This window comes from Melitaea cinxia, chromosome Z (assembly GCF_905220565.1).
Source record: "Melitaea cinxia chromosome Z, ilMelCinx1.1, whole genome shotgun sequence".
In the NCBI taxonomy this organism is placed as follows: domain Eukaryota; kingdom Metazoa; phylum Arthropoda; class Insecta; order Lepidoptera; family Nymphalidae; genus Melitaea; species Melitaea cinxia.
The window spans coordinates 2270304-2558661 of NC_059424.1; the positions used below are offsets into that span (position 1 = coordinate 2270304).

The following is a 288358-nucleotide window of genomic DNA, read 5'->3' on the forward strand; positions in this document are numbered from 1 at the left end:
TATTCATTTTTTCTTTTCTCTTAAATTGTAATAGATTTACATTTTCAGAAACATTGTGCTGCCATGTATATAATATTATATGTGGATAACGGCGCTGATAAACTTTTATTATGCAATTGTTTGTTGTCCTAAATAAAATAAAATAAAATCTTAAAAAATAAGTTGTTTATATGATGGAATATAGATCTTGAGCAAGCCCAGAACAGTTCGCAGCTTTACTGGAATTCATGGAAAGGGAAAAAAAATCCACGAAGAGAAAAGGAAAGGTTGTGATTAGAATTGCGAAGGATAGCAATGGAAGAAAGCCAAAATGTAATTTTAAGTCGTTTAGTTGGTACTAGACAATTTGATGCAAATTTTACCATTTTTTACAAGTTGAGACCATCATCGCTACCTCCGACAAACACTATTCCTTAAAATATCTATGTAGTGATAGTGGTCTCAGCTGTGGGCTATAAACAATTTCAAATTGCCTTCAATAATATATATACAATTAATTTTTGTTTGTATATAACAAAACCTATTTTAATTTATACTTAAAATGTAATAATGAAACTAATATTTATGTACAATAACTGTAGCTAATTGATTTTTATGTAAAGTAACAAATAATACCTAAAATGTAGGTTTTGAGTGAATTGTAAATAAAAAGTATTAATGACTGAAAAATCCTTTCTTTCCAACTGTGCATGCCACGAATATCATCAGTGTTTTAATAAAAAATAATAAACTTATTTGTGATAATAATAATGTTTTATTAATTATTTTATATTTAAGTAGGTACATTACATTGAACATAAAATTAACTGGACATTGACAAAATACTATTAATAACTTATTAATCATATGTAGGTAAATGATAAATTAAATATGAAGGACCTACATAAAAGTTACGTACGACGTACGAAGTTAAGTACGACGCGTTGGCGCAACGGTAAATGCATTGGCTGTTGCGCTAGCGGTCGCGGGTTCAATTCCCGCTCCCGACAGACATTTATATCGACCATATAGATGTTAGTCGTGGTCTGGGTGTTGTGTTTGTATATTGTATATTGTATGTGTTTCCGGACCCCCAACACAGGAGAAAGTCCTACTGGGGGATCCGTTGAGTGTAAAGCGTTTATTAATTCTTATAAAAAAAGAATAAAAGTTTGTAACTAGACAATGTAAATAAAATCTTACTAACTTAGAATTACTATAACCTATTCAATAATAACTCAGCATGGCTCTTCCGAAATAATCATGGCTAAATGCTGAATATAGTTCAAAATTATCGTAAATAAACAATTCTCGGTCCTAACACAACTCTTTCATATTATCATAATAGACGCCATTTTTTAACGTTTACTACTGGGTCTCGGCCATCTTTTAGCTATCGTTCAAAAATTTCGACATCGTTTCGCTGACGCTTGTCAAAACTGTAACATGGCTACCATTTGTATGGGATGTAGTGATCGTCGTTGTAGAAACGATTCCATTTCGTTGTAACATTTTGAACAAGTAAACTTGTCTACGAATTTTCGATTCGTTTGTTATGATCACGTGACTTAACGTTGAGATGATGTCATTCCTATACATTTGGTTAGTTTTCTAATAGCGTTATCGATTGTAGATTGTCAACTTGGCTAAGGCCGCTGTGTTTAAAATATTTGAACTTTATCTATGACAAATATCGTATTACAGATGAATCTAGAATATCTGACGTCATTTAGTTATATATAATTTTTTATACGTATAAAATTGAATTACCCAAAATGTATATACCTACCTGCACGATTACAAGTCTGTATCTATCGATTGTTCAATAAAAAACATAATGAGTAAAACTGTAAAGTATTGCGTCTCCACAATTATTGTAATGGATAAATCTTATTTATACATAACAGATAAGAGTATTATCTCTATTCGTAGCAATAATAATAAGTCCGTGGGGGGCGACATATTGCGTCACTTCTGATCTTGAATTTAGAGCCATTGTTACGTTAAGCTATGTGTTTGTACTTCGCAAAACGTACTATTTCGCAAATAATTGTGTTTGCTCGCAAACGAAAAAAAAACCGACTTCAATTACATTGACGAGTAATACAACGTAGATCGACGAAAAAATGGTCAAGTATCACGCGTTATCAAAGATTACTCAAAAAGTAATAATCAGATCTCGATAAAATTTATATGTTACTACATGATAAACATCAGCTTTCGATTAAATTAAAAATTATCACAATCGGTACACCCAGTAAAAATTTATTGCGGATTTTCGAGAGTTTCCCTCGATTTCTCTGGGATCCCATCATCGTCAGATCCTGGTTTTCTTATCATGGTATCAAACTAGGGATGTCCCATTTCCAACAAAAAAAAGAATTATCAAAATTGGTACATCCAGAAGAAAGGTATGCGGTATAATACAACGTAGATCGACAAAAAAGCGTCAACTAAAAACGCATTATTAGATATAACTCGAAAAGTAGTTATTAGATCTCAAATAAATTTAAATGGGACCAATTGACACACACCACCTTTCGATTAAAAAAAATTGTCGAAATCGGTCCACACCGTCAAAAGTTCTGATGTAACATACATAAAAAAATAAAATAAAAAAATACAGTCAAATTGAGAACCTACTTCTTTTTTGGAAGTCGGTTAAAAAAACGTTTCTTCGTTAAAAATAGATTTAAAAAAGTGCCACAAGTTTAACGGTTTCACATAGGCACTGCTAAAAGTCATCTTTATTACATTTTTGAAACCGTACATAAGACACATCACGCGAATTTTTTTCTTTTTCCGTTTTGGACCTCTTCCTTATTCTTTGTCACGCTAAATCATACTTGCAGCGAGCTTTCGAATAAATTACTTTACAAAAGCTAGCAAGTGTTATATATTATTCTTCCGTATAACTTTGAAACAGTGATGTAATTGTGATCAGCACCATCTAGTGACGAGTTCGTTACTTAACAATGTCAATCTTCCACTTGCCTCCCGCTGTCTGTCTGCTCCTATGTATACTTAGATCTTTAAAACTACGCAATGGATTTTGATGCATTTTTATTTTTTTAAATAGAGGTAGAGGTACTGACACAACGACTGGGGTAGTACCTCGACCTTACAGAAGATCACAGCTAAATAATACTGCTGTCAAGCAGTATTGTGTTCCTGTTGGTGAGTAAGGTGACCAGAGCTGCTTCTGGTGTTGCAGTCGTCTATAAGCTACGGTAATCTCTTACCATCAGGTGAGCCATACGCTTGTTTGCCGAACTAGTGATATAAAAAAATAGATAGATTGATTCAAGCGAAAGATTTATATGTATAATACATGCATAATATAGTAGAAAAACACTGATAATTTTAGAGGTTTCTAATGTGATGTCGTAAATAAACACATTTTTTGCGCTTACATTGCAAACGCTTGCTGAACCCTACGTGATAGATAAAAATAATGTAGGTACGACAATATTGTACGTACACCTCAAAAAGGTCTAAAGAAAAGTTCGCGATGGTATATCTGTATCTCTTAGGGATAACCCACAATAACCATGTTTTATCCTTTACTTTTATCGAGAAATAATAGCTTGTTTATGAAGCGATTTTAAGCAATACTGCATTAATCCTTATCCAATTAAGTACAATAAATGTATTGTGCATTTAATATAGATCAATATGGCCTTTAACAGCACGTAATTTAAATGAATATTTTCGAGGATATTAAAGTTTTAAAATACAGGGACTTAACAGTTGCGGCAGCAACGGCCGAGAGGCGCGGCGCGACAATTTTTTCGAAATTGTAATTCAAGAGTAACCTCTAAAAACATGTTTCTATTGTCTAATGACAAAAAAGCTGTGAACGTTGTATATAAAGACATTCTGTAGTATATTTAGTATCAGCAATTCATGGGTCGCTTATATTTTAATATAAGGTTTATTACAACCCCTTATTGCTAAACTAACTTATTTAATTTATGACTCCTTGCAAAGTTTTGTAAGCCGGCTGGGTTTAGCTAATCTGATAACAGACAAATAAAAATATATACATGAGTACACGTTAACGTTATTTGTACGTTAGAATTTTCTTAGAAAAGTTTGGATTGAATTAATAAAATATAAAAAATGGGAGGAATTTTAAATAAAACTCCATTTGAGAAATTATCGTATATTAGAAAAGAAAACATAAATCTTACCTCTAAACTTTATAAAAAACTGTTTTAAGACAAAAATAAAAAACATTAGTTACATTTAAAAAACGTATAACGTACAGTTATACACTAAAAAGTAACTAAAATGTTTTTAATTATATTAACTATATAAGTGTAACTATAAGCCTAGCTAAATTGCAAATACAATTTAAAAAAAATACGCAAATAAAAAATTATTGCTCATATTACACAAATATGAGCAATATTAATAAGTTCAATATTTGATTATTGCAGAAGTATTTAATTTCTGACAAATAATCAAATTATTTAAAATACGTAATTTTAAAGAAAATTAGCTGCAAGTTTCTCTATGATTACCGCTTCATCAAATAGATGGCGCTCTACCGCAAGTAGCACGGCGTTGCTTGAGATGTACTGAAGATAGCGCTGATAGCGCTGTAAGTAGCACAAACGCCTCCAACAGCTCCTATTACGATTATCTCCCAGCAGACCAACTTCACCCATCCAGCAACTTCACTGGAAATATTAAAATAATATTTTACCTAATACGAGTACCTAAATACGATAATAATATTTAGATATAGGTAATCGGTCATGTATGTAAAAAATCATAATTAAAGTTCCGACTAATACCTATTTCCGTACGTCGTACGGTCGTTCACCTGTCTATCTCAAAGCTATTTTATGTTTGGAACTAAATATACTATAATAGTTTTAATTAATTTAAAGGTTAAAAAAGGAGGCACTGACGTGATATATGTTCTTTTCCTTCTTCTATATAAAAAAAAGTATTGTTAAATAAGTTATGCTACTTGCCACATTAATCTTCAAATTTTAAATGAAACTCTTTGTCCGGAAGACTAATAAACTCTTGAAAAGTTTTCATAATCTGTGATTATCAAATGAGCAAATTCAAAACCTTTAACGATAGGTATAATTGTGACTATACAAAAAACGGTACTTAAACTCTGTCACTAAAAGAGCGTAATAAAAGCTGCAGATTCTTATTATCTTTTTCACAATCGATCACATGTTTTCACGTATTTATACTTGTATTCATCAAAATATTTACTCATCTATGTTTTTGTCTATACTTATTTATAAATCTTTGTTTATCGTTTAGAATTATATTTTCTTTATTAAGGCACACCAGAAAACAAAATTAACGTCATGCATGCATGCATGTATTTTGTTCTAATATATTTGTACATAGACATTTATCAGATGAGGTCTGGATGTTTTTACATAGTATTTTCCTGAGTCTACAAAGGTCATTATTTGGTACCTATGTATGTACAAATAGTTAAACAGATTACATACGTAGGCGCTTGTCCCTCAGGCGGTGTTTGGTTCACGAGGCTCAAATAGCAGTATGAGGGTAGTACGAAAGTGAGCAGCGCAATTGTCGTTCCTCCGACGAGTGCCAAGATCGTGTAGAAGCGGGGGATACTCTCGCCGATGAAGAGTATGCCCAACATGATGGAGAGACGGATCAGTGTGCGGTATCCAATCGCATCTGAAACAATGTCATTATATTAAGTGTGTATTTTTTAGTGTTGTATAATAAAAAGAGGGAATGTGAACTAGTTTGCAAACAGTGCCAAATGTTAGTAATAAGTGCCAGTAATATATGTATTGTACATAAGTACAAGTTGCAATTATGCAAAACATAGATCGTGAGGATAAATAAACGAGGGAGGATTACATGCACGCATTGCACTTACCCAGCGTGCTTGAAGATACTACTTGTACTGCAGGGTAGATTTGTTAGTATAGTCATAAAACGATCACAAACCATTCACTTTTAAACAAGAATAAATCTTGTTTAAGATTGTACAGTCAGTGACTAATAAAATCGTTTTTTTTCCCCGGCTTTAATCAATTAATTTACATACCTCTAGAAATACCGTATAGCTCTTCCAACTCCTGGCAGACGGGATTGATGAGGATAATGAAAGCGGTGACAAGATGGATCGCCATCAGCACGTTGCCGACAAGGGTCAGCGGTGTGGCTGACAAAGATGTGATGAAGTTGGAACCGACTGACTCTCCATATACCGCGTATCCAGCAATTGCAATTGGAAGGTACAGAGCCAGAATAGCTGAAAAAATTCAAACAGTTTGGCATAGGTCATAGGTTCCCAAACTTTTATAGACTACCGCCCCTTTTCGGAGAAAGAAAATTCCCACACCCCGTTCTTAATAATAGTGAATTGTACCAATTTTATATGTCTATATAATTCTATATAAGTATTCTATATAAGTATCTAATAATAATCGCAAATCAAAAATTAATAACATGTTATGATAAAAACATTTACCTAATTCAGAAAAATACCATATAAAGTGTTATGAACAAAATTAGAACTTAACTAACAAATGCAAGACAATACAAAATGCCTGAGCACCGCGCATTGTGACATTGCACAAAGGATAAGACAAGATGATTAATAATTATCATCAGTCGCAAATCACCACACTCACTGATCTGTAGCCTTTTCCTGTTCTTAGACAGTAAATTAGCTACTGCACTAAACCCATACTGAGCCAAATATTATGAACGAAATGCTTTTAAATTTTTTTGTACACACCCACAATTCAGGGTGAGCGCATTAATTTTAAAAGCCAGAAATCCTTGGTATCCATTCCTGAATTTTACTTTTAATTCATTACTTATGAGTTCTTCTTCTTCTAAATTTGATGATTCTGCTATATTTGCATTTTCAAAAGGGCTAAAAACCCAGTTTGGTATATTCATATTTAAATATTCTGGAATCGCTGTGTAAAATCAGCACGAAGCGCAAATTCAACTTTAACGTCATTGAATATTTTAAAAAGCTTTGTCAATTAAGCGAAGTCTCGTACTGAGTCAAATGGATTGGAAAAGCAATTCAGACAAAGGCCTTTCGAGAACCATCATACTTCTGTGTACAACAGAAAGCGATTATAGTCTTCATCACTTTGACTACAAAGTTGTCCAAATAATCTGTCATTTAATGAATTGCTTCTCATCTTGTACACTGCTCTAATAAGCGACGCCTGGAGACGTTCATTAAGATTGCCTCGGAGCCGTGCCTCGGAGAGCACGTTAAGCCGTCGGTCCCGGTTGTTATCATGTACACCTGATAGCGATCGTTACTCATAGTGGGGAATATATCCGCCAACCCGCATTGGAGCAGCGTGGTGGATTAAGCTCTGATCCTTCTCCTACGTGGGAAAAGAGGCCTATGCCCAGTAGTGGGATATTACAGGCTGAAGCGTAAGTGCTGACGATGAATAACACAATGAACAGCAAGTACATTTGCTACGAAATTAAAACCTTATCATACCCCGTCATTACTGGAGCACCATCTGTAGCAACTGGCAAAATATTTGAATAGGAATTTCTTTCTCTTGAAAAAACGACGTGCGTATTATAAATGGATCCTCCCTTTGTATCAGTTTCCAATATTTTTTCTAATAATAACTCTTGACAAATTTTTTCTTTTTTATGAATCGGACGTAAGCCAAGAGTAGTGCTTCGTTATTTGGCAAGTTGATTCACTGAGTTGAATGGAAAATTTGGAAGTCAAGTAATCAGATAATGATAATTTAACGTCTTTAGCCATTTCATCGATTCTTCTTTGCATTTTTATTCAAAGGAATTTTTCGATGATCTGTGAACATCATATAACTAATACATAAAATTCTCGTGTCGCGGTGTATGTAGTTAAACTCCTCCGAAACGGCTTGACCGATTCTCGTGAAATTTTTATGTGCATATTGGGTAGTTCTGAGAATCGAACAACATCTATTTTTCATCCACCTAAATGGTAAGGGTAGTCCACACCAATTTTTTTTTTTAATTTTTGGATAAATTATTTATTTTTTATTTTATTATGATTTGCCGTTGAAAAATACATATAACCCTAAATTTTCACCCTTCTACCACTAACCCCTATTTTTAAATAGCGTTTAGCGGCAAGACAACGTTTGCCGAGTCAGCTAGTCTACATATATTAATTAAACAAAAATCTTAGCCGGCTAAACAAAACATTTTTTTAATCAAAATAGATGTATTTTAAAAGTATTTACTGCCCCCTATTTGCTTTTGGACTGGCTACCACCCCCACTAAAAGCTACAGCGCCCACTTGGAGGAGGTACCGCCCCCGTTAGTAACTTATGGTGTAGGTTATAAATAAATAACGCATCACATCAAACATCGGAAGCCACAGACGCAAAAACTCCAACAACAAGACAAATAATTGCCTAAATAATATAAAACTAGCACAATACACATTTATCGTTGACATATTTTTCCAAATTTTTTACCTTTTAAGTTTTAAGTTTAACCTTTTTTTTTCTTCTGTTTTTGTTTCAATAAAAACTATTGAACAAATATTATTATAGCTTGGGAAAAATTCCGATCAAAACACTGTAAAAACCATGTATGAAATTGTCTCAGTAATATGCTATTATTTCATTAATTGTTAGTGTTAAATATAATAACGTAGATTGTATTTTGTTGTTACTTACCAAGAAAACCGTACTGTACGCTCTTGTTGAACTTCGACTTGTCCGCCATGTCATTCTGAATGGTTGGGAAGGTGGTCGCGCCTCCGAAGGCGAACATTATGATGCCGAAAGCGAGGAAGAAGTCCTTGAACCCATGAATACCCCAACGGAAAACGCCGAATGGTCGGATATCGTTCATCATCTGGATGAAGTACAGGATGCAAGCCACTAATGTTGATAAGAATGCAATTACGCCCAGGAAACTGTAAGAGTAAAAAAGAAATTAGAGGTATATAATAAAGCTATTAATTTTTCGTTTCGTTTTATAAAGCCACGTTAAAATCAGCTGACAACGGCAGCCGTCGGGTTTTTATTCCAGAATCTGGCTGTACTTATTACAGAAATGTTACATATATTAGATGCTCAATATATACATACATATTGCACATCGATTCCCACGGTATTGTTTCAAATGGTACTCAATGGTACACGGTATTATTTCAGTGGTACCACGGTATTGTTTCAAATGGTAATGGTATGGGTTGTAACTTTTGTACAATATCGTGCATAACATGTATTCAACTTATTAAGTAAAAGTAATACCAGGGTTAAGGTCTCAAACACAAATGTACTGACTGATAAAAATATTTGTTTAGTCTAAAGATCAAAGGATACTCACGAGAAGTCTCTAGGGGTGCCGAAAAGCATCAGTGGTGTCATTGCGCCAACGACAACCAGGTACCAGATGCAAATGGAGACTGTTGGTATGAGGGACAGGAAGATCTGTTCAATGATCTGAGCAGCCAGCAGTAAGTATACCACAGCCACGCCGAACTGGGTGACTATCATAGCCAATGACACGGCCACGCTAAGGATATAAAATATTGATCAGTAATAGTAATTGCGAGACTCGTTAGCGAGAATTGTTTCTACGTTTAAGCTTTTAAGCGTTAAAAATCATCGTAAACAAAAAACACAGAAAATCATTGGAATCTAAGAAAAATCAATGACTTTTTATCGGTTAAATATTCTTCTATATTGTCATAAGTTTTATCCTACTTTACAGCAAAACAAAACTATTGCGGGTAGTCAAAACTTTAGAGAGTAAGCGGTGAGTGAAAGATTTTTAAAGTTTAAATCTAATATATAAAATTCTCGTGTCACAGTGCGCGAAACTCCTACGAAACGGCTTGACCAATTCTTATGAAAATGACTGTGCACATTTGGTAGGTCTGAAAATCGGTCGTAAACTATTTTTTAAACTAACTTATAAGTGTGGCCCACCCCAAAATATTTTTTATAATGTTTTTGGTATTATCTTTATTTTATTATGATTTGGCATTGAAAACTATATACAACCCAAAATTTTCACCTTTTTACCAAGCCCCAAGTCGTTAGTTACCATTCTCCTCCGAAACGGCTGGACCGATTTTTATGAAATTTTGTGTGCAAAGGTAGGTTTGTGGATCGCCCAAAAGTTATTTTTCATACCCCTAAATTATAAGGGGGGGATTAAGGGGGTTATAACATATATGGCAAAACAACGTTTGCGAGGTCAGCTAGTGTATATATAAATGGATTTTGATCTTAAAACAATAAAAGCGCTGTTTCTGTCTAGTCACTGAGGATATCATAATATAATTATGATAAGTTTGTGGTGTAGGTATATGACACAAAATTGTACGATTACCTCAAGGTGAACTAGTAAAAAATGGTTGATCTTAAATTATACGAAAATTCTTTTGATACCGTAACTCTTTGTACGTATTCTTTTAAACAAGTCTTTGAGATATTTCACAACTCGGCACTAAAGTACAACCCGTACTTTGTATCTAACCTACTGAATTTATTTGAACGACACATGGACGATGTAAGTCCATGCCATGAGTTAGGACACTGGACAATTTTTATTACGAAATTCGATTTCCTTGATGAAAACAATGTATGTACGTTACTTACAAAAAAGTAGGTAGGTCTGTAACCTTAAACACGGGCATTAACTTTTCTACCCTAGGGATAGACGATCATGTGTGTGTATTCGATGCATTTCGCTCGCTTCAGCCTTCAGCTTCAGCCATCCCATTGCTGGGCATATAACCTCTATAACTTAATCCACCACGCTGCTTTTATGCAGGTTGGCGGAATGCATTTATTTATTCATTTAAGTCGTAGTTGCTCTTTTAAATTCCCAAAAGTGACGTCCGTAATATCGTACAGTACTTAATCCGCATAAATAATAAGCGTATAATATTTTTAGCGTATTGACCTTTTTAATATTCCGATATACTGAATTTCTTTAAACATTTACATGCTAATCCGTGTCTCTGTCTGTTAAATGAAACATTGTAAAAACTAGACAAACGAGTGTTAATATAATGTATTCATATTGATATAACATGTTTAAAATGTTAACTTGACTTTTGTTATTATATAATTGTGTTTGCTCGCAAACGAAAAAAAACCGACTTCAATTACATCGAGTAATACAACGTAGATCGACGAAAAAATAGTCAAGTAACTACGCGTTATCAAAGATTACTTAAAAAGTAGTTATCAGATCTCAATAAAATTTATATGCGACCACATGACAAACATCAGCTTTCGATTAAATTAAAAATTATTAAAATCGGTACACCCAGTAAAAAGTTATTGCGGATTTTCAAGAGTTTCCCTCGATTTCTCTGGGATCCCATCATCAGATCCTGGTTTCCTTATCATGATACTAAACTAGGGATATCTCCTTTCCAACAAAAGAAAGAATTATTAAAATCAGTACATCCAATAGAAGGTTATGCGGTATAATACAACGTAGGTCGACGAAAAAAAGCATCAAGTAAAAACGCATTATTAGATATAACTCGAAAAGTAGTGGGTGTAGTTTAAATGGGACCAATTGGCACACACCACCTATCGATAAAAAAAAAATTGTCGAAATCGGTCCACACGGGCAAAAGTTCTGATGTAACATACATAAAAAAAATATACAGTCGAATTGAGAACCTCCTCCTTTTTTGGAAGTCGGTTAAAAACGACATTTTTTTTCAGACGGTCAGGAACTAGTGTTAAATAATAACTCCGTTAAGTAAAATAATTTTAATGAATGTAAATGAAAAGTGTTTTATTTTATTTTTTATTTATAACAATTTCGTATAATTTGTCAAAATTTCAGGTATCTACATTATGTATTTTTATTTTATTTTGCCCTTACTGTTCTTATACATTTTTATCACTAATATATTTTTTAATTCATTTAATGCTTTGTCGTTAGTATAATAATAATTTTACTAATTCTAAAAAAGACTCATCCATAGGAGTAAATATTAGTTTTACATTTTTTATTATTATTACTTTTTTTGGAAGTGATTGGATCTAAAATTATAAAAAAAGTACATTAACCTTTTTAGATCCTGCATGCACAAAAGAAGTTTGTTCTCGTTTAAACACTGTTGGTATTATTTTTATTAAAAACTAGCTGTGCCCGCGACTTCGTGCCCGTGGAATTTAACAAAAAAGTTAATGTTCAGTTCGCAAAGGTATAACATAAATACATTTCTGAACAAGTCGCCTATGTTACTCCTTACTACATCAGCTATCTACCAGTGAAAGTCCCGTCAAAATCGGTCTAGCCGTTTCAGAAATGAGGCGGATCAAACAGACAGACAGACAGACAAAAATTGTAAAAAATGCAATTTTCGTATATGTACCGTGTATACATTCATATGCATTTAGTAAAAAGTGGTTATTTTAATATTACAAACAGAGACTTCAATTTTATTTATCTGTACCTATAGATAATTCTATTTTTAATCAAAATAATATGAACAGTGACATCATTGCTAACTATGAAGAATAATTCGTCGTGTTTGAGCAGTGGTCGGTGAACATTGAGAGCGTATAGGTAATTTTCTTTATACATTTTTTTAAACTTTTTGTTGGTAAGTTTTTTTTCAAAATGCAGGGACTGGAATAGGATTCAAGCTACAGGGATGCAACGGAAAAAAGATCTTAAAATTTTAAGTACACTGCTTGTCCAAAGAAAAAAAATCCTGACTTCCCACACCTAAATTTAAACACGCAGTTGAGTAAGATCTTATGTTTTGCTAAATTATATCAGTGTTATCATCATCACATCACAACAGCTTTTCGCAGTCCCGTTCTGGACATAGGCCTCCACAAGTTCACGCCAAAAATGGCGTGAACTCATGATTGTGTTTTGCCCATAGTCCACGCTGGGCAGGCGGGTTAGTGACCGCAGGGCTGGCTTTGTCGCACCGAAGACGCTACTGCCTATTTATTGGCCTACGGCATATTTGTTATTGTCATGACAAATGTACGAAAATACACTTAGATTCAAATTTTCTGTTTGTGTGCATAGTTTAAGAATATAAACGCTACCGCTGGCTAGAAACTATTATCAAAAGTGGGTACTGGTTAGTTTAATTGCTTTCAAAAATTTGAGTTCTTCACAATAAAAAAAAAATAAGAACATAAAACTTCACAGTCTTAAAAAATAGACAATACTTAGATGATACTTAAATACAACATGTGTAAATTTCATACCTCCACATGTTTCCCAGTGATTGTTCAGCAATAATAGCATACGGGTTCCTCTTCCTGGTCCTCAAATCGGGGTTACGGCTTTCAAGGATGGTCCAGCAGTCGCCAAGACGCTTTCCACTGAAGGCTGCGATGGCGCACATCAGGATTATGATGGGGACACCAACCCAACCTATAATAATGTACATTTTCGGTTAAAGATAAACGTATGTTTGAAACTAAACCACTTACATTTATAATCTACATTGTATTCGCAATCATTATTGTATGACTTGTATGATGTCGCTAGCGCATCAAGCAGTTGGTGTAACCACAGCACGTCGCATAATTTATTAAAATGTTGTAAGGGAGAGCTTAGAGTTTTTATGCGAGTTAGTGAGAAAAAAATCACAATAAATACCAATCGCAAGGAGATGTCGTACGAAACGCATCTTTGCATAACAAACAGCCAGTTATTTATTACTTCTAGTGTTATTAATTTCTAGTTAATATCAGTATTTCTAGACTAAGCGTATAATAATCAATTTATGAATAATTGTGTTTACTGGAAAACGAAAAAAACCGACTTCAATTACATCGACAAGTAATACAACGTAGGCAGACGAAAAAATAGTCAAGTAAATGCACATCATCAAATATTACTCCAAAAATTGTTATCAGATCTCGATGAAATTTAAATGTGACTACAAGATAAACATCGACTTTCGATTAAATTAAAAATCATCAAAATTGGTACACCCAGTAAAAAGTTATGCGGATTTTAAAGGGTTTTCCTCGATTTCTTTGGGATCCCATAATCAGATCCTGGTTTCCTTATCATGGTACCACACCTGGGATATCTCCTTTCCAACAAAAAAAGAATTATCAAAATCGATTTATAAGCGACGAAGTTATCTCCGAACATACATTAATATATATATATATATATATATATATATATATATATATATATACGGGCAAATAGAGTAACTCCTTTTTTTAAGTCGGTTAATAAAATATACTGTTACTTATACGGAGCGTAAAGGGATTGTGAAAGTGACCGTTAAAGCTACAAACTTACATATAAGCTTGTAAGTTCACTAAAATGTCTTGATCGAATTTTGTGACGAATAAAATCATTTATTTGTTTCAAACTAAAATTATTACTTAACTGAAGTTTAAATTGTATTTCTTTCTACAAGTTCGTTAAATTATTTGTATATTAAGTACATGACTGTGGTTTTGCGGTGTCTAAATTAATGATCTATTTTAGTTATGGAAGAAAACAAGTACACCTACCTACATCTATTTGTTATTCGTTCATCGAAATTATGCTGTGGGAAAAAGTTATAAAATATTCATTAATTTTCATTCATTAATTAAAATATTCATTAATTTTGATTGTAGGTATATTTTTTATCAACACAAAAACATCCAATAAAGTGTTGTAATTAATTTGTTTTAGCTTAATTCTGTTATACCATCACATATATATTTGAGTAATTTTATTTCATAAAACTTTTTTTTTAAATAATATTATAAGTTAGGCGTTATTTTATTGTTTTTATTAATTTATTAAATCAACAACTCTAAAAATCGAAGGCAGAGAAGTTGATAGTCCGGCTCATTAACATAACTACATGTCAAACAGGTTCGGCTATATTTCCATCTCGTTTTGACACGATACGTGGAAGAGGACAAAAATAGTTTGATAGAAGATAACAGAATCGTGGTCATTTCGGTTCAGTTTCGAAATTCAATTTTTATTAATTTTTAACGGTTTTAATGTATGGTAATACAAAACAAAGTTAAAAAAACATTGCGTAACATTTTATCGCTTGTCATATTTGAACTTAAGTAATATCGCCTACACCTGCTAAGGCTTTTATAAAAAGCTTAAGGCCAATTACAGATGACTGACACAAAAAATAACTAATAAACAAAATAACTTTATCGTGGATCATTTTTTTAATATCTTGTGATAGGCTTCTAGTTATTTTATTTATATCTTAATAAATTAAATGTTAGTTGGATGTTAAAACATTTGTAAGGTAACATCAGTATCTGTTCAGAGTCCGTATCTATTCTAGTTATGACAAAATGGTCGCTAAGCTATAACTATTAAACAAACTAGTTTTGATGTAATATATTAACTTTTCAACATCGAAAAATCATTAGAACACAATTATGACGTCTTTATGAGATAAACGATTTAATAAAACGGTAAGTCATTAAGAAGTTTTTTTTTCTTGACACGATTGTAGTAGAAAATTGGTAGAAATTTAATTTTATAATAATTCCGTAACAGAACTCATTCAATACAATTGAGGATAATTAGGAAGGTTATTGAGAAGCTATTCATATTCGTATGTTCATAATTCTGTATCCATTATAAAGAACACTTCACACTGAAATGGCTAATTTAATTTGAAATGATACTTGGTGATTGAGTTCCTAACTTAGTGACATGTAATTTTTATAACAAAAAAGGTTCCCATGGAGAGGATGTAATTTAAAATGTGTATTTACAACAATTTTTGAAACTTTAATACATGTGTGATATACCATGAAAATAATAGTACACTTTAATTGTTACGCTTATAATACACCTTTAATAATTAATAATTGTGTTTGCTGTCAAACGAAAAAAACCGACTTCATTATATCGACAAATAGTACAACGTAGGTAGACGAAAAAAATAGCCAAGTACATACGCATTATCAAAGATTACTCCAAAAATTGTAATCAGATCTCGATGAAATTTCTTCTCTTCTTCTTTTCTTCTTTCTCAATAAATGTGACCACATGATAAACGTCAGCTTCCGATTAAATTAAAAATCATCAAAATCGGTACACCCAGTAAAAAGTTATGCGGATTTTCAAGGGTTTCCCTCGATTTCTCTGAGATCCCATCATCAGATCCTAGTTTCCTTATCATGGGTACCACACCTGGAATATCTTCTTTCCAACAAAAAAAGAATTATCAAAATCGGTTCATAAATGATGACATTATCCCCGAACATATATTAAAAAACATATATATATATATATATATGTTTTTTAATGTATATGTATATATATATATATATATACGGTCGAATTGAGTAATCTCCTCCTTTTTGTGAAGTCGGTTAAAAAAATTATAGTTAGTAGTTTGATTAGTTCTTAGCAGCATAGTTTAGAAATTAATTAATTCGCATAAAACAGTTATAACAAAACAATTCGCTGGTGAAAACTAAATTCGCAAGAGAAATGAAATGAAATAACTTTATTAGCAATAAATATTTAAGCACGTTTTGTAACATATATAACATTACTTCTAAGCTTGATGGATACTGTTATAAAAGTTAATAGATATATAAAAAAAATAATGTAAGCGTGATATATGATATTTTTATCAGTATCTCAATTTATATACAGATATACACGTTTATATTATTTTATTATACGTTTTTATTATACAACAAAATACACCGTGCCTCGGAAAGCACGTTAACCGTTGGTCCCGGTTGCTGTCATGTACACCTGATAGCGATCGTTACTCATAGTAGGGAATATATCCGCACAGCCCGCATTAGTAGCATGGTGGATTAAGCTCTGATCCTTTTCCAAAATGGGAAAGAGGCCTATTCTCAGCCGTGGTATATTAAAGGCTGAAGCGTATTAAATATAAATAGCATGGCGTTAAAATGTTACTTTAAAATATTTATTGGTTACTAGCTGTCCGTACAGACTTAGTTATGTCAAAAGTTAATAGTAACAATTTTTTTTTGCAATAAACTCTTCCGTGGGTGGACCTTTAGGAATAAATTAGCCGAATAGGTCGAGCCACTCTCGAGTTATGCGCTTAGCAACATTTTTATTTATATAGATAACGTAAGTCTATTCTTGTATAATTTATATCAATACATGTTATTTTCAGTTACAGAGAGAAAATAAATAAAAAATTGTTGTTTTTTTTAGCAAACAAAAATATAGCACGAAAGCGATATTTAATTTATTGTATGCTTAATTATAAGCATTAGTATTGTATCTTTTCTAAGAACAATAAAGAGTTTAAATAGCAACAATTAATATAATATAGTTAATTTAAGTATAAGCGATGCTGTTAATACGAGTAGTATTTTGTATAATATTTTTACATTTCGCATTGCTAATAATTTTAACAAAAAGACATTTTTATTATCATTGTCATATTGAGAGTATCGATTTCTATTGAAAGATGTTCATCTTAAAAGATAAAACAGACGTTAACTTTAGATCCAGTAAGAAGCAGTGACGTAGCGAGCTTAACTCGCACCCGGAGCACAATACCCTTTGTGACTAGTGTCCGGGCCGTGTCTTCTTAACGGACCTATGTTACTGGTCTACTAAGGAAATCAAAAACAGCTTTTGTATCGAGTGACCATCACAAATCATAGTTTGTGAAGTTATACTTCTTTTGAAAAATGATGAGATTTTTACGATGCGCGCACGCCGTCGCAAAAAACCGACTGAAGCTAGCTAGTCGACGAAGAAGATAGCAACGTGAAGTTAGCAAGCTAATGAAGTATAACTTCTGACGTGCGTACATAACACACACACTTTTTTAACTATATTTACTATCTTAGGTACTAGCTCACACGACAGACGTTGTGCTCTCCGTCGGAGTGACACATGATCTTTTAATAACCTTTTTTTTTTGGAAGTAAACTGTATTACAGCAATATAAAAAAAGATAAAACACAATAATATCACTCAACCAAAAAGTTTCCGATATTAAAATCGTTACGTTTTTCGAAATTTTCCAATTTCTACGCAATATTTGTTGCATAGTATTAGAAGACTAGAAAAATATTCAGCTGGAATTTGTACATCGTTTCTCGAGTTTTAGCGCTGAGCAATTAGCAATTCATTTTTATTTTAAGTTTCCTTACCAGTTTTAACGAGAGCCCGTGGAAGCGCCAGAACACCGCTACCAGCCATCTCACCAGCGATCAGGAATGCTGTCTGCTTCATCGAGAGTCCACCGCCGTTGTCACTCTTGTCGCCTGGACCGCTTTCATTACTGCCATCTTCAAGCTAAAGCATGACACAGGTTATGGTCAATTCAAATTAATTATTGCAATAATATTTTCAATTTTTTTTTTTATAGAAATCTTCTATGATACTAAATAAAACATATTTAATCATTTTTCATCAAAAGTTATAATAAGGCCTATTTACTTATTTCTGTTACATTATATTTTAGGTACCTAGCTGTGTGGTTACAGCAGTATAGAATATAGCTACCCCCTCTCTTTCCATGGGTGTCGTAAGAGGCGACTAAGGGATAACACAGTTCCACTACAACCTTGGAACTTAAAAAGCCGACCGAAGGCGGGATAACCATCCAACTGTTGGCTTTGAAATACACAGAATACACAGGCCGAAGACGGGCAGCAGCATCTTCGGTGCGACAAAGCCAGCGCTGCGGTCACCAACCCGCCTGCCCAGCGTGGCGACTATGGGCAACACACATGATTTCATACTATTTTTGGCGCGAGCTTGTGTAGTCCAGCAGTGGACTGCGATAGGCTGAAGTGATAGGCTATCTAAAGGTATATGCGCATTAAAATGTTCAAATCTCAACTAACTAATAGTGCATATTAACTAATTTCCGTATGTAAAAACTATTAATTTCTATGCGGTACCCTAAAAATTACCCATAGTTAAGGACATACGGGACAGGTGTAGTGTCTTCCATAAAACTTCAATTACTGTCCAAGTCAAAAGTATAGCTTAACTAGTAAAGCTGTCTTTCTTCAAAGAAATTCTTAAATTACTTAATACTAATAATGCCTCCTTTGAACGTGTCTTCTTAAGACATGCAACGATTCTTGTTTAATAATTTAATAGTCACAGGTTTAGTATTCATTTGTGACAAATACAATGTGACAATATGTCTTGGTGGCTTGGTGGGTGCTTTGTGGTGAAAATTATAACGATGCCAGAATTAACTTAAAAGAATACTTTAATTCAACAAAAAATCACTACAATTCTATTAATGTGTCTATTTTTCATTTGATGTATTAATTGAAATAATTAGTTTTGTAAGTTCTATTTCGTTGCGTATTCTTCGTGATGTATCAACAATAAGGAACAAATGGGTAAGTAAAACTGAAATAAGATCAGGATTAATATTCATTGTAAGATTTATTGTAATAAAGGTTATACTATTGTAGTACATATTATGTATTTTTAAGTATTTTTACCTACCTTTGTTTTCATTTAAAAGAAAATACAGAACGAAAATAAAAACAATAATTTCATTAAAAACACCACCGGTATAATTGTTACAATTAAGTATTTCTCGTCCTAAACGAGCTCCATTTATGTGAACAACTTACTACGGTACTGCAATTTGAAATAATAACTGGATACAGACACAGAGCGATTATCTTGCAAAGCAAGGAAACTGCGAAAGCAAGGCAATCATCGAAAGTTGTCATTGCTTTTCATTTGCTAGTTGAACGTGATTTATTTCCTCGTGAAATTCTTATTACTCTATTCTACAAGGACTTAATCATCGTCGAATTCCACCGCGACTTAATTACCCTTTGAAATTCCATATCGTATACATATGGAATCATAATCAAATTTATATCAATTCATAATCAAATGATAAATCTATGTGTCTTTCTATTATGAACTGAGGTAGAGCATAGCAGGAATTTCCTGCTCAAAATATGGAGCAGCCCGACTGGGGTAGTACCTCGACCTTACAGAAGATCACAGCTAAATAATACTGTACTCAAGCAGTATTGTGTTCCTGTTGGTGAGTAAGGTGACCAGAGCTCCTGGGGGGATTGGGGATTGGGTCGGCAATGAACTTGCGATGCATCTGGTGTTGCAGGCGTCTATAAGCTACGGTAACCGCTTACCATCAGGTGAGCCGTACGCTTGTTTGCCGACCTAGTGACATAAAAAAAAATTATATCTGTATTATTTCACGAAAATCGGCACAGCGTATTCCGGGAAAAATAATCATACCGACAATATATTTTACAAAATTACTATGGAGATCCGAACTAAAGACGAACTTCATCCATTTGTTTAATGGATGGAAATTATTTTATATTTATTTTTGTATATTGGAAAAATAATCGTGAAAGAGTTGCCCGAAAAATCCTGGTCAATTATACTTAATTAAAAATTGAAAAAAAAAAATATTTTAATTAAAAAATGCACCTACGACTAATAGACCAATGCAGATATATCTTTGGAAACCAAATATATATAGTACGATGAAACCCATTGTAAAATAAAGAGAATAACAACGAAAATGAAAGGAAAAATAAATAACGGGCGTTTTCACCAAATTTCGTAAAAAAAATTCATGTAAAAGAAAAATAAAAACCAAAAACTCAGTTTTTTGAATTTTTCACATGAATTTTGAGGTTATGGAAAAAAGTGTAAATAAAAAAGTTGTAGATCTTTTTAGTACCTACAATTTTCCCATTGAACTTTTTTCCATATAGGACTTGGTAAGCCGGAGATCGAGGTAAACCGTTTTACCACCTCCCTACCACTTCCCGACCTCAGATCGCCCGTAATTTATTTTTTCCTGCATTTTCATTGTATTCTCTTCCTTTTTCAATGGGTTTCATCCTACTATAATTTTTTCACCTCTTACCATTTTCAAAGATTTAAAAGCACTGGTCTATAAAGAATTAATTCAATACCTACTGACAGTATGAAGCCTGTAGAAAATTCGAAAGTTGGGTTATCTATTATTTTCCTGGCACAACTAGTCGCTTGGTATTTGACAGGTATAAACTTATTAATATTAATATATGTTATTCTAGATACTACCCACACTTTTAATGAATAAATCTTACATCAAAATTAGTGATGTGTTATTGCGAATATGATAACACAGGGTTGCCTACTAAAAGTCTGGTTGAACTTAACTGAATATAATACAGCCTGGCCAGGAATTTTCCAGACAACGTTTTCGCGATTCATCCATAACGTACTAATAAAGATAATTATTTAATTTTTATCTTTTGATATTATTTTTAATAAAGGTACGTTACGTTTACTTTTCTTACACGATTTTAAACGTGATTTTTTTTGTTAATAAGGCCGCCGAAATCTCGGCGCTTTTATTAAAATTTACTTTTTAATTTTTGAAAGTTTTCAAAAGTAGCCGAAGATATCTACCGTTTATCGTCCTATATTCGTAACTTGTTTATTTAAATAAACATATTTCTTATCAGTTAAACAAATATTTCTTTGAAAATTACATTCACAATGGTACACTGTTTCAACAGATGATAAGTGAGACGTCTTCACAAAATATTTATTCCAGAAGTTAAGTATACTGTCATAAGATACTTATAATTGTACACTATTACTTACGTTTAAGTAACTTAATTTTAGTTGCTCCCAAACGAAAAAAAAAAAACAACTTCAATTACATCGATAAATAATGCAACGTAGGTAGACGAAAAAAGTAAATACGCGCTATCAAAGATTACTCATTCAGATATCGATCAAATTTAAATGAAACCACAAGACGTGCATCAGCTTTCGAATAAAACAAGATTTAACATCAAAATCGGTACACCCAGTGAAGTTATTATAATACAACGAAGGTCAACGAAAAATAATCAACTAAAAACGCATTATTAGATAGCTCGAAAAGTACTTGTGAGATCTGAATTAAATTTAAATAGGACCACGTGCCGAGCACCACCTTTCGATTACAAAAAAAAAAAAGAAAAAAAACATTGAAAACAGTCCACCCAGTTCTGAGGTAACATATACATGATATACATAAAAAAAAACAACAAAAATCCAATCGAATTGAGAAACTCCTCTTTTTTGGATGTTGGTTAAAATTAATATTGAGAATCAACATCATGAGTTACTAAAATACATTTTTTTTTTAATTTACATTAAAATTCATTAGTTTAATATTAGATATTATTTTATTAGAATGTGTTAAAGATATATAAGCTGTAAAAATTTTGTATGAGTACGGTTACGCTTCAGCCTGTAATATCCCACGACTGGGCATAGGCCTCTTTCCCCATTTAGGAGAAGGATCAAAGCTTAATCCACCACGCTGCTTCAATGCGGGTTGGAGGATATGTTCCCTACTACGAGTAACGATTGCTACCGACGTATAAGTACGGTTGTATAACCTTTACACCCTTTCAGATATCAAAGTAAAATTGCTGTAGCATTGTACGAATTGCTCAATTATTCTGGAATAATCTGGTATATTACATTCGCGATGGTTTTAAAATAAAATGAAAACAGTAAAAGAACAATGAATAATAAATAAAAATAACAATGAAAGTTTTCTTTATAACTTGAATTAGTCATGTCAGTACGAAACCCACACAAATTGAGTTTGTCGTCGGATTAACCTAAAAAAACTATTCTACATCTATATTGTAACAGGATGTAACAATGTAATTTTCTTTCATTTAATATATTTAAATGAATGTTTGTCTGTATGTCCTTTATAGAATCGTAAACTATGTATTTGATCATGTCACGATCTTCAGGAGTGTTGTGCATGAGCCCACAAGTTTTTGAGTTGGTACGACCAAAAAAAAAAGCGTAGGAACGCACGCAGGGTACAGTACAGCTGGTACTAAATAATAATTGTTCAAGTAACTTAAAACAAAATTTGTTAAGATTTAATATTAAAAAATTAAAATTCAAACGTAATGTAAATGGCCCATCTTACGATAAATTCTAAATTTAAATTAATTAGTATCACTTACCTATAATAAATACTATACTACAAGAGTACTTGAACAGTAAACAAAAATAATATTTACTGTTTTTGTTCTGTATATCTTTAAAAACAAAGATCAGATTTTGTATAAATGTACTATGATAAGCTATTTCAAACTTCATTATCAGTATCTTCGAAATTTGTGAAATCAGTTTTCCCATAAAACTTGATGGGTTACAAGTTATAATATTACACGTTTTTTTTATAACCTATAATATATAGAACTAAATTTCTATTGTCCTGATAAAACTATACGCGCATAAAATTGCATAGCGAAAACATCCTGAGTTACTTCATCTTCTTCACGTCGGCAAAAATTCGTAAAATATTTAAGTTTAAGTTAATCGTTTAAGGTTAATGTTTATAAAAACGCATTATACTCAAAATAAAATATTAAAATCAAACAAAATATTGATACTTTAGTTATTGAAACTATTAATTCACAAAGTTCGAATATAAAGGTATTATTTTACATTTTATTTCTCGAAGGTTAAAATACATCGCTATCAAATCATTGGAATTGGTAATCTTTGAACAGACTGCAAAAAAAACTATTTTGCCAGTCTAACTTTTCAGTCTGTTCAGTAAACGCAATTGTCCTGAATTACATTAATATTATTATAACAATAAATACATGTTTTATACATTCCGGAAAATTTACACCAACGTTGGATACAATGTTGTCAACCGATTCATCAAACTTGACTTCTCAATAACAAAACGTTGTTGTGTCTAGCATTTGATCTTGACAAATCCCATTTTTAGCATCTAAATATTTAATGTTCTAGAATTACCCTATTCCTACCACATAGCAACATAAATCTGTTATGTCTAGTATTTGATCCGGGCAATATTATTCATACATATTTATTCCCTGCTTAGGATCTCAATATTTGATGTTCTAGAATTTTGTCTAAACATTTTATTTATTTATTTATTTATTTAACACCAACAAGATAGACACTGACAATAGACACATATAATCATAAACAAAGTATCTTAAAAGGTAAGCGTTATCTTAATTATAGGTGTTACACGCATTCTATTAATTTAAGCACGTATACGTACATAAAGATTGTTATAACAAACGATATTAATTAAAATACATTGAAAAACAACTCTAACATAGTAAAATAAAGTCCCGATCAATTGACCATACAGTTGAAATGAAAAACAATTTAATATGATTTGATTGTAAAATTAAATTAACATTAATGAATAAATCACAGTTATTATAAAACTAAATAGTACAGTCTAAAATTGATAATTGAAAATCTATTCACATAAATTAAAAAAAAAATGATATATAATAATTGGAGAATAAAAAAAAAACATTAGGGATTATGTCATACAATTAAAAAAAAAAAAAAAAAACATCAGCTATTATATATTTAAATATTGATAAGTTACTCGAAAAAATGTCAATAGAAACATTAGGATCGGGTTGTTTTACCTTTTTTTCAATGTTTTTTCTGCAATTCGATTTGTAAAGCGAATTATAACTCATCATCAGCCTGTTAATTGGTGAATGGCGTCCCTGACGAGTCCGGGTGAATTTTTCAACAAATGGAGTAAATGAAGATGGTCTTGCTGCTCTTGAAGGGGCATGAAAGTTTAATTTATTTAATAAGTAAGAACTGTCAATGACACCATTCACTAACTTGTGCAGAAACACAAGATCGTGGAGACGTCTTCGATTCACAAGTGGTGGAAGTTTAAAATACTTTAGTTTTTCCTCGTAACTTTTTCAATTCTTTTACAGTAGATATCGTAATAAGGATTCCACACGACACTACCATACTCCAAGTTGCTACGAACTAGGGCTGAGTAAATAGTATTTTTTAGGTATACCAGGTATTGTTACTATATTTTAGGTGTTTTGGACTAAATTTAATGGGAAGCCAATCTCTCCTAATAATATCCATTGAAACGAAATAGGTTAATCAGCCAAGTGACCGTCCTCGGTTCTCAATTAAAATATTAACATAGGTTTACGCTCTGGAATTTTCCGTCGAAAAGACCTACGCTATAGATATGTAGATTATGTAGCTAATAAAAATTGAGACAACGTTAACATGGTGTTTTTCGCTTCCCACCAGACTCGCTGAATAAATAAATATATGTATATGTCCTCGTATGTATATAAAAATGTTAACGAGAATATGGTTTTAAATTTTGATCAGTAACACATTTCCTATACTTGTGGATTGACATAAAATGAGAACTCGATCGAACGAAAGTAGTGGGTATTTTGAAATAGCTCACATTTTAAAAGCTTTTATATAACTTGCAATTTATTTAAGTATTATGTATATTTGTTAGGGTAGAATCTTGCAACACAATTTTTGAAGTATATATTTTCAACCCGTTGAGCTGAAATTTTTACACAATAGTCTGTACAGTGAATATAAATTTGTCTGCTAGCTAAGGTTGAAGGACAATTTTCAGATATTAGCTGCAACAATTACGTAACAATGGTACTAACTTTAGGTATTTTCTATTCGCTGATATTATGTATGTCGTAGGGTATATTATAAAAAATTTGTACTTCATACTGCCAGACACAATCTGACGGTAGATTCTTATAAAATACTAGCTGACCCCGCAAACGTTGTTTTGCCATATATGTTATTAACCCCCTTAATCCCCCCCTCCCTATTACTTATGGGGATGAAAAATAGATGTTGGCCGATTCTCATAGATACCGGATAAGCACAAAAAATTTCATCAAAATCGGTCAAGCCATTTCGGAGGAGTATGGCAACGAAAACTGTGACACGAGAATTTTATATATTAGATTTTAGCAATTACTTTTAAGAGTAAATTTCTTACTTTATTATACTACAGGTGCTAAAATTAATGAAGATTAATGAGATTTAATAAAATATATATAATATAATAAAGCGCTGCACACTCAACGGCCCCCAGTAGGATTCTTCTGTGTCGATAGTCCGAAATCACACAATACACAAGCACAAACGTCCTGACCACAACAAACATCTACATGGCCAATATAAATGTTTGTCTATTGATTAATTGATTCTTATGTGCGAGAATCGAAACCGCAAAAGTTTGCGCAACAGCTAGTGCTGTGACCGCTGCCGCAAATGCTTCGTCGATTTAAAGCCTAATATAAGCTTTCAGTCCTAACATAAGAGTCCAGTATTAAAATAATCCGTGAAATATCATAAATGACAATAATTATAAAATACTGAAAATGACGGTATATACATTACACCTACAATAATTTAAATGAGGGTATAGGTTCATAGTAAAATCTTAAAGAAAAAGTTTATTTTTATTTTATTACTAACTGTGCCCGCGACTTCTTCCGCGTGGAATTTAATAAAAAAATTGTTGTTCAGTTTGCACAGTTATAAATGAATAAATTTGTAAAATAAAAGTAGGCTGTTACTCCTAACTACATCAGCTATCTGCCAATGAAAGTCCCGTCGAAATCGGTCCAGCCATTGAAAGAGATTAGCCAGAACAAACTGACAGACAAAAATTGTAAAAAATGTTATTTTGGTAGATTTACCGAGTACATCCATAGTTATCCATTTAGTAAAAAGCGGTTTTTTTAACCGACTTCCAAAAAAGGAGGAGGTTCTCAATTCGACTGTATTTTTTTTTTTTTTTTTTTTTTTTTTTATGTATGTTACATCAGAACTTTTGACCAGGTAGACCGATTTCGACAAATTTTGTTTTAATCGAAAGGTGGTGTGTGCCGATTGGTCCCATTTAAATTTATTTGAGATCTAACAACTACTTTTCGAATTATATCTAATAATGCGTTTTTACTTGACGCTTTTTTCGTCGACCTACGTTGTATTATACCGCATAACTTTCTACTGGGTGTACCGATTTTGATAATTCTTTTATTGTTGGGTAAGGGGATATCCCTAGTTTGGTACCATGATAAGGAAACCAGGATCTGATGATGGGATCCCAGAGAAATCGAGGGAAACTCTTGAAAATCCGCAATAACTTTTTACTGGGTGCATCGATTTTGATAATTTTTACTTTAATCGAAAGCTGATGTTTATCATGTGGTCACATATAAATTTTATCGAGATCTGATAACTATTTTTTGATTAATCTTTGATAACGCGTATTTACTTGACATTATTTTCGTCACCTTGCGTTGTATTATACCTCATAACTTTTTACTGGGTGCACCGATTTTGACGTTTCTTATATAAATTAAAAGCTACTATTCGTCACGTGGTCCCATTCAAATTTAATTGAGATTTGATTAGTAATTTGTGAGTTATATCTAATATTGCGTATTTACTTGACGGTTTTTTCGTCACCCTACGTTGTATTATACGTTATATCTTTTTACTGGGTACACTGATTTTGATCTTTTTTGTATAAATCAAAAGCTAATACTTGTCATGTCGTCCGTTTTAAATATGATTGAGATATAATGAGCAATTTTTGAGTAATCTTTGATGACACGTATTTACATGACGATGTTAAGACGACTGTGGTCATGTTCAATACTTTGCCACAACGCCATCTATCAAAATTTAATGAAATTACTTCGTTCACTATCGATCAAATTACAATATTCCACTAGAGTAGAGAGTAGCAGTTTATTCGTTATAAATATATTTGAGCTTTTAATTTTTGAGTTTTCGCTAATACTGGGTATTTACTTGGCTATTTTACGTCGACCAACGTTATATTAATCTCATTACTATTTTACTGGGTGGACCGATATCGATGATTCTTTTTTTAATCGATAGGTGGTGCTTCTCATGTGATCCCATTTAAATATAATTGAGATTTGACTCGAACTTTTTGAGCTATATCTGATATGGCGTATTTACTTGACTGTTTTTGGAGTTTTCTTCTTAAGAATCGATTTTCATTTAAGGCCCCGGAATGAAAAAATTGAACAGTAAAATCTACTGAACGAATGACCTTGTTAGAGATGGCGTTCAGACGTTTTCTAATAACGCAATTAGGTTCCGATAGATGGCGTTATTGATTCATTTATTTACAATTTGATATAGTAATAATATATTTCTGGTTGTCTGGAAGAAATGGCTAACTAGCCATAAGACCGCCTCTTGTACTACACATTCTTAAGTTGTCTGTATTATTATTATTTTGTATTTGCATATTGTGGTGTACAATAAAGAGTAAATAAATAAATAAATATTTCTTAGACTAGTAAGCCTTTTTGTGCCTATTTAGTATTTAGACAGTTGATCTGAAGGGGTAAACTCCAGTCGTGCATCGGAGCTGTGTGAAAACATGAACATTACATATTTTTAATAAAAAAGACATAAACCGTAATTCAATATAAATCCGCTTCAACTAAAAAACCCGCCGTAATAAGCGATGTCAGCGCTTCGCGCGAATCGACGACGGGCCTTTTATGAAATTTCTGCTTTCAATCGCTAACAAAATGTTAGAAATAACAGTAGAACATTATATAATTCTACAATTTTATAATGTCGCGTTATATGGAATACGAACAAAGTATTACTATTTTTTCGTCGATCTACGTTGTATTACTCTGCGATGTAATTGAAGTCGGTTTTTTTTTCGTTTGCGAGCAAACACAATTATTAATATTACAGACACTCGAATTCTATGCATTTAGATAGATTTTAGCGCATTTAAAAGAAACGATTGACTTTTAAAAATATTCACTTTTAATTTATTAATTTTGTTAATGTAATGATCGGACACTTTAACAAACATATAAATCTTTTTCTCTTAGTGTTTCTCTGTGTTAGATTTCAAATAGAAATAAATAAATGTGGTACTCGTGTTTCTTTATTGACTCCCCTTCTTGTAACCTGTTCTACCCCCAAGATTTTTTTTTCATACAACTACCATACCATAGGTGTCCAACATCAAAATCATTGCAAGCGCGATGCCGATCCTATCCCTAAACCCCCAGGAGCTCTGGTCACCTTACCTACAGAATCAAAAAATGCTTGAAAGCAGTGCTATTTAGCTGTGATCTTTTGTGAGGTACCTACTTCCCCAGTCGGGCTGCTCCAGATTTTGACCAGGAATTATTTATTTATTTATTTTATACTTTATTGTACACCACAAATATATTACAAACAAAGCATAAAGATAGTTACAGACAGTGAAGTACAATGGGCGGACTTATGGCTAATTAGCCATTTCTTCCAGACAACCCATACATAGAAAGGAAACTTATTATCTAAATTGGGTAGGTGGGAATTATCCTACTGTGACGTCAATAAAATCGTGTTTCTATCAAAATCGATCGATTCTAAACTGTAGGATTATTTCCATAGAAGCAAAGTAGTAAAAAAATGTATTATTACATCCAAATATACGTTACACATATTTACCTAAGTCTTACCTTCGATCATTAATGTACGTTAAAATTTTGGTATATTATTGATTTTAAGTTCAAAGGAACCTTGAAGGAATCCGCTTGGACGTTTAATAATACTGTAACAAGACACCGAAGCTTGTATGGTTTTCTATCATTAAAATGGTTGTGCAACTATATATATTTAACAGATTATCATCCCGCCATATGAGATTATCAAACCGGTTTCAATAATTTATAGTACATAAATATAACTCTCATGAGAATTCTAGTGTCCTTGATGTGTAACATATTTTGATATAATTATGTAAAGTAAGTAATCTACGTGAAGACAAATTTATTAATCGTTAATGTACATTATGTAACAAACGAAATTTTTTGTTAATTTACTTTTTATGTTTGAAATCAATTTGTAATTTGTAACAAATAGATGACAGATTTGAGTGTTATTCAAATTGGAAGCATTATGTGATAATTGTTTGAAGACTATTTTTTTTTTAATTAAGATAAAAAACTAGTCCCGACCCTCATGCTAAAGCACGTGGCGCAAAACATTGTCGTAAAATATCAAAAGAACATTCTTTACCTTAGGATTATCAAAGTACCCACACCAAAACTGTGCTATAAAAATCGATTCCTTGAATTAAACGATCAATTTGTATGACATCCGTTTTATCCGACGAAACGATAAGTATACGCATTGTACAAGAAACTAATTCACGCGGGTATGAAACGGGTACTCACTTTGGCTATAAGAGGAGTCGACTCTGTAGGCGTCACGCTGCTACTGGCCCCTTCTTCGAGACCGTTCTTCTTAACCATTTTTACTAAAACAAAAAAAAAAATAACAAAAATTATTTTATTTATTCTTCAATACATAGTATCGTATAAGTAATAGAATAATAATAAATAAATAATCAACGTAAGAATATAAATGAATTAACGTAGTTTTCGAATCGACCTTTTCGTTTCTCCGACGAGTTCGAGCGGAAGATTTTTTGTTATCTTTCAAAAAAACTCGTCGCGAGACCGTTTTACTTACCGAATGTCGAACGTAAAAGGGTCTTAAGCACGCGCACACACAACGAAGCTTCTCAACAGACTGAGACTGGATACTTCGATAGTGGCTGTTCCTCAGACCTGCTCAGACCGCTGCCGTCCGCCGTGTGACGGTGTGAATCGTGTGATCGTAATTCGTATGAATTAAATCGAGTAGTTTCAACATGACTGAGTAGGACGATACGTTCAGATACTTTGTCCGAGCTCCCACAACTAGTTATTTAAATTTTCGACTACTCTTATTGAAGTTTTAATAGATGACAGGTATTCCTGTAAGAAATAACTCGGTGTTTTAATAAAGTCATTATATAATAAAATCTATATCAGAAACAACGGTTTGGATTTATATTTTTTATTTACTATCATATAAACAGTTTAAAATTATGGATTGCAATCCTGCACCTCATTCAATCCTGCGGGATTGAAATGTGAGATTGATCAATATCGCTCTCTTAAAATAATATTATATAGGTATTTAACAGAAACTATAGGGTTTTGTTTATCACATCATATTGTACATAATATATTTTTATTTCAATTTCACTAATCGTTATTTGTTTCCTAAAAAGATAGTAATTAAATCATAATCAATTACACGTAATAAGAATATTCAGGTCAATTGGTAAATTACCTGTCAATCGGAAGTGCTTACCATTAGCTTAGATTTGGGCATACCTAATTCATGTATGTGTATAGTATGACTAATTTTTAATATCTGCCTTCAGCATCTCTCTCGCTTTTAGTTTGAACCGGCGTAGATAAGTGTCAGACGCGGTTCTCTGATACCATCACACCCAAAGCAGGCCATTTCTTTTTTCAAAACTTACTTATAGTACGTACTGTCGGTTGTTGTATATCTTGTTATACTTATTTCTTTTTGTTGTCAAAGCTCTTTCTCTAATTCTTCCTTTAACAGTGCTTGTGTCAGTTGCTATTGGTGTAATTCGAAAACGTCCCTGTCGTACTCCTACTTTATTTCAACTGTAGTGAATTTTATTATTACATTAAATAGATTTGGCGTATTACCCGAAAGATTTAGCACGAATTTTTAAGCTTGCGGGATCTGCGGATCCGCATTCACAATAGATAAAATAACAAATTAATAGCAACAAAAAGCTACCAAAAGTTCATCAATATAATATTATAATTAAACTACACTTAAAGCTGTTGTTTAATTTTACATACGCTATGATGAATATAATATATTACATTGATTAATAAACTTTTTTTTAAGACTTAACAATAGTTTATTAAACATTATACACATTTACAATTCATAACTTAAGAACTAAATATTTACAAATAGTTTTGATATAAGTCATGTCCGCGTGGAATTGTGCCAAGAATGCTGGCAGCATTTCCCCGTTGAATCGCTATGCCGATTCTCTGGGCAACAAATGCACCAGCCCTCTTGTCACCAGTGGAGGCAATAAGGCGAGGAGTTATCTCATTTAAAAATTTTTTAGCACTGCTACTCCAAAGTCCAAGTTTTTCGACAGCAAACGGCATAAAGATGTAATTTGGAATTAGTGACGAATATTTGTGTCGTTTAGTCGTTTCAGCTTTTTCCGCTGCGGCCCGAGTAAAAATTTTTTCGTGTTCCTTAAAAGGACCGGACCGGGCATGCCTGATCAGGACTAGATAAGGCATGTAACGCAGATGATTGGTCTGGACCTGATCAGGATGAGATGAGCTTTCCTCTCAATCTTAAAATTTCTACTCGGGTCGGGAGCTCCCGCTTTTAAGGCTGTTTCCCTGACATGAGACGGAGCAAATGTGTCAACGCAGGTTGCGTCCCACAAAAGCGTCCGAAAAAATTAATAATAAACTATAGTTTTGACTATGTCTTTAAGACACAGGTTGGCAAAATGGATATCTAATAATTAATGATTAAATATTTTAAATATACAAACATTATCAATACATCTATACTAATATTATAAAGCTGAAGAGTTTGTTTGTTTGTTTTAACGCGCTAATCTCAAAAACTACTGGTCCGATTTGAAAAATTCTTTTAGTGTTAGATAGCCTATTCATTGAGGAAGGTTATAGGCTATATATCTTCACGCTAAGGCCAAAAGGAGCGGAGCACCAATGAAGAATGTTTCAAAATGGGGGTTCTTTTTTCAAAACAAAACAGAAAAGTGAAAACAGTTAAAGTTTCGCAAAAATCATGTATGACAGAATTGATCCCCTTTAAAAGTTCTAAATAAAAGTCCGCGACAGCATATATCTATCTTTTAAGGTTGGCTCACTATAACCTTTTTATGCTAAGTTCGTTCTAAAATAATGCATTATTTGCGAAGATGTTATTATAAACAGGATATTAATCCTTATCTAAATACTTAAAGACGTTATTCATCACAAGTATTTAATTTAAAACAAAAAGCCTTTTACATAATTCGGCTTAAATGAGTATCTCAGGCGATATCGCAATTTTAAAATAACATCGCAGCAAAATAATGATCAAGTATTGCGCGCGCCTCTGTTCCACGCGGACAAAGTCGCGCACAGAAGCTAGTATTGTGTAATTTAGTGTTATTTCAAAAACAAAAAACACATTCTCTTTTTTTTTATTGCGAGAATCATACGCATTACGATATAAAAAAAAGTGAAATAATTAGTTATGATTAAATACCTAATATTAAACCATTACTTATTAATAAAAATACACATATGTGAAATATATATGTTTACCTACGTTATACTTAATACATACCTAGTGTATAATATATATTATATATATAATTAAAAGAATAAACATACTACTTACATTCATATAGATAATATATAATTAATACATTAATTCAGCCAGTAGGTAACTTCCCACAACTGGACACAGACTTTTCTATCCATGTACGAGAAGGGCTATTTAATAATAACAATTGAAGTTAATTACCAATATGTCTTTCGATTGATTGTGATGCAACTGCAAGCAGTGCGGCTATAGTTTTGGCCGAGTAGGTACGTGATATGTAGAATATCGGTGGCATTCACCTTCTCGCTTTACATGGTTTAACTAAAAGACACACGACACCATACCACAGAATATCGTCATTTCATATTTATATAAAATATCAGCATACAAACACAACGATTGTAATGTATTTACAATTTAAAAGAAACAATTATTAAAATAACTTTACTATTATTACATATTTTATTTATTTTTAATAATGTTTTAAACTAATTAGTATTTAATGTAAATTTAATATATTGTAGGAAATAAACGTAAACTTATAAAACTAATGAGGACTACCGTGTAATCGGTACGTAACCTACTATACGGCTTCTTGAATAGTTTTAAAAGAATTTTACCTCCATTATCAACACCTAATTGTACCATATTGTTTAAATCACGGAGGTTATAATGAAATAAGGTCCTATTAGATAATTAAGTTTTAGGTAAATACAAGGTCATCTCTCTCTAAAGTAGACAACTTAGCACGTGTGTTTTAGATACGCTTCAGCCTGTAATATCCCACTGCTGGGAATAGATCTCTTTCCCCATGTAAGAGAAGGATCGAAGCTTAATCCACCACGCTCCTCCAATGCGGGTTGGCGGATATATTCCCTAACATAAGTAAGGATCGCTATCGGGTGTACATGATAACAACCGAGACCGACGGCTTAACGTGCTCTCGGAGGCACGTTGGGGAGACCCACAAGGACTGCACAAACACCCAGACCACGGCAAATACATGTATGGCCAATACAAATGTTTGTCATGTGCGGGGATCGAACCCGCAACCGCCAGCGCAATAGGCACAAACCAGTGCTGTGACCGTTGCGCCAACGCGGCCTTTAGTCGTTTTAGGTAGCAACCGGCTAATTAACATGTTTCATTATAATAAATATATCTACATATAATAATTATACGATGACGCGTCGAGATGATAAGGCTTAAATTTGTATTTTTCAAGGGGTGCAAGCCTACCAGAGTGAAAAAGCAAGACGCAAAAATTATTAAGTAGGTAACTGTGAACAATACATGCGTATATAATCTACTGAGATCTGGGTCATGCTACTTGCATAGTCCTAGTAGGGCTTGATGCTAGGATTAGGTCACTAGGACTATGTTACGAAGGACAACTGACATGCCCTGTTAATTACTATAATACTCGTACTTATCTATAGTTACACGTTATAAAATTAAGTTTAGCATGTTGTGTGAAGTTATTTACGAATTGGTATCACGCTGTCGTACTTAAATTTCAGTTTAGTTTCGCTGACGATCTAGGTATTTACTGCAAGCCGTTTCATAGTGAACCGAATAGTAATAATTTAGTCAACAGAAATATTGTCAAGGCTTTTAATAAATACACGCGGGAAAATATTATTAACATACCACCGTAGGTTGTCAACAATTTGATGGTTCGCAATATCAGAATATCTCTGTCATCTATACAAATAAATAAAATTAATAGTGTCTCTTTGTAATATTAAAATAACCGCTTCTTATTAAATGCATATGGATGTATACACGGTATGTATACCAAAATAGCATTTTTTACCATTTTTGTCTGTCTGTCTATCTTACTGTCTGTTCGTTCCGGCTAATCTCTGAAACGGCTGGACCGATACGACAGGACTTTCACTGGTAGATAGCCGATGTAGTAAGGAGTAACTTAGGCTACTTTTATTTTAGAAATTTATTTATTTATTTTGTAACTCTGTGAAATGAACAATATTTCGTTTTTAATTCCACGCGGACGAAGTCGCAGGCACAGCTAGTTTAGTACATATACCGTTGGTTATAATTTCACTTTTCAAGATTATTGAAGTTATACTTCTTTTGTCGCGTTAGAGAAAAATGATGAGAGAATTTTTTTTTACGATGCGCGCATACTGTTCCAAAAAACCAACACCCTGAAAGTCTTATTGGCTACGGCTATCATATATACGGCTATAAAGTATAACTTCTTACGTGCGTACATAAATACACACACAACCTTTTTTCAGTTTGATTTATTTACGAAATGAATTCAAAATTAAGTACCAGGACCAACATAAATATACATATTCAAGTGAATGTACATAATTATGTGGGATGTAAATGGTCTTTTTTTTTTCTTCATTTATTAATCCTTACATCAGACCAATAATATAACTTTACTACAGCCCTGGACATTATGCCTCACCTTTTTTATTTTTTATTCATTTTCTTTTTTTTTTTCGCTGGGAAATGCATTTACGCACTAGCCCCTTCGGCCAGAGGCGACGGAAGAGCATCAAAAAGAACATGGACTACCTCTAAAGCCCAGTGGTGCCCTCATCGTCATTGTGGGGCGCAATAGGATCGCTAACGCATGTAACCGTGACTCCCCGACGGTAGGCCCGCCTGTGCAGGTGCAGGCCGCCTTCGCTTATAGAGCTTTATCATCCACGTGAAAGAAGGGAAAAGTGTGAAGGAGGGTGAAGGAATTCGTGCTGGCGTCTCATTCCCGCTGGTCACCTCCTGCGTAACACATCAGCGCGGGCGTCTACTTCGTGCTTAGTTTCCGCCGCCTCCTTCAGCTCGATCACCTCTTCGCAGAAGGAGGCCACGGCTAACCAGCAACTCTCGGTGACAAGCATGGAGCGGACGACGCTCAACCACGAGAGGTCTCCGCCTAACGACTCAGGGACCTCACAATATTGGCATAGCATATACGTAATTACGACACTTTTATAACACTTAGTGACAGATACACCAAGTTGTTAATATACTGTACTGCTGTTGTAACTCATGTAAAGACAGAGCTATAGGAACATAGTGTAACATAACAATACGCTTTATTGTATACCAAACCGGAAATAATACATAGGAAATTGATTTTATCAAAGTACCATAATTATGGTACACAGGGCGGCCTCATCGCTGAAAAGCGATCTTTTCCAGGCAACCTAGGGGCAGATGAGATGGTATTGTGATGGTGTAGATGTACAAAATGTGATATATATATAACATTTAATGGTATACATAAACGTGTAAATATACTTACATAAACACATAAATACATAGATACACAGATACAGTACATATATATAAGTACAAATGTAAGTTGACTTTCGTTTTAAGGCTTTCGTTATAATTACAAATAAATAAACCTAAAATAATGTGGAAATTATTTCTATGCCTCCCGTGACAAATAATAGAAGTCAAAAATCGATATGTTAGGTCAGGAGAGCAAAAATAAGATATAAAAAATCTTGTTCGTGAACTAAATGGGCTAGGTTCTACTGGAGTATCTTCTTTTGTAGAGTAAAACATTCTCTTTAACTTTCTATTCAACTTGTCTTTGTATAAAATATAGAATAAATGATCCTAGGGAATGTGTTTCAAATAAGTAAATAAAAAGATATAACCCTTTACATTTGTTATTTTTTTATTATCACTCGTATTTTTTAAATTATCACATGTTTTACAGGAGATTTACCAAATTACGCAAATTTTAGGTGCACAAGGATATAACTAGTTACATCGGTATTCACGAAAAATGTATTGAAATATAAATGTAAAATTAAATAAAACTGCATTAATATCACAAAGCATAGAAAATAGCGTTGAATACTTAGAATGGTTGATTAATGGTAAACGAGTACAACTTGACAAATATCGAATTTTGTCGCAGTTATTTCCGTAACTGCAGCAGATAGAAGAACGTGAACTAGACAAAAATTTACTATTTTTTCTGATCACATCACAAAACGGGTACAACTCGACTTATATCATTTATCACAGGAGGCATTGATTTATTGCCAGGTTTTCTATAATTAAAGGTCAGTATAAGCATAAGGACACAATGATAAAAATATTAATGAGCCCATTTAGTATGGTTAAGCCGGTTAAGCTACAATTACCAGAATGTTAACTATAGACTGTCAGAAAAAAGATGAGTTTAATAAAATAGCAAAAAGTCTCTACGTGACATTGGTGGAATCAACCATCATTGCTATATGCTTAATTGTTATATTCTAACTCAGATTTACATAAAATAAAATATTATAGCTGTATAAATTATTTTAAAAAATGCTTCCAAAAGATTAGTAATAAGTCTATATAACCTAAAAAAGAGGAGTTTGTTAGTTTTATTAGTTTTTTTTTTTATTCTTTATTGACTTTAGGGACTTTTGGCCAAGGACACGCCAGTCCCAATGTAACTTTTACAAAATAATAGCAACACGCAAAAAAAATACCTCAATTACTAAAATCTAGTTACATAAATCAACAAGGGATAATTTATAAAAATCAAAAATCATTATAGCAGATTCTGATATGGAATCCGAACCGATAGAATACTTTGCACCGCCCCAACATCGAACGGATCTGCCAAACTTCAATGACCATGGAGCAGCGCTTATGTAGTTCAATGAACTCTTATGGCCATGGACTATGGAGCATATACTCCATCTCTATGCTCCATGTGCTCCATGCTTATGACAATATATTATGTTGCCATGTAAAAGATTACAATGTCACTCTAATTTATTGAAGTAAAACTTTTTTTACCCATCTTTTACTTAGGATAGGTACAAGCTGATGCGTGACGAGAGCGTTACGAAAAGTGTGATCAGGTGAAGTAAACGGAAGGTGAAAGGGAGAAAAAACTAGTGAAAATAGAAACATTTACTTCAGTCGTGTTGTCTAAAGCAAACTCGTTTTTTTTTTTCAGTATGTTGAACTTTATCATAGAAATCGTTTTTGAAAAACATTACTACATACAGTAGTAGCTCAGGGCTAAAATATTAATTGTGTTTTTAAATATTTCACGTTTTATAAATTACTTGTGTAGTCTGAATCCTGATACATAATTGTAAGTTGTCAGCTTGAAACGGAACGTAGATTAAGTCGTCATAGACAATATAAATCGATTTAATTCCATAGTATAGTGACCTTAAAAAGTTCTTATACGAATACGTATACGTAATTTGGTCGTATAAACCTATGTGTCAAATAAATGCTAAAACCTCTATCAAAAACTTGATTAAACTGTTAATTTGCCAATGACGGGGTGATTGTGAAAAAAATTGTTCAAATTTAATTTTCTCGTACCTGATTGTTTTATTAGTTCAATCAAGATGTTAATATTTCGAGTTATAGCAGGTCAAGTGCTGCGCTAAAATTCTAGGTATTTTAAACGCATTTAAGTTTATCTAATATTACAGTTAGTGCACTACATTTTATCCGTAATAAATCATTAAATTAGACATATTTTATTATTTTCTTTTACTATTTTTATCCTGCATCTGCAAGACATATGGTCCATCTGTTATCTGTATAAAACTAATTTATAAATTATTATAATTTTATAACAAAAGAGTAACATAATTTATCAAAACAATCATCTGTTATCAACAATAACCATAGCAGATTACTATATTATTGACGATTAGTCTATTGTGAATGACTGGTAATTTCGTAATATAAATAAGAATTGCTTGTACGATTTTCCTTTCGTTTATATATAAATATAAAAAGTATTTAACAACTAAAAATAGTGTTAAAATAAATAAGCTTTTTTGAAACATGATTGAACTACTTGAGGTCTTAATAACATAATAGCTAACAATGATTGTAAGCCGTGAACTATGAATGCATGAAATATAAGAATGATTATAATGAATCATACTTTAGCATTATATACAGATAACAACTTTGATTTATAACTTAACATGTGTCACTGGCTTTAGTGCATATCATATATTTAGTATTGTTATAAATGCTCTGCGATTTGAATTGTGATGACATTCGAATATCACTATCCCGAATAGATGATAATTCCTATAAGACATGATATAGGAAAAATTCCATATGGCATTGGCGAAATCATCTTTGCTTGCTCGGCACCATTACTAGCCACAAATCCTAAAGAAGATAATACAGGAAAGAAAATAGTCTGGCTTTATTAGTTAAGGCAATGACAACTTTAATTTGAAAATAAAAGGAGTAATAATGCATAGTTTGAACTTTTTACTAGGTGTAAGCCAGTTGATGATGTGAATTTGTTTTATCTGAAATTAATGCTCAAATAACGTACAATATGTGTTGTTTTAAAATTATAGAAACATGATATTAATGAAAGACATATTACAGTGCATATAAAAAGCTTATATTTATTTACGATAACAAAGCCAGCCCTGCGGTCACCAACCCGCCTGCCCAGCGCGGTGACTATGGCCAAAACACATGAGTTCACGTTATTTTTGGCGTAAACTTGTGGAGGCCTATGTCCAGCAGTAGACTGTATAGGCTGTAATGATGATTTATTTACTATGCCTTAAATTAAAGTCTAAAATGGATTAGAATTAGTTTAAAAGATGTGAATATGTTTTAAAAGTCTAAATTGATGATTTAATATTTTTAATCTCTATAAATTATAAATATGTAGTAATAAAAATGATAACTTTTGCTATTACCTACTAAAGCATAAGCGAAAGTTTTATTTATTAATTCTAATAGTGTATTATTAAACTAGTTTTTGTCAAATTTTGCTGCTTTGAAATGAATTTTATGAATAAAGTGTTTAATAGTATATATATTTATATATAATATATATTACTTACCAAAATTATTTTAAAAATAAGCTTGCTTTATAGATCATTACGTAATTTATGAAGAAATATATAAAGCCAATATGATACTGAATAATTTATATTGTTTGCTGTGTCCATTTACATGCTATGTATTTCTGTGTTAAAGTTGTTTGTTACCATAATATAATTTTATGTAAATTCTTCTAGGAACAATGTTGCAGATTGGAGTCTTGATTAACGATGTTATCAAAGGTAACATTCATACCGTATCAGTATCACCTATATGATTGTTATGCTTATTAGAATATCATTAAAAGATCATGTACTTGACATTTGCTCGTTGAATTGTGTTGAGGCTCGGTCTGATAATTATCTTACCATTGTAAGAAACTGTATATACATTGATATTGCCATTGTTGAGAGCTATTTTTGAACAGTCGGAAAATTTATTGAAAGTTGCTATAGCTCGTCACTCTGTCTGTTATACTGTATATGAGTGTTATACATGTGGAGTATTATAAATTATTTGTAAAAGACCAAGCTTTTAACACGTTCCGCTTTAAATATTCATTGTCATTTCATAATCACTGTATGTTCTTTTTTGAAAGTGTATTTCACAAAAGCTACTACCTTATTTTTGTACCACACACAGATCATTTTCATGTTATCACATTTTTATTACTTTTTTGTTTTTTTTCTTTTCTTTTCTAGTGACATAATCACAATTCAACCATAATTTCATCTTAGCAGATTAATAATTTCCATATTCAATATGATGACCTCAGAGGAATCCGACTCTTTGAGTACTATACCTTCGGATGGCCATCCCGAAGATGCATCAGGTTTGTGCTTAATTGATGTTGTTAAATATTGCTATAATAAGTTTTAAAAATAATTTTTTCATTTTTTATTATACATCTAGGTTGGCAAACAAGTGTAAGCGATTACCATAGCTTATAGACTCCTACAACACTAGAAGCAACAAAAGCGCGTTGCTGACCATCTAAGCCCGATCCTCCCGCGAGTTCTGGTCACCTTAATCGCCACAAGAACACAGCACTGCTTGAAAGCAGTATTATTTAGCTGTGATTTTGTGTAATGTCGAGCTACTTCCCCAGTCAGGCTGCTCCAGATTTTGAGCAGAATATTTTCTTCTATGGCCTACCTCAGTAATTTCTAAATGTATTTGTGATTAAATTTATTAAGTTTATTTCTTAATGTATATTAATTTCTGTTAGAGGATGTTTCCAACATTTTCAATGTAATGTAATTTTTATTTTGTTTTCACGAATTCTGTTAATTCTTCCTACTAACACATATTGAATATCTTAACTTTTTATAATATCTTTACTTTTTATAATTAAGATGGGAATCCTGTGCCAGCGTTCTGGTAACGCACAGAACAAAATCACAAACGCCCAGACCACCACAAATATCTTAAAGACCTGTACAAAGATTTGTCATTACTAGGGATCGAATGTGCGATTGTTAGCTCATTAATAAATAGATCAGTTGCAAACAAAGAAATCTTTCCCTTGTATAATAAAAATAAATGTATATAATATATATTTATATAATTTTTTTTTACCTCAGCATCAGGAACAGAAGAAGCTCCATCATCTATGGTATCAAGTGAGGCGGAGTCAGATGGTAGCGTGCTCTCCGAACCACATCGTCACGACTCCGACAATGTGTTAAACCAAACAGACACCATAATGGACCAAGCTCAAAGTTCCCAAGATAAAACCTTCGGACCCTCCGACATCCGAGCCGTCGGGAGCACTCTAGCATCTCTAGTTTCAACTAGAGGTATTGTTGATAATACAAATAGCACCAATTAAGTTGAACTTTAGTTTGTTTTTATTCTTGTTACCTTTGATAGTGAATTTTCAACCGTTAGTTAAGTTGCCGTCAGAAAAAAGTCAAATTCAAATTAACACTTTTTTCAACATCCTTTTAACAAATTCAACCTCTCCATTAAAAAAATTAACATTTAAAAAAAAATTTCAAACGTTGCAACTAAAATAACACTATCACGAATTTATTACACCATTAAAATTACGATTTCTCCTATTATTATATTTATCATAAATATTTTATTTGATTTGCAACCAATATTTCGAAACACAAATACACACTGTAAGATCCTAATATGATTTATAAATAATACTTCATATCACTAATACCTAATACAGCTGCTATTTTATTGTGCAAACAGGAAAAAGGACGAATACTTTATACAAAATGTTGATAAAACAGTGTTTTGGAGTATATTTGCCTGATATAATTATATGATATTATTAAATTATTAGGACAAGAGCCGCATTTAATTAGAAATCTACGTAAAATCTATGTGAACATGATGAATCAAACAATAACGATAAAGAGAAAATTAATTTTCCTAGGCTCGATGCTGCCCTGGGGTCCCAATAAAGGCACAATGGTACCAACAGCAGACACAGATCTGAGACCAGGGGAATATGTAATGCGTCTTTTGTTCACCGAATTCACAGTACAAGCTGAAAGAAAAATGGAAGCCGTTATGGCTGAACCATTGGTAAGTATGAACGTTTACTAGTAATAAGCATTGTAATATAACTGTACAATTTGTCAAACAGAAATTTGATCATTTAATGATAGGCTATGCTAGCTGTTGTGGCTGAACCTATCTGCTGTTGAAAGATGAGATAATTTTTAGTTGTTGTTTAAAGTTGAATTTTAATGAAAAAACACAATTATTAAACTAGTGATTTTAAACTAATGTCATTTTCAATATATATACATATAATTTTGACATTATTGGTACTTCAGCTAACAATATTCTTATGTATGAAATTTTTGACATGTGTGAATTAAATGATTTATTAATAATTCACAGGAAAAACCACTAAACAAGACCCTGCAAAGAGGTGAAGATCCACAACTAGATCAGATCCTCTCTGCCTTTGGCACAGTTGCAGAACATTGCTTGCCATCTCTACTGAGAGCTTTATTCGGCTGGCTTGAGAGGCAAATGGCCGAGTCACCACAGTTAAATGAACAGGCCAAGAAACCTCACCAGGATTTGAGAAATAAGAGGCAAGGATTAATACATAATTTATTAACATTTGATTTTCTAAGTAAATGTCTATCATATATGTAGCCTGTCATATATGTATTTAACTAATAAAAAGATATCAAGAGATAATTAATGCCTTGTTTGTTTTACTTACAAAATGTTAAACTTTTTAAGCAAAATGGACCGCTTTATGTATATAGCAACGAGGTTCAAATATTTATCTATTTATGATAGAAATTCCTGTTACACTGTGTTTAAGATTATAGAAATATATATGTAAAGTTTACAAAGGTTTTATTTTTTTACATTAAAATTACCCTATTATTTGATACTGAAAATTGTATTGTTTTTCATTGCAGTATAATTTACATAGTCTCCGGCAGCGGTGCTGGTACAGAACAAGTAGAACGTAGCTGTGAAGAACTCCAAGCAGAGAGACGGGACTTAGCGGTCGAGTTTCTCTTCTGTCTCGCTCTGATAGAAGTGTTACGTCAGCTACCGTTTCATCCAGGACATGAGGACTTAGTACAGTACATTGAGAATGTGGCCTTCAAGAGATTTAACTATAAGGAAGGGTAAAGTTATTTCTGTCACTAAGTATCTATCTATCATATAGTTTTTAGTGAATAAAACGTAAAACTAATCGAAATATTATGGACATCAGACTTGTTACATTGTAATTTCTGTAGCTTCGTTTATCTAAGGCTCACTAGTGATAGAAGACAGTGAGAACCCCTACATAATATGTTGGGAACAACTTAAGACATTTTATAAAGCTATCAATAAAAAAAAGTGAAGTTTTCCTAATAGTGGAATGATTAGATAATAATTGTGTTCGCTAGCAAACGAAAAAAAAAACCGACTTGATTACATTAACAAGTAATACAACGTAAGTAGACGAAAAATAATTTAACAAACGCACTAGTCGTCACTACGATATTCGAGGGTTCCCCTCGATTTCTCTGGGATCCTATCATCAGATCCTGGTTTTTCTTATTGTTGTACGGAACCTTGGGATCTCCTTTCCGACGAAAAAAGAATTATCAAAATCGGTTCATAAACGCCGAAGTTATCTCCTACATAGAAAAAAAAAGATATAAAAAATACGGTCAAATTGAGTAACTTCTTCCTTTTTTGCAGTCAGTTAAAAATAAAGAAACAAAGTATTAAGTATTGTTCAAATCACAATACAATATCACATACAGATTTGGAATACTGGAACTTTCCTCAGAATCAGACACACAGATTGGGTGATGTTTGTGCTTACTGTAATAATTATGCTAGTCATAATATATTCAATTTTATGTGTCTACAGATAAATCATCACAAAAATAAATTAAAATTTGTAGGTACTGAAAGATTGACCTACCTATGATTGAGTTGACCTGTAAGATATAATACATTTCTTGATTTATGTTTGTTTTCATGTGAATTTATTATTAATTGTTTCAGATTGCAGTCAAATCCAAATGCAGCGAATGTGCACATAATAGCTGATTTGTACGCAGAAGTTATTGGCGTTCTAGCTCAATCGCGTTTTGCATCCGTGCGGAAGCGTTTTACCGCAGAATTGAAGGTAACTCAAATAGTAATACTTTTTGTGATTAAATTACAAAAAAAAAAAAAAAATTGTTATGGCAGTCAAACATAAGGCTCTTTATATGATTCTTATGTATTTATATAATTGTTTATTTCTGTACAACGTAAATTTATTCAAGAAATTCCTTTAATTATAGACATATAAATAATACCGCTCTTGTGTAATGGTGTGTGTGCCAGGTCGCGCCTTCGATTCCCGCTCCCAGTGGATATTTGTCTTTATACAAATACTTATTTCTGGTCTGGTTGTTAAACCTTGTGGATCTCCCAACCGTGCCGCAGAAAGCACGTTAAGCTATCGGTCCCGGTTGTTATCATGTACACGGGAATATATCCGCCAACACGCAGTAAAGCAGCGTGGTGGATTAAGCTCTGATCCTTTTCCTACACGGGGAAAGAGGCCTATGCTCAGCAGTGGGAAATATGTCAATTTATTTTGTTAGTAGTAAAAATCTAACAAATAGTAACTGATGATTACTTAATAAAAAAATAAATATTTATGATTTCGTTTCATAGAGCTAAACTTTCTTAACCCAACAAATTACATCAAAATATTGTAGCAACGCAAAATGGGTAGTAAAAACTTCAATAAAGTTAATGTCACCTTTTGTACGTTTGTATATTTTGTCATTATTTTGTTTTGTGTCTGTTTATTTGTGGTGCACAATAAAGTAGGTTTTTATTATATATATATATATATATATATATTTTTTTTTTTTTTTTTTTACACAGGAACTAAAAAGTCGAGAACCTTCCCCACACACAACCCAAAGTATAATATCATTGCTCATGGGTATGAAGTTCTTCAGAGTAAAGATGGTGCCCATAGAAGAGTTCGAGGCATCTTTTCAATTCCTACAAGAATGCGCACAGTACTTTCTAGAAGTCAAAGATAAGGACATACGACATGCTCTAGCTGGACTGTTTGTTGAGATTCTCGTACCAGTCGCTGCGGTGAGTGAAGATATTATTTAAATACAATATAAAAATTAGACGATTAATCGGTGTTTTTCTTTAAAAATAATTAATCGTCAATAATCTTTTCGATGAAACCTCTTTTTAAAAAAAGTTTTAAATTTCCATTGACTCCCTAAGACTAGGCTGAAGTCTGCGGTCTGTATCTCTCTGATCTGATGACTGGCAAACAATAATTTTAAAGTATCATGATATAACATTACAGATCATTAAATAACAAACAGGTAGAATAGCTTTTTCACTAAAATTATATTTTTTCATTTTCTGTATGACTCAGAAATATTTGTGCTGTTTTGTGTTGTATTTTCGTTTAATCGATTAAGGCCTCACTGATGACCTGAAGACGTTGCGTCTAAAATAATTTAACACCTCTATTTCCAGACCGTTAAAAATGAAGTAAACGTACCATGTCTAAAGAACTTCGTGGAAATGCTGTACAGCCACACTCTAGACACGAGTACCAAATCGAAACATCGCTTGGCGCTGTTTCCTCTCGTGACTTGTCTATTATGCGTGTCTCAGAAACAGTTTTTCTTAGCGAACTTACATTGTTTCCTCGCTATGTGCTTGTCACATCTGAAGAACAGAGATCCAAAGATGTGCAGAGTTGCGCTTGGTAAGTGATGTTTTTAATTTATGTTAGTTGGTGGTAGGGGTTGTCATAAAATTTGTTCGCAAAAAAAGGGGGAGAGGAGTGTTTAGGAAATGAGATATTTGCAGTTCATAAATTTAGAAATTTGTAGTTTCGAAATAGAAATACATCATGGGGTTGCTGTTCTGAAGTAATGGCGAACTTTTGCATGACATGTTTTACTGGTAGCTCCCTTAGTTTGATGTATTTCTATAATTATAATAAGTAATTTAGTGAAACATTTTATTGGCACAGAATCGCTATATCGCCTGCTCTGGGTATATATGATCAGGATCAAGTGTGAGAGCAATTCGGCGACGCAGTCTCGACTGCAGAGCATCGTGAACTCTTTGTTCCCCAAAGGGTCCAAAGGAGTGGTACCACGTGATACTCCGTTGAACATATTCGTTAAAATCATACAATTCGTCGCACAAGAACGACTAGACTTTGCAATGAGAGAAATAGTCTTTGATTTGCTAATGGTGGGACGACCAATTAAGATAATATTGACTCCGGAAAGAATGTCTATCGGCCTACGAGCTTTCCTAGTAGTGGCAGATAGCCTCCAGCAGAAAGAAGGAGAGCCTCCAATGCCAAGGACTTCCGGAACTTTACCTTCAGGAAATACTCTGCGGGTTAAGAAGACATTTCTCAATAAAATGCTTACGGATGAGACTGCACGCTCTATAGGAATGAGCGCATATTTTCCCTACGTTAGAAGGGTTCTAGTAGAAATACTAAGGGCACTGGATGCGCATTATGGCAGACCACTGATGCTTACTAACACTCAGAACGTGACAAAAGAACAGGAGATTAATACTGGTGAAAGAAAACCAAGAATTGACTTGTTTAGGACTTGCGTTGCGGCTATACCAAGGTACGTGTAATATTCTATGGAAATTGTGTCCTACCTTTTGCTTATACTTAAATTACAATCTTCCCTTTAAAAAATTGACCAATGTTTTATTATACGGGTTACTGATTTAAACATTAAAAAGCAAAAGAATAAATATTTAATTAGCCGTACAATATTTTTGTTTTTTATTTTAAGGTTAATACCAGAAGGTATGAGTCCAAATGAACTAGTGGACCTTCTCTGTCGACTAACAGTGCATATGGACGAAGAATTACGAGGACTTTCCTTTCAAAGCTTACAAACACTCATTGTTGACTTTCCTGAATGGCGGCAGGACGTTTTAGCTGGATTCACGCAGTTCCTAGCAAAAGAAGTTCAGGTAGTGAATTGAAATAGTTGCAACTTTGTATTTTAACTTTGCTTAGAAACATAGAAACCACTGCGAAAAAAATAGTTGAAAATGTAAATTATACCTATATTATATATATATTTCCTATTCTTTTCTGGAATATATATTTTAGCTTATGACTTCATAACTTATGTAAGATGGATTATGATGATTTTGAGTGATAAGCAAAATCTAATATATAAAAATTTCGTGTCACAGTATCGTGTTACAGAACTCCCCTGAAACGGCTTGACCGATTTTTATGATATTTTTCGTGTATATTTAGTAGTCCTGAGAATATTTTAGAGGCTATTTTTATACCCTTAGGTTATAATAGTATCCCTATTGTCGAAACAATGTTTACTGAGTCAGCTAGTGTTTATTACAAATGTTAATAGTGAGCGTACCATACAATTAATTGTTCCTACAGGACACATCTCCACAATTAGTGGAGAACGGTCTCAGGATGCTGTTACAGCTGGTTACTAGTTGGAAGAATGGTGAGCCTAGCGCTTCGCCCCCCAAGCCGGAGCCTCTCGCCTCTGTCATTAGAGGCGCCGAAGCCCTAGGCCTTGTGATGCTGTGCCAGAGCAAAGCGTATCCGAGACGCTTGGCTGTACATATATTGAGGTATGTTACAAATGACATGTGCTCATAATTGTAGTTTGTCAATTTGGTTGACAACAATATATACTGTATTTTTGTGTCATTAACATCAACCAAAGGTATGTAAAAAGATTTTAAATACGTCATCCTGTTAGGATAATATATATATGTAAAATAAATTGTTCATCCTTGTATTTTTTTTTTCAACAAAATCCATAAAGATTGAAATAGAAATTACAGAAATTATAAAATAACGGAATCGTATCATGGTTACATAAATTTACTAACATTTTCACCTTTTTTCAGGGAAACTAAATATTTACTCGAGAGACTACAATTAACAAGAGACGAACCAGCGCTGATAGACGCAGCGGATGCCCATGTACCCTACTTCACTGAGAAGTGTCTCCCAATCTTACCCCCGGCTGAAAAGCAAGCCATACTAGCGGCTGGACAGCCCGACTTAGTATGGGTTGCAGAAAGAAGCCATGCTGTTTGGACCGCTGGTAAATTTGAGTGTGAATTTTAATAATTAAATGAACCCTCATTTTAACTATTAAAATTATTTTTTTCCTCTCATCCTACACTAAGGACATTTTTGTAATGTAATATTTGACAAAGCCACACAATTTCGTTTGCAATTTGGCAGGTCTACAACATGACGAAACATCATCAAAGAATAGTTGGAGCGGCAGTTCTACCAATGGAGCTGATCCTTGGGAGGTAATACATATATATTAATATTATCTCTAAAATTACTCAATATTAATATTTAATTGTTGATGTTTTCTGTTTGTTTGTAATCGTTAGTTATAGAAGTTGCTAGTCAATTATTAAAAAAAAAAAATGGATAATCAATGGGCATATGGTGATAAGCGGTTCCCGTAGCGCGTTGCCGACCCTACCCCCTGACCTTCCCCAGGAGCTCTGGCCACCTTACTCACAACAGGAACACTGCTTGAAAGCAGTATTATTTAGCTGTGATCTTCTGTAAGGTCGAGGTACTACCGCAGTCTAACTGCTCCAGATATTGAGCGGGATATATCCTGCTGTGGCCTACCTCATTAGAGTTAAACTCCAATCTGTGTCGGAGCTGAGGCATACTTTTTGTTTCTAGGTGGTACTCTTTGGCTTACTCGAGAGAAGTCGCGTGCCCGCACAATGTCCCGCAACCGTACTACAAGCGTGGCCAATACTTCACGCTAGGATACACGCACTATACACAATAATTGAACCAGCGTAAGTGATATTTATTGTTTTATATATATATATTTTTTATATCTCTTATTATTAACTTAGAATAAGTATGCAAAACGACACTGTAACACTACCGATGGTAATTAGAAAATAGTTACATTTTATTTTTTGAATTTTACGAAAATATTATCAACGTTTTCATAGTATTATAATATAATTTGTAATGTTAGTTTTAGTCTGGCTTTTAGCAAGTAAATCAATGTTCCCTTTGGGTAAGTGATTACGGGAGTACGATTAATACCTTTGCATTTTAGTTACTTAGACCTGTCAGTATTTATTAAAAATTACGGACAGTCAATTACAAGTAATATATATATGTTTAAAGCAGGCTAGAATTAGGCCTGTCATTTTTTGCCAGGTGTTCCCACTTTTAGGGGGGTGTCTGGAAGGAGACTTGTACTATATTAGAGCTATAACCCTTATTTCATTTGTGATATAACAGTATATAAATGAAAAATACCTAGGTTCGGTTCTAATCGATAAACTAGCACGTAGCTAATTAAGACGCGCATTATTGACTTAAGAATTTTTTTAGCAGATTGATTTACATTACAAAAAAAAACTACCCCTTGTTATTAACTACTTACTGTATCTTTATTATCAATTACTTAAGTTAACATTTACATAGACTGATATCTATTAATGATTATTATAATGATTATTATGATTGATGGCAACCCCGATGACATAAAAAATTCACATTTCAGACCGGTGAACGACAATCGCGCATCTCTCCTCTCTCGCAGTCCCGCTTTACCGCGGAAGCCCGAGAAAGAAAGAGATGGCTATATGCAAGTATGGAAGTACTACATGACAATGGCATATTTAGTAGTACCAGCCGTCCCGAGTCCAATCATACGATGTGCCAGTCCCGACTTGAGTCTAAGGTAACGAAAAACATCTATAGTGTATAATTATAGTTTAAACTATATTTTTTTTATTATTATGTATTCTATAGTATTGAAAGTTGAAATTTAGATGTAAATACCAAATGATATGATATTTTGTGTTCGGTCAAACATTTTTTAATATTCGTACCTATTTTTCTGTATCTGAATGTAATGTGTATATTATTGACGAACACTAAATTGTTGAGGAATTTTAATTTTCAAAATGAAAAAACATAAAAGTAGTAGTAACATTTGTTAAAATAATCAAAAGCTGGCACGTTCACTGTTCTCATAAAAACCTCATTTTATTATAATATATTTGAGGAAATTATATAAAATAAATAATAGATGTACTTAAAAAAAAGAAAAGATGAAATATTAATGACGATCCACAATAACAATAATAATTTAGTATTAGAAGTTAAAAAAAAAAAAACAACATCAATCACTCTCAAGCTGTTTAAATTGGTCGTATGCGGAGACAAATTAATTTTTGTTACCAGTATGACATGCGACCTCACGCCGTTTCATATTCATACAAGAACAATATGTGTAAATGTACTCCGAACCAGCTTTGATTGTCTTATCTTTCACTTGTTAATTGAACTCAACTATTTACTGAATTTTTTACCGATATGTGAAAAATTCGTTAAGAATTCAATTAAAAAGATTCCTTGACCTTTTTCAAATGTCATTTGGTATTTAATATTAATAATGTAACTGAAAGTTGTTCAATTTATATCGCAGACCGTTCGCACACGTCACACAAGACACGACGAACATATACCAGTATTTATTTATATATGAGCTTATTATATAACAGTATAATGTGTACGTTTATATATAATTTAATTGCGATAGTAGGTTACGATTAGCAATCATTATTTTGCTGCGAAATATATTTGTGCGGATCTCATAAAAATTAATTAAAAAAAAAAAATATTCAATTTTGACATGATTTTATTTAAACGCATGACAGTTCAGTATACGATTTTATGGCAGTTTATTTTCACGTTTAAATAATTAGTGTGCACATATAGAGGAATGGATATGTCAGTAACGAATTCGTTTGAATCGACCCATTCGTTAAAATTGTTTCGTGTAAGCTGTCAATTGTGGTACTGAAGATAGAATTTTGTTTTATTTTCGTTTTTTTTTTTTTTTTTTTTTTTTTAATTCTGTTTATGGTATAGTGAATTGATAGGTAGATTTAATTTTTTTTATGTATTTCAAAAAACGTTATGAATCTAAATTCCTTATCCTTGATATCATTGATCAACCATTTCTTAGCCTTACATTTGTATTGTCGTGTCTGGATGTTTCAGTTGTGTGTATCAACGGTTGTATCCTAATCAGTTAAATGTGTATGATATGTGACGTCAAGTTATCGTTCGTCACATTTCTAGCAATGAATGTACTAAATTACAAAGTGACATTTGTTTGTCTGTAGAAAAATTATTGAAACAATTTTAATAAACAATAATATATGAGAGATATTTTCATAAAATGTAACGTTGCGTTTCATCGTAGCGGTGCGGTAAATATGTCGATGCGTGTGATGTCGACTGGGATTTTTAGTGTTATGTTTAGTGGTCGATTAACGAAAGCTGGCACATTTAATGTTTCTGAAGCACTTTCATTATAATCTTTCATAGATCATAGTGTTTTATGTAATATTTTAAACAGAGCAGCATCTGTCTCTGTCACGCGCGGAAAATCTACCGCATCTGAAAGAGATAGATTCAACGTTCGCGCTGCGTATGCGTACGTACCGTACAAGCACAATTAGTGGCTGTAAAATCTGCCAGCTTTAGTTAACCTGTAACAGAGGCGGCTCGTGACATTTTATGATGGAGCTTCACAAATATAAAATAATTATACGTAAGAACCGTACCAGCGCATAACTTATTAATTTCTGCGGCGTGCGACTCGGCCGAACCCTCGGTTTGCCAACGTCACACTTGAGCAGCGCTCCAGGTTAGGCTAAATTCTAAGAAGAAATCTTTTGTTTCACGCGTAGGCCTGTGTCGATGTCTCGCGCTCATTGAATAAAGTGCTAGGAATAATACTGAGGTTTTTTCAAAGGAGCGCAATCGCTGGCGCTCCAGGCTATAATAGAAATAATGTGATGTAAATATAGTATGTATTGACAAGAAATATAGATTAAAGATTACCCATGTAATTTTCATGGGAGTGCACTGCACCAGCGCTCTTTAGGATGAGCCGCCTCTGTTGTGTAATATGTTGAAAGCCGTCGTGGTCGGGCGATTGGTGTGATCGGTTAGACGTGACGCGGCGCTAGTGTTGTGTGTTGTGTGAGTGACGTGAGGTGTTGTCCAGCGCGGAGGGCTGGGTGCCCCCGGCCGCTCTCAGTTCGTCCAGCGAGAGCCTGAACGCGCCCGGCGGCTTCTTCACGCTGCCCTTGAGCTATGCCCGCTCCCACAGGCAGCACAAGCGAACGAGGTTATAAGCTCCTTCCATCGCTACCCTCACACACGGCCCTTGTCGCTTCCCTCTCGTCGGCCCTGCATCTACCGATATCGTGTTCGTTTTACTATCCTCCCTCGCTTGGCGGTCTAGGACGCTCGGTTAAACTTATGTCGGTCCGAGAGTCGAGACGGAATCGACAATGCGTCTCATGTTCGATTGTTACATTTCTCTCATCGCTTCATGGACTGTGTCCATTGATCTGGTCGGGGTCTGCCTCATTGTCATGTCACGCATAGGTTTCCGTGCACAGCTACTGCGTATCATTGGTTTGTTTATGGTTATAGTATCGAGCTGTTTTCTGTGCATTTCCTTTCTGTGACTACGCAACATTAATTGGTTCAGCATTTTGTGTTACGCAACGTGATCACTCATAATATCATAAGAACTCAGTACTCCTCGTAGCTCTCTTGTAATCTATACCACATATATTTAGATGTTTGTTAGTGTATACGAATTTGAAAGATGTTTAAATCATAATATATCCTTTATCTTTCAAATTCAAGCTATTCGCTCGATGATAAATATAAACTTATAAGTGACTTTTAAGATACAAATAATAAAATTTGTTTTCTTAATTATCCCAGTAGAATCAGAAATGTGACTAGTTTATCTTCTATACGCATGATGATTTTATTTTTTTACTTAAATACACAATTCTGTAGATATTACAACTAAAACACATGCACTGACACTCCAAGAGCTATAAAACATATTAAGAACCGTTATATTTGTCATTATTTCAACACAACTAAGCACGGGTACTTTTTCTACACAAGAAATTACAAATAAAGACAATTTTTTTTTTTTAATAATTGTTATTTGAATTTAAAGCTTATTGTTATGCGTATAACGTTTTGTTCTGCCTGGATAGCGCCCTCTTCCTACCTGCGTGTCCGGAGACGCTGTTTGGGTAAAATAAATATTAATTGAAAGGATCCACCGTTAGATATCAATAATTTTTTTATCAAATCAAGGCAAAATTTACGAAATCTATCACCAGTGTCCATTAACTAGATAATGTTGGATCCTTTCAAATATTGTCGTACGTTTCAAACTCGTCGTGAGGTCTCAATGTTCCCCTAAAGTAGACACTCTTTTCTTCCAGACTTTTACACGCATAAATATAATATTGCTTATTATATGCCTAAAATATAATTTTTAAATGAGATATGCGAATGGAAGTCAGTCGAGTAGCTAGATATCTTTAACTTTTGAAGTTCTTTATGCAACAGTAAATACATTGAAGCCCGGTAGCTATACACGAAAAAACGGTCGATTTTATTCATTAACTTTCCGAGAAAACGAGTCGTTTTCTTGTGAAAGTACATGGAAAATCGAATCGTTTTTTGAATATAGGAACCAGCCTTAGTTGTTCATTAGGTTACCGGCATGACTGGCATGTTACAGACACAACTTAGGTGATCAGACTGTCATTAAAACACACTGTACTTCAAACACTTACTGCGTTTCATACAATTTAATTATTAAAAGTAGTTTTAATAGTTGAGTTGACATACATCGTTTGAATATAAAGACTGAAAATGAAAATATTTATATTTTATTATTTGCTATTTCCTGTTTTTAGTATGATAATAGTTGTTTTAATTTTTATACATCATTTTCTTTAGCTTGTTTTATCAAACATTAAAGAAGGTAAAGCAACTCTTTGTTGAAGTTAACACTGATTAATTACTTATTTTAAACTAATTAAAAATAAAAATATATTTGATACATTTAAAAGAAATACTTTTTCCTGTTTCTAAAGACATTTATGAGTTGGATCCGACACCCATTGTCATGCACGAGCGAAGTAATTGTCAATACGGACATTGACTTAGATGAAATCATCAAAGTTACAATTAAACCCAGTTCTTGTATTTAAGAAACGATTCGTTTTACTTACAAATTACAAAAGGTTACTAAAACGAATCTTTTCTTGAATATAGGACCCGGACTTTAATATCTGTAAAGTCATATACATTCTTAGTTTTTTTGATTCATTGTTTGTTAATCAATAACATATTCATCGGTGATACGACTTCGCTTCATCATTTATGTGTGATAATTGTTCCTAGGCTTTATGTATATATCATTTATTAGTGATAATGATATTATGTCACCGTCAGGATACATCACGCTTATATCTACACACTTAGTGTCGTGATTTAATGTCATCGCTTTAAACCATAATTGTAGTGTCATATCAGTTCCCACTTTCTGTTTGCTGTTCAATATACCTTTCTCTGTATAAATATCAAAATTTGTAACTAAATGTATTGTTGTGAGGTAATAGTTGAAGTGCGTGTCTTCGGCGTGAATCGGTCGTGACGATTTTGTTGCGATTCAATAGCAATACAATCGCAAAACAGCGATAAAGTCGCGATCCTATATAAAAACTTAGCTCTCTTCATACAATAAAAATAAAAATAGAGATGCGCGTTAGCCACCTTTTCTACTGAATCGCTTTCATTTTTTTTTCAGTAAATGACATTTTATATATATTTTAATATACAGTTTTATTCATGATTTACAAAACCTTTACATAAAGCACGCACTTTGATTATTGATAAATTAATTTACTGAAAGTATTGAACTACCTTCAAAAACTACTGAAAAGATTCAACTTGTAAATTGTATTAAAATTATTTCCCTGTAAATTACTTATTAAAAAACCCTTATTTTTCTTTAAAAAAAAGTTACATCAAAATTCTCATATCAAAGGTAGCTTACTATATATAAAAAGGCGTTACAAACCGTAATTGGTTAATTTATCGTGTAGCTCGTCACCGGACTCGCTAAGCGAGCGCAGTGGAGGGGAAGCTCGCGGCGCGCACGCAGCTCCCGCGTCGCTTCACAAGCTCGCTGTGCCTCTGGCCCGCTGTGAGGTCCCTGAGGTCAGGGACGCCGCTGTATATGCCTGTGGACATATCAATCCGGACGCTCTCAAGTAATTCCATTATATATTTATTTAGGGTAAACAGTAACGGGGTAAAAGGACTAACGCGTAAATACGAACGTATGATAAAGTACGTTGAATATTGTACCGAAATATCGGAAACTCAGATAAATTAACAACAGATAAAGTAATTATCCTCATTTTAGATGTTAATAGTTTATAACTACTGCTTTATAACTACTGCGTAACTAAATTATAAAAATTGAAAAATTATTTTCAATAAGCTTTAAATAGTCTGTTTCTATATTAGCTTCGTCCTGAAAAGTCTGAATATTGAATTTTATAGCTGATAAGTTACAAAAAAACTATCCTCTTATAACAAAGTGGCAGCACGATTCGAATTTCATGTTTAAAATAATCTTAGTACCATATTGTTATATAAAGACATAAATAATTAATAAATATATTTAAACTAGCTGACTCGGCAAACGTTGTCTTGCCGCTAAACGCTATTTAAAAATAGGGGTTGGTGGTAGAAAGGTGAAAATTTAGGGTTGTGTGTATTTTTTTACGCCAAATCAGAATAAAATAAAAAAATAAATAATATATCTAAAAACAAAATAATTAAAATTTTGGGGTGGACTACACTTAACATGTAGGGGGATGAAAAATAGATGTTGTTCGATTCTTAGACCTACCCAATATGCACACAAAATTTCATGAGAATCCGTCAAGCCGTTTCGGAGGAGTTTAACTACAAACACCGCGACACGAGAATTTTATATATTAGATAAACATCACAAGTATGCATCAGGTGAAATTTTAGACGATGAACAACAAAACAAAACGAAATATATTAGGTGTTATTATCTAAAAGGTGATAAAGAAACAGTCCTGAATGCTTAATTGATTCAGCCTGCAATATCCCACTGCTGGGAATCTTTCTCCATGTAGGAGAAGAGTCGAGCTTAATCCACCACGCTGCTGCACTGCGGGTAGGCGGATACATTCCTTACTATGGGTAACGATCGCTATCGGATGTCTATGATAACAACCGGGACACACTCCAACAAGTACACCAAAACCTACACCGGAAAGAAATTATATACAAATGCAAATATCCATCCCGAGCGGGAATCGAACTTTATAATTGTAAATCCCTTAATAATTGTATTTAATTACAGGGATTTATTCGAAGAACTGATACCGTTGCTCCGAGAGGCGGTCGATCGCAAGCAAGAGAACATGAGGAGACGTAGACGCCGCGACGCTTTACGACTTCATCTAAACAAGATGCTTCTCATCATAGCTCAGAGGAAGACCTTCGCGACGAGGTAATACAACACAGTAGAAATATGTTTAGTTTACACCAAACAAGGACATTTTACATCTAAAAAACAAAACTAGTTGGCTTTAGACCACACGGTTGGAGTAAAACTTCCTTAGTAATAGGCCTGCACTATCTTAGATCTACGAAACATAACTGGCTATGAGAGAAAGAGAGAAAATGTGTGCTCGCACCTCTCTCTTGTGCTCTGTTCACTTTGCCCGATCACACTTTCGTAACGCTCTCGTCACGTATTCGCCAGCTTATTCCCCGAGTCAAACGTGCGTAAAGAAGCCTTGCTTCCAAAATTCGAAATTTAGTACATAATTATTTATATTCGACCTCTACACTATATGTTAATATAATTTGTAAGTAACAAAATGAAAATGTAAAAAAAGCTTAGTGGCTAATTAAGCTTTTGGTTGAGGGTTCGATACCCGCGCACGACATACATTTGTATTGGCCATAAAGATGTTTGCCGTGGCCTGGGCGTTTGTGCTTGTGTATTGTGTTTGCTTCCTGACCCCCGACACAGGAGTAAATCCTGGTGGGGGCCGTCGAATGTGAGGCATTTATTTATTATTATTTATTCTCCAGTTCGTACGCGTTGGAAAGTGGAGGATTACACTCGAGCATCACAGAGTACCTTGAAGGGGTGAGACAGTGTCTCGAAGTGGAGGCTGAGAAAGACGCGCCAGCGGCACGGGAGCAACGTCTCACATTTGCTGACTTCGTCACTGAACTCATCAAGAGTTTTCCACGTAAATTGCTATTGCTATTTTATTATTTACTTTTTTTTTATATAACTAGGTCGGTAAACAAGCGTAAAGCTCACCTGACGGTAAGCGATTATCATAGCTTATAGACGCCTGCAATGGCAGAAGCGTCGCAAGCGTGTTGCCGACCCTAAAAATTCTCCCCAGGAGCTCTGGTCACCTTACTCACCACAGGTGCACAACGCTGCTTGACAACAGTATTATTTAGCTGTGATCTTCTGTATATTCGAGGTAATTACCCCAGTCGGGCTGCTCCATATTTTGAGCAGAAAATCCCCTGCTGTACCCTAGATTGGTTACTAGACCAGTGGCTTTTTAAAACTTTAGTGAGGAGGGACCATTTGACTAAATGTTTTGCTACGGACAACGAATCGCTTGCGGGTAAAATCTAGAATACCTACTGATATTCTGATATTATATATTCCAACTATATTATGATCTTCCATGTATTATGATATTCCAACTATATTATACTTCACTATCGGAATAAATGAACACTGTGGGGCTCACAGCGCTCTCGCGGCTTTTCGGGCGCTTCCGGCGACCATCGGTGGTTAAGAATCACTTGAGTAGACGATTATATATTTTTTTACTACCGGTGCTTTACGACTTTATCCGCGTACTTTCCTGGACCACCAGCTATGTATTAAAGTTTCAATACAATCGATACATTCGTTTTTGCCCGAAAGACTGTTTAAATATACATTAGTATATATATTAGTATATTTATAGCATACATCTTCAACACAATTTGTAGTGTAAAATCATTATGACATTCTGTGTTATAAAAAGTCCATACAAAGCCCGAGATTGTATATGTCTCTTAATATATTTTGCAAACCGTCAAAATTTGCATTGTAACTTTGTCATTATTTTAAGTTTGACAATAATGGCATATCCCAGACCAATGTTTTATTTATCACTCGAGCTAAAGAGCACTATTTGAGGTCTCTCAATGGATAAATTATATGTAAAAAGGGATATTTTGATCTTAACCTCCATATTTTTTCTAGTATCACCTGTGAGTTGTTTTCGTATTGCGATGTACCCAACATACATATTTATGTGAATGTTATTTCTCATAAATGGTAAAAATATCATTTATTTTACCTGATACTTATTAACAATAATACAGTGGAGATGTACGGCACGCTGTTGAAAAGGGAATTGTGCAAGAGTCTCTTCGGTTTGTTTGCGGGATGGTGTGGGCCTTTGGCAAAGCACCTCGGAACCCTAGAGCCGCAACCGCAGACCCCTGAGATCGATGACCGGTTGAACCTCGCTGCTTTGAAGGTGGGTATAAATAATATTATTATTATCTTTAACATCCACATACAGTCGTCTGTTGGTAAGGTAAGTAACTTAATGCTTGTGTTATGGGTGACACCCGGCCGATGTAGCTACATTTTATGTCGATAAATACATATATTTACACTTAAGCTCGGATCGGGAATCGAAACCAAAACCCCTGGAGCAGAAAGCAAAGTGACTGCACACTGCCCCAACGGGCTAGTAAATCGGTATCTTTAGGGCTAGAAAAGGTTACATATTTTCAAGGTATTTTTCTTCCTTTGTATCATAAGGGTACATAAACTTACAGGCCGCCTGAGGGTAAGCACATACCGTAAACCCTTACCCTTCCTACCCACGACCCTCCCCCGAAGTTCTAACAATTTTAGAGATCAGTAAACCTTAGCTGTGATGTTCTTTGAAGTACTCCCTCAGTGGCAGTCCGGCCACTCGATTTTGAGCAGATATTTTCAGATGATACTCTGTAATAATGCTATGTAATATATTAGGTTTGCTATTCGTAAGTTCAAATGGTCGCCCGTCGCAAAAAAATACCCCATTGTTATGCTGTAGTATTATTTTGTAAAAAAAATCTCGTTGAGTATATTCTTGATCTAGCTGTGGCCACGACTTCGTCTGCGCGGAATAGTCAATTTAAACAGCATTTTTTGGATATATCTTTCGGTTTATTTTGGGTTGTCTGGAAGAAATGGCTAAATAGCCATAAGCCCGCCCATTGTACTTCACAGTCTGTAAATGTTTTTTAAATGTGTTTATTGTTTAAAATGTAGTTGTGGTGTACAATAAAGTATAAATAAATAAATAAATTATAAACACCGCACTTTTTTTTTGACCAGGCGATGAGTGCTTTAGTCTGCTGTGGGCCTTGCTTCGCTCCCGCTGCTCTTGCGGAAGATGGTTCGCTGTATCCATGGCTTAGTGAGATGTTATCCTCCACAAATGACAAGGTAACCAAACTATACTATTTAACTTATGTTGCCGATTTTTTTTTTGACGTGACAACGAATAAATCGATGAACGTCAGCTGCATGCACAAAAACGATGACTAATTGTAGCGTTACGCTCATTGTGGCGTTATGGTCACTGTCCCGTCACGCTGTCCCGTTGTCACGTTAAACTATCGTCCGTAAATCTACTTTACTGACAACCAATTTTTTTTTAATTAATAACATTTCATGTTTTATACATAGCAAAAAAAAGTAATGTATAGTAATATTACGAGTATATGACAGATGAATTTTTGACAGAACACCTTTTTATTGTATACTAGAAAGAAAGAAACATGTTTATTCAGGACATCACATAAAATGCAGTGTTTACACAAATAATTGTGTTTGCTCGCAAACGAAAAAAAACCGACTTCAATTACATCGACGAGTAATACAACGTAGATCGACGAAAAAATACTCAAGTAACTACGCGTTATCAAAGATTACTCAAAAAGTAGTTATCAGATCTCAATAAAATTTATATGTGACCACATGACAAACATTTTGACAGCTTTCGATTAAATTAAAAATTATTAAAATCGGTACACCCAGTAAAAAGTTATTGCGAATTTTCGAGAGTTTCCCTCGATTTCTCTGGGATCCCATCATCAGATCCTGGTTTACTTATCATGGAACTATACTAGGGATATCTCCTTTCTAACAAAAAAAGAATTATCAAAATCGGTACATCCAGTAGAAAGTTATGCGGTATAATACAACGTAGGTAGACGAAAAAAGCGTCAAGTAAAAACGCATTATTAGATATAACTCAAAAAGTAGATGTTAGATCTCAAATAAATTTAAATGGGACCAATTGACACACACCACCTTTCGATTAAAAAAAAAATTGTCGAAATCGGTCCACACGGTCAAAAGTTCTGATGTAACATACATAAAAAAAAATTTAGTCGAATTGAGAACCTCCTCCTTTTTTGGAAGTCGGTTAAAAAAAATACAGTGACTAGACAGATAGAAATAATAATAATTAATAAGTAAATACATATAGAAAAAATATTACAAGAACAGTAATATAGACTACAAAAATGTAAAAAAAAAATGTCCCAAAAAGGTATATCACTCAGTTTCGAGTTAGCTTTCATAACGACGAAAACCAACACTAATTTTTAGTGATATCCCTGTTTCGACGAGCGTGACAAATATCATTCCATTCTCCTACTACAAGCTGATCTAACAGACGTCATTTTATGCGTATTCTCAAACGAGCTAAGCTTAAATAATCGTTACGTTTCCTGAAATTTTCTTCTCAATTTTCCTAATTTTTCATTCCGTACGAACCTCGTACAAAATATTAACAAACTTTGAACGAAAAATTGGCTGAATCGGTCAAGCCGTTCTCGAGTCTTGCGCTACACACTTTGGCGATTCATTTTAATTAAAAACATATGTTTTGTACCAACATTGTAATTGTTCAATAATGACATGACAAATATTATTTTATACGTTAATTATAAGATACCTAAGTTTTTATTGATATTTTTTTACAAAGCTTATTAAATTAAATAACTTATATTAATTAACATTGGTACAGATATACGAGTTAGCTAGGGAGACGATAGTGCTCCTACTGGACTGCAACCCAGACATCGGTCCACTGCTGGACTGGACCGTGGACAAATGCTTCACCGGACCGCCGAGGGTTGCCGACGGTTGTTTCATGGCGCTTGCGACTATCTTCAGTGCGAGGTTAGTTTATAACAATTGATAATATTACTCATGATTGTTTCAGCCTCTTACATCCCACTGCTGGACATACGCGGCTCCACTGTGGGGTCGTGGATGTATTCCCTACTATAAGTGGCCAACCCGCATTGTAGCTGTGTGGTGGATTAAGCTCTGATCCTTCTCCTACATGGGGAAAGAGGTCTATGCCCAACAGTGGGATATTACAGGCTAAAGCAATACCAAAATTTAGTTTAATCCTTTTATTGAAGTTTAACTTTTGTGAATTAAACGGATTAAATAATTTTCCTATAAGTGGGTATATTTACAGCATATCTTTTTACCGTGGTATAAAGTAGGTGGTAAAACATAAGTGTCTTTTGAGATATTTTACATAATAAACATGTATATAATAACTACTACTAATACAATAGTACTTCAGAAAAATTCATAGTTATTTGGTATAGTGGCGCTTAAAATAACTATTTACGTATACTTATAGTAATTACATATATTTATGTAACAGTAATTAAATAAATTAATGTTAAATAGGTCATTAGTTTTTACAACGTTATTGCATAAAGAGAGACAGATTCCCTTCAGTAAATTAAATTAAAATATAGAATAAGAAATAATAACTCCTACAGAGCAACTAATCAAATTAATTAATGCAAAAATTCTCTATGAAATATTTACATTTCAAATTGAAATACTCTCAGACGCTGAGTAATATGTGATATTCCTAGAAATTCAATATGTTTCTGTGGCCACAGAGCTTGATTTAAAAATGAATGCAGTGGTTACTATTAGATGCCTTTTTGAGATTTCCTAACTACTAATGAATATTATTTTTAATAAATATTAACATGGCTGACATAAAGAATAAAACACGAGTGTGGTTTATACCACACGACTGAAATAAAACTTACGAAACGTAACTCTCTCTCTTTCTATCTTCACTAACTTATGTCTTTCTCTCAACTTCCGTTCGCCTCGCTCGATCACACTTTTCGTAACGCTCTCGTCACGCATTCACCAGCTTACTCCCCAGGTCACACGCGGGGATAAAGAAGTTTTACATCGAAAAATTCGAAATTCGGTACATACTTATGACATTGTATTATACATACGTATATTCGACCACTATACTGTATAATTATATAATTTGTAAGTAACAAAATGAAAATCCAAAAAAATGAATAAAAATATATTGTTATTTTAGTTCGATATCAAAATTTATCACTATTCCAACTTATTATATCCGTTGAAACCATTATGAATAACCTATACTGGATAATATTTGCCCTAAAGTACGTTTTAGCAAAATTTGAAATACTTTTTTATTAAAATGTTCACTTCAGCTTATCGCAGTCCACTGCTGGACATAGGCCTCCACAAGTTCGCGCCAAAAATGGCGTGAACTCATGTGTGTTGCCCATAGTCACCACGCTGGGCAGGCGGGTTGGTGACCGCAGGGCTGGCTTTGTCGCACTGAAGACGCTGCTGCCCGTCTTCGGCCTGTGTGTTTCAAAGCCAGCAGTGGGATGATTATCCCGCCATTGGTCGGCTTTTTAAGTTCCAAGGTGGTAGTGGAACTGTGATATCCGGAAGAGAGGGGGTGGCTATATTCTTAGCGCCGTAACTACACAGCAATTTAATTATTAAAATGTTGTCCTGGCTTAAACTTTTTAAGACTTGAAACATTAAAACTGCCAATCGGACATTTCGAAACAGATTAAATATATATATTTTAAAACTTGCATACAAATTCTACTCATTACATGCGTAATGTAAGCTCTTCATTATTTCATAACAGATAATTGGCCGTAATACGTATTATAATTGAAATTATTAATGACGTAACTTGCATTAGTGTTCCCTGAAACGAAAATAATTAATAAACAAAATACTATTGCATCGATTCCTTATTTTCATTAGCGGTATCATGATTGAAAAATCTCATTTCATATTCGAGAAACGTTGTTCGGATTAATTTAAAATGAATTTCGTGTATTTTGGGCGACGGTGAAATAGCAGTGACGTATGAAATACATTTTTATATTTAGCTTTTATTAAGATCTTTGCATATAGCGCCTATATGTGTGTTTGCGTTTGTATGTATGGAAACTGTTTTTTTTTTTAGATTGGTAATGATCATTAATGTTTTTAATTTTTATCTCCTTTGTCATTTTTTTTTTGTTTTTCATTTGTAGTATAAACATAATTAATGGTGTTCCCTTAAAAGAAGAAAATATATGTAACTTAGGTTGCGTAGTATTCCTTGCGAGGTTATATTGGATGAAAATTTACAAATTTTGATATTTATTAGTTAAATTTTTGCACGTATCGTTTTTGCGAAGGAAACATTTGAGTTCATGAAATCTCAGTTTTATTGAAATGAAGTTGTACTAAAAAGTATGGAACAATTTTTTTTATTATACTGACATATACATTTACTAGAGGTAAATATATAATTCATTGTTTTTTTTTTAAATCGATATTATCAATTTCTTTTTAATTTCGAAGATTTACAAACCTTGTGATTTATCTAAAAATATAACTATCGTATTAAACAGAAAAAAAGCTTTCTTATTGTAATTATGATTTAATCGAGCCCGTTAACATGTTTGAAGAATAAATATAAGTGTAAAGGCAGACTAGCTCTGCAAGTTTTGTTTTTTATTATATATTTTTTTTTAATCTGAAGTATTTTTCGACATGGTAACACTACCATATATTCACCACCTCACCCTTCGCCGCATGACCCGACATCATCCGAACCACATACATCTGATTTGTATCCAATATATCGCTTCATACTTATTTTTCTCTACGTATTTGAGTATTCAATGACCTTTCTGAGGTTTTCTATATATATATATTTTTTTTTTGAGAATTATATATAAAGGATATTTTTTTTAAATATCAATAACTTTTTTTAAATAACAAACTCAAAGGTGCTTATGTTCGTATATTTCCGGGCCTCCGTTACAAGGTTCTCATTCTATGAAGGTTCGTTGAGTGTCATGTGTAATGTATAATGTAGTTATTGATGTAACTTTCATCGCCGGCGAAGATCATGTATGCTAGTTCGTTGCATTATATACAATCTCCTAGTTTGTACTCTGTCACGTTCTACCAGCGTGTTCATTCAACTAATTCGAACGTAGATAAACTCCCGCCTAGTAGTAATTGCTTCCATGAAGTGTATCTGCGTAGTGCAGCTATCATCACTACTTTATGTAGCAATTCTTATCTCTAATAGAATAAACGTTTAGAACTGAAAAAATTGGCTATTTCTGTTTCTTTTTTTTTTCTTTTTTCTTTTCTTTTTTTTGCGATCGCATTGATTTGTTGTAGGAGTAAAGAAATATTAAATATCTCTTATTATGTACTGTGTGGCTACGGTACTAAAGAATATAGCCACCCCTCTCTTCCCGTGGATATCGTAAGAGGCGACAAAGGGATAACACAGTTCCGCTACCACCTTGGAACTTAAAAAGCCGACCGGTGGCGGGATAACCATCCAACTGCTGGCTTTGAAACACACAGGCCGAAGACGGGCAGCAGCGTCTTCGGTGCGACAAAGCCAGCACTGCGGTCACCAACCCGCCTACCCAGCGTGGTGACTATGGGCAACAAACATGAGTTCACGCCATTTTTTGGCGCGAACTGGTGGAGGCCTATGTCCAGCAGTGTACTGCGATAGGTTGAAGTAAAGTGAGAAATTATTAGAGAAAATCGGAAGAGGAAACTCGAACATCCGCATAACTTTTTACTGGGTGTACCGATTTTGATGATTTTTAATTTAATTGAAAGCCGATGTTTATCATGTGGTCACATTTAAATTTCATCGAGATCAGATTACAACTTTTGGAGTAATCTTTGATAATGCGTATTTACTTGACTATTTTTTCGTCTACCTACGTTGTATTACTTGTCGATATAATTGAAGTCGGTTTTTCTTCGTTTGCCTGCAAACACAATTTATTTGTGTTTCGGATACTAAAATCCGTATAACTGGCAACAAAGAAATAAATATGTAGTGCATATTATGTTCACATCATTGCATTTTACGTCGACCCTCTATTAACTATCTCAAGTATGGTACTTATCAATTATACATGTTTTAATTTTCGGATACTAATCCGACATATAGATATATCCATGCAGTTGGTAATAGTAAGTAATGAAGTCAAGTTCAAGATAAGGCACGTTTTTGTGTTTATTTGTGAATCGTCCCTTACATTGCTTTATTAAACAGCTAGGAACTCGCTATTGCTTCTTATTTTTGTATAAGTAATTAAAGTAATAATTCGTACTCTCAAAGGAAGCCATACATTTAAATAACACAAATATGATAAATCGAGGCTAATTTTCGTTACACGACGAAATAAATATACTATAATGTAAGTTATATTTGTTCCAAAAGTCCTAAAGAATACAAAGCTACGACAGTGAAAATGCTATACTCAGTTAGTTAGCAAATAATTTTCTTAATACACTTATATGTGTGTACGTCCTCCGGCCCGTTGGACCGACGATCTACGTAAGATGCCGGTGTAGGCTGGATGAGGATTGCGGAAAACCGGGATGTCTGGCGCGAACTCGGGGAGGCCCATGTCCAGCTGTGGACTACAATAGGCTGAACTGACTGACTGGCTGACTTATATGTAAAGAACTGGTCTTTTTAGTTCATTACTGTAAAGTTAATATCTACTACGTATATTGGAGATATCTCCAAAATACAAATTGTGTTTTTCGTATCGGAATAATCGTATATTTAGGTTGTAAATAGTATTGTTCATAATACGTGATATGCTTCAGTCAGTACTATGCTAACTGCTGCTTTTACTGGTATAAAATATCATATACATTAAGTATATAGAAATATCGATTTTGGATCTGTTTTGTCGCATATACAAATATGCAAGTGAGTTGACAGAGATCCCCTAATGTTACATTACATATTGCTTTATTGACCGTTTAGTTTTAGCGAATGAGCTATTTAACGAGTGAAGAATAATAAAATATTCGATAACTCCACCGACCTATTATTAAAGAAAAATAATAATACAAAACAATGTTCACGTATCAAAATATACTTACAATAGAATCCAAAAAAACGTGCACGTAGCGAAATATAAATAAAATTTATAAATTGTAAAGAAAAATTCAAAATACAAATTCTTGACATCTATCAAAAAATATTTTTATAAAAAAATATGAAACATGAAAAGTTTGTAAATGTTTGATACGCCACATAGGAAACAGTTACGTAGAGTTTTATCTATATTATCTACGGGCTGATTGTTACTGTATTGATATAAAGAATAAAATGAGCTTCATTTTTAATGTATAAAATGTGAACTTGGTAAAGATTTTTTTTTTTAAATATACTTGCTTAGTTAAAAAGTTAACTATCCAGAAGTTAGGCTAAGGTTAGAATAAGGACCCTACGCTTGATATCAACTGTCATTTATACACCACACATCGTTCCATGAATGGACAACCCTATTATTATTTGCTATCTAAAATGTGACAAAAATTAAAATATAACATATTTATATATAAAATTATCGTATCACAATGTTAGTTGCCATACTCCTCCGAAACGGCTGGACCGATTTTAATGAAATTTTGTGTGCATATCGGGTAGATCTTAGAATCAGCCAACATCTATTTTTCATATCCCTAAGTTATAAGGGGAGGGGGATTAAGGGGGTTAATAACATATTTGGCAAAACAACGTTTGCGGGGTCAGCTAGTTGAATGTATAAAAATCTTTAGGAAAGTGAAGTTTAACTATGAACAATAAATATCTCAATCACTCAGCGTGTTCTTGAGGCAATGATGGTAGGTATTGTGTCCGTGACTTGAATACGACCAGTGAACTTCCTCGCCTTGCGTGGCCTTAATTTTGAAATAGAAACAGTACAATGTGCATATATTGAAGGGAACAACACTAAACTAAGCTTAACTTGACTAGCCCGTTGGCGCAGTTTGTAATCGCCTGGTTTTACGCCTAGAGTTGTGGGACACATTCCTACCCGAGGCTAGGTGTGACATAGTTATATATATTTATTTACTAGTTGTACCCTGCGCGCGTTGCTAGGTTTTTTTTATTATTTATTTATTTTCGTTCGTACCAACTCAGAAAACTTTGTGGGCTCATCCACAACACTTTGCTGAAGATCATGACATGATCAAATGCATAGTTTACGATTCTATAAAGGAGATACAGATAAATATTCATTGTTATATATATAGAGATATATGTATTATATATATGTATTTTTATCGAATAAAAATATAGCTATATCAATTGGCCTATATCAAATGATATAACACAAGCGCTAAGTTGCTTATCTTAGGAACAGACGTCCACGTGTATGTATATATGAAATATATATTTTTTATTTATTTACCTTGATGCAGTTATAAACATTACCTCGCAATACTTATACCGCTCTTCCTTCATCCGTTTGAGTGTCACGTAAAAGCCTCAAGAAGAATTTATAATTAGATAGGCATAAAATGTGACGTCGCGTTGGCGCAACGGTTACAGCCATGGATTGTACCTGTTGCGCTGGCGGTTGCGGGTTCGATCCCCGCACATGACAAACATTTGAATTGGCCATACAGGTGTTTGCCGTGGTCTGGGTGTTTGTGCAGTCCTTGTGGGTCTCCCCACCGTGCCTCGGAGAGCACGTTAAGCCGTCGGTCCCGGTTGTTATCATGTACACCTGATAGCAATCGTTACTTATAGTAGGGAATATATCCGCCAACCCGCATTAGAGCAGCGTAGTGGATTAAGCTCTGATCCTTCTCCTACATGGGGAAAGAGGCCTATGCCCAGTAGTGGGATATTACAGGCTGAAGCGTGAAAATGTGGTATCACGTGGTACGGCACTTTTCGTAATCAATTCGCACACGACCACTTTTTGTTACTTTTATTACAAAGCTACAAAGATTAGATTTTTTGTATAAAGCTATATATACCTGTCCGCTGTTTTCGAAAACACCCTCTCCAGTTCCATTAAACGATGGGGTGATACCGATGGGGTCATGTAATTGAGTAGCTTTGTAAGTTTAGTTTTAAAAGGGTAGAGCAGGGTATTGAACATCTAAACAACAATGTCTCATTTTGTTTTGATTTGACGAAAAACAAATTGATTTATTTTATGGAATAACGCGGTTTATTAGCGTGTAAATTAAGTATTAATTTCTCGGTTTGTTACGGTATTTTATACTAGCGGTGCCCGCGACTTCGTCCGCGTAGAATTATAAAAATAGTTATTGTTCAGTTCGCAGTTATAAAAAAAAATATCTAAAATAAAAGTAGCTTAAGTTACTCCTCATTACACCAGCTATCTGCCAGTTGAAGTCCCATCAGAATCGGTCCAGCCGTTTCAGAGATGAGCCGGAATAAACTGACAGAGAGAAATATTTTATAAAAAATGTAATTTTGGTATATGTACCGTGTATACATACATATGAATTTAGTAAAAAGCGCTTATTTTAATATTACAAACAGACACTCCAATTTTATTTATTTGTATAGATGTGGTGGCCGTGCCTTTATGTAGTTGCCAGTAGTCATACCCTGGAAAGAGTAAATTAAAAATCTGCAGCAGTACTTAGATAAAATCCTATTTTTATTAAGCCCCGACGCAAAAAGGGGGTGTTATAAGTTTGACGTGTCTGTCTGTCTGCCTGTCCGTGGCTCCGTTGCTCGCGAACGGATGAAGCAATTTCAGTTTAGTTTTTTTTTTGTATGAAAGGTGAGTTACGGGCGAGTGTTTTTTTTTTGATTGAAAATCGGTTGAGTTAAGGGTGAAAATGTGGAAGAATAACCGAATGTCTCCAAATATATATATAATATGTCTCAAATGAAAGCGCATTACGTGCACATTACAAAATAATATGTTCAATGAAAATCGGTTGAGCTCTGAAAAAACTCTGGGGGGTAAAAGTGGAAAAAATACCCAATCTCTGCAAATATATGTGGTGGGGAGAAAATGACGATGGAAATCCGAATTTCAGTAAATTGACCCAAGTACCAAATGAAATAGCATCACATTCACTTTACAAAATTAATAATAAAAAGAAATGAAAAATATTTTAAAAAATCGGTCGAGCCATTTGAGCCAATGGGACTAAAAGTGGGGATGGAAAACAGAATGTCTGTGAATGTATCCTAATGTTGTATCAACAACTTAACAAAATCTACATTATAATAAGTGTACATATAAAAAGTATAAAACAAAATTTAAATTAAAAATTAAAAAAAAATTAATTGAAATCAATATACGAGTAATATACTCGTAGTTATAACTCAAATAAACTACAAGACCAAAACAAATGAACTGACATGTATAATTATCATTGTTGATTTAGAAAGTTTAGAATCATGAATACTTACGATTTCCAAATCAGGATTAGACTGTTGGTTTTTGATACTAATTTGACTAAGTCACGCAAATATAGCTTTTGTTTTTTTTTTAGTAATTAAGAAAATATTTTTTCCTATTCCTTGACCAATATATTTTCACACGAAATTGTATGTGTGTATTTATTTCCGAGAAATTAATCAGCTAAAGATACTCTCGAAGTAATAAAAAATTAGGCTATAAACGTTGTATAGGAAAATTGTGTAATGGCGTATCATGTGTCGTCTAATTTATACTTTGCATCTTCAAGTCTCAAGGAGAAATATATTAACACAATATTCTAGTAATATTAAAAAATCGTGTTGTGCTTGATTTAACAAATATTTTATTCCTAGCTTTTACCAGCGGCTTCGCTCGCATTGATTTTTTTTTAATAAAAAGTTCTCCTATGTTACTTCCAATATTTTCAAGAATATGTGTACAAAGTTTAATGATTATCGGTTAAGTAGTTTTCGCGTGAAAGCGTAACAAACAAACTTACATTCACATTTATAATATTACCAGGGATTTGATGTGTACACATTTAAAGTTCTTATAAAAAAAATATATAGTTAAGGGTTAAAATGTATTTATTTATTTTTTTAAACGATGCAACGTTTCTCTCGTCCAGGGAGTACCCGTGCGACCACTACACGGCCATAATCAACGTAACGCTAATGTGCACCGGCTGTCCAAGGGCGCCGGTGCACGAAAGCGCTTTACAGCTCTTACAACTGCTCGACAAGCGCTTCTTCGGCACCGTCGGACCCTTGCCAGCCGACGACGAGAACGGTAAGTTTATATTTATTACTTTATACGTCTGCTAGATCGACGAAAATTTAGTAAGGTCAAACCATGAAATCGATTGATTATTTTCTACCTGTTATTACAGGCAATAATAAAAATCAAAAATCAACAAAAATCACATTTTTTTTTGTTTAGATACCACAAGAATTCAAAGTAAATTTTAAATTTAACATTTTTTCGTAAATCTAGCAGACACATGTGGCTAAGATTTTATCAAACGGTTTTTGTTTTAATTAATTGGGAATTTGTTATACATAATCCAAGAAAAATTTTATTTAACGATTTAACGTAACGTAGTAACTTTTTCTTTTTAACTTTTTCTCAAAAAAAAAATTGTCTAGACTTCGAAGGTCATATAAATTAATTTTCTTAGTCGTTAACAATAAAGATAATATGAAAGATTAATTAAAATCCAACGGACTTTAGACAATTGTAAAACTAAAAGCAAGAAAGTTAGAAAAAGATAGTTCACCGCTCAGCCTGTCTTCTATATGGTATTGACTCCATTAAAGTTAGGTGGGTTTCAAAGACTCAAAGGGGGTACATATACAGGATTTCTTTCATATATGCAGTGAAATATTTTATTTAAACAATTTATCATATCTCTTTCTCTCGAGATGATCCCTCATATTAGCGGATCGTGATCACCATCAGGGTTGCATCTGGTGAAGATGATCTGCCTCCACCAGTTCCTGTCCAGCGCGTCTTTTACGACAGTGTAGAGATTGGGTGCCGAGTCTTTTCTTTAATCCGTCTATCTTGCTGGTCAACGGCCGCGCGATCTTTTGCCCGCAATGTTCCCTACGACAATCAGCTTTTCCAAGTTTTCATTGTCTCTGTGTGAATTGTGTGTCCGAAATAGAAGGGAATGCTTTGTTGGCTCGTCGACAACGAGTTTTTATTTAGATTTGGGTCAGAATCGAGGCATCAGTGCGTCTTGCAGTCCGTGGAATTCTTAGCATCCGCCGCCAGAATCACATCCCGAATGCATCGATAATTTGCATTTCTCGGGCCAAGATGGTCCACGTCACTATCCCATACAGGAGGATTGGAAATATCAAACTTTGTATCAATCTGAATTTAGTTTTGATACCAATTCCTCTCTTCTTCCAGATGTTGCTTAAACAGATCATTGTATCTTTAGCCGTCATTGCAAAATTTGAAGCCTAGGTACATTTAGTGGTCGATATTACTGCCAGTTTACGTTGCAGGTGACATTTGCAAGCTTACCGGCCCGGTCCACTATCATCACTTTGTTTTCGTCTTGTTCACTGCGAATCCAATTTTGCCGCTTTCTTATTCGAGTCTACGGAATAGCTCTCTCACGTTTTCCATAGATGTTACCAGAAGAACGGTGTCATCGGCATATCGGAGATTAGATAATCTCTTTCCATCTATACGGAAACTCATTCTTCCTGTTATAGATGGTCTTCCGAATAATTTACCCCCCATATATGTTAAATACAGCATAGACCGGAATACTTCCCTGTCTCGTGCCGAACGCCTCTTAATGCGGAACATATCTGAGCATTGAGTGCCTCCTTCCTGATGAAAGAACAGTTTTCGACATAGAGACTCTGGACAGTAAAGCAACGAGCTGTTCAGTAGTATCCATTTCCAGCACCACATTCGGTTTGCAGATGCTGACAATAGACATCTGCCGTAATCGTCTGGTCAGATTTAAAAAAGCTGTAGTGAACGACACCGGCACTAGACCACCAAACGCTCACAAGTAACTTTTTTTGGTTCTCCAGAGTTCAGCCATTGCGATGAGCGCTTCCGATTATCGTACAATGTACCCATTTTCATCACATGTATTAATTCAATTTAAAATTACTTCATCATTGTGCCGGTTGAGTAATGTAACGCAACAGTCCTAAGCGCGTTTGTCGGTTTGCTTCACTCAAGACTTGAGGTGCCCACCTTTCAAACTTTTTTATCTTCCCAATATGCTTCATCCTAAGCGCGTTTGTCGGTTTGCTTCATCAAGACTTGAGGTACCCACCTCTCAAACTTTTTTATTTTCCCAATATGCTTCATCCTAAGCGCGTTTGTCGGTTTGCTTCATCAAGACTTGAGGTACCCACCTTTCAAACTTTTTTACCTTCCCAATTTGCTTCAAATGGATCAAAACAGTTTTATCACTAATACCGCAGCCTGCATCTGACTCGGACGTGGTTTGTAATCCCCTTCCACAATAGCCTTCAATACAACTTTGGTCTCCGGTCGTCCACAGGACTTGTTCTGCAGGTCGAAATTTCCAGAACGATTTCGATGGAATCAAAAACGCACTGTGTTTTCTTTTGCTATACCGCAGCCATACATATCATTAACCCTTCTAGCCGTTTCTGCACCACTGGTGCCACGTAAGAAGCCTGATGGAACTCGTACTCGTAAATAACACGATATTTCAAGTTTTCCATCTTGTAAACTGAGTGACCAAAAGATGAAAAACAAAAGAGGAAAAAACAAAGGAAATACGGTTTTCGAAACGGGAATGCATGAGTAAATAGCTGTATTTTGAATTTGGAATTCTTAACTAAAGAGATCAAAGTGGCCAGTACGATAAAAACGAAAATATCATATGTTAGGGCCTAATATTAAGTAAACAAGAAAGAAGAAAATTGAATTTTTGCAATTTTGGAACCCACTCTCGACCGGAACGGATAATAGAACACATAATTCTCAGGCCAGCTTCCGTTTTAAATTACTTTTTACTCACTACTCGAACGTTATCGGAAGATATTGACATGTTTAATGATTTTACGTAGGTATTCAAATATCGTTTTTGCAACGTTTGTCTAATGAATATTGATTATCTGCCTTTGATGAGATAGAAAAGAAAATCCTAGATGTTTACAAAATATTTACTTAGATTTTTCTTAGAATTTTGTGAAATGCCTTTCAAAAGATACTTTTAAATCTATTCTCTCTACATGTTACATAGAATGTTTTTTTTTTTTCATTTACAAATATTAAATACGTGAAGTAAGATACTCATGTATTGAGTATGATGAAATGTTAACGCCACATTTACGATGATACGAGTACGTAGTGAGTGTGTGTGTGTACTGCACGTTTGTGTGAAAGTATTCGTTATTACTTTCTGTGTCCTGTAGCCCTTCTAGATATACATCCTGTTGCATGCGTGTTTACTACCTTCGGTCTCTCTGAAATTGTTTCATTTTTTTGGTATACTTGAAATTAAATATATATTTATTAATAAATTTATATAACTGGAAATATACTTTCTGTTTAAATTAAAGGTTTTCTATTAACATCATTACGAATCTGTTCGTATGTGCATTGAAAGTCACGCATTTATAAAGTTGCCGTCTGATTCCTTTTGATCACGATACCAGAATAGGTTGTTTACGCGAATGTAAATTAAAAGTTATACCAACTTACACTTTTCACCGTTGTCCATTACACATTTAAAAAAAAAGTAATTAATTATTTATTAATACTTTTGAAAAAGTAGTCCCAAAAAAAACCTTCATATATATATAGATGTCTTTATAGATGAACTCGACTTCTTTTGCAGTTTTAGTATATGTATTAATAACATGAAATTACAATTTGAACTTATTACAAGGAAATAAATATCTTATTGAAATAATAAAGTTAAATTAATCGCAGCAAAAACAGACTTATTATAAGTGGCGAATCCGCTTATTGAAGTATTAAAAGGTAAAAGAAATTACATAAAGATTTAGTACAAAAATTTTCTCTAATATATCTGTTAAAGAAGCTGTTATTTTTCGCTTTTATAAATGAAACTTATCTCGACCCTGAATCGTTCGATTCCCTCGAATATGAAGCACACAAACAAATAAAAAATATCTTCCCTGCATGTTGCATCTACAAGATATGATCGTAACTATTGTCCGTGTCACAATAGGTAGCAAGTAATATTTGTGGAAATGAAGCTTATCTATTTAATGTGTACTCGATGTGATGTCTTGATTACTTTTTTTACCCAGTAAATAGCAATTGTAATCCATACCGATCTAGTTGTTGACTATATCCACAAATTCGCTCGTAGTTGTACCTCAGTACAAAGCATGATCAAATTACAGATTTAACACTTGAAAACATTATCCCCGCTTGCCTGAATACTAAATTTATTTGTCTGTCTACTGAACTATTAAATTTCGTGTAATTGTTGCAAGTTTCAAATAAAGTAGTTGTGTGTTGCGAAAGCGTGATAAGTAATCGTCGTGACGGCATGTGCGTCGTACGCTGTAAAGGTGTGATCTGTCTATCATTACAACTTGATTAAAATATACAAACACTTCGAAAATATACAACATTCATCCTTTATTAAATACACTTTACAACGTATACACGATGTCAAAGCTTTTTCCTATATTAAATCGTATGAAATGATAGTGAAACTCGTAATAAGTAACGAGTCAATTGAATGAACAGGAATCTGAATCGTGCTTTCTCCCTCTGGCTTGACAAATTTCCGTTTATGTTAAACGGTGACAAACGATATGTAGCTAGGCTATTGTTACGTCATGCTGATTAAGATTCCAATTGATGTTATTGTATTAAAATGTTATTAACGGCTGACCGATCGCTGTCCATGAGGATACTTGCTTTATATGTTAGTGCTTCAGTTTAATCAGTCGCAACAGTAATTATAAAAAAGATATTTTCTGATCTGAAGACCGTTTCTTTTGTATTATTCAATAATTGAACACGAAATTATTTATAGCGTTGATGAATAAATTTTATTTGTACATTTTGTAATACGCTGTATCAATATACCAGTTAAAAGAATGTGGTTTTTTATTTTATCGTATCACAACAAAGACGTAACGTGAATCGGCTACTAATCTAAAATATCGATATTAAAAAGATTGTAATGATTTTTCTGTTATTTTTCGATGAAACAAACCGAACGGCATAATCATCTGTTCGTATGTAATTGTATCGTGTTTAAACAATAGTCAAGTAATAACAGAATCACGAAACGAGCACCCGTTTGTGTACACATCAAGAATAATGAATAAACTCGATTATCGGAGAAATGACACAGAAAACCATTACTTGATATAAGGAATGATTTGCCCGGCCTTATAGAAATTAATCTCTCCGACCACGCCGGCGGCATACAGAGCTGATAGACAAATACATTACGTCGCAAAAGCAAAGAGAAACTTACAAGAGATCGCCAATAAATGAGATATTTGTTGCTATTGTTTTCGTGAATTGTTTTTATATACTACTCTTTGGAAATATATTTAAAATATGCCATGTCAAAGTATTGTAAACTATGGTTTTATTATTGTAATGCTGTTTCATATATTCGTGTTCGAATGATTTTGATGATTTAAAATAAAGTTATAAATTGAATACTCTTCTTCTTCTGACCCTCAGGTGTTATTTTATTATATTTTTTTTGGTGAAATCTTTAAAAATATGTATTCCTCGTCACTTAAATTAAGACTCAAAAAGATAAATTATAAAGTTTTAAACATTTTTGTTCGGATCATAGAGCTTACAAAGCCTTTATTTTACATATATAATTTTTTTCGAAAATCCATATTTCGACACCCTATTCCCAATGACATAGTTACACTATTATCAATGCCATATTACAAATACAAATATGTAACAAATACAATACAATTATTTTTTATTTACTTTGGCTTTCGTGTAGTTGTTTTTATGTTCTCAATAAAATTCTAAGGCTGTCATATTATTGACCAACATAGTAAACTAAAGAGTACAGTATCATGATATTTTACACAAAACGGCGCTGTATATAATCGGCGAAACCTATATACAGCGGTTTAGTGCTAAAAATCAATACATTTAAGAGTGTGAGTAAAGATCGTAAAACAACGATTATAAATCTCCAAATAAATAAAATATTCACACCGAAGTATACCCGTATAATTATATTGCTATAAATTCGAAGACGTATTCTCTCTCTTGAAGCAGAAGTTATTTTTATATCATCACATCATCACAGCAGCCTTACGCAGTCCACTACTGGACATAGGCTTTGTCGCACCGAAGACGCTGCTGCCCGTCTTCGGCGTGTGTATTTCAAAGCCAGCAGTTAGACGGTTATCCCGCCATCGGACAGCTTTTTAAGTTCCAAGGTAGTAGTGGAACTGTGTTGTCCCTAAGTCGCCTCTTACGATACCCACGGGAAGAGAGGGGGTGGCTGTATTCTTTGATGCCGTAGCCACACAGCATATTTTTATTTCTTATGTACAAAATATAGCAAGTAAAGTTTGAACGTACAGAATAGAAATATGAACTAATTGAATTCTAAACTTTAAGTTATTGATTGAGTCAGCCTGAAACATCCCGCTGCTAGGCATAGATTTCTTTTTCCGTACAGGAGAAGGATCGGAGCTTAATTCGCAACGCCGCTTCACCGCGGGTTAGCGGATGTATTTCCTACTATGAGCTAATTCTAAACTATACGCCAATAAATGTGTTTCTGAAAAGATAACAAGTGTTCTCTTTTGACTATAAGTAATTTTAAACAAATGTTTAACTATAATATTATATATGTAAACGTAAGTTTAAAACGTAAACTATAATATAAAAATAAATACAGCTATCAGCTAAAACACATTTCTTCTTTATTTATTATTACAGAGGTTCCATGGTAACTGTTTACTAACCCACGCATGCTCCTTATACAATAGAAATAGCTTATAATTTAACTTAATTGTATTTATTACACGGTATAATACCCACGTCTTTGCCAATAAGAATTGTTGTACAAGCAATAAAAATACAAACGATATTATTCCTTTGTACGGTTATGAAAAATATATTAATATTATAAACTTAAAGATGTTATCTGTTTGTTGGACCGCTCGGCTAGTTTGAATAAAAACACAAATTATGCACTCTCGGAATCAACATCGGGTTTGAGATGTGAAATAGGTTGAAATTCAAAAAATACTTCTGCTTATTGTATGATCTACATGTAAAATGTATTATGTTCATTTTATAAAATTATGCTTAGAACATAATAAATATGAAACAGTGTGTGCTTATTGTATCAAAACTAGTATACACACACTCGTTGACTCTCCGATAGCACGTAGCTAAGTGTATAAGTGTAAGCTACGTCACCTGCTACAATGCTACATGGCTCCTGTATATTTTCACTTATATCATATTACGTGTATGATAAATAATATAGATTAGGTAAATTGTTTGTTTGAAGACTTCAAATTTCCGTAATCTTTTGCGCTGTGACCATTCAGACTAGTAGCGGAAGTAGCTAAAAATATTGACACTAAACAAGTATCGAATATAGAAAGCAAAACTGCTTCAAACGTTTAGTGTATATTATGAAGGCTGAAATTTCCAAATGGGTGTGGATAGACTTAACAACTTTATTAAAAATAGAAGCCTTTTGTCTTATTCCAAAATGTGAAATTATTAAAAGTAATAAACGAGTTCTGAAACGTGATCGTTTTGGGTTGTCTTTTTTTTATGTATTAAGTAAACGACACGGTGTTATCGCATGGATAATTAGGTTTGCGAATATTCCCTCTAGTTTCTGGAATCCACGACCACTTGATACTTTGATAAATTCATCATAAAACTTACGTATGAATCTCCCCTTGAATGTAAAAGGCTTTTTGTCTTTCTGGAATCTTTTAAAAGATTAGCACACTAATAATATACATGTGTAATAAGTAGGGGATCTAATATGATAAAAGTAGTTGCATCGGGATTTAGATGAAAATTACCAAATTTAATACTGAATTTATTTGATGTGATATGATGCGTCAATCAAAAAATTAAATTAGACCTACGACAAAAATATATTGAAAAATGTTTTGACTATAAAATAATAGAAATGGTATGGTGGAAAGTATTTTATTTCGCTACATATTCTGACCTTGTAATTCCGCACTCACAATCATTTTTTTTTTGGCTAGAAGATGACAACGAACTGTTTTATGTACCTACTGTTCAAATGCTAGCTGTTGTCCGGAACATTAAGTTCCGTTGAACCATTTAACTTGAGGATGTATAATAGTATATATGATTGCTAATTTAGGTGAAATAATAAATAAATTGAAATTTATAGTTCTAAAGATAACTATAACCTCATCATCATCATTACAGCCTATATAGTCCACTGCTGGACATAGGCCTCCACAAGTTTACGCCAAAAATAACGTGAACTCATGTGCTTTGCCCATAGTCACCACGCTGGGCAGGCGGGTTGGTGACCGCAGTACTGACTTTGTCGCTTGTCTGACTATAACCTCAGAAAGTACTGAATTAGATTAGAAGGTTATCGCTGAGTGATATGGGCTATATTTTAACGTAAGAAATCGGAACAGCCAAAATCTTGTAATAAACGCGGACGAAGCTGCTGCCGAAAAGCTAGCAACGAAATCAATTCGTACGAGTATAATAAGAATACGTTTGAAAAAATTCTCGTTTTAATTTATAATTAACTAGTGACCCGCCTCGGCTTCGCACAGTTGCAAAAACTATCAGTGTTTCTCTACTATATTATACAAATAAACCTTTCTCTACTATATTATATACATAAACTACTAAATAAAACCGCATCAAAATCCGTTGCGTAGCTTTAAAGATCTAAGCATACAGACAGCGGGAAGAGACATTGTTTTATACTAGGTATGTAATGATGAATTTTAACTTCTATAAGATCGCCAAAATAAAATAGAAATTTTTATAAATGTAATAAACTCAAGGAGACATTACATTCTTTAAAAGTCATAAACTTTGACTGAGGTAGAGAACAGCAAGAAAAATCCTGCTCAAAATCTAGGGCAGCCCTACTGGGGAATTACTTTGGTCTTACATAAGATCAAGCAGCTGCTTTCAAGCAGTGGTTTGTTCCAGTGGGGATAAGGGATCGCAACGCTCTTGATATGCTTCTGATGTTGGACGCCCACGGTATGGTCCAGTACGACTACGGTAACCGCTTACCATCAGGTGAGTCGTACGCTTGTTGACCTACCTAGTTGATTTCAAAAAATCTTAGGTGTAGAATTTTACAAGAATGCTCATAAAATAGAAGGGTCAATAAAGAAACACGATTACCACATTTATTTATTTCTATTTAAAGTCTAACACAGAGAAACACTAAGAGTAAACAATAGCTACATTTACTAAAATATTATGGTAATGTTATTGTAATATATACTTTACATTTGACTATATCTCATAAAGCGTTTTGGATTTCCTCTGTCATTTATTGACGAGTTGTAAATGGAAATGAAAATTTAATTTAATAAATAATTACATTCATTAAATCTCTATATATAAGTTAAACGTTTACACATCAATATTTAATAATATAATTACATTATTGAAAAACAACTACGATAACTTTATACATAGCAATAGAAAACGGTATTTTTTTTTTTAGAAATAAATGTACAAAAACTATTTTTGAAATGAATTCCGACACACAATTTCTTCCATATGAGAAACTAAAATATCTTAATAAAATTTAAGTTTTAAATTAATATTTAATCTTAGGCATATTTATAAAAATATTTTTTTAACGTTTTAAAAAATAAAAAATAGTGAAGTAATAGTAGGAACTGAAAATAAATTTGTTGAATAATTTCTAAAAGTATATAAGAAAAAAAAATGTTTATCGTAATTGAAATAAATCTCTATTATTAAGTTATTTTTAAAAATCTAACGTAATTGTAAATAACGTCACAATTTTTTTGTCACTTATTAATTTTAATACATACTAAATTAGTACCGACTAATCTATTAGAGCTGGCAGTTAATAAGTGATAGAGTAAAGTGATGTAAGACTATCGCTAACAATCACAAATGAATCCAATACATGGCCAAAAAATTAAGCTAGAAATGTAGGTTTTGCGATTTTATAATGTTAGCAAATCTTACGACACTAGCTTAGCAAAATTGGTTAAGTTGGCGTTTTAATACAGAATTTAAAAAAAAGAAGATTTAATTTCTCGATTTTTGTATTGATAAATGAAATAAATAAAAAATGATTACTGTTTTATTCTTGCTAATTGCTTTCTTATTGTTGTCAAAAATTTAAACAATACTCCCCTACATACCTTATTTCGGAGCATGATAGTCGATCTAAAAATTAATATTATTCAAGTAATGTCGTTATTCTGTAAAGAATTTTTATTGTTGACAGAATATTTGTTGAGAGTTCGAATTTTTGTGAAATTATACCTACTTAAAAAAAAAAACGAATTGAAAAAAATTTAAGAAACTGTAGTCTGAGTAATATATATAGTATGCGCTGCCAACTCTTTAACAAAGCATTCTAATACGTAGAATAATACATTGATAGAAATACTAATGTACTAACTAACGTTTAAGAATCGAACCATTTCGATTAATCGAATTATTGGACGATACACTAAAAAGTGATATGAATTATTCTTTTATGGCTAATATTACTCATGCTAATTTCTAGATAAATGTTGTCTTACGATTAAAGGTATACATTTCAACGCACTTGGTAATCGATGATATACAACTGTTGGCTATAATTCATAATTTTATCGACCAAGTTTATTTAAAGAAGTCTACCTAGTAAGTATCTGTATGTACAAAAGTTGAATACTGCTTTCATATATATGTAATATGTGTTTCAATTACAATTTTCATATAAATATAACAACCTTTTGAGACGCGTTTTAATTATGTATCTTATCTTATATATAAAATTCTCGTGTCACAGTGTTAGTTAACATACTTCTTCGAAACGACTGGAGCGATTTTTATGAAATATTGTGTAAATGTCGGCTAGGTCTGAGAATCGGCCAACGTCTCTTTTTTTAACTCCCCCTAAATTATAAGGGGCGGATTAAATAAGTTAATAACATATATGGTAAAACAATGTTTTCTGGGTCAGCTAGTATTTTATAAATATTTAACATCTATGTATTCGAGTTTTACTGAAACCGTTATAACTTGCTGCTTATCTTAAAAATGATTTAATACGCAATTAAAAAGAGTTAAATACGCTTTTGATCTCAATATACTATGTAATATCGACTATATATATTATTTTATAGTTATACTTTCTGGTACAGAGTTCAGTACAAAATTTTTTCATATACAAAAGTCTTATTTCTTGATATGTAATTTTATAGTAACATAACCTTCTGAAGTTTGCTCGTTTTCATATTTATACACATATACAGTTAGAGACACAAAATAAATGGTGTAACTATGGTGTGGTGGTGTACTAAGTAATGATATAAGTTCTGTTTTTCCCGAATATATTAAACTTTCTCTCAAATTAACATTTTTTCAGCGCTTTGAATCTAAAAACCGAGAACGAGATCAATTATTGGTGATAAGTAATATGCCTTATTTGATAAAGGAATATTCTAAACCATAAACATAATTTTATTACCATTGAAAGAAATGTACAATAATAATATATGATGTTAAGTTTATACGGAAAAATAATTTTGTTTTTCACGAAAAATCACTTCGTCCGTGAGGTAACTTAAGAGACATCCTTCAAGTAGGATTACGCGTGAATTGGAAATATAATATCATATTCACATTATTTCTATTACTGAATTTGTTGGGATTTTTTTTTTTTTTTTTTTGAAGTTACCGTAATTGAAGTATTTTATTTATTTCATTACATGCAATATATATTAACACTACAAAGCTGAAGAGTGTTTTTCTTCATTACCTGTTTTTATTTTTCGTTAAAATGCCTTCATGTTTAGATGTCTTTTCGCCGTTAAATAATTAGCTATGATTTAAATGTTATATGGTAAGAATGTTAAATTTTCTTATCAATTCTACAATGGAAGTCATAAAATACTCATTTAAAAATTCAGATCACCGACGTAAAAGGTATTAACAATCATAAAATCTCTGTAGTTTGGTATTAGAGGACACGAAGTTGTTGGTTTTTAGTAATTTAAATTTTATATTTTTCACTAAAACAAAATATTTAATATTATTGAATTGTTATATCGTTCACTTAATTGATTTAATTATACCTTAAATGAGTCAGAGTGTCGTCAGGAAAGCAATAAAAATGTAGTAAATGTAGATTTCTAGTATTAACCTATTGGAAATTGAAAAGACAGTATTCTATGATATATAAAATTTTGTTTCAATGTATTTTACCTTGATGATGATTGGAGTCTTGATAACTAGATTTTCTGAAGCATTTAGCCGTGAGCGGGCTCATCTACACATAAAAATTTAAGCTCACCTTTGCAACTTTCCGATCTTGCACCCATTCTCTAGTGTTGTATCAAAAAAATAGATAATTATTAGCGACTTTGTGAAAGACGACATTCAGTTGAAATTCGTGTTAATTTTATTGTAAATATAGGTACACATAAATGTAACATGTTAAACAGTTAAAAGCTATAAAGTGATGATAGAAGTTTAGAGGTCTGGTAATAAATTCGAAGTCTAAGAATTTACTGATGTACGGGCTTGTTGCACATATAAATATAGGTATGTTTTACTATGGTTAAGGAAAATTACGTTTTTGCTTCATAAATGTTTTTCTGTCTTACAGAAATCTTCCTTTCAAATACGACGCCGTTTATTATTTCGACGATTAAATCTCTTATAATTGATTTGCTTATGCGTATATAATGGTAAACTTGCTTTTATGCCTTGCCTGATGGCGCTGTTGGCGAGTAACCTTACAATCTCATCTTGAGGTAAATTATTTGTATTTTGTACATATACATTTATTTAATACATACAGGACATGTTTGTTTTTTAGTCCCTAAAACACTAAAGGTAGGTGTTAAATTTGTCTACTGTACGAATATTTGACCGTGTACATATTTAAAACCAAATAAAAATTAATAAGGAATGAGTGGAATGCCCGCCTCCATGACTCTATGAGTCGTAACGTAACCAGAGAACAAGTTCAAGAGGATGTGAAGCTGTAATATCTAACAGTTATCTAAATATTTCGAACAGATTAAAAAGCTAAAGAATGTTTCTTATCGTGTCCGATTTTCTGTCGTTCTAAATATCGAATATGTCACGACATTAATGACAAAAATCAATGCAAGAACAGTCGAAAATGGGAAAAGTTGAGAGTTGAACAGTTTTAAATATTGTTTACCTACCCTTTTTTTGTATGAAAGAGGGGAAGCTTGTTGGAACTTTATATAATAGCGTTTTTAATATTAAAATATACAACATTGCTTCTTATACAGGCGATTAATTATTATATACATAACTGACTTCAGATCGGCAGTCTTGTGACTGCCTAGTAAAGCTAGGTATCATAAACATATATATGTTAGTTAATCTTGAAATAAATATTGTCTAATAACATATTTACACACAGTATACTTGTAAAATAATTTCTTATCAATAATTGCTTAGGACGATTCATATTACTGACTACTGTAATCTAAATTCCTAACTTACATGAAGATGTGTATCGATATTCGATCAACAGGTTCGCGAAACGAAGAGTATAATTTTGACCTTACTAAATAGAACCCTCATTTTTTATATCTCCGTCTGATCGTAAGCGGTTAAGGTAGGACCGCCTGCAATATCAGAAGTATTACAAGCGCTTCGCCGACTATTACAAAACCTATAATTTTTAAACTAATATGTATCCGGTTTTAAAAATATAATTGACAATAGTATAAGAGCTCACAACCATACCGTGTTTTTTTTTTTTTTGTTAGTAGTAATAAAATCGTGATAGTTACAACATTTATAACTCAGAACGAATGGACCAATTTTTATGATATTTGAATTTTTTGGGTTACTCATAATCCGGAATAGGATAATAAGTATTAAAAATATTGGAAAATTGAAAAAAATAAATAAGAGAAAAACAATTGTCCAATACAAATTGTTCATGGGTTTCGTACCTGTCAAATATTGAATGTTCATCCCGTCGATTCGGTAAACTCTCCCCTAAAATTAAAAAAATGTATTTAAATAAAGGGTTCGAATCGACAATGTATGTTCACAATATTCGGATAGTGTAATGTAAGTAATGAAAAAGGATTGATATTGGTTGTCAAATATTTATGCGTGCGTTCAGAAATTTATTTAATATAAACTAAGGAAAATATATTTAGCTACCTAAATATACAACAAATGAACAAATGACTTAATTAAAAAAAAAAAACGGATCGATTAATCTCACTGAATCAATCCAGATTAATCTGTCAACCCAGTCAATGTCAGTATATCATATATTTACGTCGCAAAAGTTAATTTTATATGTGTTAGTATGTAATAATCTACACTAATGTTATAAACTTGAAAAGTTGGTTTGTTTGTGTGTTTGTTTTTACGCGCAAATCAGGACTACTGGTTGTAAAATTTCTATGAGTTGAATAGCCCACTTAACGAGGAAGGTTAGTAATGTTTTAAGAAGAAGGAAGGCTATTTTTTTTCCTCAATACAACGCGGATACCGCGAAGCACAGCCAGTGATATATATTCTTAAAATCCGAAGTTGATAAATGGTAGTGGTGAAAAAACTGCCGTCCAAGACTCCTATTAAAGAAAATAATATTTTGATTTAGATAATCTACTAACTTGCTACTATTTACTTAGTTACGGTACTTAGAGTATCTATTTAACTATTCGACTGTGATTCAAGAATTGACAAATCAGTTTTAATTTAAAAAAAAATAGCAAATAAAATTTAAGTGAAATTTCAAATCTACTGTTATAAGGCTATGTCGACTTAAGTCAAACTTTCATATTTGTATTTACTGTAAATGGTTGGTTGTGAGCTTTCGTACTATTAGTAATATTTCGTTATACAAAAAAAGTTAAAATTTATTGATACAAGTTTTAATATTAATGAATATCTAAGTGGTTCGCGAACATCTCGCTCGTATTTTTTACGCATCTGTGGTAATTTAATTTTTATTCTTTTTTTTTTTTTTTTTGAAAAAAACAGCAGGATTCTCACAATCGAACGTCTATTTACAATGTATTTGCTCGAAGTAGGTAATATATCATTCCGAAATCTATAATAATATATATAAAAGCGAAAGGTCACTCACTCATCATGAAATTTCCGAAACTATAACACGTACAAACTTGAAATTTGGTAAGTAGGCTCCTTATAAGACGTAGGCATCCGCTAAGAACGGATTTTACAAAACTCGACCCCTAAGGGGGTAAAACGGGGGTTGCAAGTTTGTATGAAAGTCCTATGTTTTTGAAGTAAGAGACTTGAAATTTAAAATGTATGCTCTATAGATGGTGAGAAGTTGTCTAAATCTTTTTTATATAAATACATAGCAATGTATATATATAAAAAAGAAAGGTCACTGACTCACTCATCGCGAGAACTCAAAAATCGGTGGATGGTCCCATCCGTCCAGGATGGACAAAGATTAAATTTGGCAGGGAGGTAGATTATAGTTAGTAGACGTCCGCTAAGAACGGATTTTGCGATATTCCACCGCTAAGGGGGTTTAATTGGGGTTGATAGTTTGTATGAAACATTTACAACAGCTATAAGTTCGCCTGATAGGTTTTTTATACTGCAGCCTGAAAATAAAACTAAAAATGTGGTGTGTAGAGAGGTTTTATAAATATAACTATTAAATTTTACTAAATTGTGGCTTTTAAAAAGTCACCCAGTGTGATAAGCATTTCAAATGACTGAAATAAAAAAATAATTGCGTTAAACATCTTAATAGTAATGCATATCTTCATAACCATGTGAGCGTAGTCGCGGGTAACAGTTAGTGTATTATAAAACAAAGTCCCCAAAAGTGTATGTGATCGATTCCCTCGAAATCTATTGAACGGATTTTCATGCAGTTTCACCAATGGAGAGAGGGCTTCAAGAGGAAGGTTTACGGAACGGCTAAGCCGATTTTGATAATAGTTTCACTGGAAGTTTGCTGTGTTGTTGGAAAACTTTGTGACACACTGATATCAACGCGGGCGAAGCCGCGGGCACAGCTAGTATTTTATATATTTCAGTTATGAAGAACTAATCAGAATCACTGAATAGTAGAGGTATTTTGAAAGTAATTTAGTGGGAATCCTGCTTCATTATCAAATTTTTTAGATACATATATATATTTTAGTTACAATATTTAGTTTTTAGTTCTTTTAAAATGCTACGTCATTTTAATAAATACTATTATTATAACTCCTGTTACATTACGCGACTGTGCTCTTTATTATGACATTAGCAATTTCATTCATTATCGTATCATAAATAAGTTAAACTATGAAAATATATATTGAAAAATGTATGTAATCAAACGTGATAATCTCTAATAATATTATAGGTACGTAGGTTTTGAAATTAATATAATTGAATAATTACATTAAAGTATGGATAATTCACGTTAGTACGTTGTAAGAGTGGCTGACGAAAAGTACTGTTTTTGTATTATGATATTGGAATATGATTAATAGTAATTGTAGTGATCTTTATTACGCATCACTTTGAAAGAGTAAAAAAAGAAGGAAAGACAAAATTGTCTGTGATGAAAATACCAAAAGAGAAAGAAATGTTAAATACAATTTATAACACAATCCTTTGGGCTTAAGACACGGCGTAGTAAAATTGCTTTGGAAGTGTAAACAGAATTATTAAGACATATTTTTATAACAAAAACGATGCGGCTGACGTCGTTATTAAAACAAAATTTAATAAAAGTTAAGCTAGAACCTAAAAAAAAAAACGATCACACTTTTCGTAACGCTCTCGTCACGCACTCACCAGCTCACTCCCAAAGTCAAGCAGTTTTACATCAAAAACAAACTAAATATTTTTATACAAATAAAAATATGAACACTCTACTTTTTGAACGTGAGAGTATAAAAAAAAAAATTGAATTCGACTAACAAACAATTTAACTTCTGTGTGATATTTGCTTTTGCTTCTGTAAAGTCTGATACGGTGGCTGTTTTGAACGTACATTTTAAATGGTTACCTGTTTATTTTATTTTTGTATCGAATAATTTTAATTGTGAATTAAAAGAATGACGTTAAGGTTATCGCTGCACAACTTGCGCCAATGTTTTTTACTCTTCTAAGATTTTACTATACAATTAAACTAACGTGAAAACTTATAAAATACGTTAAATAAAAATAAAATCGATCGGTACTAAAAATTATTTTGGTGACAAAAATATGCTAATGTAAACATTTGATTTTAGCTGATTAATGAGTAATCTTTAAAGAACTCGCAGTTACTAACTGTTATTGTTATATAATCTGTTTTATTTTATATATTATTGTAATATTTTTTTTAACACAATTGACGAACTACTTTTTCTACTACTGAAGTTTTTAGAAATACAAGTTAAGCGAATTAGTTTTTTTATTTTTATTAATTATATGCAAAAGGTCACGGATCTACTCTTGGAAGCCCTGTCGATTTTGTTATGTCTGGTTTTTAATTGAATTTTATTTTTTAATTAAAATTCGGCAACTAATAATTCTTAAAACCTATCTCAATATAATATCTATATTTACTTACTAATAAACTACCTCGATTAAATGTAAGTGATACTTAATTTTATATGAAACTACATCTATGTACACGAATGTAATGACAATGTGTAAATTAATTTGATAAATTTAATTATAATGAATTGTGTTTATTTTGTATCTGTTTTATGTTATTAATTTTACGTTTTGGTAAAGTTTTAGTTTTCGAAGATTATACGACTATTTTCATATTGTACATTCCATAGATGAATCCATAGATCTTTTCAAAAAAAAAATTAAATCGAACAATATAACTTGTAGGGAAGTAGTGATATACGAGTAAATAACATTCATTTTATTTTAAATGTAGTAATGAATTCTTAACAATGCCGATTGGATGATTAATTATATGTATATATGATTTTAAAAATTAATTCTTTGAAAATAAAAACTAGAACATTACTCAATTAGTTACTTATAAATGGTCACCTTATTTGATTGTAAGTATTAGTTTAGATTAGTAGCCCAGACGAATTAGCTCGAAAACGGGCTGAGATTAACAAAATTTGGAAGCAACAATTTTCCTTCGGAATTCGTTGGGGGGAGGGGGAAAATTATTTTAAACAACTTTCGTTATAACTATTTTTCGTGTAAAACTGAAAATAAACGAGTCATTCAAGAGACAAAAAATAAACCTTTAACTAAAGATGGCGGATGCAACAACAAGTCTGGTACCCCTACTTCTATTATGCATACTTGTTTTTGTTCGATATTTCGATAACACTGTTTTAAAAAGATAGCGTAAAACATAGGAGTGGAAAATCGAATTCATAAAGAATTGTATTATTAGTTAATCTTAATATATAATAGTTGCTACAGTTTCTTTTGAATATAATTAAAACAGTAACACGTAGTTTCACAAAGCTTTATACTGAAACAAATATGATGTTATATAATTATACCACTGTACTGGACGATACTGTAGGTGACCACTTATCGTACCCCTCGCCCATCCTGTACCAAAAAAAGCAACTTTCATCTCATATAATTATTATTTAAAATTATCCTTGAATGAGAAAAATATCCTTTGTATAAATATTACTTATTTGGACGAGCTGAAAAACGTCGGGCTTAAAAAGAGACATTTTAAGCTGAAATTTAAAATATGCTAGTTTTCTAGATTCTTAAAAAAATAACCCTCCTATTGGTTTATATAAAATATACTTTTTTTGCTTAACAGTTTATATATTATATATGTCCCTGATAATGTATAAAATAAATAAAATAAAAATTAAAAAGCCTGATTGGTGTACTTCTTTAATTTATGTTAATTTTTCTTACACTAGTGATTAGTATTAAATTATGTCAAATGCCATTTCATGTGACTTTAATTGATGTCCTTTTGTTTGAAAATATGGACAAAAATTTACAGAAAAACTTGGTGGAGTGAAGTCATATTAGTCAAATAAGATATAGAAATATTTAATCAGTTAAAAAAAATATCATGGAAGTAAAGTATTTTAACAAAAATCAGCTCTTTAAATTCGTTATAAATATGTAAATTTGCTTATGATTCGATGATGACGTGTCGTTTTTCACGAACTACGAATGATGAATTTATATTATAATCATAATCTTCACGCGGCTTTAAAATTATGTCTATTTGATTAAAAACTAAGTTAACATATACTTATACTAACTATGCTAGTTCTGATGTTTCAAATTGAACTAAACTCAATTTTATTCTCTGACGTCAATTTTTATATCATTCAATTATTTTGCAGCGCTCATCTCATCTACCAAAAAAAATTGAAAAAGTATGTTTTTCATTTACAAAGTTATTTTTTTGTAAAGGCAACCCTTACATATTTTCTGTTGTCAATTAATGTGCATAATATCACATTGATCTTATAATGTTTACTATATTACAAAATAAATAAGGTAATAAAATATGCATTGTTTTCTAATAAACCTCAGTTTAAACTGATACATCAGAATTAACTCTTTTTTTACATTTTTATTATTATTATTTATACATTATATTATACATTTTTATTATTATTATTATTTTTATTTTTATTTATTTTTTATTTTTTGTATTTTAATATATCATAATTTTCATCTAAAACATTGATAGTCTAAATATGAATGTTACTTGACTTTGCGTCATTTCTAATAATCTAACACATTACTTTCGTAAGTTATAAGAAGCTGTTACCTATATGAAACAAAAAACCGACTACAAATTACATCGACAAGTATCGTAGTCGAAAAATATTTTTTGACTACCTTCGTCGTCGATTTAATTGAAGTTGGTTTTTTTTTCTATTTTCATGCTAATACAGTTTTCTGTTGTATAATGTAAAATTTTCTAGTATGCTTGATTTGGTAGTAAAAATCGCTCAATGTTAATTTCGTAAACATTTCAAAATGTTACACTTGCATTTTGCAAGTACATTCATAAAAATTTTGTTTATATAAACTTGGTATTTTTTTTTTAATTCTTACTTAGTATACAACACGTATGTCTAAAACACTAAGATTCGTAGATTACCTTTATAATTAGAGTCTAATTGTTTATAATAATTATTTACGCATAAAAAGAGTCTAGTAGGAAAAGAAGTCTAGGATGAAAAGTATTTAGTTGTTGAGCTTTCATTTTAACATAGAAAGATCTGAATATCCTAGGTCTTACGACTAACTCGCCATTCGAATCGGAGTTACAAAGGCTACTCACGTCAATTGTCTGTTAATTTTGTGAATTCTTTGTCTAAACAAATTTATACAGTTATTATTTATAACGCATCATCTAAAACATAAAAAAATCAAGAAAAATCAAGAAAAATCAATATAAACAAACAAACTTAATAGGAACAACTAAACAATTTTTTTTTTTTCAAAATAATATTCTATTTGTTTATTTAGATAATATCCTTTCAACAGTAAATGTACTGAACTCCGATTAAGTTACCGCTACCTGCACCACATTACATCAAAACCCAGTTTCCATATTCAAAAATCGATCTGTTTAACTGTTCGTTAGTCAACTGAACATGTCGTGTCCGTAGCAAAACGAATCGTTTCTTGAATATAATCAGACTTAGAGCAAGAAAGGATAATTTTTTTCTGATATTCCGTTTTTATACATTATTACATACATAACTGAATAATAGAAACTTTTCGCCGTTGCGAGACGATTGCAAATTTATTATCGATTTCTTAGTTTGATGTATCTTGTATAGGGAAGCACTAACGAGCCACACAGACATTCTTATCAATAAAATTGGGGTCTTCAAATGACTGTTATAGTACTAGATTCTCTTCTTATATTTTTTCCCCATTTTCGTTCAAATAATTAGTTCTTATTTTATTTTTCTTTTTTTTTTAAATTATTTAGGTATTTTTTATATATTTCGACTTGCAATAATAGTTAAGAAAGTATAAAAAACAAACATGTTACAAAAATATTAATATCATTCTAACCCCATGTCAGCAAAGACTTATAGTCTTTAGTAAAAACGATTGTTACTTTCAAATGGTTTTATCGAATATAAAGTCTATAAATAATTATGTTTTACTAATTTTAAATAATGGGGTGTTTACACGTGTTTCAATTATATCGTTTGATACTACGAAGATAATAATTATAGAATAAAATTGCTACATATTTTTTAACGATTCGTAATTGTTTTAAGTTCCTTGTTCTATATTTGAAAATTTTATGGAAAAATTACATAAGTATATAATATATGAGTGGACGCTAGTTTTATTTTCAGTAATTGGTTGGTATGAGGTTATTTCGAAATATAACACAAGTATTCCTTGACGCATAAACGCGAGAAACCTAATGTTTTGGGGCTTTGTCGTATACGTTTATTCTGTTTATTCTTTTCTAGTAGTAACTATTGGCAAATTTGTACCGAGAGTTACATAATAACTTGTACTCTTTTCATCCCGAGCCAACTGCCTTTAAATTTTAACTATCGTAAAATACTTTTTTAAACGTATATATTTTAGTAGCGAATTATTGAAGTTTTTTTTTTTAAATATTATATTGAACATTTTAGTACATGTGATTTAGTTAGTAAAACTGTCTTTCAATTTTAATTATCGTAAAATACTTTTTTAAACGTATATATTTTAGTAGCGAATTATTGAAGATTTTTTTATATTATATTAAACATTTTAGTACATGTGATTAAGTTGGTAAAACCTATACGCTATACTTATCGATTTGCGATCGCCAAACTAAAGTTTTTAGTCCATTAAATTTCGAATATAGGCTTTAATTTGGCTAGTTTCTCGTTTATTCTCAGTAGATCTATTTGTGTTTCAACTTGATATAATTTCAAGATTAAAATTTTGTTATACGTAGGTATGAGCTACACGAAAATAAAATGTCCTTATCACCACGTACGTTGTGTAATTTGTTGGTTAACTTTAATTTAAACGGAATTTTGATGCAATCACGGTCTTGAATTTTATATCAAAGCCAATTTCTGTTGCTATTGAACTTTGTTCTTTGGAATAATATTTAATGCAATATTAAGTTTTTGTGTGGCCATGTGGTACTGGTGCAAGTAGCGGTATTTTACGCTATCTGTTGACAAGATGGAAGTCAATATGATATTCCCTTAGTCGCCTCGTACGACACCCGCGGGACGAGATGGGGGCATTCTATTCTATGCCGAAATGCCACGGCAGTCGTGTAATAGGTATCGAAATCACTTTTTGAACAGTAATAAAGATCTATATCTTCCTAGAAATAAGGGATAGGTTGAAAAAAATATTTGGAAAGAATGTGAAAGTGAAATATCATAACTTTCAAATTCTAATGTTTAAGTATATTTTCTCTGATTATATAATTTTAATTTTTAATATTATATCATAAAGAGTAGGCCCTACTAAGCCTATTACAAAACACTAAGCATATAAGAAAGTGCATCATTCCGTTCCTTTGTCGGTCTGATACTACTCTATAGAATCGAGTTAAATAGATGCTTGAAATATTACCTAAATATGATTTTCTGTACAAGAGATATTCTATGCACACTTTTCAATCATACAGTATTTAAAATATACGTTATTGAAGATTACAGTGATATGAAACCTACACACGATATACTTTCTAAATCGATATCTACATTTAAACATTTATCTTTCTTAAATATGCAAAGGTGTGTGTGTGTGTTTGTGTGTGTGTGTGTGTGTCTTGAGATAGCAGAGCATGAGTTTGGCAAATAAAAGTTACACGAAAATAATTGTCAAAAATCCAGCAAAAAGATAATTTAGGGTTAGGGTAGGGTATAATTTCAAGCCGATAAGACTATGTATAAATGAATATTTGTATAACATATACAATATTTATCTATACAAATAAATAAAATTTGAGTGTCGTTTTAGTTTTTTGTCGGTTTGTCTATCTGTCTGTTTGTTCCGGCTATTGTCTGAAACGGCTGGGCCGATTTTGATGGGACAGGAAAAGAGTTTTTTGTTCAGATTTAACTAGACAACAAAGAAAGTGTTTTGATTTTGTTTAGTTTTGCTGGATTAAAATGCTTTCGAGTTCCTTTAATTTTATCGTTAATTTAATAACCTATGTGATAAGTATAAGAAGCGAACGTAGATAAAACAAAGACAACAATTAGCAGAAACCAGTAAACACGATAAAAATTACCAAAACCTTACATTTTACATTACAACAAACTACGCATAAATTTGTGTACTTTAATTAGAATAAGGCTTTCAATATACGAGAATATATATTGTTAATTTATTGAATTAATTAATCGTCGTAAATATATTAATTATTTGAACCTTATCAATTTGTAAGATGATCAAAGAGTAGATAGAATATTTGAAAATTATTACGCAGAAAAAAGTGATGTTTTATGATTTTTTTTTTAATTAAGCTAATTAAATTATATATTGGAAATAATTTTTGTTCAAAGTTTATATTTGGCAAAGTAAAGAATCAACTCCTAAGGTTTTAGAATTTATAATACACATTTAAAATGTACATAATCGTATGATAACTCTCTAAGAGTATAATATATTTACACGTCCTTATATTCAGCGATTTCAAAGGTTGTTGAAAATATGTGTTTTAATTAAAAGCATACTTCTAAAATTTAGTTGAACATGAATTGTTTTTCCCTACAATCTGACGCATGAAAACTAAACTCGCCGACTCGATAACTTTTTAACGGCACAATGAATTAAAGTTTTTATAGTTGAGTTTTTCGAAATACGAATTATAACGCGACGCAGAACAACGATGAAACATGCTAAATATATAGTTGGAAAAAAATTATGTTGATTTTTAATCTAATATCATATCGTACAATGATAAATAATATATGTAAATACTTAAGCCTAAATATTGGATAAATTTGGATTTACATAATTATACAAACCCTTAAAACGTTTTCGTACATAAACAGTTTCTTAGTTTACAGTTTTTTTTTAACTTTCTATTTTTTTATAAAATTTATACATTTATAAATGGGTAACAATCTAAACAGTAAATACAATGACATCAACTAATTTTTAATGAAAATATTATTCAACTGTATCATATTTTGTATGTTACACGTATTTCGTCTGTCTTAGTAGATTATAATCTACTAAGATAAAAGGAATATATGTTATGTGACATAGTTAAAATTTCTAAAATACATAGAAAGTTACCAAAGATAGTATATTCCTGTAAATTGCGACGGCGATTCAATTTTCAATTTACAATTAGATAATTTAGTATCGGTCATTTTAAATGACTAAAATATATGTATATTACATTCGTACAACGTTTTCTTCACAGATTAACTCCCATACCTGTAATCATATCACTATCAAACAACATCGTTTGAAGACTAAATACATTATCTTATTCTATGTAAACCATACACTTCCTATGATATATATATATATATATATATATATATATATATATATATATATATATATATATATATATATATACTTATAATAAAACTGTAATAGGTTTGACCCGGTTACAGTATTGTACATCCATTGATCATAACATCATCACATTCGTAGGAGAAGGATTGGAGCTTAATCCACCACGCTGCTCCACTGCGGGTTGGCGGATATATTCTCTGCTATCAGTAGCGATCGCTATCATATGTCTATGATAACAACCGGGAGCTACTGCTTAACGTGCTCTCCGAGGCACGGTGGGGAGACTTACAAGGACAGACAATTAGATCGGAAAAATTTGCACAAATACAAATATCCATCGCGAGCGGGAATCGAATATGTAAACCGTCAGTGTTAAGGCGCCTACACGGCACTACCCCAGTGCGGTTGTTGTTGATGTTATATTTAACTCGGCCGTGCGTCACGCCGAGACTTCTGACGGAATTTATATGGAACTAACACGATTGACGATGACGCGATTTGAGTCCACCGCGAGCTAGTTTATTTTTTATCCTGAAATTAATGAAATTTTAACACCAAGGTTCTCTTCAGAGAAAGGATCAAAGTCGACAATCTAATCGCGAACGAAGTCGAGTTCAGCGCTTGATATTAATATAAACATTTATTTTTCTTAAATACTAACATATACAATCGAAATTACGATTTTTTCTTTTCTATAATTTATTCGAAAATGCTGACGCGTTCGGGAATTTCAATTGTAATTCTTAAAACCGTTAAAAGATTGATATTTACAATATAATATTTATTTTTCATTACTTTAAATGCAATTAAATTGCATGATCATAAGCTTCATCTCTCAAAAATATGGCTATATTTATTCCGACGTATTTTATCTTAAAGTATTTAATGGTAATTTATAGTGTTATTTTATCCAGTCGAGTAATTAAAAAAAAAAACAGGCCATAATTCTAAGGCTGATATATAATATATATTGATAGAAATTCTTTTTTGTTGTTCGTATGTTCTAAGAACCATAAGTTTGTATCATGTATTGACAATGCAAAACGTCTTGCGTAAAGGGCTGTATGACTAACTTTTCACAAGATTTTTCTATTCATATATATGTACAGAAAATGAATCCCTACCTTTTAATCTACCTACTGCTTTAATCGCAATTTGAAACCAATTTACCGATTTTATTCTTATTGATTCGCATAAAATTAGAAAATTTTAGAAAACTTTACGATTATTTTAGAGTCACGCGTTTAACAGTTGACGAGACAATGATCTGGGGTATGCTAAAAATATTTAACAATTATAGAATATATGAATCGTAATCGCTAAAAAACTTGATATTTTTTTTTACATTTTATAAATTTTGACTTATTAATAAACGAATTCATTTCGTCAATATATCTAGCGGCCGGCTTCACTATACCTTGTCCAACCGTTTATTTGCTTTTTGATAGCTCACGCCTATAAATTACAATTTATTGTTTTCGGAATAATGTATTATAAAATTCTACAGATAGTGAAATGCCCTGTTCATAACAAACAACCACAGACTATGAAACGGTTCTTGAAATACGATAAATCGATCATATGACAAAAATAATTTGACGCCATGTAATTATTGTATCTACAAATTTAATAAAAAAAAGGAAATATAAATAGTATTTATGACTCCAATTTTGATTACTTGCAATGCAAGGAATTAAGTCAAAATCTTAGAATTTACTTTCAAACCAAGAGTAAAGAACAATAACTCTTGTGTCTGACGGCTGCCTTAAAATGTAACGCATTAGTGAATAATTTTAAAACGCGTGGTTAATAAAGTCTAAATCAAGTTTATGTAAAGAGCTATGTGAGATTATACTTGGAAAATCACATACATACCTACTTATTTATTTAACAAACTGACTACGTAATTGGGTATACAAATGAAGCAAGTAAAATTAATAAATAAACTAACAAAACAACTAATAAACGAATAATTAATATTTTTTAAATAAAAATATTTCATTAAATCGATTGAAAATTCATCTTAAATAAAATCGATTATTATTTCAAATCGAATTGGTATCTTGTGAGGAAGTCACTAATTTAAAATTTTCTTGAACTTTAAAAAAAAGAATTACCGAATGGACAGAGTATAATCTATCTCTGATTTATCTTGCTAGAGATAGAACTATGACCTAAACTTTTTACAAATTGTAATCTTTATACAAATTTAAGTGCCCGTTTCACCCGTTGCTGATAAAATTTATTTCGCACGTGATTCACTCACGGGCTTTATCAAAAGGTGTAGTAATATCTCAACTGTCAAACAATAACATTTCTTCTTCTTCTTCTTTGGCTTTAGCTCCCTTGCGGAATTGCCAGTATCAGAGTAATATAAAACTTCGATTCATAGATTGCGAATAGAATAAATTATTTAATAGACAAATTGCATTTTGATTTTGGAAAAAGAATATTATACCAAAAACTATTATCTTTCCGATGTCTTTGTAAGAGTTGATACGAGTGTATCAGCAACCGGCGGAACCGTACCTAATTATGTTAGAAATTCCTATCAGTTTGTTAGTATTTAAAAATTACGTGAAACGAAAATAAAATAAAAATCATCTGCTTAATTATTTCTGCTAAATTTTCAAAATTGAATAATTTAAAAAAATATAAGTTACGTGTATAAATTATATTAAAATATCACTGTTCTATTTGTTAGTTACTTTGTAAGTTTACGTTTTTAGTAGAGTCCGCACTATCTGAACGTTACAGATGTGTCATAAAAGTTCATTTAATCATTGCTTTGAACGTGTGTGATTTGAGGAATGCACCAGCTTCGCGTAACAACGATTACATAAATTATTATATAGAGTAGTGAAACATACACGTTGTTACAAGAAGCTGAATTGTTTATAAAGCATTTAACAATATAAGCACTCCTCCATCACACACCCGTTTCAAAATTCCGTCGTGGTGTACAAAGGACCGACGGTGGTCCTGTATGTTCTCGGTCATATGCCTCCCATCGTGTTCATCTCAATCGCCTCGGGATCGTTCGGGTTGTTGAGGCGACGCTGGCGGTTGTTGTTGAACGTCCAGCGCATGATGAAGTGATCGGGACGGTTGGAGTGGCGCCGGTTGGTGGCGTTCTGAGCTACCGTCGACACTACGTAGTTGCTGACCGCCTCCGTGTTGTTGCTCGCGTACGACACTGCGGACAAACCTGATAATCAGTCGTTGTCAAATGCCGTCCTTTGTATAATTTTGTTAAGGTCACAAACGGCGAATGCGTGTGTAATTGACATAATTACTTGAAATGTATTCCACGTATCAATACCGATTTATTATAACATATCTTTTTTATTTTACTATGTGTAAGATTAACACAGGTGTTGTTAATGTCTAAAATAAAGGCCCAGAAGCACCGATAAGACAAAATCATAAAGTGCATAAACATTACACGGGTAATTTATATTAAAATTGAAACAATCATTAATCTGCTTATCTCACTGCTGTCCAATTAATTTGAAAAGGAATCCGTGCGAGACAAATAATTCAAATCAATTAATTATCATTTTAATGCGATAAACTATTCGTTTAATATACTGTTCGTTGGTACTTATGGAAACGGTGTATTATCAATAATAAAACCTCATCGATCATTAAGTGTATGAAGTAACTTATGTATTTTCTACTAAACTAGTTGACTATTACGTAGTCGATGGTTCTTGTGACGATATTTTGTTACTTCCGTCACAGGAACGTTTCAAACATTAACTTGTATATTTTATGTTTTCTACCTTGTACAATGTTTTAAATCTTACGGAACTTAAGGCGATTATCGTTTTAATACACGATATTATGTAAGTCTTTAATAACACAACACATTCGAAATTAAAAGGGTTGTAAGAAAAACTAATCGTTTATTGAATATAGAAACCGGGTTTGAATCTTCATATCCTCGCAATACACGCACATAAATTATTTTCATTACAATAGTATCTAGCTCCCCAAACAGTTTCTGTTACCTAAATAACGAAATACTTACCTTAGTAATGTGATTTTGTCTTACTTTTAGATGACTGAATACTTGAATGAATTTTTTAGTCAAAGTAAAGCATTCTTTTTAATTATTTAGAAATATCGAAAAACCTGACATGTCAGCTTTCACGTGGAACCGTAACACGAAGCGACGTACTTGGCGTTGTCGATATCATCGTGATCTATATAACAACGCCGTAATGCCGTACAAAATAACGCTATTTAGTGTAAATTGCAATGTAACATTTACTATCGAATCTGTGAAATGCTAATCTATTACTACAATAGAACAAGTGACGCTAAGTATTGCTTAAATCCGATGACCAACTAACCGCGTCGCTACATTTGTTCGATTAGACCGCGGCATCACCTCAAACTGTATTTGCGTGAAGTCAATTATCACATCTAAACTACGTAGGTATATCACATTTATAAATTTCAATATTAAATACTGTGACCTAATAGAGAACTGACTTCTTTCGTCCTAATAAGCGAAATAGTCAAGCGCTACATAACTTTGTCGTCAAAGACCTCGCAACAGCTGAGATAAGTTGCGTCTAGTATCAGTTGTCAGTGCGATCAGGTGTCCTTGATTGATGTCAAGATGATCGGTTGCCGTTAAACTTTATACGCCTTTGTCGATGTTAGCAATTTGTGTTGTTTTTTATACTCTATTTTAACGAAGTGACACTTAAAAGTTTTGATTGTAGCAGTGAAAATTTATTGTTTAATTAATGAACAACGAGCGATACTCTTGACAATTTATATGTATTGATGTTAATATTCTATTTCATTAAAATTGTTTCGAATGATAGTTCAAGGTGACGACATTGTAGTCTTTATCGACGAGTAATTTTCATATTTAAAATTCTAAAACGAGTAATTATTTTCACTAATAAAACAATATTCTGATATGGAGCGTAGCGTGCCTGCACATTGTTTTACATAATAAAGAAGAATTTTGCGTCGAAACACACCTGATTTGTTATTTTGTTTTCCATTTTTAACGGTCCTTCAGTCAGCTTTAAATCGAATAGCAATCAATCCCATTGTTCAAGACAATGCGCGTAGTTACGTAGCTCACCACACTAAATTTGTAACTGAATATAACTTTTTTTGAATAATTGTGTTATTTTCCGTAAATGCTAAAATCATTTTAAAAAACTTAGATTTTAAATTCCAATTAAACTACTTACTATAAAAAAAATTAACGCAATAAAAATTCAATTGAACACTTATATTTCGGATGATGTTATGCAATATCAAGAATTCTAATATGTTTAATACGAAAAATTTCGTCAGGAACAAATGCTTTAGAAATTTAATAACACCCGTCAAGACCCGTAAGATAATTGAAACATTCATTGAAACAATATAAAGTAATCTCGAAATCTAAAGCCAGAATCCTCAATATTTATAATAAACATTCCTTTGGACGAACTATTATAAGATAAACTAACCTATAAACATCATAACTAATACTGTTTGCCTGTGGCATACCTATCTAAGCGGACTTAACTAATAATTACAAAGAGGGAGTCGCTTACAAAGTCGAAACTGTTCTGCTTAATATGATTTTCGCGCTTGGACAGAATTTTGTTACCTCGATTTTCTATCACACACGGCGAGGTTTTATGAGTAGTGATATCCATAGGTTGAATCTATTTAATTCGAAAAAAAAAAAAACATTTCTGGTATAAAACGCTAAGATTTTTGAACATTTTACCAGCGTTACTGTTTTCTGTCAATTAATTTCGTTACTTTCAATACAAGAATTATTTAAGCGACAATTACACATGTGTGATGTCCTCCTTGATGTGTCGGTTAATGGCGAATGTTTATAGCTAGTCTTCTTGAGTGAGTGAGAGTCTGTAAATATTTGAATTATATCTTTATATTAAAATCGAAAAAAAAAACTATGTATAAATTGAAAAAAAAAATGTTGATGACATTGGAGTGTTTGCGACGGATATACAAAATGTCAGATGTGTGTCAGTAAGACAACGTTACCCTCGATGGTTATACTGCGTCGACGGAAGTAACACTTTCCTGAATGAGGAAATTGAAAAGGAATATTGACATTGATTCAGTTCGCTTAGTGCGGAATTCTTTCAGATTACACAAATGAAAAAGAGGAGAAAAGGGGAGATTGTTTCAAAATTTCTTGTTATAAATTAAATAGATAAGAATTTAAAATAGCTATTTATTTTATTGGGTTTCGCATTTTGTTATTAAAACTGCGTGCATTATATTGTTTTTCAGTGCTCTTAACACTATTAACATCTTCAACATAGCTTAATGCTTATTTTCAAGAATGCTTACTTGAATATTTAATAAGAATACAATACAAACTCGATGAATAGATTGATTTTATCTTAAACTAGCTGCCCGGACAGACTTCGTTCTGTCAAAAATTAATAGTGTTTTTTTAATTCTTTTATTTTTAAGTATTTAAACTTTCCGTGAGACTTAAGGAACATACAAAAAAAAATACATTAGCCGAATTGGTCGAGCCATTCTCGAGTTACGCGCTTAGCAACATTCATTTTTATTTATATAAATTATAAATATCTCTAGCACGACATCGCTTTTGCATGGGTCGTCTTTGCAGTTTAAATCTTTTAAATTATACCTTAATTCACTCACAACTACTCGTAATGTCAATATATGATGCTACATTATTTGGATATCATTTCATTAAAATAGTAATCGATTTGTAGTAGTATTATAACTAAACTTTATCAAATTTGCATGGCGAGCCTGTCGTGATCTCGTGTAGATGTCCGCCCTTGACACATCTCGGGGCCTTTGTTTCAAAATAAAGTTATTTGAATTACTGAAATGTAAACCGGTAAAGCCTCTGAGCGATCTTAATTATAATAATTCGTGTATCTTTAATCCTAGTTAATTTTAAGGTTCCCTGAAGAGTCTTTTACACTACTGACTAACTACTAAGTCTACTCGTTTTTTATAATATGTATTTGGTTTGATTACGGTGAAATGTAATTGGGCTGTTACCGTAGTGATAAAAGAGGATCTGGCTAACTTTTTTCCTTAACTTTTTACCTCATAGGTACAGAGGTCTATCTTTAAATTAATAACATTTTTAAAATCCACTTTCTTGCCATATTATATTTATTCATTCATTGATATATTCACTACTATGAATAACAACCGTTATCAGGTATATGTGATAACAACCGGGTCAGATGGCTTAACGTGCTCTACGAGGCACGGTGGTAAGACCCACGAGGACTGCACAAACACCCAAACCACGGCAAACTTCTGTATAGCCAATATAAATATTTGTAGCGTGCGGGGATCGAACCTGCAACCGCCAGCACAACAGCCACAAACCAGTGCTGCGACCGTTGCGCCTACGTCGTCGTTTGACCACCCAATATATATAAAATAAAAATAAAAAAGTGTTGTTAAGAATTTTATATTATCATAAATTACATTGATGAAAATTAACGGTTTCTGTCTATTTTCTTATATTTTTACTTTATCAATGTACCCAACCTAAGTTAATGACGCTGTACTTAGTTTGGCCAAGGTTGTCATCAACGTCGTTAAATAGTCAAGATCTAGGCCACTCTTTTGCAGTATATCTCAGAAATGTATTCTGGAAGTAGGAAACAATTTAACCCGTGTCTATTTTATTTCCTTAATAATTTAATGGAATTGAAGTCAAGAAAATCCTATGTGGGCACAGTGTATCCGCACCGTAATTTTCAGCAATATTTGATTCTAGAAGTCTTGTAAATAGTCGTGACATAATTTTAATGAATTTTTGGGCTCTTGTTTACCCAAAAATATTAAGCTTACCAGTCTTACAGTAAGAGTCTCGAATGTTTTTATATCGCTTTTTTAGTTATTCCTGTTATTTTTCTCAAATTGCATGTTGCATCTCTTCCAAAACAGCCTTAAAACACTAAAGAGTCCCCACCATATTTCAATTTTGCAACTAAACACACGTTTATCAAAAACTAACTCCAAACATCGATTCATCGCTCCACATATAGGGTAAAACCGGGATAGATGCCTCACTTTTTGAAATAGCCACCTAATTTTAAAAATATGATTTTTATACGAATATTTTTTATTAATGTAGCTAGCTCAATCCTTTATGTTGAATTATGACTATTTTTTTTCAACCTAGCCAATGCAGATTAAGCAGAAATTAGCTTTTCGTGAACCCTTTCTTTTGAGGATAGATGCCTACCTATATGGATAGTTGCCCCGCCATGAAAATAGTGAGTAGGATAGATGCCCTTTAAACTGTGTAAACGAAAAACCCAAACCAAATGTTAGATTAGGTTAGGTTAGTTCTACTCCTAAAACATCGATTGTCTCCAAGAAACATGGGCCTTAGCAATGAAAAAGTTTTGTGTTTTTTTATATCTTTTAATTGTTATAATTAGAATATAATTTTTATATCACACAGATTACTATACCTAATTAAATTTTTAGAGCTTTTTTTAACTAAAATATAAATTCTTAAGTTTCTACATGATATATATATATATATATATATATATATATATATATATATATATATATATATATATATATATATATATATATATATATCATGTATCATATTTAATTAAATTTTACAAGCATTTATTCATCATCATCTTCCTGCCCTTATCCCACTTATGTAGGGTCGGCACAACATGTTTACCTCTTCCATTCCTCTCTATTATTCGTCACTTCAGTGTTTACTCCTTTCTTTCTCATATCCTCACGCACACAATCCATCCATTGCTTTTTCGGTCTGCCGATCGCTCTTCGTCCTTCGACATTCATCCCTAACATTCTTTTACCAACATAGCGTTCATCCCTCCTCATTACGTGCCCATACCACGCTAACCTATTGCTCCTCATTTTCTCTGTCACGGGTGCTACTTTCAAACTTCCCCTTATATACTCATTTCTAATCCGATCTTTCCTTGTTACTCCACACATCCATCTTAGCAGTCTCATCTCGGCTGCGTGCACTCTTCTTTCATCCGTCACTTTTGTTGCCCAACATTCTAATCCATACATTACGACAGGTCTTATGATCGTTTTATAGATTTTACCCTTAAGTTTAAGGGGCATTCGTGGCACAAGCTGTTCCAGAGACCTGTCGCCATTTCATCCATCCCGCATTTATTCTATTATTCACGTCACGGTCTATGTTGCCGTCATTTTGTATTAGTGACCCAAGATACCGGAAGCCGGAGCAGACTGGTAGGGATACACCATCCAAGGAAATATGGGAAAAACCGGACAAACCGCTGAAATTGCAGAATAAGTGCTCGGTTTTATATCTACTTATTCTCATTTCCGCGCCCTCCAGTCTTTCCTGCCATTTTCCTAGTCTGCTCTGTACCTCAAGAGCATTATCTCCGACAAGAACAACGTCGTCAGCAAACAGCATACACCAAGGTGCTTTCTCCTGTATGTCTGATGTTAGAACATCCATTACTAGGAGGAATAAATACGGGCTTAAAGCCGACCCCTGGTGCAAACCTACAGCCACATTGAACTTGCCAGTTACTCCGGCTTCGGACCGGACGTGGGTGCTAGCTCTATCATACATCGCCTAAACAAGTCGTACATACTTCTCTGGAACTCCTTTCCCTTTCATAGCCCACCACAGAACCTTACGGGGGACCGTATCGTATGCCTTTTCCAGATCCATGAACACCATATGTAAGTCTTTTTGTGCGAGTCGATATTTTTCCCAGAGTTGGCGGAGTGCAAATATGGCGTCCGTAGTTCCCCGGCCCGGCATAAATCCAAATTGGTTCTGTGTGCCTTACATTCTTCTCTTATTCGTCGCGCTATCACTTTTTCCCATATCTACAAGCATTTATTCACAAAAGTATAAATTCTTAATTGTTGGTCTAAAATATTCATATCAAGTGTCAACATGCACATTGCACAATCATACTTTCTCATCGAAAGCTGACTGTAGGTTTTCTATAGTCCAAGAACATACTCGAGCTCACATTTCTTCCTTTCTTTTATATTTTCTCGGCATATACATACATAAAAAATATAACAGACACAAAAAAAAATATACATATAAACTTACTCTGTATATGGTGAATGAAGGGATAGATGCCCCTAACCTATACCTCAAAAAATCAGGGCAACTATCCTTTGTGATTGGGATAGATGCCCACGTATTTTTTAAATAAATTATAAACAAAATAGCATCTATTTACAACTATATGCAGACTCAATGACCCAGTATATAGACGTGATAAAAAATATAACGGAATTTATTACTATTTATAAAATTATACAACCTTAAATACTAACCTTTAAAACTTTGACGTGTTTGTAAATTTCGCCACGGAGAAAATTACACACACGATCCAAACGCGTCCTTGCCACACGAATATCTGTGGATATCTGAGGTACTGGGTGACTTCGACTCCTACTTATGCGATTAATTTTTATTTGTGAGTTCGGGATGTTAGGTTTTTAGAACATGAGGCATCTATCCCACTGCGGCATCTCTCCCGGTTTTACCATAATATTTTCACAGTCCATCTGCAGTGCAATTTTTGTTTTCGTGAGTCTATTTGTCTGTCAAAAACGCTTAATAATGTCGCGATTTCGTAGTTTTGATAATTTTTTATTTATTTATGCAAACAAGAAGAGATCGTACTTGAATTGAACATTTTTGAATTGATAATTCTTTAAATTTTATTATTGTAATGATGATAAGCCGCGAGAAATTAGTTTTATTAACTAAGCTGTCTGGTGTTGAAAAATACGGTAATCTATACTTCAATAGTATCGATTAGTGTGAATACTATATTACCAGCCTGGAAATCGTAACAAAAATTCAGTTCAAATTCAGTGCTCCGAGTTCGGGCAATTCCATGATATTAATTTTGTATAAAAAAAAATCATTAAATTAATATTTAAAACGTTTATTGAAGCAAAACTTCTATGCGCACGCTTGACTTTTGAAGTAATCTGGTGATTGCGTGATGGGGGCGTTACGAAAAGAGTGATCGGAAGTTAAGAAGGAGACATAAGTTAGTGAAGGTTAAAAGAGTGAGAGTTACGTTTCGTATACTGTCGGGACAAGTAAAGAAGTTTTACTTCAGTCGTGTTGTCTAAAGAACCCACTCTTTTTTTGCATCCGAAACAAGATTGTTTGGTTTTTAAAATATTAGTTACGGTTCTTAAATATCCCAAACTATTATTAGTAAATAGTTTTGTAAGGTAGCATAGCTGATTTGGAGCAATTCGGCTAACTTATCTTTATCGATTACTATGGTTACATGACTCGGTAATACATATAACATGTGTGGTGTACAGATAAATACGCCAAAGTGTACACGGTTTTGATAACGTCCATCCTTTCATTTATTCAGACAGGCGAAGGAAATCGATTTCTATGAAGTTAGAAAAACCAGTGAAATAGTTGGATTGGTAAAGTGAGCAAATTCAAGTACTCGTACTCGTATACGGTCCGTTTTTATTTTTATTTTTTTGTCTAAAATATTTATATTTAAATTATTTTCAAATTAAATTTTAGTTATTATTTCTTTATTAAGATTTTTTTAAATAATACATAATAATTCAAGACATTTTATATAATATAAATTTCAAAGTCCTTCAAAAAGTTTTTTGAATTGAAACAACATCTAACGAAAATAATTAATCAACTTCAGTGTTAACTGCACTGCTCAGCTCAATCCCATAACCTATTGCTGCACAAGAAGGAATTGGACTTAATTTGCTACGTTGCTCCACGCCATTTTGCATTTTGACTTATTACTACTCGTACAATTCCTAATAATTATATTGTACTCAAATATTTTTTTCTACTAACATATACAAAGTTAAATAACACAATCTCCTACAAAATATCCTTTAATCTAAGTCCCTCCTTCATGAGTAAATTGACAATAAAAAATCACATTTTCTTTGTTATCTAAATCGCTAGCTCAAATATAAAATTTCGCAGTTCTAATATCAAAAAAAAAAGTAGAAATCCTATACAAACTCAAGCTTCTTATTTCACCCTTTCTTTTTATTTTTCATCACAATTAAGTTGAAATATGTTTATATGTGTTTAATTTTAAACATGATTTTGGAATATAACAAGGGCGCAAATCTTTAAATGGTCTAATTAATGAAAACGCTGTAATACTTATTTCCTTATTTGTAATCAAAAGACCGAAATTCTGTATTTACTATTACCATAATGAACCAATCAAACTTCATATGGAACAAAATACTATGTAATGGAATCTTGCAGACCAAATTTTATGTGACCATTTGTAATAATTGTTATAGGTTCCGTGATGCGCCAGTCAATCCTTTCAACGTGTATGCGTACAAATTTGAATTACGAAACGGTCTATATTGACAAACTAGTAATCATATTGTCACTTGTGCTTTTATAGCCTACTTAGAGCATCGTTTCCTTCGTATTGATGATACATTACACATATTTGTACTCGAGTGATTGAGTGCTTTATTTAGCGAAAAGGTTGGTAAACAATATGGGAGGTGGCTCGTCAAACCTTAGCGGTCTATGTCTGTGAAACACGTATTAGTTATTACATTTTATTGCGTTTTTTAAACGCTCCCTGTCATATTATTAAAGCGTGATCTTCTCTTTTATCACAAGATGAAGTCGTTAAAGCTCAGAGAAGCTTGGTAAGCGAATCTAACACCTTTAAACGATCAATTCTTGGGTATAAATGTATATAAACTGAATCTCGGAAACGGCTTTCACGATTTTCAGGAAATTTAGTATGCAGTTGGCTTAGGCGGCAATAAAAGGATCTAGATAGAATTCATTTTTTGGAAAATTTCGCTTTATCCATGTTTTCAAGCAATGAAAAACTGCAAAAATAACATTAGAATATGAAGGTAAATTTCGCGACCATCTTTAAAGTTATAATAGCTCAGGTGGGAAATCGGGCGGTCCAGAAACGAGATCACCCCGGTTTAAATCCACATCTCTCCAGATCGATTTTTTTTAATCCTAATGGCACTCGTGGTTTTTTATTTTAATAACAAGTTCATAATTTTATTACTGTGCCGATACGATCGAAAATATTATTCATATTTCATCAGTATATAAACGCGATTTACAAAAAAAAAATCGAACAAAGTTCGGTCATCCAGGTACTAATAAATTAAAATGATTTACCTATTATGAATTAATGAACTATAATGAATTAATGAACCGTTATGTTAAAAAATAATGAAAAGACAAATAACAAGAAAATGTCGATAAAAATGAGTTTTAAAAAATGGATAAGCTTAGCGACTCACTGGAAAGACTGCCAGCTCTGGGTTGGTTGGTCGCTTCATCTCTCAAAACGTTCGCGAGGCAGGGCCGCCGGCGCAACCAGGGTATGGACTGAACGAGGGCGCGTCGGAAGTTCTGCCCCGTCAGGCAGTACAGCATGAAATTGATGGCGAAGTTCGTGTGGAAGAACATCACCGACAGCTGCTGTAATGCCGTCCAACGGCCTCCGATATCGTCCGTGTTCTGTTGACAAAAGATGTTTATTCCGTTTTTATTTGTCACTAAATATGTTCCATGGTTGTCATCTGTTAAGGCGGATTTATATTTGACTGGCGTGTCGTGTCGTGTCGCATTAGAACAGAATCGTTATCATACATTTTGTATGACAACGTTTACATTGATGTGTTGTGACATGTCGTGATGGCTTCTGATGTGTCGCATCAGAAGCGATCCAGGTTCGCGTCAGATAAGCGGGTTGCGGGGGGTGCTGAAACGGAGCCATCACGACACGTCAAGTTAATGTACGCGCGCGGCAGTGATGTGTTATGACGCGTCAGTAGGGACACGGTATCGAATACAAAGTATTGTACTCATGAGTAGTATCGAAAAAAAAGTATCGTACTCATAAAAGTATCGAAACAAAAGTATAGATACTTCTAGGTATCGAGTACAAACAATTCATATCTCCTTCGCTTTCTTTCTTTTTTAAAAAATTTAATAGCTTCTACAAAATCTGAATCAGAATCCGATGACTCATAGAAGAACATTTAAAACGTTTGAGCTGCGGCTGTATTGATTCAAAATATTGTCCTGATGCGTTAAAACACGACATAATAATTTAAACGCTAGCCATCACGACATGACACGACATGACACGACACGTCAGTCAAATATAAATCGGCCTTTATTTATTTCTACAGCCTGTCAGAAAGCTGACTTTAGTTACATTAGATTTTATACTCCCATGCGTTGTTTCGCCATATTTTAGTCACATAATTGTGTTATTGGGTTATTGTTACTTTTAATTTGAATAATTAGTACTGTGTAACGGTTTTCAAGTAAACGCATCGGTATAGAATAAGAGCTCTCGCATTCATAAAAATAAAAAAATCAAATCAAATCAAAATTTAAATTTAAGTAATTGATGCAGTAAAAAAATATTATAAATTACATAAAGTTGTTCAAAACTGTGCGATAGAAATAGTGTTAAAATGTCATGATATGTTGTAAAAAGTATGCATAGCCAAGTAAACGAAAACGTTGCGTGGCGTATATTGGATACCTTAATCTTTCATCAATGTCCGTTGGACCCGCCGTCGCTGTCTCGTCAGTTATAAATATTTTTTATTTAAAAAAAAAACGCTTTCAATTAACCAACGCGTACTTATTATATGGTCTAACATTCAATTATATAACAAATTATTATTAGGTCTTATTTGTTCCGTTTTACCCGTGACGTTAACATACCTTTAATCAGTCAAAAATATACCTTAAAATAATACACTTTAAAGCATAAATTTTACAAGTATTGGCATCAGTAGAGCGTACGTTTTGGCTATTTAATTACAAAGTTTGTTATTAAAAATGATTAGTTCACATTGGACAATCCCAAGAAAAAGAAATACGTTTCTTGCATGGATATTTCTATCCATTATCCATTATTAATTATCAGATTTTTATATCGATATTCCGACCCACGATAACCACCCATCAAAAATGATAGTGGAGGCTATAACGGTTACGCTGCAGCCTATAATATCCGACTGCTGGGCATAGGCCTCTTTTCCCATGTAAGAGAAGGATCAGAGCATAATCTACCACGCTTTTTTATACAATGATTGGCTTGCGTTTGACCACTATTTCACCTAATGATAACTGAAAATGCGGTCTAAGATGAAGCACGCTTATTTAGAAGAAACATATTCGATCGCGACTTAAAGATCCCCAGGCTATAGATTTCCGGACATAACAACCGGGCCGACGGCTCAACGTGCTCTTTGAGGCACGGTGGGGAAACCCAAAAGGACTAACAACTAGATCGAATATAAATATTTGTATAAAGACAAATATCCACTCCGAGCGCAAGTCAAACCCGCGACCGTCGGTGTTTAGGCGCCGCCGACACGGCTCACGCACCGTCATACCAGAGCGGTCGTCTATTTTAAGGGTAGTTGTACCTTTTTGTATTTATTTCCGTATTGTATCAGAAACGCGACCAAGATTTCGTTCTCCTAGTTACCGTTGAGTGTCAGATAATATTTTTTTTTAGTAAAAGCTATTTTTGATCTTAATAGAAGTCATAGTAATAATGAAACGGAAATTGAAAAAAATAAAGGCGTTTTTAGTATATGTCGGCCGTATGTTATGACAGGCACGGTATGATAGCCTACCTAAGTCAAACTAGTTAAGAGTAAATATCAAATTGACAGTACTAAGTACCCGATAGATATTATTTTCTAGGTTAAACCAATATAATATAATAGATGCGTAGGATAAATAAAACAATTAGCTATTTGTTTATTTTCTTATTATAATTGTTATGAAATGGGATCGAAACGCTATCCCTTACAAAAATGTCGATGACTACCTATCATATAACATACTTTTTAAAAATAATATCATTAATCGTGCAAAACATAAAATTAATGAATCATTTATATAGTCTCAAATTACAAGTGCCATATTTTATTGTGAAAATGCAAACTCTTTTCATAGCAGAACAGTTTTTTGACAAAGTTCTCTAACTTTTATCCGACCCTTCGTGTCAATGATGCTCAAATTTACCGGTTTGAAAATTCAACAATGGCATGTAATTTTTACCTTGTACGGAATACAGACAAAAGGGAATCGCCCAAATAAAAAGAGCCTGTTTGACGTTTTGGTGCTCAAAACATAGCTCTATAACGAAACCCATTAAAAAGAAGTCATATGTTCCCTAATAAAGAACCGACAATACACATAGACTTAGTAAATAGAATCATAATTCATTTCACCCAATTAATTTATGAAATATTTGAAGTGTAGCTGAGTTAGACCTCAAATAATTGGTCTAGTCGGATTACATAGGACATTGGTTAAAAGTTTTGTTATTATTTGTACCGAAAACATAGTAAGTCTGATTTTTTTTTAATCAATTAAATCAAACGCACGTTTGATTGCCGTTGCACTAAATAATTGATGTAATCCCCGAAAGTATTGCATTGATTTCATTCGCTCGTTCAACTAAACATGTGTTTTTGTGTTTGTGAGAAATTCCTCGTGGTCTTTTTTGCATCGAATTTAAATAATACGCATTTAACCTGTAATATCCGACTTTTGGGTATAGGTCTCTTTCCCCATGTAGGAGAAGGATTGGAGCTTAATACACCACGCTGTTCCACTGCGGGTTGGCGGATATGTTCCTGGCTATGAGTAACGCTATCAAGTATTAATGATAACAACCGGGACCGTAACGTTAACGTACTCTCCGAGGCACGGCGAAGAGACCCAGAGGCACAAGGACAGACATCCAAACCGTAAAGAAATATTTGTACAATCGAACTCGCAAATCGTCGATGTTTCATTCAACTACTCGCATCCCTACACCAGGAGCGATTATTAATTTAAATAATATAATTTAATAAAATTACGCTGTACGTTGAATATTTCTTAATTACCATAATCCCTTATCTTTTTAATTTATGCATCATAATTATACTTATTGTAGCAAAAGCACTTTAAAGGTTTAAGCGTGGATGTGTAAATTTCAAAATTATTGAACCATATCACGTAATCGTAGTTTACATTGCTTTCAAATCTTGCTACGTGCCGTATATTAGATTCATAGATTTAACGATAATACTCTAAGAGTTAGCAACTTTTCAATGTTATAAAAGTTTATTGATTAAATGTTTTAATCAATATTTTGACGTCAAAATAAATTATTTGACACAGCCTCACAATAACACTATCGCTCGCAAGAATATATGAAGAATTAGCGCGCCCAATTTCTACCATAAAATTTGTAGTGATTTATTGTGACAAAGCCTACTTAAAATATGACTAATTTAGAGTGGGAGTTAAAAAAAGGAAGATATAGAGAGAGAAAGAAAAAGAAAAAGGGAAGAGAGATAAAAAAGACGAAACTATATCACAATGTCAATCTTAGTCAGTCAACATATTGTATTGCTATTATAAATAAATAATTTTATCAAAAATTTCCCCTCCGTAAGACTTACGGAGCTATTTATTATTAGCTAAGAAATTATTTGAATATGCATTTCGGTTTACAGTTTTACCAACAAAATGCGTCACTTTTATGTTTCAGTGGTTATCGATGCTTCTGTCTCTCAACTTATAATTTCAGACCTATGACGTCGTCAGTCGGGTTTCAGTGGAAGCCCCTCGTGAAAACTCCAATTATCTTTCAATAACGAGACATAAAATTATAGTTGGTCAATTAATATATAATTATTTTAGTAAATATCATTTCAATAATCATATTTTCTTTTAACATGAAAATAGAGAAGTTTTCGTTACTTTCGTAATATTATAATTAGCTGCCTGCCAACATTTCGTAGTCTATAAAACTTAAATTAATTAAATTTATTCGTTACTAGCTGACCTGGCGAACTTCGTATCACCTTATTTTTTTCTGAAATATAATAATAACATAATATATCAAAATAAAATATAGCCTATCTTTTAAGTTGGATCAAACTGCACACGGTGTGCAAATTTGACTAAAATCGGTTAAGTAGTTTAGGAGTCCATTGAGGACAAACATTGTGACACGAGATTTATATATATTAAGACTAGCTTACCCGACGACAGACGTTCTGTCATAGGAACTGTCAAACGAGTGAAGTTGATTTAAGCGTTACGTTTTATGCAATGTTCAGCACAATTTTCTTCATTTATATAACCTTCTACGAAGTATTAATAATCTGATCACGATTACTTATTATCAGACTGAAGTGCTCATGATTACACATGTAATCTTTAATCTTTAATTTACTCAGTTATCGAAATTACATGATTAATGTTGATGTGATATAATTGTGAATTTTCAACTTTACCCTCTCATTTGTACTAAATACATATGTGCCAATTGTTGTTTTTAATCGAAACTCAAAAAAGAAGGCGGTTGTTGTAATGTTACCTTCTTGCGGATCTTATTTTATATTTTAATTGTATTTCTTAATCATTAATCAAATTAAATTTTTCCCTAGACTTACATAAGTACACGTAAAAGCGAAAATATTAAAAATAAGAATATTTATTTGAAGTGCATACCGAGATTCCCGCTACATATCACATGAAAAAAAATTCAGAAATAGCGATGTCTGTGTGAGAGTCTAAAACCATGTTGGCAGTCTACGATGCGCATAGTTAGTTGACATAACTAAATAAAAATTTAAACCGATGGAAAAAATATTTTGTATTTTAGAGCCCGGCCCGCGTCATCGACATCTCATATTTTATTTTACTGGTAAACCTCACCGATATAGAGGTAGGGCACAGCAGGAATTTCCTGCTCAAAATCTGGAGCAGCCCGACTGGGGTAGTACCTCGACCTTACAGAAGATCACAGCTAAATAATACTGCTTTCAAGTAGTATTGTGTTCCTGTTGGTGAGTACGGTGACCAGAGCTCCTGGGGGGTTAGGGGTTGGGTCGGCAACGCGCTTGCGATGCTGTTGCAGACGTCTATAAGCTACGGTAATCTCTTACCACCAGATGAGCCGTAGGCTTGTTTGCCGAACTAGTGATATAAAAAAAAATAGAAATATATATAGTTCGGTTACTGGAAATTTGTATTAAATTTCAGTCTATATATTTTGTACTTAGTCTATCTGCTCGTCATCACAGTCTTGTAATTTATACTTAGATGTACGTATAATTTTTGGTTAAATTGATAATTTTTAACCCAATAATACCGATTTTTGTTTTTTTGTTTCCCTATTACTGCTGTGTTTGTTCGTTTTCTCAGAGGTCGAAATACGATAAATTGATTGATAAACGCTTTTCATAAAAGACCAATACACACATAGAGTAAAACTTGTCCCAAAATATTGTTGCGGTCACTTTGGTCCGAGACAAATTCTTCCGTCGAAGCGTGTCAATTATACATCTAAAAAGACTTATCAAAATGTTTTGTAACATAATATCTAAGATTAATCTACTTAATAATATCTTGTTTTTGTAAATAATATCTTGTTATGTTTGCGACGTATATATTATATGGGCGGGTCTAAAACAACGAAAATTTGCATGCGAGTCTTTTGCATAAGTTTATTGTAAGTGGATTCTTATTAAGAATGATTGGAAGTAAAATTTGAAGATCTTAATACTATTATGATAAACATATTATAATATATACAATTATACAATATTAATAATATATACAATTATACAATATATACAATATTAATTTGATGATGCGTTGGCGCAGTGGTCATAGAAATTCGCTCGTACACTAGCGGTCGAGGGTTTGATCTCCACGGACGATAGATATCTGTGTAGGCGTACATTGTTGTCGTGGTATGGGCGTCCTTGTGTGTTGTATTCAAATTCTACTGGGGACTGTCAAGTGAGGGACATTTTTTTATTTGTGATATATAATGTCTGTATAGGTAGGCACAGAGGTTACGATTTCATCCCATCCCTACTTGACAAATATATGTATAAGACCATGCAGTTATTTCTCATGGTCGGGTGACTGAAATTCACATCCTACTGGGGGTCATTAAGTGTAATTCGTGTATTGATGTATGAGTGTCGTGTATATACTGTCTTTTATTCCATTTTTTTATTATTAAAAAGTTAAATTGGTAGGTAATATGAAACAAAGTAAACAAAAACATTTTATGGTCTAAAAAAGCCGAAGCCTCTTTATGAATCAAACCAACAATCAACCAAAAAAAAGTGACCTCAAAATTGGAATGAAATGCATAAAACAATATTCTGACTCCATATTTTCGGGCGTCCTCAAAATATAGTTGGCAAATGTAGTACCGAGTTGATTCTGATATGGATTTGTTTAAGATAGTTATTGACATCCATACATATGTATTGATGTCTATTAAAAATATCCTGTTTTGAAAACTGTCAGACGCGTGGCATTAAAATAATCGTTACGTTTACTAAAACAATCGCTCTTCTGTTGTGGTGCGAGTATTCGTCTAAAACACCGACGGTTTGCGAGTTCCATTCCTGCTCGAGATGGATATTTGTATTTGTACAAATGTTTCTTTCTGGTTTGGATGTCTGTCCTTTTGGGTCTTCCCACCGTGCCTCGGAGAGCACGTCAAGCCGTCGGTCCCGGTTGTTATCATAAGTCCCTGGTAGCGATCGTTACTCATAGGAGGAAACATATCCGCCAACCCGCAGGGGAGTACCGTGGTGGTTTTAACTCCAATCCGTCTTCGAGATGGAGAAAGCGGCCTATGCTCAGCAGTGGGATATTACAGGCTTAATGCGTTACTAAAATTTTCCTTTTTACTCTACTAATTTCTTTATTTTTTCACTTTCTATAAAGTTTAAGAATACTTTTTAAAAAAGGACAACCGAATCGGCAGTCTGACGCACTTCACTCAGCCTAATACAGCCCATTGCTGGACATAGGCCTCCACATGTTCGCGTCAAAAATGTGTTTACCCATAGTCACCACGCTGGGCAGGCGGGTTGGTGACCGCAGGGCTGGCTTTGTCGCACCGAGGACGCTGCTGCCCATCTTCAGCCTATGTATTTCAAAGCCAGCAGCTGGATGGTTAATCCGCCATCGGTCGGCTTTTTAAGTTCCAAGGTGGTAGTGGAACTGTTCTGTCCCTTAGTCGCCTCTTACGACACCAACGGGAAGAGAGGGGTGGCTATATTCTAACTACCGTAACCACACAGCGTCCGACACACAGTCGGACGCAAATTTTTCGCCTAGCAAAACATTTAATGATAAATTTTTAATCATTCTATATTAAAACTAAAACCTTTGCAAGTGATGTGTTTTAGGTGTTTTAACTTGTCATTCATTTATTTAATTGTTGTACGGTTATGTAAACCTTTTTTTAACCTTAAAAATATATTATATACCTATGCTAACAGGGTTTAAGTTTTTTTTTTTGGTAAATCACGACAGTCTAAATATTGCGTTCTCAAAATTTCATTAAAAATAATGTCATATTAAAGTTTTTTATAATCGACTAACGACAAAAACATAGTCTGATAATCGTGAAATGCGTTACAAACTATAGTTGCTCCTATCAAGATGAATTTTTATTTCTTGGAGACCGTGTCGATTTAAGCACAGTGTTTTTAAAATAACCCAATGAGCTAAAACTTATCTTCACGAACACAACAATAAACAGCCTACGTATTCTATCAGCTATATATAACTTTCTAATAATATTTTCTGTCTATTATTGCCGTCTAAAAATTCATGTGCCTTAGTGAAAGCCTATTACTTTGACACTGATAACAGACATCACAATTTAACTTATTTTTGTCGTAATTATTTTTAACGGTCGATACATTTGCGATAAAAGGTCGAGTTGGCTATTGTAGTTAAGCTTGTTAGTTTCTACGTCAACGTAGCCGATGGTTTCGTTGTACGTGCATTTTTAAATAGGTGCGTGATTTTTTTTTTTACCTTGCAACACTTGGAAACATTTATATGTGTATGTATTTTTTTACTTGCCTTGCCTTGCCAACTCTGGAATTTATCTTGCCGCTCCGTTCCGCCTAGCGGATTGGCGCGTATATTTACGATATGCCTATGATAACAACCGGGACCGAAACCTTTACGCGTTCACCGAATTACGGTGGAGAGATCCACTAAGAAAGTTTTCATTATGTGTATTTTAATAATTGGCGACATGTATCGGTCTCAATCAGGGCTTTGCATATTCGGACTTTATTTTTTAATCGAAATCAAATACTAATGTTGATTTTATTTCCTATACTTTTCGTCGGGAGATCGATGTACACGCACCGGCCGTGTATATTAGAAAAATTAAAATCGGTGCTACTTTAACCTGACCACTTTTAAAAGTAGTTATTGTGAATACGTTGTATGTATGATACCTACCCGATTCCATCCGTCAACTGAAGCATTAACATTTTGAACTATAGCGAAAATGTGTGTATAATTCGTGTACAAAAACAATATATTCGCAATTACATATTTGATGTACATATATCGTAAGGAATTGATTGAATGATTCAGCTTTTAACGTCCCACAGCTGGGCATAGGCCATAATAGAAGCCTCTCTTTCTGCATGTAGGAGAAAGGTAGGAGCTTAATCCATCACGCTGCTCCACTGGCAATATAAATATCTGCCGGGATCTATATAGCGGGAATCGAACCCGCGATTGCCGTCGTACAACACCAGAACTGTTTTCAATACTGTGTCCCAACCCCTAGGGAACCGTGGTAAATTTAGTAACTGTATACTAAAAAAACCGGCCATGTGCGAGTGGACTCGCGCACCGAGGATTTTGTTTATACGGAACAAACAAAATTACTAAAAATATTTTTATTATTGTATAATGAATGACTGAAAAATATATGCAAAAAAATTAACAGAAATATGCGGCAACTGGAATTGTCATTATTAAGGAGTTACTTTGTGTGTCATTGTATAACAAAAATTAATACACCAATTTATTTGTATATATTTATTTATTCATTTATTTATTTCATTAAAGTAAAGACGTATTAATTGTTTTGCTTTATCATATGTGTATAATTTTAGTATTTTATTATATGTGTACCAATGATAGAATAGATTTATTAATATATTTTATATAAGAACTGCTTTCCGCCTATCTCTTTACGGGTGACGCTGAAAATCAGCGTTGGTGAGTCTTGATTCTCCAACAAATGCCGAGCGTCATCCATTTCAATGCTCCCAAGTGCATCGCTATGCAGATTGCCGCTTTCATTATTTTTTTTTTTTTATATTTTGCTTATTTGTTCATTTTTTTTTTTAATTATTATCATTATTTTTAATTTTATTGTGTTATATTACGGTTGTATTATTATGTTTATTGTTTCCAATTTAATTATTTGTTATAATATCTATATAGTTAAATTTAAATAGAATTGTTATGTTGTGATTTTTATTTTTTGTCTTGTCTGTATATCGATATATGTGTGTGAGTATGAATAAATGTTTATTATTATTATTATTATGAAACTAAAAATTTATGCTTTTTGCAATTTTTCCTTTATTTGAGCTATAAAGACGTTGCTTCGGACCAAATTTCAAGATTCTGAGTTCACGGGGAGTACCCTGTAGGTTTTGATTCCCTTGCGAGTGTCGAAAATTTGCTAGATAAACGGCTGTATTTTTTGATTACGTTGGCTTAGAAGTTTGATTTTTTCGCAGCTCCAAGGGACAGTAGACTTGAGTATTTAACATGAATTTTAGCTTGATACCTCCAAGCGTTCCTGAGATAAGGGTTCCGTTTTTTCCTTTTGAGAAACGGAACCCTAAAAAGTATTAGTAAATACTCAGATCGTACCCAAATTCATTTAAATTCGTTTAATAATTTTGGTGTGATGCGCGGCAGATTCAGACAGAAAAACAGACAAAAATTATGTTTTTTTTGCTCTAGATTATAGTACCGGCAAAAAATTATAACAGTACTAGCTGACTCAGCAAACGTTCTCTTGCCGCTAAACACTATTTAAAAATAAGGGTTGGTGGTAGAAGGGTGAAAATTTAAGGTTGTATGTATTTTTCAACGTCAAATCATAATAAAATAAAAAATAAATAATTTACTTAAAAATTAAAAAATATATATTAAGGGGTGGACTACCCTTAACATTTAAAGAGATGAAAAATAGATGTTGTTCGATTCTCAGACCTACCCAATATGCACACAAAATTTCATGAGAATCGGTCAAGCCGTTTCGGAGGAATTTAACTACAAACACCGCGACACGAGAATTTTATATATTAGATAAAATTGGACGTGCTTTGTTGTCATTATAAGAATAAGTAAGGAATATCAACGCGAGCTTATATACCTAAGTGCTTTATCAAAAACTAACATGCAGTGAGCGGCAGAACATTATAAGTAATCAAAGTCGCCAGTATAAAGTTATTAGAGAAGTTTGCATTTTTAAATACCCTCTTTTACGTTTTTTGTTTTTTTTTTAGAAAATTTAATTATTTTCACGCGCAAACATAACATCACATATATAAAGTTTATTTTTTTATTATCGAGGGTAGTTGGGAGCGCTAGCTTATTGAATAATTAATGACTATAGTTGTTGTAAACTAATTGTATACAATTCGCTTATACTAACAAACATTTTAAACATTAGTTATCCTTGACTGAAACAGTAAATAAAGAAAAGTCAAACGATTTAAGTAAAAACCCAAAGAGTTTTAACATCGATAATAATTCTTAAATATATTAAATTTACAAACTTAAAGTTAAGAGACGACTCAGCAACACAGATATTTAAAAATATGTAAAGTAAACATAATTTTAAGCAACAATACACGCAGAAATACAGTTCGCAAAGCATACTTACCAGATCATAAGCGTACGCCAGCACACGGAACGTATACGCGGGGAGGTTGAGAACGACGAATACGGAAGATACGATGAGGAGCATTCTCGTTACCCGCTGCTGGGCCCGCTGGCAGGCCAGTAGACGCGTGCAGCGGTCGCGTCGCCGGCAGCGCGGCTGCTCATCCTTCAAGAGCCGCTGTCGGATGCGCTCCAGCCGCCACACGCCGCACATTATCATCGAGTTGAGGATTATTATGCCGGCCAGGGGGATCGTGAACGACACTATCGTATCTACCAAATTGAAGCGAGCCGCGTGGTCCAGGTACTCCCTGTCTATGTTGCAGTCGTTCTGGCTCGGCACGGCGAATCGTATGACCGGAATGTTCAAAATAATTGAACCTAGTACGATGGAGACTATGACGTATCGGGCTCGTGCGACTGTACACATGGCGTTTCGTTTCAGTGGGTAGATGACGGCAACGAAACGCTCTAATGTAAAGGCCACTACGAGCCACGCACTTAAGCAACATGACACATATGAGATGTACACGAAAACTTGACAGAAACCGCCGCGATAAAATATGCCAGTTATTTGTGCTGCGCTTAGCCATGGTGGCGTAAGCTGCAGTAGGAACACGGTGTCCGAGAGAGCGAGAGCCGAGAGGTATTGACTGGTCGATTGCAGTCTTAGTTTGCTAATGTAGAAGACGTAAATCGAGACCAAATTTCCGATTACACCGAGGACTACCAGACACGGTGTATAATAAAGATAAATCGAAGCGACCATTTGAATCGACCAAAGATCGAAATCGGTTTGGTTGGCGCCATTGTTAATAGTTTCAGCGGTCGTCGTAAAGTTACTTGCGATACCGTAGGACATCGTGGAAGCCATGGCGCGGCGTACGAGCGCCGCGCCCATCCGTCTGGAACTGCCGCTACTGGGCTCGGGCACCACTATTTAAGGAACCCGTTTGAATGCGCGCCGGACACGAATCCTGTGCAGAGCATCCCGGTGCATCCTCGCGCTTTAACTACGCCGGGCGCGTGGCTTTACTACTTATATTGTAGTCTTTTAACACATAATAAACACTAAAGATTTTCATTTTTTTTTTTTTTTCATTATTACTGTGTTATAATATGTATTCTATTTTATTTTATTACTATAGTAGACTTTGTAATATCAAATTACACACAAATGACTCAGTTTTATTCGCATATTTTCATAATAAATTTCATATTTCTTAAGTTTTATGTATCTAAACGCTATTATATTTTCGTACCTTTGTTTTCAGTTAGCTCATAAACACAACGATTGCAAACTCAATAAATTAATATAACACTTTTTACAGAATCTCGTCTATTTAATATGGGAAATTTTGTGTCTTGTATAATATCAGTCTATAAACGTCCCAACGCTGGTTCTGCTTTCACCGCACTGCTCCTCAATGACATAAATTAGGTCACGGTTTTCCTAACTGAGTGCGTGATTAATTTTTAATAATAACAGTCTGGTCGTACGCGCACATACAACGTGTAGTGTGCTGTACTTACCGATAATAGTTAAAGCTCAATACAGACGCGGTGCCTAGCAACAGGATCACTAGTTCCAACGACTACGTACATCTAAAAGTGCCTTCCGTCCCGTTTTCTCATTATTACTACTACAGTTCTTTAGAGATATTTTCATAGCCTGTAATCTTCCTGGATACAATTTCTTAAATTAATTGTCGGAAGCAATTGAAAAATATTTTACAATGAGATTAATAAGTGCGTTCAGGGGAATATTAAAAGTTCGTAGAACTGGAAAATAATGTTAAAAGTCTTTCATTCTGTATGTTTCAAGAGCGCGTTCTGTTTCATTCCCAGTTTTATGGTATTCCCAGTTATAAGTCCTCTATTGTTAAACTTTGATATGTGTTGCACAGTAAATTACATAGGTATTAATTTACTATTATGAATTGCTTTAATTTCCTGTTATTTAATTCATTACATTCTAAATAGGCGATTTCGTTGATTTGTAACATTCCTAAAACAACAGACAATCGTACATGCATTTAATATTATGTCACCGTTAAATCTAAAAGATGAGTATTTTAATCGTTAATTTTTCCCGAAAATCATTCATGTCTAAAATTCTGGTGATTATTTCATTACATTATTAAAATATTATAATAGAAATTATTTCATTTGTAATGTCAAAATCACTAATTATTATTTATGGTCGCAATGTGGTAACTTTAAAGTAGTCTATAATATATACTTATACATATATATAAATATCTGTGCCCACGACTTCTTCCGCGTGGAACAGTGACTTAGTACAGCATTTTTTGGATATGACTTTTGGTTAATTTTGGATTATAAACACCGTCGTTTGGGTATTTAAATGTTCAGCGTGATTCTTTAAATTGGCATATTTTTTTTTTATTTATGAAGCGATTGACATGAATCAATGTTAAGTGAAGCTTTCCACAATATATTTGTGAAAACCGCATCTAAATAGGATAAGTCGTTTCTCAGATTAACGTGAACAAACATTTATATTACACTAGCTGACCCGGCGAACTTCGTATCGCCTAACAGTGACTTTTAAGTATTATCACAAATCTTTTGTATGGGAGTATAGAAAAGTGTTGTTTTTAGACTTTTTCAGGAAATTTAATTTTTTTTTTTTTTTTTTTTTCTCTCCGTAAGAACCATCCTCGTACTTCAAGGAATATTTAAAAAAAAGAATTAGCGAAATCGGTCCAACCGTTCTCGAGTTTTGCGCTTAGCAACACATTTAGCGACTCATTTTTATATTATAGATTTACATTTTTACTATATCTATTGATATGCGATATATGTCTCAGTTAGTCAAATTATTTGTTTAAATTAATTCAGTTTAGGAAACTCTCTCTCTTCTCGCCATATTAAGATTTTTTTTAAGAACTAGATTGTCTTTATATGACCGACACAGATCCTCCATTATCTGATAATAGCGAATCAACAAGGAAGTGCTGTTAATATCTTTACTACCCTAATCTTCTACATATTAATACGTGTACCGCTTTTTAAGAAAATTGCGCGTACGGAAGAGTATGAAATTTAACACACTTATAGTTTATATAGAGAAAGGAGTGCAGAATATTTTTTTTTAAAATCATGCATAAAAAATACATCAACCATAAATAAAAAACATTACATACACTATCATGTATTTGACACACACACACACACACACACGCATATATGTATACACTTTTGTTTATTGATAAAATGTGGTCAAATTGCGAATAGATTATAAAAGTTATTCTTTATTTTAATAACCGTTTGTTTTTTTTTTATTTCAATGTCATATAATTTTTTTGAAAAAATAGGAAAGTTTACAAGTGTAGCCTTTACAAAATCTGTGATTATAGAAGTATATATATATATATATATATATTCTTTGACAACAAAACCGTAATAATGTTCAAAATTACAATTTCAATTAATTATGGTCGAATTTCGACCACTCGTCTATATTATTATTTGAATTTTTTTTCAGTGTAAGTTTTTAAAAAAAAGCCAACTGTATGTTTCTGTAAAGGGCTGTATGTTTGTGTAGACTCTAAAAGTGTAACTGTGTAAAGACTGCGCACTTAGTATCAGAGTAGCGCGTAGCTTTGTGGAATAATTAATGTACTAGTATTAAAGTATAAATAACAAATATTCTCAACGTTTTAGCTCGACTGAAAGGTTTCTATTACAAACGTTGACTTTTTATTAAAAGTTTTGTTATAAAAGATTGTATCAGTGTCTTGTTTTTTATTTTCTTTTTATAACTTATTCATATACATTAGTAATAATCGTAAGAAAACTTCTGTACGTTTAAAGTAGAAAGGATATAAACACTTTATGTATCATCATCATCATCATCATCATCATCATCATCATCATCATCATCATCATCATCATCATCATCATAATCATCATCATCATCATCATCATCATCATCATCATCACTGTGGAACTGTGTCATCCCTTAGTCGCCTACGACACCCACGGGAAGAGAGGGGGTGGCTATATTCTGTAATGCCGTAACCACACATCACTGTTTATGTATAATACAAATTGTATGCTTGTATTTATGTACGGTAAGCCTTTGATTCTCGAGCCATAAACCAATATTGTCTGATAAACGGACTAGTATTTGTAGCGAGTAGCGAAGCAAACGAACTGTCTATTTGCACGCATTTGTACGCTTACTCGACCGTGTGCGGCTAATAATTAAACGTACGTTAATTGTTATAGTAATTCCTCTCGTGGAACGACTAACTGATATTTGGTATCTAACTTGATTGATTGAATTTTTAATTTGGAATTTTGTCGTACATTTTTTTTTTTTTCATAAGGTATTAGCACAAAAGGATCGTAGACAAATGTCGTCAATTATCGTTGGTTTAATGTTTAGTAAAAATAATAATTTAGTATTACATGTGATAACAATGATAACAACGTATTAATTTTGTCTTCTAGCGTCGGAGAAAGGTCGAGGCACGCTCGACGTACTGCTCTGCACTACCTACTGTCGGTCGCAGCTCTACTTGTCGAGACAGCTCTCCCAGCTTCACCCGGAACTTACGATGCCGATGTTCTCAGGTGCTTGTAACGTCTAAATGACTCGATATTATAATAAGTTGATAATGACGAAATGTGGTATTTAATTGTACCGTTATATCGAGCAACAGTTTCGATAACATTCCCTATTACAGAGAATACTTTGTAAAATTATTATCTTTTATCTATCCATCGAGACTCGATTGGTAGACAGGTTTTTATGTAATACTTATTTTAGTATCGGAAGTGGGGGATTACAAAAAGCTTCCGTTCATTACTCAATATTCTAGGAATCGTTCGAATTATTCTATAAATATCTATTTGATTTACACTATTGCAGGGCTGCCGGCGTAGTTGATATGAATTACCATAGCAAATAGACGACATTTTTTTTGTAGACTAGTGAGTGAACGCGAGATTTAACGTTGTTAATAATATTCTACATACAATGAAATTTGTTTATGCTCAAAATAATCACTAAGTAACAACTTCGTAGTGGACAAATTAAACCTACTTATAACGACTATAGCCATGGTTTATTTTGATAATTTCGCAATGCTTTCCTCAAAAAACTATAGCCTAATGTAATTTTGGTACAAATTTACACCCACCAATACAAAAAAAAGACAAAAAAAAAAAACAAAATAGTTTATTGATAATAATAAACCAATGACCCACGTGAGTATGTGGGAATGACAAAAGTTGTCTCGAAATGTATAAAATATTATAAAAATGATATTTAAATAATGCAGATACTTTGACACATGAGGTTCTCGTTGCAAATACTATTTTTCACTTATGTGTACTAATCCCCGCCTACCTATAATATTTTTATAGATACTGGCTATTTCCATAAACAAGCGATTACCATGAGTTAAAAGTAAAAGAATAAGTAAAATTATATTGATTAATTATTTATATTGTGGTCGCTACTTATTACATAAACCAATTAGCCCAAGGCTATTTATTTAACTTTTAAGACGACACTTAGTCTTTTTAATAGTTAATATAATTTTCTCAGACTACAACCATCCCCTTTCATCAACGAGTGGATCAGGGTCTTAACTCTCGACTGAATCAATGGTGTATCTGCGCTGGGCCAACAGCTATCCTCAATATAACAAATAAATTCCATACTTCTTCGTGAAAAGTCGAATAAATTTAATAAAGTTCAAAATCAATAACGCTATACGGGATAAACAATGTTACTTTGACCTTTTGAAGCTTGTTTTAAAATTTAAATACTCTGATCGTCCTCATTGTGTTGTAAAAAATTGTAGGCATCAATTTTACGTGGCTGGGCTTTAGTTTTATACTGTTTTTTTTTTTTTAGTATATATAATCTTTCATCAAGGCGCTCGTCTATAAAGTACTCTTTCATACTCGGCTTTCATATTTATTCCTCTTCATACGTGGTCATCCCGTCATACATCTTTAACAAACACTGAGTTTGCTGATTTTTTTTTATGGAAAACTATTTATAGTGTAGGTATTTAAATTCTATTCTTTTTTTTAATATACATTGGTATATTTAACATACACTAAAGGTTAGTTGCTGCCTATTATATTCTTACGAAATCGTCTCCTTTTTGTTACTAACCCATACAAAATTTATAATCATTATCATATTTAAATAATATATTCACTATGCTACCGTATAGTGTACTTATTTAAATTATAGTTATTATTATAATTACCTATTTACCAAAGCTTAGTTACAAGCGATCAATATACAAGCCTAGTAACTTACATTCCATCATTTAGAGCTGTGACACTAAATCCACACGGAACTTGTCGAATATTATATTAAAATCGATCTACATACACTGTCCACTAACCCGCAGTGGAGCAGCGTGGTGGATTAAGCTCCTATCCTTCTCTTATATGGAGAAAGAGGCCTATGCCCAGCAGTGTGATGTTACAGGCTTAATGATTACATACACGCTGTCAGCGCTCTGTTATGTATGACCAGGCCATTAATCCATAGAGAATTCAGTATACCGGGATCAACGAGGCCTACTTGACTATTACCGGATCGTCATTCGATTAACTTCGCCTTATAAGTCCTTTTTGTGAAAGTACCCATTTACCGACTTATATTCCCTGGATACCTATATAAAGCGTTCAGCTCAATCAGTAAAAAAAACTTAATTATAATAATACAGAATAATGTAATCTTTGAATGGCTTTGAAATACACAGGCCGAAGACGGGCAGCAGCGTCTTCGGTGCGACAAAGCCAGCCCTGCGGTCACTAACCCGCTTGCCAAGCGTGGTGACTATGGGCAAAACACATGAGTTCACGCTATTTTTGGCGTAAACTTGTGAAGGCCTATGTCCAGTAGTGGACTGTAAAGGCTGTAATGATGAGAATAATGTAATCGTTCTATTGAAATTATCGTTGTAACAGATATACACACAGTAAGTTAACGTTGTTGTTTTATGGCACTGACGACAGAAACTCTCAACTCAAACTCTTTGTTACGTAGCCATAAGGTTTAGAGAAAAAATCAGACATAAGGGGGTCTGATTTCACACAGGTACGTTTATTTCTGTAAATAAACTTTAGCATTTCTAAAGCACCTTAAATCCACAAGGCTTCATTGTACGGTCTACACTTTGTCTGCCATCTTAGGAGATCGTATTAAAAAATACAGATAATAAGACTGCCTGTGGAAGACATAGTATTGTGCCAGGAACGCTCAGTTGAATGCTATTCATCCGAAGGAAAACGGAGAAAGATTTTTCTAAAAGCCCTTCAAACCTAATCTGGCGTGGGTTGGGAGTTTCTGTGTAACAAACCTTCGATGTCTTAGACTAGGATATATATATATGATATGTCTTTGGATTAGGATATTCTTTGCTTAGTTCCGTTTCAGAAGTACTACGAGTGTTACAACATTTTTTTTAAACGTTGGATGTTGAAGCTTTTTTATTAGATTCTTATTTTCATTACAACTCGGTCTGAACTGGAAATTACTCTCCGAATAATACTTGTCTAATTAATTTCCATACTAATAATTAAAGATGTGTCGATTTATATAATATAATTATTAATTTGATCTTGTATCATAGAGATAACAGCGCGGTTCCAGACCGCTAGGACGGAAGTACGCCAGCTGCTCCTCCAGTATCTATTGCCTTGGCTCGTGAACATCGAGCTGGTTGATCCCAACGTGCCGCCAGCCAATCCTCTATCCTACATACAGGTAATAGTTTCTCTATTTTTTTAGTCATAAAGCAATAATGCTATTGGTTTTATTTGTTTCAATCTATATAATTTTTAGGTCTTAAATCGATATTTATATGATTTAATATCAGATGCGTATTTTATTAAAAAAAAAAAATACTCATCTGCTTTATAATAAAATAAGTCTGTATCATATATGATTATAAATTAATAAGCCTAAATGATCAGCCTTCGACGAATAAAACGGTGACCAAATCACAAATGCTTTGCTGCGTATAATGAGTTCGATATTCTCCTGTTAAAGATGGGTGCGAGTTGTTGGCTCCCATCGATCTGATTCACGGCAGGACACATTACTATAAAAACTACTTTTTGTCGATTTTATTGAATCGTGTTTTGCGATAAAATGTCTGTCTCGAAACAAATAATAAGCAATAAACACGTTTTACGTATGCGTGTGTGTGGTGCGAGAGTAGTCGCCTAAAACACCTACGACTTTCGGATTCGAATCCCGCTCGAAATGGATTATTGTATTTGTAGAAATATTTCTTTCCGGTTCGGATGTCTGTCCTTGTGGGTCTCCCCGCCGTGCCTCGGAACGGAGAGCACGCTAAGCCGTCGGTCTCGGTTGCTATCATAAATACCTGATAGCGATCGTTACTCATAATAGGGAACATATCTAGTTAACAAAATATAAAACTCGGTTCATATTTTGTCTATTTCCTTCACAGACTTCAAAATTTTCTACAAAATTTTATTGAAAATACTAACTTGTGTAATAATAAAATACTTGAATTTGGTGATATGTTTCACGTCACAATTAGAACTTCGTATAAACATCACGAAATTACTTGTAAATCACAGTCAGCTTTATTGGTATAGGTTGAATATGGCAGTTTATTTATTTATATGTATTTTTTTTACATTGTATACAACTGCTTGTTGCTAAACAAAAGAAAAAAAATAATGCGCTAACAAGAGAGACACTAACAAATTCACAATAAATCAACAGCACAGAGTAGAAACAATTGTCAGTCAGTCAGTCAGTCAGTCAGTTCAGCCTATTTATATTCAAACAATTGAGTGTTACATCAATTATATAGGCACATACGAAATACTTGATAGTATTTCGTTATAAAAAAAATCGTAAAATAGATACACATAGAATTAAATCAATGAAAATAAAATTAATACAATCAAGTTAAAAATAAAATTATCAAATTTAAATTAATTAACAAAATTAAAAATGATTCGATAAAGTAAAAATTGTTACTACAAAATTAAAATTAATACGAAAGATTAATAATAAGAGTAGATCAATCAACTATAGATTATGAAAGTTAATAATATTATTTTCTTTGTAGTACTACGCGACTGAAGCGGGCCGCACCAGCAGGCGAGAAGGACTCGGCTCGGTGGAGGCTACAGAGATGGTCCTTAACAATCTCTTCTACATCACTGTCAAGGTGAGTATATATGGCAGTCACTGTACAACTTAAAATATTAAATTAATTAAACTATCTTTATACATCTAAAATGGCGTGAATGTGATAAAAAAATTAGCGTTAATGAGGTGGATGTATCTAATTAGAATTCGGATTTTTGCATCGTCTTTCTGTGCTATATTACTATATCTAAACTTGACTATCATATACAAGATTAATAGGTAAAAATAGCATGACTTTTTTTTAATCATTATTGCTACAATTCTAGATAAAGCCAATTATATTATCATATCGTACTATAGCAAAAATATTACAATACCTTTCGAATAAACCCTAACTTAATATTACTATTAAATTGATGTTACAATTCCATTATGATTACATTTCATGCATTTGCGGTGAACTTTTTATAATAAAAATACTTTCATAAATAAACGAGGAGTCAAAACTTGTAAGCTTCGGTACGGGCAAATAACACGTTAAAAGGGACGTCGAGAGGCTCCCGCTGAGTGCTACCGCTACAGCCTCGCTGATTTCCTTGACGTTTTGACTGGAGCCTGGTCGTAACGTAAAACAATTTTACTTTGCGATTTGTTGTTCCTGTATTTCACAGTTTTCATTTAAATGATTCTTCTTTATTATATTTATAAAAGTTTAAAATTATTTTCGTTAAACGTGACTGAATGTACGAAAAAAAAGTTTGCATTTCAAAAATATAGGAAGACACTGTCACTAGAAATACTTATAACAGTAGAAGTACTTTTACAAATTGATTATAGAATACTTTCGATGGACTTATTTATATAATTATAATAATATTTATCGTAAAATAATTTCGTTTAAACGACTCATGATGAGATGACAAGATCGTAGCTGTGTGTCCTAGTTGACAGCTGTAACTCTCAAACAAGGTTCCCCTTGACCGTCGCTTGAACTTGACCTTATTCGTCCTCTCACTGAAAATTCCGACTCGAGCGAATCGTCTGCACTTTCGTGGCTTAAGACGGTGAAATGGAAATCGATTTTGTTATTGGTATACAATTATAGCAAAGATACAGAAGCAAACAATCGCAACACCAAAACAGATCTCGGTTGTAAAGATCAAATATTTTTTTATATATATATAAATTATTGTGTACGTAAAGGTTCTATTCATTTCTAGTATGGATCTTTGACATACCCTACCTACATCTATAAAACGAAAAGTGGGGATCGTCAAAATGAAAATCATAACAAACCGGAAGTTCAATTTATGTTTCTAATTGAATGCAAACCGATATTTACAATGAAACATAGTCGTCTAACAATAATTCATCGCAGAGATAAACCTCATCGATACAAAATGAAACGATCGAAACCCGATTTTTATTAATTATTCCAAAGGATTGACACGTGTCAATCGACGACTCGCGAGTACGGGGAGCCGAAACGCTTGCAATTTAAATATGTTCGTTTCACAAAAGTAAAATGTATCTTTACAAACCACATTGGTGAATGACTGGCTACTGGCATGCCTAAAGTTTCGTATGACGTCAGACGTGCCGTTTCGTTCGACTCACGTGAAATTAGCTGCAACGTTATAATTGTTTAATTTTATTTTGACCAATGGTGCTGTGGTCACGATTATTATCGTACTGGGCTGATTCTATCGCTGCTCATGAAAAACATCGTATGCTTGTGTTAATCGTGATCTCTTCTGAGTGCCTTTATTTTACTATTTTGAATGACAGTAATTTTAATATTCTTTGGTTTAAAAAAAGTCCGCGTTTTTTATTAGAAGATTGTGTTACTATATCTATTGCATTAAGTTCTACATAGTTAATATGTACGATTTTATTTTTATGTACCCACACATTAGGAATTCTAAACATTTTTTGAATATCATATCAAAAATTGACCGCTCCAGCGGGATTCGAACCCGCGTCTCCGACTGACCGTCGTGACGTGACCGTTAAAATCGTACATATTAAAAATAGCATGGTGTCGTCTCCTGTCAAAGATTTTCATTGTAATATGAAACTTTGAATAGTTACGGGTCTCTGTAAAGAACTCACTATAGACGGCGCCACGGTTCGCTTAAACCGAAAATAGAAATCATCATATCAAGAATTTCGCTCTGGCGGGTACATCGTTCCATAGCTTAATTGGCTAGTACACGGTCAGTCGGAGACGCGGGTTCGAATCTCGCTGGAGCGGTCAATTTTTGATATGATATTCAAAAAATGTTTCTATATAGTTGATGATTAATAAAAAAAGATATTACTTAAAATGTTTAATTTGATTAATATCTGATAACTAACGATATCCCTTCTACTCTTACCCTACAAATTAAATCGTGATATTTTTACATCATTATGCATACAGACACTTTTAAATCATTACAACCCTAGTCATCTTGAAATACACACGCTAGCGTGATAGGATACTTAATATAAGCTTCATTGAGTAATACGTAATGAATACCGTGTATTCGATTCGAGATTATTTACAACAAGATACAATCAAAGTAGCGTATGCATTATTAGAATGGACATTTATTTTAAATTATTAAATGGACTATACTTAGATTTTTATAATTAAAGAGACAGATTTCTCTTTCATTATTAATGAAGCAGCACAGCTGTAATATCTGGAATGGAAGTCTGAAACAGCCCGACTAGGGAAGTGCTAACACTAACAGATCACAGTGAAGTAATACTTACCCTTAAGTAGTGTTGCGTTTCTGTCAAGAGAAATATCATCTAATATCGGTAAGTTTCACACATTAAAACCTTACTGCTAGTATAAAATCGATTTTAATTACAAAATTTTCCGAATATTAAAAAGTTAATCGAAATACAGGAAAGTTTCATATCATAAAATTGATCGCTTTGATCGTACGATTGAATCGTGCCAATTTCAACGTTTCCTTTGTGGGCAAATAGCCATCGCAAATTTTAAAGGTACATTAAATTAATTAATTTGTCACCTGCAGTAGTCGTCCGACGTCACTTAACTTTAAATAATTCGTCCTTTGTCGTTGAACCCATTTTAATTGTATTTCACTTTGAACGAACACTGTCAGTCTTACAATCATGATAATTACGTTTAGTGAATTGAAAAGTTTTAATATAAATAGTAGTAGCAGGTAAATAATGAGTGTGTTATCATACATACGTGTGAATTTTCGATTATAAAATCCTTTGAATGAATACAAATAAAAATACTTCCTACAAAAAGACGATAACAAAATGATACATTTCTTATAGCCGATTAAAATAGATTAGTTCATGGGGTTCGCTTAATTAACTTCAGACGTGTCGTCTACATACTGTACCGTGACGTATACGATTATAGTTTGACGCTACTACGTCTCCTCCAGTACGTGTTCTTCCACCGAATTAGAACAAATCAATACGTGGAAAATATTAAGAGCGGAAATTTCTATACTATAATTTGAGGAAAATTTCTCGGAGAACAACTTATTTTCGAAATATTATTGCTGTGTTTTTATTTTGGAATTACGCTTCAGCCTGTAATATCCCACTGCTGCGCATAGGCCTATTTCCCCGTGTAGGAGAAGGATCAGAGCTTAATCCATGACGGTTGGCGGATATAATAATAAGATTTATTTATTTTCTCACCACAATATTGCTAACAGGACATTATATGGGTACATAATAACATGAGCACTAATATTGTGGGAGACTGGTGCCTAAGCTAGGCTCGAGGCCTGTGTTTCAGGACATCAGGACACCCCTTAATAAAGTGCATTTCAATTACCATCATACGAGCATTGATAATTTTTTTGTAAACAATGTAATATGAGATAGTAACTTTATATAAATTATTTTGTAATTGGTAGTAAATATTTAATTATTTTATAAAGGGATTTAATATTATTTGGGATAATCTCGATACTAATCGGCTCGATTTAAAAAAAATATTTATACGTAAGACCATCGCTATTATCAGGGTTATTAGCTGTAAAAGTTACGACAATATAAAACGAATTCAATAATTCTAAATGTGAGAGAAATCGCACGGGTCGTCTAGTATAACTTATGAAATGTTTGCACCTCCCCATACCTGTGTACAAACAGGGTTATACAGCCCATGACAAAATTATGTACCCGGCGTCTGTCCACGCCTTACGCAATTAAGGCGATTACAGCACCGCCGCTCGACATACGAAATTTTGTTTGTTTTACTTAACATAATAATCGACTTACAGTAGAACCAGTAAGTGAAGGTGAAACTCATTGCGCTTAACCTAGGAACTTTTTCATACCGAATGAAACGTTTCCTTTATAAAAACGATTTAATCGCAAAAAAAAAAAACGGCGTTACGATGCTCGCCGAATCAGCTACTAAATCTTATATATAAAATTCTCTCGTCACAATGTTAGTTACCATACTCCTCCGAAACAGCTAGACCGATTTTTATGAAATTTTGTGTGCATATCGGGTAGGTATGAGAATCGGCCAACATCTATTTTTCATACCCCTAAGTTATTATATTAGGGGGTTAATAACATTAATGGCAAAATATAATATTATATATTTTAATATAATTAAGCGATAAACAATTATTGTAAACCTTGCGAATTTTTTTTTATAATAAAATAAATATTTTTCATCATAATTCTCGCTAAGAATCCTTTAAATAACTTATAGAGGCAAAGAGATTTTCGTAAATATATTTTAATTAGCGAGCACGCAATATAATACAATATTTTGAAATGTGTAACGTTCCACAAGTATCTATTTGAAAAACATATCTATTTTTTTGCCTTATTAAACATCTGAGCCAATCGTGGAAAATAAGATTCGTATTTGGAATATACGAATCTTTACAATCTGCACGTTTCTGATTTTCATTGAAGTGTACTTTAACGTTTAACCGTATTAAATATTTATCACATTTTTTTTTTGTTTTTGTAATAAAATGTATTAAATTTATCAAATTTTAACCAATTTTTATTTCATCAAAATCTTTATTATATTACACACATTGTCAGTGTATATTCCCATTACTTAGTCTAAATACACCTGTATAATTGAATGTGGAATTAGGTCCTAGTTAGTTAATATATTGCAGACGGTACTAACTTCTAGAAATTATAATTCGCATAGTCCGCTTATTAAACCTGATACTTGGTTAGTTTCAGTGCGCGTTTGAGTGGTAAATAGTACGGTGGAATAATTTGCGGCAATAGCGAAATATTTGTAGCGTTAGGGTTGCAAGCGGAGGTGGGGTGAACGGGTGTATCACGATCAAACTCGCCATTGTTTGTGTAATCGCTAACCTAAGAGTTGCAGCTCGCACTTGACTTGTTATTACCGGATATGTATAACGCATTACAGCTTAACAGCACGTATGTCGATTTTGAACTAGGTATATTATAATTTAAATTCATGTTTTGATCATGTATTAAGTGTGCGAAGAAGGTATAATTAAACCAGTTATTAATTACATGTACAATAATAACTAAAGTCGCCTATATGCGTTTTTTTTTTACATGCTTAATCCTATCTTTTGTCGTCTATTATTAAATTTGTGTATTAAATAAATTAATGGTTTGGTCATTGAGTTTTAAGTTTTAATCGAGACTAGCTGTGCCCGCGATTTCTTTCGCGTGGAATTTAACAAAAAAGTTATTATTCAGTTCGCAGAGTTATAAAATAAATAAATTTCTTAAATAAAAGTAGCGAAAGTTACTCCATATTACATCAGCTATATACCAGAGAAAGTCCCATCAAAAATGGTCGAGCCGTTTAAGAAATTAGCCGGAACAAACAGACGAACAGATAAAAATTTTAAAAAATACTATTTCGGTATATGTACCGTGTATACATCCATATGTTATCCATTGTCTAGATATAGATTATAATATTTCCAATCGTTCTCAACGCCCAATAGCTATTATGCAATAAAGTGGTTAAATTAAATACACACAGCGAATGAAGCGTAGCGGTGCGACACAACTCGTACAAAGCCTCTGATGTGCATTAACATTATTGCTTAAGCTTATATTATAATGACTATTGTGTACATATTACTGAGTGGAGTCATATTGATTAATTAATTGTATTTTATTTATCGTAACACGAAATGGATAAATAATTCAATTGTTTCATTTACTGTACAATAATATTTGTATATATTAGAGAAAATAACAAAAGAAAAATTAAAAATAATCCCCAAGCCGGCTGGTCCCCGTGGGGAAAAAGACCACCACCCTCCAAATCCCTCAACTAAATCACTGAAAAGAACCGAGAGAACGGATATATATATTGCGACATTAAATGTGTTAACTTTAAGAACTAGTAATCACTTAATCGAGTTTGACAAAGCATTGGATGAGATCAAATGGGGTATTATTGGACTCAGCGAAATAAGACGATTAGGAGACGAAATAGAAGAGTACGATAACTATATTCTGTATTACAAAGGTGTGAAACAAGGATTGTATGGCGTAGGGTTCATAGTTAGAAAACAACTCAAAAACAAAATAGAAAGTTTCCATGGCATATCAGATCGAGTTGCGATATTAAATATAAAACTAGCAGGATATGACAAGCCCTGGTCTATAATACAGGTTTATGGCCCTACAGAAACATCGGATGAGAGTTTAAAAGATCAGTTCTATGAAGATCTTAACTCTGCACTACAACAAACACACAAGAATATAATTGTCATGGGTGATTTCAACAGCCAAATAGGAAAACGAAGACAAGGTGAAGAAAATATCATAGGTAACTATAGCACTGGGAAGAGGAATAAAAATGGACATCGTCTGGTTAATTTCTCTTTAGAAAACAATCTCACCATATTAAATACTTTATTCAAGAAAAAGCTAAAAAACAGGTGGACCTGGATCTCACCATGTGGGAAATACCGAAACGAAATAGATTATATATTGACAAACAAACCAAAATATTTTATAAATACAGAAATACTTAGCGTCAACTTTAATACCAACCACCGAATGGTAAGAGCAACCCTATATGGCAAGACACCAAAGCAAGGACGAAAACATATAAAGCCACCCATGCAGGTTATAAACTTACCAATACCGGATAAGATACTAGAGAAGCTAAAAACTGCCTTGGCTGGTGTTCACGAACAAAAGTCTGTGCAAGATAAATACGATAAGCTCGTGTATGAATTACAACATATTATCAGTGAATTATCGACCTCCAGCAAAGTAAAAGATAAATTAGGTACGAGAGCCGTCACTCTGATAAAAGAACGTAGAAATATGTTACTTGATAGGAAAAATAAAGAAAAAGAAATAGTAGAAATAAGCACAAAGATAAGACATGCAATTAGAGAACACAAAAACAAAAACTTGACGAGAACTTTCATGTATCATATACAAAGAACGGGTGGTATTAAAAAAGGGCTTAGAGAACTGAGAGAAAAAACTAATTGGATACCAAACATTTCAGTTAAGAATCTTAAAATAACAGCAGAAAGACCGAAAATAATGAAAGTCGCTACTGAGTTTTATCGTCACCTATATTCAGAAGAAGATAATGCCCCTCAATCTCAATCTGATAATGAACTGCAACAATATACATGCGAAGAAGAAATGGTACCGGAAATATTGGAAAGTGAAATAAGATACGCTATTAAAACCCAAAAAAAATGACAAAGCTCCAGGTGAAGATGGAATTAGAAATGAGTTATTAAAGGGTACTTTGGAAGCTATCACAGAAATACTAGTACACCTTTTCAACCTGATACTAATCAGGGAAACAATACCTGTACAATGGACCCAATCGACCATCATACTTTTGCACAAAAAAGGAGACAAATCAAACATCGAAAATTACAGACCAATAAGTCTATTGTCCAACCTCTATAAGATATTTGCCAAAGTTATCCTTAACAGAATTTCATTAGTCTTGGAAGAAAACCAACCGCGAGAACAGGCAGGTTTTCGCAGCAACTTCTCAACTGTAGACCACATACACGTTGTCAAGCAACTTTTAGAGAAATGCAAAGAATATAATAAAAGCTATTACATAAGTTTTGTTGACTACAACAAAGCATTTGATTCCTTAAAACATAAAGCAATCTGGGAGACACTAAAAAGTCAAGGTGTTCACTGCAAGTACATCAACTTAATTAAAAACATTTACAAAAACAGTACCTCGAGAATACGCCTAGAGAGTACAGGAGAATGGTTTAAAATAAACAAAGGTGTAAGACAGGGTGACCCACTTTCTCCAAAATTATTTGCAGCCACACTAGAGAGTGTCTTCAAAAATTTACACTGGGAATCCTTTGGCATCAACATAAATGGCGTGAAACTCAACAATTTAAGATTTGCCGACGACCTAGTCATTTTTGCAGAGGATGCTCAGACCTTAGAACTGATGTTACAGCAATTAGCAATTGAAAGTGGGAAAGTTGGTCTTACCATGAATACAACTAAAACAAAAATTATGAGTAACAGAAATAGAGAAAAAATCTATGTAAACCAGTTAGAAATAGAATATGTTAACGAATATGTCTATCTAGGCCAAATCATATCACCAAATGATCAAACCAACAAAGAAGTGGATCGACGAGTCTGCAACACGTGGAAAAAGTTTTGGGCTCTTAAGGATATAATGAAAAATAGGGACATTCCAATGACTGCCAAGACTAAATTACACGATACATGTATCTTGCCATGTATGATATATGGATGCCAAACGTGGGCTCTGACTAAAAGGAATATGGAAAAACTAGAAACATGCCAACACGGTATAGAATAAGTATATTGCATATAAAGAGGAAAGACAGACAGCGATTAGTCACAATTAGAGCCAAAACAAAAATATATGATGTTAAAATGAAAATTAGAGAACAGAAATGGCGATGGTGCGGCCACATGGCAAGAAACAAGTTTCGGAAATGGACCAATGATATCACGGATTGGTACCCAAGGGATGGAAAACGGAAAAGAGGACGGCAACATCTCAGATGGGTAGATGACATCGAATCCTTGGCAGGAACTACATGGCAGCGAAAGGCCATAGACAGGAAAATATGGAAGGGAATGGAGGAGGCCTATGTCAGGAGACACACTGGGGATTGAGAACGGCTACCGACGACGGGTGCTTATATTATCCTTCAGTAAATAAAGGCTTATTATTATTATTATTATTATTATTATTATAATATTTGTATCGATTGCCCGTCCAGTTGTGTATACAATTTGTCAATTGTAGATTTCTTGTAGCATATGTATTTACTCGTACTAGTGGTCGCCTAGTGGTCAAAATCCGACCATATTTAATTTAAAATATAAGTTTGAATATTGAACAAAAGAGTAAAAAAATCTCTTCCGCTTTCAATAAGACAAGCTCCAACGAAAGCTTGTTTTAAACAACGACAAAAGCAGTACATATACGTCGCCCGTTAAGTCATAACTGTCGTGATTTGTAGTTTAATTTATGTATGCTATATATATATATATATGTATATATATATATATACATATATATATATATATATATATATATATATATATGTATATATATGTATATGTGTGTGTGTATTGTTATATATAGTTTATGTATAAGTTATATGTTTATGTAAGTCTATCATATCGTAGTTTATATCTACGTATGTCTGATAATGCCTCGTATTTTTAGTATTAAACATGTAAACAATTTGTTTAACGTTATATATTATTGATTTTTTCTCCTTAATTTATGCTCATTTCTAACCGCTGCTATACACTGTTGAGGACATTGTAGAAGCTATAAACACCCTAAATTCTAACCTGAGTGCTATCACCAACTGGGTTGGAAAAATGGAAGGAAAAATGGAAAACATTCCTACCGATTAAGACTAAAATATCGCTAGTCAACAATCTTATGATGTCAATCTTGATATATGCAGATGCATGCTATCCAGACTTATCGGAGGAACTAATTAACAAACTCTACCGTTTGCAGAACCGCTGTATAAGGTATATATTCAGTTTGAAGTAGTTTGACCATTTATTACAGTATCGCTCAAAGCTTAGATGGCTTCCAATAAAACATCGACGTAACCTACATATTCTGTCCCTCCTCTACGCAACCCTTTTCTGTCCTACTTCACCGCTTTACCTTCAAGAACGTTTTTCTTTCCTGGCAACCCTGCTCTTCCTGGCACCTCTGCCTTCGCTCTCAAAACTACAACAAATTGAGTGTACCAGTTCGTAACTCGAGTTCGTATTTAATAATTAAAACTAGTTCATCTAAACTTGCTTTTGTATATAAAGCTAGGTCATCCGTTTGTTTGTTTTACTGTGGTAGATTCAGGTTTATAAAACTTTTTGCTTTATGGACGTTGTTTACTTAGGAAATATAAACGAATGTAAACGCGGGTACATATTAATTTGGTTTGCTAACGCACAATCATACGAGTACATACTTTTAGAAAATCTATTTATTCTTTATTAACAGGTTCGAATAGTATCAGTAATGTTCTGATTGAAATGTATATATATGATTGATAGTATTATTTTAAAAATCTATCCTTGTACATGTAAAAAAGTACATGCATCTCAGAAAACTACTGTATACTAGCTGACCCCGCAAACGTTCTTTTACCATATATGTTATTAACCCCCCTTAATCCCCCCCCCCCCCTTATAACCTAGGGGTATGGATGGATGTTGGCCGATTCACAGACGTACGCGATATTCAAATAATCTAATTCGCACGTCAATTATTTACTTCCTAACTGCAATTTCTATTATAGTGTCCTATACCCAAAGGTTGTCTGGAAGAGATCGCTCTTTCAGCGATAAGACCGCCTTTGTACATCTTTCAATTTATGTTTTTTTTTGTTGTTTCTTTTAATGGTGTACAATAAAGAGTCTTATTATTCTTGTTATTATTATTACGCAAAATTTTTTATCAAAGTCGATCCAACTGTTTCGGTGGAGATGGTAATTAACATTGTGACACGAGAATTTTATATTTAAGATTATTTTCACCTTTACATTTTATTTTAACACAATATCTAAAAAATATTGGGATATCGTCATTTATCAGAGTTTTAAGCGCTATATTTTAATGAAAGTTTTGTAAGAACATTATACTTCTTCTAACTGTTAATGTATTTATTTATTTGACAAAATTAAATCAAATATAAAATATATAATGTACACAAATTAGCGTTTAGTGCTATTTAAATAAAAATATGAATGTTTACAAATGCACGAGTAAATAATATTCCGTGGTAGTCGGTATCTCATCACTCAGCGGTAAAGCAATAATGGCTTGTGCAGCGATCGCTCGTTCACTGTTCGTTACCGACCTGCAGTCTGAGCTAACACGACGACTCTGACAGAATCATTATGCGACAAATACGCCGCGGCCCTTTGAACGATCCCCCAAACGGGATGTTTCACTACATACCCGCGATAAAGGACTGAACACACTGGTTTGTCGTCTGTATCGACAAAATGAACTCACTATACAAAATTATATCTATTACTAGCTGATCCCGCAAACGTTGTTTTACCATATATGTTGTTATGTTATTAACATCTTAATCCTCCCCCCCTCACGCTTATAACTTAGTTGTATGTAAGTAAAATAGACGTTAGCCGATTCTCAGACTTACACAATATGCACAAAGAAATTCATAAAAATCGGTCCAGCCGTTCGGAGAAGTATTGTAAATAACATTGCGGCACGAGAATCTTATATATAAGACTGTGTTTTATATATAAGCTGTGCCCGCGACTTCGCCCGCGTGGAATTCAACAAAATAATTATTGTTCAGTTCGCAGTTATAAATAAAATCTAAAATAAAAGTAGCCTCATAAAATATTAATTATAGTATTTATAGTTGTAGCCTAATAAAATAATAAAATATTAATTAATGTATTATGCAATAAAGTAGTAATAGAATCTAAAATAAAAGTAACTATACTTTTGTATAGATTATGTACATGTCATAGAATATGTTCGGTTATCTAAAATTAAATATTTTAGGAATAACAAAGTTATTCTTTAGATTTGTGACTTGTCCGTTAATGTAAATTATCTTCCTAGTTCTAACAACGACATTATCTTTTTGTTTAGTTTCTAATATAATATAGATCTCTCTACGAGTTACGATAGTTTAAATTCGGAAATCGAAATCAAATGCAATTCACATTCTAAACCTGGTCTAATCTATTGTCGCACCGTACGAACCCCTAGTGTGTATTTACCTTTGCGTAACTGTCGGCATTGATACGGTGCTCATATAATAACAACCCTTATTTAATTTTGTTTGTATTTTTCATTTTTTTTTTTTTTTCATTAGACAGAGTACAGAGTATTCTTTTTACGATGTCATAATAAACTAAGAATAGTCTTGCTAATTAAAATTACCGGAAAATAAATACGCAATTACCTCTCTACCAGTTACAGTACCTAATAGACGATACTAATCGTTAATGATTTAAAGGAAAATACTTGAACCATAACTAAATATCGGTTTCTGAATCTAATATGTCACTTAAATAAGTTTATATATATTACATTGTACATTTATGCATTTATGCATTTATCACTTTATTTTAATAAAAATATGAATATATTTGTAGGTGCAGTTAGGAAAAAGAAACGAATGTGACCACACGACTGACGTAAATCATCTTTAGCTCCATCTATATGTCTTTATCTGAATTTTACTAATACCCGATTTTGCACACCTACAAATCTCTGCTCTTGTAAGTCCTAAGGTTGGCTGGTAGAGAATGCTTCTAGCATTAAGCCCGCCTTTTGTACAATTCTTTAATGTATTGTGCAACAAAGTATTAATAAATAAGTAAATAAATATATGTATATGTATAATAAATACATATATATACATATAGATGGACCCCTATCTCTTTCTCTCTCTCTTGTCCCTTTTTTTTACGTGGGGAAAATCCATCCAGCGCGGGGGCGCCAGAGGGTTATGTCAGACTCCTACTGACTAAAAACCACCACGTGTGAGCAGTCGTCCGCCTGGGTGGGGCGAGATGGGGTCGCGCTAGCATTCGCCACCTCATATACGAAACGTTCCGCTCTTTGTCTACCTTCACTAACATATACTTCCCTCTTAAGTTCCGGTCACCTCGCCTGACCACACTTTTCGTATCGGTCTCATCAAGCATTCGACACCTTACTCCCCGAGTCAAGCGCGCGTAAAGAAATTTTGATTCAAAAATCCTTTTATTAGGAAGAACGATTAGAGTGTAATGCATGACGTTGACACGTTGCCACAATGGTTGGCTATAAAGTTGTGCGCTTTTAAACGTATATTTTATTGTAAATTGACCTAGTTTTTGGAAAACTAACAGCTAAGTAGGTCGTGTTTACGCTTAATGATTTTCTTTTTTATAACCGTTAAAGCAGCATCAGCAGCGCAAAGCATTTTTCTTATAAATTATTATTTTTAATTAATATTACAATGTTTTTGTTATCATAGTTCTCCGACAATCATCCGAAAGAAATCGAGGAGCTGTGGTCGACGCTGTGCGCCTGCTGGTCGAACAACCTCAAGGTCATCATCAGATACCTCATAATTGTCTCAGGGATGGCACCGAACGAACTACTGCCATACGTAAGTATGATATAAACTTAGGAGCTGGCGTACAACACGTGTAACCGCAGTGTTTCAATCTTAAATTAGAGAGCTAATAATAAACAAAGGGTAAATCTGATTTAGTCATTCGTTTTTAAGTTTATTGATAAAGGGCTATATTTTATTTAAAAAAAAGATTTTATTAGTTTTTTTGTATGGATAGGTGTAGATTAAGAAATATAGTTACAATAATTCATTTGTTACTTCCTTATGTGTAATTTATAGATATGAGATGTAAAACATTTCGAATCCTTGCTTTCTAACATATGTCCCATAACAATCCATTGCGTGTAATATATTTATCGAATTCAAGAACTATCTATTTGTTGTCGCATTATATATTACTATCTGACTCGGCAAGCGTTGTCTTGCCATTAAACGCTCTTAAAAAATAGGGGTTGGTGGTAGAAGGGTAAAAATTTAGGGTTGTATGTATTTTTCAATGTAATCTATATATAAACAAATAAAATTGGAGTGTCTTAATAAAAGTAGTAATTAAAATAACCACTTTTTACTAAATGCATATGGATGTATACACGGTACATATACAAAAATAGCATTTTTAACGAGTTTTGTCCGTCTGTCTGTTTGTTCCGTTCTAAGTTCTAAAATGCTGAACCGATTTTGCGGGACTTTCACTGACTAGCTGATGTAATAAGAAGTAACTTAATTATTATGTAATAAGAAGAAATTTAATTATTTTATAACTCTGCGAAATTAAAAATAATTTTTTTGTTAAATTCCTCGCGGACAAGTCGCCGTCATAGCTAGTAATAAAATAAAATTAAAAATTTTGTCAAAAAAGTTTAAAAAAATATTTAGATGTGTGTCACCCTAATCATTTAGCGATATGAAAAATAAATGTTGGCCTATTCTCAAATCCCGCTATGCTCACAAAATTTCACAAAAATCTGTCAAGCCGTTTCGAAGGAGTTTGTTAACAAACACCGCGACATGAGAATTTTATATATTAGATTAGAATAATGCGAAAACCAATATTATTGACATATCAAAAAAAAAAAAAATTTCGTTGCATCTACTTCGCTACTGAATTTAAATCGATTTCAATAATGAATATTTTTATAGTGATGTAAAATTGAGATACAATTTATGTTGAAGATTAGAATTAGCAAGAAGAGACGATTATGAAATTATCATTTTTTAACTAAATAAAATGTGATTATAAGCTCCAAATAACAACGCCCTAACCACAAATTATCGGACACAAATGGTTAACTACAGGTATATTACAAGCTTTTTGATAAATATGATGACATTCGACATGTTATGAAAGAATGCCATGCGTCAGTGACATAAGACTCTATTTATATTAACTAAGACAAATATTACTCAGTATAAACTAAAATACTAATATTTTCATATACAGTCTGGCCACAAATACTTTTACAATTAAAAATAGTCAAAATATTACATTTGAATTTGGAATCTGTAATTTTTTATGATTGTTCATTATGTTTTCTCATTTTGGCGCCAATACATTGTAAAATATTTTGTGATATTAAAATGGAACAAAGCATAAAGATAGTTACAGACAGTGAAGTACAATGAGCGGACTTATGGCTATTAGCCATTTCTTCCAGACAACCCAGACATAAAAAGGAAACTTATTATCTAAATTGGGTAGGTGGTGTAGATTTACTCGTATAATAAACTTACATACTAATGTCTACATTGCAATACTTATAGAAAATACATAAATAAATAAAAAGAAGAAAAAATATATAATATATATTCAATCATAAACTAATAAAGTATAAGTTGTAGATAAAAATTAAGTGAAATGATAAAGACACAAATATACATATATAAACAAAAAGGAAAAAAAAACTAGAATTTACACCATACAACACTGAATCGTCTCCATCTTGAGAAAGTAATTCTTAACGTGTTTCTTAAAAGTCAACCGTTATTTTAGCCTCCCTTATGGGTAAGGGCAGACTATTCCATAATTTGATAGCCTGAACAGTAAAAGACTGACTAAAGTACTTGGAATTATGTATACCTAACTTCAGCATAAGTCTTCGAGATAATCTTAATTCTGAAGTTATACTCACTGAAAATTTATTATTGCTTTTGTTTTCGTAAATTAATTAATATTATAAAACTTATATAGGTATATGACGGCTTTAATTTTGAAACTACGTCAACATGATTGAAATGTAATGGAATGTAAATTTGCAATTTCAAATCAACTCACGTATGAATACTTTTCGTATAGTGACGCTTTAGCTCAACGATTTTGATACTTGCGCCCTTATGTGTCAATTTCAGTAAAATATTTCTTCGATCTGTCATCAAGGCTTCATAATCTAGTACAACAAAAAGAAGAACGTTATAAGCAGTTTGCAAAATTAGAAACGAATTGAATATTTACCGGCAATAAATTTTCATTTATTTTCTATTTACTCGTGGACAGTTCATCAAATCAAATTTTTACTACAGTTACAGAAAGTGACAAACAATTTGTTACAGATGAGATTATCTACACTTCGAATAAGTATTGTTTATATAAATTTGCAATAAAGAATTGTGAAGAAGTGATAATTAATATACTTATTTAGTGCGAATTATTCGGATGGGTATTGCTAGTAATAATAAATGATACATGCAATAGAAACAATATTTTTTCTTTCTAACAATATTTAAGACAAGACTGTGTATTCATAAAAGTAAATTCACATGAAATAAATTCTTTGAAATCGCATGCAGTGTAAATCGAATATACGCGAGGGCCCGCAAACGTTATTCGTTTATACTCACTGCAAGTTTGTATGCAATTTACCGTAATAGGATATATTTAATTTCATCGAAATGTCAATAGTCTAAATAAAACGTTGCGGTTTGCACTCTAAACCTAGCCGCCCTAATGGTACTAAGTGACGGCTTGATATTCTCTTTTAAAATAGAACAACGAGAGAATTCTTAGCTTAAATTGCCTTAAGCAATCTCGTCTTCAGATCAGTAAATTAGTTAAAATTTATTTGCTGCCTCTGAACTTATACCACCATTACGATAAGGATATAATGCTAATGTTCATCTATAGAAATACTAGCTGACTCAACAAACGTTTTCTTGCCGCTACACGCTATTTAGAAATAGGGGTTGATGGTAGAAAGGTGAAAATTTAGGGTTGTATGTATTTGTCAACGCCAAATCATAATAAAATAAAAAATAAATAATTTATCTAAAAATTAAAAAAAAATTAGGGATGGACTACCCTTAACATTTAGGGGGATGAAAAATAAATGTTGTTCGATTCTCAGACCTACCCAATATGCACACAAAATTTCATGAGAATCGGTCAAGCCGTTTCGGAGGAGTTTAATTACAAACACCGCGACACGAGAATTTTATATATTAGATTTATCTAGAAGGATTTCTCTTCCGACTTCGCACCCATTCTAGGATTTCTAGCGGTACCACAACTCTCTGCCATTCCCTACGAAATACGATATAGGGTTCAAATTCACCATTGGTAGCTATGATTGAACTTTGACTCTTATGTAATGTTCTAAAAAGCTATATTGCTAAATTTTAAACATCATGTATGGATTTTAATTAATGCAGAGCTAACCTATAAATGTCTGTTGCAATTGTTGTGAAAAGATAAGTAACAAAATATCAGACATTGGTTGGTCTAATATGTAAATAAATAAAGTTAATCGGTACCTACGATTTTATTTTTGTGTTACCGCCACATTAGGAATTCTAAGTGAGTGAGTTCTTTACACTATAGACGGCGCCACGGTTCGCTTAAACCGAAAATAAAAATCATCATATCAAAAATTTCGCTCTAGTGGGTATATCGTTCCATAGCTTAATTGGCTAGAGCGCCGACACGGTCAGTCGGAGACGCGGGTTCGAATCCCGCTGGAGCGGTCAATTTTTGATATGATATTCAAAAAAAGTTAATCGGTGTTTGATTTCTCGCAGGCGAAACGCGTCGTACTCTACTTGGCGCGATCAAGACCCGAGCGTCTGTTAGATGAGATGATGACTGAACTTCAAACCGTCGAGACACTGAACTGTCTCATTGAGAGGACCGAGACACCTCCTTTCTACCGGCTCACGTCGATGAGGAAAGCCACGTCTGGCCACAGCGATGGACCGGGGACTGGTTCACAGGTAATATTTGTAGTTTTACTATAGAACCTACTGGTTTTGTTCCAAAGCAAAACAGTTAACAACTTCATTTTTAATGGCTCGCGTCGATCACTAAAGCCTAATGAGACCTGAATTTGGTTGACAGAAACATTCTTAATTAATCGTGCAATCCACTGATTTCTCTCATTGACAAGACTCCGGCACCAAAATTGTACTGTCTCTTGTTGATAAGACATGTCACGTTAACAACGTAGAACCAGCTTACAGGTAATCTTCTTAGCTTCCCATAGAATAAACTGACCTTTCTCAATGAGCGGATTGTGCTGACTCTCTTTGAACTCAAGAAAAACATCATCTAGCAAACTGTCTTGAATCTGAACCCTGGCCTTCTACCTGGCCGTAAGAACAGACTTATGACAAACCACTGGACGTCGTACAAATACATAATAATAGTATTTCATTCGCGTTCCTAAAAAACAAATTGTCTCGTCTTGTAGCTATTCAGTTATTCTTTTGTAGTTCCCAAAGTTTCCCTTTCTGCGTGTATAGGAAGTCACACGCAGCTAAATGAAGGAATGAGTTATATTTGTTAATATTTTGATATATGTATTATTATTAATACGTATTTTTTTTTAATTTGACATAATTTTTATATTTGATAGTTTTTTTTTTTTTATCTTTGATAACTAATAAAATTTGTATTGTGTTAATTAATTTTAAAATTTCGACGTTTCCAATGCCATGTTTGTTTATTATTATTAGTGAAAACTCTATTGATAAATGTGTCTGGTAAGAAATTCATTTGTATGCGATGTTTATATTGTTTGTTTCCCAAATAAAAAAATAAAATAAAATGATACAAATTTTCTGTAGGACGCAACGGGTCGCACGGGGGAATTAGCGCCCGTGGAGAAAGGCACCATACACACCAAGCGACACAGCGGAGAGGACCCGACGAAAACATCGTAAGTATCGAGTGTTTTATGTAATACTTTGGCACGAGGATACGTGAAAAATTAGCGACAAAGTGAAAAGAAAACTTGGTGCGACGTCTAATCCATCTATTGATACTTCATAAAAACAAACATTTTAAATTGAAAGAATCAATGAGTAGACATATAAATATCAAAACATCACAGAGTTGACAATGTCAAATTTAAAAAGAATATGAAAAAATATTTGTATCCAAACTGTCTGAATATTACTTAGCTGCTTTATAATAGTCGATTCAGGTAAGCATGACTTCAGTTACGTTTACTTCAACATATTTATATTAATATATTCAATCCCCGCACATGACAAACATTTGTATTGGTCATACAGATGTTTGCCGTGTTATCGGTGCTTGCGCAGTCCTTGTGGGTCTCCCCACCGTGCCTCGGAGAGCACGTTAAGCCGTCGGTCCCGGTTCTTATCATGAGCACCTGATAGCGATCGTTACTCATAGTAGGGAATATATTCGCCAACCCGCATTGAAGCAGTGTGGTGGGTTAAGCTCTAATCTTTCTCCTACATGGTGAAATAGGCCTATGCCCAGCTGTGGGATATTACAGGCTGAAGTGTAATGTAACCATACCAGCCTGTTACATTCATAACACAGGTATTAATTTACCCTGCCATAGGAACTAACGTCCTTGTGTATATATTAAAAACATTTATTTATTTATTATTTAAATTTGACCCGCTCACCATTGACTCCAATCTCGTCATAAACACTTAATAATGGTAATTACTCTTTTTAGGGATGTTATTCTAGTCTAACGGACATTTGAGATGGCAATCGCTCCGAACGGTAATCAGTGTCATATCCATATCAAAATATACCCAATCTAGAATATAACAAGTCCACTTAATATCCGTGACCTAAGTTGTTCACACGTGTCATATCCATTTATTGGTTTAATAAATAAAACGTTATAAGCAACGCTTCTATTTCTTCGAAATTCCATAAAACTTTTAGTTAAAAAATGGAAAGGATATTGGCTCGTTGGCAACCTTAACCTACATTTTAACTATCAATATACACGTTAAGTATAAAATATGTGTTTTTGTACACGTGATCGCGCTCGGCTTTATTGATAACAAGCGTCACCGACGGGATGCTAGCAAGGACCTCACATTTAAATCTAAATTGCTTGCACAATATATGTACGTGTCGGCAAAATTGTTTCTACGTAACAATTATTGGTGATCATCGTGTGAAGATTTGTTTTATTTTTTCGTCGCTGTTTTCCTTCTACTCTTACCTACCGTAGTACGAGAGTATGTAACGTGAACTCACATTAGTGTTTTTTTTTTTTTTGTATTAATTTCCCATCTGTGATTATATAAAGATCAAATTTAATTAATTAAGTGTGATGTACAGACCTGTAATTGGCATGCATACTATCTTAATAGTGTGAATTATAGATTATTGTATTGTAATGTTTGTAATGCTGTTGGTGTGTCTATAAATAAATAAATAAATAAATACTCTTAGTATCAAATTATTATTGTTTGTATGCCGTATGTTAATCTTAAAGAATTCTGCTTCAAGCAATGTCTTCCATTGTACCAACCTCATCTCATACACATACATTGTACCTATACATTGTACCTCACCTCATCACGCTGTCTTTAGTCATATTTGGGTCGAGAGGAAGTCGTAGTAAAATGGTTCGTAGTACAAATGAGAATGAAATGAAGACATGCTCTGTGCTTTCTTTTTTTTTCAATTTAATATAAGCAAAATTTTAGTCCTAAAGACAATAAACATATATAATATACAAGAAAATATTTATCCGAGCTTCAAACTATTTCCATTGAGAACTAATATAATCCAATAGTAATATCTATAAGTTCTGTAAATCGATTCATTAGACAGTCGATATCCGTTTTTTAACACTATTGTTTAAAAAAAACAACGAAACTTTCGATGCAAGAATCGATTATATTTAAATATAAAATTGTTGTTTTTTTATTTTATTTTTTTAATTATTATTAATATAACTATTGATGGATGAGGATGCTCTATCCTCGTTTTACGTTAGAAAGTCATGTGATATCGATGTTTTATGGAGTGTTTTGTCAACAACGTATCGATATCAAGGTTACGAAGTCACTTTGAAACAACAAAATAATACTTATCTACGTGTTTTATATTACAAGAAAATAACAAGGAATAAACACGTAATGGGTAATGCTTGAGAAACATTATCGAAGAACTAGAATTAATTACTTTTAGTTATTTCTCATTACAATAGAAATATTCATTGTATTTTTATATCATATTTTGTATCATAACAAATGTTATTGTCTTCATATTTATTGTTATTAACAGTCTGGGTTTTCCACGTATTACCTACGCTTAAAAATCGGCACTCGTTTTTGTATAAAAAATATTAAATTCCGGAAATTTGATTTATCGTTACGTAAAATTAATTTAGTAATTGTTTTACGGTATATTTATTTCGTTACTTTCAAGTTATTCATATTTTAATCGGGCATAATTTTTAAGACTTCGATGTATTGAATTTAACACTACCAACTATTTACAAATAATAAATAATAATACGGTCACCAACCCGCCTGCCCAGATGGTGACTATGGGTAACACACATTAGTTCACACCATTTTTGGCGTGAACTTATGGAGGCCTATGTCCAGCAGTGGACTGTAATAGGCTGAAATGATGATGATGATGAAGTAATTATAAATAAATATCTACACAATAATAATAATAATATATTTTACTATTTATAAATAAATTTTACTTTTTTATATAAAAAATTTAACATCAAAAATAACAAAAATAAAATAAAGTTGCAATATTAGTACTTAAACTCTATATTCTTAAAGAGAAAAAGCTGAAAATATCGGGCAGCAACTCAAACAAGTATTGATTAGAAATAAATGACCAGACAACGCCTTTTCATGTTTAACAAATTGAAATACAATACAATATAATAGCCTCGGGCAAAATAAAATTATTTCACTTTTCATCGTAGTGTAGCTCTGTGTTTTTTTTTTTTTTTTTAATCGAATCAGTTGTTAGAGAAATGCAGCTTACAAAAAAAACTTTTTTGTTTGCAGTATTAACTACAGTCTGGCCATAAATACTGTTACAATGAAAAAAATAAACCAAATATAACTTTTCGATTTGGAATATGTCATTTTTATGATTGTTCATTGTGTTTTTTCATATTCGCGCCAATATATTGTAAAATATTTTGTGATATTAAAAAAGAGTGGGGTGGCGCAGAGAACCGAATGGCTATGCAAAAGATTTTATCCGAAAGCAAAAGATTTTATCTCGAGAGGTGAAGATAGCACCTAGAGCCATGTCGCGTATTTTAAAAGATGACTTAGGACTTGCAGCCTATAAGAGACGCACTGGTCATTTCTTACTGATATCATTTATCCGGTCACTAACCCGCCTGCTCAGCGTGGTGACTATGGGCAAAACACATGAGTTCACGTTAATTTTGGCGTAAACTTGTAAAGGCCTATGTCCAGCAGTGGACTGTATAGGCTGTAATGATGATGATGATGATGATGATCATTTATCAATCATTTTTAATAGGGAGAAATTATTATTTGTGCTTAGATAAATATATTAATAATAAATAAAACGTAACCGCAGTAAAATTAGAATACAGGTAAGTTCAAGGTTCGCGGTGACAAAAATTATTAGTAGCGCGCGGAACCGTCGGAATCGCAGACAACGCTAGAGTTATAAAGTAGGTTAGATACTTTCTTACGACCGATAATCTATCTCAGATATCAGTAGTGTCCATTAAAATTTCAGCTAAATTTAATGAATTGAGACCTATATTGTTCCACACCATCCAAGCGACTTTGTAAACGAGAAGGGTACAAAAATCCAATGCAACTTTGCGGATAATTAATCTGTGAATGAATAGTCGAAGTCCTCAGCTTATAATAACAACATGGACGGCCCAAAACGAATATTTGTACATGCAAATATTAAACAATAATAAGAAATAGCTTCGGCGCTGTATAAGTCACTAATATATTATATTTTTAGTTTTTTTTTTTTATTTTGTTTAAACCCGCTAAGCCGAAATGAAAAACTAATTGAGCAGGATTACCTATTTATTGACGAAGGTAGTAAAATGAACTGCGCGCTACGTCTTATAGGGTACCTGACCATAAACAATAATCACACTTTCAGCGTATCGCAGTACACTACTGGACACAGGCCTCCCCAAGTTCGCGCCAAAAACGGCGTGAACTCGTGTGTTTTGCCCATAGTCACAACGCTGGGCAGGCGGGTTGGTTACCGCAGGGCTGGCTTTCTCGCACCGGAGACGCTGCTGCCCGTCTTCGGTCTGTGTATTTGAAAGCCAGCAGTTGGATGGTTGTCCCGCCATCGGTCGGCTTTTTAAGTTTCAAGGTTGTAGTGAAACTGTGTTATCCCTTAGTCGCCTCTTACGACACCCACAGGAAGAGAGGGGTTGGCGTTCTTTACTGCCATAGCCATCCACACAGTACAAACAATAACGCTGATAATTTATTGCGGGGTATGTACTCACCTATGTATAATATAAAACGTGTAAATAATCAAGCTATAACGCCTAACCACCTAAAAATAAAACCACAACAAACTAATGTAAATAGTATTCCTAGACAATCTGAATAGTACTTATTAATTATTTTTTTTTCTACTTAGAATTGGTATAATCTTTGTGTCTCATTGTCGTCTGAATCTAAACGTCTTTTGATGTTGCCCAAAGTGTTATAAAACTTACATAACGATCATTGTACACAAGTGGTCACTAAATTAAACACGGTAGGTAGTTTATCCGTGTAGCCGATATGATAACACGGCCAGTGATAGAGCAAGGTGCGCCCTAAGTGAGTGGAGGCGTGGCCGGCCCAGACGCGGTGCCAGCAATACCAATGTTTGTAATATTTTAATAGTTCTGTTGATAATGTTATGAGATTGTTTTAGTGGTAAAATTCGCTGAAAGATTGAAAATGACTCTGGCTCGCTACTCCACTAGAGAATGACTTAGTTTTCCACTTCGAGTAACGATCGTAATCGGGTTCCTATGTTAACAATTTTACACGGGTGTTTTACATTCTGTCGTAGGCAATATGGTTCCCACAAACTAAAGAAGCACATTCAAGTATCATCCAAGCGGATATTTGTTAATAGAAAAAAAGTGTGGTAAAATTGAAAATAGAATATAATTTATTGAGTACATTAAGATGAACCTCTTTACTTATTTAAGCATAAAGCAATAAGTAGGATTACTAATAAACAAATTTTTATGTATTAAGTAACTAGTGGTATCACATGATTTCTATTTTATGAATCATTTCTTAGAATCGGAACTTCATTTTTAATGCGTTTTGTATATTTCAATTAGTAATAAGCGAAAAGAAACAGCCAAAATTTTAGTTTCTAAAGAATAAAACGCAGTAAACGTAGTATGTATATATTTGTATGGTACACATATGAATTATTTGCTTGTGTATATAATATAACGATTGCCACTAACGTTACATTATATTTCCTCTCTTTTTTTCTTCTTAATGTGAATTTTACTAATACTCAATTTTGCACATCTTCGAGTACAAACGCCTGCTCTTGTACGTCCTAAGGTTGGCTGGTAGAGAATGCTTTTAGCATTACGCCCGCCTTTTGTACAATTCTTTAATGTATTGTGCAATAAAGTATTAATAAATATAAATATAATAAATAAAAACAAACAATCAAAAGTATATGTATTATATTTTATAAATATTATATAAATCAACATAGATTTGTCGCCTTTGCGCGTCTTAAAAAATCTTTTAATATTTATAAGCCTATTTTTTCGGAAATATCTATCATGCTCGGCAGACGGATTATTAGTTTTTTTTTTGTCTATAGCGTGCCGTAAGGCCCTTTTTATGTTAGCGGTATAAAAAATCAAAGCAATTGTAAGCTGAGCAACTTTAATTGCAGCAACTATCCACCATTCATCATCATCATCATCATTTCAGCCTATTATCACAGTCCACTGCTGGACATAGGCCTCCAAAAGTTCACGCCAAAAATAGCGTGAACTCGTGTGTTTTCCATAGTCACCACGCTGGGCAGGCGGGTTGGTGACCGCAGGGCTGGCTCTGTCGCACCGGAGACGCTATCAACCATTAGCGGTAGCTTATACAAAAGTAGCGTTTACTTATGCTCTACGTGTTTACAACTTGGGAACGGATTGAAGTGGATTGTCTTCGTATACCTAAGCAATGTAATAATAATTTTGATGCTCATGTGGGAAAAACGAGTAGGTAGATTTAATAAAGTCTTACCTTCGTTTTTATTCATTATTAAAAAAATATTGTTGTAAGTATTTATGAAAAATGCTTCCAGCTATTTTTATTTTCTTATAAGCGAGGAATCGTTTTCGTCATATATTTGTGAGGTTTTTTTTTTTCTTTATATATAAAATAATTAAGACTCAAACGCCATTATATAAACTATTTATTGGAACTTTATATGATAAATTATTGTTGTTTTTTTTTTCAAAAGAAGCGCTAAGACCGACTTGCCCCGAATGGGCCCGGCGGACAAGCGCGCGTCTGCCCCACCTTGCCCCACGCCTCCAGCCGACGAAGACCCAACACCACCCTCTGATGGGGACGCAACACCGGTGAGTTTGACTCGTATAAATACCGCTGGGGCATAGAAAGCTACAATTATTGTGTTTACTGGCAAACGAAAAAAAAACCGACTTCAATTACATCGACAAGTAATACAACGTAGATAAACGAAAAAGTGGTCAAGTAACTACGCATTATCAAAGTCTACTCCAAACCTTGTAATCAGATCTCGATGAAATTTAAATTTGACCACACGATAAACATCGGCTTTCGATTAAATTAAAAATAATCAAAATCGGTATACCCAGTAAAATGTTATGCGGATTTTCAAGAGTTTCCCTCGATTTGTCTATGATTCCATCATTAGATCCTGGTTTCCTCATCATGGTACAACACTAAAAAAAACCAACAAAAAAAAGAATTATCAAAATCGGGTCATAAACGACGAAGTTATCTCTGAACATACATAATATATATATTTATACGGTCGAATTGAGTAACCTCCTCCTTTTCGAAGTCGGTTAAAAAGACACATCGGATAAGATGACGATCGCGGGTTCGATCGCTGCTCTTGACGAACAACTGTATTGGCAATATATGTAGGTAGCATGTTTTTTTACGTGAGGAAAATCCATCATGGATACCCTCCAGCGCGGGGGCGCCAGAGGGTTATGTCAGACTCCACGTGTGAGCAGTCGTCCGCCTGGGTGGGGCGAGATGGGGTCGCGCTAGCAATCGCCACCTCGCCCCGACGGTATAGTAGAAAACCCTATCGGAGGCCGTAAAGTGTACAATCAATATTTATTATTTATTTGAAATGATTTTTGTTTAGATTGTTGGTCTATGTGCTAGGTACATGTTTAAGATGGATATATATCAAGTTTTATTTAAAAAATACTTAGACATATTTAAGTGTAAATATTTGTCACTTCAGTGCTTAAATATCTAATTTTATCTAATGAATAATCAAGTAGGTATTACATTTTCCACCCCAATAGAAGTTATTTAATATGTTTAATATCAAAGCTTTAGTCTTAATTATAAGGAAAATTAGACGTATAACTTTAATTTTAATATGAAAATAGCTGAAGTACCTAATTATGAAACTATAATTATATTTAATAATAATATTAGTAAATTTTATGTACTTATAAATAAAATCAATTATGGTTGTTCTGACCATAGTAAGTTGTATCTCTTACAATTTCTCCTTGTAAATGTATTAATTTGACAACCGTACGAAAATTGTTTATATAGTGATATGGGTCGGTACATCACAACAATACAATTTAATTAGAGATATTTTTAGAGTCTACAAAGAAATGAAATAAAACGTCTACATTAAATGAAGGAAACATCGTAATAAATTTTCAGTAGAAAGACGATTTCATAAAAGCAATATTTCATATTTCACAACTGTAGTCAAAACAAAATATCATCGATCGTCGCGTGCGAAAGAGAAAGAATGATTTGAAATGAAACAGAAGCGTTATGTGAATATGCACTGTTGAATGCTTTAATTTATTTACCTGTATGTACTTGTACCTAATTGTGTTGTCGGAGACGTACCAGTACTGTCGACTATTCATACAGTTAAGCCTGTTAAACGTGCGAGTTATATTTTGATTGAAGCAAGTTGTATGTCAGATTATTAATTGCAACCGGTGCAATAGGCCTTTAAACCTTAAAGAAACATATATCTTATACTAATTTTATTTATTGTATAAAATGAAAAATGTTTTAGCGTACTTAATTTTTACTTCTAATCAATAATATTTCAAGAGAATATTTAATAACACTCGTTATGAAATATATTAAAAATATTATTTTTAAATGAAGAAAATTGTGTCAGCTTATATAAGACATTAAATTCTCTGACGAAAGTTCTCTCAATTTCATATTAATAAAATATTTAGTATATAAGTAATGTTTATCTCAACTTTAAGAATTGTAAAACTGCTTAATTAAGTATGTTTATATTTTGGTCGATGCTTTCGATTTAATTCTCCTATCAAAACAAACATAATATATTTCGCCCGTTACTAGAAATAAACTTATTAACGTAATATTTTTTTGGTCAGACGGGAATGTGTGGAGAGTCGGGTGGCGCGGCTAGTGCGCCCAGTACGCCTCAGGAGCCACGCGTTGACCTCCCACAGCCTCGACCGTTACCGATGCCGGAGTACGGAGGCTTCTTCGCCCTGCTAACAGAGTATTTGCCGGATACCAACCAGCCAGTCTCCGGATTCCATCGGTAAATAAAAACATTATTTACTCTTTTACGTATTGCAATTTTATAGCTGTCTCATACTTCTTGACTAAAATCTCTCTAGGGAAAGGAAAGCAAAATTTCTTTCGGGAGTTTTGTCAACCATCGAATGTGTGGTAGATTCTTTAAGACAAATATCGCTTGTTGTCGACTTATGTTATAGCTTTTACATTTAATGCATCTGTAATTGTATTTGAATTCGTATTATTCAATAGAAATAAACTTTAAATTACATCAAAGATCAAGATCAAGTTTCAAAAGGAAAGAATTAATGATTTTGTAGAAACACTTTGTTAGTCGTCGTCTGTTACTAAGGTCGCAGTTAAATCAAGCGACTCGCTTCCCCCGCTGAAGATCAAATTTAAATTCAAGAATCATTGCCGTCACTAAAAATTGTTGGCTTAGTTTAAAAACTATTAATTTATAATGCAACTATATTTTAATTTAATGGTTTAGCAGGAACGCCCCCTCCGGTCATGACAAATACACATAGTACCATACAGAATCCGGGTGTTTGTATTTGCGTCGTGTTTGTTTTATAGGTCCTGGACGCAGGATTATTACCTCCTTACAGGGAGGGTGGGGAGATGTTTGTTGAATTTGTGGAGGACGCTGTTTGAGCCGTATTTATTGTTTATGACATTAAAACTATAATACAACTTCAAAAAAGACGGCTAGCGCAACGGTCACAGCACTAGCTAATGGCTATGGTTGATGGCGATTGTGGATTCGATCTTCGCACACGACATACATTTACATTTTTTTTTTCATTTACAATAGTTTGACGTGGTCAGGGCGTTTGTGCTAGTGTATTGTATGTGTTTCCGGATCCCCGGCACAGCAGTAAATCCCAGTGGTGGTGGGTGGTGGTAATCCCAGTGATGGAGTGTGAGGCGTTCAATCAATGTTATTTTTATACAGATGCAACGTGGCAGTAATGCTGCTCTGCGATGTAGTGTTGGACGGAGTGGAACTCGACTGGTCTATCCACGTGCCTCTGATGCTGCATATCGTGTTCCTGGGCATGGATCATACTAGGTAAGTTTTGAACATTGACCGACTTTAAAACAGTCAAATTGTTCAAATTGTCAATTGTAGAAGGGTATTTGACAAATATGTAAGTATATACATTCGTATGTATTATGTATTGAAACGTTGATCGTGGTCTGGTTATAACTCTTAATGTTGGAAACGCTTCAGCCTGTAATATCCCACTACTGGGCATAGGTCTCTTTCCCCATGAAGAGAAGGATCAGAGCTTAATCCACCACGCTGCTCCAATGTGGGTTGGCGGATATATTCCCTACTATGAGTAACGATCGCTATCAGGTGTACATGATAACAACCGGGACCGACGGATTAACGTGCTCTCCGAGGCACGGTGTAGAAACCCACAAGGACTGCAGAAACGCCCAGACCACGGCAAACACATGTATGTTGTAATGTTGGAAAACAACATGATATTAAAAATTCCATTAACACGGTTTTAACGGTTCTAGTTAAGGAATAAATCAAAAAGAAATATGTAAAATATTGAAAGAACAATTGGACATATTAAACGTTAACGATAAACTCGTTTTGCTGACGGACGTTTAATTTTGAATACAACATTTTAGAAACTTAACGACACAAGCGGAACGAACTTAAAATCTTGCTATCGATGGACGAGTACCTCAGGAGTACGTTAAATGAAAATAGTACCTTTCCTGGAAATTATCAAACGACTCATTATTCAAATAATCCCGACAACGGAGCAATTGTCGCTACTGGAGATTACGCGGCATTTTATGTAAATCTTCACTAGCCGTCGGAGCACGTAACGGCCTTGAAAAGTATTATTTCTGAAGTAGTTGAAATTGTTTTGTTCGAAATATCAATTTTACTTAAATAAATGTTTATTTATCAAATGTACGATGGCATTTGTCGTCAACAAGGAGATTGTGTTTTTCGTATTTTTTTTTTTTTACTTCGTAGATTACTTATTTTCGTGTGGGTTTAGTATTTGTACTTTTGACGTATTTATGTTTTTCACTAGGAAAAAACTTTCCTTTTTATTAGTGTACAATGTGATATTATTCTTTTTTTTTTTATTCTGGAATTCGTGTCGTGTAAAGACTTAGATGATACAATTACCGGTGGTACTTTTTACAAAGTAATACCAATCCTTTTCTAAGATTATATCTATATATGTAATATATACATGTTGTGTTGTAAATATTAATAACTAATGAATATATCGTACATTTTTTATGATTTCTTCAATATTCGGCGCAGTTTTCCCTATCTTTCATTACGTCAGAAACTCCTACGAAATATTTAAAAAATTCTTAATTGGAGCAGACGTTATTCAGTTTTGCGCTTAGCAACACATTTAGCTATTTTTATTTGTAACTAGCCGCCAGGACAGACTTCGTTCTGTCAAAAGTTAATAGTAAAAAAATATATATTAAAATTTGAATTTTATTTAATATTAAAAAAAATTAAAAAAATTAATTAATATTTTTTTTTAGTATAAAACCTTCCGTGGGCCTTAAGGAACATACAAAAAAATAAATTAGCCGAATTGGTCGAGCCATGCTCGAGTTATGCGCGTAGCAACATTCATTTTTATTTATATAGATAAGAAGATTTATAATTTATGATGATATAAAATGAAAACCATCCTTGATACTATTAATTGGTACTTGATGCACATATTGCGCTACACGGCACGATATAAGATAAAACTCTTAAGATTTATTATTTTATATAAGAGTATAGTTTAAGCGCGACGCCGTGTTGGCGCAACGGTTACAGCCATGGACTGTACGTGTTGCGCTGGCGGCTGCGGGTTCGATCCCCGCACATGACTAACATTTGTATTGGCCATACAGGTGTTTGCCGTGGTCTGGGTGTTTGTGCAGTCCTTGTGGTCCTTGTGGGGGTGGGTTTCCCCACCGTGCCTCGGAGAGCACGTTAAGCCGTCGGTCCCGGTTGCTATCATGTACACCTGATAGCGATTGTTACTCATAGTAGGGAATATACCCTCCAACCCGCATTGGAGCAGCGTGGTGGATTAAGCTCTGATCCTTCTCTTCATGGGGAAAGAGACCTATGCCCAGTAGTGGGATATTACAGGCTGTAATGTGTAGATTATAGAGGGAAAAATTTATTTATTTTTTATAAAATTAATTTTAAATTAATTACATCGGTTATTTTTTCCCACAGCAGTTACTTTAACAGGTCTGGGTATGTTTCAGTCTTTCTAGAGTTATATTAGGTATTTAAACCTAAAAATGGTGATTTAACAGAGTACATATAAACCGAGATTGTTTTGTTAATTTATTCGTAGGTTAGAAAATAGTACAAGGTAGAATTAAATGTGTTTTATACCAGGTGGATAGTTCACCAACACTGCCGGCAGCTGTTGCTCAACCTGTTGGTAGCAGTGGCAGCTCACCACGATCACTTGACCATCGCCAGAATATTACTGGCGGCCCGGTCTGCGCAACTCGGTCTCGGGCAACCACCGCCGCCCTTACCACTCGTACCACACAACTTTACTGGTAAGTATTTAGATGTACAATCTTTTACTAGCCCGTTGGTTCAATTTACAGTGATCATGCTTTCTATGTACGCGTTATTTGTGTAATAATAGTTGTGCGCCGCTGTTTCATCCGCGTTAATTTGATGAAAAACCGTACTAAAATATTGTATGTGTGTGCGTGTATGTGTCTGTACTTGATATAGTAGAGCCGAGGTAAATTAAGTTCTGTACCACTTCGCAGTTAACTATATTGGGTACGTTGGTTCTTCTTTATTTAGCCGGGTCCATTATCACCATCTTCGTCTTGTCTAGGTGGATAGCAAGTCCGACTGACAAGGGCTGGTACTTTCTAGACGGCTCAGATTTTTTTTTTTGTTATGTCACTAGGTCGGCAAACAAGCGTACGGTTCACCTGATGGTAAGCGATTGCCGTAGCTTATAGACACCTGCAACACCAGAAGCATCGCAAGCGCGTTGCCGACCCAATCCCCAATCCCCCCAATTTTCAACGTCTTCCCTAGTTTCTGCGCGAATTTTAGTACTGTGAGCGTATCTGAGGTTATCTATCACGCGTCCCCCAACAGATTTTCCCAATCTTCCAAACAATGCGCATAATGTACTCTATGTAGGGCGATAAGATACTTTATACAGCTTCCTCAACATTTCCTATTAGATGTTGCGATACACCCATTTCCGCAAGCATTGTCCAGAGGTGTGTCCATATATATGACCGTGTCGAATGTTTTCCGAAAGTCCATAAAGCAGATGTAAAGAGTTGTATTCAATTCTCTGGCCTTCTCAATAATCTGACGCAATAAAAGTATTTGTTCGCGAGTGCCTCTTCCTTGAATTTGCCTTGAGAGGTAGGCAACAGCCTTGTATTCTTGTTTTTAAAGTTATTTAGGATTTGGTGTACCTCATCATCATCATTCCAGCCTATTGCAGTCCACTGCTGGACATAGGCCTCCACAAGTTCACGCCAAAAACGCGTGAACTCATGTGTTTTGCCCATAGTCACCACGCTGGGCAGGCGGGTTGGTGACTGCAGGGCTGGCTTTGTCACATCGAAGACGCTGCTGTCCGTCTTCGGCCTGTGTGTTTCAAAGCCAGCGGTTAGATGGTTATCCCGCCATCGGTCGGCTTCTTAAGTTCCAAGGTGGTAGCGGAACTGTGTTATCCCTTAGTCGCCTCTTACGACACCCACGGGAAGAGAGGGGGTGGCTATATTCTTTGGTGCCGTAGCCACACAGCACTTTTGCAGCACTTTGGTGTACCTACTGTATTTTAAAAGTATTTTCCTACTAAAATTTCAAAATTTGAACCAATAAACCGTTACGGTTTCACTTTATCTCTAGATATAATATAAAATTGGTTCAAAATCAATAGAAATAAAATCAAATTATATAACGTAATTCAATAGTTAAGGATCAATAGGTCACGGAACTAGTACGAGGATAACGGAATTTCGAACTTAATCTAACTGCGCTATCTACCTTTGAAATAACTGGGTAAAAGCAAACCGAGTTAGCGGATGAACCATATTTTATATATGACGGGACGTAGGTTCGAAGCGATTAATAAAATTTTGCATGGGCGGATATTAAGTAAAGCTGGCAGCAGGACTATGATGAAACATCAACATCATGACATAATAAATTTTGTTTTTGGTCTCACTTTTTGTTGCTTCTTTTTAGATATAATCTACAAAAGCGTTTTTGCTTAGGTATTAAATAAACGTCCTTATATATACTTACTTGGCAATCTGTATTTTAAAAAAATCACGATAAAGCTAATTTGAATAATAATCAGACTTTAGTTGAAAAATAAAAATTAATTAAATATAATTATGTATACGTTTTAAGTTTTTTTTTTTTTTTTTTTTTCTTTTTTTATCGACTTGTAGGCGAGAGTACATTTGACTTTCGCTTATTGAACGTACTTTTAAAATTACGTTAATATTTTTCACAATTTTTATATAACAGATTTATTCTGGAACTCGCAGAAATTGCTTTTTAGAAGAAATATTTCGATGGAGCTTAAGAATATACAAATAAAATAATTGAAATTTTTATAATCTGTACTAATATTATAAAGCTAAAGAGTGTTTGTTTGTTTGTTTAAACGAGCTAATGTTAGAAACTACTAGTCCGATTTGAAAAATTATTTGAGTATTAGATAGCCCATTTATCGAGGAAGGTTATAGGCTATATATATATCATCACGCTAAAACCAAAAGGAGCGGAGCACCAATGAAGAATGTTCCGAAATCGGGGGTTCTTTTTTCCTTTTGAGAGCTTCCGCTGCGTGCGCTGTTAAAACAGTTAAAGTTTCAAAGTTTCACAAAAATCATGTATGACAGAATTGATCCTCTTTAAAAGCTCTAAATAAAAGTCCGCGACAGCATATATCTGTCTTTTAAGGTTGGCTCACTGTAACCTTTTTTATGCTAACCAAGTTTGTTCTAAAATAATGCATTATTTGCGAAGATGTTTTTATAAACATGATATTAATCGTTATCTAAATAAATACGTTATTCATCACAAGTGTTTAATTTAAAACAAAATAGCCTTTAACGCAATTCGATTTCAAGGAGCGGCTCAGGAGATATCGGTGTTTTAAAATAACATCGCAGCAAAATAATGATCAAGTATTGCGCGCGCCTCTTTCCACGCGGACGAAGTAGCGCGCAGAAGCTAGTTAAGATATAAGTCTCGTTATCAATAAAGTATAAAACTAAGCCGATTATAATAAGCGTTTTAAAATTATTTATGCCGTGTGGTGCCGGTCGAGTAAAATAGCACCACCCCCTTTGTTCCCATGGGGGTCGTAAAAGGCGACCGAGGGATAAACCTGGCTCAAAATCATCAGGGTCCTGGAGAAGGAAAACTTAATTTGAAACCCGGAATGGGATCCCCGTCAAGCATTCGTAGCAAAGCTCTAAAATGCGAAAGACCATACGACTGAAGTAAAGCTTCTTTTGCTCCACCTAACTAATAACTCCCTCTCAACTTCCGTTCGCCTCGTCCGATCACACTTTTCGTAACGCCCTCGTCACACATTCACCAGTTTACTTCCCAAGTCAAGCGTGCGTCAATATGCTTTACTCCAAAAAGGTGTATACTATTTTGGATATAAAAAGAAATAATTATAATTATTTATTTGTCTACTTTATAAGTGATATAAGTCGAGCTATACCCTTTTTGTGATTTTAACACGGGCATTATCAGAAAAAAACAAAATAACAAATTTTGTGGTCTCAGTCATGTTCTTCTATCCGCTACTGTTACGGAAATAATTTGAAGTGATATAATTCTGTTAAAAGATTCGTGAAAATTAATATTTTTCAAGTTATGCCCATTTGTCATTAATCAGCCACTCGTATGTTATTCAAGATTATTTTTCGTGCTTTGTAATTTAAATTCTGTTGTATTGATTTTTTCAATATTGTAAACTGGCCCGGTGGATCGTAATGTGTGAGTGACAAAAAAATCTATAGGATTATATATTTTGTTTTGTCTGTGGAAAACTGTGCTATGATCATTATTAGAAGAATCTGGAATTTATACAAAGACAAGTGTAAAGTGATTTAACTGTACAAGTATCATTTCTAACACTTTTAGTACAACTCAATTTTTTTAGTTTTTTTTTTTTGTAAATTACTTTCGAAATGAAATATTTACCAATAAAAACTAAAATCTATATAAAAAGAGAATGTTTTACTCTACAAAAGATGGTACTCCAGTAGCCTGCTTACTTTACAAACGAGAATTTTTGTAACCTTGTTTTTACTCTCCTGTAAAATGATGATTGCTGTGTGGTTACGGCATTAAAGAATGTAGCCACCCCCTCAATAGTTATAGATATTAATCAATGTACGGTTTTGAGCGTTTTCGAACGTGTTCATGGGTGCGATAACATCGCGACACTAATTACTTAGTTGCTTCGAATGCGATTCAATATAATCAATGATATAGACGTATTTGTATGCAGCGATACATTACTTTATAAAGTCGAAGTTATTAAGCTGTACGTAAAATGAAGAATAATTTGACTTCGAAATAGCGTGCAATACAATGTCGTACTGATTTGTGTCGTGTAAATTATATTTAAGCTGCGTGGCTGCGGCAATAAAGAATATAGTGCTCTTCCCGTGGGTGCTGTATGCGACGGCTAAGGGATAACACAGTTCCACTACCACCTTGGAACTTAAAAAACCGACCGATGGCGGGATAATCATCCTACTGCTGGCTCTGAAATACACAAGCCGAAGACGGCAGCAGCATCTTCGGTGCGACAAAGCCAGCCCTGCGGTCACCAACCCGCCTACCCAGCGTGGTAACTATGGGCAACAAACATGAGTTCACGCCATTTTTGGCGTGAACTTGTGGAGGCCTATGTCCAGTAGTGGACTACGAAAAGCTGATGTGATTGATGTGATGAAAATGATGATTTTCGACTTGTATCACTTTTCACAGGAGGCACAGATTTGTATTGTCAAGGCAATACAAATCTTTACTCGTTTAACTTTAATCCACGTCGAGATCGCAATGAGGATTTTAGCCCGTTTATGTGTATGTTCATCTGTTCCGTGACAACTCGAAATTAATCTTTGAGGAAGTTTCTTTTTAACGAGTCATGATCATCGGCCTACATATAACCTTCAGAATTTATCACTGATAATCCTATCCAAAGGACGAAATTAGTTTTTACTATATTGTACTATTATTGTATTTTATATGTGTGCATGTGACTATAGCTTGCAATAGTGTCGAATCATCGGAAACTTATAATTGCCAACAACAAACATTATAAATATCCCATTTATCAATCATGGAGTAAGTAAGACCTAGTTCAAAAAGTAATATTCAGTAGGCTATGTGCTACAGCTATATTTTTTTACACCTAATTGCCTATATTATACTAAAGTAAGATATGTCACAGAGCCAGACGCAGTGTTCGACAACTTCCCCCAGTGCCCTCACTCGCCGCGTTCGCACGTTCGATCTGTATCTTCCGACCCGCAAGTCACGCCCGAAGGTAAGATTTACAACATGAAACCCAGGCGCTATATCCAAAAAAACAAAATGATTAGAAGACAATAGTTACATTAGGCATGCGAATATCGTCTTCTTTAAATAATTTTAATGAATTTGGGCTATGGAATAAATGGAATGAAGGTATCGTAGGCAATTTTTTAAAAATGGCCCGTCCGTTAATTACGCTACTCTCGAAAGGGGGGACGTATTTATTTTTCGTTGAATTCACGATTTTTAAACCAAAAAAAACAAACAAACAACAAACATCCTGTAACCTGGACGCCTGTCTATAAATTTATATCAAGATACATAATATTTTGACAATTTCTATTTACTTTCTACTTATTTAGATATAAAAATACACGTGATGTTTGCGATGTTTGCGATGTAAGGCGTCAAAGGGGTTAAGTTTGAATCCTCGCCAAATATCACCCAAGAGGAGGTAGGGGGCTAAAAAGTTGCTATAACAGTCACGTTATTAATAGATGACCCCAAATATGTCTCAATGTCTTTTAGAACACGTAGTCTTTCTCGTGCTATTTTCACGTAATTTTTTAAGTACAAGTACACTTAAAAGTTAAACAAGACTGAATCAATTAAAGATAAAATGAAAAAAGTGCACATAATATTTTGAATCGGACCTTTACTCTGTCATAAAAAATATGAATATTCTCAATTTGAAATTCACAGGTGAAACCGATAATTACCCGTCCCTACCAGTGATAGTCACGGGTGAAGCGGAACAGGAACCGGAAGCGGAGCCCGAAGCGCCGCCAGCAGAGATGCCAGTCGCTGACGTCATTAAATCCATGGTACACTTCCTAGCGAGTCGGCCGACTCATATGCCGCTTTGGCAGTATGAGGACATCACTGCCAAAGGTAGACAAAGAAAATTATTATTTTTATTTTTTATTTTTGATTCAGCCTGTAACACCCCACCGCTGGACATAGGCCTCGTTCTCCATGTAGGAGAAGGATCGAAGCTTAATTGACCACCCTACTCCATTGCGAATAGACGGATATATCCCCTACTACGAGTAACGATCGCTTTCTGACGTTTATGATAACAACCGGGACTGACAGGTTACGTGCTCTCCGAGGCGCGATGGGTATACCCACATAGATATTATTTACTGGAATTGTGTAATAGAAAAATTTCTTTGATGTATTATTTTAATTTGTTATACCAGTGTGGAGTCTCCGCAGCTGTCAACAGATGGCGACACTGCTACGTCATGCGTTACGAATATTTCGAGAATCTCTTCCCCACGCCCTAATATCGGAGCGATGGGCCCAAACAGCCTTGCAACTCGGACTATCGTGCCCGTCTAGGCATTACGCTGGAAGATCTTTGCAGGTGAAATATTATAACCTCTATTTGTAATATTTATCATAATCATATATAGTAAACTGATAATTTCGAGATTTTTCTTTATAGGTATTCCGTTTCATCGGCGTAGCTATGACTGGAAGGATGGTATCAGATATCCTGTCTCGTCTTGTTGAAACTGTTGCGGAACAAGGCGAAGACATGCAGGGTTACGTCACAGAACTCCTCCTAACCCTGGAGGCGGCTGTGGACTCCCTAGAATCGAACTTTAGACCGCTGGACTACATGCGTGACATATTCAAGAGCACTCCGAATTTGAACAATAAGGATGGTGGGCAGCAACCTAATGGCAATGTTTATGCGGCAGGTTAGTTTATCTAAAATTTTTATGGCTTTGGTCCAAAAGAAACCATGCAAAATCGTGGGAAACAGTAACGGTGAACAATGGTGCTGAGAGTGACATTTTATCGCGCAACGTCTCTTGCGCACCTTTCACTCTGGAATCATGTATACTTGCATCACAAAAGACGACTGGTCGTGCTCACATTTTATAGAAATCGGGATTTGATGTGTCTTTAATAATATTTTTTTAGGTAAAAGATCGCCAGGAGTCTGTGTTGGTTGCGTTAGTAACCACACCCGCAGTACGAGCTACTCGGTCTCATACTGCGTGCGTAAGAGCAACGCGCCGCCTTCCACAGAGAAACAACCGCACGGTAAATAATACAAAGCAATGAATAATAATTCATCTAATTTTAGTTAAAAAAAAAGCTTAAAAAACAAAAAAAAAAGTAAAATAAGTTTTTTTTTTTTTAATGATTGCTGGAAACTTAATTATAGTAATGATATTGTTGATTGGTTTTAATTATTTTGGTACAGAGCCTCGGGCTAGACCATGCGAATCGACAAAAGGCGTATGTTCGAATTTATGTCGCTCCCGTTCCGCACAATCTTTGAAACTTTTGGGCGATACTGCAACACAGGTTTGTGTATTGTGCAAATATTGTTACCTTGGTAAATTTAAATAGTATTGTAATTGTCGATTGTTAAAATTCTTTAAATAAAAAAAAATTATAATTATAAAGCATTATATGATAATGCATATTAACAATAGAAATATGAAGATGTCAATTGAACTCTACATGTAAAGGTAAAAAAAAATGTTATTATTCTATATATATTGGCAATCATACGTTCAGCTTTTTCATATGTAGAACAAATTTGTAGATGCCTGAAGAATATCTATTATAAGATTTAAATGTCGCATGAATTTACAATTGGTATTTTAATTGGCACCTTACGTCGACTTCCCTGATAACTCAACAATAATATCTATTTTTTACATTTATAACAGGATGACAAGCTAACGATCCTGGCAACGCTGTTTTGGGTCGGAGCGTCTCTCCTCGAATCCGACTACGAACACGAGTTCCTACTGGGAGTAAGATTGCTATCCCGGGTCATGGCTCGGCTACCCTTGGACCGTCCGGACGCAAGAGAGCGACTGGATCGCACTCAGGCCCATGGGACCCACGGCCCTTCGTCGCTACACTCATTATTGCTTAAGGTTGGTCCTTTTGAGCAGGAGAGTCCTTTTTTTTATTGAAAATAATATTTTTAATCTACAAACATTTCAATCAGACGTATATTTTATGATTTAGAGTGTTAAAAATATTTAAGTTATTGTACACCAGAGAAAATATCAATTACAAAAATAAGAATAAATACAAAAGGCGGCCTTATCGCAAAATGCATCTCTCCGGGCCACCGCTGGTTGAAAACTAAAAATAACAATTTTGAAAGGACACTGCAACAAAATGAGAGGCTGTAAATGAACATAAAACATTAGTAAACTTTATACTAAAATGATATACAACGTGTTGTCGAACTGGCGTCCTTCCATTTGATCGCGATATCAGAATCAATATTATAACTTAATAAAGCAACTAACTTGGTCTAACGCTTTGATAAAAATAATAATATTTATTATATAATAAATATTATTTATACAATTACCGTCATATGTACGTTGGTGTCGCGTCAATCTCCGAGTCACCCGAGTTTAACATGAAGTCGGTTATTTGTAGCCTCTTATAACCCTTATCTTCACAACATTTTATTTCAAACTAGCTGCCCAGACCGACTTCGTTCTGTCAAAAGTTAATTTGTTTTTAATTTTTTTTTTTTGTTCCCTATTCTTCCATGGCCCTTCCGTGGGCCTTAAGGAATATACAAAAAATAATTACAGCTATGGTATGCCTTTGTGTATCTCTATATGGCTGTATACGGTAGGGCGCCAGTTTGATAACACATTGTATGCATGTCGTGCCATAAATATTTATATTAAACAAATATTATGACTTAAAATAATGACAAAACGAATATTTTGTTTTCTTTCAGGGTTGCACCCACCCAAATACATATGAACCGGTAGTGGGCGTGATGGTAGACATGATCCCACTGCTGGAGTTGCCGGTCATAGACCCCACGCAATCGCTCGCCTTCCCTATGACCGTGGTCGCTTTATTACCTTACATGCTGTTGCACTATGAAGAAGCCAACGAATTGTGCGTACGCGCCGCCTGTCATATTGCACAGGTAGGTTGTGTTTAAACATTTTGGTGTTAATTTTTATAATCTATATTTTTACGAATAAAATATGTGTGATGATTTATCGTTATGTCATTCATTTTATCTCCTTCCTGTCTTCCGTCTGCCTTACATATTTACAAACATAAATATAAATTGTAATAAGTAAACGTTAAAATGCATGTTACTAGAACGAAGCACCGTAACAATATGTACGAAATATAAAATAAGTTGTAATTTAAAAAAAAAAACTAAAACTAATATATAACAATAGATTTATTTACCCAAAATTGACTGGTGAAAGTTAATATAGTTTCACTCGGACTTGTTTGACCTGTGTATATATTATCTGTTGTACCCAGTTTACGTCAGAGAAGAGCAAGAAGCTGGAGAACCTTGGAACGGTGATGACGCTGTACTCGAGACGCACATTTAGTAAGGAAAGTTTCCAGTGGACAAAGTGCGTGGTCAAGTACTTATGGGATACCTACTCTCATCTCTCGCTTCAGATGCTGGCTTTTCTCGTCGAGGTTCTCGAGAAGGTACGGCGTTTAAGATAAATCTGGTTTTTACATTAATTTGACCTAGATGAGAAGGTCTGGATACGATGCCGCGAAAGTATGTGTATGTGAATAAAAAGTCAATTGTCTTGTTAGTAGACTATAAATACACAATCATGTATGTGTGTAATGTATATAAGACCAGTATTAGCGCGTGATGCTGTGTGCATGTTCTCGTAAATAAGCAGTTTAGATTAGTGTTCCAGTCGCGCTGCAGATGTCATACGAACGAGACGTATTCTGGTAGCTCAGTCTCTTGGGCGAGTAGTTTCTAAAAATAAAGTAAGAAGTTAATATACAAAAGTGTAGTATTGCCTCAAGAAAATATCATATTTAATTAGTAGGTCTTATGTAAATATATATATATATATATATATATATATATATATATATATATATATATATATATATATATATGTAACTCCGATCACTCACACGCAGTCGTTCGCAAACATAGAAACGCCAAGATTTCTTGACCTACATGTGCACAAATTACGCTCGCATAAACTGACGTGTCAATATCATCTGATTCCTCAGGGCGCCGTGAATCTCCAACTGCCCGTACTGTCCATACTCCACTGTATGCTTTACTACGTGGAACTGAACGCACCCGCAGCACAACCGGTCAACGCTGACCTACTACGAGCGGTGGCCAAGTTCATCGACGTTAGTGTTTAACATTTATCTGTACCAATATCATAAAACTAAAGTGTTTTTGAACGAGTTGAAAAAAATAATTACATTAAAAAAAAGACATTATTATATTTAATTTTTAAAGGTGGTCTGGAAAATATCCTCAACTCAAAAAATTAATTTTACGTTGTATATCAAAATGGAATAAAACAAAAAAAAAATATCAATCTCTGTCACGCTTGTAAAGTCGATCGCATGCGTGACAAATTGAATTTTAGTTAGCATTCGTTAAATTCATAATGTACACGTGAAACATGTCACCGTTCCCGGAGAATAAAATGACGATAGCTTTTAAAACTGGGTTATTTTGTATGTATGTTTGCGGGTTGTATATTAGAATAATTAAAATAAGTCATCGTTTTGAGACTTTTTTATATCACCAGTTCGGCAAACAAGCGTACCGCTCACCTGCTGGTAAGAGATTACCGTAGCTTATAGACGCCTGCAACATCAAAAGCATCGCAAGCGCGTTGCCGACCCAATCCCCAATCCCCGGGAGCTCTGGTCACCTTACTCACCAACAGGAGCACAATACTGCTTGAAAACAGTGTTATGTAGCTGTAATCTTCTGTAAGGTCGAGGTACTACCCCAGTCGGGCTGCTCCAGATTTTGAGCGCGACATTCCTGCTGTGCCCTACCTCAGTTAAACTGACTATAAATAATATCCATTATCATTTTATTCTACTGATTTTTAGGGTGCAAGTGATAACGTTAATACTTAAATATCGTCTTATTCCATAAAATGATAGAATAATAACTGCATTTATCATTAACTAATCGGAATATTTTTACTAGAACATAATTGTTTGACTGTTTGTCATACTAACAATTAAGAATTACATTTCGATAATGTAATATTAAAATTTTCTTCTCATAACATTTTGTAACTTCGTGTAATAACTATATAAAAATTCCAAAAAAATTGAACAAATGTATTTATTACCTATCCTAAAAATGGCATAACACTAAAACTAAGATATTGGCAGTTATCATTTCAACTGTCCCTACGTATAATATCGAAATTGAATAAAGGCACTTTACATTTTTTCTCTGAATGATTTGTTAAGTATCGATATTGAGTATAAGCTCATGAAAAATGTGATTTTATGTGTATTTTATAGCATTTTCTCTTTTTTTCTTTAAAAAAAATATACATAAAAAGTAGTTTTTTCGTGCAATAAAAAAAAATAGAAAATTTTCAGTTTCGATACTGTACGTAGGGACAGTCGATTTTATTCTGCGGGTATGGCAATGTTTTGTTTATGTTACTATAATTTAATTATTTACAGTAATGTTTGTATATTGTGTCTCTTTTACATATATCCGGTCCACAGCAAGATGGAAACAACTACAAAGAGGCGATGAAAATCTTGAAATTAGTTGTGACACGTTGCTCCACCCTCGTGGTACCGCCGCACTGGGACCACGCTTCCTCTGTACTGGATACCGACTTACACGGGAAAAAGGTATGTAGTGTGTTTATATGTCGAATCCAGTTCATCATCATCATTCCAGCCTATTGCAGTCCACTGCTGGACATAGGCCTCCACAAGTTCGCGCCAAAAATTCGTGAACTCATGTGTGTTGCCCATAGTCACCACGCTGGGCAGGCGGGTTGGTGACCGCAGGGCTGGCTTTGTCGCACCGAAAACGCTGCTGCCCGTTTTCGGCCTGTGTATTTCAAAGCCAGCAGTTGGATGGTTATCCCGCCACCGGTCGGCTTTTTAAGTTCCAAGGTAGCAGTGGAACCTTGTTACCCCTTAGTCGCCTCTTACGACACCCACGGGAAGAGAGGGGGTGGCTAAATTCTTTGGTGCCGTAGCCACACAGCACAAAAAAAAATGAATCGAATCCAGTTAATAGTTTTATATGTACTTAAAAACTACTAGCTGGGGTATTTTTATTGTGATATATACGCCGATAAAGTTTTTTAAAACCTATAATCAAATTTGAAAATAAAAATACCAAACTGCGCCGCCATGGTCTTAACAAATTAAAATTCTTGGCCATGTTTCAAATTATTGTGACTTATTATACGAAATAACGGCACGGTATAATGTATAATGGAAATGACACAATTATTAAAGTGCTCTGCTTCGATTTATGAAATAATTTCTCCAAATGCATCACTGTATATTAGTTTTGTAATTTACTATTTACAAAATACCAGTATCGGTTATAGTTAAAGTAAGAAAGATTTTTATTTAATTAAACTTATTCTGTTGCACAGGAGCTTCCGGGTCGGACGATGGATTTCACTTTCGATCTATCCCAGACGCCGGTGATTGGTCGCAAATATTTGCCCAAAAGTGGGAGCCATCCCGCCACTGGACCAAGTTCGCTCTCTAACGCATCTAGTTCTACTCCTGACAAAGGTATAATTTATTAACGATTCATGCGGTTTTATATGCAGTTTTTTTTTTTCGTTTTTTTAGTCGTAGCGGGTTTTTTAATATGTTTAATAAGATTGGAAATTTTATGAAGAATTTTTAAATACTACTGACCGACATATTTTCGTTAGATAATATCGAAAAGTATTTTTTTTCTTCAAATCCTGGAATGGTTAGAATTTAAATTTTTGAAAATTACAATGAAATAATATTGCTTTCAAGTGCTGCTGTGTTCATCTGGTGAATGTTGACACTCGAAGTATGTTCTCGATTTTGCGATCGTCCACATATTATAGAAAATCTCCTATCTATATGTATACTAATAACTCTCTTTTCGTTTTATTTATTTTAAGTGTATTTGTTATTAAAACATAATTTAATTTTGAATATTAATTTATTTCTGAAATAAATGATTATTATTGTTATTATTATTATTATTATACTTGGTCGAGTTGAGAAACGTCGTTCTCGTTTGAAAGCGAAACGCTTAAAGGCCTTCTACACGGTTGGGATCGACCGCCGACCATCGTGCCCTTGGTCGGGTTGATATAAAAATGGACAGCGTGGAAAACGGTTGACCCGAACAATATTTGTTTGATGTCAACGGCCTTGGTTGGTGATTTACCATGTCTTTGGGATATTGGATTTGATTTATACAAAGAAAAGAACCAAAAAAAAAACTTCACTTCACTTTAGTAGAAAAGAGTTATTGCCAAACCCACCTTATGTCGCTTTAGAAGACAAGGAGCCATTGCTTGAAATACCAGAGAGGAACTGACAAGTCGAGTCAACCACTGACCGTGTAGAATGATGTTTTTTTTTATATCACTAGTTCGGCAAACAGGCGTAAGTCTCATTTGCTGGTAAGAGATTACCGTAGCTTATAGACGCCTGTAACATCAAAAGCATCGAAAGCGTGTTGCCGACCCAATCCCCCCCCCCCCCCCCCCGGCAGCTCTGGTCACCTTACTCACCAACAGGAACACAATAGTGCTTGAAAACCGTATTATTTAGCTGTGGTCTTCTATAAGGTCGAGGTACTACCCCAGTCGGGCTGATCCATATTTTGAGCGGGAAATTCCTGCTGTGCCCTACCTCAGTTGAATATGAATGAATACAAAAATCGGTTGAGCCGACCGAGAACGCGACGGTCGGTGTGTAAGGTCCTCTAAAGTGTGCGGTCGGGCAGGCTCGTCGTCGGGCTCGGCGGCGACGGTGGTGGGCGCGGAGGCGGGCGCGGGCGCGCCGCACTGCGCCGCCTCGCCGCGCCGCTCGCTGTCGCTGTCGCCCGCGGACGTGGCGTCCGGCTGGAAGCGGCCCTGGATGTCGCAGGCGAGTCGAGCTTCGTGCATATTATAGCCTGCACTTTGAGCTGGACAATTCTTCTATACGCTTCAGCTTGTAATATCCCACTACTGGGCATAGGCCTCTTTCCCCATAGGAGAAGGATCAGACCTTAATCCACCGCGCTGTTCCAATGCGGGTTGGCGGATATATTCCCTACTATGAGTAACGATCGCTATCAGGTGTACATGATAACAACCGGGATCGACGGCTTAACGTGCTCTCCGAGACACGGTGGGGAGACCCAAAAGAACTGCACAAACACCCAGACCACGGCAAACACCTGTATGACCAATACAAATGTTTGTCATGTGTGGAGATCGAACCCGCAACCCCCAGCGCAACAGGTACAATCCATGGCTGTAATCGTTGCGCCAACGCGGCGTCTTCCATATCCATACAAAATTTCGTTAAAATAGCCCAGCGGTTTCAGAGATTTATATATGTTATATATAAAATTCTCGTGTCGTGTGTTTGTAGTTAAAATCTTCCAAAACGGCTCGATCGATTCTCGTGAAATTTTGTATGCATATCGGGTAGGTCTGAGAATCGAACGACATCTATTTTTCATACCCCTAAATGTTAAGGGTAGTCCACACCTATTTTTTTTTTAGATAAATTATTTATTTTTTATTATGATTTGGCGTTGACAAATACATACAACCCTAAATTTTCACCCTTCTACCACCAACCCTTATTTTTAAATAGCGTTAAGCGGCAAGACAACGTTTGCCGAGTCAACTAGTATATGTATATTATTGACTTTAAGCAAAGGTAAAGTTATCTCTGAAAGATATCTATAACAGTCAAACCATGGTCATGATGAGAAAGTGTTTTATACAGCGAAAAAAAGTACAAGAAATATTATCTTAGAAAAGAAAAAAAAAACTACTAGCAATTAACATATTTGGATTATTTTATTTGACATTATTAGATAGCATAGATCAGTCACACCTGACATTGGAGTCTGTCATATACACACAACTACAGATTAAGTATGTACTTTTTTGTTAGTAGATGTAAATTCGAACAAAAGAAAGTTGAGCCTTAAAAAAGTAGTATTATCAACATTAGAACGTGTGTTTAATCTGTATTAGATCACAGATTAAATACGTATTTTATTATATATATATATATAGACGTTTAATCTGATATATGAAAGCAGGGCCTTAAAAGATTTAAAAATTTCATTAAGTGTTTCGGTAAACCATTGATATACCTAATTCTAAGCCAATTTAATGAAACGCCCAAATTCAAAATTATGTTTAATGTACCAGTACAAACTAACATTGTAAAAACAAAATTTGATACTAAATTTTATTTAACAGTTCTTTGTGAAACCATTTTTACTTTTTATAATACCTTGCAGTACTTCTACCTATCGTTTATGTCCTGCATGTCACAGTAATCTTCGAGAATCTCATATAAGAAAAACTATTAAGTTTTTTATATAATTGTATAAACTAAAAGCTTAATCCACAGAGTCGCGTTCGTGAATGCCTCGTCAATCTCCTAACAACGTGCGGCCAACGAGTGGGTCTACCGAAAAGTCCATCTGTAAGCAAACATTTATACTACATTATTGTTATGTAAATTTTTATATAATAAAAAACAATATATATATTAGAAAAGTGATAATTGTACAGAGCATGATGTGTGTACTTAGTCCCCGTGCGCCCGCGACGATGTACACTATACAAAATGACGATAACGTATATAATAAGTGATGTTTCTATCCATGGCTGCGTATAGGACGATTTAATTACTACTTTATGTTCGAAGGTAACGGTAATACTGTTTTAACATACGCTTCCGCACGCTAACGGGTACAGATTCGTACCGACCTCACGTCGTATCACAGACACCTGAGTGTCGGGACACGGTCGACTGTACTATGGCTTTACGCTTGTCATCATGTACCGAGCTGTCTTATCACTCTGTGTCGTACTGGGTGTTCGCTAAACGATACAAATCCTCTATTACCACACTTATTTTACCAAGGTTTGCATATGATAGCATAAAAGATTTGACTGTAAGGTGCAGTTAAAAACAGAATTAACTTAAAATTAGCCAATTACAGATGGTTCTCTAGACCCAGACACTTAAATATTGATTATGCGATAATGCGTATTTATCTATTTTAAATTTAATGTCCCATACAACAAAATAATTTTAATTTTGTATTTTTATAGACTTACATCTGTATATGCACTGTTTTAAAATTTTGTAGAAGAAAAAATGTGATATATACCCAAAATAATACATAAAATTTTCCATTGTATAAGCAAAATATTATTATTAAATTACAATTAAATTTCAATAATATACTAAAAAAAAAAATAATTGTACTGTAAATTGTAAACATTCATACTTCTACTAACTAACGTGTACTTGTACTAATAATAGTGTTACACCCAGTACGTTACTCACAATTTTTATTTTTGTCTTCGTAAACTGTACCGTATCATCATTTGCTATAGTTGCTTCAGTATACATCATCAAGCAAAGCTACATCCCATAGGTCTTGAAATGTTTCGTAAGTATAGAATAGAGTACCAAACATACTGTGTTTGATTTATTCAATAAATTGTGATAACCTTCCTACAAGCTAAAACATTTACTTAGTATAAATATATTCACGTGGCACAAAATTTAAACACACAGGTTACTATGAGATAAGTTGCACACATAACGAAATGAACTTTGAAATTAACACGATTAAAAGCAAAAGAATTAATCACGATATATTATACTTATGACGAGTTTATTAATAAACGCCGATATTTAGATAATTTTGTTTTTTTTTCCTTTTATTTTGATTATTTTGTTTGTGAAATAGTACAGTTGTGAATAAAAGAGTGTTTGATACATTTTTCGAGTATTAGACTTTATAAAGGTTTATTGTAGTCATACTTTAGTTTCAATCGGTTTAAATTTTAGATTATTAATATATGCTCATATAGTGTTACTAATTTAGTGTTCCATGTTGCTTATTATATATTGTCAAAAATATCGCGTTTATTGATGAAGTGGTATGAACACTACGCCTATATTGATAGTTTATTTTTGCCTTAACGCATAAGGCAAAAATAAACTATATATTACAATTCTTCAAAATCAGGGTAAAGAGCTTTGAGTTGTCGTTGTTGTTTCACATATAGTTTAAAAAATTCGTATATTTATGGCCAATGATATCGTGCCAATGAAAGTGCGAAGTATAATTTTATCGGAGACGTTCTATCGTTAAACGAAAAATCGTTCAAAAGACAATTTTACGTATATCCGTTCGATATACCAAAGAGCACCGCTTTGTAACGATAATGTCCGCCAGGTGATCTTCAGTCAGAGCTCGGAGTTGTTAGAGCGCGAGTCGTCGATGGCGTCGTCACTGGAGGAAGTTTCTGGAACGCCAGGCAACGAGCCGTCCGGAGGCGCGCCGCCCACTGACCACTTCGGTGTCTTCAAAGATTTCGACTTCTTGGAGTACGAGAGTGAGAGCATAGAGGTCAGTGTGATGATAATCTAACTTGGAAAATATTTAAGTTGATTTTTGTTAACGTCCATGTTTCATTTTGTTATTCTATTATGTACCTAATGTAGTTAATTTCTGAAGATTTTAGACCTAAAATAAGACGAATGTAAAATAATTATTTATTTAATAGTAATTTATACTTGGAATATATTTGAGCTAATTTTGTATTGTTTAGTATATTTTGAATGGTCATATTATTTATTTGTAATAGTTGTAATTGGTTATTATATTTAGTGAGTAACATTGTGTAATAATAATTTTCTATGTTGTCGTATCTTAGGGCGAGAGCTCGGACAATTTCAACTGGGGTGTCCGCCGTCGACTACTGAGTGAGGAACGAGAAGAGGGCGGAGCTCCTGAACGCAGCCCTCCGCCGCAACGGAGTAGGCCGCTGGAACACAGTGACCACGCGCACCACACTAAGACTGTGAGTCCCAAGCTCCTTATCCGTGGCTTCTGACCTCAGGATTATAGCTTCTACCGTCAAATGCCATGGTCATGGTCAACTACTTTTTTGAGGAAAATAGTTCATTAAGGTAGGTCACCTAGGAGCGGAGCAGTAGTCAAGGTTATCTGAGTAGGCAAAGGTAATGTAAATACATATGAAACAGCGGTATAAATAAAAGTTGCCTTACGAACACAAAAATATGATATAATATGTAACAGAAAATGTACGAATAAATATTCCGTATATCCTGCCCACACCAAAGAGAAGAAACTAAGAAAAGAAACAGATTAAAAAATATATTTGTATGTGTATGCGTATGAATTATTGAATTTATCATACACTATTTTTATTCAACCTTAGTAATATTGTACACTTCCTATCCGTCACTACTGTATCGTGTCCTGTGCCCAAAGGTTATCTGGAAGAAATCGCTCTTCAGCGATAAGATCGCCTTTGTGCATTTTTTTTTAGTCACTTTTGTTTGTTTATATTTTGGTGTACAATAAAGAATATATTATTATTAATATATACAATAAATTAAAGCTACTCCAAAATATTAATTTTTATATTGAACGTAGGGTCAAGAGGACTCCTCGGACGAGGAAGGTGGTTGGGAGGAAGGCGCGCGCGGGGAGGGGGGAGACGGTGATGCGGGCTCTGCGCACGAGTTGGCTTTGCGGGCTCGTGCGCACTCGCTCTCTAGCGCGTCTAGTGGAGAGCCTGACGGTGAAATATTTGACTTTACATAAAATTTGTGTTAATATCTACAGATTTTTGCCGTCGTAATCCTGTACAATATATCACAATTTATAAATAATAGTAGACATAAAAGTGTAGTCTAGGATCTGAATAATACATTTTATATTAAAATTCTTCACACTTTTAAGTGCTATTCCAGCATTTTGGTGAACGTGCAATTAAGCTATTCAATAAATAAATACGTCTTCAAACTACATGACATGTGCCTGTAACTGAACTGAACGATATAACTGCTTCACATTCACGTGGTCTGCGGCGAAGGCGAGCTGAACTCATCTAACTGACGTGTGTGCGGTGCAGCCGAGCGCGGCGACGTGACGCCGGTGCCGGGCGCCGTGTTGTCCGCGAGCTCCGCGGGCGCGGCGGTGCGTGACGCGTGGCGCTCGTCTGTGGCGGCGCTGCTGAGGCACGCCGCGCACTCGCCGCCGCTCGCGCTGGTGCACCGCCTGCACACCGTGCTCAAGGTACCACCCACCACCACCACTAGCGTATCACTACCCCTGCTACCGCCTACCACTACGGCATAGATTATTGAAGTAAAACTTCTTTAAACGAGCTTGCCTTGGGGAAGTGAGCTGGTGAATGCGTGACGAGAGCGTTACGAAAAGTGTGATCGGGCGAGGCGAACGGAAGTTGAGAGGGAGAGATGAGTTAGTGAAGATAAAAAGAGAGAGAGAGTTACGTTTCGTAAGTTTTGCTTCAGTCGCGTGATACAAAAGTACACTCATTTTTTTTATGTACTCGTACAATAAAGAATATACTGATATTTTATTATTCGTATTCTCTCCTTAGTCGTTCACTCCTGACAGAGTGGTCGTGGTTGACGACGATTCATAGGCTAAAGCAGCCCCCGCTATACACCTTCACTTGATGCGGTTTTCAGCGTCTCGAGAACTCTGGACTATGGAGGTCTGTGTCGCAGCTTTGATAAGGTCTGTCCAACGCGTAGGTGATCGATCGCGTGACCGCTTGCCCTCTACCTGCCTTTGGACAACGAGTCGCTCTACGGATTGTTCGTTACGAACAACGTTTCCGAAATATTTCAGGATTCGAGTTTGCACAGTCGACGACAATCTCTGCTTGATTTTTAATTCCTCTAGGATGGAAACATTGGTCCCAAACGCTGTTCAAGAGATCCGCAGCAGTCGCCGCCAGCACCACATCTCGAGTGCGTCGGTCTTTGAGTCTAACCGTCCACGTTTCTGCGCCATAAAGAAATATCGGGAAGATTAAGCTTCTCATTAGGCGGACTTTCGTGGCTTTGGTGATATTATGGTTGCACCAGACTCTTTTCAACTTGCCAACGGCAGATCTTGTAATAGCACATCTCCTTCGAATCTCGTCTTCGTATCCTCCGGTGTTTGCAATAGTGGGACCAAGGTACACATAAGATTGGACAACCTCACAGTTGCCAATCATAGAGATGTCAGGATGGTTTAGTTCAGCTCGATCCACTATATCATCTTGGTCTTATCTCTGTTGACCGTAAGTCCAAAGGAGAGCTTGTTGTCTTTAGAAGTGTCAGCAGGTGTTCCATGTCCTCTTTTGTTTGAGCGAGAAGAGTAGTATCATCGGCATACCTCAAGTTAGATATTTTTCTACCTCCCACTGAAATTCCCTTGTCCCATTTTTCCAGAACAATTCTCATAATACACTCCGTATAGAAGTTGAACAGGAGTGAAGAGAGTATGCACCCCTGACGAACGCCAGCTTGTGTATGAAAACTTTCCGAGTCAACGTCGTCTATTCGAACAGTTGCAGTTCCGTTCTCGTAAAGTCGACGTATGAGACGAACCAAGTGGATAGGTACTCCCATTTGAGTGAGTACATCCCATAATATATGCCATTTCACGGCGTCAAAGGTTTTGTGAAAGTCGACAAAACAGATGTAGAGTGGGATGTTAAACTCTCTAGAGTTTTCGATTATTTGTCTAAGAATTAGGATCTGCTTTCTTTTTCCTCGTCTCTTGACAAATCCCGCTTGCTCGATAGCTATTTCGGAATTCAGGAAAGCTTGCAGTCTGGTATTGATGATATGAAGGAGGACCTTGCTGGCGTGCGAAATCAAGGCTATAAGCCAGTAGTTGCCACACTTCTTCGTTGATCCCTTTTTGTGCAGTGGTATGAACACGGAGTGTGCCCAATCTCGAGGCTACTTCTTTGTTTCCCAGATGCGGTTGCAGATAATGTGCATAATATCAACTCCATATTCACCCATCGCTTCAAAAGACCTCTATTGGAATGGTGTCAGCTCTCACAGCCCTACTCCTCTTCAGGTGACCAATTGCGGATCGAACTTCACTTTTCAGGATTGATGGTTCCTTAGCATTTTGTGAAAGTGTACTGTTGTTACACGATAGTGTTATGCTGCTATCACTAAAAAGTTCCTTGCAATATTCCCTCCACACACCCACAACACCCCTGATCTCTGTCACCGTTACTCCACTTAAATCCTCGACAGCCCAGGTTTTAGGTTTGAATTGACGAGTTATGGCTTGAATCTTCTTAAATAAATCTTTACTTTCGTGACGCTCTGCGTCTTTTTCCAACTCCAGGCTGTTGTTGAGCTGATGAGAAGATTGGATCTGCGCACTCATCGAATTCAATTCCTGGACAGGTGACCCACTGGCCTTCATTTCACGGCGGCGCTCTACTAGATGCCAGGCATCGTCTGACATCCAGTGTTGGTGTTTACCTTTAGTTAGAGTAGGCTGTGACGAACCTACAGTATTTTTTATGTACTCTTTTGCGGACTGCCAGAGTGAGTTGGGGTCATCATCAAGCGCTAGTGCCCTCCATGTAATGTTATCGTCCGCCAGTTGGTTCCTAAAAGACGTGTGGTCCACTACCTCAAGTTTTTTGTTAGTTTTACGAGGTATGGAGTTGCGTAACTTGAGTTTGAGGTTGCATACGAGAAGTTGGTGATTAGATTGACAGTCGGCTCCGGGTAATGTGTGTGCGTTCATAATTGAGATTCAACATCTAGATCTTATCAATATGTAGTCAATCTGATTCTGATGTTTTCCGTCAGGGGACGTCCAAGTGTATAGTCTTCTGCGGTGTTGCTAAAATACTGTGTTCATAATGGTAAAATTGTTGCGGGCTGCGAACTGGAGCAATCTGTCCCCTCGAGCATTCCTTTGGCCGAGACCATAGTTGCACACAATATTTCGCAAGCCCACATCCATCCGCGTGTCACCCACTTTCGCGTTAAAATCGCCAAGTATGATCAGTAGTTCTCTACTTGGTATTGTTGCTATTGAAGATTCAATGTCATTGTAGAACTTTTCTACGTCTTCATCTTTCACCGCGCTAGTGGGTGTATACACCTGTAAAATATTCAGCGGGATAGGAGATGCATCGATCTTCATAGTTATAATCTATTGCTGACAGGGTTATAGCCTAAGACCGCTTTAGTCCATTGTTTAGGAATTGCAATGGCCACTCCAGCGTAGCTACTGGAATCATCTCCTGAATAATAGATTGTATGCTTATCCAAGTCTCGGTGGCCGCTACTCTTCCAGTGAGTCTCGCTTAGACCGGTAATGATGGTGTCGCATCGCTGGAGCTCATAATCCAAGATGTGTAATTTACCCACATCAAGGAGTCCACGTACGTTCCAAGTGCCTATACGCGTATTCTTGCGCAATTGGATTGTTTTATTCTTCCAGTCGTATGTTTTCCGGGGGATGTCTGGTTGCCTACATTCCCTCGGCTGGTAGCTAATTTCACTCTGTGAGTCCCGGAAAACCCAGAGCGCCGGTCGCTACGCGGATCGTCAGGCAAACGTACTTTTTTTATTGTATTCATCATCACTCAACTCTCGTGGGAATCCATAATGTAGTAGTATCCCGTTGCTTTCTACATCGCGGTACTACAAACTCGATATCCGTAGAAATCTGTCAGTGAACCAATTCAGAACATATTGTTCCTGCGCCTCACCACAGTACTGATGGCTACCGCTGCCTTCCATCAGGATCCAGGTTCTACTCCCCTGTGACTCGCCTCCTCCGTTGGTTGGACCGTACCGACAATTGTTGTCTCCGCTCTTTTCCACCGTTGAGGTCTTCGCCCGTAACCCTGGGCACGGGATCCGCGATATACCCCGCAGAACTGGGTCCCTGCTGAACTTCGCCATCTACACACTCCGGCCTACTGAAGTGTAAGATGCCCATCCCCGCGACAAGGACGCGCCAGACAGGAATTGCTCAAGTGGAGCGCAGAGAAGATGACTCTGCCTTCCAAGGAGCCGGGTTCGTGGATGTGTATGTACCCACACCCAAGAGTATAGTAAGAATAGTTATTCGTATTACTGATTGATTGATTCGGCCTGTATGTCCCACTGCTGAACGAATGGCCTGGGAATTCTTTCTCCATGTAGAAGAAACGAAGTTACTACTATGAGAGTTGGAGTATATGCACATAGAGTAACGATTAGTATCAACTGTATGATAACAACTTTCGTTTCCTTTTTTTTCTTTTTTGTTTCATTATTGTCATTCATACTTATTTGGCCACTTGACTAGCCCGGTGGTACAGTAGTATTGGCCCTACTTTCTGAACCGAGGGTTGTAAACCCTGTGTCCGAATCTGAGTGTATTATTTATATTTATTGCTATGTATAGTTTTGTTATGTATGCAAAAAAAAATTGATATATCAGTCCTCTGTTATACGGAAGCATTAAGTTGCTTACCTCAGGAATAGACCACCGTGTGTGTTAAAGATGTTTGTATATTTCTGTATTTGACATTTCGTCAATATGTCACAGAGATATTACAAAACCCAACACAAGCAATAAAAGCAGTATGTCTAGTGCGAACATGCAGTGAAATATATAAATCAATATTGTAACATATAAAAAAGGAACGTAATCGAATATCAATGTATCAATGTACTTTATCTCGATAATGCGGTATTTGCAATTCAAAGAGAATATTTAACAATAGCAATACAATTTAACAATCCAACCTCCACCTCCCCATCGTAAATATGATCAATTGATTTTAATGTAAAAAATATAAGGAATGTATTTTCGATCAAAGGCCGTATGTAGGTTTGATAGGTTATAATATCGTAAAAAAATGGCGTATTTGCAGAATTTTTAATTATATATTATATATTTACTTTTATCCTCGGCCTTGGTGTCTCCTTACGGCCTATTAAGGCGTAATTAACTTGAACAGGAAAATTAAAAATTCTTGAAGAAATTTTTCAGACGTCCTAATAATAATAAAATGATTGCGTTGTTAGTTCAGCTTTTACAAACTTCTACCGCTTCGTAAAGTCATATAAAACTGATTTGTGCATAATTTGATTTAGAACGATTTTATTTTTTATATTTTAGTAAAACGCTTTCGAAGTCCACCCACTTTTACAGTATTCAATAAATATTCTGTGTTATATTTCTTCGACGAGAAGTGTAAATCACGCGTGCAATGTGTGAATACACAAAAGATTTTCACAATAAAGATATGTTTAATAATAAAATTATTTTTTTTTTTATATTTCTTATGTAATTGCAGTTTATTATTATTATAATTATTATTATAACATTTGTTTTTCTTAAACCATATTTATTTAGGACTTTCCAACTTTTATTAACCTATTTAATTTCATTATTGAGGTTAAATTTTGTACTTTCATTTTACAAATACATTTTAAATTATATCTATGTTATTGATTGATATTTACGCAAATATCTTTAAATTTAAATTTTATTTCGATTTTTTTTTTTTTCATAATTTAGATAAAAGTATTTGCATTATGAAAACTATACAGGACAAAATAAGCCTGTTAAAAATAATTCTACACTAAAAAAAATCTTGCTTCAGCCCATCGCAGTCCACTGCTGGACATAGGCCTCCATAAATTCGCGCCAAAAATGGTACGAACTCATGTGTGTTGCCAATATGGTGACCCACGCTGGGCAAGCGGGTTGGTGACCGCAGGGCTGATTTTGTCCCACCGAAGACGCTACTGCCCGTCTTCGGCCTGCGTATTTCAAAGCCATCAGTTGGATGGGTATCCCACCATCGGTCGGCTTTTTAAGTTCCAAGGTGGTAGTGGAACATTGTTATCCCTTAGTCGCCTCTTACGACACCCACGAGAAGAGAGGGCGTGGCTATTTTCTTACTGCCGTAACCACACTGCAAAAAAATCTATGCATGTTAATTCATTGTAATAATTTATGGATATGTGATACAAAGTAAACTAAATGTGACTCCATCGTAATATAAATTGACAATTAAAATTATCATATTCGACAAACATGTAATTTATATCTCAGGAGGTAACATCGAAGACGATTTCGGTCTGTGGCGAAGGCGCCTTACTATCCGGCTCGGGAGGATCAAGTGGGGCAGGAGAACTCGCCGCGGTATTAGAACGACTTAGTTCGGAGGAACCTGCCTTGTTATGGGTAGGACCTTTAGCGGCAGACTGTGCTAGAGTACGGGACGCTGTCCGGTACGCAGCGCTGGAAATTAACGAGCATCTTGAAACGTACTTCGATAGACGGGAACATGCTTTGGAGGTGAGTGCTTGGATTTTTAACCGACTTCAAAAAAGGAGAAGGTTACTCTATTCGACCATATATATATTTTATGTATCTTCGGGGATAACTTCGTCGTTTATAAACCGATTTAGTGAATTCTTTTTTTTTTGTTGGAAAGGAGATCTGATGATGGGATCCCAGATAAATCGAGGGAGATCCTCAAAAATCTGCATAACTTTTGTATCGTATTTGTAGTGTATCGATTTTGATGATTTTTAATTTAATCGAAAGCCGATGTTTATCATGTGGTCACATTTAAATTTCATCTAGATTTGATTACAACTTTTGGAGTAATCTTTGATAATGCGTATTTACCTGACTATTTTTTCCTCTATCTACGTTGTATTACTTGTCGATGTAATTGAAGTCGGTTTTTTTTTTCGTTTGCCTGCAAACACAATTATTAATATGGAACTGATCAGAAACCAAATGCAATGCAATGTAAATAGAAACTTCAGAAGTAGTTTAAATTGAAATTGTCCATATTTTAAGACCAATAAAGAAAAACCAATTAGCTTCACCCAGTGTTTGTCTGTCATAGACTGTTAGGGACAGAAAGAAAAGACGTCACTATTGAGATTCAAAGTATTCAAAGATTCACGGTAAAATAAACTTAACGATATAATTTTGCAAGATAACTTGATCGGAAAGTAATTAATATTACTTAAACAAGTAGGTACGCTGTAATATATGAAATTATTATAACTAAAGTAATTCAAAGTGCTGCGCAATAATTAGGCATTTCTTCTGTAGACTCTGGAGCTGTCTCGAAACGCAGAGGAAACAGGACGCTGCCTGTACAAGCTTATCTTCCAACTATTACTGCTTCTCGAGACCAACAACAAGATGGTAGTCGCCGTTTACCATGCGGCGCTTGACAATCGGGTAAGTAAAAAGTAAACAAATAATAATATTTAGGGAAATCAACAATGTTACGTTGCTTGGTAACATCGAACGGCTCGCCAGGACTGTCCAAAGTGAGACGGTTTTTTTATTATTTTTTTCCCACTATTGTTTTATTTATACTACTGGCTTGCCGTACACGCGTCTTTCTGTCTTTGCTATGAATATTCCATTTTAACTAGAATGATATGTATACACAATGAAAAAAAATATTGCAGTTATAGAGACTGCCTATAGAAGTGAAAACTTAGAACTTTTAGTATTAAAATTTGAAATTTCCTAATGATTTACGATTATACAATACATAATAATGATCAAACCAAAAAAAACTATTTCAACAATACACACCATATACACATTGACCTACTCGCTGAATCCATTCAGTTTCACTTGTGTATATCTTATAAGCAGCACTAATGTTGCACAATACGTCAGCGTCTAACACGCACGTAGCAGTCACGAGCATGACGGTGACGCGAACCCATAAGATTTTTCCCTACCAAAAAGTGTCCACGAAAAGGTTTTCACATCAAATAGTAGTTTAAGAAGGTTTCCAATTTTCTGGACAACTTACTTTATTAATTGATTCCGTAAGAACCAAGAGTATAAAAAAAAACTTACAAAGGAAAATTAAATCGGTAAAGACGTTTTTTAAGCTAGTTTGTAAAAAAAGGGAAATACGGATTCATTTTTATATGAAACATTTTAACGTTTTTAACGCTCGAAGTTTTGACATTAATTGATCGACATGCTCGCTTGTCCATTTGAACGTAGACGAATATTCAGGACTGACTAATTAATCTCGACACATTATCCGTCGCGTACGTTTACGAAAACTTCTCTTATATCTCACAAAAAATTTAATTAAAGTTGTTTACGCGTCTTGTTTTTAATTTCTATGTCAGTTTTACAATATTCTGTTTTAACGTTTAGAACAAAGAAACCCAATTTCGCATACAAATTATTGTTTCAAGTTTCCTTAGTTGCATTACCAATTAAGTTTTAATAAATCATTCTGGATATCATCGTTAGCTGGACGCACTTTTATAAAAGTATCTCTCATTTGACCCACAATATCTGGATAGCAACAGAGTATTGATTTTTAAACTGCACAGGCGCGCTGCATCAAAAGCACGTTACATGTGTAAACCACCCACAACCACGGGGTGGGGGATGCAGGTAAACTTTTATCCCCCCGTTTGCAATATTCCCGATTACTAGTTGAATGTGCCTTTGATGTTAATTGTTAAGAGCAGGTATTTAATTTGCTTTTCAATTTTCAAGGAAAAACTATTGTTATATTTTACAGGATTTAAATATATAGTTGAGCAAATTTTATTATACCCTGAATATTATTTCCTTTTCGAAGGCGTAATCATGTACATAGTTATAATATATATTCTATTTAAACTTTGGTTGTATGGTAGCTGAAAGTGTGGAAAGGGTCACATACATTCTGATAGAGAAATAGTCTGTTTAAAATACAAAAAATTCATTTTAAATCTACTTTAAAATGTATATACAATTTTTCTTTCATCTAAAGTTGGAAATATCAAAGAAGATTATCAGCGGAGCCTTTTAACATAGTCTATAGAGAATTTCTTCGAAATAAATGGAGCGTAATCCTACATGGGCGTAACACGTGTCAGTTTAAATATTGATTTATGAGAAACGTTCATACGTTATGTACTTATTGAATGTACAATACAATGTTTATAGTTAAACTAGTTTTTAATTTTTTAATAGTCTATCTTTTATATATATACTAGCGACCCGCCCCGGCTTCTCGCTGGAGCAATGTTGATACTAAATATAAAATAAATATAAAAAATTATGTGGTGTCATGGGACACCAGGTAGGAACGAAGTTCCTTCGGATAGTATAGAAGCAACACAATTTGAAAAAAAAAATTGAATTTAAATATATTTTCTAATTCTTGATTTTTTTAAATTTTGTTGATTGGTTTTTAATTAAGTACATAAAAGTATTTAGGAAATTTAGTATTTTAGAAATTAACAGATACCGTAAAAAAAAAAAAAAACAAAGAAAATAATAATTGAAACTATTAAGTGAAATAATAATTGTGTTTGCGCGCAAACGAAAAAAAACCGACTTCAATTACATCGACAAGTAATACAACGCAGATCGACGAAAAAATAGTCAAGCAACTACGCGTTATCAAAGATTACTCAAAAACTAGTTATCAGATCTCAATAAAATTTATATGTGACCACATGATAAACATCAGCTTTCGATTAAATTAAAAATTATCAAAATCGGTACACCCAGTAAAAAGTTATTGCGGATTTTCGAGAGTTTCCCTCGATTTCTCTGGGATCCCATCATCAGATCCTGGTTTCCTTATCATGGTACTAAACTAGGGATATCCTCTTTCCAACAAAAAAAGAATTATCAAAATCGGTACATCCAGTAGAAAGTTATGTGGTATAATACAACGTAGGTCGACGAAAAAAGCGTCAAGTAAAAACGCATTATTGGATATAACTCGAAAAGTAGTTGTTAGATCTCAAATAAATTTAAATGGGACCAATTGGCACACACCACCTTTCGATTAAAACAAAATTTGTCGAAATCGGTCTACCCGGTCAAAAGTTCTGAGGTAACATACATAAAAAAAAAAAAAAAAAAAAAAAAAAAAAAAATACAGTCGAATTGAGAACCTCCTCCTTTTTTGGAAGTCGGTTAAAAAAACAAATGTCTTTATTTATTTTTGTCGACAGTATAAAATTACATAAATAATTTTAAAAAAAAAGTTTACTAGTTATATTTTAGTTTTGCAAACGTCATATTATACATTCGAATGACTGACATTACGTCACTTCCGTTATATATTTTTCTTACGGTTTTAGTATTACATTGTTTTCAGTTCGGTCGCCCTGTCAAATGTTAAGCCTGCCATATGGAACTTCGTTTCAATAAATATATATAATATATGCGCAAAAAAAAATTTGAATATTTACGACAAAAAAAGGCTTCTTCTTTTAAATAAAGGCTTCTTTTTTCTTATATTATATATATATATATATATATATATCGTGTCACGATTTTCTGGGCTCATCTCCGAAACAGCATATGCAACTTTGTATAACTTCAACATCATAAAAATATTGTTTCATCAATAATGTGTTCGGATCATGTCACAGGAGTAAATTCTAGTGGATGGTGAGTGTGTTTGATTGGGATGCGTTAATTGTTTATTATTTTAGTAAATATATACGTTTAATAAAAAATTATGGATACTTTTTAAATTTATATATTTAATGATATAGAAAAAAGATTCGCAGAGATACCATTTCAAGGAAACATATGTAAGAATCCAGACACGCTCGTAATAGCAAACGTTCAATATGTTACGTTATGTTTTTATATTAATTTTTGCCTGGTTCATATTCACTGAAACATGTCGTTCTCAAAACTTAACGGTTCGTGATCAAACCGAATCGTTTTCTTGCCCAGATACTATATTCATTAAACGGTTCGTTTTATTCACAATCAATTACGAATATACGACCTAGTTAAATTTCGAAAGCCGTGTACCAAATCTTAACAGATCGTTTCTGGATTTAAAAAGACCAATCGTTATATTCAGAAAATGGTTCGTTTCATTAACAAAGTGTTTAAGTCTTGAACGGGACACGTTCTAAACGTAACGGTGCGTGAGCGAAACGAATCGTTTACACAGTATATCGATCGGGGTGTGGGTCACAGTGTGGGCTGTATGGGCAGGGCGTGGAGATGAGCGCGGCGGTGGCGGCGGTGCGCGGCGCGCTGGCGGCGCACGCGGCGGACTCGTGGGGCGAGCACTCGCCCGCGCCGCACGACGACGCGCGCCTGCTCGGGCTCATGCAGCGCCAGAGGTATGCCAGCTGTGTATTGACTACTGACACTTACTACCCCAACACTTTGTACCCCTCTGTTTCGTCGTCGTACTTTTTTTTTGTAATTTTACGTAGTAGTCTGCGTAAGTAAATTTATGCAGCAACAAAACGCAGCCTTGTAAAGCTGTTATGCGCTCACTGCCCGCGAGTTGAGATTTTTTGACAAAACTTGAGGGTAGTAGCAACTAGGTGTGGCACACATGATCGCACGCTAGCTTCTATGCGCATGTGTTATCGTGAAACTCTAATCGTAATACGATAAACTCTTAGCAATTGCTCCAAGACTTTTAAAGGGATGTGCAAAATCCAACCAGCTGGTGTGCCCTAACGATACTGGAAGTCATCATCGATTATCTAAAATACGTGGGTGCATTGTATTTTATTGCTGCGTGCCGACTATTAACCTTCTGAACGTCGATTCCATCGGCAGATTATTCCTGGTCTGACCAAAGTGTAATAAAAAGCCACCTATCGGTTTTCTTTGTGGAGGTGTGTTTGCTACACCCTCTGTACGAAAGTTGCGCCGACGATCACTAGTACTAATAATACTTCAGCCTATAATATCCCACTGCTGGGCACAGGCCGCTAAACGCCGGCGATTTGCGGATTCGATTCCCGCTCGGGATCAATATTTATATTTATATAAATATTTGTTTTCAATTGGAATGGTGTCCTTGTGGGTTTTCCCACCGTGCCACGACGAACACGTAAGGCGGTCTCGTTTTCCGTCAAATACACTTGATAATAATCGTTAGGAAATATATTCGCCATAGCGCAGTGGAACAGAATATTAAATATGCCCCTTTAAGCCGTAAATAAATAGGTTACTTCTAGGTAAGCGTGCTCCAACCTAAACCGCATTTTCACTTAACATCAGTTGAAATGGTGGTCAAACACAGGCCAAACGATGAATTAAGCTCTGGCCTTTCTCGATACAGAGTAAGAAGTTTATGCCTAAATTTAAATGAATGAATAAATAAATCCTGGTTCTGTAATAAAATTGTACTAGTCGAAGTCGATTTAGTCGACTATTAATACTGTCAAAATTAGTTGTCAATAATGTAAAAAAAAACTGGTACTACAAGGATGTCACATCGACTCAGTAACTTAACAAATCTGTCAAATCAATTATGTCAGTAAAAGAACACTAAATAACCTTTTTAAGCCAATTATAATTCTTATAGTGTACTATATAATTATGAGGATTGCACATTAGTCCGCCGTATAGCTTCCCTGAAATTCTCAAATGTCTATGTCATATCTAATAATATCTTATTAATTAATCAAAAGGATTTCTCAGGAAGTACTTAATCACGAACTACAAAAACTTAGCATTTTATACACGGTGATACTAGTTTTCGCTCTATATGCGTGTATCCATTTGTCTATTTCGACTTTTTGTTCTTGGCCATACATGGCGTAAAATAACTCCCAGAACCCACAACGTTCAAAAATATTTTGTCGTCTAATTTGTGTGATGTCATGTGTTGAACGTCATCAATAAAACTAATTATAAAACCCAAGGTGGGGAGCGGCGCTAGCGCTGGTACGGGAACGTAATGCGGAGCGGATCTTGGAGCGTGGAGAACTTCCTGAGGACGACATCACGAGCCTATTGCACGTCTATTGCAAGGGACTCGCGCAAGCGCATCCTGGTACGTAGCAAACTATTATAACGGTGATTAATACAAATCGTGTTTCATTTTATGTAACAGTGAAGATAATTTAGTGGATTACTACTTTCTTCATATTTTCACAGCTGGAATGTTGTGGATTTTTGCTTCGAATTCGCATCAATTTATTCCGCAAAACATCGATTGTTCATAACAATTTTTACATACAGCAAAGTTAATGAACTGTTCCTTATGTACCAGTTTGGCTGCTAATATATTTCTAATACGTTCGTCGACTTTCTTCCAGACATGGTAGCGATCACTCGTCCAGTCAACGAACTCTCCCAGAACCTGTCGTTTATGATGGAGAGCCTGTACAAAGCGTCGGTGTCGCTGCAACGCCAGGAATTCGTCTGATGTTGCGCCCCCCGGCCCGCCCTAAGACCCCGCCCGCGCCCGCGCCCACCCCTCCATAACCTTTTCAATATAGACATATAGACCATAAAAATGGCGCGGCTGACCTTAGACAGCGCGCGTCATTAATAATAATAGATAAACATGTAGATGGCATGGATCGCCATGGGCCCATAGCCCAGACAAAGTAAACATTTAGACGAGATCACTTGCGCTAACGACGCTATCAATTAACTGTATACGAGGTGTAAACATTGTTAATCAGCACATCTAGATATAATATAGACGCTTGTGCACAAGTGCGCATAAAATTCCCGCAACAATATCACAGATTAGAGACGGCCCTAGATCGATCAACAGACGTGCACTAAACCGTACACTAGAATTATCTGATCAAATGCACACTAAATCTACTTCCACCTATGTATGAACAAAAATTTAATTTTAATGTTTTTTTTTCAACAATAAACATCACACCTAGGTTAGATAAAAATTAAGAATTTACGAAAACCAATTCTTAATTTAAGATACAAATTACTATCGTATATGTATGTAATATGAGAAAATTTTACAATATAATAAATAAAATCTCGAAAATTGAATTTAACGTAACACACTAAATATCCCAATCGTACTAATATTATTTTATGTCGTTTCGTCACTTGTAATATAGTTAAATTCATTAATATAGTTTCACACCAGTGCGCTTCAGACAAACTGAAAAATACATACAAATATGGAGACGTAACAATAAAAATTAAGTACATTACCTTAATCGTACTAAAATTTTAAACTACTAATGATGTTCGATTAATTTTACATAAATGTGTTAAAATAATTATAGTATAAAAAACAATATACGGTGTCTTATGTAAAAACGAAATTAAAAATCGGAGCTTAAAAAATAATTATTAATAAACCAAAAATTTAATCTCAAGTATTATGTAATTTATCTTATTTCGTTAGTATTTACTACTATAAAAAATATTTTGCCTTAAATGTATTGTCAATATTTCGTGTTTAAGATACGTGAAACATATAATGAAGTTGTATTTTTGTGGAATTAGTTTCACGCTTACGTAAGTGTATGGACACACTATACACTAAGAAGTCAGTTTCTATATAAAAGTTAGAGTCAGTGTTTAAGTACTATAATCAGCGTTCGCCCCGCACTTCCGGCTTACTGTTGTCAAATAGAAACTGTTCAGTGTTGTATTTAATAAGATATTTAATTGTAAAACATATGACAAATTGATGAGATGTTTAAATGTTAATTTTAAAAGTAGTTAATATTGAAATGTACAAGTGTCTGTAACCCAGCTCTCATATATGATATTATAATTAGTAAGAATTAATGTAACAAATAAATATTTCCCTACTGTGACAGTTTCCTACTAATTTCTGTACCATTGATGTTGGTTGTACTATATAAACGACGCTTAGATAAATGAAATATTTAATGTCAAAATAAAAAAAAAAAATAATAAAAACAGAAAAAATATTACTTAATAAATGTCTTAAAAGAAGAGACTTGCAAAACTAGAACAGATTGGGCATAATAAATGGCTTGGTTGGTGGATTAGAAATGTACTTTATTTTCCTCTAGCTGAGTCAAAGATAAATGATTTATGTTTAAGTAATTATTCTCCAGTATTGTTTCATTGTACTTGTTATCATTTCGATTTTCTTCTTATTAATTGTAATTGAAAAATATAGATGTACTTTTATATAGTTTTCGTTTCCAAAAATGTTATAAATTCTCCATATCATATGAATTTAACGATTTTTAATAACCGTGCTCGCTACTGCGTGCGGTGTAGCGAATTTAGTAAATAAATAAAATTAATGTTAGGTGAATTAGTGTACTAACAGTACATATTATTGTTATTGACACTCATTTAGTTTTCATATTACTGATCTCAGATAGGATATTTTAATTGCACGCGGTTTCTCCAAAACAAAATAGATTATACATTTGTATATTCAGCTGGAAATAATAAAACTTGTAAAAATGATATTTTTATATGTACGTATATTAGTACCATATTACACTTTTGTATGGGTGGTACCACCAAATTATCGATGCTATACCACCAAACAGTACGCTATTTATAAATTGTCAGGCTATTTGTTTCATGGTGTGTAATATATCCAATAATACTATTTTTAACGAATAAAGATTGCCCTCGATGGTAAATAAGACGCGCGACCGAGAGGCGTTTTTTTCTAATTTGTCTTCCTATTAAGATTTTGTTAGAAATACTATGAAGTATAATGATATGTTTAATTTCGAGATATCGCGTGTATGCAACCAAATATATTTTTTTTCTAGTGCTTATTTTATTTACCATGCTCGTTCACAAAAACATCAATTGTACTAATAAACAAATTGTTTTTTTTTTTTATATATTGTGTTTTACAGGTAGTTATTGCGATGCTCATAATGTATTGATTCACACCAAACGCCTTGAACATGTCTTAAAACAAAATTTGTAACATTTCTTTATAAACATATTTGCGATAATCGTTTTCGAATATGAAAAATGTCTAAAATATTAACAAAAATTCATTACAACAAAAAGTTCAACTTTGCGAAAATATATTGTCATTAATTTTACATGTCTTAAATAGATCCGCTGTCCTTACCATGTCTTCGCGTTATTATTGTTACTTTCAAGTAAAATGCACCGAGTGATGCATAATTTTATTTGTTTGCTTTATTTACTCAACGCTTTTTTTGTGATATAATTTTCCATTTTAGTTTTTTGTAACTAAGTAGGATATTTATTATTAGATTAATTTTATCGTCTCTTGTCCCATTCGCGCCACACGCGTCCGTAGTAAAACTATGTGAACTAATGAAATTTATAACCAGTTGTACATGTATTTTGAATTAATAAATAAATTAATAGCTGGTCTGTTCTTTTATTACAATCTTATATAAACAACCTTTTAATACAGAATGTATTTCAAATATTAATTTGTTGGTCAACAAAATCACAAGAATTCGATGTCAAAACATACAAAAAAATGTTTTAAAAGAAACTTACTTTTCAAAAATAGATCAGACTGGGATCATTAATGACTGATGAATTCATTTTAATTATTACTTTCCGCCAGAATCAAAAAATGTTGAAAAATCCGAAAGTACACGCATCCAAGTTGTATTTGTTAGATAATTAATAATTGTAATTATTATTGAGTTTACCATTCATAAAAATAAAATTTAAAACTTAGTTTTCGTATAGTTAAAAATTGAGTAATAGCTCAAAGATAATAAAACAAATTGATAAGTTTATTGTGAAAAATTTAAGAATTTTTTATTCTTCATATTCAATAGGCTTTAATTTGTTTCCTGAAATAATAAAAAAACAGCTTATTTCGTCAAGCGGTTCTCACTTTATTACGCAATCATCCGTCAGCCCAAAATTTGTAAACATAATATTTATTCAATTGATTCTTTTTACTAAAATAATATTTAAAAAAAAGACTAAATAAATAAATATATTATAACGTACACCACGGTCGTCTGTACCTATGGTAAGCACAAAAAAAAGAGAAAAATGCGACTCAAGCCGCGAAAAAAATTGTGACGTTTATGGACCCCTAATGCGCCTGATGCAGTGTCAGTAAGAGTATCACAAAATTGGTTTAAGCGTTTTCAGTCAGGAAATTTTGACATCAAAGATGCATTTCGCTCTGGTCGCTCAGTTACGGATTAACATAACGACATTTTTGAAAAGTGGCTAAGTTACATCGACTACATCGGCTGTACAAATATATCGATATACATACACATCGATATATGGGTTCCACATGAACTCACTGAAAGAAACCGAATGAACCGTGTACTCATTTACGATTCTCTCTTAAGACGTAATAATATAGAACCATTTTTGAAGAGATTGATCAGTGGTGAAGAAAACTGGATCACCTACGATAAGAATGTTCGAAAGAGATCGTTGTCAAAGGTCAGACAAGCTGCACAGACTATCGTGGAACCCGGGCTGACACACAATTCCCTGCTGAAAATTCCAAATAAAAAACAATGATTTGTATAAGAAGTTAGCCCAAATAGATCTATCTGGAATTCAGATTGTCCAAGTAAAAACAGATAAAAATTGTATGAAAATCATGGAATCCCTGTTTCAAACACACAATAGTTAACAATAACTTCCCATACAAATCCTCGTTTTTTATTTTGAACTTTCAGCAGGGTTAGGTGATGTTAGGTGTGTGGTGGGATTAGAAGAGCATCATTCATTAAGAACTTTTACCGCCAGACAAAAGCATCGATTCAGATTTCTACTGCCAACAGCCGATGAGATTTAAGCATAAAATTGAGAATAAGCGGCCAGAATTGATCAAAAGGAGTGGTCTTTCATCACGACAAAGCCCGACCACATTCTTCTTTAGCTACTTAACAAATATATCCATCTGTTTCAGTCTTTTTAAAATTCTTTAGGTAGTGTGAAGTTAACATCAAAAGAGTACTGCCGAAACTACTTGTGGCAGTTTTTTAATTAAAAAGTCCCAATATTTCTACAGCAACGGAATTCCGTCATTACCTACGGGCTACGAAATGACCGATAAGTTATTGAACAAAATGGCACATATATGTATATGAACATGGTACCTTGTACCTTGAATTTCTAATCATAATAATGCAATGTTATAAAAATATTGAAGTAAGCGCGTCCCGTACTTTTCATTTTATGAGAATAAAGTACAGCCTACTTGGAGGCATGCAGTAAATGATTATGACGTGTTACTATAAATTAGAAGATTAAGATTCTTCAAATGGTTAAAGACATTATTTTAAATTTGATAAAAGTTACGTGAAAAATAATACATTAAATATAATTAGGAAACAAAAACTTGGATATTTATGTGAGTAAGAGAAGCCGAAATAATATATTTTTTATTTTTATTTTTTTATAATTTTATCTCTCTCTATTGAATCCCTCATTACACAAAATCTGCTGTATTAAATAATAGGAAATTTAGTCAGTAGTTATCCTGAAGGTCTAATTTTGTAGCTGATGTAAGATTCATTTTCATAAAAAGTGGAGTATTAATGTATATACGACTTTATAGATCGTTTATTATACACATAATGCTACACAATAAAAGTAATGTTTATCAGCTGTTTAGATATTAACAAAAACAAGATTCCAAACTAAGCATCCAAACTTAACATCAAAGCCAAAAATAATATTTTGTTTATGGTTATGTGTGTCCAATCATTATTCCAAATAGTTTGGCATTTACGTGCCACGTTTACGAACTTGCAAAACGGCAAAATCTGGAAATTCGATAAACTTCACCGGTGATTTTGTAGTTGCCGGTTATTTACCGGTGATCTTTAGAACTTAGCCTACAATATAGAAAATAATTTACTACATTCATCTTACAAGTCTTAATATGAAATAATAATTTCGCTGCTATGAAATGGGTTTATCAGGAAAAGAAAACGTAACTATTTGCTAAAAACGTGTCCATAAATAATGTGAATCAATAAACTGGATGTCAGTGTGTTTCCACATATCTTTGGGTTGCCTGCTCGGACACATCCATTAAGAGCGCTGCGTACATTTTTTATGTTTTTTCTTCGTCTGGCTTATAATTATTAAAAATTATAAATACTTAAAAATTAAAACGAGTTATGAACCGGATTGGTACGTTTAAAATAAAATAAGAACCCAATATGAAATTTCATTTTAAATAAGTTCTCAATATTTCATAAAAAACAATATTGGTATTGTTATCTGAGGAATGTTAAGTCAATTTTAGTTATATATAATCATTTGTAAGATCTGCAAACGCTAAAAAAAACGACTATTTTGGCATACTATAAAAAAAAATTACGAACGATTAACGAAGTAACACTGCAAATAGCCCGACTGCGGAAATACGATACCTTACAGAAGATCACATCCAAATAATACTTTCAAGCTGAGTTGTGTCCCTATGGTAAGGTGACCGGAGCTCCTGGGGGAGGGGAGTTAGGTGTAGGGTGGCAACGCGCTTGCATTGCTTCATTGGTGTTGCAGGCGTCTATAAGCTTCGGTAATTCGCTTATCATCAAGTGAACCGTAAGCTTTTTTGCCGAGTAGCCGTCATATTGAAAACAATATTTCTATTCATCTTAGTGTATATGACTTAGCATACTACCCAGTTCCTAATATATAATACGAGTCGCTTGTATCAATAAAGGTAGGAGAACAATCATAGACATTGCTACTCTTTCAGAAAATCACTACTTAATAAATCACAGAAATGTTTCGAATTAAGTATTGAAATAATTAATCCCACTTAGACGAAAAAATGAATCTTTTTATTTAAAAAATTTCTATAAAAAACGCCGGATATCATCGGTTTTATTCGCTACTCACCGAATATTTTTCGAAATAATAACCGGTAATTCGGAATTTGTTGCTCAGCTGCAAACCTCTAGTCTAAACAAGATCAATATTAGCCAAAAAAATATGATGCTTATGTAGCTGTCACAAATAAAAATAAATTTTAGTATAATCTAGTAATTATATAACTATTCTTCTCCTACATTAAGAAAGAGGCCTGAGCCCGACAGTGGAATATTACAGGCTGGGCTAAATCAATCGATATATCAATCATTTTTAAATGCCGCGTCATATGATCTTTTTTATATGACGCTTGTCAGTAATATACAAGTTAATAATGGCCATCCCATCAATATTAAGATAAAAAAAAATTGAGGCGTAATATTAATAAGACCTAAATTCATTATCTATGAATAATCGATAGCAAGCACTCGTATTATTTCCTTTTACATTCGTTAAGAACATTTGTTTGATTTTAATAATTATAATGCTCAGCACTGACGTAAGGCATTGCTATTGTGTAAAATGTCGAATATATTAGGATATTTTCAATAAAGATTACGTTCATTATATTTTTACTTTACTTTTTAGGTACTTATATCACCTTATAATTACTAAGTTAGAACAGATTAACATCTCGCAATAGTTTTAGATTCTAGAAATCGCATTGCATGGATATAATAATTGTGTTTGCAGGCAAACGAAGAAAAACCGCCTTCAATTATATCGACAAGTAATACAACGTAGGTAGACAAAAAAATTGTCGAGTAAATACGCAAAATCAAAGATTACTCCAAAAGTTGTAATCAGATCTCGATGAAATTTAAATGTGACATGATAAACATCGGCTTTCGATTAAATTAAAAGCTTTTCGAGTTTCCCTCTATTTCTCTGGGATCCCATCATCAGATCCTGGTTTCCTTATCATGGAACCAACCAAACTAGGGATATCCCCTTTCCAACGAAGCAAGAATTATAAAAATCGGTTCATAAACGACGGAGTTATCCCCAAACATACATTAAAAAAAAATATATATATATATATACGGTCGAATTGAGTAACCTGCTCCTTTTTTTGAAGTCGGTTGAAAAAGAGCATAATTTTTCACAAAGCTGAATAGTTTATTTAAAATTATAATCTCATTTTTTTAATATAAACATGATTAAAAGATTACATAAATCTTATCGTCAAGGAATCAGATTGAACATCTGTAATCATTGGTTCGATTTCTTGTTCATATTTTTTGTATATTAAAGGTCACTCACGTCAGTTTTTTTTTTACTATTGTACTGAAAAACCTTTTTCAATTTTTTTCTTGATATACCGCAGCGATGACAGGATGAAGCAAGCAGCAACAAGTAAAAGAGATATTAATTCGCTTAAGTAAATCAAATGAACAGTGGTGCAGATGACTTAAAATTAGTGTAGCCAAGAAAATTCGCAAATATTAAAATATTAAATAGCATAGCAGTCGCATAGAAAAATTCAATCACATTTTTGTCAAGATGCTTTAGCTTTAAAATAAAAAAGTTAAAAAAAAAATTGTGACATTATTAACCTGAAGTTCTCTCTCAGTCTCTGCCATTTAAATAACATGAAGAACGTTCAATTTCCATAAAAATATTTTTTTTAAGAAAAAACAAGAAGAAAATTAATTAAGGAGCTTGTAGGTACATTCGACACACCAACACAGCACAGCATAAATAAAATAATCCGAAACACTTTATTTGCCTTTATTCTGTACGAATATTAAGATCTTACTTAACATATTAACATACTGCACTCGAGAAGAAATTAGCGCATCTTAAATCCAAGAGCACAATACAATTTTGGTCATAAGAGCTGTTATATCAGTCATCATATACATATATATTCTCTACAAAACTGCGCGTGTATACGATAATAGTGTATATTTACAAACATCAAAATTGTTTCAGTCCTTTGTAAGGTGAATATCGTTCTAGTCTGCGGCACGGCTGGATGGATGACGCATGTTACAGACTTCCTTTTTAATTATGTACATAAGCTATCATAATTTACATTATGTTAAAAGTGTCGATAAGATTCTTTTTTCAAATTGATTTTAAATAAAATGTTTCGTAGTGAAATCCACGCCCTGCAATTAATAAGTCGATAGGACTGAAGTTATACGACGATTATACTTAATACTCACCAACGTTAGCAATCTTACAAAAAATATTTATTCTTAATTTCCCGTATGCGAATAAGATATAACATGATGAGACACGACATTACATTAGTTTAGCGTTAGACAACATGCCGCTTCACTTTACAATGTACATGTACAAAGCGTACACGTTACAATGTAATTTACATATATCGTAATAATGTTTATAAATATTTTAATTATTTACACGTAATATTAGTATCTGATATACAGCAAAACCTGAATTTAAATATTAAGCTGCAAGAAAAATCACACGTTAATTGCACAGTGTTATATAACCACATACATGATCATGTAAATGGAACAAAAAATTAAAATCGAATCCTACTGTGCAGTACAGAAACATTGAAATATAAACTTGAATGGTGTACGATATACAATAAATCTTATTTTAAAAATAGTATATATTCAAAAAATATTTTTAAATATCGACATGCCATAAATCACACCTAAATAACATGATATCGAACAAAAGAAAAACACATTTATAAAGTAAAACATTTAGGATATACACTCTATACAAAACTAAATCTACATAACGACGATGACCTCTCTTTGTATGACGTTACTTAAATACATATTTACTTAACACGGGTATAATTTATATCAACTAGCTATTTATTGAAAATGAATCCTGTATGGATTATATCTATTTGGTGATTACAACATAAGTTAATACACTACAAGCATTATTACAGGTTACTATATATTTGAAGCTACATTATATATAATTGATTTGAGGCCGACGTTATCCAACTGGGGCTCTAAACATTTATCTACTAAATACCGTATCGGCTACACTCCAGCATTATTAACAAACCGATAGACCTACTCAGTGGAATTAGATATATATTCGGTTTATTAATAAAACGAGTTATTAATACAACCACGGTCTACACTTCAAGCGACGTAAGGCACCTAGTCGAATGCACTTACGCTGTTATTAAACAGATAATTGTACATATACACATAATTATTATTTATCCGATAACATATATGATTATTACAGTTAATGACACGTATTTATATAAACATTTATATAAAATTTTATACAAATAAAAATATTGATAATATCAAACTTATTTTAAGCTGATAATCTCGAGTGATTATCGTAGATGTATAATATTTAGCGTAAAGAGAACATTATAATAAAAAATAATTTGTGTAGTAACAAAAAATTAAACAAAAACCTGTCAATACTATAGATAGTTCAAAAAGTCACCATGGGCGAGCGCTGTGTACGTCATTTTGTAAATAAGCTTATATTTTGTTGTAGCTTCAGACGTCGTTCGAGTAACACGTCTCTTCGTTGCTCTGTGGCGATTAATGTGAATAATTATATAACTTGATACTGTGATATAAAATGACACGTTGAACATACATGTTTATGTACGCAATTAATTAAATTGACGCAATCAAGCACTGCACGCTAAGAATTTGAATTATCTATATAAAATTAACCTTAACTAGATAGCAGACAAGTAAAAAGTGAAAAAATTACTAAGAGGTATTACAAAAAGTATTATTATTTATTAAATTAAATGAAAGTTTATATTGCAAGAACGTTTTCCTATATTTAATTAATTATTACGTCTACATATTGCTTTAAAATTATTACATATAAACCTCAGCACTGTTATATATTACCGAGAAACATATAACACTAACAAATTGATATTATGACAAGTATTGCTTCTTCTGATACGTAGCAAGGAAGACCCGATATACGGATATGAAAAAAATTCTAAAAACTCGAATGGAAGTTACGCTCTGAGCTCGGCTGAAGTCAGCTAAATTGAATGTCAAATACAAAATAAATGAAAAATAATAACTAATATGTTGAATCTTTTTATTTAAACTTAGATATATAAAATAATTTAAGCTACAGGTTAAATTAATACGAAATTGCACTCTATTGAGGTACTTAGAAAAACTGAGAACGATATAAGCAATTTTCTTTTAAAATATTTTGCCCAGATTAATGCAATTTTAAAATGATTTATGAACATCTAAGTAGTAAAATTCTTCGAAATGTTACATTCGTTTATCTCGATAATTTATTTGTAATTGACTTGTGTTCGTTCAGATATTCTATTTTCGAAGACACATTTCATGTCAATTAATCTACCTTTCTTATATTGATTTTATTTATTTATTAACAATTTTATTTAAATCGCCTCTCGTTAATATTTGATTGGGAATATTGTTTGTATGATTTATTACACTAATCATTCCAGTATAAAAACGCTTCTACTTACAAATATGTAAAGAATAATTTCATACATCCTTAAATTTGATTAAACATGATACAATGTAAAAAAAGCAATATAAATTAATTTAGAAAATATTAATTTTTAAATAAAATACTTTGAAAAATGTTAAGCGAATTAGAAGACTAACACACCAATTGTAAAATTACTATTTTCACTACTTTTTGCATATATACATATAATTTAAGTGATCTATTCCTAAATATTTTCTCAATATACAATATTGCTACTCTGATGATAAGATGATAGATTACTTCAAGCAACATTAATAGCATTTATTTCTATAAGTCTATATTGATCGTGTAAAATATGTTTAAAACACTTTATAAAATCTTTTCAGTGTATGATGCCTAGTCTTTATCAATCACCATTAAATATATATTTAGATAAAGTAAGATTTAATATACTGATTAAATTATTTATGTTTTTGTATACTTGGTTACCGTTTTAATTAAACAAGACGGAGTTGGGGTCCTCGTTGTCCATCTGTTTCACGTGCCTCAGAACATCCTTCTTTGTGATAACACCCAAGAGACGACTGTAAGTAAGGTAAAGTGTAAGTTTATATAACAAATATAAGAAGATAAGAAATATACAAAGCAATTGAAATGTTGGTATTAAAAATTAAATATTTATATAAAACAATTGCATATATTTATGTACAATTTAATTAAGTAGAATTGTCACTATACATTACACATTACACAATTGAGAAAAAAAATATATGGTACACACAGCATCTAAAAAGCACCTGATATAATATCACTAATATCTTGAGGATTTGTATTAACTATGTTTGTCAAATACACACACCGGCATATTTAGCTGAACATTAAGGTTTGATATCAGTATCATATAAGGTTGCTGGCTGGTTTATACGTCATTTAATTTAAAAAGAAATATTTTAAAATTAAGAAAACAACTGAACATCACATTTTATGCTATTGTTTTAATTGTATTCAAATACAACTTTAATATATCTGGAGCGAGCTTCGAGTATTTCTTCCTTCTGAGTTTGATTTAAAATTTCATTGAAATACTGCTTTTTGTTAGTTTTTTTTTAAATCGCGTATCTTTTTGGAGTTGACGACTGAATTATGCCTGACTTATTCCCAACGCAGATTGCCAGGGCACTCGAAATGCGAAGGAATGGTCGAACCGACAGAGTGATATCCAGAGATCTTCGTCGACCAGTTTCAATGATCCATCGCAGTATCCAACGGTTCAGGGAGACCGGTACTTATGTGAGAAGAGCAGGACAAGGCAGAAAATATGCACTTCGAGTAGGGATGATCGTTTCATTCGGCTTCGTGTAGGTAGGAACCCCCGTTCGACAGCCGTCCAAGCCTGACATGAGTTAGAAGCAGTGCGGGGTGTAACCGTAAGTGAGCGTACCGTACGAAAAAGGTCAAGGCTTCAAGGCTCGAGGTAAATCATCGTACAAACAGGTTAACTTTTGCTCAGGAACATCGACTTTGGAACGCAGACCAATGGAGTAAGGTATTGTTTAGTGATGAGTGCAGAATTCTCTTAAATCAAGTTGACGGCAGGCAAAAAATATACAGACGCAAAGGAGAACGATACATTCAGACAAATTTTGAAACTACAGTTGCATACGGTGATAGATCAATAATGGCGGGCATTTGTTTGGGAGCTCGCACAGACTTGGTAGTGATTGACAGAGGGAGTTTGACTGCAGACCGCTATATCAGAAAAGTTTTAGAAGAAAATGTGGTACCGTTTGCCCCATATATCAGTGACGATTTTGTTTTTATGCCGGATAAGGCTCGGCCGCATACCACTCTACCAGAGTCAAGTCAACTCTACTCAAGCTTATCTTAATGATATGAATATCACTGTTATGGAGTGGCCTGCGAGATCACCAGATATGAACCCAATAGAGCACGTTTAAGACTTGCTAAAAAGAAAAGTTAAGTCCAGAATTCCAGCTCCTGCCAACGACGGTGAACTGCGAATCGTCGTAGTTGAGGAATGGCGGAGACTATCCCAGGAGATCATCGATAACATCATTCTCAGTATGCCTAGACGGGTAGAAACTTTAATAAGAGCACGTGGAGGAAATACGCGATATTAATCACCATTTTTCTAATTTAATTAATTGTCATTCTAATATTAATTTTCACTTTTCCCGGTTACATGTAAAGTTCAAAAATGTACCATTTTTCACAAATAGCCTTTACTCGCAAAATCTGTTCTTAATGTGATCTCATTTTAAGAAAAACAAATGAAACTTTAAATAACAAAAGAAGTGTAGTAAGTAGATTTTAAAATAAAACCATATTTTTGTAAATTATTTACCTTTCTTTTGTGTTCCACTAAATATGACGGTGTGTTAATTGTGAATAGAAAAGTAAAAATAATTACCCATTATGAGTAACCAAGGTCTGCCTCAAGCCAAGCTTCCTGAACATATCCACTACTGTTTCCATGGGAGTCTGATCCGTTACTGTAATTGGGGCCATATCCAGTATACGGTTTAGCGGTAGACTGGGCGGTCCACCGGGCTGAGGCTGGACTGGACCAGCGAATATAACCACTGACTGACCGGTGATGCCTTCCATCGTTCGACGTGCATTTGCTGTAATCATTTATTGAGTTCTATAAATTATTATTTTTTTATTTCACTAGATATTATTAGGAAGTGAGATGGGCTGGTGGATAGGCTAAGTGAGCTGTCACAAGAAGACCAAAATTGATTCCGTCTCATGGTCATTTGGTTCAGTTTGTGATATGGGCATTTGTGTCCAAGCCAAGATAAGTGTAAGGCATTTATTTGTTACATTATTATTTATGATATTGCATTATTATTAATGGTAAGTTAAATTCTTTAGAATTCCAACTCATAAGCACACTTTACACTTAGAAGAATTACTTTAGTAATAGCTAGTAGTTACCGATAGCGAGATTAAGATCCCTGCGCAGAACAAATCCGACCAAATACTGTGACTCCTTGGATACCACAACTGGGTAGCCATTGTGCTCTGTTTCCTTCAATAGAGTTTCAACATCATCCACTGTCATGGAGTCTTGAGTGATGACCGCCAGGGTTTCATTGCGTCTGGACAAATGAGAGTTATATTTAATTTTATCATAAGTAATTGTAAAATAATTTATTGATCATTTTATATACTTATATGAATATTGATAGTGATATTATAATAAATAGCTACATATATATCAATTTTTAGCAACTTTTTAATATACATAATGCATATATGCATAAATGTTAGATAAATATACATATAGATATACAAAAATATGGATGTATGCAATCGCAGTTTTTGTACTCATTGAGATATACGTATTTATTCAATAAGGACATGATTAAGCTTTTTGCAAATCTATTACACAGCGTTCCCTTAAAAGTAAAGTAGCGCATCGAGTATTATTTATTCATAAAAAAAAAATTCGCGTAGAAGTATTCATATTATATAGAAGCAGCAATTAATTATTTTTTTCTTAAATATTCATTGCACTGTTCTAAAATTCCAATAATGAAAAAATATGTAAATTTATAATTTTTGACACATTTAATTGTTTTCCATTACTACACACTAGCTGTGATTCGCGATTTTACACGCGTTTCTTCCAATCCCTTGGGAATGTCGTGATATAAAGACGCTTCTGCGTTATTATAGATATTAAGTTATCTCAGCAGCAGTTACGTAGTAATCGGTTGAATAATTTTTGCGTAAACGGGTAATAAACATACGTTAATATACATTTTAGTTAAAATAACGAAACAAAATATTGAAAAAATTCACTTTATAGCCAAGCAAAAATTTAATTAATTTCGCCAATGAGATTGCATAATCATGAAAACGCATTTCACTGTAAAAGGTATATCAGCCAAGCATGAAATAAAGAGACTTTGCTTTTTAAAATGATACAAAACAATTGTAATTGTAGTCTGAGACACTGATAAAATTATTTTTAGTTTTTTTGAAAGTTACAACTAGATCTTGTATAGTGAGGAATATTGTGATAATATTGTAATCTCTGTACCTAGCACGTTAAACCGGCGATCTCGGTTGTTATCACATACACCTAATAGTGATCGTTACTAATAGTAGGGAATATATTCACCAATCCACATTGGAGCAGCGTGGTGGATTAAGCTCTAATCCTTCTCCTACACGGGGAAAGAGGCCAATGCCCAGCAGTGGGATATTACAGGCTGAAGCGTATTGTAATAAAATTAATTAAATAAATAACTTCAATTTTCCAACTGCAGCCCGTGGCAAATATATGTATTGGTGCAAATAGATGATGTTTAACGAGCATATACCATAACACATAACTTTCTAAATTAATAAACAAAAATAAACATATTAATGAAATTTTTGTCGCTATGTATTTCCACAGCAAACTAAACTAAAAAGCTAGACATGATTTTTAGTTCCAATTATGCAGTTTAAGTTAGACAACGTAAAATATAGTTTACACACTGTCAGCAATGATTACTACGAGTATGTGTATCAAATTTTAAATATATGAAAACCGTGAGCTAAATCTAGTATTCAAACATCACAATACTCACTTAGGTTGCATGACGTCCGCTGCTAAAGATGTATGTTGGAACTCATCTTTACTGTCCAAGAACGGATATCCATTCAAAGCTATGTGAGCATCGTATATCCCCTGCCTTCCCAAAGCATCGCCCACCCACTTGGAGGCCATAGCCGCTGCCATCAGTGGTACAATGTACCGCACACCACCGGTTAACTCGAACATTATCACCACTAGGGATACTGGAGACAAAGTAGAATTATTAGTGTTTCTGCATAATATTTGAGGATACACTTACACACACTACTTTTTTTTTATAAAAGATTAATATAATATGAATGTTAAAACACTGTTTTAAGGGTTTATTGAAGTAAAACATCTGTACGCGCGCTTGGCTTGAGGAGTAAGCTGGTGAAAGCGTGACGAGACCGTTACGAAAAAGTGTGATCGAGCTAGACGAACGGAAGTTGAGCGATATCTCAAGATAATTATATATGATTGAGTTATATCTCCATATAAGCTAATGAAGATAGAAAGAGAGATAGTAATGTTTTTACAAAGTTTTACTTCAGTTTCTATAGCTTATTATTTACACCTGACGCAAAAAAAATTGTCTATGGCCTCGGTTTTTTCGTATGAAGACTGATATAATCAAGATAGTTCCTAGCTACAATTTATGAAGATCTGTTCAAACGTTTCAGTCTTCTTTTTTGTTAATATATAACTAGGTCGGCAAACAAGCGTACGGCTCACCTGATGGTAAGCGATCTCCGTAGATTATAGAGGTCAACACCAGAAGCATTGCAACCGCTTTGGCGAACCTACCCCCAATTCCCCCCAGGAGCTATTTAGAGTATTTCATACAACATACTTTTAGGCAAGGTGAGTCTTTTTTTTTTTTTTTATATGTCACTAGGTCGGCAAACAAGCTTACGGCTCACCTGATGGTAAGCGATTACCGTAGCCTATAGACACCTGCAACACCAGAAGCATCGCAAGCGCGTTGCCGACCCAATCCCCAATCCCCCCAGGAGCTCTGGTCACCTTACTCACCAACAGGAACACAATACTGCTTGAAAACAGTATTATTTTGCTGTGATCTTCTGTAAGGTCGTAAGAGTCTCATATCAAGAGAGATATATATCAAGTGTAAAATACGTAATGGCTCACCAGTCATTCTAGTTACTCCCCCCAGTACAGCCGCCGCTCCCACCATAGCGTATAAACCTGGTGTTATACAGTCGTCACCCGTCGAGCACTCCCCGGAGAACAGCCAGATCTTTGGGTAATTGTAAGCCAGTTGTTCCACACCTAATTGTGACATAATCATAATAAAGCTTTTTCTAAAAAAAATATCTCCATAGCAATTACTTTATACAAGTTCTTTAAATATACTATACATCATAACAATATGAAGGCTTGGACCCCTCCTGGGTAAAAACCTCCTCGACCTTTTCCATTTATCTCTGTTTTTTGAAGTAGTTAGCTAGTTTTCACCAGCCACTGATTATATCGTCCACCCATCGTTGTCTTTTTCTACCTCTATTTCTTTTTCCCACTGGACCTGTCTATGCGGTTCTAGCAATATGTCCTGCCCATTGCCATTTCAGTTTTAATACATGCTAAAGAATGGTAATGTGTCTTTAATTGTGACATATTAATATATTTTAATTAAAAATACATACAAATTCAATATAAGTCAAGTGATAGGTTTTCATTTTGGTAGCACTTTAGCAGTACACTGCTTAATCTAATGTCACAAATAAAATTTAAATGTATTTTACTTCCGTTTTAATACTATTTTATATTCGAAAACTAGCTATGCCCCGCGTTTTCATACAAATAACTTAAGGAGGAAAGTAACATATAGCCTTCCTCGGTAAATGGACTATCTATTATTAAAAAAAAAAGTAATTCTAACCACCCGTAGTTCCTAAAATTAGCGAAATTTAAACAAAAGTTTTCAGTTAATTGGCAGCAACATGAATAAAAAAAAAATCTGTGTACAATGAATTTGTTTTGTTTCCCACGAAATATAACAAAAAACATTTATAAATTTTTATTCATATAGAATTTAGATACAATAGTTTCAACTTACCAATGCCAACAATCCTGCCAGCGATGGCACCCAACGCGAGACTCGGTATAAACAATCCACACGGTACTTTAATACCGAATGTAAATATAGTCATGACTAGTTTCAAGATCAAAGCGAGTAGTAGCAGCCATATCGCTTGGTAGACACCCGGTCCAGCCGCAGCTTTCTCTATCGCAGAGTTTACATCCGTGAAGTTGCGGTTATAATCACTGTAATAAAGTTTTTTTGTTATTTCTTTCATCTTATCGTGTTTCATCATAATTTGGAGCAGCCTGTGCAGGGAAGTACTTCAACCTTACAAAAGATTAAAACTAAATGATTCTGTTTTCAAGCAGTGTTGTGTTCCTGTGGTGAGTAAGGTGACCAGAGCTCCTGGAGGATTGAATAGACTCAGCCCTTGCGATGCGGCTGATATTGTAGACGTCTTTAGGCTACGGTAATCGCTTACCATCAAGTAGGCCGTACGCCTGTTTGCCAGCCTAGTTGTATTAAAAACAATATTTCTATTAATCTTAGTGTATATGACCAGTATCTTACTACCAAGTTCCTATATTCAATAGGAGTCGCTTTGCCCACAAACCGCTTTATTTCACATGACATTGTTGACAATAAAACCAATTGTTTATTGAATATAGTAAGGGTTTTTTTGTGTTTCAGAAATAACATGTTATACATTTTTTTATGTCAGTTAGTTAAGTTATTTTAAAAAAAGGTTTTAGGTTAGGTTTATCAAGGAATCATTACATAGTATAAAAAAAGTCGCATCCCGCTATCTGTGTGCTTAGATTTTTAAAACTACGCAATGGATGTTGATGCATTTTTCTTTATTAAATAGAGTGATTCCAGAGGAAGGTTTATATGTATATGTTTAATACATGCATATAGTAGAGGAGCACTGATAATTTTTGAAACCGTGCAAAGCCAGTCGCTAGTATAGTAATAAAAAATGTATAATTACCACAGTGGATCCGAGTTAGAAATACCACACTGGTTGAATAGCAGATAAATCAGCTGACTGGTGTTCATCCTTGTGTAAGGGTTGGGATAAGCGATGATAGCAGTGACCAACGTAACTACTAACACTTCGGTGACGGGGTACTGACCCAGTTTTGAATACTTGCGGTATCGGCACCAGTAGATATTCGCCTTTATAAATATCGTTGCAATGCAACCCTGAAATTAAATATATTACATAGTATATAAAAACACCCCTAAGAAACTACCCTATAAAACTAATTATATTTTATTTATTCAATAGTAAGTTTGGATAAATTGCTGGTAATTTGAAATTTTTTTAAACAGTTTATTTTTGATACAAATAGTTGGTAAAATTATAATATTAATGCAAATATTATACTCACGCCTATAATTCCGAGTCCCACGAATGGTATCAGCTCAAAGAATATCCAAGGCTTGTTGTACTCCACAAAGAAAAGCACCGAATGTTCGTTACCAAACGGATTGATTGAACGTAGTATGAAAGCAGCTATCAGGGCGCAAAAGAACGACCGCCATAGAGTTTTCAATGGGAAATAATATGATACCTGTGAAAATAATTGGTTATAAATTTGACAAAAATAGTATTTTAATCCCTTATAGATATTACACATAATTATTAATATTAATGATTGTTAATGAGAATATGTAATCAGAGAGATGTAAAGATTATTGATAATAATGATGAATATTTAAAAACTTCTTTTAACAGTTCAAAGCCTGTACACAGAGAAAGGAGAAGCAGTAAGCCTACATGCTGACTCACAGGAACGAACACAGGAATAAATGAAACTGCAGGTAGGTCGTTTTATATACACAACTAACTGACCTCTTCAAGACTAAAAAGAACTCCTCCGATAGGTGCTCCGAAGGCCACTGAAACTCCTGCAGCGGCAGCAGCAGACAATATCTCACGCTTTTTAGCTTCGTTGCGACCATACTTTGGAAACAAGTACGACAGAATATTACCTGTGAGGCAAGTAAACATATTATAACTCAACTGATATAAAATAAATGCCTCACACCCAAAGGTCTAAAATATGGTTTAACTTATGTTAGGGAGTCTGAAATTACAATACATGAACATATAACCCCCAGACCTCGACTTGTCGTATGGACTGTTTGTTTTTGTTTTTTTTAACCGACCTCAAAACAAGGAGGAGGGTCTCAAATCGACTCTATTTTTTATTGTATGCTACTTTCATTTTTCCATGTGGTTTTCTTTCGTTTTGCGAGCAACACTATTATTATTTTATCTATTCATTTCATTTGAAACTTCCCATAAAATACATATTTGAATAAATCTCCAAATCTTACCTAAGCAACTTGCTATGTGGACCATAGGACCTTCCTTCCCCAGTGACAGTCCTGATGATACGGACAGAATCAAACCCACAACTTTAATGATGAGTGTCCATTTGCCGAGATAGCCTCTGATGATGAAACCACTCAGAATGGTCTTTATCTCAGGGATACCTGGAAATCATTAATATTTTTATAGACTGGAACATTTCAGTACCTTATATGTACATTTATACTGCTTTCCTGAATGAACTTTTTTAAACATACAAATTGTTATTAACATAAAGATAACTTATCATTAAGAGCTAGTTAGGTTAGCATTAGGCTAGTAATTTAATTGCTAGAAATAATTGCTAAATGTATATGCTAATATCTTTATTTTATATGCAATTACCTGATCCACAGGCGTATGGAGCGAACATTCGCACAAGGGATGCAGATAGAGCGGCAAAGAGCAAGGCCCATATTATGTAGAATAAGTAACTGATGATATAGGCTCCGGGTCCATCGCGAGATTCACCGAACAGTTGGGGCCAGGTCATCCACTATAAGGAAAGATTATTTATTAATGAAATTATAATACATATCATATATTAAAAAGTAATTAATTTTATATGTATTTTTTTATGATTAAAATAAAATCTTTGTACTGTCTTTAACTGAGATATATTTCAATCGAAGACTGATTCAGCTTGTTTTTTTTTTTTAATTATGTTTAGACAAGAATTAGGTTTATAGGTTGTGCCCATTATTGATCTAAAGAGAGGATAACTCAGTGTAAATATTATTGCTTTTCTGTAAGAAATATGGACAGAATCTTTCTATTTATCATAAGTACATGGAGTAACTTCTTTAAATAATTTCGATAATTGCTACATTACTAAAGCAATTTAAATAAACAGATATGATAGGTCAGCAGTAGCTCATAGTAGCCACATAGTAGTAAGAACATAACAATAAGCTACCCAGTACGTACTAATCCTTTTGCGTTATATTCCTTAAAGGTATCAATAGAATACATAAATAAAAAACCGTACAAATAGCATATGGCCGTTTATTATTATTAAAAAAGCTATATACCTCAGAGCAATTCCCGTGATCGAAGGTAATTTCATCGTTCGACCAGCAGCACTGTTCCCTATTGAACCAGAACGCCTGCGGACATATGCCGAACTTCAGATCAGTCATCCAAGACGCGCCTATGTCTATCACACCCGCCACAACGCCAGTACAGACACCAACGAGGAGAACGCACACCCATCCCGACCATGCGTCGTGAGCTCCCTGGATGTAAGACACTATATTATAATAAAATAATAAATATTTCATTAAATAAAAATGTTAAGGACTTCATATGTACCGTACTACAAAATGTTACATATACAACCATGCCAGACAAAACCCACATCATTTAAATCGAACTTACAAAATTTCTGACTAAGTTTGTCATACGAGTATAGTCACGAGAGTATACCGAAGTGTCCTAATAAACGGTAATTACTTTAATGAGATCCCATATCGAGTCCTGGCGTTTCTTCACTATGTATCTGTGACGCATCCGGTCTCGCGCGATGTCCCGCTGCCAATCGATAGTATGGAAATCATCGTATTGGCCGATACCGGGGATGTCATCTGTATCGCCTGCAAACATCCGATTCAAAATAAACAAAACGCTAAAAAAACAACATATTTTTTTTTGAGCATACAAAATTTACTTATATGTTAAAAGCAGTACTTAAGGTAAATGGATCATAACTCAAGAGAAAAAATTATAATTAAATTTTAGTACGCCATGTTGACAGTAACAGATTTTAAATTTTGGCGCCATTGACGACATTAAGTCAATAAATTACTGTATTAATAATACGATCGAAAGGTAAAACAATAAATAATCGATATATAATCAAACTTTATAGTATGTAATTAAGGCAATTAAAGTTATTTGTATTTATAAATTAATCATCATAACATAACACACGATTAATGAAAACAATCACTTATCGAGACGCAAACTGACATAGCAGGTGTATATCCGGTTCAGATTAACGATTTTTACAAAAATTTGTTTCCTATTGACATTAGACTGTAGTGAAGTTGTTTTTTATTTCTCGATACGAAGAATTAGAAAATATACGGAAAAGGTCAGAATTCTTACTTCGTTCTTGCTTTGCCTTACGGCTTTTGCGAAATTTATTTTGATGTTGCTTTTTGATTTGTGATGTGAAAAAAGTAAATTTCCGTGAACGTATACAAATATATTTTGTTAAAAAAAAATCTTTAATATAAAAGCGGCTTTTGTGTAATTAATATGGTATAGCTTGTGAATATTATATGATTGAAATTACCAATTTAAAACAATTTTGCTCTAAAATATCACATGCACTATTTTACATTGCACCAATCACCACAAAATAAAAAATATACTTACGCTAATATAATAACGCGGGAACCGAACTGACAATCATTTATGTATAAATTTTAATTGGCTACAAAGCATCAAAGTGAAAGATTTAATTTATTATTTTGAAAACCAACATTAAACTTCAATTATATTTTTGGTTTCTTATTTGTTTGTTTGTACATAGTTATTTCGTAATCAATAAGGTTTTGCTTTTAAAATATATTTGATATTACACATGAAAAATTTTCATAATGTTAAATTACAGTACAACTCAAACAGGCTTAGGAAAACAAAATAAAGCAAAATAAAACAAAATATATTGTATAATCTAAATATTATGGCTCAGTCATGGTGTTCATTGTAACCACAGACTAACTGATGCCAAATAGTAACATTTAGATAAATATTTTGTGATCTGTTAGTGGTCAATATGTTGAGCACAGGTCTCAACATTCATGAAACCGAATTGAAATCTATTGCAGGACTTGCAAATTTGCTATTGCAGTTGAAATTAAAAGAATTTAACTGAGGTAGGGCACAGCAGGAAATATCCTACTCAAAATCTAGAACAGCCGACTGGAGAAGTACCCATGACCTTACAGAAGGTTACAGCTCAATATTACTACTTTTGGTCCAGGAGCCAAGTACAAATTCGGTCAATTATTTCTTCATGAGCAAAACTTCGTAAAATACTCTAGGGATTTATATTATAAATATATGCTTGCTTGCTAATATAGTTATATAAACAAATTTATATTGCATCATACATATATTTTATATAGACCATACAAATGTTTTTAATTTGTATGATACTTATTTGTTAAGCTTTTATGGTCACGAATATGACATTTACCATGTTTACAATAAAATATTCTATTCCCAATTATAATTACCTGTCACTGTGAATTCAATATTTTATACTGAATTCCCTATTATTTAAGCTATATTGCAAGTGTCACAGGCGCACTAAGTATACTTAGTATTTTACATATGTGTTTATTTTTTGTGACTAGAGTCTAGTTCATTTATTTATGAATTATTATTATTTATGAATGAATAAAAAGTAATATTTTGAGCAAAATATTTGTTACGTGACTTATGATGTTTTTAAACAATATGATTGCACCTGGTATCTGATGACACCTGATGAACCACTTGACGAAATAAACTTTTTTTATTATATCGGGAAACTATGAACTTAGCAACCTACTGAATGTGAAAGCTTTATGGCAATAAACAGTATATATTATAAATTAACTTTCAATTTAATTATTATTTCTTTTAATCAACAAGAAGATAATACAATTTATTTAAAAACATAATTACTTCAGAACAATGAAACAATCTTTAAAAGTGAAAAAAATATATACATTTTGCCCACATTTTTCGATATTTATTTTAATATTTTGTTATATTCGATTGTGTATTACATGGTAGTTTAAACATTAAACCTTTATTCAAGAGGTTTTTGTATAAAACTGAAATGCCTACAAACTATTACAGTAGTTCACTGGTGTCATACAATATGATGCAATGCTTGAAAAATAAATAGTACTGTAAACTGTTCGCGTCACGTGATTCGCAATTTACTTCCTAACGAGTTTCAAAAGATTAGCGTAATGATCGACAAAAAATATTTTTACCTAATAACTTGAGATGTAAACAAACATTTGTCACGATAATGTTCGTAGCACTTTTTGTTATCAATTACGAAGTGTATTTTAAAGTTTATCGTTCTATTTTGAAACATTTGAAACTCATTGTTATTTCGTTATCGACGGTTCTAAGAAATTAATATTATAACCATGTGTGTAAAAAATTATTACACGTACCTTGCATACCGGAGAATAAAACTGCGTCCCCTGTAAATATATTAAATAAAATAAATTAAAGTTCACAATCCGAAAGCCATCTCGTCACTTTTCTATGCATATTATTGATTTTAGTTTCTATCAATTACTGTATAGCTTATCGTCTACAACGTAGTATTAAATATTAATTAAAATTGATAAGGCTTTGTTAAAAGTTTGATTAGATGGGAAAGGATGGTAATCGATGGATGACAAAACGTACAAGCAGTCAGTGAAACGTCTAACTGTCAAAGACATTCCAGGGTTGCCATGCTTATAAATATGCAAACTACCATTCTGAAATTTCTCTATTCCTGTTATACGTGCAGAGATAAATATCATATAATAAATTGTGATTGATGAATCATATATTGATTACATCACATATTTAGCAATATTTTTAATGTAATTAAGAAAATACACTACTTACTACTTTTAGTCTAAAGTAAAAAGTTTAATGCATGAAAGCATGCTTACATTTGAATTCCCACTATTTTGTTAAAAATATATGTTTCACATAAGCATTACAAACTATTACTATTGATTCCACTAGATAGTATCTAATAGCTTTACCTACATCACTACATAGGAATTCTATATCATCAGTATTAGACACTGTTGAGGAATCCATTCCCTCGGTTGAAACAAATACGTCAGCTAACGTCAATTTTCCAAACACAACTGAATTAGACAGATAACTTATCTCGTTGATATGCGTGAAACGTTTTAATGCTATCAAACAATATTAACAATAGATTTACCAGCTTTTTACATATACCTATTTCTACAAAATAATGACTGGTGTATGAGAAATAATTCTTCTTGGGGATTTTAGATTTTATTTTCTTTCAAAAAACATTAATTTTAATTGATAAATGGATTTATAGACATTTATAATTTATAGACATTTTTAACCAACTTTAAAAAAGGAGGAGGTTCGCAATTCGACTATTTAAAATTTGTTATCAAAATTTGTGTAAAAAAAAAGTGACACTTGTAAATTGTTGTCAGCTTCTTGTAGTTTTAGTTTAGGAGTTTTAGTTTTCTGAAACATGCTCTTCTGCTAATCGAAAGAGAAAATCTTTGTGGGATATTTTCCGCTGTTGTATTTTTGTACAATGACTGATCCTGGTATAAATGTCAATAACAAGTTATATATTTTTTACGAATATATATAAAAAAAGTATGTACGTAAAACACACATAGTGCAATAACAATGCATTCTCTACTTATAACTACAAGTCATATCATAATTTCAGAAAGCAAAGGTTTTGAATTGAAATTGCACGACCTTTCCCTTTTCGTTTTATATACTATGTTTCAATTGACTCATTTACTTAATGTTTTAAAACTAAATTATCTCAATAGTTAAAATATCTATTTAGGGGTCGTCCATCAATCACGTGAGACATCACATCATAAATAAGATCACGAAATATCACAATGAGGGAGGGGAGTTACATTGAGATATCACGTGTATTTATTTTTTACTGGATGTACGATTTCCAACCAACAACCAAACTAAAAAAAAAAAACAACCAACAAACTTGATGCCTGTCTAGAAATTTGTATTACATACTCAATGTTTCAAAATTTAATCATATTATACACGTATTTAAAGACGGAGCATTACAATATACCTTGCAGAAAAAAAAATACTCGTGACTTCTGATTTGGTAGTTTAAAACCTCACCAAATGTAGTCACCACCAGGGTCATAAAGTTGTTAAAAAACATCACGTGATTAATGGACGACCTGGTAATCAATTTATAGCAATATTTAGTAATTATTTTATTAATTATAAACGCTTCACACTCAACGGATCCCTCAGTAGGATTTTCCCCTGTGTTGGGGTTCCGGAAACACATACAATACACAAACACAACGCCCAGACGACTAACTATATCATCTATATACTAACTATATGGCATATATGGACTATATGGTCGACACAAATGTCTGTCGTAAGCGGGAAATCGAACCTGCGACCGCCGGCGCAACAGCCAGTGCTATTACCGCTGCGCTAACGCGTCGTCATACTTTATTTGATTATTTTGTTTTAACTTTGTTTAGTACTTATTTTTTATTACGATAAACGCTTTTATTTATTTAGTTGCACCGGACCTCTCGAATACATTGGGATTCACTGGTGCATCTTTATTATTCTTACTTTCATTTACTTTTGCACAACAGTGCATTAACTTACACACAGGCGTCTCTCGTAATGTATGGTAGAGATAAAATATGGCACACAATCACTATCATTATCAACCACTGATCACACTCAACCGTAGCGATTAAACTCTACACTCTAATACAAACGAATTAATTATTATACTTACTTACATTTTCACAATTTGCGCTTGGCAAAACGATTAAAAAGTCAATATATGCTTCAAAACAAATTAGTCCGGGAGGTAGCGCTTTAGTTGAGCAAGTCTTTTTATACCGGATAAATCATAACAATAGTTTTTCCCTATCTCATAATAGCTCCAAACGTCAGCTACTCCAATAGCAGTGGAGCTAAAAGAGACTGCATGAAAAAGTCATTGGAAAAAATTTTGCTCCTATGGTTTTTATACCGAGCAAAAATGTTTTAAGCGGACTTTTTTGTAGATCTTTTTCAGGTGTACAATACTGTAATACATTATTTTGATCATCCTGTAGGGTTCAGCCATTTATTGTAATGTTAGCGCAAAAATAATGTGTTTATTTACGACATCACATAAGAAACCTCTAAAATTATCAGTCTTTCTCTACTGTATTATGCATGTATTATACATATAAACTTTTCTCTTTAATCACTCAGTCTATTAAAAAAAACGCTTTATAATCCGTTTTGTAGTTTTAAAGATCTAAACATATGTACATAAGGACAGATAGACAGCGGGAAGCGACTTTGTTTTATACTATATAGTGATGTACCTATATTTATTCTATGTATCTTAGAAATCCCCCCTTTACCTCCCTAATCATTATAACAATTTAATTAATTACGATTGCTCAATAACAATTAAATAACAATAATTAACGAAATAATAACAGGAAATAACCGAGAAACGAAATTTATGTATCACCCCAAGCGCTTCAGGAGACAGAATGAAATAAAAATAAATACGAACGACACACGTAACGACAAAATCAAAGGACCAAACATTTTTTTTTTTTTATTTAATACTAATTATATTATTTTTTTTAATAATAAGTATTTTGTTTCTAATAAATATATATTTCTGTATATAATTTGATATTATATAAAATTGATATTATATACCTACTTATTGAATTCATAGTATAATTTGAATGTTAAAAAAACAAAATCATCGTTAGCTGGTTGTTTATGGGTGTAAAGAATTAAATATCGTCAGTTTATTCTCCAAAAAGACTATGCAACGCTCAAATGCATTGAGCGCGCAAAATGTTTATCGCGCTGACTGACGGTCTTACCCCCGTCAAAAGTACGGCTGACGATTTTCTTTATTATTTTAAAAGTACCAAAATGTATATGTATAAATTTCATAAGGTGTAAAACTAAATTGTTTGTCAAATTTTCAATTAGGTTCATGCACGTGACTGACATATAACCCCTCCCCCCTCAATACAGCTGTTGACTATTTTAAAATAAAATGTGATTGAAACATTAACGGGCGCGTTCCCCCTAAGGCCCACAACGCCATTGATCACGACCGCTTAAATTGCCGTTCCACTAAGGTAAAAAAACTTGTAGTCAAATTTTATAAGTGGAACGCATATTTGGGCGCTATCAGGTGTCAGCTGAGTGCTCGCAATATGGCGGCATGGTGGAAACATACAGCTGTGGGGGTTATGAGTGAATGTTTCGCGACCGATTTGGAGTAAAACTTAATCGTTGAGTTTTTGCAGAATCGAATGAGAGATAACATTTACAATTTGACATTGACAGTTGTTTTTTTAACATTCTCGCCACGTTTTGAAAGCTAACTTTGACCCACCTATCTTTTCGTCAGCTATGACGTGGAGCGATCGCTCGCGACGACCACGGGGCTTAGGTGGCAGCCATCATAATACATTTTTACTCGGTATAAAAATCATCGGAGCCGATTTTTTTCCAATGACTTTTTCATGCTATCCCGTTTTGCTCCACCGCTAGTGCCACAACTGACGCTCACTTTACCGATTTCTAACCATTAAACTACTGTTTGAAATAAAATTTATTCGCTTCAGCTTGTAATATCCCACTACTGAGCATAGGTCTCTTTCCCCATGTAGGAGAAGGATCAGAGCTTAATCCACCACGCTGCTCAAATGCGGGTTGGCGGATATATGCGGGACCGACGGCTTAACGTGCTCTCCGAGGCACGGTGGGGAGACCCACAGGGACTGCACCACGGCAAACACCTGTATGGTTCGGTTTAAAATTTATTCGTATTATATAAAATTCCTAGAAAAATTACAACGCTACCTCTCGTACTAAATGTTACGTAATTTTTTTTACGAGTAAGCACTTAAACGATTAAGAACGAAAAATTTTACATTGAAATCAGAACAGACATATAACTCAAGCAGACACGCGACAGCTGCACAGGCGGAGTTACATCAAGACAAAAATTAAACTTAACCTAAATTTAAAATTAACTAAACCCATTGTGATTGTTATTCGACCCATTAGGGATTGGAAAATTTTCAAAAATCGTGTACAATGAAGAATTAGCTTGAGAATCTGTATTACTGTTGAAGAATCAAGATGACGTACTTATCTAAATTGTGCGACATGTATTAATGAAACGGTCGAAGATAATTATGCTGCTTACCAGCTGATCTACATCCAGACATTGTTACTAATCAAACACAAAAAAAAAATGTCAAACACATCTTCGTTTTGACCGAAATATCTACTTATAGCTGTTTGCAAAATTGGTCTATATAGCGTTATAGAATAGAAGGGCCCGGTACAAAGACTTAACCTTAAAAAAGGGTCACAAAGAGCCATGCAGGACATTCTTAAGGTTTCCTAGTGATAAAGTGTCTCGACTTAGATGTTGTTAGGAGGCACTATTCAGCGTACGATATCTATCTCTCACACTGAGGCGCGTGCATGCTATTGATAATAAAGGGCCTAGTGTCCACCAGGGAGGACGAAATGAAAAAAAAATTAAGGAAATGAAAATTGTTTGTGTCAAAATTCTGGTAAAAGTTAATACGTTTATAAATTTTAATAGAGTCAACTTTAACAGTAATAAAAACTGAATCGCCAAGGATTAAGCTTCTTGCTTTTATAAAGAGGACCTGGGTGACCGAGCTTTGCTCGGTATTTTTAGTAAATCGTGTTTTTTGAAAATCATATTTAAATACGAATTACATATTGATAAAATATGAATAATATTTTTCGATTTTATTTTTTTTAGAAAAAAAAAGAAAAAAAAACGATAATCGATCTGGAATACGTGAGGATTCGAACCATGATCTTTTCGGCCGAGCGCGATCGGCCGATTTCCCCTGAGCTATTACAACTTTATTGACAGATGCGAAATTTACCTTCTTATTCTAACGATATTGTAGCCATTTTTTCATTGCCTAAAAACAGGGATAAAACGACATTTTCTAAAAATGAATCCTAGCTAGATTTATTTATCTCCCCCGTAATCCCCTGTATACTAAATTTCATGAAAATCGTTGGAGCCGTTTCCGAGATTCAGATTATATATATATATATATATATACAAGAATTGCTCGTTTAATAGTATAAGATAGCGTTTTGACGTCCTAAATATTTTACCTACGTCATATTTAAAAATACAATTTTGTGCAAAACAATTGAACATATTTACAGTTGTAACCTGTACCTACTGCTACTACCTAAAACTACTTCAATATAAAAAAGAAATAATTTAAAAATAACCCAAAGAAAATATTAAGACAAAATAGAAATATTGTTAACAAAAGCAAACAGGACTAATAAGCTAGATATGAGAGTGACTAAATTTACTCGCAGTGTTTGCAGAACTAACAGATAGACATCCGGCTGTTCTTACCGGCAGATGAACTGAAGTACTGAGCGATGAACGCTTAAAAATAAGAAACAGATATTTTAATTAGCTTTCATTTGTACTACGTCATGACACTCAAACTACGATCTACAAATGCAAGATATTAAAGAAGATGCCATATTACAACCGTTTAGAAAATATTAAATTTATCTAGCATTCTAATTATTGTGACTTTTAGTATTAAGGGCCATCCATAAAATACTTAATGCGGATTTACCGTTCCATAAATCCTTCCACCTCCTCCTCCGTCACGTTAAATCACACTTTTGGAAACCCGGCCCTAACAAATATTACATCATAAAAGCTAGGCACTCTTTCGATAAAAAATTTCGTGATTAAAAAATATTATACATATTAATCTTTTTTTTTTTTTGACGATATAAAAAAAAAAACTTCCACTTGTCAATTCTCATCATGCTAATAGTTTAAGATCGCGGCATAATCATTACGTTCATCAGGTAGATAATCAAACTTATTCCTACAAATCTTTCATGAATAGTCAAATACATTCGTAACAGGGATTTTAATTCATTTATAAAAACGAGTGCATGGCGCGATTGCTCTCTTTCACTTTATCTTTGATGTACCTAGCATTTTTAATTGCTAGTAACCCTTATTTGCGATAATTTTCTCGCAAGCAGTATATTAAAAAAAAAAAAAGCTTTAATTTGAAATAAAAAACGATAATATAAGTCATTAACGTAAAAATAAAACAAATTATTACGTGTTTACACCTGGGTGCTAAGTAGTTAAAACCGAGTGAGCATCAGCACCCATGGCATTTCAAATATTCTAAATGCATTGCTGTGATGTGAATATTATTTCATTTAAACAAAAAGTTAATGATATTCAATTTAAAGTATTTGCGGGCACGTTGTTACCAATCTATGTGCCTATTCATAAAATTTGTAGAAATTAGAGTTTAATTAGGCTAAAATCAAAGACCCCTTCTGCTTATTGGCGAACGTATTTTATAGACACCACCTTACACACCTTATTATCTATCTAGACATGGGTCATGACATATTCAATAGAAAAGATCTGGCATTCAATTTTCTTAAGCTTTTAATTTTCAAGAAGTACGTACAAGTAGCACTGGCGTTGCTGTTCCTGCCGCTGTGCTCGTAAAGTTGGAAGGTTCCGTGGTTGGTGGGTGTGGTGATGGAGTCAGCTGCTCGGTGCAGCCCGGGGGTTATGTCTACCATGTCATCGTCTGTTGATGTGTGAGCGCCGTGCCCGTTGCTTGTGCCAGTACCCTGGATACGAAAAAATTCTTGTGTAAGTAGGCACATAATAAAAATTATCTTTTCTCGTCTGACATAAAATAGATTTTTTTTTAAATATTTAGGCATAAGAAATCTATTCTTTTACTTTTTAAAAAAACTTTTATTATAGACAAAATAATTAATGGTAGTGATATACATCTATACTAATATTATAAAGCTGAAGAGTTTATTTGTTTGTTTGTTTGAACGCGCTAACCTCAGAAACTACTGATCCGATTTGAAAAATTATTTTAGTGTTAGATAGCCCATTTATCGTGGAAGGTTGTAGGCTATATATCATCACGCTAAGACCAAAAGGAGCGGAGTACCAATGAAGAATGTGAAGTCAAAATCGAGGGTTCTGTTTTTCTTTTGAGAGCTTCCGCTGCGTGCGCTGTGAAAACAGTTAAAGTTTCGCAAAAATCATGTGTGACTGAATTGATCCTCTTTAAAAGTTCTAAAAAAGTCCGCAACAGCATATATCTACGTTTTAAGGTTGGCTCATTATAACCTTTTTATGCTAACCAAGTTCGTTTTAAAATAATGCATTATTTGCGAAGATGTTTTTACAAACATGATATTAATCGTTATGTAAATAAATACGTTATTCATCACAAGTTTTAATTTAAAACAAAATAGCCTTTTTACATTATTCGATTTCAATGAGTATCTCAGGAGATATCGCACTTTTAAAATAACATCGCAGCAAAATAATGATCAAGTATTGCGCGCGCATCTGTTCCACACAGACGAAGTCGCGCAGAAGCTAGTAAATACCTAATATAAGTACATATTGCATCGAGTATCATATTCCTAAGATACTACAATTTTGATTTTGTTGCGTCACTTTATTTTGCATTTTTTTTTTTGGTGTAAGAATGGCATTTTATTAAGCACAACTTAGGAAATATAATACATTTTATTTTAAGAGTTATGTTTATTTAGATAATTTATAGATGAGGCAAAAACTACCTTCGTAAGATATCGGGACGATCTAGTCTAATATATATAACTCTATATTGTTAAGTATTATAAAATAAACAAGAAATAAGATGAGAAAATAAATAACATTGACTAAATTGACAATGTGTATCTTTCTAAAGTTATAATTAGTGTAGATGTTTTTACAAGAACCTATTTTCATTAGTGGTATTATACGAACACTTTAAAATACAATCTCGCAACCAATTCATGAGAAATGCACCCGATATTTACTATTATCATAGGTAAAATATCACAAGAAATAAACATACGTTGTTCTGTTCGTTTTCTAATAAAAATAAAAACATCTTTTCTTGCTATTACTCGAACTTCTTTATTGATATCTCGGTTTTATCGAAAATAGGTCATCACATCACTTCAGCCTATGGCAGTCCACTGCTGGACATAGGCCTCCCCAATTTCGCGCCAGACATCCCGGTTTTCCGCAATCCTCATCCATCCTACACCGGCAATCTTACGTAGATCGTCGGTCCAACGGGCCGGAGGACGTTCCACACTGCGTTTGCCAAGACGCGGTCTCCACTCCAGGACCCGTCTACTCCAACGGCCATCGGTCCTGCGACACAAATGACCAGCCCACTGCCACTTCAACTTGCTAATTAATAATAATAATAATAATAATAATAACTTTATTTGCAAAATTCTGTGCGCTATGTCGGTTACTTTCGTTTTCTCGCGGATAGTCTCATTTTTAATCCAATCTTTGAGAGAAACCCCAAGCATAGCCCGTTCCATTGCACGTTGAGTGACTTTAAGCTTTTGGATCAGTCCCTTCGTCAGTGTCCACGTCTCGGCTCCGTATGTTAATACAGGAAGCATTGCTCGAAGACTTTTGTCTTCAAGCATTGCGGAATCTTCTAAGTGAAGACTCGACGAAGCCTGCCAAAAGCCGCCCAGCCCAACCGAATCCTCCTGTCAGCCTCCTTCTCGAAGTTGTTGCGGCCTAGTTGGATAGTATGGCCTAGGTAAATATAATCCTGAACAACTTCGAGAAGGGTACCATCGACCGATACAAGTCTCGGTATGACTTGGTTGTTAAACATAACTTTCGTTTTGTCCAAGTTCATACAGAGACCGACACGCTGGGAGGACTCGTTTAGGCCGGCAAGCATCTGGCCTAACTCATCCAACATGTCCGCAAAGATGACAATATCGTCGGCGAAACGAAAGTGAGAGATGAATTCACCGTTGATGTTAATGCCTCGTTCTCCCCAATCTAAGGTCTCAAAGACATCCTCCAGCGCAGTCTAAAACAGTTTCGGTGATATTACATGTCCCTGTATTACAGTAACTCGATATATCGCCAGTCGAATTGATATCTCTGCAGAGAGTCCAGGACAACCAGGACAGAGTCGAAGGCTTTCTCGAAGTCCACAAATGTCATACACAGCGTTTGATTATATTGTTTTTTGAATAATCTGCCGAACAGTGTGGATGTGGTCAACGGTGCTGTAGCCATTTCGAAACCCAGCCTGCTCTGGTGGTTGGAATTCGTCGAGTCTCCTGGCGAGACGATTCGTAACAACCCTCGAAAACAGCTTATAGTCGTGGCTCAAAAGTAAGATCGGGTCTGTAATTCTTCAACAGAGACTTATCGCCTCTCTTAAAGAACAGCACCACCTCAGTACCTCGGTAGATGACGGCGTTAAAGAGTCTTGCCAAGGCTTTTAGGACAGGTCACCCTGCGGCTTTAAGGAGCTCAGTGGTCACTCCGTCATCACCCGGGGCCCTCCCGTTTTTAAACTGCCCGAGCGCTGCACTAATCACATCCTCGTCGAAGTCCGGGATACACTCCGGATAATGGCGCAACAACGGTGCCCGTGGATCTTCGGTGTCCCAAGTCGTAGGCTTACGTGCGCTCGAGGAGTACAGCTTTCCATAAAAATTCTCAACCTCTTCTCGGATCTGAGGGCGAGAGCAGACGGTTCTGCCATCCGCTGTTTTGAACTTCGCAAGAAGGCTTCTCCCCAATGGTCTTTGGAAAACCTTGGACCCCCTATTCCGCTCAATCAGAATAGCAATATCTCTCGTATTTGAGAAGCGGAGGTCTCGGCGTACAAGTTTCCGTATCCTCTTGAAAAGAGCCCTCTGTTCTGGCGAAGCAGCGGCAACTCGCGCCTCTGCCGCATCAGATCCAAGGCTTCGAGAGAAAGTTTAGTCTGCTTCGTTGACTTTGTTGGTGGAAAGTGCCTGTAACCCAGTGTACACATCATCTTCATCACGTTGTCGGTTATCTCGTACACGTCGCCAGTAGTTTCCAGAGAATCGAACCGGTTTTGGAGTTTCAATTGGAACTGCTTGGAGCCACATAGTATTTGGGGCAGCGTAGGTCGGAGAATAGATTTCATCAAGCGGGCCCGCTGAGACCACTGAGACATCTCTGAATATATGCCTTTTATCCGCTATGATGAAATCTATCTCGTTCCTCGTCACAGTATTGGGGATTTGCCAAGTCCACCTCCTTTGGGGCTTCTTCTCAAAAAATGAGTTCATCAAGAAGAGCCCCTCCGATTAGAGAAAGTTGACAAACATCTGCCCCTGCGATTTCTGTGCCCCAATCCGTGTGGTCCGATGCTCGATCCGTCGCGGTCTTGTACTCCCACTTTAGCGTTGAAGTCTCCCATAACAATGCTGTAGAAGGTCGAAGTATTGCCATGTAATGTCTTCATACAAGACTGCGACTTCATCGTCAGAGTGTACCGAGGTCGGCCCATATACCTGTATCACTTTCAGGGAGTACCTGTCAGTGTGTTTAAGTACAAGGTTCGCTACCCGAGTCGACACACTGCTGACTTCCACAACGTGAGAGTCTTGTGGACCAGAAAACCGACGCCACCTTGGAAAAGCCCATCACCTTCACGGAAGTAGAACAAGTGTCCGGAGTCCAGGATCATCGTGTCCTCATCCTCTCTTCGGACTTCAGACAACCCCAGTATGCTTCACTTAATGTGACTAAGTTCTACCTCAAGTTCGGTAAAGTGATGGTCCAACCGCAGCGTGCGTCCATTATACGTAGCCAGGTATAGTTTTGTATGGCAGCCTCCCGTACCCCGGTGATTTTTAGCACCCTCTAACCTACCGTTACCGCGGCCGCTGCCGTAGCCGGGAATAGTGGGGCTGCCAGGAAATAAGGGCCGAAACTTTTGACGTGAACTCATAGGGGTTTTTGCCCATAGTCACCACGCTGAGCAGGCGGGTTGGTGACCGCAGCGCTGAGTTTGTCGCACCGAAGACGCTGCTGCGCGTCCTCGGTCTGTGCATTTAAAATGGCATTGGAACTTTGCTATCCCTTAGTCGCCTCTTACGACACCCACGGGATGAGAGGTGGTGGCTAAATTCTATAGTGCCGTAGCCACACAGCAAAATAGATAGTCATCACAAAATAAGAGGGCCGCTTTGACATTTGACAAATACCCTAGAACGTAACTTGATACGAAACTGTAAGAAACAATAAAATAATTATTAATAACATAGTGTTTTTTTTTTTTTTTTAAATAAGTAAATTTTTTGGCGTGTTAAATAATATGATAGAATATATTGGGAGTATTCTTTTCGCGCTTACTTTATAGTAGCATGCAATTTATAATTATTACGAAACGTCTCATAACTGTTTTTGAGACGTTTCGTAATAATTAGAAAGTTCGTTCTAAGTTTTTTTTTTTTTTTAATACTAGTACTGTAACTAATTAATTACTGAATTTTACCAGATTCATTCGATTTTAATCATAATTAAATATTGTGTAGTGATATTTACTGAAAAAAAAAGCTTAGCACTCAAAGCCGTAAATAAAATTTTGATTTGGCTAATAAAACCGCGATAAAATCTGAAAAAAGTGTTTCCCCATAATGATTAAAATTCGTGAAAACATCAGAAAACAGTGTAATTTTTTTTTTAAATCTTTGTTATTTATGGAGGGTTGCGCCAGTCTGACGGTGCCACCCTCATACGTCTTACAACGTATGGTTACTTCGCTATTTACGTCCCGATGACAAATATAAAAACGAGCCTATTATTTTGTGACGACTATACTCGTAGTACGTCCAAGCAATTTAATAATTAATTTTAAGACTTATGCAATAAAGGAACTGATACCTTTTACAGTTTGACCATCGTTTGAATTTAGTAAATCACGATTTTTAACGTACTTATAGTATAAGCACAACATATTTTCACTTATATATAAACAAATTGTTTAACTGTCGTTATTGGAACGAAGTTCCTTACAGCAGGCTTGACATTTGGCTGGGCGACCGAAATGAAAAAAATTTGATACTAAAACCGTAAGAAAAATATATAACGGAAGTGACGTAATATCAGTCACACGACTGTATAATATGACGTTTGTAAAACTAAAATATTACTAGTAAACTTTTTTAAAATTATTTATGTAATTTTATACTGTCGAAAAAAATAAATAAAGACACATGTTTTTTATTTCACTTAATAGTTTGAATTATTATTATTATTTTATTTCCTAAATACTTTTATGTTCTTAATTAAAAACCAATCCACAAAATTAAAAAAAGAAATCAAGAACTAGAAAATATATATAAAATTCAACTTTTTTTTTTTCTTATTGTGTTGCTTCTATACTATCCGAAGGAACTTCGTCCTACCTGGTGTCTCATGACACCACATAATTTTTTTATTTTTTATTTATTTCATTTTATACTTTATTGTACACCACAAATATATTACAAACAAAGCATAAAGATAGTCAGAGAGAATGAAGTACAATGGGCGGACTTAAAGCTAATTAGCCATTTCTTCCAGACAACCCAGACATAAAAAGGAAACTTATCTATATTGGATAGGTGGTGTAGACGTATAATTAACTTAATTGTTATTAATAAAATAGGTTCAATCTTAATTGTGATTAACTATTTCCTTCATAAATGAGAAAAATACAAAGTTTGTACGATCTACGGTGTAAACAAACAACAGTTTTATGACTCGGGCGTCGAAATAGCTTGACATCGGGATCCTTAACAGGGACATTTACATGGAATTCGTTTATTTTTAAATTCGTCCTAATTATAGGTTTTTAATTTTATCAAAATTCGATGATAATTAATTTAAATTATAAGTTTATTATTAAAGTTCTGTTGTCAAAAACTGTACTACTGAAATAATAAACAAAAGAGTATGTATGCGTGTGTATGTGTCACATACATGGTAGTGTGTGTAATTTCATACTCCTCCGTCCGCCCTATTGTCGTAAAATTGCTCTTTGTCGTAAAAAAGGGTACAAAGTTTTTGCTTCACGTATTAATATAAAGACTAATTATTCTCACAACCAGAAAAATATTTTAACATTATTTAAATTAAATTTAACATCAAAATTCCAAATAACCAGTAATAAATAACTACTACAATAACACAAATATATATTTAAATACCTTCATTTATTACACATTTATTTTAATAATTTCATTAGAAAAGCCTAATTACCCTGTTTTACAAACAATTTTTATCTTAATTATTTCAAATTCCAAGCTAAAATTGTAAATTATTTTGGGTCGAACTGAAATATCGATAATGACTGAGAACTTACTATTTTCTCATAAAAATACACTAAAGATAAATAAGATTTAAAATGTAGTATAGTATAGTTTTTGTTAGTTAATTACATGACTATTGCAGCTACGTTTTAGCTCCAAGACAGAGTTTTAAAGCACGGCATAATTATATGACACTGATTGCGAGTTATACCTGAAATGACACATAGCAAGGTACCACACTATATAAAATACTAGACCCAGCTTTGTGGAATATAGTTTTTTTTTTTATTTTTTATTTTTTTGAATTATTTTTTATACAAACCTTTTCATACGAAATAGGAATTTACAAACGAACAAATTTAAGAAACGTTGGACATATAAACGATGAGTCGTCGATATGATGTCGCACCTTCGGTGGAACAAGGGCGTATCTTACAAAAAATCGTAAAATGAGTTAAATATGCAGAAATGCCCAAAAAACACTCTAGTATCTAGTGGGAGAAAGACTCCCATTAGATTCACTTTAAAAGTCGCTACACGGTAATAGTGTCTTTGTCATTTTGGTTCGATTTGGTGGGCGTTTTGGCGCGACATCATCTCATTGGTCAGTTGCGCCGTTGCCCCCGCGCACAATATTTTTATCTTGGAGCGCCAAAGCCGCGAAGGTAAATATGCCTTTTGATATTTGATATTCCTGGAGAGACAAAGTCATATTTAGCACACTTATGACTTTTTCGTGAGCAAATGCTGGGAAAGACAAAGCCATTGCAACATTTGTGACTTTGTACTTCCAACATTTTTATTATTTTATAGTGTTATGAACAAATGTGGTGTTGTTATTCCAATACATGTTTTATAAAATAGACATAAAAACAATTCATACTTTCTCATACCGAATTCCTTTCTAACTCCGAGTAGTTGATTACACTGTGACAAATAATTTTTTTTTTAATTTTAAAATGGTGTTGCTGTTTAAACTCTGAAGCTTTATTCTAAGTTATACAGTTAAATTTTCAGGGAAAAATGGAATCCCGAAGTCGAAAAGTTTTGATGATGTTAAATGATGACAAAGACATTCAGAATATCGAAGAAATGCATGTGCCTCAAATTGATAGCATCCAAGCCACCTTCATTGAAGACCACCAGAATAAAAAAATCATCATCATCATCATCATACCAGCTCATGGACGCCCACTGCTGAGCATAAGCCTCCCCTAATGCTTTCGACGACGATCGGTCCTGCGTTGGTTCTTTTTTTTGGCAGCGGGTCTTGAAGAACTTAGACCCCACCGCACGGGCAATTTCCACCAGCCCGTCGTTGAGCTCGTCCACATTTACGCAGTCGGCCAGGCGACAGGCCAAAGCGATTTTGGAGTTCGAGTTGAAAGCTCTCGGGGTTTTGAATCTGAGCAGGCGCAGGTCGGAGCGCAGACCCTATCAACCGACCCCTCTCAAACTTGACATTGATATTCAATGTGCCTCGGACAAGTCGGTGATCGCTTCCTGTTTTCACAGCATTGATCACTGAGACATCACTAAATATGTGCTTGTTTGTTGACATGATAAAGTCTATCTCGTTCCTGACGGTGCTGTCGGGACTCCACCAGGTCCATTTGCGCCGTTCCGGCTTCCTGAAGAAGGAGTTCATTATAAAGAGTCCCTCCTTCTCCATGAATTCAGTCAGTAGCCAGTTCCGGGAGTTCCGTTGCTCGTATCCAAATTGCTCCACTCACAACTCATCACCGCATCGTCTGCTTAGCTTCGCATTGAAGTCCCCCATCACAGCAGTGTAGTGGCATGTAGAGCTATGTATGGCTGTAGAGATTTCCTCATACATAGCTTCCACTTCGTCATATGGCTGTGTCCAGGTCGGTGCGTAAACCTGTATGACCTTTAGCGAATACCGCTTGGATATTCTGAGTATAAGGTACGCCACCCTGCTCGACACTCTCCTGACGACGTCGATGTTGTTGACGAGAGCCTTGCGGACGAGGAACCTGACACCACCCTGGGACTGTTGGTCGCCCTCCCGATAGTACAGCAGCTTGCCAGACTTGAGACATCGAGTCCTCTCCCTCTCTTCGGACTTCAGATAAGCCTATAATATCCCAGCTCAACCTGCTGAGAGCTTCTTTCAACTCAATGAGCTTCGCGTCGGTCCGCAGCGTCCTAGCGTTATATGTTGCCAGGGCCAGGTGTCGTCGTTGGGTGTGGTGGCCTGGCTTCTGCCGGAGATTATAGCCTCATGCCCCGCCGTTATCGTGGCCTCCACCGTAGCCAGGACTAGCGGGGCCGCCGGAGACAGGGGGACAATTTTTTGTCGTGTCTGCCATTTAGCCTTTTTTCGGGCATGTAAAAAAAATCTAATAAACTGCGATAAAATCCGAAAAAGTTGTTTCATTATAATGAGTGAAATTTGCATAAATATTAGAAAACAATAATTCTTTTTCTTCGTATTCGTTTAGTGTCAGGACAAGGTTCGTCATCCAGTCATGAAAAAAATATGGCAGCACGAAATTCGCGGTGTCTGTTAGTAAAAGATAAAATTTAATAAAAATTCCACTTTCAGGATTTCGTACAACCAATTTTTTCCAATCCAATTATTTAATGTTTGAGACTAACGTGTAATCAGTCACAATATGTCAAAGCAATCATTCAATAAAAATTTAAACAGGTTATCGGGGCTATATTTTCAATTTTTGCGTACCCATTACTGCAATATTCTATTTCGATAGCGATTTTAAATACAATATCTAAATAATATAACTATTATAACGATAACATTTCATAATTTTTTTTTAACTTTTAATTTAAGAATTTTAGACATAATATATTGAACTAGTTAAAATATGAATGCGTATGTGTGTGTTGTAAGAATACTCCTACATTTAAAACAACTAACTTAAAAAATTTAAAAGTCAATACAATTAAATTTATTTAATGAATTAATATTAAATATTTGAAAAATCTATATTAAACCAAGTGTCATCCACTATTATTTAACTCGAGTTGATGAATAATAAGAACTTTATTAACGTTTAAAAATTTGAACAACATATTATACATAATATGTACATAGAGAATGTGAACTAACAAGTACCTACGGTGTTTTCAATAATATTTCAAAGAAATTGCGAAATAATTATATTTACAACTAGCTGCCCGGACAGACTTCGTTCTGTTAATAGTTAATAGTAAAATAAATGTAAAGTTTTCCGAGCGATGACTTTAATATATATATGTCAGAAGTAGTAAGAGGTCAGACTGGTTAATTTCAATGTGAGGCAACAAAAGATAGTTATAAGTTAACGAGGAGGGGGCAGAACTTCTTAGCATTTGATCTATTCACAGTACCGGTGCCGAGTCCATCATGTGGCAGAGGGAGTAACTCAGAACAGTGCCTAGGACTTACGACCTAGGTCTAGGTTTAAGGAGGCCCCCTTTGAGATACGTATCAACGCACACCTTCACTGCTCTGTTAAGCTACTGACAGGATACAAAAAGTGCATCGTGCCAAGCCAGAGCCAAGACTGCTTTAGCCGAGGTTGCACCGTTTCGTTTTATACTCGTCATAATAACTCTATAATGAATGAGGGTAGGTGACTATCAAACGATGTGCTAGGTAGCGCGAGCGTTGCATCTGTTTTTTATAAATTCCTTTCTAATTGCGTATGACGCTATTGCGTATAGCGCTAGCGCCGACATATATATATATATATATATATATATATATAAAATAAATTAGTCGAGTTGGTCGAGCCATTCTCGAGTTATGCGCTTAGCAACATTAATTTTAATTTATATTTATTTACAACTAGCTGACCCGGCGAACTTCGTATCGCCTAACACAAACTTTATCGTATGGTATTAAAGTTCAAATTGACTTTTAAGTATTATCACAAATCTTTTGTATGGGAGTATAGAAAAGTGTTGTTTTTAGACTTTTTCAGGAAATTTAAATATTTTTTTTTAGAATTTTTCTCTCCGTAAGAACCATCCTCGTACTTCAAAGAATATTTTAAAAAAAGAATTAGCGAAATCGGTCCAACCGTTCTCGAGTTTTGCGCTTAGCAACACATTCAGCGACTCATTTTTATATTATAGATATATATTATACAGTTAATTTACTTACGATAAATATTATTTTAACAATTTAATAACAGTAGACTTTTATTATATGAAAAAAATAGAAAAAAGACAAATATATATATTATATTCTATTTGTTTTTGTTTTTTTTTTCATAATTCATAATAGTCCGCAAGGTGCAAAATTGGAAGTATCATTGTAATGGTTGCTTCAAATATTGATAAATTAAAAAAAATTATAATAATTAAAGTTAAGATATGCTTCGCTTATATTTCCCATTATCTTTTTATATTAAATATCTATATTAATATATTTCAGACAAAATACATATACTCCTACGTGCTACATACAAAACCTTATTAATTATCTCAATAAATGATATAAATAGAAACACGACATACTAAAAATAATATAGTATTGTCATTATTTAATAGTATACCATTCATAAAAGATTAAAACACTAATTGCTTTATTTTTTTAAGAATTTCCTTATCCCTTCTAACACTTTAAATCACGACAACAATAAAATTTAATTGATTGATCTTTAAGTAAAAATAACAATTTATTTCTATTAATTAACTACAGTTGTCAAATAATACAGAGCAGAAAAGAATACTATGCATTTATCCATATACATACGTATACATACTTACATCTCAAAATTCATCCAAATATATTCACAGGAAAAACATAACTGCACCGTTCACATTAAATAATAATAATAACAACTGTATGTTACAAGATTTTGTATAGTTTTCGGAATGGCTTTGCGTTGGCAATGTTCGCCCGACTGAATGTTATACCGAAAGCGGAAAATCAATAAAACACGGTTTCATCTTTTGCCACAGAGCTAGTGATGTCGATGGTATGAAATAAGATATCGAATACGGAGAATCGATATCACTGTAACAATCTAATAATAAAAATGCAATTTATATCCATACAACTATACAAATAAATAAAATTGGAGTGTCTGTTTGTAATATTAAAATAACCGCTTTTTACTAAATGTATATGTATACACGGTACATATACCAAAATGACATTGTTTAAAACTTTTGTCTGTCTGTCTGTCTGTCTGTCTGTTTGTTCTGGCTAACCTCTAAAACGGCTGGACCGAATTTGACGAGACTTCAACTGGCAGATAGCTGATATAATAAAGAGTAACTTAGGCTACTTTTAATTTTGAAATATTTTTTATTTTGTAACTCTGCAAAGTGAACAATATTTTCTTTTTAAATTACACGCGGACGAAGTCACGGGCAAAGCGGCATAGTATTACTATAAAATTAACAAAAACATTTTATATTTTACCACAGGTATTAACTCTCTTCTAACCAAAATAATGTAGTCCTATAATGACCAATTTAAGCCGTAAGAGTATAGACATATATATATAATGTAACCACATATATAAACATATCTAGTATATAAAATTCTCGTGTCGCGGTGTTTGAAGTTAAACTTCTCCGAAACGGCTTGACCGATTCTCATGAAATTTTGTGTGCATATTGGGTAGGTCTGAGAGTCGAACAACATCTATTTTTCATCCCCCTAAATGTTAAGGTTCAATAAAAACTTAAAGAAAATCTCATTCAAGAAATCGCGATATGAAGATAAAATAGAGCGTCGTATCAACATAACTTGGAGGAAATACTGGAGCTTCAAAGAAATCCTAAAATCAAAACTTCCATTAAAACTGAAAAAGAAAGTTGTAGATTCCTGTCTGTTACCATGTCTGTCATATGGAGCACAGACTTGGGTTTTCCATGAGAGAACGAAACAAAAAATTCGTTCACGTCAACGTGCTATAGAAAGAAGTATGCTAGGAATTAAGCTTAGCGATAAAATCAAGAGCGAAGATATTCGTAAGAAAACAAAATTAATAAACGCAGATTGTCACGCACAACAGCTCAAATGGAGATGGGCTGGTCACATCGCCCGTAGTATAGACAAGAGATGGACTAAACCAGTCACTAAATGGAAGGGACCCAGTGGAAAAAGGAACAGAGGAAGACCTAAAGATCGATGGGTCGATGAAATAAAAAACATAGCCGGCGAAGATTGGATGACGAAGGCGGCCAATCGAAAAATATGGAAACAGTTGGAGGAGGCCTATATCCAGAGAGGAGCCATGCCCTAAACACACCTTTTTGTCTTTTTTTGTTATTTTTTACTTAAACCCATTGGAACCCATGGAAATAAAAAAGGCATTATTATTACTATTAAATGTTAAGGTTAATTTCCACCCCTATTTTTTTTTTAATTTTTAGTTACATTGTTTATTTTTTAATTTATTATGATTTGGCGTTGAAAAATACATACAACCCTAAATTTTCACCCTTCTACCACCAACTCCTATTTTTAAATAGTGTTTAGCGGCAAGACAACGTTTATTATACAGCTAGTATAGTTTACGCGAATTTCATTCAATATAATGAAACAACTTTTTACTAGGACTAAGTTGAGGGTCTAGACTAGTCCGAAACGTCGAACATCTAAAAAATCTAATAAGCCACGATAAAGTCCGTAAAAGATATTTCATTATAACATAAGACTTATTTTAACATATTTTTTTTTTCTATATCGATCACTAGAACTGTCACGTGGCTTCGCTTGCATTACTTACAATATTTGTTTTAATCATTTATATTAGTTATAATTTGATATAGACACAAATATTAACTAACGTACTTATAATTTTTTTATTTATCTGAAATAAAAATATGTAATAAATTGTAACTAAAATAATATAAAGTTAATTATAAGTAGGTTTGACTGTCATTAGATTAAATACATGAACCTTAACAAGGGTACAATTACGCTATTAATTTTATAATAAAAAAGGCAAATAACTAGATATATCTTATATTATTTCTCACTTCAGCCTATCGCAGTCCACTGCTGGATATAGGCCTCCACAAGTTTGCAGCTAAATGGCGTGAACACTCATGTGTTTTGCCCATAGTACCACGCTGGGCAGGCGGGTTGGTGTCCGCAGGGCTGGCTTAGACGCACCGAAGACGCTATATTATTTCTGTACATTTAAAAACTGTAAAATAAAACAAAAACTATTATTGTGTCCTATCATTTTTTAACCGACTTCCAAAAAAGGAGGAGGTTCTCAATTCGACTGTATTTTTTTTTTTTAATGTATGTTACATCAGAAGTTTTGACCGGGTAGACCGATTTCGACAAATTTGGTTTAATCGAAAGGTGGTGTGTGCCAATTGGTCCCATTTAAATTTATTTTAGATCTAACAACTACTTTTCGAGTTATATCTAATAATGCGTTTTTACTTGACGCTTTTTTCGTCGACTTACGTTGTATTATACCGCATAACTTTCTACTGGATGTACCGATTTTGATAATTCTTTTTTTGTTGGAAAGAAGATATTCCTAGTTTAGTACCATGATAAGGAAACCGATGACTAATGATGGGATCCCAGAGAAATCGAGGGAAACTCTTGAAAATCCGCAATAACTTTTTACTGGGTGTACCGATTTTAATAATTTTTAATTTAATCGAAAGCTGATGTTTGTCATGTGGTCACATATAAATTTTATTGAGATCTGATAACTCCTTTTTGAGTAATCTTTGATAACGCGTAGTTACTTGACTATTATTTCGTCGATCTACGTTGTATTACTCGTCGATGTAATTGAAGTCGGTTTTTTTCGTTTGCGAGCAAACACAATTATTTAATAGAATATTTTTAAAGGAACGTTAAAAGATAAGAATAAATATTTAAGGATCGTTCTATAATTTTGGATAATTACATTCATATTATCTGTTTATTGGGAAAGGAACGACTCAAATATCCTCAATAATTGCACTCCCAAACAAAAATAAAATACCTCGCATTACATTACTAGAATATTGCATAAAAACTTTTTTTATTTTATTTAATACATTTAAATTATATTTAATAATTGCGTTTGCTCGCAAACGAAAAAAAACCGACTTCAATTACATCGACAAGTAATACAACGTAGATCGACGAAAAAATAGTCAAGCAACTACGCGTTATCAAAGATTACTCCAGAAGTAGTTATCAGACCTCGATAAAATTTATATGTAACTACATGATAAACATCAGCCTTCGATTAAAACAAAATTTGTCGAAATCGGTCTACCCGGTCAAAAGTTCTGATGTAACATACATTAAAAAAAAACAGTCGAATTGAGAACCTCCTCCTTTTTTGGAAGTCGGTTAAAAACCATTCACTTCATGTTTATACTTATAACATTACCCAAAGTATGTTGTGTATTTGATTGACAACAAGAATTAATGACGAAAAGGCATATGTTAGTATGCACTACATAAATCGCCGCTAGTAACAAAATAACAGTAGAATTGTTAGCAATTTAACGGAACTAGGGCACAATATCCGCCAATATCAACACTTAAAATCAATTCAGCGAACAATACACTTGTAACTCGATACTGGATTAACAGAACAATTTCCAGTAAACGAAGCTTGCTTTTTCTTTATTTTCTTTTTATCTAGATGAGATTGTTTGCGTGTGTCTGTATGTATGTTTTTGGCGTTCGTTTCTCAAGGACCAGTGTCAGTCAGTACGCTGTTCTTTAGGTCATGGTTCGTCGATTCTAAAAATCATATCACTTTAGACCTAGTAAGGCCAAGGTTATACCTATCACAGACCAGTTTAGTCATACACGATGATTTTAAAGCGATATTTATGTTTTACATGTACAAATCGTAGCTTGTTATCTTATAGCCTAGTGAAACACTAAAAACCTAGTTGTAATACATAAACCTATACTCTAGAGCATAATCACATAACGAAGCGAAATGAACGAAAATGAACGCTATTTGGTTTTAATTGAATGATTGTAATAGACTGTTGTAACCATTGAAAACCGGTTTCGTCTAATATATGACTAAACTCGCATCATTCGTATTTTATTATGGATCGTTAACATTAGATTATTTTAATATAAACTTATCAGACTTAACATAATCTATACAAATAAATAAAATTGAAGTATCTGTTTGTAATGATGTATACACGGTACATATACCAAAATAACATTTTTTACCTTTTTTGTCTGTCTGTCTGTCGGTTTGTTCCCGCTAATCTCACAAACGGCTGGGCCGATTTTGACGGGACTTTTACTGGCAGATAGCTGATGTAGAAGGGAGTAACTTAGTCTACTTTTATTTTAGAAATTTATTTATTTTATAACTGCGAACTGAACAATAACTTTTTTGTTAAATTTCACGCGGACGAAGTCACGGGCACAGCTAGTATTACAATAAGCCTGGTGGAATATTCCATTGACAGTTTTTAAACATTTTCATTTTATTTGCTTTCGTTTCAATTTGCATGTTGTATCGATAACCTTCAAAGAAATATTTTTAAATATTTTCATTATTTAGAATACTTTTAAAAGTGGAAATTTATAAAGTCCTATTGTTTAAATTTAACAATCTACTAATTTACAAAAAAAAAAAAACTAGTATACAAGAATTAAAAACGCGTTTGTCAGTTGTTTATTGTGTCATAAGACTTATAATATATTTGCGACAGTAAATAAAAGCAATAACATTTGGTCTAAAAAACAAAATTAATAAAACATATCGAATATATATATATATATATATATATATATATATATATATATTATGTTCATAATGCGTGTTAAACGAATCAACTAAACGTCACCATATTTAGTTATGCTTATAACGTACATACACCTGCACTTAGGAAAAATATAATCAACTTCATAATAACAGTAGCGATGACTAAATTGTATTTTCTGACTAGCCCGTAGCCAGTTTGCACTAACTCTGCTCTGCTTCGAGGTTTGTGGGTTCGATCTGAGTCTGAGTGTTATGTATATTTATCCCATTAATTATAAAAACAATATATCAGCCACTTAGAAGATTCCGCAATGTTTGAAGACAAAAGTCTTCGAGCAACTCGTCCTGCCTTTGTTAACATATTACTGAGACGAGATGTGGACACGTGCGAAGGGACTGGTCCACAAGTTTAAAGCCGCTCAACGAGCAATGGAACGGGCTATACTTGGGGTTTCTCTCAAAGATAGGATTAGAAATGAGACTATCCACGAGAGAACGAAAGTAACCGACATAGCCCATAGAATTAGCAACTTGAAGTGGCAGTGGGCTGGTCATCTGTGTCGCAGGACCGATGGCCGTTGGAGCAGACGGGTGCTGGAGTGGAGACCGCGTCTTGACAAACGCAGTGTGGGATGTCCTCCGGCCCGTTGGACCGACGATCTACGTAAGATTGCCGGTGTAGTCTGGATGAGGGTTGTGGAAAACCGGGATGTCTGGCGCGAACTTAGAGAGGCCTATGTACAGTAGTAGACTGCAATAGGCTGAACTGACTGACATCTGTAACCTGACACGCATTGCGTTGCCTTAGAAACAGAATGATCATGTGTACCTAATTATGTATATGTTAAAAATATCTATAATATTTATTTTATTTAGTAAAACGTAAACATATATAATAATCTAATTAAAAGTCAATGTTTTAAGCTTGATTGACAAATTAATGTAACACATAGCAACTTCATCGTGGCATTTGCCAAGCATTAAAATAGTTCTGAAGCAAATTATCTTAACAAATTAAAAAGTTCTCATTATTTTTTATTGATTATTTTTGTGTAACTACACAACAACACTACTACTTAAATGTATTACACTACATTTGCTTGCAAAAGCCTTTATAATAGTGGAATTCAAGCGGGGATTTCGGATGAAACTCGGGCGGCGGGTAATATGAGGGGAGAATACTTGTACCCTATTAGATACTTTTACCCAGTCTGATACTGATCCCTCACTATAGTGGTATGTGTTCAGAGCAGTCGGTCAGAAAAAAAAACCTTTACAAAAAAGTTTAATTAACTATCCCAATTTTATCACATATGCTAATATACTATCGATTTTCGTAAAACTAATACGAAGTGTAAATTATTCAGACTGTGCTATGACACATAGAACGGATGTGCTAGACGGTTTGTCCTGCATGAACCATGGTTACGGTTACCCTAATTAAATAAGACGTTTAATGACAGTCGGTTACAGATATATAAGCAATTCGTTGATATAGTAAACTGGTTTCCCGGAAATCAATTACACGGATTGGTAATCATCCGAATTGGTAAGCGCGAAAAATTATTTAATCGTCATTTAACGAGTGCAAGTTGCAAGCGATATGAAATTACTGGTTACTTTTCGTTCGTACACGTCATTTGACGAACGTATATTTTGGTAAAATTAATATATTTTGTACTCTATAGGTACCATTTTAACTATACGTTATTGACAAAATTGGTCTAACGACATCGCTTATAAAATACTAAAAGTTTTTGAAGTCTCAATAAATTATCCTACAACGAATTAATTTAATGTGAAAATAATATCATAAAATTATCTATCGATACAGTTTGTTCCATTATAAGAACTATCAAATAGCTAAACTCATAACATAAAAGAAAACAGGACTAAAATATTAATAAACAGCTTATGTCCATTAACGTATATTACGTTTTCACATTTCGTTTGACGTGGTTATGACGAACTAATTGTTTTGTACCGTTGACTGCGCCAAGTATATAATTTTAAATACAATGTATATCTTATCGACATGTTTAGCAAATAAAAGCAAGAATAAAAAGGAAAAAGTAAGATGTAAAGTGACAAGAAATGGCATGATATAAGTATCAGTATAGAAGAAAGTTTTTACTTGGCAATTTACATATAAGCTGTGCATATTCAGATTGATATCATGAAAACGGATGGACTTGAATGCGGTCAATTGATTGTTATTCACTTGGATCGTTGATCTAAGTTATTTATGATAAAGATTTGCACAGCATCAATACATATACCGCTTCTGCATATTGAGGCAACATTCATCAACACACTTACTGTAAAAATAAATTACTTAGAATGTAACACAAAACCGGACAGGAACAACTAAATTCTGGTTTTTACTAAAATTTAATGTCTTCGCTATAGAAAACTTTATACAAAATCTTAAATGTCTTCCGTCGTTTTCAAAGATCTATCTATCTCTAGCTTCGCCTACTAGCGATAGATTTTTCACACAATTTGTTTGGAGCTTTACGTCAAAACTCTATCAAAACTAAACTCTAATAAACAATTTTTTTTTTGTTATATAACTAGGTCGGCAAACAAACCTACGGCTCGCCAGATGGTAAGCAATTACCGTAGCTCACAGACGTCTGCAACACCAGAAGACCCTATCCCCGATCTCCTCCAGGAGTTCTGGTCACCTTTATCACAAGAACACAACAGTACTTGAAAACAGTATTTAACTGTGGTCTTCTTTAAGGTAAGGTAAGGTAAGGTACTACCCTAGTCGGGTTGCACCATATTTTGAGATGGAAATTTCCTGCTGTGCCCTCCCTACCTCAGTTAAAAACTAAGAGATAGATAGAATATTGAAACTTGTCATTAAAGATTTACCAGTAATATACTCACTTACAGTCTAAGGATTAAATTATTTTAATAAAATTTAATAAAAATCACATACTTCACGAAAGTAATTATAAAAATGTATGTCTTTCAATTGGAAGAGGAGTGATAAATATTACATTCTTAAAGTTATCAATGATGGCTTTTTAATTTGATACAACTTTCGAACTTTACACTTATACTGTTTCTATTGTCATATAAAACTTGGTACACTTTTAACGTAACTAAGTATGCAAAAGTAGGTATCTACTTATAGTTTAGTTATCAGCAATTTAAAAGCTATTAACGAGAACGTCGTTAAGTATTCAATGAATAACGTTTTTGTGTTGAATATTTTCGATATCAAATATTTTGAAGTTACATTTTTGTCACAGCCACAGTTTTTTTTTTTTTTTAACTCAAAAGTTTATTAACTTTAACTATTCAATTTAGTATCGATGTTTGTAAAAAATTAAGCGTTTCTTTCGTCTAAATATATATACATATTGAATGAAAAAAAATCCATCTAATTTATTATTACAAGTTGCTCTGAGGTAAATCGATACTCCTGCGTATTATATTCCCATGCTTAACATCGGCATCATAGAAAACTTGATATTTTAATCGTTTCCAATATTCTTTACCTATTCCCAGTTACACATGGCGTTCCTCAGGGGAGTATACTGGGTCCCACACTATTCCTCGTGTACATAAATGAGCTTACTAATCTCAAACTGACCAAAGGTGAGATTATCTCTTTCGCAGATGATACTTCTTTGGTGTTTGAAGGTGATAATTGGGAGGAGGTCTTTACTAATGCACAATATGGGTTTGATAGGGCGAAGGGATGGCTGGAGAGTAACATGCTTACTTTAAACGTAGATAAAACTAAGTATATTTGTTTCAGCATTAGACAGACGGGTTATGTTTCTTACGATCGTAAAATTACCTCACACCAATGCATATTGCAAGATAGTTGTGCATGTCCATCTCTTGAACGTGTCAATTCCCTAAAATACCTTGGTGTTACTTTAGATAATAACCTTAACTTTAAAGAACATGTTAAAATCCTTTGTAATAGAGTACGAAAATTAGTATATGTCTTCAAAAACCTACGTCAAGTAGCAAGCCCATCATTGCTGAAACAGATATACCAGGCTCTGTGTCAGTCGCTTATTTCCTACTGTATTTCGTCATGGGGCGGTATCTGCAGTACCACGCTGAAGGCACTGGAGGTCGCGCAAAGAGCTATTCTGAAAGTCAGCATGTTTAAGCCGGTACATTTTCCTACTGTTATATTGTTTCAGTTGTGCGGGGTTTTGACAGTCAGACAGCTATTTATACTAAGAGTAGTCCTGAATGAACACAACAAACAGTCTTACAATCCACTGCTATTGCAAAGACGTCGTAAACATCATGTATGTGATAATTTAACTACATTTAATACGCACTTCGTTAAAAAATTCTTGAGTTTTCTAGGCCCTTACCTTTACAATAAGATTAATAGAATACTAAATATATACCCCTTGACTAGAAAACAATGTAAACTAAAAGTATACCAATACTTACAAAATTTAAGCTACGAGGAAACAGAAAAACTATTAAAAATAACACAGTAAAAACTAATTAAAAACATTGTGGACAAATAGAATTTACTGCAGCATATAGTGACTTAATAACACAAATTATAAAAAGAGTTTACATAGCTTACTAACCAACAAACTTAATACATACTTACATACAGACACACATAACACTCTCTCACACGCAACACACACACACACACACACACACACACACACACACACACACACTTACGGAACACACACACTCACAAACTCACATATTAAAACAATTCATGAAATAAATTAGAAGTTTATGTAATCGTCGTCTTACAAACTTAAAGCTAATGTATATATTAAATGAATGTATAAGAGATATATTTCCTGGCACCTATTATGGTATAATAAATAATTACTGGAAGGGAATGGTGCTGATAGCCGAGATACAGGCTATGCCTAGTTCGGTTACAGATGCTAATCTCATTACTTCTGATATTGTTGCCACATTATCATTGTAATATAGTTCTAAGTTTGTGAAATAAAGATATTATTATTATTATTATTATTATTATTCATTTAACTGAAGTGGGGCATAAAATTTGGAGCAGCCAGACAGGGAAAGTTCCTCGACCTTACACAAAATAACAGCTAAATAATACTACTTTCCAGCAGTGTTGTGTTCCTGTGGCGAGTATGGTGACAAGAGCTCTTGAGGGAATTAGGGTTAGGGTCGGCAACAGGTTTGCGATGCTTCTAGTGCTGCAGACTTCTATTAGCTACGGTAATCGCTTACCATCAGGTGTGTGTCATCATACGCTTGTTTGCCAACCTAGTTGTAAAGAATAAGAAATTACATACAAATAAAGAATATATGTATGTTTTGAATATTTTTAAATAACTCGAAATCATAATCACGGAATCGAAATTATAGTAAAAAATTTGGTATTCCATTGGAAATTGATATAAATTACATTAGTTAGCATATTGATTAAAAGGAATTTAATTTTATTGAACTTTGGACACTATAAAGAAAGATTTGTGTGACGGGATGACAGATAAAATTAAATGCTATGAAAACGATACATACACGAACGATACATACACGAACGATACATACACGAACGATACATACCTTCTACTATCATCAAACCTGTGTTTGATGATAGTAGAAGGGTAACAATTTAGTGTTGTATGTATTTTTAATGCCATATCAAAATAAAATAAAAAATAAATAATTTATCTAAAAATAAAAATAAAAATTAGGGGTGGACTACCCTTAACATTTAGGGGGATGAAAAATGGCTGTTGTTCGATTTTTAGACCTACCCAATATGCACACAAAATTTCATGAGAATCAATCATGCCGTTTTGGAGGAGTTTAACAACAAACAATGCGACAGGAGAATTTTATATATTAGATTTTTTTAATAACTGCAAACTGAACAATAATTATTTTGTTCAATTCGATGCGGACGAAGTCGCGGGAACAGCTAATATTAGCTAAAAGTAATATGTTATACAAATTACAAAAATTCTAAGACTCAAAATATGTTAAAAATAAATAATTTTAAAATGGTAGCCTTTTGTCTTTCTCAAATTTGACAATTACAAATACACTGATTAGTATTTTTTTTTTTTTCATAAAGTTACATCAGCCTAACTAACCTACTCAAAATTTAATTATTTCAATGAAAATTTCATAATAGGTTTTATCTAATAACGTGACATAAATTATAGATGGCCCCTAATAGACCTTCACATATAAATCACAAAGATAGATAATTATGTATGTTAGACATATATGTATATGCAAATAATTATATACCTGCTAATATTTTGTTCATTGTAGTAGACATGTTATAAATTAAATGTTTTATAAAAATTATAATGTTTTTACAATTTGTTTTGTTAGTATACGTCTTAAATTTATATTTCTTTACCTTCTTGTAGACTGATTGATATGTAGTTGCCATTTTTGGTATGGTAGACTTCAAAGGGAACCGCTCCATATTTATCTGTAAAGATTTATGACATTAATTTTAATTTGTGAACTTTGTTTAATTATTGGTGGTTTTTTAGTATCATACAAGGCGCAGTTTGAGTTAATAAATTAATTATTAATATGAAAGAAAGAAGAAGATGAGAAAATTTACTGATCATTAAAATGAAGAATTAGTAATGAATATTACCTACATTAAATTATTAAGAGTAATTAAATGTAGGTTATATAATCTATAGTGAATTATTATTAAAAAAATACAGAATACATACGACAGAAAAAAAACGATTGTTTTCGTAATTACTTTTTAAACAAGGTAAAATTATTTTATTGCAACGCCCCCATTAAATCGTATAAGTATGTCATAAACTTATATACGTGTAGTACTTATTTAAATAACTTATTGAGACCAATTATTATATTTATATAATTGGACATTTATTCTTTTTTTTTTGACAAGTATCGACAAAAATAAAACATTTTGTAAATTTAACTTCTATTAAACACTAACCTAGACAGATGTCAACATTTTTGCAGATAAATTTGATTGTTTTGAAATCAAAACTACTTGTTACATGTAAATGAAAAACTTTTAAAAGACACAGCACCAAGAATATTGCGACGCAGATGACTATTTACGGCATAAATCAAACAAGTTTTGATTCGTGGTAGAAACTAGAAAGCAAAGACAAGCGTGCGACAGGTCTAGCTGTCAATTTATCATAATATCGACGTGACAATTCAACTTTCTCTTCAAAATCTTTATATTTCATAAGTAAAATAATAATTTAATAATTTAAGCATATTATTCAGTTCAAGATTATATTAATGATAAAAAGAATTTTCAGTGTAATTTAATGCTTTTGACTGCATGCACGAAAAAAGATAACTCATTGTCCCGTTACGCTCATTGTACACTTGCGCCACATCTATCTCTCTTCCACTTGATTGGCCTATGCGTCCGAGGAGATATTTTGTTATGACGTCGTCACTTTAAACTATCGTCCGTAAACCAACATTACAGGCAAGCAATTTTTTTATTTTACAATTAATTTTACTAAAACTATGCTTTTGAGTTTTAAAATTAAATTTCGGTTAGTGCAATTAGCTGTGTGGCTACGGCAGTAAAGCATATAGCCACCCGCTCTCTTCCCGTGGGTGTCGTAAGAGGCGACTAATGGATAACACAGTTCCACTATCACCTTGGAACTTATAAAGCTGACCGATAGCGGGATAACCATCCAATTGCTGGCTTTAAAATACACAGGCTGAAAAGGGCAGTAGCGTCTTCAGTGCGACAAAGCCAGCCCTGCGGTCAGCAACCCGCCTGCCCAGCGTCATAACTATGGGCAACACTACATGAGTTCACGTCATTTTTTTCACGAACTTGTGAATATATCTATAAGAGATCTCTAATAGTCTATCCATGGTGGTGAGAAAGGATGTTATCGTGGGACACATAAGCGCAAGAGTAATAAATTAAAAATGGAACAATTAGAAACGAACAAAATTTTAAAAATAATAATAAATCTATAAACTTATTTTGTAATATATGTATACATTCAAAATTAGTGATATAAAATATGTACATATTACTTAACTACATATACAGTTGCATGCATATATACATACATACATATAGGGTCATAATTTTGGAGAAAAGGTGATTCCTTAGCTTGTCTTTGAAAGTATAAATTGAAGATTCTGGGATCACTCTCCTTAAATGATTTCAAAGTGTTGCAGCACGTATTGTGAAGAAATTGAGCAGGAATTTGATGTTATGTCTGGGGACTTCGAGCACCGATGTGATGCAAGACTTCCTAGAACGTGTTGGATTAGAAGGAAACGGGACCGAAAGAGGAGAGGAAAGGAGAGGAGGGATAATTTTGGTAATGGAGTATGTTATAGAGAAAAGAAAGGATGTGCATATCACGGCAAAACTGGACTGGGAGCCACTTAAGTTGAATATGAAATTGAGAGATGTGATCATATTTACGTAAACCAAAGATAAAGCGTATCCCAAGATTTTGTATACGCTCTAATTTATTAAGTCACTCTTGTGTCACATCTAAAAAGCACACATTTGCATAGTCGAGGATAGGTAAAAGAAGGAATTACGCAAGCAGAATTTTGGTTTTAAATGGAAGAAAGTATTAAAGACGATGAAGAAGAGTGGAAGGTGTAATGCATCCTTTTGCTGACTTTGTTGACATGAGCTATCCAAGATAAGGTTTTGTACAAAATCAATCCCAGGTTTCTTACTTTGTCGCAGTATGGTGTCAGTATACCACAGTACAAGACAGGAGGTAGTGTTTCCCAGGCAATGCGGTTTCTCAGACGGATGCTATCGATAATTATTGCCTAAAAATTTATGGGATTTATAATAAGTCCAAACGATTACGCCCATAGATAAATTGCAGCAAGGTCCTTATTAAGGTAGTCAATAGTCTCATGCAATTCAGTCAGCCCAAAATGACCGTTTAGCTGTAGATCATCTACATATAGGTGGACAGTAAAAGAAATAGCATTTGTAATATTGTTAATAAAAATAGAAAAACGGGAAAATACGCTGCCTTGTGGGACACCTGCAGTAAGATTCAACCAAAGTTATTACTGACTGCTGACGTCCAGAAAGATGTGAGTGAAACCAGTCAATGCAAGTGGATGAGATGTTAACTGCACGAAGTGCCAAGAAGATTTATAAAACTTTTGAATTTCAAAACTAACAGAATCAGTCCCACCTATGTTGCCTCCTGTCAACACTACCAAAATGAATCCCTATGCCAACGTTGTAAGCAGTACGATATTGTCTTATTACATGATATCGTAAGTGGGAAAATAGATTGCAGCGAGCTTTTATCCCAGATTGAATTCCGAATTACATCAAGACACTCTAGACATATTAAACCATCGTTTCATACATCTCGAGTAAGAACTAATTACGCACGTAATTCAGTCCTCTGTCGTATTGTCAATATATACAATACCCAGTATCCAAACTTAGACCTTTTTTCCTTAAGAACGAAGTCAGCACTTAATAATGAAATCAAAAAGATGCATTTTTCGTAGTATCATCAAAAGTATAAAATCACCTACAGATTTATGCACAAACCCACACGAGTGCACCGTCGTCTTACATGCACACACCTACACGAACACACATTCACCTTTTCATGTCATGCACACACCTCTAACTACAGTAGTTAAGATTTAACATAACCGTTTACTTTTTAACCGACTTCCAAAAAAGGAAGAGGTTCTCAATTCGACTGTATTTTTTAACCGACTTCCAAAAAAGGAGGAGGTTCTCAATTCGACTGTATTTTTTTTTTTTTTTTTTTTTTTTTTTATGTATGTTACATCAGAACTTTTGACCGGGTAGACCGATTTCGACAAATTTTGTTTTAATCGAAAGGTTTTGTGTGCCAATTGGTCCCATTTAAATTTATTTGAGATCTAACAACTACTTTTCGAGTTATATCTAATAATGCGTTTTTACTTGACGCTTTTTTCGTCGACCTACGCTGTATTATACCGCATAACTTTCTACTGGATGTACCGATTTTAATAATTCTTTTTTTGTTGGAAAGGGGATATCCCTAGTTTGGTACCGTGATAAGGAAACCAGGATCTGATGATGGGATCTTAGAGAAATCGAGGAAAACTCTCGAAAATCCGTAATAACTTTTTACTGGGTGTACCGATTTTGATAATTTTTAATTTAATCGAAAGCTGATGTTTATCATGTGGTTACATATAAATTTTATCGAGATCTGATGACTACTTTTTGAGTAATCTTTGATAACGCGTAGTTGCTTGACTATGTTTTCGTCGATCTACGTTGTATTACTTGTCGATGTAATTGAAGTCGGTTTTTTTTCGTTTGCGAGCAAACACAATTATTTAAATGTATGTTACATCAGAACTTTTGACCGGGTGGACCGATTTCGACAATTTTCTTTTAATCGAAAGGTGGTATGTGTCAATTGGTCCCATTTAAATTTATTTGAGATCTAACAACTACTTTTCGAGTTATATCTAATAATGCGTTTTTACTTGACGCTTTTTTCGTCGACCTACGTTGTATTATACCGCATAACTTTCTACTTGATGTACCGATTTTGATAATTCTTTTTTTGATGGATATATATATATATATATATATATATATATATATATATATATATATATATATATATATATATATATATATGTGTGTGTATGTGTGTGTGTATTATTTACCGCGTACTTATATTTTATTGTTATGTACGTGTATATTTATACCTATAGGAATATTGAATAGTTTATTATATATAATTTATTTGTATTATTTGTATCTTATTTTGTTTAATGTACGTTTATTATACGCCACCTACTTATTTCTTTTTTATTTCTTCTTTTTAAATCGCTATCGAGCGATAAGGCCGCCTCATTGTATATTATACTTCTTTTTTTTCTTTATAATTCTGTATTAAATTACTCTATGTGGTGTACAATAAAGAATAAATAAATAAATAATAGTGTCTAGTTATGCATTTTATAATGATTAATTTGTTCATGTCAGTGTGATCCTATTTTGGCCACATTTATACATTATATTATTGCATCATACTATTGTATCATAACTCTGGATCTCTATCATAACTCTGTTGGATCGCCTAGTAATATAAATAAATAAATAAATAAAGTATGTCATAGTCTATAGTTAAAAGCGTTACTGAAGTCCAGAGTGCTTGGTTATCCATTGCCCACCGAATATCCTCCGTCACATGCAATAGCGCTCCAACAGTGCTGTGGGAAGGATGGAAACTGGATTGATAGGGGTACAATAGAATTGAATTGAATTTAGAATATATCGAATATAAAATTTTTATATAATCATAAAAAATACAGATAAAATATTTTTAGTTATTTAAGATACTGTTTATTATTCAAATTATACGATCAAAATATTCAACAATCATCGTTTACGATTTAAATTAAAATGTTTTTAGTAATAATAAAAAACAAGTAGCGGACAGCGTGCACAATAATTTAAATATATGTATAATTTATTTCAGGTCTCCAAAATCGGAAGTAAGCAAATTTTACCGGTTTTATCAAAATGTGGCTCACCATTGATAGCTTCCGCCAAAAAAAAAAATGGCGACACTAGACTTTGTAGAGAAAGCTTTGGCTACAGACGTTGATCGGAGTGATAAAAACGCGATAGTGAGCTCTCTCGAAGATTTAGTTACGTCCGTTCCGTGGAAATCGCCACAGAACTATCTATTAAATGTTTTTCCAAATAGTTTTGACAATACTTCACATGCTAATACCATCAATGGACAAATATATAAGAACCAAAGTGATAGTGATTTAGATGATTTAAGTTATAATCCATTAATCGCATCTAAAGCAACATTTAGTGTTCCCGCGTCGCTTAAATACAAGTAAACTGGTTATATGCTGTCTCTAGTAGCGGTGGCCCTGAAAAAGTAAATAGTACCCACCTAAAGTTTTACCTAGCCAGACAAAACTCGTCGTTTTCATTTCAATCCGTCGTAAACTCTAATAATAATACTACAACATCGTCTTAAGCACAGGTAGCTTGTAGAAAGTTTCAGGGTCATAGTATAGATTCTCAGTTTGCTACTAGCGTTTACCATGCAACCTCCTTTAGTTATAAAACAGGGTACAACGTCTGGTCAAGTTGGCATGCAACCTAATATGGTCACATTGCCTATGACAGTAAATTCTAGTATGCCTGGTTCAATACCCAATGTTATGACTATTAATAAGCCAGGAGGGCCAAACGTAGTTGTGACAACACAGAATTTGGGTTCAGCTCAGCCAGCTATTTTACCCAATGTTCAGATTCTGAATATGCGACCGGGAGCCCCACCGGTCGCAGCTCAGAAGTCTGTTGCAACGGTGTCTCCGCGAGTGGTGATCGGGACTCCACAAGTTGTTGGGACACGAGCTGCCACTCCTGGGGTAAGTAACCATTTCATTCATATTGATGTTGTACAAAAAGCACTTCATGCCTTGATTACTCATTATTCAATGTAAATGCATCTGGAGACCCATAATTAAACTGCACATTTTTTTACGTATATTTCATATGTGATAACATTGTTTTAAACGTTTAATTGTTGACATTGTATAAAGTTTAACAATAATTTTAAGTTTTGAATATCAAATATAACTATCTTCTTTGAATCATACTGCTGGCGCTGTTAGAACTATTGTATATAGCTTGTATTACAATAATTTGTAAATTATTAGGTAATTAAATACATTATATATATTATACAGGATATATAAAAATATTTGATTATGATATCACGATAATTCAAACACTAATGATGGACAAAATAGTAATAACAAGAACCTTGTCAGTAGGTCATTATAGTCGACTATCGATATCTCCACATTAATACACATTTAATATTCCATTTCAAATTAATTGTAAAAATATGACTGGCTGCGAAATATGTTTTTCACACTTAGTTCGTCGAATAACTATGGCTTAACTATGCTCAAGTTAAGCTTTTTATCGCAAATGGTTTTTTGTGTCGACATTTCCATAATCTATTATTCATATAAAAATTATAAGTCCTTTTGAGATTTCATTTAATATTGAGACTATATAAATATTAAGATAATTACTTTGTAGAAAATTTAATAAAACTACAAAAATTTGAAATAAATCAATAGCAATAAAGTTGATAAAATATAAATTAAATGCAAGTTGCTGCTATTTAAATATTTTAAATATGGGTCTCACAGATTCTGTTGCACAGAATATCCTTCGAGCTTGACTGCAAAGCATAAATATTTTAAAAACAAATTACACAGCATCTTTTTAATTTTTGTTAAATAGGATAGTATATAATTTACATACTCATATATTGTGCAATTACTATTTCCGTAACGCTTTTGTATTAATGCCTTCTTCATGTTGACCCGAGCTTTCTACTGCAGTGTTAGACCTAATTGTTCTGATTACATCCCTGGTGTCAGCATCCAGATGTGTCTATATAATAATTATATATGTGCATGAATGGTGCATTATTGTTCATGTAAATATTTCATTTCACAATAACAAATCATTAATATGATAAGTTTAAAATAATATTGGGCCATATACTAATATTCCAACTATTCTGCTAAGACAAAATTTTGATCTTAAATTTAAGTGTTATAGATAAGGTTATTATTACCTTAGATTATGGAAATAGAAACATTAGATTATGTTTAATAGGTTATGGAAGTATAAATTATCTCTAATAATATTTTAATTTAAAAATATTTGATATAAAATTGTCTCTTCATGGTGAATTCAATGCATATTTATATATGTAATTTCTCTCCTGAAATGTCTATTACAAAACTCGAATGTGATATTGTAATACCCAATCGATGGGGATATACAAGTTAGTATTATTTAAGTGTTAAATATGGTTGTTATGTATGTGGTGATGAAGAGAAACAGTTATTGCCTTGTGTAAGTGCTTACATCCTTCTTGTGTATTATTTATACAGACACTACATTATGTTTGAACTGTTGTTGTTTGTTTTTTGTTGTCAAATTTAATTACTTTCAATATTTTTCCAATTAATTCATGATAATAATAACTTTATTTCATATAAAAATTTGTTACAAGGCAAATTACAAAGAATCTTGATGAGTGGAAATACATGTTCTCTTATTTTTTGATTGCCTGAATAGTTACTTGATTATTTATAATATTTGGGATATTATAATAACCTGTGCTAAGGTTAATTTAATTCAATTGTGTTTAGAACTCCTTTTTTTTAAATCTTTTCATTAATAAATCTTGTTCATCAATTCTCAGCGTAAACCAACCAAAAAATTTATATTAACAATGTTACCTATAAAGAACAAGTATAAAAATAATTATTTCATTATTAAAAACTTATTTATCAATTAACATAGTCAATAAATAATATTAAACATTTTTATTTAATGTTTTAGTATATGATATTTGATTTATAACCTGTGACCCAATTATAGACATGTATTCTTTACCTGTTTGTTGTTGACAACATAAATGTCAGGGATAGTCTGTAACGTTGATTTTATTCAAGTGTTTGAACACATTTGAAAAATTGAAAAATTAAAAAATAAAACTGCTTCAAGTATCGTGAGCAAGTGGAAAATATATGTGTAAGTGATTATTATTTAATAGGACTATGTGACTAAAAATAGTATACTCATTTTTGCCATATGGGTAAAATAATGTATGTATATTTTAAAACACCGATAAATTTTCAAAATTAATACGATGCACTTGATACAATGGATAGATTGATGAACTTTTATGTAACATAAAAAAATATTTAGTCGTAATTTCATTTTTTTCAACAATTTTTCGTAAAAAAATTCGTAAGTCGTACATCGTCTTGATCAAGTAAATTAAAATCGATCGACTTACGGTGTATGAAACATCGCTATTATATTTATGAACGCGTCGTTTGTGTCCCTATGATGTGTAATGTATTTGATTGATATCTATTTTTGTCAAATACATTGATTTTTGTAACTCAGTCTAGACAATTCAATCTTGCAAACGGTTGTCTCTTATCTTGATTCCGTTATCGTTTTCGTAATTAAATATTATTAGTTGCGACGCATAAATACAAATAAGTATTTGTTGTTGTTTCGGTACTATCTTAGGGGGCGTCCATAAATTACGTGAGGTGTTTTTATAAATTTTCTGTCCCTTCCTCCCCCCCCCCTGGTGAGATGTATTGAGATTTTATTCAACCCCCTCCCCCAATCCCTCAATCTCACGTGAGATTTTTCAAAATATGGGCTTCTTACGTAAACGCGTTAGATTGTTATTGTAAAAAGGAAAAAAAAATGCTTCGTGCTTTTATATACGACTAGTTAGGACTAGTAATCAATATCACTGAGAGTTTAAATATCAGTGTAATAAAAAATTAACAGTTGAATACTTAAATAATACTTTTCAAACAGAAAAAAAAATTGTGTGATATTTGCCGAGGCCCCCCCCCCTCTCTCCAACGTAAGATTAGATGAGATTTTCCTCGACCCTCTTCCCCCCTTAAACATCTCACGTATTTTATGAACGCCCCCTTACTTTAAGTTTTATTTATATTCAGATATAAATTTTATAAAAATAGCGTCTTGCAAAATGATAATAGTTTTACGTATATTTACTACAAAACGTCTTTTTTTTATCGTAAATTAAGAAAGTAAGCGTAGGACTTGATAAACATTTTCGTATAGTACTGAAAGTTAAATGTATAATGACTCGATTTTTAAAGTTTATTGTCGTATTCTTCGATGAATCTGAAATAATAACAATTTATTAGCGAAAAGTGTTTTAAATTTGCAATAAAATAACAGCCTCAGTGATTTTGTAAATGTAATGTAAACAATATAACATCAAATGTGTACATATGAGCACTACATGCGATAACTTCAACAACGGTGCTTTTTGTAATCTGATAAACCGACTAATTGCAAAGTAATCAACATGCTTCACATCTAACACACCCACATTAAAGGTTACCCTCTCACCGTCATCGCCTGCACCCCCCGTATGTTAATTGTATTCTAATAATAAATTTGCTTAGATTCATAATTGGAAGTTGAGATCGAACTGTAACGAGATAGATTCGTTCATAGCATACAGAAAAATTCAAACGAGGCGTTCATTTTTAGATAACGCTGCAAACACTTCAAAGTCTACAACAGGGGCAGCAGGGTCATTTGTTGTTAAAGACTGAGAATGGTCAATACCAGCTGTTGAGGGTCGGCCCCGCGCCCGCGGCCAGCACTCTCACGGCGCCTCAGCCCCAGACGCTCCGGCTGTCGACCGTGCCGGCCGTAAGTGCCCACTGCTTACTCCGAAACATCGCAACTCCACTCGTCGTCGTCTGAGATCGGACAACGCGTCACCCCGTTCTAATTGTTTATTCAGTTTCAAACGAATCTTGCATGTAAGATACGGTGGCGGTGCATGTTTTAAGGTAAATTGATTAACAAGGTAAGAACCGATCGGAACTAGTTCCAGTCATTGGTTTTATTAAAAATACTAATTATAATTAACTAGTGTTTACAGCGACTCGGGTGTCGGGGACGTTTTATGTGCAGTATCGATGTTAAATTTCGCTGAAGTTTTTTTTTTTTTTTTGGAATGTTTATAACGATCTTTCTAAAGCTGCTTTGACGATCCCGATGTTCGTGTACATATTTCGTTTTGCCTAATTACTTATCTTAGAATAACTTACACTTTTTCCTGGACGACGGTTATAAGAATCAGTACAGAATCATAACTAAAAATCACGGCTTCGCATAAAACGCTTTGCATTAACTAGGGTATGGGACTTAGCTCACACGCATGCAAGAAAGCACAATACGGTAATACTCCGTCGACTAAATAAATCGAAAATGATAAAATTTTATTATTATTTAAGACAATAACGGGTAAACTATGTATCAGTTATATTTGTCGTGTATATATATATAGCTTCAGGGAGAACTGAGTGAAACTGGAGAAGGTTTGTAATACGACCAAATACTTAGTAAGCGCTTATGGTCCATGCAAGTGACGCTCAGTCGTTTGCACGTTACGACCACAAAGAGATAAAATTATATTATAACTTATTTGTAACTGATATTATACTGTGTTTGTGATAGTTTAGTTGTCAAATTAATTGTAGATTTAATATATATTGCGTTTGTTTTACGTATTTAATAATATAAGATATTCAGTATAGTATTTAATTATGAAGGAGGCTTAAAAAATCTTCCATATCAATAAAGGTAACATATTATCTAGACTTAAACACGATTACTTAGAATAAAGTTATGTGTTTTATACCTTACTTGTATTTAACATAGATTTTTATAATTTTAATTTAGGTGTACGTAGTGCTAGTTACTTTCAATAAGTAATAGTTATAAAATGTTTCCTGTATTTCGAGTGTGCTGTCGCTTGCGTTTGTGCACGTTTTTATTCGCATTGCATGCATATTTAAATTTGTATTTGTCATGAAAAGTGATTTTCGGTGTTTTTGATAATAAAGACATATCCATTTTAATAAATTCATTTCGTTAGTTTTACAGGTCAGATCCATATTTTTAAAACTAGAGTTACTGTGATGAAGGAATCAGTAGATTCTTACTGCTGAGGATTATTTCCAAATAAAAATTACTCGTAACTGTATGAATCTGTTAAACGCATTGACACTAATTATTTGTAATAAATAACTTACTGTTGAAGTGATTTAGCAAGTATTGTAAAAACTGATATTTATTTCTTAAGTGAATGGCACTTTGGTGGTAAAAACTTCTGAACTGACTTTCTTATTTTAAAATGAACATTGTAACTTTACTTATTCTTGCAAAGTAAGAGAGGCACTAGCTTGAAGAAACTTTAAAAGATTTCATAGTATTTTTAGTTGAAAGTTTTGTAAGTTTTTCTAGCACTTAGAGAAAAGAAGAGGGATTTTATGTGTTTCTATAAGCAATTTCTATGCGGATCGTTTGTTTATGAGCATAGATTATAACTGAAAATTCAAACTTAGATTATTATCATGCTTCTTCATCCAACTTTGGTCAGTCGAAAATATGCATGGATCAAAAAATAAATAAATAAATAAATAAAATAAAAATACATTTATGGAAACGCCGAAATAAACGAAATGCTAAGCTTATAAAGCAACCGAACGGCGCGTTCGATTCGGCAGATGAAATTTTGTAAATATAAAACATAGTCTAGAGCTTAGTAGGCTAAGTTTATCTGCACGTATATTTTGATTAGTTTTATGAATTTATATTATACGATGTTATAATTTTTGTTCTCGTTTCTTCCTTATAGCATCCAGGTGTGGCGACGGTATCGACAAGTGTCGCTTCACCGAGCCAGATGGCCGGTCAAATGCCAGCCGGTCCGGTTGCCACACCGGTCCCGGCGGTTTCCCTGGCAACCATACCAACGCCCACGCCTCAACCCCAGCAACCGACTGTAACCACACAAGTAGGTGCCAGTGATAATAAAATCACCGCTTATAGTAGACGCTATTTATATTGAACGTGGTAGTTTCAGATAATTGCTTATTGATATATATATCATCTAATTTATTTCGTTTTATCTATTAATTTCCGAGTCGCTTTCTCTATTTTTTAGTAGTGAATATGTATCTTGTTTATCTATTCCGAGTAACGTACTTGCAAGGGCACGACTTTGAAAGCATTGTGCCCGATTCTTACCGGTTTTTGAATTTTTGCGTTATTATTAAAAAAAAAAATTCTAGTGATTGTGAAGGAATGAGCTCTAAAAACGTGCTAAAATAAATAACTAAAAATAATGATAATTCCTTAATTGAATTCTACAAACCGGTTTTAAAGAAATATATTTGTTATTACTCAGTTAGATACGGAATAACTCAAATACATTCTAAAATTTTTATTTGTTAAATATACGGCTATAAATAAAGTCAACATCGATAGGAATCAACATTAATTATTATAGCGTCTGTATCTTAAAAATATATATCTAATATATAAAATTCTCGTGTCGCGGTGTTTGTAGTTAAACTCATCCGAAACGGCTTGACCGATCTCATAAAATTTTCTGTGCATATCGGGTAGGTCTGAGAATCGAAAAACACTATTTTTCATTACCCAGTTATAGGGGGGGGGGGATTAAGAAAGTTAATAAAATATATGGCAAAACAACGTTTGCGGGGTCAGCTAGTATATATATATATATATACCAAACCATTGGAGTGCTTCTACACAACACCAACAAGAGAAGCAGCTATGCGCCAAGGAAAAACTATTTCTTTGAACTAATTACCTGCAATACAATACAATACGATAAAACAGAAATATTTCATTATTGCACAATAATAATGACAATAAAAAAATAAAACAATAATGAAATGTAAATATATAAAAGGCGGTCTTTTCGCTAAAGATCGATAGCTTCCAGACAACCTATGGGCAAACACCATGTAACAATTTGTATATAATAATAATGTACTTAAACCGAGCGTAATTATAAATACACACTTTAGTGTATATTATTTTACGTAATTTGTATAATATAAAATTGCTTCGTATAATACGTCTACCATGAATGTGTATCCGCAGAAACCGCTAGACAACACGAAGGAGAAGTGCAGAAACTTCCTAGCCAATCTGCTAGATTTATCTAGCAAAGAACCGAAATCTGTTGAGTGTAGTGTGAGAAATCTTATCCAAGAACTGATCGACGCCCAAGTTGAGCCTGAAGAGTTCTGCGATAGACTAGAGCGTTTACTCAATGCGAGCCCCCAGCCATGCTTGATAGGATTCCTTAAGGTAAGTCTGTTGTTTGATTGTTATTTACTGTAGAAGGGCAAAAATAAATCTTGTTATTGTTTCTGATATTGACATATCGTCGTCGAAGTTCTAACCAGGTATGTTGCGTCTGATTAGCTATAACATTGCGATTTTCCATCAAAAATTATTGTTATGTTGAAATTTCAGCGACGATATTCGTGAATGTTTTATAGTTTTAAATACATTATACATTTTTTTATATGTACGATTTTTTTTTCAATGTAGTTATTTATTTTTTCCACAGAAAAGTTTGCCGCTACTCAGGCAGTCCTTAGTCATCAAAGAACTAGTTATTGAAGGCATAAATCCTCCATCACCCCATGTTGCTTTCTCAACAATTTCTGGACCCGCGCCACCGCCGGTCGTCGCATCCACTAACGTGCCAATGGTAAGCAGAAAATTTCTTTTATAAATAATAAAATAATGAAAAAAAGTATGAAATATACTGTATGTCAGTAAATTTCATATAGTATATAGTATACACGAAACACATGTACGACGAATAAAATATATTTTAACATTTTCGATTTTTGTTTAAAAATTACAAAACATAAATTCAATAGGCGGCGTAGTTGGCTTGCATTGTTTTAATAGCATTACAAAAAGCAGGCCTCATAGTCCGATTAATGGTATGCTATTATTTTAAAGCTAATTAAGCACGTTAACATAATTATACTGAGCACGGTATAATTTAAATTAAAGAGTTGTCACATTTCATGCCACGACATAGGTGTCATGTGATAAAATCGGTGACTATTTTTGTGATGAACCAAAATACAAATAATTATTCATCATCAATCACGTTGGCTCAGAAACGTTAAAAGTAACGCCTGGTTATTTTAACATCTTAAAGCTATTGCTTTTTGTTCATATCTTGTAAATATTGATAATTAGTATTTGATTAAATGATACATTCTGAGAAACAGATTAAAATCTGTGTTTTTGTATTATGATTCAAAATACAACTTAATCTTTTGTAGATCTAAGACGCGTCAAAAGCAAATACATTTTTAGCACTTTTTAAGACAAAACGGTTCAGGTCAAGAAGAATAAATTATAACTTCGTTATAATTGTGTTTACTTATATGTAAAAATTAAATCTGTCACTATGTATAATGAACAAATATATAATTACCAATACATTTTGGCTCAGGAACTCCAAAAACGTCATCCAAGTGTAAGAATAAAGTGGTTGACTATGTATAATGAACCAATATACAATTGTCTATAAATTTTGGGCTCAGTAACGCCAAGGCGAAGGCATTGCGCTGAGTATATTTTAACAAGTTGAGTTGTATCGAACAGGTCATAATGAGCAGGTTGCTTATTTGGTTAGAAATTAGTTCGTTGTAATATCATAAGTGGTCATTGTGGCAGCTAGAGGACGAGGGGAGCTCGAGTCCCACTCTAACGCCTCTCCTGCCCCCCGTGATGCCAATGATCCCCCAACCGCCTTCACCAATACCGGTTAACGCAACCTTGCAGTGTGTCGCGCAGGTTTGTCTGTGCCCTCGTACCCACATGTACCATAGGGCTGTTCGGACCTTTTATAAATCCTTTGATCAGAACAAGGGCGATGATTGACTGATTCTTGTCAGTTAATTTACTAGTTTCGGATATTGCTGATACCTCGATACGAAATCGGTTTTGCGTGTATAGTTGTTCCAAAGCATTTCGAATTTGGATATATAAGGGGATGACAGCCCTATTCTGATACATATACGTAAATTCCCCTTTTGAGTACGTGGCTTAAATGAGTTTTCGGAATCATTAAAGATTTATTCATTTACATGATGATTTTAATTATGTTTTTTATTAGAAAACGTTGTTAATATAAAGCACCTCCTTAGAGGCGTGCAATAAATAGGGATAAATACGGCAAAAGAATGGTAACAGCCGAGTACAACTTTCTGAAAGTTATCACAGAGTTACGAATGGAAAATGACGTGTGACTAGTTGTATTTTACATTCGATGTTTTACAACAAAAAAAAAAAAATTATATACAAAAATTTTGTGAAATGATTCCGAATAACTCTTTTTTTTTTTGTTTATGAGTCATTTTATTTTATTTGAAAGTGGCTTTCTAGTTTATAATGAGCAAGATTTAGGATAAAACGAAATTTGAGTTGGACCTTTGAACATTGCGGGACAGTTTTATTACATATACATGCAAAATAAATCATTGCATTAAAGTATATGGTTTAGCTATTAATGTAAAGGTGTGGTGTCTAACCTAACCTATTTATAAAAAAATAAAAAAATATTGTCAAATAAGGAACAAGAAAAAAAATGATTTATAAAAGTTTTTTAGAATCTGTAGATTCTATGGATGCGTAATGCTACTTAATTTTTAATATACTAATTTTGATGTAATAAAAATATATATAGTTAGAATTTGTTTCAAAACATGCTCATTATTTCCTAGTGGATGGCTGTACACAGTTATAGTAGACAATTTACTTGATGTTATTTTGATTTATCCCTGTTCGTTGTATAGTGATTACAATGTTGTTGTCGAGATATACGTAATAGATATCGCTAATCACTTTGCATTTGTTTTACGCTTGTTAATTGTATAGGAACAGTAACGAATATAAACCAATTTAACTTTAAAATTTCACTTATTATTAAAAGTTTTTACAAATAAATCATTAATTTAATAAATTCTTTGTTATAATTATAACAACGAATTATTTAGGTTTTAAGCAAAGTTTTATAATTGTTGGAAAATTTATATGTGAAAAGTAATTTTCGTATGAGTTATTTCTTTTATACGGGTTAAACTTTACATACTGTATTTTACGGTATAAAATAACTCTGAGGTTGAATCAGTTTCTAAGATATGTATGAAAAAAAAAATATGTGACAGTATTGTCCACGGACACAGATATAAATAATTTGTAGAATATTACGTAAAAAATTGTTTCAGACTTTTCTTATATATTTTTCATTTTTGCATGTTGCTAGATCATATGAATGTATTTTATGTAAAAACATTTTTAATCTATAGCGTATTAAGTGTCGAAATATTATTGTCAATTATGAAATAAGTAATTAGTTTCATCGTTAGCTTTTTTACTTATTTTATTTGCGAGAAATGTTTTGCAGCTACGATTTCTTCCATAGATTTTTATTTTCATAGCAAGCTGCATGATTATATACATACGATATTGGTGTCTATAGATATGTTTTTTTTTTTTCATCTTTAAAAACAGACCCTTTTTTTAAATTCAATTGATTTTAAATAAATATTAAAATAGAGTAAAAAATTCCTTTACAAGAAAAGGGTCTATCGATGTGAATTGGCTTTCCCTACAAATATTTAAATTTAGTGAAATTTTCAGCAGAAACCGCCACCTAAGGCGGGAAGCACAATTGCGGTTCTCCAGAACATTCCAGTTCACACCAAGCTCAACGTGACTAAAGTTGGTAAAACGATGCCAGTGAACAGTAAATCCGGTTTCACGAGGCCGACATCGTCTTCAGCGTTATCAACTGTTCTAACTGCTGGGAAATCCCTTCTTAAGGAAAAGGAAAAGAAATCAACACTCCAGTTCAACCAACCGTTTGTCGATGACAAGATGGCTGGTGATGATGATATAAACGACGTTGCCGCTATGGGTGGCGTCAATTTAGCTGAGGAAACCCAGAGGATTCTAGGGTCCACTGAAATGATTGGAACACAAATAAGGTCGTGTAAGGACGAGTACCTCGTACCGATGAGCTTGATGCAAGCGAGATTGAAATCCATCACAGCTAAACATGGCCTCGACGAACCATCGGCTGAAGTAGCCGGAATAATGAGCCACGCTGTACACGAAATATTGAAAAGCTTGGTCGAAAAGCTAGCAGTCACCGCTCAACATCGAATCGATTTATTGCTAAAGGTATTTCATTCACTATTTCAGACTAACATTGACTAAATTCTTAAAAAAATAATTACAATTATGTATTAATTTTTTTATGTATAGCAAAACGATTCAAAATACGAAGTCACGCAAGACGTAAAGGGTCAGCTCAAGTTTCTTGAAGAATTGGATCGAGTTGATAAGAAACGTAGGGAAGATTCAGAAAGGGAAATGTTGTTGAGAGCTGCTAAGTCCCGTTCTAAGAACGAAGACCCTGAACAGGCTAAACTGAAGGCTAAGGTAATACTCGAACTTTTTATTTCCACATCAAGTATTATATTATTGAAGGCTTGTTTCACCAATTGTGGATAATTATTTTGCAAATAAGATACGAATAGAAAAGGCCATAAAGACTTTTTTCTCCTAAATTGATAAACAGTAACTTTTACGTTATACATTAAATAGCGTTATCCGCCACCAGTGAACCAGACCCTATAATCAATAATCAACAGGTTTAAAATCGTCATATTAAAAATTGTGTGTATTTTTTTTTTCTTTAGGCTAAGGAGATGCAACGAGCTGAACTAGAAGAGTTGAGACAGCGGGAAGCTAACTTGACAGCTTTACAAGCTATTGGACCCCGCAAGAAGCCACGTTTAGAAGGTCCAGGAGGCGCAGGAGACTCCTCATTCGGCTCGAGTGGCCACGGCTCTGGTGGATTCGTAAGTATTTTTTATTTACCACCGAATACCATAAGCATTTGTACATTTGATAATAATTATTAGTTGTTTAAAAAAATATATTAATTGTTAGGTTCTTATTTATTTTTATTATAGCACAATAATATTCAAATGAAGTCCATAACTTAATCTTAATATGTAACAACTTAATCTTGTAACTGAGGTAGGACACAGCAGGAAATTCCCTGCTCAAAAAATGGAGCAACCCGACTGGGGTAGTACCTCAACCTTATAGAAGATCACAGCTAAATAATACTGTTTTAAAGTAGGGTTGTGTTCCTGTTGGTGAGTAAGGTGACCAGAGCTCTTGGGGGGGAATGGGGATAGGGTCGGCTACGCGCTTGCGATACTTCTAGTGTTGCAGGCGTCTATAAGCTAGGTAATCGCTTATCATCGGGTGAGCCGTACGCTTGTTTGCCGACCTAGTTATATAAATAATTGTGTTTGCTCGCAAACGAAAAAAAAACCGACTTCAATTACATCGACGAGCAATACAACGTAGATTGACAAAAAAATAGTCAAGTAACTACGCGTTATCAAAGATTACTCAAAAAGTAGTTATCAGTTCTCAATAAAATTTATATGTGACCACATGACAAACATCAGCTTTCAATTAAATTAAAAATTATTAAAATCGGTACACCCAGTAAAAAGTAATTGCGAATTTTCAAGAGTTTCTCTCGATTTCTCTGGGACCCCATCATGAGATCCTGGTTTCCTTATAATGGTACTAAACTAGGGATATCTTCTTTCCAACAAAAAAACAAATATCAAAATCGGTGCACCCAGTAAAAAGTTATTGCGGATTTTCAAGAGTTTCTCTCGATTTCTCTGGGATCCCATCATCAGATCCTGGTTTTCTTATCATGGTACTAAACTAGGGATATCTTCTTTCCAACAAAAAAAAGAATTATCAAAATCGGTACATCCAGTAGAAAGTTATGCGGTATAATACAACGTAGGTGGACGAAAAAAGCGTCAAGTAAAAACGCATTATTAGATATATTGACATTCGCATTATTGGACATTATGGTCCACACCGTCAAAGGTTCTGATGTAACATACATACAGTCGAATTGAGAACCTCCTCCTTTTTTGGAAGTCGGTTAAAAAAATATATAATTAAATACACATTTGACAAACTTCACTATTATTATTAATCATATTTTATTTTTTTTACAGTCTGGACGCAGCCAAATGGCACTGAGGACACGTCTAAAGCGAATCAACCACAGGGATATGCTATTCCTTCTAGAACAAGAGAAGGATACTGCCCATTCACTCATGCTGTTCCGAAGTTATCTCAAATAGTGTTCAATTAAGACAAGGGCAAAAAATTTGTTCTCAAGAACTAAACATTAATGCATTGTAAATTAAAGTGTGGGCCCGTTATTGGTGTTAGAAAATTATTTCATAGTGATTTTTTCTTTGATTTAGTATTTTGTACAGTGTGAGTATATTAAAGAAGTTCGTATAGTTTATATATTGGACCTATGTTGGACTTTCTAATGGCATAGTGACTATACAATATAGTAATAATAATGTTGATCTTTGTCTAATGTTTAATATTAAGTTGTAAATATGAAAGTGTATAAATGTTAATTTAAGGTCTTGTTAACTGGCATTAAATTTGTAGCTCTTAATATCGAAAAATAATTATTGGTGAAACCAAATAAATAGTATTAGAATTATTTTAAAATATAATATATATTTTTTTTTGCCAAGATAATGGTGATATACCTGCAGTACTTTTTTTGTTTGTTCGATATCTGAAAAGGAAAAGAACCAACACTCCAGTTCAACCAACCGTTTGTTCAAACTTATGACAATCTATAATTTACAAAAATTATTTTGAGCGAAAATTTTAATGGTGTTTACAATATTATACCGTTTCAGTGCAATTTAAATATAAACTAGAAAATTCATTTTCGTTTTGACTTGACAATACGTGCATGTTCCACCACTTCAATAATTTAAAATTTTAAAATGGTATGTGTCAAAATAAATACTTGTAATATTATAGTCGTCACAAAATAAGAGGCCCGTTTGGACATTTGACAAATACTCTAGAACGTAACTTGGTACGAAACTAAGAAACTATAAAAAAACACTAATAACGAAGTGTCTTTAAAACATATGTATATTTTTTGGCGCGTTAAATATAATAGTATATATTGGGATTATTCTTTTCGCGCTTACTTTATAGTATAAGTACGGACGCGGAGCACGAAGAATTTCGTACATTGACCTCATCTTTTGTCTTTGTCGCTCGCGTATAAACATATTGCCGTTGCGCTCACACAGGTGTACAAAGTACAGCCACCAAATTGTACACATAGTAATATATACATACACTAACTTGTATATATTTTATATATATATGAGTTCTTTTCTACGATTAAACAAAAAAAAAATTATTCTATGAGTAGACCGATCCACAGACAGACAGCGTAGATTTAGTGTAGTGTGCAAAAAACGAGTTCTAAGACATCCCAAATTCTAAACTCTACCGATTTTTTAAAGCTTCGTACTTTATACAAAAATTTTGAGAACCACTGGCAGTAGGCAAAAAGGTAATGTACGAAATTCTTCGTGCTCCGCGTCCGTACTATAAGCATGCAATTTCTAATTATTACGAAACGTCTCAAAAAACAGTTATGTTCTAAATTTTTTTTTTTTTAAACACTAGTGCTGTAATTAATTATGTTACTGAATTTCACCAGCTTCATTCGATTTTAATCGTAATTAAATGTGTCGTGATCTTTACTGAAAAATGAGCTTGGCGCTCAAAGTCGTAAATAAAATTTTGATTTGGCTAATAAACCGCGATAAAATCCAAAAAAAATGTTTCATTATAGTGATTAAAATTCGTGTAAACAATAGAAAACAATATAAAATAAAGATAAATTGACATTTTGTACCATTGTATTATTTCAAATTACCTACAATATTAAAGTTTAAGTTGAATTTCTAATCAAAATTATAATCAAATGCACTTTACATTACATAATCAAATCGATCAAATACTCATACAAACCTGAATCGATTTATCGTGAGTGTCGAACACCAAGTTGTTTGGTTACTTCGCTAGTTACGTCCCGATGACATATGTCTAAACGGACCTATTATTTTGTGACGACACGTAATTAAATCTAATTTCTACTTTTTTATTAGCAAATTTTAAATCTGAAAATTATCTTAGTTATGCAAACTTTTCAACAATTTACTATTTCTTTTTTTATCTATACAAATAACAATTTTTATGTTTTTTCTCTGCCTGTCTGTTTTTTGTTCCGGCTAATCTCTGAAACGACTGGACCGATTTCGACGGGACTTTCACTGGCTGATATCTGATGTAATAAGGAGTAACTTAGGCTACTTTTATTTTAGATTTTTTTTATTTTATAACTGCGAACTGAACTATAACTATTTTGTTAATTCCACGCGGACGAAGTCGCATGCACAGCTAGTTAACAAATAAAATGTAAGATACATTCTTTCCTTATTCTTCATTTCAAAATAATTTAAATTATAAGTTTTAAACTATTCATAATTTTGTAAGATATATTTTAATTTCAATTCAAACACTGACACTCACAAATACTATTAATTGATTTATTATGATACAGGTAATGTAAATGTGTCATCTCACATTGATTCAGTTCAATTTTCATGTTTTCGTATCAAGACAACAAAACACCTGCATTGTGTTTTCTTTTATCATCTTAAAAAGTAATAATGTAGTCTGTTTTGCATCACAAAATTGGAGAGAAATTGTTAATTTTCAAATTACATGTAAATATTGTAATAATTTAATCAAACGTTAATCTATACTTCTAAGTGGAATTATTATTTATACAATTTTTGTTAAGGCAGGTATAGTGTTAAGAGCCATTTCACAAAAATCGGTAACAATCCGCTAAATTGTAATATTTTGACGTCGTTAATCTCAGTGTTGGATGCAATAATGTAATTTATATTCTTGAAATATAATAGAGCAACCTTTGTTGTAGTCCATAGTCAGATCAGAATTTTGATTTACATTATGTGTATAAAATTATTAACCTTTTCATCAGCTTCCTCCCTGGGTAAACGGTCGCAATGTATACTTTGAAGTCCTACTTTTCAATAACCTCTACGTTGAAACCATTTTAAAAAAATATCATAATATGTGGAATATAATTTTGTTGTCCACTATCATAGATTTTTATTCCATTTGTATCTCTATTAAACGATAAAAAAAATTTAAAGTTACGAATATTTTCCAAATAAGTACAATTTTAAAAGCGATATTTCTCTTAGAAAACTAAGAAATTTTAACGAACTATCTTCATCAAAGTAAACTTACATCATTAAGGAATACAAAAAAAATAATTAAAAGATGTAATTATTTTTAATACATTTTATATTAAATAATAAAAAGATAGTATATATTGCCACGCATCAAGCCCGGTAAATCAGTCGAGCGCTAGCGCTCTTAGAGGTAAGGTCCACGCCAAATTCTGCGCAGCCGTCTCTTTCGCTCACACGCGCCAAGCGCCTGTTGTTATAGCGGATAAAACGCATTTGATACTTTCATAATAAAATATAAATAAAATAAACATATTACGAAAATGACTGTAAAATAATATAATGATAATTTCTGTAAACAAATGTATAATTTAATTTTCTTTTCTCACACTATCAATACAAATAGGCATTTCAATCTGTTTGTCTTGTTATTTGTTAATTAATATGTTTGTCGGTGTCGATGTCATTAAATGCTTTTTTATTCATATCGTAAATATTAGATTCATTCGTAAACTAAAAAAACTAAATCAATTTAAAAAAATTGTTTCATAAAATTGATTTTTTTAATTTTATTTTAAATTTATTGACTGTTGTTATATAACATACTTGAAATTTTTAACAAATTAATTATGTAAAAAACATTTTATACCATAGTTATAATTTTTATTATACATCAGAAAATGATCACGATGGTCTTTTGGTTCTCACACTATACGTACTAGCACAAAGATCGCTCGGCTCGTACGACTCGCGCGATGCGACCAAATTTACCTAAACTTGCAGAGCGTAAAATTGTGAAATGGCTCTTAAGGGCTTGAGAAAAAATATTACAGATTAATTATGTTATGCCTGCTTTTACAAAAATAACCCATTTGTGATTATCTATATAAATACATTTTTGTACTTGTTTATATAATTATAAGATTTTAATAACCATGATAGACTAATTAACCATTGATATTACAATTTATATGATCACATATCTATGTAGTAGATTTTTTTAATATAAATAAACAGTACTACAATCAAAATTATTTATTTTATTTATATATTATTTTAGGTGAATTTTAATAATAATTATATACTATACTAGCTGTGCTCGCAACTTCATCCACGTGGAATAGTGACGACATGTTTAACATGATTCTTTAAATTGGTATAACTTTTTTATTTATGAACCAATTGACATGAAACAAACACTAAATGTTAAGCTAAGCTTGCCACAATATATTAGTGAAATTCATATCTAAATCAGATCGTTTCTGAGATTAGCGTGCTCAGACGCACAGACAAATAGACAAAAATTCTGACAGTCATTGTTTTGCGTGCTATTTGTGTTGATAAAGGTCCCAATAATATTTTTTTTCGTATATCTTAAATGTACAGACAGTGACCCGTTGCTTCTTTATTCTATGTATGATAATATATATTTACCATTAAATTTTTAAATGTAAATTAATTAGAAAAGTTGAAAATTGAAATAAACACATTTTTACAACTTTGAACAAACAATTTAACACAATTTCACAATACTATAATCCTTGTTACAATTTTCAGGAGAATAAACGATCGTAGACATTAGCAATTATAAAAAAAAAATTGAGTAAATTAAAATGTGAGCATCTTTTAGAAATTTCGGTCGGGTCGGTTTCGTCGGACCTCGTCCTAGTTTTACTATATAGGGAACCACAAGACTGACGTTCTGTAATCTTACCTTATAAATCACCTGTAGGATAATTGTCAAAGATTCATCGGAAATACAGCCTAAACTCTTGAGACAAAACAATGAGTCTTCGAATTGTTTGTCTTTTAAGGACTAACAAGAGGATGTAGATAGCATATGTTTATTTTTAGGGATAACTTACTATACTCATTCTAATTTTTAAAGAATAGTCACATACAATGCACTAACAGGAAAAACTATTAGACTTTGGTGTAGACTACGTGTCTGTTGTGGTGGGTATAGGCGCTTAACACCATCGCGGGTCTTGGGACGGATAATTGTATCGGTAGAAATATTTGTTTCCAGCCTGGGTGTCTGTCCTTTTGCGCCTTTCCACCCTGCTGAAAGTTCCAGATAGATCCAAATAAAAAACGATGATTGGTGGGAAGTTATTGTAAACTATTGTGTAGTTTAAACAGGGATTCCAAACACTTCATTCAAATTTGATACGTTATTTATCTGGGCATTTTTCGATCCAGATAGATCTATCAGGATCCCCAATGGAACTTAACATTTTATATTGAAGTTTTTTCCACAGGGCACCGATCGTTACTCATAGCTAGGAATACATCCGCCACTCTTTTGTAGATCAGCTTAATGGATTAATCTCCAACTTTTCTTCTACCCACAGAGAAAGAGCCATATGCTCAGTCCATTCAAAATATGTTAGGAGTTAACGACAAATAAAAAAATTACGTACAAAATTAAGTCCAAGTGCAGGTTTCACACTGATTACGAGACTCGCTTGATACGACCATCCTTCGCCGTCACTAAGATATGCCTATGCTACAACAAGACCAACAGTGAAGTGGAGACAGTAACTTGGCAAACGCAACGAGAGACGTCCTCCGGCCCACTGGACTGAGGATCAGCGAAAATCATCGGTATCATAGAGACGTTGATGTAACAAGATTCCAGCTCACGAGCAGCTTGCGAGAATTGTAACAAACAATTTTCCATCCTTCTCTTATTATTGTCGTTTTAAGAAAATAGTGACTTGTCGCTATCAATTCAAAGGATTACGGGGGTGGGCGTTAACAATGAAAATGTTTAATGTATGTAGCTCCGAAACAACTGAACCAATTTTTATCAAACTTTTTAAGCATCTGTAACTTGGTCCAATCTGGGAGATAGTTTTTATCTCAATTGGACCCGATAGGTGGCGCAGCTATTGGTATGTAGCTCCGAAACTACTGAACCAATTTTTATCAAATTTTGTACGCATCTATAATTTTGTCCAAATTGAGAGCTAGGGTAGTTTTTATCTCAATCGGATCTGGTAGGAGGCGCTGCTATCCGTATGTAGCTCCGAAACTACTGAATCAATTTTAATCCTATTTTGTAAGCATCTGTAATTTTGTCTAACTTGGAAGATATAGTTGTTATTATCTCAATTGGACCAATAAGGTGGCGCTGCTATCGGTATGTAAGCTATCAAATTTGGTACCTGTTTTCCGGGCAGGACAACGTCTGCTGGGTCCGTTCTTAAAAGTCTAGTTTGCATGGCGTGCTGTGATGATTCACAGAACATCATTTCAGAACTAAGTGCATGTCCTATTTTTCGCTAAGGATACAGTTCTTATCAGAACTAACTGCATCTTGTTTCTAAACAACAAAACAGTTCTTTTCAGAATAAGTTTTTGTTTCTTGGTAAGGTAACTTGCTTTATGATAATAGCGGTAGAGTGGTATGATGTTAAAAATAACAGTGTAGATAAAAGTAAAGTGGTAAATCGGTAAAATGAATGTTTGAACATTGAATAAACGAAAGCAATAAAATAAATACATTACAAAGCACCATTAACAAGTACGTTACATTACATCTTTATTTAAAAATCAAAGTTTTATCTTTCACGCAACATTTTACACGTGGAAACAATTTATTTTTAATCTATACACATCACTAAAAAAATTCACTCATATGTTTTGCTAAGAAGTCGTACGTGTATCCGAATTGTTTAGCATCAGAAAGAAAAAAATTGAAGTGACACGTCCACCCACCCTGTCAATGTTCCACGGTTTCACGGATTCTGCATGATAAATTTTTCATGTTTTAGCGATTAAAAATGGTAAGAACTGTCCATTTTACATATAGATGGTATAATATTGTGTAAATTGATTTATATTGGTGTAGACAAAGTTTCGGCCACGTAGTAAGTGATTTGTTGGTAGTATGTCATCATTCATAAATCATATGTCGGCTTCTCGTGGATGTAACGTAGAATAATTGTATATTTCGTGTGTTCTATCGTGTATCTAACGCGGTATGTTTTAATGTTTCTGAAGCCGTTGCGATTGGATATCAAGAGGAAGCTGACGGCCAGGTCGGACCGCGTCAAATGCGTTGATCAGCATCCAACAGAACCTTGGTTACTCTGTTCACTGTACAGCGGCGACGTGAATATATGGAATTATGAAAGTCATACACAAATCAAGAGATTCGAGGTAAGGAGTTATATCTTACTCTCTCACTTTTGTGTTATATCACTTGGTTATACTTTATATAATGCTATGAAGAGTAGCTAAATCTTTCTATCCTACTTTCTTATCAGGTTCTGCTGTTGAACATTAAGTTAAATTTTTTTTCTAATAATGTTTGTAAACTAATCATTATCTATATTTTCATTCTTGATAACACAAGGGCCATTATTTTTATTTGTAATTTAATTTGATCTATATAAATTTATTATTTTTTTATCAGTACTGTTAGTAATATTTCTTTTAACTGTTATACAGAATGATTTAATATCTTTTTGTTGTACAGTAACTTCATTATAATAAAATAATAAGATGTAGTTACATTATCATACTTTTTTTTTGCTTTTGCTATCACTTATTTTTAATGTATTTTATATTTACGTATAATAATTAACCAAAAAAAAAAGGATCTCATTTGCATATATTACATACATACAATATAATCAAATAGTACTTATTACATTAAAAATAAATATAAATATGATGTTTGTGTATAGGTGTGTGATCTACCAGTGCGTGCAGCAAAGTTTGTACCGAGAAAGAATTGGGTCGTCACTGGTTCAGATGACATGCAGATAAGGATATTCAACTACAACACATTGGAAAGAATTCACAATTTCGAGGCACACTCGGACTACGTCAGATGTATTGTCGTACACCCTACCCAACCATACATATTGACCAGTAGTGGTAAGAGGATTTGTATCTTACAAAACTTCAATTGTTTTTTAAGCATTAATAGGAGTAAAACAGCATATACTGAATTTTTTTTATGTATTTTTTTTTTCACATTTATTACTATGGATGTAGTAAAAGTAACATTTAGGAAGATATTTATTTGAAAAATAAAAATAGTAATAGTACAGTGTAAAATGTTGTAGCTTAGTTTTGATAAGAAAGATCTGTTCTATCTCTTCTCCTTATAACCTTTCATTTTTATTATGCAATCATTTGTGTAAATAACCTGACATTTTAATGTTGACCCTTGTGTTTGATCTTTATTGTTTGATTGAGTTGACTCTCGCTCTTAGTTACATTTACAGGAGAATACGTAGTAGTAGTTTGTGGGTACTTTAACACATCAAATACATTTATTTTAACACAGAAAAGAACAAAAGTTTAACTTTTTCACTTTAAATAAACTCTCCTATTGGAAAATATAATATACATATTGAATTTTGGGACTATTATTATATAAGTTTTGTACTAACAGATGATCTGCTCATCAAGCTCTGGAACTGGGATCGCAATTGGACATGTCAGCAAGTGTTCGAAGGACACACCCATTACGTGATGCAGATTGCTATAAATCCTAAGGATAACAACACATTTGCTAGTGCTAGTCTTGATACAACTGTTAAGGTATTTAATTTACTACATATAAATTATTGTAACACGTATATTTATTTATTAAAGGATAACCATCAAAAGATAAATAAGATACATTAATAATAGTTACACATAAGCTTACAATAAAATGTCAATGTTCTTTTAATTACATGTTAGCACATGACATAGTATCACTTCAAGTAGCATAAAGAATTTCAATATCAGTAATTGCATTAATTTCTTATTTCTTTACTGTTAATGTTCTATTTTTCTGTCAGGTGTGGCAGCTGGGATCATCAATCTCGAATTTCACATTAGAAGGGCACGAGAAGGGAGTGAATTGTGTAGATTACTACCATGGAGGTGACAAACCTTACCTCATCAGTGGTGCTGATGACCGCCTTGTCAAAATATGGGACTATCAAAATAAGACCTGCGTACAGACACTTGAAAGTAATTATTGTTTTTTTTTCTGTTGATTCAAAATGAAATCTTGCATTATGCATTGGATCAGCCGATCAGCTGGATATAGACCTCTTTCTCTATGTAGGAGAAGGATTGGAGCTTAACCCACTCTGCTTCACTGTGGGTTGGCGGATTAAGCATATACATATAGTAACATATTTTTTATCATAGTTTTTATTATAAATCTTCATATAAATTGCCGCTCATGGCCTACCAGCCGATTGCATGATAAAAACTAGAAAAAAAACATAATCTATTCTAATTCTTCCTCAATATACACACATACAGCGACATACAACTACATTCCTCAAGCAAAACTGTTTATTATTTTGAGTTGTATTGCTAGTCAATATGGCTGCTATGTTTCATTTGTAACATATGTAATTTTTTAGTCTTTCACTTTTTTTGAATGTCAAAATAGTAAGTTATATTTAATGCTATTTTTTTCACAGGTCATGTACAAAATGTCTCAGCAGTATCATTCCATCCGGAGCTTCCAATACTTCTGACTGGATCTGAAGATGGCACAGTCAGGATATGGCACGCAGGAACATACAGATTGGAGTCATCTCTTAATTATGGATTTGAGCGTGTATGGACTATATCTGCCATGCACGGATCCAACAATGTTGCTATAGGGTGAGATAACTTAAAATCGTCTTTCATTTATATTACAGTCATTTTAAATTGTAATTAATCATTAAAATATTGAGAGACAAACAAACAACATAATTTGTGTGATTGACTATAACAACTTGGTTAATATACCATTTATTTTTGCAGGTATGATGAAGGAACAATCATGATAAAAGTAGGCAGAGAAGAACCAGCTATATCAATGGACGTAAACGGAGGCAAGATAATATGGGCTAAGCACTCTGAAATGCAGCAGGTTAACTTGAAAGCTTTGCCTGAAGGTTAGTTTGAAAAATAATAAACATTAATGATGTCAATGTTGGTAGTTGCCTTACTTTAGGAAGGACCATGTGTGTATCTTAGACATATTTTATTATTTATTTATTGCCTTACTTTAGGAAGGACCATGTGTGTATCTTAGACATATTTTATTATTTATTTAAGAGAATAGTAATTATAAAAAAATATTGACAAAATCAGAAGCTGGACTGTTGATAAAAAATATTAAAATCGATAAAAAAAATTTATTTTTTATTTTTTTAATATTTATTATAGAAAAGACAGTATTAAAGTATCTTATCTCCAGGCACAGACATCAGGGACGGTGAAAGGGTACCAGTGGTCGCAAAGGACATGGGATCCTGTGAGATATACCCACAAACTATTGCACACAATCCCAATGGCCGTTTTGTTGTTGTATGCGGTGACGGAGAGTACATTATATACACAGCTATGGCATTAAGGAATAAGGCATTCGGTACTGCCCAGGAGTTTGTGTGGGCTCTGGATAGCTCAGAGTATGCAACGCTCGAGAACTCAAGCACAGTGAAAGTATTTAAGAATTTCAAGGAGCGGAAAAGTTTTAAACCAGAATATGGAGCTGAGGGTATGTTAATAAAAGTACATATTTATTGTCATATATAGTTTATGTTATATTTTAATTATTTTAATCAGAAAACAATAAAAATTAAAAGTGGTGAAGAGAAAGAAATACATTCAACGACAATACATATTATGTATTTGTTCACCGTCCTTATTATTAATACCATAATCATAAAATAATGCTTGATTTCATACATTTTTAATTAAACATTTCTAATATACATATATTAGTTATAAACCAACAGTACAGAACTGTTGTGTGCTTTTAGTATATTTTAGTGATGAAAATATTAATCACATGTTATCATATTTATTAGGTATTTTCGGCGGTTTCATGCTTGGCGTAAAGTCAATCAGTGGCATGGCGTTCTCATTCTACGATTGGGAACATTTAGAACTCATTAGAAGGTGAGAAGAGAAAATGTAAAATTTTTCTTTTTTTAAAAATTTTTGGTGAAATAAATGTTCTCTTTGGAAAATTACTGTGAACTATCATATTCGCTTCAGCCTGTAATATCCCACTGCTGTGTATAGATATCTTTCCCCATGTAGGAAAAGAATCAAAACTTAATCCACCACGCTTCTTTGATGCGGGTTGCCGGATATATTTCTACTTTACTATGAGTAACGATCACTATCAAGTGTACATGATAACAACCGGGCCGACGGCTTAACGTGCTCTCCGAGGGTGGAGTGAGACAGTGGGGAGACCCCACAAGGACTGCATAAACACTCAGACCACAACAAACATCTGTATGGCCAATACAAATATTTGTCATGTGTGGGGATCGAACCTGGAACCGCCAGCGCAACAGCCAAAAACCAGTGCTGTGACCGTTGCGCCAACGCGTCGTCTATCATATCATTAATCCCACTATCTTATAAATGAGCTTTGCGATTTATCTCATGGCTTTTACTTTCTTTTACCATTAAGGTTATTCTTATATCTAAGGTATTCTATCATCATATGAAAACATGTGTTATAATATTTATTGACTTAAGAAACATTAACTTTAAACTAAATTATTTTGATAATAGCTGTTTTAAAATAGTATTTTATAACGATTTTTAAATTTCAATGCAAATGTAATATATATTTTTTTCTTATTTTTATTGCAAAAAGACGAATTATAGAATTTTTTTCTGAACTAAATTTAATTACTTTTTTAACTTCAATATTGCTCTTGCCTTGTTTGATAAACTGTCTTCTATGATATTATAATTTTTGCTTAATAATGAAATGGTGCGAATTTTAGTAGAAAACAAATTAAGATCATTTTAAACTGTAAAATATTGTCGTTGTAAATTTGTTATTTATTGCAACTTTTATTTGAGTGATCTGTAACATATGTATTTGTCTTTTTTAACCGATTGCCAAAAAAAGGGTCCTGAGAACTTTTAATTGGGTCGTTATGGTCGTTGCGTGTCTTATGGTTTCATTTAGTTTTAATTGAGATCTAACATGTACTTTTTGAGTTATACTTAATGCATATAGACTTGACTACTTTTTCATTGACCTACATTGTATTATAAACACTATTGCAAGGGGCTTAGGCAGAGGTACACTTGATACTGTACTGTTTTAATAAGTATGTATGTAATGTATAATTATATTTTTAGATAGTAATAAGTATATTTACGAGTAAAAAAAGTCTCAGCGATTCTTAAGCGACTGTTATTGCAATGCGAAAGTTGCTATTTGATTGTTGTCTGTTTGCTTAGCAATGAATGTAATAAAAATGGATTTGACAAAACTAACCATAAGTATTTCAGAAGTATAAATCTTTATAATATATACTCTAACCGATAGATAGGAATTCAAGCGAAGATCTTACTGCCATTATTTTGAATCAAAACCAACCAAAGTTAACCAAAGTTACAACGCTTTTATATATTTTTTTGTGTATCTGTAATATTCCATATTTTTATATCTATACTAATAGTATAATAAAGCTGAAGAGTTTGTTTGTTTGTTTGTTCGAACGCGCTAATCTCAGGAGTTACTGGTCCGATTTGAAAAATTCTTTCAGCGTTAGATAGCCCATTTATCGAAGAAGACTATAGGCTATATATTATTACGCTGAGACCATTAATAGCGGAGCACCAATTAAGAATGTTTCAAAATCGGTTTTTTCCTTTTGAGAGCTTCCGCTTCGTGCGCTGCGTAATCTGTTAAACTTTCGCAAAAATAATGTACGACAGAATTGTTCCCCTTTAAAAGTTCCACGCGAAGTCGCACGCAGAAGCTAGTATGCTATATTTGTTGCAAATACTGTGAGTTACTATTGCGAGCTTTAAAATATATATATAAAAGAAAATAGGAATTAATGGATCCCTATACAAAATACAAGCGATGTTTTCGCGTTTTTTAATTTTTTTTTATATTTTGTGATATTAATTATTGCTGATACAGAATTTATTTCTCAATACGAGCTAATTATAACATTTTAGGGGGTAATCTTTAAAGTTAGTCAAGTCTACTTTTCAACAATATCACTTATGACAAATTTGTAAATTAAAAAGATAATGGGCTCTTATTCAATAGCTGGTGGTTGTCGCGTGGTCCTATTTAAATTTTAAACAAGATATGTAGTAGTTTTTGAATTATAACTACTACACTTATCAATGTAAACTGAAGCCGTTTATGAATTCACATTTTACCAGATTGATTTCTAAGTAATTAAAATTAATTCCAATTATCAGTATATATGTGGTAAATATTATTCAGCAATTTTAATTTGCAAATTGAATTTACCTCTTAATCTTTATGCAAGCTCTTTTATATTTTATAAATTAAATTGAGTTTAATGAAATCAAAATGAAAAATGTATAAATAAAGTATAAAAGAGTTTTTTATATCATTCCAGGATCGAGATCCAGCCACGTCACGTGTTCTGGTCTGAAAGTGGCAACCTTGTTTGTCTTGCAACGGACGAGTCCTACTTTGTCCTGAAATACAACCCGGCCGTGGTCACCAAGGCTAGGGAGACCAATACTGATATCACTGAAGATGGAATCGAGAACGCTTTTGAGGTGAGAGGTCAAGGTCGAGGCCATCTCTTTAAGGCCTCTTAAGATATGAAGGACGAATTTAGTTTACTAACTGTATTAAAATAGTGGACGGTTAACTTCTTACTTTTTTTTCAAAACGGAGTTTTTTTATATTATATAATCAATTCATATTGAGAGTATACTCTATATGTATTAATTATTATTATGGATCTATTACAAAATATATATTTCAGTTGGTTGTTACCTTAAATGGTTGTAACCTTAGCAGCAGAAGACAGAATGTGTGTATTAGACATATTTATTTATTATATAAAAAATAATTTTTATAATCAGTATGTTCGACTGTGGATGCAAAATAATTGATATTAAAACCAAAAAAAAAAGTTTTAATTATACTTTATATTTATTAAAGAAATAGTTTAAAAAAAAAGTAATCACAAAAAGCATAAAATACACCGGTAAAGTTTCCGAACTTACAAAATATTTACAGTTACAAACGAAATGTAATTTAATCATTAAATTTGTAATTTTGTTTAAAAATAACTCTTTAATCATTTTGAATATCATATCAAAAATTGACCGCTCCAGCGGGGTTCGAACCCGCGTCTCCGACGTACCGTGTCGGCGCTCTAGCCAATTAAGCTATGGAACGATACACCCGCTCGAGCGAAATTTTCGATATGATACTTTTTAATTTCGGTTTAAGCGAACCGTGGCGCCGTCTATAGTGAGCTCTTTACAGAAACCCGTAGCGGTCAATTTTTGATATGATATTCAAAATGTTTAGAATTCCTAATGTGGGTAACACAAAAATAAAATCTTAGATAACTCTTTAATGTTCGTTTCACTGTGTAATTTCAAAATTGTTTCAAATGAACAGTTCTAAAATGTTCTCGTTGAGGGTATTATAAGGGTCATAGCTTTTATCATCATTGCATACTTTATTAGAAACAATGGACTTTTATTTATTACAGTTTTATACAAGTAAACTTCTTTATTCCTTTGTTAGGTATGACATATGAAGTAATATATAGTTATAATAGTAATATAAATTATACATTGTTCAGGTTTAGATGATTTTTTAGAATTATTTTCTTTTTTTTCTTATTGGGAAATAAACAGCACAAAACAATACAATTAATTCACAAGACGATAAGAATGATTAAGCCAGATAACTCACTTAGTTTTGTTTGTAATATTTATAAGTACATATAACACATAAAAAAACTTTATCAATGTCACACGGATGTTACTAAATACACAGATATTAATTTGCATACAGCTGACTTTATTTATGTATTATGATATGACAAGAACAGCAGGTGAGCAGGTGGTTTAAGTTTGAGGATTAATATAACATTTATTAAAAAAAAATAGCAATTGTTTGTTATAAGTAATCTTTAATATAGCTGTGAGTTTTCCTATTAAGTTGATTGTTTAGAATATCAATGCACTCAGTTAGTTTTACCTATTTTTATTTAGTTCCACGAAGTTTATTTAGTTTCACGAAGATTAGAAAAAAAAAAACCATCTGATTAACTTGAAATATTTTTATGAATTCATCATTATTCTTAACTGTACCAACAGTTGAAGTCGTTTATTAGAGTGGGGTTAATTGATTCCCAAAATTAAATAATATTCTGTACCTAAATGACACAAGTAAAATAAATAATTTAAATTAAAATTAATAAAATAATTATAAATTAATAATAATAATTATAAAATAATTATAAATTTAAATTAATTACATCTAACATTACAATTAATGCTGATGATACTTCTGTTTAAAATATTAAAGATGTTTTTATACAAATATTTTCACGATTTCTAGCAACTTCGTTCTCAGGGATCCCATGTGTTATCATCGTCGTTTACGTCTAAAAATTTCATTATAATAACGAAATAAACATAAAATCATAACCCAATAATCCCTTAAACTCTAAAGATTTTATAAAAATGTATCATATTTGTAGATTGTATGTATAGTTCTTAGCATCTTCGCCTACGTATATATTACACGAGTTTGGCTGATATAATGTGATATGCTTCCCATGAAAGAATGTTTAAAATTCATTCAGATTTTGCATTTTTTTTGTCTATCCACTACAAACTGATGATAAAAATATGTTAAATAAAGTCTAAAAAAAAAAAAAAAAATTTAATATCCAAAGAGTTTTATTCTATATTGGATTATGTAAATGAAAAATATGTTTGAGTTATTTTCGCTGTCTTTCATGGAATGACTGATTTTATGTATTTGAATATTTTGACGGATTATTTAAAGTACTGTCTTACACTCAACATAATCTCAGACACAATTCTTTAAGTTTCTTCGTAGCAGAATCTACATTCCGTATCACTGGTAGCTAGTAGGTAGCGGTGTAGGTAGAATAAGGTTGTAAAGTAAAATTTTTTTTTTAAGTATTTGACTAAGTTTAATTAATAAAGTTTTTGAAGTTAATTGACTTTTAAGTATTTAAATAAGTAATCATTTCTTGATATTGATTTTTTCAAATATTATTATAAAAACATTACCATCCTTCTGCAGTCGAGTAAAAAAAGTAATTAGAACGTTTTTAATATTAAATGTGTCAAATGTGGTAATTTGTATTTCTATGAAATGTTAATGTTTACAAGATAAACTTTACACGATAAACGATGGAGGATGTCATTTTGTCGTGACGATAAAATCGTTAATTATTACAGTCGGCTAGTTAAAAGTGACTGATAAAGAAGATAAGAGATTTGCTTTCAATTTTAAACATGTTTTTATGCGTGAACATAATATATGTCACGTATAGAATATTTATACTAGAAAATGATTAATAATTATTATTAATAATATTAATTTATAACATAATTGTACAATATTACAGAAGATTTATCATACAAGAACGAATAAATAATTACCATACCGGCGTCCTTCGTATCAATTTTTTTCTTTGTCCTGGCAATAACTTACACAAAAAAAAAAGTAATATTCGATTTAGTGCAGTCGATTGGAAGTTAAGATTGTATAATAGATTTAAGCGATTTGTTTTTATTTATATAGATTTATATAGATTGCTACCTTCTCTGAAACACGATGCATCTTATGGTATAAGTATTATTTCGATCGGTTCAGTAGTTTGGCAGTATAATTGAACAAAAAACCGGCTCTCCGTTTATTTGTATAGATTACATACACAGAGGGATTATCTAAGATGCCAACACAATGTACAATGTTGCAAATTTTTGTTTTCAAATAAAAAATTTAAAATTGTTAATCCGTCGTATAAATATCGTGCAATTGTGATGGGTATAGACAAATGCAGTTGTGTTAACAATACAAATTCAATTGTAGTGTCAGTCAGTCACGTTACTTGATTGTTTTCGTAAAAAAGTCACATTCATATGCAGGGCACAAATGTCTAATTAAAATTGTTATTAATGACCTTTAGTTGTATGACTGTAATTGAGAATAATTTCATTTAGTAACTATTGTTTCCACACTTAATCATACACAAAAGAAATATATACAGTTATACATCAGATTTAGCTTTAACAGCCATTGAAACAGAACTTTACTCAATTAAAATTATTATCTTGGTTTTGCCGTATTTTGAATTTTTCACTATGTCCGTCCAGGTTGTAGGCGAAGTAAACGAGACGGTTAAAACTGGTCTCTGGGTCGGTGACTGCTTCATCTATACGAACTCTCTGAATAGGATAAACTATTATGTCGGCGGTGAAATCGTCACGGTATCCCATCTCGACCACACCATGTACATTTTGGGATACGTCGCTAAGGAAAACAGGTAAATACAGTATAAAATTTACCTAATGAACGATAAACGAAATGAAAGTGGTTTAATTACTAGTAGTTTATTTATTTATTTATTCTTAATGTACACCAAAATACACACACAAGATACAATACAAGGTGTACAAAGGCGATCTTATCGCTAAAGAGCGATTTCTTCCTGATAACCTTCGGTTTTTCTTTTGATAAGCTAGCCGATTGGCATGCTATGGAGTGACCCTGGTTTCTTCTGCTGGGGTTGTAGTTTCGATTGCCGCCCCGAATTTGGGTATATGTAGTTATTTATGTGAGAATTTTCGAAAAATAAAATATTAAAAATATTGACGTCGCGTTGGCGCAACGGTCACAGCCATGCATTGTACCTGTTGCGCTGGCGGTTGCGGGTTCGATTCTCGCACATGACAAACATTTGTATTGGCCATACAGGTGTTTGCCGTGGTCTGGGTGTTTGTGCAGTCCTTGTGGGTCTCCCCACCGTGCCTCGGAGAGCACGTTAAGCCGTCTGTCCCGGTTGTTATCATGTACACCTGATAGCGATCGTTACTCATAGTAGGGAATATATCCGCCAACCCGCAGTGACGCAGCGTGGTGGATTAAGCTCTGATCCTACTCCTATATGGGGAAAGAGGCCTATGCCCAGTGGTGGGATATTACAGGCCGAAGCGTATATCAACCCACAGACCACTTACTGTGTCGTTGATCATTCTAGGTTCTGGATATGTCAGCGTTCAGTGCTTTAATCCACTTATCTCCTGAACTTCTACATATTTGTAATTTTATTTTAAACGGAATTGTTTATATCTTGATTGTTGTAAATACATTTTTTAAACTGTAATTAGTTCCTAAAAAATTACCATGTGTTTTGACAATCTTATGTTAGCTCAGTCCAGTCCAAACATCGTATCCCAGAAATACCTCTTCAAACATGACTTTCATATCAAGAAAACTACAAACTTCCAAGACTTATCGATAGTTAATGTAAATTATTTTTAAACATTCCTACAATATTTCCAGGCTATACCTAAACGACAAAGAGTTAAACATAGTGTCATATTCTCTGCTTCTATCCGTTTTGGAGTACCAGACGGCAGTGATGAGGGGTGATTTTGAGACAGCGGATCGTGTGTTGCCTACCATACCTCACGACCATCGCACTAGAGTGGCGCATTTCTTGGAGAAACAGGTTGGTTTACCTCAGCAAACATTGTCATTTATAATTTTTGTAAACATTGTATACATTAAAAAAGTGTTAAAAGAGATGGGTTGAATCTGCTTGGATATTCTACCAGCTGACCAATCATTATTAATGTTTCAAGTAGGATTTTTTTTGGACCCTATGCATACACAGCTTACAAATTTCTTTGAGTCCTTATTTAAAGTCAAATATAACGCATATCATCTTATACTTTTTGCGTAAAAGGCTAAAAACAGACATGCATACATACATACAGTAAAAAATTTCGTATTAGTAGGATTGAAGTTTAAATCCATCAGTATTCTATAGGTAACTTCTGTCGATGCCTTTGGCCTGTCTGTTACAAAATGTCACTTTATACTGAATGATATATTACACATAAAAATTATGTTTGCAAACGAAAAAAAAATTCGACTTCAATTACATCGATAAGTAATACAAAGTAAGTAGACGTAAAAAATTAACAAACGCACTAGTCGTCACTACGATTTTCGAAGATTCCCCTCGATTTCTCTGGGATTCCATCATCAGATCCTGCTTTCGTTATCATGGTACCGCACTTAAGATATCTCCTGTCCAACAAAAAAAAAAAAGATTTATCAAATCGGTTTATAAACGACGAAGTTATCCCCAAACATACATAATATATATACGGTCGAATTGAGTAATCTCCTTTTTTGAAGTCGGTTAAAAACTAGATTAGGATACTTGGGAAGGCTTAACCAATTAATTTACTTAAAAAATATACATTGAATATGCATATCATCATATCATATTAGTGCTAAAACGGATATAAACGTTAACGATCAAGTACAATTTATTAATCACAAAAAAAAATTCAGGGTTTCAAACAACAAGCGTTAGCGGTGTCAACGGAACCAGAACACCAGTTTGAGCTAGCTCTAGCGTTGGGTGAACTGAAGCAATGTAAAGAATTAGCAGAAGAGGCGGCTCGTTTAGAAGGTGGTGAGGGGGATGGACCCTCGAGGGTGTCATCAGCGAGGTGGTCAAGACTCGGGGCTGCAGCAGCGGTTGCAGCGGATACAGACCTAACAAAGATATGTTACCAGAACGCGAGAGATTATAGTGCCTTGTTATTATTCGCTGTCAGCACAGGTATACTTATTGATTCATATTAATATAATTTTTTATTCGTATTTGACGAATGAAGAATTATTTAAAATACAAATTTAGTTTTAATTAAAAATCATTTGATGGACATTCTGTCATATATTATATGGACATTGTGTCATGAAATAGCTAAATAAATGGAATACTACGATTTCATTATAATTTATGAACATATTGTATGTAAAATGTGTAATTAATCAGAGAATACAAAATGAGAAGATTATCTTGTGTGAGAACCTCTTTTCGTTTACATTTTGTTTTATTTTTACTATTTAGCGTTGACTTGGCTATGCTGTGTTACATTCTTATTATTGTGAAAATGCGAATTTACATAGATGGCAACTTTAGCAAATGTGCGAATTAAAACTAAAATTGCTAGAAGTTATCCAAGAATAAGCCATAAGTCCGCCCATTATGCTTCACAGTCTGTAACTATCATTAATATGCTTAATGTTTAAAATGTAGTTGTTGTGTACAATAAAGTATAAATAATAAAATGTAATAGAACACATTATATAGACGTTATATCATAGTAGAAAATATGATTTTAATTTATTAATGTCCAGGTGACAAAGAGTTGTTAGAAGATGTAGCGAGGATGTCAGCATCGGAGGGCGATGATAACATCGCTTTCGCATCGTACTTCACGCTAAACGACCTCGACTCCTGTCTTCAGCTTCTCATTAAAAGGAACAAGTTGCCAGAAGCCGCTTTCTTTGCCAGGTAATATTAGTTTTTTTTTTTTATACAACTAAATCGGTGTTTACAGTACAGTGTTTTATTAGGATAGATGGCTTTCCGCAATTGCCTCATTCTGATCTCATAGTGTCATGGCAACTAACTAGATATACAAATTAGGAAAACCTTTTTTTTAAAGGTTTAATTAGATTTTAATTCTTTTAAAGTTTTCTGGAAATTACTAATAAAGTTTGTAGCATATATTATATTATATTATATTTTTATTAGCACGTAGTTTCGTTCCTGCTGATGTATAATAGCATAACTGTGGTTATGCACTAGCGTTGCTATTTACTTTTTCTAGGCGACTGATTTAATTTTTTGGAATACCCTCGTATCGTATTACGTTGCGGTGCACCTTAGGGGGTAGTTGTGTCGCGTCACACTGGGTTTGCTGTATATAAGGCTCAGGACGTGTGTTGCGGGCCCTTTTTTTGCTCTTTTCTTTTTTGGGTTAGATTCTCTCGCCGTCTTAAGAGCTGAGTGCAATTTATTGTGGGTGAGTCATTGTAGTTCTTATAGGTTTAAGCTTTGCTTTAGTGTAAGGTGATTTTGTGTGTTTTGAAAAAAAAAAAATTAAGATTCTGTAGGATTTTTTTTACTCTCTCTTTTGTGTCTCGTGTTAGGAGTTGTGGGTGACTCTCTAACCCAGCAAACAATTTTCTAACACGTAGCAAGTTCTAGACATTATTTTATCATATTATAAACTCAGTTGGTCCTAAAAACTTATCCTTAAAGACGGTCAAGTTCATTGGTATGTTTTCAGGCTGTTTCAATATGTCATTCATCTCGTTTCAGATCATACATTCCATCGAAGATGAACGAAGTAGTGATGATGTGGCGGGAAGCGGTCGGTGCCACTAATAAGAAGTCTGGCCAATCACTCGCCGATCCGGAACACTATGACAACTTGTTCCCGGAATACGAAGTGAGATTAATTATATATCTAGTTAACTTAATTTATAATATTAATAATTATATTATTAACCTGTATTTCAAACAGTAAAACGTACAAAACTTAAATAATCGTTAGGGTTTCTACGTAATTTTCTTAACTTTTTCTTTCCGTAACAACTTTTTGCAATGTATTAGGAAGAAAAGAGTTTCCCAGTAGCCGTACTTTTGTTTTATGTCTAGAAACATATTTAGCCATGCATTTTTGTCTCGAAGAGATTATGAATTTGTGAATAGAATTATTGAATCGATACCAGATACTGCAGTGTTTATTTAATACTCATTCGACATGACACTATTTCGGGAATGAAATTTTTCTAAAATTAACCTTCTATTCGGCGTTTATAATACGATAGAAAAGTTAAATATTTTACAATCAATTTAGTGACAAGTATGTTCATCAGAAACGGTGGTTTTCTTTGTGATGTTTTACGTTTTAGATATTCACAATCGTGTTTAGTACGTTGAACATTTCTTAATTTAGTATTTACAACAGCTTCCGCTGTGATTTGTCCTACTGTAAGTGCAGAATTGGACGCAACTCGTATAACTGACCTTCATTCTCTTGGGAGTTGCTTTTCGTCGACTAGACGTCATTTTTACCATAGTTTTCGGGATCTTTGAAAAATTCATGTCATTTTGGCCTTAAAATAATTTTCAGATTGTTTTTTTTTTTATTATATTAATTTCAGCTTCGTTTAGTGTTTTAATTGTGGCATCATATTTACAAAATAGACAAAAAATAACCAAAACAATTATTTTACGCGTAGTAACTTACGAGACACACGAAAAGTATAAAAACGAACTGACACGTCAAGAGCAGCGAGCCGCTTTTGCCAATGTGACGAATTGGTTATACTTTTGTCGCTTTACCTAACTAACGATGTCGCTCTGACATAACAATGCAGCGTCGGTACATAGCTATGTATTAAAAAAAAATGAACGCATCACACTCAACGACCTCCAGTAGGATTTTCTCCTGTGTCGGTTCGGAAACATACAATACACAGCACAAACGCCCTGACCACGACAAACATCTATATGGCCAATACAAATGTTTGTAGTGAGCGGCGATCGAAACCGCGACCGCCAGCGCAACAGCCAGTGCTGTGACCTCTGCGCCAACGCGTCGCGATATTAGAATCAAGTCAACAATGCATTAGTAATATATTTACTATGTTTAGTTTTACAGTAGACATAAAAAATCATGGTTGTGGTTTATACTATTGTCACGGATGGTAATAGTTTATATTTCACGTTTAAACATCCGATTTAATATTTTTTATAGAGTGACGAAAACGTAGTTTTTTCGCGCGCTTTTTTAAGATTCATTATTTTAAAGGTCATATAGATATAGTAAAAATTTAAATATACATGAAATACCACTTATGTTAAGATGAACTAAATTACGTGAGACGGTTTATATATGTAAGCGTTTAATATCTATTGATAGACTAATGTCTATGTTTTA

The 288358-nt window shown here is 33.4% G+C and overlaps 5 protein-coding genes and 1 long non-coding RNA gene across 6 annotated transcripts in view; 4 read left to right on the top strand and 2 right to left on the bottom strand.

Annotated features, from left to right (window-relative positions):
• Positions 1-4128: 4128 nt before the first annotated feature.
• On the bottom strand, positions 4129-30399 carry LOC123668478 (amino acid transporter AVT1D-like). The gene is made up of 9 exons (XM_045602208.1): positions 30329-30399; positions 30031-30113; positions 18097-18241; positions 13204-13372; positions 9323-9511; positions 8665-8906; positions 6044-6250; positions 5469-5664; positions 4129-4664 (listed from the first exon to the last, which is right to left on the bottom strand). Exons 2-9 carry the CDS (start codon positions 30106-30108, stop codon positions 4529-4531), a joined length of 1362 nt encoding a protein of 453 aa, XP_045458164.1. The 5' UTR covers positions 30109-30113; positions 30329-30399; the 3' UTR covers positions 4129-4528.
• Positions 30400-40417: 10018 nt separating this feature from the next.
• Positions 40418-192381, top strand: LOC123668479 (protein furry). Its single transcript, XM_045602209.1, is given in 57 exon segments — positions 40418-40703; positions 41455-41670; positions 42267-42418; positions 42740-42939; positions 43279-43494; positions 44372-44495; positions 45251-45472; positions 45875-46109; positions 46380-47001; positions 47176-47359; positions 47799-47998; positions 48281-48480; positions 48624-48697; positions 49092-49213; positions 49939-50118; positions 52462-52584; positions 53483-53521; positions 55391-55558; positions 56692-56841; positions 57432-57595; positions 58746-58903; positions 59758-59868; positions 61460-61614; positions 70654-70814; positions 124486-124608; positions 127641-127774; positions 129120-129221; positions 142645-142779; positions 146755-146946; positions 147799-147890; positions 154448-154568; positions 156600-156772; positions 157709-157825; positions 160163-160332; positions 165255-165350; positions 166040-166228; positions 166540-166706; positions 166788-167046; positions 167273-167395; positions 167559-167662; positions 168034-168246; positions 169080-169277; positions 169631-169810; positions 170366-170494; positions 171857-171988; positions 172753-172897; positions 174102-174244; positions 175739-175813; positions 177588-177761; positions 178069-178215; positions 178815-178992; positions 179296-179459; positions 185283-185528; positions 186303-186434; positions 190200-190330; positions 191876-192006; positions 192272-192381. Coding segments are annotated over 57 exon segments (9171 nt in total). The 5' UTR covers positions 40418-40633.
• A 10380-nt stretch (positions 192382-202761) lies between these two features.
• On the bottom strand, positions 202762-217007 carry LOC123668480 (H(+)/Cl(-) exchange transporter 3). Its single transcript, XM_045602210.1, has 14 exons — positions 216950-217007; positions 216359-216388; positions 213206-213423; positions 212520-212670; positions 212141-212299; positions 211653-211792; positions 211189-211371; positions 210786-211000; positions 209828-210036; positions 208900-209040; positions 207761-207971; positions 206115-206278; positions 205585-205798; positions 202762-203737 (listed from the first exon to the last, which is right to left on the bottom strand). Exons 1-14 carry the CDS (start codon positions 217005-217007, stop codon positions 203647-203649), a joined length of 2184 nt encoding a protein of 727 aa, XP_045458166.1. The 3' UTR covers positions 202762-203646.
• A 459-nt stretch (positions 217008-217466) lies between these two features.
• Positions 217467-236346, top strand: LOC123668604. The gene is made up of 3 exons (XR_006745601.1): positions 217467-217478; positions 233619-233622; positions 236269-236346. It is a non-coding gene; the product is annotated as an uncharacterized LOC123668604 (long non-coding RNA).
• A 15094-nt stretch (positions 236347-251440) lies between these two features.
• On the top strand, positions 251441-265930 carry LOC123668441 (transcription initiation factor TFIID subunit 4). The gene is given in 11 exon segments (XM_045602171.1): positions 251441-251720; positions 251723-251924; positions 251926-252274; positions 255996-256160; positions 258157-258315; positions 259434-259643; positions 259909-260052; positions 263013-263552; positions 263637-263813; positions 264074-264235; positions 265436-265930. Coding segments are annotated over 11 exon segments (2517 nt in total). The 3' UTR covers positions 265565-265930.
• A 6609-nt stretch (positions 265931-272539) lies between these two features.
• Positions 272540-288358, top strand: part of LOC123668391 (coatomer subunit beta') — a 20777-nt gene continuing 4958 nt past the window's right edge. The window contains exons 1-14 of the mRNA XM_045602121.1: positions 272540-272710; positions 273241-273433; positions 273957-274105; positions 274351-274525; positions 274990-275176; positions 275321-275454; positions 275760-276059; positions 276373-276463; positions 278923-279088; positions 282695-282864; positions 283884-284052; positions 284907-285180; positions 285762-285918; positions 286732-286861. Of these exons, the coding sequence (XP_045458077.1) occupies positions 272540-272710; positions 273241-273433; positions 273957-274105; positions 274351-274525; positions 274990-275176; positions 275321-275454; positions 275760-276059; positions 276373-276463; positions 278923-279088; positions 282695-282864; positions 283884-284052; positions 284907-285180; positions 285762-285918; positions 286732-286861 (2466 nt within the window). The remainder of the gene's footprint in view (positions 272711-273240; positions 273434-273956; positions 274106-274350; positions 274526-274989; positions 275177-275320; positions 275455-275759; positions 276060-276372; positions 276464-278922; positions 279089-282694; positions 282865-283883; positions 284053-284906; positions 285181-285761; positions 285919-286731; positions 286862-288358) is intronic.

What these genes read in the sequence shown, in the direction of transcription:
- LOC123668478 (XM_045602208.1), bottom strand. Translation starts at nt 30,108, where the DNA reads ATGGTTAAGAAGAACGGTCTCGAAGAAGGGGCCAGTAGCAGCGTGACG. An exon ending in GGCACCCCTAGAGACTTCTC is followed by an intron (nt 8,907 to 9,322) that starts GTGAGTATCCTT and finishes TTACTCTTACAG; the next exon opens with TTTCCTGGGCGTAATTGCAT. An exon ending in GCTATACGGTATTTCTAGAG is followed by an intron (nt 5,665 to 6,043) that starts GTATGTAAATTA and finishes ACATTGTTTCAG; the next exon opens with ATGCGATTGGATACCGCACA.
- LOC123668480 (XM_045602210.1), bottom strand. Translation starts at nt 217,007, where the DNA reads ATGGATTCCTCAACAGTGTCTAATACTGATGATATAGAATTCCTATGT. An exon ending in ATCACGGGAATTGCTCTGAG is followed by an intron (nt 212,671 to 213,205) that starts GTATATAGCTTT and finishes CTTTCCTTATAG; the next exon opens with TGGATGACCTGGCCCCAACT. An exon ending in TCTAACTCGGATCCACTGTG is followed by an intron (nt 210,037 to 210,785) that starts GTAATTATACAT and finishes ACTTTATTACAG; the next exon opens with TGATTATAACCGCAACTTCA.